A 288,358-nucleotide genomic window follows, 5' to 3' on the forward strand; every position below is an offset into this window, starting at 1 on the left:
CGTGTGCATAATTAAGTGGAGCACTTGAGTCTGGCGGGGTTCAGTAAACAGGTTTTCTATAACTGAGTGCTTTAGAGATACAATAGATACGGTTCAAAGATTTGTGATGGACAACTACCCAATGATTAAGCCGGACCATTGACGATAGGGTTTAAGCCTTATACTGTTTTTTATTTACTTACCAATTACGTGCGCTTGATGATGGCAAAGAGCTTTAAGTGCTTATAGCAAATGCAAATTGAAGATCGATTGGCATAGACTGGAGGCTGTGTAGGCTCAAAGGGGGTGGATGTTGTGCAGCTCCATTTGCATGATGGAAAAAAGATCAGAAAGATACAAATTGTGCCTAATTGAAGTCTACATGATTATTGATCAGTGATCAGGGCTTGATAAAAGGCTAGCTGAATGCTAAATGTATGCCAAATGCGCTTTAAAGGGCCAACATAAAATTGCTGACAAGTATCCTAAGAGGCCTTGCCACTAGCTATTTCGGTTGTTTTTACTTGATTTTTTTTAAAAAAAAAACCCCTTTTATATGTGTGTGATGTGGTATGGGTCATGTGATAGCTCAAAACAAGCATATCAACTGGAGGGATGTGGCATGATTTACAACACATGATTTGGCTATCAAAAACTCATAACCCCTAGAATAGCCCATTTCAACTTGGGCATGTAGGCACAAGAGAGAAAGTCTAAAAGAAGATAGTGGAGGGAAAAGGTGAATCCTAGAACCCACATGCTTAATTTTGCCCTTGAGAAGTGACGTATATATATAACATAAGAAACAATATTCCTTCACTTGAAAGGAAGCTATGGAAGACCCTACTTCCTATATATATAAATCAAAACCGAAACCAAGACGAGGGCTGGGGCCAATCGGGCTCTTTCTTTTTCTTGCCTAGGGCCTAGTTGGAGTTTTTTTTTGTCAATTCAAATCCCCAGCCAATTGCAAGGCATTCTTGTTTTTTGTTTGTTTTTGTTTTTTGGTTTTCTTTTTTTTAAAAGTTAACCTCAATAAGAACCTATATTTACTGAAAAGCTAAAATACATTTGCCAAAAAAACTAAAATTACCATGCCTTAACACAGATTTGCAAAAAATTGAAAATAGCCGATCATTGAATAACAATGAACAAAAATGCAACAAAACAGTGAGAACAACAATGAAGCAGAGCAATAATTGACAAAAAACAACAGATTGTTTGATATCACCATATCCAGATTTGCACACATAGACAACACACAACCACTTCCCAACCTTTCTAACATAATGAAAAAAAGCTTGAACACAACATGCAGGCTTTGATTGGAGGTTGGCGTAGAGCGGCTCCTTGGCAACGGTGTCAAAAATGTCAACTAAGGGGAGTTTTCAAAACGTCGTGTGCAAGCCACGGGGGCTGCAAGCACACAACTTGTACACACAAACAAGCTCTATGACTAGAAATGGTTTGTCACTCACCTCCTATGCTACTTCCGATGAGGGAATCTTACACGCGTCAAGAGGAAGAACTCGTCGTGCTGCTGACTGCCCTCCTCATTGCCGTCGTGCTCTCACTGCTCCATCGCCTACTCCCTCTCTCTCTCTCTCATGCTCACGCTCACAGACAAACATAAGAAGAAGATAAGGCAAGAGCAATCTTCATACTTTTAGAATCATCCCAAAAAACTAGTTTACAACCTTATCTATGGGTTGGGTCCATTGCTTTCACATACGGGCACGCATGTTTAGTCAATTGGCACTAAAAAATTTTAGTGCGCAATCTAGTGTGCCTCTCATCAGCGATCACTAGCCCTAGAATATAGACCTACGAGACCGACAAGCCCGGCCCATAATTGAGTAAAAATAATATTAATAATAAGGATGACGTGCAAAGTTAACAATGCATCATGACTCCACCAAAACTTCAAAGTAATGTCTCAATGTAGATTTTCAAGCTCATTTGAAAGCATAATACACTTCGATCAAATTTTTAAAAAGTATTTATGCACTTTATATAGTTCATGATGGAGGACCACACATTTAAAAGACATCACTCTCCTTATGATTACAAGGTATGCTTGTTGGCACATGCTAACTAGCACAAAAAGAATGACACATTACTGTGCTTCCACCCAGAGTGATAGATTTGCTTGTGCTTATGATAGCTTAGATCCTACGTTCACTTCTTGAGATTGAAACCCTCAAAGAGTCTTTGTGCCCTATCCAAGTTACTTCCCTAAGAATTGACATTCTGTTAGTTCCAAATAGTTATGCTTCGTACGTCCGTCGCTGTAGGCGACCCGCTAAGAGAGAGAGAGAGAGAGAGAGAGAGAGAGAGAGAGAGAGAGAGAGAGAGAGAGAGAGAGAGATGGCTATGGTGAGGAACACACTACAAGAGAGGAAGCACCAAAGAAACAAACCTACATTGGAGAGGGGGAATGTGAACACACCCACAAACACAAAAAAATTGCCTCTATATATCCTAAGATACTCACAACATCCCACTCCTGTCAAAAACACCTCACACGCTCTCCACAACATATACCTTTCATTTCACACCAACAAGTGTAAACACACCTCAAAGAATCAACACATGCCCAAACTTGAATTATTTTAATCATACATACCACCAACACACAATATGCTTCTCTCTCTCTCTCTCTCTCTCTCTCTCTCTCTCTCTCTCTCTCTCTCTCTCTCTGCACCACAAAACACGGCCCAAAAATCACACACACACACATTGGTACCAACACCAAAGCGCATAAGAAATGGAGAACAAAATGGGGGGGGGAGCGGGGAGATTGACAACAAGGAGAAATCAATGCTTGATTCAAGAGAAAAAAGATGTGTACAAGGCTTCCTCTATTCTCCTATGGAGCTATTGTCCCAAAAAAGAACAAAAAGAGGGCCCTTTATTGGGGAAAATTTTCCTTTTTTAGCAAACTCATTCTCCTCCAAATACTTGTCCAATTTTCTTGCATGCTTGCACATGAACTATTTCTTTTAGATGGCTTTCTTTTCTTATCTCTGCTTGCGAGGAAGTCCTCCTATATATAGGGGCAGTTCCCAACATCGTGGGGCCCAAGCAAGCATCCATTGGCCTTCAATACAAGGGGAGGGGACCCATGGGCACCCCCCGTATGAACCAACCCCAAGGGCCATGCATTCCACATCATTTATGCCATTGGAACCACACAAAGCCACCCAATGCACCACAAAAATGACATATAGTTGTCACCACCACAACGACGCCACAGACTGGTGGATGCGAGGGAGGGGGAGGGAGGGAGCTCCATAGAATCTCTCTCTCTCCCATGAGAGAACCTACAAATGGTTACAATTTTGAATCTATACCCCTCCCTCTACTCCAAATATCTTACTTATAGGATATTGTGGCACTACCAAAGGCCCTTTCCCAAAAACTTCACATTTCTTTTTCAAAGCTTCAACAAAATCATTTTTTCCTCCACTTTGACATGCTTTGGTTTCTCGGTCCCATGTCAAATTTCCCTTCTGTAAAATATCCTCAAAAGCCACAATTTGAGACTTTGACTCCCATCCTTTGATCTACAACTTGACCTTTTCATGCCCTCAAATGACGCACCACAAAACGACAAAAAGTATTTTCTATCACTTTGGTACAGTTACCCATCGACTTCAACTGAGTGTAACTTGATTCCCACAACTCCGATTGATGTTCGTCACTTCCAACAAGCTTATCACATTGTATAACACCTTTCCAAATCTTGGAAAGCTCAAAAGAATCCGTGATGGTACACTTACCAAGGCAACCAAGCTGGCTCAAACCTAGCCCCCAAAAAAACTTTAAATGCTCATAACTTGGTCGTTTGAACTTCGATTTTTGATCCAAAAATACCAACATAAACCATAAATCAAGTAGTTCAAGCCCATGCACTCACATCCCCTCTGACCAATCATTTGGAACTATCCAATTTGACGGGGATCTGCAAACCACTTTTACCTTCAAACTACCATAACTTGTACTCAGTAGCTCTGATTGAAAAACCATCTAGACCAGCTCAAAGAACACTTTGGGGACCACCTCTAAGACTTCCATTTTTTCACTTTAAATTTTTTGACTAGTCATCTTTGATAGGCACACTAGCAGAGTACCTTGGTCCAAAAACCCACAAACCCACATAAAGCATACACACCTCCTACTCTTTGCGTACCCTTGACCTTCATATTTGCCTTACCACTTTGGCATGTACCTACTATAAGCACACATAGACTTGCATTGCACCATTCATGACATTGACCAACTTTAGCTGCACCAACGTATAGAGTCCCCCAACATTGTTTCATCATGATTGAACACTTTTGAAATGTCTAAAGTCCCTCTTTTATCTCCCATTTTTAAACCCAATTTCTTTTCCATTTTCTTTTTCTTCCACCCTCTAAACACAACACCAAAGTTTTTTCAAGGACAACATTTTTTGCACTACCAAACCATGCTTTTAGCTAGTTGTGTTAATCTTTCATAGCACTTCCACCCAAGAGGTCACCCACCCAAGTAGGGTTTTGACCCAAGTACACATAACTCCAAGGTAACTAAATATTGAGCTAAACCTCTTTCTTATCTATATTCCCAAAAGAATGTAGGACTAAGCTTGATTTTTTTAACTACCTAAGAACCATGCATAAAATAAGAATATGAGAGAATATCTAGAACAAATTAAGTGTCCATGTGGGTGGGTGTGTTATGGACGTATGTACTAAGAATTAGGGGATAAAATCCCTTCTATTGTTGCAATTTTGTTTACCTTAATCACCCTCCATGTTTTTATCCTTCCTAAACAAACACCCCCACCCCTCCCTCCCTCCTTCCCTCCCCTTCTCAATCCCTTGAGAGTGGTGTGAATCATGTTTTTCCTTTTCACTTATAGGACCTTGCATGTGCATTAGGATGGGTCCCTAGGTATATAGATGCAAAATGCTTTGCACTTGGTCATATCCTTATGTATTTTCCTATTTGTTTAGTTTTATACCTCCATTGCAACTAGAATCCAACTGATCTTGATTGATTCTATTACCCTTTTTTACTTCTCTTTGTGCCACATGAGAGACGGCCTCACCATGGAGGAACACCCAAAGTTCCAACACCATTCATGAAGCTCTAGTGAACCCTCAACTTGTAGCATCTATGTTAGTGAATTTGCCAATGGTCATCCTTGATGGTAGGTGGTGGTTGTGCTCACACCTATCACTTGTAAGTTAAATGTTTAGTTTCTCCATTATTCATACATAAGGTCAAAAATCTAAGTTTCCTGAAAATGGCCAAGAATGTGATTTTCATTATATGAGAGATTAACAAGTGTTTTTTGAATTAACTTGAAATAATTGTTTGAGTATTTGTTTTTGGACTTTAAGTAAATCTTTTTTATCACTATTGAGACATTCCTTGAGAAGGATGTTTCTAATAGGGCATCTTCTTGTCGGATGGTGTGTCACACATTTTTGTGACTGCACAACATGAACCAAAAAGTCTTAAGAATTATTATATCTTACATTTATGCATTGTATGTGGATATTTAAATGTACATATTGTACATTATCAAAATAAGGGAACATGGACGATTGTGCTTAATGCTAAAGCTTGCATCTCTTTCACACTTTTGGATGCTCTGTATGTATCTATCGCGAAGACCCTTTTTTTCTCTTTCTCCACTAGTAAAACTTGATTTTTTAGTCAAGTTTGTGGATGCTAGATGTATTATTCACGATCTCAGTTTGATGATACTATTGTGGCTTTAGTACTTTGTTTTGTGGGTTGTATAAACTCAATACTTACAAGAAATGTGTGGAAGATCAAACATATGTTGTTCAATTCAAAACTTGTTTCACGTGGAAAGCTTTGCCATGCACTTCTTGCTCATATGAATTTCTCACGTTAGTGCAGCCAAAGTTAGTCTGAGCTAGGAAGTGGTCTATGCCAAGCAAGGGTAGCAGGCAAGTGCAATGCAGAAGGCTAGGACAAGTATCAAAGCCCTAGGTAGCCAAAGGGTAGCGGAAAGCTATGTCTAAAGCGACTTTTTAGGTCGAGGAGGTTGCAGGATGGTCCAGATGGGATGGCAGATAAAGGTGACCAAAATGTCAAGTTAGTGCTTTGGAATGTAATGTTCAACGTGCTCTAGAAGTCGGTCCAGACGTCTCGTCAAACGGAGCCTCGGTGTGCAAGATACTGAAGTTTGAAGGTAGAGTGTGTAGCAGATCCTTGAAGGGCAGGGCAACTGGGGACAGGTGGCCCAGGTAGGTGTCACTGGGTACCTGTGTCGTGCTCAAATTGTGGAGCATGCCTGTCTTTTCGAATCGCAAATAGGAGCTCTAGGGGCCGGGTCTGAGCCCACTTGCCCGCAGTTGAGGGTGCACCATTTGGCATCGTTTCGGCCTCGCCAAGGTTTTGGATGATAGTGTGCATCATGTGGAGTTAGCACAAATCGACGGTGCATCAATTGAATACTTGGTCGGCAAGATGCGATAGGATGAAGTTGGGAGCATTTGGCGGTGATGAGCTTGCAGATGATTATGGTTGGTATTTGATGACCTCGGTTTGCGGCGTCAGAAGGCTTAAGAGGTGGTGAGGGTTGAGCATATCCAAGTCCACAATGGAAGTTTTTAGCGGATTTTTCCGTTTGGGCATGTAGTCATTGAGCCAAACAGAGCGATGGTCTAAGGAAGGGGGGAGAATTTTCATTCCCAAAGAGTTTTTTGAAGGTTTTGTTTTGGGAAAGTTGAAGACCTCTAGAGGCAGGCCCTTGTAAGGCCACCACGTGGCAAAGAGATGAGCCCATATGCGGTTTCCTAAAAGACGGCCGCATGCTATATAGGCTGGGGCGTGAGCCCTTTTGAAGTGTGTAAAGGGAAAGAGCTCCCTTGGAGCTCCGTGAGCTATGGCGAACTCCACAGGTGGCCCATGGGGTGCTGTTTTGGCGGGCGGTGGCCCTGCAGGGTGGTGATGGCGCCGTTTTGGCCAAGGGTGGTGCGGTGGCGCACCCGCGTGTGGAGAGTGGCCAGCGGCCCTAATGGATGACGTGGGAGGCCCGATAGGGGCCCCGATCCCACAGCCCTCGGGGCCCAAGTTTTTGAGAGGAGGGGTCACCCCCCCCCCAATAGCGACCTCGCTATTGATGGCAAAAGGAGAGGGTCCCACGGCGCGGACAGTGTGCAAGAGAACCCGAAGGATGACAAGAGTACAAAGCAAGTGGGCCACTCTACGGCCATGACCAAAGAGAAAAAGCCGGGCACGGCGGGACCAAAGAGGGGAAGGAGGAGAGAGAAAAGAAGAGAGAGGTGGCAGGAGGAGTCAGATAGAGAGGGAGAGAGTCAAAGTTAGGCCAATATAACAGTGCAAAGTTGAGCCCCCAAGGGGTAAAAATGAAGGAGGAAAGAAAAAAGTAACACCCTCCCAAGTGTAAAAGAGAGAAGGAGAGAGCAAGGCGGTGCCCCCTTCCCAAAAGATACAAAATTAGGGTACCAGATGGACCAATAAGAAGGCAATTTCCCAAATTGAAGACCACGCCCCATAAAAGTAAAAAATTAATCAAATTAGGGGCTTTTTGCTGAGATTTTGGTGCCGTTTGAAGCCTGCAAAGTGGAGGTCTCTGACTGAGGAGTGTGCCTGTCAAAGCCCTTTGATGATGGCAGCGTGAGCCTATGTACAATTTTTTTGAAGTGCAATCGAGCCATTGTTTCCCCCTCTTGCTGTTGTTTCCCCTTCTCCCCTTCTCTTTCTCTTGCTTTCATGTTTCCCCTCGGTGCCGGCTGTGTGGAAGTGTGTGCCCCCCGAACCAACCGTCTTTTGTGTGAAAGAGTGAGATTGAATGGCTATGAGGGTGTGCAAGGGTGGAGACAGGCCGTGGCAGTAGGTGTACGTCGTGTGGTGGGTTTGTGGAGTGTGTGAGCAGTGGAAATTGGGCAGGTGGTGGTCTGCTAGTGTAAGGTGTGTTGTTTAAATGTGTTTTTGGAGAGGATAGGGGTGTTGTGGATACCCTGAGCTATAGAGATGCCCTTGTGTTTGTGCGAGGCTTATTCCCCCATTCCCCCTCTCCATCTTCTGGTGCCCCCAATGAGGAGTATGCTGATGCTCCTAGTTGAAGTTGGAGCGGTGATTTTGGTGATGCCAAAGGTGCGGCCTTTGAGGAGCAGGTGCTGCTAGTGATGGCTTGGGTAGGATTTCCCATTTTCACTGGGGTTGAAGATGCGGAAACCTAGCTCCAGGACTATGGGTTGTTCATATTGGAAAGCGGTCTCTCGAGAGAAGACGTTGCGGTACAGGTGTTCCCGCTCCTGGTTCGTGGTAAAGCGAGGCTATGGTTTGATAGCCTTGGTGAAGAAGAAAAGGAAGATTGTGAAGCCCTCGAGGCGGCTTTTCGAAGCAGATTTGTTGCGGATGTGCAGCTAGATGAAGTAAAGAGGAAGCTGGACGGTTTGAAGTAAAAGCTTGGAGGGTGATTTTCAAGCGTTCGAGTGGGAGTTTGAAGCCCTTTGGGGGAAGTTAATCAAGGTAACTACTGCAGAAAATGCCAGTTTTTTGAAAAATTCATGGATTGCCTGCATGAGGAAGTGCAAGATAAGGTGGAGATAGATGGCCCGATGTTGTATGAGGAGGCAGTAGCTCTAGCAAGAGGGCGAACTAAAAATATTTTGAAGAAGTGCGAGGCTAGGTAGGGTTTGCCAAATGCAGTGATGCCAAAGCAGTGTAATGCGGTGGTAGCGGAGCCGCAGGTGGTACAAAGAGAAGTGCAGGTGCAAGAAGAACCAGGGGTTATTTGGCTACAAAGAGACAGGATGGTTCCTATGCCAAAGATGCCAGCTAGAGCGGTTCCAATTTTGGAGGAAGTGCAGATGGTTCCAAAGTGGAAAAAGGATGTGCTGCCAAATTCAAGTGTAGTTGTTGAAGCTCCATGGGAGTGCAATAAAGACCAAAGAGTACGATTTGCAGATGAGGTTGAAGCGGTGAAGCTAGAGGAGATTCGTGATCTTGAAACCGAAGAAGAGACTAAATCGAGTGACAGTAGCTCTATGCATGCGGATTCGAGTTGGGAGACCGAGTTTTCTCAATCCAGGTATGATGAGCTCGACCTCTTACATGTGAGTGGAGAGGCTGTGAATATGTGCACAGAACAACATGAAGTGCAAGCCGAAGTGCTTAGTGAAGACCAAGTGGAGCGGTTTATCCCTACATGTGGTGGAGAGCAGGTAAAGCTGGTGTGCGGTGCCATGCTAATGGCCATGTTGATGAAGGTAGCAGTAGAGTATGCCATGGTGGTGCAACAAGTGAAATTTTTTGCCAAAAGGGTTAGAGTAGTTGTACCTAAGGAAGAGGACGAGGAGGATGTGATAGAGAACGAGTTTATCTCTTCCTTGGTAGAGCTTGATGGTGCAACAGTAGAAGAGCAGGTAATTGCAACAGACAAGCAGGTGGTGCTTCTCGACCTTGAAGGGCCAATTGAAGAGGAGGAGCTCGATGATTCTAGAATTGAGTTCATGGTAGGTGAGAAGGACAGTGCAGAGTCAAAGATAGAGGTGCTTCCTACACAGTCAGTGCCCTCTGACAGGCGATGCAGATTCCAAGACAATGTCCAATATTTTTAAGGAGGTCTATGAGTGATGGTTGAAGGGAATGCTAATGAAGGCAGCTGTACGGCGTGCCATTGAACATGTGCAGGATCTTCTAGATGAGGAGCTAGCTTTATATGGATGAAAGGGCGGGTCAGATATATTAGTTCTGTTGGTACGAGTGATGATGCAGGTAGGTCTTTGGATGGTGAGCACGAGGGTGCTCTATTTGGTGTTTTTGGAGGAGCTTTGTTGCAAGTGGGCAGTTTGCCAAGAAGTGCTCGGAGTGGTAAAAGTATGGTGTTGATGACAGTTTGGCTATGCAGTTGGATATGTGCCTTGGTGTGGCACTATGCAAGGTTGTTGTAGGTGGACGAAAGAAGCCAATGCAAGGTGTTTGACCCAGGTGGTTGATGACAAATAAAGTAGGGGGGTTGTCAACCCGCATAAGAAAAGGTGGGGGGTTACAAGTGCCAAGTATTGTACATATACTATGTGATTTTGCAGTGTACAGAGAGTTTGTTTTGGTGTGCAGCTTCTTAGTGTAGTAAACCCATGTGTGGTTAAACATAAATGTTCAACGAGGGGGTGGGAAATGATGGTGCAGCCAAAGTTGGTATGAGCTAGGAAGTGGTCTATGCCAAGCAAGGGTAGTAGGCAAGTGCAGTGTAGAAGGCTAGGACAGGTACCAAAGCCCTAGGTAGCCAAATGGTAGCAAAAAGGTATGTATAAATGGCTTTTTAGGCTGAGGAGGTTGCGGGATGGTCTAGATGGGATGGAAGATAAAGGTGTCCAAAATGTTAACTCAGTGTTCTGCAATGTAATGTACAACGTGCTCTAGAAGCCGGTCTAAATGGCTCGTCAAACAGAGCCCTGGTGTGCAAGACACTGAAGTTTGAAGGTAGAGTGTGTAGCAGATCCTCGATGGGAAGGGCAGCTGGGGATAGGTGTCCCAGGCAGGTGACAGTGGATACATGTGTCGTGCTCAAATTGTGGAGCATACCTGTCTTTTAGAACCACGAATAGGAGCTTTGGATAGCAAGTTATGGCCATCAGAAGATTTCTCGGGGGCCGGGTCTGAGCCCAATTTCCCGCAGTGGAGGGTGCACCATCTGTCATTGTTTCGGCCCCGCCAAGGTTCTCGGTGATAGTGTGCATCATGTGGAGTTAGCACAAATCAATGGTTGTGTCAATTGGATACTTGGTCGGCAAGATGCGACACGATGAAGTTGGGAGCATTTGGCGGTGAGATGAGCTTGCAGATGATTATGGTTGGTTTTTAATTACCTCATTTTGAAAAATCGGGAGGCTTAAGAGGTGGTGAGGGTTGGGTGGACCCAAGTCCACAATGGAAGTTTTCAGCGGGTTTTTCCAGTTTGGGCATGCAATCATTGACCCAAACAGAGCGATGCTCTATAAAAGGGGGGAGAATTCTCATTCCCAAAGAGTTTTTTGAAGGTTTTTTTCAGGAAAGTTGAAGACCTCTAGAGGCAGGCTAGAGGCAGGCCCTTGTAAGGCCACCACGTGACGAAGAGATGAGCCCATATGCGGTTTCCTAAAAGATGGCCGCATGCTATATAGGCTGGGGCGTGAGCCCTTTTGAAGTGTGTAAAGGGAAAGAGCTCCCTTGGAGCTTCGTGAGCTATGGCAAACTGCACAAGCGGCCCATGGGGCATTGTGTTGGCGGGTGGTGGCCCTGTAGGGCGGTGATGGCGGCGTTTTGGCCAAGGATGGCGCGGTGGTGCACCCGCTTGTGGAGAGTGGCCGGCGGCCCTAGTGAATGACGTGGTAGGCCCGACAGGGGGCCCGATCCCACGGCCATCGGGGCCCAGGTTTTTAAGAGGAGGGGTCACCCCCCCACCCCCCAAATAGTGACCTCGCTATTGATGGCAAAAGGGGAGGGTCCCACGGCACGGACAGTGTGCAAGAGAACCCGAAGTCTGTCAGGAGTACAAAGCGAGTGGGACACTCCACGGCCAGGACCAAAGAGAAAAAGCTAGGCACGGCGGGACCAAAGAGGGGAAGGAGGAGAGAGAAAATAAGAGAGAGGTGGCAGGAGGAGTCGGATAGAGAGGGAGAGAGTCAAAGCTAGGCCAATAGAGCAGTGCAAAGCTGAGCCTCCAAGGGGTAAAAATGAAGGAGGAAAATATTTAATAAGAAAGTAGTAAAAAGCCAAGGGGTAATAGCGACGTCGCTATTGCACCCTCCCAAGTGTAAAAGAGAGAAGGAGAGAGCAGATAGAGCAAGGTGGTGCCCCCTTCCCAAAAGGTACCAAATCGACCAATAAGAAGGCAATTTCCCAAATTGAAGACCCCGCCCCATAAAAGTAAAAAATTAATCAAATTAGGGGCTTTTTTCCGGACTTTTGGTCCCGTTTGAAGCCTGCAAAGTGGAGTTCTCTGACAGAGGAGTGTGCTTGTCAAAGCCTTTTGTACTTTCTTGTGAAAATGGCCATGATGATGGCAGTGTGAGCCTATGTACAGGTTTTGTGAAGTGCAATCAAGCCACTGTTGCCCCCTCTTGCTATTTTTTCCGCTTCCCCCCTTCTCTTTCTCCTGGTTTCATGTTTCCCCTTGGTGCCGGCTGTGTGGAAGTGTGTGCCCCCCCTAGACCAACGGTGTTTTGTGTGAAAGAGTGAGATTGAGTGGCTATGAGTGTGTGCAAGGGTGGAGAAAAGCCGTGGCAGTAGGTGTGCGTCATGTGGTGGGTTTGTGGAGTGGTTGTGCAGTGGAAATTGGGAAGGCGGTGGTTTGCTAATGTAAGGTGTGTTGTTTTAATGTTTTTTTCCGAGAGGATAGGGGTGCTGTGGATACCCTAAGCTATGGAGAGGTCCTTTGTGTTTGTGCCGGGCGTGTTCCCCCATTCCCCCTCTCCAGCATTTGTTGTGTTTGTAGAACTCTAATATGGCTCCTTCATTACCCATCTTGGTGGCACCATCAAAACATACATTCGAAGATTGTAATGTGGGAAAAATGTAGCATTCTAAGGATGGCTCTATGCATGCTACTTGCAAAGTATGGTGAGATATCAAGCTCAATACATGGTACATATGGATGACTCCTCACCTACTATATCACTAGCACAAGATAGCAACTAGGAGGATCATCACTAGGGATACTATATTTAGAATTCACCATCACATGATCTACCTATCGAGAGTAACGGTAACTTGTCTTGGCAGCCTTCTCATCAACTATTTTACATTGACCATTGTACATAGTTCTTATTATGATTTATTTCCCACATGTTTTGTAGACCTTATCATTTTTTTGAGAAGTGACAAACAAGAAAGAAATTCGTTTCCATCTCCATTATTTGCTCTTTTGGGTGTTTTTTTTATGCCTTTTGATATGTGGGACCAATTTATATAATGTACATCATGTCATTTGTGTGAAAACCATTTCCAATACTGCATTAGTCTACATACCTTACCAGGAGGCGAGGCCCTAGACCTAGCATCGTTGTGTGTTTTATCACAATAAAACATGCTTATGTTATTTTAAAAGTGAAAAGTCCCCACTTTGCTGACACTAAAGTCAAAATTGGGTCCTTGATAGGTCTCTATGTTTAATAAAAACTAAAGTTATTAAGTAAGAAAAATTTGGGGAATAAACCTTTGCCATTGGCAATGGCTTGGGACTATAGCTCTAGAAAAAGACCTAGTCCGATCTTGCAAGAAAAAATGGGACAAAATCTAGAAGCTCCAAAAAAAATTTGGCCCTATAACTTCTACAAATGAGCTAAGGTACCCTCGTCCAATGTTTTTTCTATCTACGTGAGTGAGGGCACAACCGTTGGTGGACTCCTCTTCCATTGAAGAAGTGTTCTAACGTTTGTGCTCTGGAATGGAACTAAGGCTAGAAGACCTCTGTAAGAAATATGGTACGAAGAAGATTGAGCAAATGCTTGCATTGATAAATATTTTTTTGATTGCAAACATTCATCTAAATGCTATTTTGATGGATAAAGAAGAGGTTGAGAGATAACAACAATTCACCAAATCAATTACTAGTGAGAGAATAGTTCGACTTTATGGACAAACACTAGTTAGACATAACAGGATAAGGAGGAAGCCAGATCAAAAGCAGAGTATGTCAAGACCAAGAATCCAGACCAGGCTCTACTAAAAATGTAGAGATAAAACCTAGAATTGTATAGTTAGGAGATCCATTCAATGAATATGAAATTGGTATTCAAACTGAAAAAGAAGCAGAGTCGTTGGTGAAAAGGAAAGGAGATGGTCGAATTGGCTACTTTTAGACGATCAAGAGATTGATAAGTAGAATTTTGGCTCGGAAGAAAATCTTAGAATGGTGAAGATCAATAAACATATGAAGCATGAGATTAAAGAGAAACTAAAGACATTGTTCCAGAATTGTAAAGATGTATTTGCATGGGAACACACGGATCTGAAGGGGGTAGATCTAGAAGTGCACACCATAGGATACCACTGAAGCTAGATGCCATACTAGTAAGCCTGCAATGGTATAGAATGAATCCCAATTATGCTAAGAAGGTAAAAGAGGAGATTGAAAATCTTTTGAAAGTTGGAACCATTACTGAGGTGGCAAGCCAACATAGGATACCAATGAAGCCAGATGCCAAACCAGTTCGTTTGCAATGGTATAGAATGCATCCCAATTATGCTAAGAAGGTAAAAGAGGAGATTGAAAATATTCTAAAAGCTAGATTCATTACTGAGGTGCAAGCAAGGACTAGTTATTCTCAAATTGTACTAGTACCGAAGAAGAATGGGAAGCTGAGTGTGTGTGTGGATTACAAGAAACTCAATGCCCAGACCATCAAAGATCCATTCCCACTTCCATTTGCAAATATGCTACTAGATAAGATTATTGTACACTATCATGGATGGCTACAATGGCTAAAATTGCTAAAAATTGCATCAGAAGAGTAGGAAAGATGACTAAATGGGGAGCATTCATGTATTTGGTAATTCTATTTGGGCTATGTAATACTCTAGCCACTTATCACAGATGTATGATGGAGATCTTTAGTGAGTTTTTGCACAAGTTTTTGGCTATTTTCATGGATGACATCACAATCTTTTCAACTAAAGAAATTCATGTGCTATTTTCAGAAATGGTTTTTGAAAGATGGAAAGAGAAGAGAATATGTCTGAACCCAACTAAGTCAATACTCATGGTATGGAAAGGCCAAATTTTAGGACACACTGTCTCTAGAAATGGTATTGAGATGGTAGAGGATAAGACTAAATGTGTTCAGGAGGCTAGAGCACCAGATTGTATCTGAACTAAGGTCATTCTTGTGATATGTTAATTTCTACAGATGATTCATTTACATGTTTGCAGCAAAGGCACTTCCTCTGTATGAATTAACTCAAAACAAAGAGAAGTTTATTTGGACCCCAGAATGTGAAGCAAGTTTCTAGTGGACTGAAGGAGACAATCAGCAGGAAGCCGATTCTTTGCCAACTAGACTGGGATATTATTTCCATGTTCATGTGGGTGCATCTAAAATGGCAATGGGAGAAATATTGGCCCAACCTAATGGGAAGATAGACTATCCAATCTACTTTGCCAATAACCGGTTTAGTATAGCTAAGCAAGGTTATTCCACAATACATAGAAAGAGGCATTAGGAATGGTTTTTACTGGATTGAAGTTCAGACATTATCTATTGGGTAAGCTATTTCACTTTTACGTGGATCATCAGGCTCTTTTGTTTTTTATTAACAAAGTATTTATCCAAGGGAGACTAATCAAATGGATGATGTTCTTGATGGAGTTTGAGTTCAAATCTTCCATAAACAAAGCAAGCCTCAATGTGGTGTTGATTTCTTATCAAGGAGAATAGAAGGATTAAACATCTAATGAAGGAAAATATTGATCGAGAAATGCATCTAATCAAGGAAAAGATTGATCGAGAAATGCGATTTTCCCACTTGTTTACAAAAGGAAAATGGTGTATATAAATGGTTCGAGAAGGGGCACTAGGTCCCTAAAGGGACCTAGTGCCCACCATTGAGCAGTTGTAATATTGTTGAGGTATCATGGATTTGTGATTCGTAGTTGAGTAGTATAATTTATGCTCATACTGTTGACGTGGAGTTAACCACACCGAACTCTAGCTCACCCAGAGGCTAATGATGCCCGGCTTTCGGAGGCTATGGCAGTAGGAACCAACACCGATAGGGGAGCTTGATAATGCAAACAAAACAAAAAAAAAGTTTTTTTCTTTTCCTTAGGCTGCAGACTGCCACTTGCTAATCAAGGAAAAGATTGATCGAGAAATGCGATTTTCCCACTTGTTTACAAAAGGAAAATGGTGTATATAAATGGTTCGAGAAGGGGCACTAGGTCCCTAAAGGGACCTAGTGCACACTTTTGGATGCCCGCAAGAGGGCTATTATCCTCGAAAATGCCCGCATCTACTTAAAGGATAGCGCACTATACATCAATGAAGATCGAACGCCGAGCCAACAAAAGACCATACGTGAAGCATACGAAGCTCGCATGAACAAAAAAACAGCCCAAGCGGACACGAAAGGGGAAGCAAAAGAAGAAACAAAATGACAATGCGAGACCCATGGGTTCACGGAACTACACGTGACAAGTTGGAATTGCAGAGGCTTCCCGTGGCATAAAGGAGAAGGATTAACGGAAGTCCTACCACAAGCCGATATTCTCTTTTTATTGGAAACATGGGAACAGATGCATGTAGAATACCACACATTGAAGGATATGTCACACACTCCCTACGGATTCCATGTACAAAAATGAGGGGACAAGGAGGAGTCGCAGTGATATACCGAGAGGAACTCAGAAAAATGATCACAATTTGCAAGACAGATGCTCATAACCGGTACATATGGATCAAGTTTGACACAAAACCTAAACCTATGTTCATTGACAGGTGCTACATCCCCCATAGAGAGTCACCATTCTATGGTGCCTTCAATGTAGAGAAGAATTACCCTTTCGAGGATCTGTATGCCGATATCCATGCCTATGCACAAGAAGGGATGATTATGCATATTGGGGACATGAATGCTTGCATAGCACATGCGCAAATGCAAATGGTGGATCTCATGACACCTCCAATGCTTGAACATAATGAGATACTAGATCCCACATGGGAGAGATGTTCGAAAGATCTCATTACAAACCCGCAAGGTATTGCATAGTTCAGTATGATGACATCCTTACAACTAATCGCCGTCAATGGAACAAGTAAGTTTGAAAAATCGGGAGAATGCACATGCTACACGGCCAACAAAGGCATGAGTGTTATTGATTATGTATTGATTGCATATGAGGCATCCCATATTGTAAGTAATTTTACAATTGGGAAGAGGTCACCCAATTCGGACCACACCCCAATCCATGTATGGCTACAAGGTCCCACTCAAAAAGCACAAAAACAGCCCCATGCCCGATCATGGACATACAAAATGCAAGTGGACAAGAAAAGAATGTATGCAGAACATCTAGACAATGCACTTGCTCATGTACCCATTCCATCACACATTGAACAAACATGGCCAATTTGCAAACAAGCTCTATGTGATGCTGTGGAACAAACAATGGGAAAAATGCATCGGCGAGAAAATCATGTTAAAGGGCTACCGCATAACCCATGGTTTGATGAAGAGTGCAAGTATGTCAAAAAACAATTGTGGGCACTGTCAACGACAAACACGGAATGGGAAACTCTATCAAAAGACTACACAAATCTCAAGAGGCGGAAAAGAAGAAACTATGAGCTACGCACGGAGACACAAGCCATAGCCAACTTCAAGAAAAATCCCAAAAAGGAATGGATGAAAATAAAAGGACGGAGACATGACATTATGGGGGACATAAGCTCAGATGACATGTACATGTATGTGGAACAACTATATGTGCATAATAATGCGGAAGAAATGCCACACATGCAAACCGATCTCCATGCCCAAGACCACTTTGATTCCGAAACGGTTAAAAAAGGCATACAGAAACTTGCAAATGGGAATGCTCCGGACATACTACACTTGAACTCAGAAATGCTTAAATGGTCAGGTATGAGAGCCAGAGAGTGGATACATAGTATGCTAAACCAAGCCATTGTTCAAGGGCTACCCGAGGATTGGCAAAAGAACTGGATCAAAGCACTTTACAAAAAAGGGGATGTAAATCAGCCTACCAACTACCGTACCATTATGGTAGGATCTTGCATGGCAAAGATTTTGGGAAGCATCTTAGAACAAAGCATAAGCACATGGGCAGAGACAAATGGAAAACGAGCAAAAGAACAAGAAGGTTTTCGACAAAAACATAGCACCATTGATCACCTTGTTTCACTCAGGGTATTAATGGAAGAGAGTCGGCTAAAGGGAAAAACATTATACTGTTGCTTTGTAGATTTCACTAAAGCCTTTGACACGGTCCCGAGAATGGGTATATGGAAAAGGATGGAATGCATAAAAGTACCGATGCATCTCAGGAGTGCGGTATCACGTCTCTATGACAGAGTCATATGTCAACTAAAAACGCACGAAGGGCTGTCCAAAGCTTTCTCGAGCAACATGGGGGTCAAACAAGGATGCCCTCTCTCCCCTACTCTTTTTGGATTGTGCATTGATCAAATAGAAAGCTTCCTCCCTCAACTAGAAGGGGATGAACCAGCCATCGGGATGCTTACACTTCTCATGCTCATCTATGCAGACGATGTGGCTCTTTTCACCCATGACATTACAGCTCTACAGAAATTGGTCGATGCGTTACATGCTTTTTGTGAAAATGTGGGTCTATCAATCAATGTAGACAAAACAAAGTTCATGATTGTAAAGACTCGTAAGATGGATATCCACGCCCCCCTCATGTATCAAGGGAAACAAATTGAGAAAGTCGACAGTTTCAAGTACTTGGGGATTGACATCCCGTGCAACTATGCTTGGGGACAATGCGCACATAATAGAATTGACATCGGCCATGCCAAGTACTATCAATTTGCAAACATGTGCAGACAAAGGAGCATAAAAAGATGGGAGATAAAAGCGACCTTTTTTGAAACATGCTTAGTGCAAGCCATCCTCTACGGAGTGGAAATCTGGGGAGTAAGCATTTCAGCCCACACATGGAATGAAATTGAAAAAATTCAGAAAAAGTTTCTATATCGACACATGGGGGTCAAAAAGACGACACCATACTCTGTGCTACTCTTGGAGACAGGCAAGAGACCAGCAGAAATGAAAGCATTGCAAAAAATGTACACGTATATCATGAAGGTCAAAGCGATGCCTACTACTCGAATCCCCCGCATTGCATGGGAAACGGGATGTGCGCCGCAAAAGACAAAAAAAAGCAAATTTCTATCATCGAGCCTCATACAAGACATTAAGAAATGGTTCGCTAAATGGAATGTAGAGACATATGTGGACATGCTTATTGAGGAGGGCAAGGAGGGAGAACACATGCTGAATTTTGAAATTGCATTACTAAATAGCCTCCACACCAAGTGGAAGACAACGCAACACCGCTCGAAATTTGAATACTATTGCAAGCATGTCAACACAAAGTATTGGGAAGGCTATAGCACAAACCCAATGGAAGCCCAGGCCCACATACGAACACCCATGACTCACATGGCACGAAGAGCCATCTCTTTGATGCGCACAAGGTCACATATTCTCAAAATAGAAACAGAGGGCTGGCTGAAAATTGATGCTTCTAAATGGATATGCACATCATGTACAATGCAAGCTCACGAAGATGAAGCACATGTGACATTGGAATGCCCAGAATACGCTCACATCCGGGCTAATTTTCAACCACTTCTAAGTGGTTGCTCTACCTTTGCGGACCTATTATCCAAGACAGACCCCTCCCCTACAACTCTCGGAACATACCTCACCCGCATACTTGAGCATCAAAAGACACTCATAGGAACACAAAAAGATAATAACACACACCACACCATACACCCCCGTGAGGGGAGACTATGTATCACTTTGAGGTCCCATGGGTCATTTCTGGCCCCTTGCAGACGTTAATAACAAATCAAATCAAATCTCTCTCTCTCTCTCTCTCTCTCTCTCTCTCTCTCTCTCTCTCTCTCTCTCTCTCTCTCTCTCTCTCTCTCTCTCTCTCGTTTCCTGTGTCACCAAGCCAATATAATATATATCTCTCTCTTTGGCCGCCATGCATGGGTGCATCTTTCACTCTCAATATCTCTCCCCACCCTCGCCCACATGCTCCCTCACCCTCTCCCTCTCTCTATTGCTCCTGTTGACCCGCTCTCGCTCTCTCTCTCCAGCTCGGTGTCGGCAACCGGCGCAGGCCTGTAGAGTAGTCTCCCTCTCTCTCTAAACACCCACCACAGACCCTCACTCTCAGTCTCTCTCCACAACTCCCTCACCCTCTCCCTCCCTCTCTTCCCCTCTTTCTCACTCACGCATGCTCCCTCTCTTGTCCTTTGTCGGCACCAGCCCGCAAGGTGCAAGGCAAAAAGCCTCCCTCTCTCTCTCTCTCTATCATCATTTACACACACAAACACACACACACATCCACTCCCTCTCTCTCTCTCTCTCTCTCGTCATTTACACACACACACACACACACTCCCTCTCTCTCTCTCTCTCTCTCTCTCTCTCTCTCTCTCTCTCTCTCTCGTCATTTACACACACACATCAACTCCCTCTCTCACCCTCTCCCTCCCACTCTCACTCTAGCTCACTCGTGCTCTCTCTTCCTCTCCCGTTCTTTGTGTAGCCGAACCAACCATAAAAATATATATATTTTCCTCTTACACTCTCGTTCCCACACACACTTTTGCCAACACACTTACCCACATACACTCACACAACCCATATACTATAAAAAAACACACCCACACGCTTTGTGCACACATAACACGTACATACATGCATGCATAATCACATATGCACAAACACATAAAGCAAAGAAGAAAACGAACACCACACCATAGACAAAAGGAGAAAGATTACCAAAAGCACGCGAAAGCAAGAACGAATCGGAGGTTGACACCAAAGCCATGCCCCGGCCAGCCCCGAAAGTGACGAACGTGTGGCATCTCGGCATCGGCAAAACATCGACGACGGGAGAAGCATACTGCATCCCTCTTCTACAACTTTTTCCCATCGGCAAGACCCTTGTAAAAATCTCTAATCCAAGCTACCCTAAGTCTAGCCATGGCTAGCATTTGTAAATTCACCTATCCCTACCCCACTCCTTCCCTCTCTCTCTACTCTCTTCACCTTCTCTCTCCTGCTCAATAGAATAAGAAGAGGCTCCACTGGAGCAGGTCCCGCAATCACATGGCATACTCACACTCTCTCTCACCCCACTAGTAAGAGAGGTCACCACTCCCAAAATCCTATATAAGTTGGGTGAGCTCTCTACGTAATGTAATCACAAAGAGGAGAACTCAATATCACTATAATCATAACAATATGAACACTCTACACAAGCATGATAGACAATTGGTAGTTCTTTTGGAAGGTTGGCACTCTAAGCGCTAATTAGGAGCACTTGATGTTAGCACCATGTAAATATGGGTTTAAACACACATCTAGATCATAAGAAATCTTTTGGTTAGCCTAAGCCCCATCGTGGAGCTCGAAATAGCTTGTAACCTTGCTGCGGAACTACACCAATAGAAGGACCTCTTTGCCATCAAGACATGTGTACTTGGGTTGTAGCATGTGATAGAAGTCAAGTGGAAGCATCCACCCTCTGGATGGTAGTTTCTTCTCTATGAAAGATATTGGGCCTGTCTGTGTATCCCTTTGGGATATCTCATAGTATGGAATGATAAGAAAAGATAGTCTCTCTCTCTCTCTCTCTCTCTCTCTCTCTCTCTCTCTCTCTCTCTCTCTCTCTCTCTCTCTCTCTCTCTCTCTCTCTCTCAGGATTCAGAAGGATGTGGTTTGGGTGGGTTGTTCTAGAGTGAGAAGTCCAAGGCTATGATATGCGTCCTATCCGCGCTTATGCTAGATGGTGCCCCTTTAGATTTATAGGATAACACACCTATTTCCAACCATCATTTTCTTGGCGCCCCCACGGAGGATCCTTCCATGAAACCCTTTAGTTTACAAGACTATAAAACTATCCTTTTGTGGGTGGATGAATGGTTAGCAGGGTTTTCTAACTGGATGACAAAAGAAGAAGAGCTCAGGGCATAGCTGGACGAACTTTGTATCTCCATCGATGTTCAAGTGCCAGGCGTGACGATGATAGATTTGCAGTGGGAAAGACAACCAACATGTCAGACTCAGTGGATATACATAGCCCGTATGCCAAGGAGAAGAAGGAGGAGGTCAAGACCATGTCCACAACCTACGACCAACCTGCAACAACAAGATGGAGGGAGCTCTACATAGTAGAGAGTCAACACTATTCTACTTCGAGAATTGGGTAACTCAAGTCACCAAGGTAATTATCACAGTCAGTTTCCAAGTCGCATCTAAAGATGCAGCACAGATAACGGAAGCACATGCTCATGCTCTCACTAGAGACTGGGGATGTACTAAGTCTATTTCAAGAAAGGACACCACTCTCTCCCACAAGTTCTGACAGCCACTAAGTACCTCTAAGCTTCACATGAGTTAGTACAACCTACCTCAAGACAGATCACACATTCCGATATGAGTACGATCCATCAAGGTAATACTAGATTGGAAGGCTCACTATCAGCACATCATCAACACTATGCTGGGAGGGGAGTGCTTCTTTGAGGTTCTAGCTCAGATCAACCATTTGTCCTATAGTTGGTACAAGGCAATGTACCATTTGAGATTTTAATCTATGTTCTAATATAGAAAGGGGATGCATGGCTTCTTGTAAAAAAATAATATAAAAAAATAAAAATATTTTGGTCATAAGCTAAGCAGTGTACCTTTCTAGCTCTCTCTCTCTCTCTCTCTCAGTAATCATGGCAAGTGTAGCATTTCCAACATTTAAAGGTAAGAAGGGGGAGGATTTGGTAGCAAATTTCTTAGATGACTTTGAAGTAGCATGTGTAGTAAGCAACAAAGACACATATGAGTCCCCGGTTAGAATCTTTAAGCATATGATGAAGCTAGAAGCTAGGTCATGGTACAACGCACTCCCACAAGCAACCAAGGATAATTGGGAGCTCCTAAAAAGTGCTTTTAAGAGGCGTTTTGGGGGAGGTACCACTTCAGAGAAGCTGTGAGACAAGTTGAGAGATTGGAAGCACGAGGCTCTTTTAGAGTATGCCACCTATGAGTCCAAGTTCGTGGATTTGTGGGAACGGTGGGTTGAGTCACTGGCAAGAGGAGAATTTGCACCCAATTTCCTCAAAACGGACTGGTTCACACATGGCTTATGGCCACCGCTCAAGGAGAAGGTGAAGGATAGGTTCCCGGCTACGTATGAGCTAGCCGTGGAGATCTAAGTTGCATTTATACGCCCGTATATTATAAATTGTATGTATAATACGGATTTATACACTATATATCCGTATTATACGCGCATGTCCGAATAAAAAAGAGTTCGATCGAAGTATATTTTGATCGAAATATATTTATACTTATAAAAAAAGAGGCGCCGCGGCAGTTCAAACAAACTGCTGCGATAGTGATTGCTAGAGATAGAGACAATTGGTAGAGCTTTAGAGAGCAGTAGACAGCGAGCCCAGCGTATCCAGAGCAGGTAAATTTTCTTTAAGTGTTTTTTATGTTTTTTTTTGCAGTTAATTTGTTAACACTGTTGTTGTGGAGCTTTGCTCGCACCTCAGTGTTAATTTGTATTTTGTTTTTTGCTAGCACTGTTGCTGTGGAGCTTTGCTCACACCTCACTGTTAGTTTGCAGGTTTAGATACCCGTCCTTGGCTGTGGTGATCCTCGTGACACACTGCAAGGGGGGTTAGACTTTAGACGCTTCGTCCTTGACTATTGCTGACCTGCGTGTCTCACTTCAGGGAGTGGATTAGGTTGTACAATTAGACTTTCCATCCCTCGTTGTTGCTGACCACCGAGTTGCACTACAGGGAGAAGTTAGCTATTATGCATCTTTTCTTCCTAGTTATTGCTGACCATTGCGTCGCACTATTGGAAGATTGGATTTAAAAAAAATAGATTCCTCGTCTTTGGTTGCTGCTGACCATCGTGTCGCACTACAGGGAGAGGTTTAGGATTTTTAAATCCATCGTTCTTGGTTGTTGTTGAACATCGCGTCGCACTGAAAGGAGATTGGATTTAATGAATTCTTCATCTTTGGTTACTACTTACCATGTGTCGCACTGCAAGGAGAAGATATATATTATACATTCTTCAATCCTGAATGCTTTAACCATCGCATCTTTCATTACTGTTGTTATTATGATGCATGAAATGTTTAGATCTGTCATTATTGGAGGTTATTATTAGCCATGAAATGTTTTTGTTTAGATTTATTAACAATCATATATGCCAAATTTTTATCTATTCTGGATTTACCTTACTTATATTTTCTTCATGTATTTTCAGGCTTCAGTCATGGTAGAGACAAAGTTAACGCGTCAGCATCGAAAAGTTATTAGTGATGCTCTTATTTTGTCTCTCTATGGAGCTTCAGAAGATCATTTGCGACGAGCATTTGATCCACTACAGGCAAAGTTTGATGATTTTGTGATTGAACTTATGGAACATTGTTGGCTGAAGCTGTGCAGTGCATTCCCAGTTTTGTTTGACCCAGTTCTGCGCACTAATGGAGTGATGCATAACACAGCAAAGCAATTATTAGGCCAGATCACTAGAAGTTTTGAAAGCATGGTTCATCGAGAATTCAAAACCAAACCTGGAATTAAAGAGCAAATGCAGCTTGTAGCACAGCTACATTCAGGATTGAAGAGCAAAGATAAGATCGAAGGCTCTTCAAAACATCCTAGGACAAAAGAGGATGTACCTCCTTCATCAAGTGCGCAGTCGTCCGCCGCTGTAAACCTGGATGATACGATGTGTCCTCCTGTCGTACACTTACTTGGGGAGCATTCCATCTTTCACTTGCAAGCACCCCAATTAGGTGAAGGACGTTTTGCAAATGTGAAACAAGTATCAGTGGCTCATCCTCTCTTCAAAGATTCCGTCTATGCGGCAAAGATATAGGAAGACCAAATAGGAAGCAAGTCGACATTGCAGATCGTGCTAGAGGAGGAAACTGCTACAAATGTTCAACATTGTGGCATGATATTTCCCCGTGCTCTTGTTTGGTATAGCAAAAGACCTATGCTGATCTTCAAGCTTTGGAATGGAGGTCATCTTGAGCAGTGGATTTAGGCATGTCATCATGATGGAAGTAAGCCTGCAATCAGAGATTTCCAACACACATCTGGAACTATACAGCAGTTTACAAACAACGTTTTGCCAATATGCAATGCTCTTCTACAGACGATTAAATTCGTGCATAGTCACAAATTTATTCACAATGATCTACACACTAGAAATATTCTACTCCATTTTGGCGAGCGAGGAGTGTATGATAGCATTGCGGACTGAGGACAAAGTACACCATCAAACACCTTGGCAACATTTCCCAATCTGCCAAATCTCACCCCTCAATGTAGAGTTCAATTTGAGCGAGATTATCCATGGACTGCCCCTAAAAATATCAGCACCAATCCTCCTCCATTCACCAAGGCATCTGATATATATAGTCTCTCCTATATTCTTAGACGCTTGCTTGCATGTGTTCTAGAGCCCGCCGAATTTCTCAAGCGCGAATTTTTGCGCAATGTAAATAAACATCTTGCTAGTGGAAAATCTCCCAAACCATCAGATAAACCTAAGATATGGGGTTTAAGCCTTTTTTTGAATGGAATCCATAATGTTGGATATCATATTGTAACCGAATCTGGCTTGGGACCTATTGATGATTAAACCAGTAATCAACTTTTTTGGCATTAATGATGTCACGTGTGCAATGTGTGGTGTCACGTGCGCAATGTTTTTAAAGTTCTTCAAGTTGAAGTTTTAAAGTATTTCAAGTTAGATCGCTCAATTCTTTAAACCATCTCTCTTTTTCAAGTGCTAAAACTTGTCTCGCTAAAGTTTATTATTTTGCATTTCAGTTATGGAAGATATTGCTCCCGACTAGAACGCACAGCAACCTAATGATCCTTTTCTTAATCATGCATTGGCTCAACAAATTTACAAAGAGGAAGAGATTCGGGTGATTCAAGGCGATCTCAATGCTTTGGCTGCAACCCAACAAGACGAATCAGAGCTTCAAGTGGAGCCACTGAATTACAGGCAATGCAGACTATTATGCCCGAATCACTTCGTACACAACACATTATTTTGAGTCAGTGGAAATGCTAAGGCTATTGCTCCCTTGAAGGTTTCAGATCTGTAACACACTGTCCTCGCACGAAATATCCTTGCAAGATTTATCCAAGTGTACAGATCGCCACCAAATAATAATCAAGTGGCAATTTACTTTGTGCAACAATGTTATTCCTACTATGTATTGCGGCTCAAAGTTGATTGGAACGATCATCCCACTACAGGAGGTTTTGGGAAAGGGCGCCCAGCCGAGAAGATTCATGCACGGGAAGCTAATTAGGAAGACCCTCCTCGCAAGAGAGGTTACACATATTTTTCCGAAGAAACTGCAGTTATCGAGCAACTTGCAACCCAAGGCATGGATTTGGCAAGTCAAGGAGAGGCCCCAGCCATGTTGCACGCTCGTATAGCTGAGCTAGAAAGAAAGTTGGCATGGTACGAGGCAAGATATGGGCCTGTGCCCAAAGAAGACATGGGCAATGCCGGCACAAGTGATTTAGTTGGCGCTTCAGAATTTCATGTATCTGATCTCTTTAGAGAACAAGCCCACGATTTAAATTAAATTTCCCAAACAATGCATAGCTCTTTTTGTATCTTAAATCTCAAGATTAGTAATTAAAACCTCTTTTTGATATATAAATCTCTGTTTGTTGTAACAAATAGACGTGGCAGATGTTGTTGCAATTGTGTAAGTTATGTTGCAATTGTAAGTTGTTCAATTGTGTTGTTACAATGAGAGAGAGAGAGAGAGAGAGAGAGAGAGAGAGAGAGAGAGAGAGAGAGAGATAAGGTATGGATTGTAAAGCTAAACTCCATGTAATTTCCACATTTCAAAATTAACTGCAAATATAGTACAAACTGTACAACTCATCCGTCCCCTCAATCACAGGCACCATGTCATCAATTTCTTCGACATCTGAACATTCCGGATCAATATCTTCCGGGTTCCATTCCATTTCATCATCATAGTTGAGCTGATTTGCAACTGCTTCGTGTGTTTGGAAGCGCACAAAACTTTCTTTTGTGGCACGTGTGGCTAACATCGCAGGCCTATGCATAAGTCGCATGTTACAAAAGACATACACCGAGTCCGCAACTAGTTTAGGACTTAATCGATTTCGTTTTTTAGTATGCATGAAAGTGAATGAAGACCAGTTTCTTTCACAGCTACCACTTGAGGCGGCAACACACAATACTCTCACAGCCACATGTTGAAGTTCCACTTTTTCTCCACCGTACTCTTTTGACCAAACTGGTGCGCTCATCGTCTTGGTAGCATCTATATGCCAAGGATCCCCCAACGTTCCCTCTCTACTAGTGTATTCCGTCTTCTATGTGTATGCCACTTGTCCATCCACATTGTCTAATAGTTGAGCACACACTTTCTTGAAATCATTGATCACTTCTTTGTTTGAAGATTGCTCATGCATCTGGAACTTGGGATCCAAGACAAAACCTGCTCCATGTAAAGGAGTATGCAACTGCTCCCATCGTCTTTTGACAAATGTCATCATCATGGCTTTCTCTTTTCCTGCATAAGATGTACTATCTTTTAACTTGCAAGTGGCTTCATGCATGTACCAGTAAACCCGTCCAAAGATAGAGGCTTCTTTGTCCACTAATCGTATCAGATGAGTGAAAGGTTCTATGACAGTAACTATTTTGTCTACATTTCTCCAAAAAACAGGAGAGTTTACAAGATGATAGCATTTGGAAGCAGAAGGTTCATACTTGGGATATTTATCAAGCCAAATGTCCCATCTTCTATCTGCCACTGTTTCAACAAGGGCTGCTTTTACCTGCTGCAGTGTGGAGAGAACGTAATATGCTGTCGCAAAGCGGGTCACACAAAAAATCTGTAAATTTTTGTTGGCGCCTTTGTTCTAAACAAAGCGTAAGAAAATGAATGCTCTCTTATAAACTTCACCAAGTGGTTTGCATCTAGAAGAGTTTGCTTAAGCGGGTCACACAAAAAATCTGTAAATTTTTTGTTGGCAACTTTGTTCTAAACAAAGCGTAAGAAAATGAATGCTCTCTTATAAACTTCACCAAGTGGTTTGCATCTAGAAGAGTTTGCTTAATAGAAGAAACTTTTCCAAAGTCCTTTAAGAGAAAATTCAAAGTGTGAGCAGCACATGGAACCCATGTAATCTCTGGATACTTTGCTTCAATTTCTTTTCCAGCTGCTTTGTAGTTAGATGCATTATTTGTGACAATGTCTGTCCCATATTTAGGTCCTCCTGCTCTTCTAATCGAACGCAACACCAGCAAGATATCCACTAGTTTTTTCTTTCAGATGTATCGATCGCTTCAAGAAAGATGGCACCTCTTGGACAAATCAACATCACATTAATCAATGGTTTCTTCTGGCAATTTGTCCAACCATCTAGAGCAATTGTGCATCCATACGCCGGCACAAAATCAAGAGTTGTGCATTGTAAAATATTATCTGATGTTGTTTTTACTTTATCTAAATATTCTGTATGCATCTTATTATAATCAAGAACCACAAAACCCTTCTTCTCCGTGCTCATTAAATCATCTTTGAAGATAGGATTTTGAATAACATTAAAAGGAATTCCACATGCAACAAATGCTTGAGTCCACTTAAGATGGAGTTCAAGCAGCCATTGTTTCCCAAATGCCTGCAGCAAAGTAGGATCACTTGGTGCAAATTCTCCTCCAGTCCATGCTTCACTTCGTCTTATGTTAGCAGTTGAGCTTCCGGTAGGATTAGAGCTACAATTCCCAGCAAAGGATGAATGGCACCCTCCTTGACTTGTTGCTTGACCTGTAGTAGGAGTCGAGTGAGGGTTTTGATCATTCTCGAGCGTCATCTCAATGTCCCTAGCCATAGATGGAGCCATCATTTTGGGACCTCCCTTTTTTTTTCCCTCAAGAATTCTCTTTGCCTTGAGTGCCCACTCGGGACATTTTTCAGCAATACCTTTTGGGGGGTATTTGCAAGCTAACACGTTTCCAGGGATTTTGAAAACATGTTGTTTTATCCTATGAGCATTTTCACTAAAATTATGGCCACATGTCTTACACCTCAGCTTTGATGTATTCTTCCCACTGACCAATTCATCTACGTAGTTCCACTCGTATCCTTTCACCATCTTCTTCAGATCTGCAAACTCAAACAGAACTAGTTACTAAACGCACATCTAAAATCAAACTCTAATACCATTTACATTAATCTATTCATCAACGTTTTCAACTTCTTTAAATTATAAATACCAGAAATATTTTTTTAAGTGTGAGCTTTCACTTTACACATGAATCATGATAAATAAATCGCTTAATCTATCTCAATAACTTCCAAGTGTGAGTAAACTCTACACAAAGCAAGATACCTTTAAAAGACCTATCTTAATTGCCTCCAAGTGTGAGTGTAACTCTACACGTGGAAAGCAATCAAAATTCACTACTCTGTAAATCTCTTCTAGGTGTGAGAATACCTCTACACAAAGAGAGAGATTATTATTTAATCTACCTAAATTGTCTGTAGTGTGAGTTTTACACATAACAGTCAATCATTAGATAAATCTAACGTAAGTTACTTCCAGGTGTGAACATAGTTCAACACACAACAAGTAACTCTTAACTTAACTATTTAACTAAAGTTACTTCTAAGTGTGAACATAGTTCAACACAAAGCAAATAACCGCTAACTTTAACTATCTTGAATCACCTCCAAGTGTGAGTTTTCTCTACACAAGGAAAGTAATCATTAACTATCTTACTTAACTTACCTCTCAGTGTAAGATATACTTCACACAGAGCAGGTAACTCAAAACTCCAAAGCCTATAAAAATAAATATATAAAAGCTCTAAATTTTCACTAGAAAAAATATGCATATTTAAACTAACATTTTTAGATTTTTCTTCATTTTGTAAGGCTCATCTATAGGTGAGATGAGGGAAGAGAGATCAATCAAATGAGCAAAACAATCCGTTTCAGCGTATACAAACAAATTTATTTCGATCTAATTAATATTTTGATCGAAGTATTATTTCGATCGAACTAATATTTTGATCGAATTGCTGATGTGGCATTGTATAATACGGCCAAATAAAAATGGGTGTCGTATAATACGCCCGTTTAAGGCGTATTATACGTACACTGTATAACGTACGGTCCAACTTAGGTGGAGATTGCTTGCCTTAAGGACAAGAAGCTGTGGATGAAAGACAAAGAAACCAAGTCAGCATAAGCAGGAACATTGCATCAACCGCCAACCATGACAACCACCACTCCATCTCCACCGCCACTGGCTCCTAGGGTAAGAAATGACCAACAAGATATGTTGGCCCACATTACTGATCAACTGCAGAATTTTTCTGTCCACTTGATACATTAATGAAGGAATCAGGAGAGAGATCAGGACCTGGGAAGGGCACGATGACAAAATAGGGAGTATCACTGCTACAATTGTGGAGAATATGGTCACAGTATGTATTATTGCCCTCAACCGTGACAATCCTATAATAAAAGAGGTAGGAGAAACCAACTGTCACCCCCTAGAGAGAGAGCACCTCCACCCCGAGCACCAGCCCCACCAACAAAAATTCTACGTCCACCCCAAGCACCACCACAAGCACCCATTCCACCTCTTCCACCGACACCACCACCCGATCACACTGTAAGCATCATAAGCTTAGAGGAGAAGGGAAAGGCTGTAATACTGGATCCACCCAGAGTAAAGGAGAAAGGCAAGGGTAAGGTGAAGGAAACCTTTGTAGAACCATTTGAAACCATGATTGTAAAGAGAGATAATAGGGAGAAAACTGCACAAGCTGATGATCAGGGAAGCATGAAGGGAGAGACTAGCAAAAGGCCGTCAAAACCACGACAAAAAATAGGCATCACTGACTTCTAGTTAGGAGAGAGTTCTAGGCCCTATGATATCACATTGGATATAGCAGAGCAAGGACCAAAGATTACATGGCCACAAATTGCCACATCTCGCAGCAAAGGTAAGGCGGCAATGGTCTAAAATGATAATTACAAGGTGCTCCAAAGCAAAGGTGATCGGAGCAATTTCAGGTTTCAACATGGTTGACATCCTTCCAATTGTCGACGTCAACATAAAGGGTAAGAGGGTTGGAAACACCTACATTGATGGTGCCGCACAAATCTATGTGATAAGTGACGTTATGATGCTTTGGCTAGGGCTCAAGGTTGACCGGCCTTCTCCATGCAAGGCAAAGATGGCAAACAATGCAAAGGTGAAATGTGTGGACGTAGTAAGTGCCATGAAGGTAAAAGCCTTCGACACTGAAGTAGAAGTAGATATTTTTGTGATGCCGACTAAGGGGGAGGGCTATCCATTAATCTTGGGAAGGCCATGGTTGATGGCCATGAAGGAAAAGCAGGACTAGGGCACTGGTCTTCTATGCATGACTAGTAAGAAGGGGGAAACAATCTACTATGACATGAGGACGGGCAAGCAGAAACAAATGGACCTAGAGACATCAGCAGATGAAACCACTAGTGCGTCTTCCACTTTTGAGGAGGAGACCACTTCAACCAATGAGAGTGACAGTTCCATGAATGTGATGGGCATTATCATGAAGGATCTACAAAGGTCAAGCACGAATGGTGACCCGTCACCAGAAGGTCAATGCAACAGAGAGGAATATAAATCACCTGTCCTAGGAGAGGGTAGGTTGAAAAGTATGCTGTCTATGGAATTAATACAAGTGAAGAGAAGGATAATTTTTTGCAAATGTTGATGGGATTCCCTATCCTTTTCATTGACAACTATGAAAGAATCACAAGTATTACAGCGGTGGAGCATCACATTAAGTTGAAGGAAGGGGAAAAGCCAGTTGTGCAAAAACTACAATGGCTGGGGGTCATACAAGAAAAGGCACTCCTTACCGAGGTAAGGAAACTACTGGAACCAGGGTTCATTTACCCTGTGGAAAACTTAGAGTGGGTGTCCCCCGTAGTGGTGATGCCTAAGAAGAATGGTAAGTGGAGGGTCTGCGTCGACTAGAAACCACTAAATGCAGCCACAAAGAGGGACCATTTTCCCTCTCCCTTTCTTGGATGAAATTCTGAATAAAGTAGCTGATTTTGAATGCTACATAGTGTGTGATGGGTATTCCGGCTATTTTCAAATACGCATAGCCTTTGAAGATCAACTAATAACCACTTTCATTACACCATGGGGTTGTTTTGCTTATAGAGTTATGCCATTTGGTCTCACAAATGCACCTGCCAAATTCCAGAGATATGTCTTATATGTCTTTCAACCATTCTTTGGAACATCCATAAGAGTGTTCACCGATGATTTTTGTGTATATAGCCCGCGCATCTCACACTTTGAAAAAGTGACTGAGGGTTTAGCAACGCTGCAAAGCCTAGGAGGGCAGTTAAATCTAGACAAGTGCCACATTGGGGAAAGTAGAGTCATTCTCTTAGGCCATGAAATTTCAGCTAAAGGTATCAATTTTGATCCAAGTAAGGTGTCCGCACTCATTGCACTACCTTCACCGACATCCACGTCAACTAGTCTCTTTTCTACAGAAGGTGAGGTACTTGAGTAGATTCATACATCTACTATCACAACTTGTTCTACCACTACAACAGCTTACACGATGATCGACTTTCACATGGGATGAGGAGAGCGAGCATCACTACAACAAGGTAAAGGAGGTCTTGGCCACCCTACCAACTATCTCACCACCTAAGTGGGATGAAAAGTTCTATGTCACCTCAAGTCTGGGTGACGACTCCTTGGGGGTAGTGCTACTCCAGTGAAGGATGCAACAAGGTAAAGAAGGTCTTGGACACCCTACCAACTATCTCACCACCTAAGTGGGATGAAAATTTCTATGTCACCTCAAGTCTGGGTGATGACTCCTTGGGGGCAGTGCTACAACAAGGTAAAGGAGGTCTTGGCCACCCTACCAACTATCTCACCACCTAAGTGGGATGAAAAGTTCTATGTCACCTCAAGTCTGGGTGACGACTCCTTGGGGGTAGTTCTAATCCCCAGAAGGATGCAACGACATCTTTGATGAGGCCAATCTACTTCTCTAGCCGCATGATGACAACGGTATAGAAAGGTTTCACCCATGTGGAACACCTAGTCCTGGCTCTTAGATTTGCAACTACAAAGTTTTGATCATATTTGTTGCCTAGGAAATTTGTAATCTTAACCATGGATGCAATGTTCCCCTATGTGGTACAACACATGGATGTTTCTGCTAGGATTATTTAATGGCTATTTCATCTACAAGAGTTTGATTACATGGTATAGGTGGAAAGCATGACAAGGGCAAGCTTGGGAGGACTTGTGAACTACCAACACTTTGAGAAAAAGGTAAATCACTCGAGAGGGGAGGGAATTCAACCACTTCCAGAGACACCAGTGATAAAAAGAGCAGACTCTCTCTACTTTGATGGAAGTGAGCATCCAACAAAGCAGCTGCTGCAGGCATAGTGGTCTTTGATGACAAAAGGTATCAAGGTATTTTCACTTGGCCATGTGTTAGAATCACATTCTAACAATGAAGCTGAGTATGCAACACTGACAAACGGATTACAATGGTGCATCTCACAAGGGGTAAAACACCTTAGTGTATTTGGGGATGATCTACTTTTGGTAAAGACAAGTAAATGGAGCATGCACATGTAAAAATCCTAGCTTGAGTACTCACTTAAGCTGTGTACAAACTTTGTTGGGTAAGTTTGAAGTACTTCAATTACACCACATTCCAAGGGCTCTAAACCATGAAGCCGACGCCTTAACAAGTGAAAGACTGCAGGAAATGGTAGTTGGGGCTATAAAACTAAAGCTCCCTCTATTTCAAGGTAGTGACACCTTACCCGACATAATGCATTTCTTGGAACCGGGGGAATGTCCACCATATCTGACAACAAGGAAAAATCAATGGCTCACCAAGAAGGCCACAAGGTATTGACTTATCAATGACGGTCTGTATTGTAAGGGTAAGGACCAAGTACTCAAGAAGGTCCATCTCTCTAATGAAATTATTGGGATAATTACCAGTTGTCATGATGGTGTTTGTGGTGGTCACTTTGCCCTAGATATAACAAGGAGGAAAATCTTGTAGACTGGTTTTGTATGGCCTAGCCTCAATCATGATGTACACCAATGGTGTAGGACATGTAAGTTGTGTCAAAAGGCCGGCACCAGGTCACTCATGCCCAAAACACAAACACCTATTCTTTCATATGGATCATTTGAGAAATGGGGTATAGATGCCATAGGACCACTGCCTAGGGCCAACTCTAGGAGGTTCTATATCATCATGGGAGTTGACTATATGACTAGATGGCTGGAAGCTACAACCACAACTATGATCAGAGCTATGGAGGTAGCCAAGCTTGTCTATGAGCACATCTGTTGTAGGTTTGACACACCATTAGAAATCATCTCTGATAGAGGGCTAGGTTTATGAGCAGACTTGGTAGGGGAGTTAATGCAAAAATTAGACATTACAAGGAGGCACTCCACACCATATTACCCTCAATGTAATGGCCTAGTTGAAGAAGTAAATGGAATGATTTGTACAATTATCACAAGACAGGTTAACAATCATCCTGGGGATTGGGATAAATATCTACTTCCTGCTTTATGGGCCTATCAAACCTCATTCCGAACATCTTTGAGGTTCACCCCATAAAATTTGGTATTTGGTAAGGAGGCAGTCTTACCTATTGAGGTACAACTAGAAAGTCTCACAATAATGGCGAGCCAATTTCAACAACCCAACATGCATTTGAAAGATCACATCCTTGACTTGGAACGACTACAGCTGGACAGAGAGGAGGCAATCAATCATTATGCGGCACATGCAAAACACATATCGCTTAGTTTCAATCAACATCTTTGGCACAAAGATTTAAAGAAGTGCATGTTGGTGCTCCGCTATGACAATCCCTTTGACACACGCAAGGATAAGAAGTTCCTACTCCGATGTGAAGGTCCTTTCATCATCAAGAAGAAATATGGCAATGGGAGTTACCAGCTCATGGAAGCGGATCATAAGCTTCATAAGAGCAGAGTCAATGGATGACGGCTTAAACCCTATTTTCTACAATTTGATCAAGCTCCACCTATCGACATTCGAGATGAGGATACACCATCAACCTCCACCTCCGATGACAACAACCAAAAAAATGAGTTAGAGACATAAATGTTCCTAACCTTTGGGGGAGGGCTAATGACACGGAGTTAACCGCACCGCACTCTAGCTCACCCAAAGGCTAATGATTCTCGGCTTTCAAAGGCTATGGCCACAGGAACCAGCCCTGAAAGGGGAGCTTGGTAATGCAAACAAAATATAAAAAAACGTTTTTTTTCTTTTCCTCAGGTTGTAGAACGCCACCTTGCTCACACCCACAGAGGGGCCGCCCCTCCCTTGGCACCACCCTTCCCTTTCTCTCCTCCATTGTCACCCTCCCTCCCTCTCCCTCTCGTTTGTTTGCAAGCCACCAAAATTATCTCTCTTACCCAAGGGGCCGCCATTATCCAGCTATCTCTCTCTCTCATACATTATTCAGCTCTCTCTCTCTCTCTCTCTCTCTCTCTCTCTCTCTCTCTCTCTCTCTCTCTTATTTCGTCTATCACCAAGCCAATATAATATACATATATCTCTCTCTCTCTCCCTGGTTCATCAACTCGGATGAGGGGGGGGGGCACCATGCATGGATGCATCTCTCACTCTCAGTATCTCTCCCCACCCTGGCCCACCCTCTCCCTCACCCTCTCCCTCACCCTCTCCTTCACCCGCTCCCTCTCTCTCTCTCTCTCTCTCTCTCTCTCTCTCTCTCTCTCTCTCTCTCTCTCTCTCTCTCTCTCTCTCTCTCTCTCTCTCTCTCTCTCTCTCTCTCTCTCTCTCTCTCTCGTTGACCTACTCTCGCTCTCTCCCCCCAGCTTGGTATCGACAGCCACCGCAGGCCAGCAGAGTAGTATCCCTCTCTCTAAACACCCACCCCACACCCTCACTCTCAGTCTCTCTCCCCAACTCCCTCACCCACTCCCTCCCTCTTGTTGGGTTCAAACCATTTGCCGGTCAGTAGGAAAAGCCTCTTATAGGCATGTAGCAAAGTTCAGTTAAAGTAAAGTTTGCATGGCAAGAAAAAAGCCTTTATATGTAAGGTTAAGCAATCATCAAATAATATATTGTGTGTTATTTTTGCTTGGATTGTGTCGAATCTTTCTCTCTCTCTCCATCTCTTGTCCTCTACAGCATCACACACCTCCTCGCCATGGCCCTCAGGCGGCATTCTCCCTAGCTCCAACCCCAACAACTGGTATCAGAGCCTAGGTGGGCCGCCAAATCTTGGCTTCAAGTCAGCACGCGGGTACAACCGCTTATGCAGAGAGACAAGAGGAAGAAGCTGGTTGACCTGCACGTTTTAGCCCATAACCAGCAGCAAAGCATTCGCCCTGGCATGCTGAGGAATGTTCGACACTGCATCTCCTTCTACTTGCCTTCATACAGCGCCCTACGATCACCTTTGTCATCCACGCCAGTCGGCCTTTCACCTGCAAAAATCGCCATTCCTTTTATTTGCTTGATTTCATACTTAATGTCAAGTGTCCATCTTATTTGACAGCTTTAAGAAAACGGGACTTCACACCCTATTCCCACTTTCGGTGCTCGATACCCGATTTGCAGTAGGTGGTGAATTGGCAAGGAGTGTTCGCATCATATGAAAAGCAGCACAAGCAACACTGTTTGAGAAAGACTTATTGATGGTGCGTGAAGAGGGCGTTCTCTGCAAGAATTTTTCAAAAGGCACGCAGTAAGACCAATTGACAAAGCATTTTCATTTTGTGAGCTCTTGCACATCTGTCAATGGCAAGCCTTGTCGACTTTGCACACAAGATATTAAAGCATTGCTACAATATGGAAGATCTCGGATTCGATTATTGGAATTTAGACAGAAGTGGCAAAGTAGATCAAAAGGGTGACTGCAATGTTAAAGCTCCTATGTTTAGTGGTTCGGATACAGCTAGTAATGCGGCAAGTGATGCAGACCATGACAATTTTCTTCAAAGCACTCGGCATATCAACAGATGCAACACATATTGGCATGTATGCAAACTTTCATTGTTCAAGAATTACGAGACATCGATGCTCACAACAACCAAGACGGATTTCCTTCGAGATGAATTTACATCGACATGATTGGTTTTATTTCGAAACTGATTATCATCATCATTATTTGTTTTGTCCTATTTTATGTCAGTTTTTCTACAACCTATTGTAAAAAAAAATCATATATTTCCTGTCAAAAGCCTTGTAGTTGGTTATTGTCATGCTATTTCACTGTCATGCCATTGTACGGGTTATAGACACTGCCACAAAGATAAGTGGTAAGACCTCCAATGTTTTGTCAGTTCTCAGCCCATTGTTGCACTTCTCATGAGGTTACTGGGTACACCTCAAACCCAAGGTTTGGCAATGAACCAAAAACTCATTTTTGGTAGCTAAATATTTTGGCCTACACCCTATCTGTTCAAGGGGGGTTTACTCATCTAGCACCAGGTTATGGATACACCAGAAATCCTTGGTTGTGAGAGAACCTAAAACTCACGGTTGCCGAGTATACCAAAAAAGCGAGGTATCATGAGAGGGTCTGTCTAGTTCGGGCTTGAGGGGGGGATTGTTGGGTTCAAGCCCTTTGCCGGTCAGTGGGAAAAGCCTCTTATAGGCATGCAGTAAAGTTCAATTAAAGTAAAGTTTGCATGGCAAGAAAAAAGCCTTTATATGTAAGGTTAAGCAATCATAAAATAATATATTGCGTGTTATTTTTTCTTGGCTTGTGTCGAATCTCTCTCTCTCTCCATCTCTCGTCCTTTGCAGCATCACACAGCTCCTCGCCATGGCCCTGAGACGGCATCCTCCCTAGCTCCAACCCCAACACCTCTCTTCCTCTCTTGCTCACTCACGCACGCTCCCTCTCCGTCCTTTATCGGCACCAGTCCGCAGGGTGCATGGCATTAAGCCTCCCTCTCTCTCTCTCTCTCTCTCTCTCTCTCTCTCTCTCTCTCTCTCTCTCTCTCTCTCTCTCTCTCTCTCTCTCTCTCTCTCTCTCTCTCGTCATTTACACACACACACACACACACACAAAGATCCACTCCCTCTCTCACCCTCGCCACTCCCTCTCCCACCCTCTCCCTCCCACTCTCACCCTAGCTCACTCGCGCTCTCTCTTCGTCTCCCGTTCTCGGTGTAGCCGAACCAACCATAAATAAATAAATAAATAAATATATATATATATATATATATATATATATATATTTCTTTTATACTCTCGTTCCCACACACACATTTGTTGACGCACTTACCCACATACACTCACACAACCCATATACTATAAACACCCACACCCACATTCTTTGTGCACACACAACACGTACATAAGCACATATGCACAAACACGTAAAGCAAAGAAGAAAATGAACACCACACGACAAAAGGAGAAAGACAACCAAGAGCCCGTGAAAGCAACAACAAATTGGAGGTTGACGCCGAAGGCACTCCCCAGCTGGCCCCAAAAGTGACGAATGTGTGGCATCTCGGCATCGGCAAAACACCGGTGACGATAGAAGCATACTCCATCCCTCTTCTACAACTTTTTGCCATCATCAACACCCTTGTAAAAATCCCTAAACCAAGTTACCCTAAGTCTAGCCATGGTTAGCATTTGTAAACTCACCTATCCCTACCCCACTCCTTCCCTCTCTCTCTACTCTCTTCACCTTCTCTCTCCTGCTCAATAGAATAAGAAGAGGCTCCACTGGAGCAGGTCCCGCAATCACATGGCACACTCACACTCTGTCTCAGCCCACTAATAAAAGGGGTCACCACTCCCAAAATTCTATAGAAGGAGGGTGAGCTCTCCACTTAAGGTAATCACAGAGAGGAGAATTCCACTGCTGAGAAGCACATTATCACTATAATCATCACAATATGGACACCCTACACAATCATGATAGACAATTGGTAGTTCTTTTAGAAAGCTGCACTCAAAGAGCATGGAATTAGGAGCACTTGATGTTAGCACCATGGAAGTATGGGTTCAGACACACATCTAGCTCATAAGAAATATTTTGGTTAGCCTAAGCTTCATCTTGGGGCTCTAAATAGCTTGTAACATTGCTACAGAATTACATCAATAGAAGGACCTCTTTGCCATCAAGACTTGTGTACTTGGGTTGTAGCATGTGATAGAAGTCAAGTGTAAGCATCCACCCTCTAGATGGTAGTTTCTTCTCTATGGAAGCTATTCGGCCTGTCTGTGTATCCCTTTGGGATTTCTCATAGTATGGAATGATAAGAAAAGGTTACTCTCTCTCTCTCTCTGTATCTCTCTCTCTCTCTCCACATACACTCTCTCTCTCTCTCTCTCTCTTTCTCTCTCTCTCTCTCTCTCTCTCTCTCTCTCTCTCTCTCTCTCTCTCTCTCTCTCTCTCTCTCTTTCTCTCTCTCTCTCTCTCTCTCTCTCTCTCTCTCTCTCAGTCAAGATTCAGAAGAATGTGGTTTGGGTGGCTTGTGCTAGAGTGACAAGTCCAAGACTATGATACGCGTTCTAACTGTGCTTATGCTAGGTGGTGCCCCTTTAGAGTTAGATGATAGCACACCTTACGTGCTACGCCCCCTGAGATGATGCTTGGGGATTTTAGGCTATGTGTGGTGTAGAGGCCACCCCACCTGGCACGTCATTTCTGACCATCACTGTCATTGAAGAGATGTTATGAGATCATGACATGAAGTCAAATCATCAAGCTTGCTTTGAGGAGAGTAGAGACGAATTGTGCCAACTAATAATGCATGTTGACATTGAAGAGATTCCCTTGCATAATGACTTATAAGCCATCTCTCTAGAGATAGAGGATAGCACACCTTACGTGCTACCCCCTGAGATGATGCTTGGGGATTTAGGTTATGTGTGGTGTAGAGGCCACCCCACCTGGCACGTCATTTCCGACCATCACTGTCATTGAAGAGATGTTACGAGATCATGACATGAAGTCAAATCATCAAGCTTGCTTTGAGGAGAGTAGAGACGACTTGTACCAACTAATAATGCATGCTGACATTGAAGAGATTCCCTTGCATAATGACTTATAAGCCATCTCTTTAGAGTTAGAGGATAGCACACCTTACGTGCTACCCCCCCTGAGATGATGCTTGGGGATTTTAGGCTATGTGTGGTGTAGAGGCCACCCCACCTGGCACGTCATTTCCGACCATCACTGTCATTGAAGAGGTGTTATGAGATCATGACATGAAGTCAAATCATCAAGCTTGCTTTGAGGAGAGTAGAGACGACTTGTGCCAACTAATAATTCATGTTGACATTGAAGAGATTCCCTTGCATAATGACTTATAAGCCATCTCTCTAGAGATAGTAAAGACTCTAATATAGAATTCAAATTGAAACAAAGTATATTTTGAAAATATCTTAATTCAATTATTAGTTAAATATAAACTAATAATAAAAAATTACAACTTTGATCTTACTTTTATATTTTGTGGATACACTTTGTTCTAACACTTAACACTAGGTTGGTAACCTAACAGGACATAAAAGTGTCCTTTCAGGGTTCTGAAAAAAACTTGCAAAACCATAGTAGATCCACTCATTTTATAAAATCCTTTCATGAGGTTATAGTTCAAGGCCTACTACACATGGAAAAAATAAGAAACTTGTAAAATTTCTCATCTTTTGGTCACACCAAGCCTCCAAAGTTGATGGACAAGTACATTTTCATCAAAAAAATCATTTCTTATGTTTTGTTGCATAAAAATAAGATTAGGGATTTTTGTAGGACTTGAGATAAATTCCCTAGTTAACTTCAATGGGTTGGTGATCAGAACATATGAGTGCTTCTCACTCACTATTTTTTGTTTTGCCATAAGAAATAGGTACAAAAAAGTTGATTTTTTACCAATCTGCAAACCTATCATCAAAGTTTCTATAGCTACGCTCAATACGAATAATATATGCATGTTTTCTTAATTCCCTATTGTCCTTTAGGTTCATAAGGATCCATGGAGCATGTCAAACGAATAATACATCTCTTACCAAGGGGAATCTTGGGGACAAAGATGAAGTGCTAAATACAGCAAACATGAAAAAACTGGGTTCAACATTATGAGTTGTAGAATCCCATAGAAACTATTCAAAATCTAGCCAAATTTGATCCTTATGACTAGATATGGTTACTACCTACAAAATGCATATAGTTGTCACAAGAAACTAGAAATATTGGAAAAGCTATACTTGATATACTAGAATGTTTCGTTTTCTTCTATAATTGAAAAAATCAACCATCGTTGTGTACTATGCAAAATAGGGTATTAGGTGCCCCAAAACTCAGGGAATATTAGCTTTATGTTACAATATGCGACATAGAAAATCAAAACTGCATTTGGATATCATGAAAGCCACCAAAAAAATCATAGAAGAGCTAAAATTGGCTAAAAAACAATACTTGACAATTTTTGTAATTTGGTCATAGCTTACAACTTCAACATTTATTTATCCCTAGAAGCATCAAGACATGTTGAGGACTACTAAAGATAGTTCTCTATCATTATAGACCTCACAAACATGAATTCTAGAGTGGTATAGTTGCAAAAAGTTGAAAAAAGCCAAAAACAGGACCCGTTTTTTCACACAGTTTAGGTTGTGAAATGTTGTGCAAGGACAAGGTTAAAGATGGTATTTATTTTCCAAAAAAATGTCAAGTTTTTTTCAGCTCATGAGACAAATTTCTAGATAGATAGAACCTCAAAATCCATTTTGAAACTCTTGATATAATTCAAGGAAAATGGTCACTTAACAGGACATAAAAGTGTCCCATTACCAACCTAGTGTTAATGAAAGAAATGTGGATGCGATCTAAAACCTTGTAAGGTATTTTGTGTCAAATCCTAGAGTTTTTATTATTACAATATTATGTGAGAGAGATAAATATTGATAGTTATGACATGTCACTGTGTTTGAAATGTCCATAAATCCTAGAAAATATTGTGGCATTGAGATGTCCCGAAAACCTTTGAAAGTAAATATCGATTTATTTTATTATAAATAAAAAAGCTTCAAAAGTCTTTGGGCCAAATGTTTTTAAGATGTTGGAATTTGAAAATTTTGACCACATCATTGCATCCAAAATGCCCAAAAACTCCAGAAACGGTTGCCCATATGCCTCATTCTAACACCCAGAGATGGGATTTCGGGCCAAAAAAGGTCCTAAAACTGGCCAAAAGGGTCCCACATTGGCAGTTGTGTCATAAAATCTAATAGCTAACCAACCCAACCTATTTTCTCATATTAAAATGATCATTCAATGTGGGAGAATAAATGGGAACAAGGGTTAGAATATAGACATGTGCTTACAGATCTATCTCAACACAAGGCCAAAATGGTAAAGGGGTCAAAAATAGAGATGGTCTGTCAAAGAGCAAGGCTAGCCAATGGAGCTTAAAGACCTTAGGATAAGCTTCATTGAAGACCTCCAAAGGTTAGTGCCATAAAAGTCCTTTGACCTTAGGTAAGCTAGGATTGTGCTTGAGCTGGGAACCCGGCCCAAGCTTGGAGGTGCTTGTCGTGCTTGAGGTGCTTAATGACTAAGGTGCTAAGGTGATTTATGACTAAGGTGCTAAGGTGATTTACGGCTAAGGTGCTTGAGGGGGTAAGGTGTTCCACAAAGTCAACATGATCCATAATCAAGAGGGGGTGAGCCCTCATTCTAGGGGCTAGAGAGAGAACACACACACCCTCACACAAGGCAAGCTGGGTACCAAGAAGTCAAGCTGGGTACCAAGAAGGCAAATAGGACACTTGTCAAGCTCCTCTTCATGTTGCGCTCATGGTGTGACTAAAGCCTATTGGTTAGCCTCCCAAGGGGTCCAATGATAATTTGGTTGATATAATTAATTGTCTATGCATTTATCAAGTCCTCTCTCTCAAAGGGGAAAGGGAAACACTTGTCCCACAGCTACCCTTGTTGCTTGATATGCAGTAAGCCTATGATTATACAAGCTTGAGGAGGTCCAATCAAATGCCAAAAAGTGCTATAAGAGGGGTTTGACCAAAGCAAGAAGGGGACTGGATTGGTGGTATAACCCCCCCCCCCCACCCCACACACACACAGAGTACTGATACTGGGAGTGGTTCTACTACTGATACTGATACTGGTACTAGTACTGGTACGTTTACTGCTATACTGCTATACTAGTACTAGTTGTACTAGTACAATATATACTCGTGCTAGTACTGGTACTACTAAATGATACTGGTATTGATACTAGCACTATACAATACTGTTACTGATACTCCTATACTACTAGTGGTAGTACTAGTATAATATATTGGTACTTACTGGTACTACAAGACTATATTGGTACTGATACCGACACTATATACTACTAGTACTGATACTCCTATACTACTACTGGTAATATTGGAGTTGTAATGGTACTGTATATACTGGTACTGATACTGGTACACACACACATGGCTGTTTTTAGTGTGTTGCTATTTCCTTGGTATATATTTACTGGGACTGTTGGCCTTGAGTACTTTTAGTGGATAACTCGCTTAAATTCACTACATAATTTTTGTAGGGTGGTACCTTAATGGTACCTAAACCTTAGATACTAAATGGGTTATGGGCGGGCTAACTGGCTCTATAAATGATGTCGTCTTCTGCTTAATTTCAGCACTTGTGTATAAGACTGTTTTGTACTATGAATGGGAATTATACCTCCTTTTCATTGACATAGTTTCTAGTGTCTTTTGTAATCCGAAAGGATTCTTTGGATATGTTATAGTGTTATTGAAACACACACACACACACACACCTAACACCAAGGATAGTAGTGATACTATTCAAAGACCTAGCTACTATATTTTAACCCCTCAATGTGTGTCCTAGATAATTTTACCTTGGACTGATCCTTTAGGGATGGGGCTCTCTTCACATGGCCCTTATAGGTTCGCCTGGTCGGTTGAAGGTTGAAGAGGCTACCAGTTCTTACCTTTGGCGGTATATTTATCTCAATAACATTTTATGGACTTTGCAAAACTTAGCACTATCTCAAGGGATAGAGATTCCTATTGTGCCTCTAAAGCATCTCTCCAGGTACTTAGATGCATACATGACCTTATGGCATCTAAACTAATAGCAAGGACTTCAGCTGCTCTAGCCAACTCTTTGGTTCAAACCATGTTGTTTGATAAATGTGTCCATACCCTTTCCCAACTTGTCAAAAACTCTAAGGAAGGGGTGGCAAAGTTATCTAAATTCATTGAACACATTCTTGCCCTGACACTTGCTCACAAAGGGGAGTTAGCCAAGTTCTCTTCTGATGATGTCAAGAACAAGTTACTTTAAACAAACTACACATTTGAGGATTCCTTTGGGATTAGGAGCAAAAGCATAAGATATATCGTTGATAGACTATGAATGACAACCATACTTTTTTTCAAACTGGCTGCAAACTGTGTTGCATTTATTCGACTGAATAATGTAATTTATATCGAATAACTCGTCATTATTCATGTATTATCGTAAATACAAGGTATTTTTGAATAATTTGTAATCTATCGACCGATTATCAATCGATAGAGTATCAATCAATACTCTATCAATGGATAGAGTATTGATCGATACCAAAAAAGACGTGCATCTTACTTTGATACGTTTTCGATCGATACCGATTTTTGAGCTTTCTAGTTATCTACAACTCACTCTTGAGCAGGTCAGCTTCACGTATTGGTAAGCAGTTTTTCTCTTCAAATTTGTTTTTTTATACGTGAATAATTTAAATCTTACTTTCATGTGATTATATTACTGCATGTGTCTCCGCTACACCTTCGGGCCCTCTTAGTCACATAACAATTTAAAATTTAGGATATAGAAATTACTATGGCTTGTTTGATTTTATATCTTACTTCCATAGTAAAAAAAAAAAGAAAACATCGACTCTTGTTCTGATATGCTTTGTAGCACTCTTACTTGAGTCAATGGTTTAGGAATTTAGATAACACTGTACATTGTTTTGATATGCTTGTCGGCACTCATACTTTGTACGGTGTGTTAGGAGACCATTAGATAGCATGTGCATTTGTTTGATATGTCTCCCGACACTCTTACTTTGTACGATGCTTTAGGTAAAATAAGTTCCAATGAAATGTGAGCTTACAAAAAACATACTTCTTCCTGCATCTGAGCCTTGGTTCTTACAACGGAAGAATATACTCCTAGACAAAATCTGTGCGAATAAATTTTTTATCTAGTGAATCTTTAAGATATACAGTTTTCAATATACGTAGTCATGGACCACGTGATTCATAGATCTACATTGTAGATTTGTATAATGAGAAGTGTAATCTTCAAACTACTCCCCGTGTCACGATCTTCGGTTCTTACAAAAACAGGAGGAGTTTATCTCAGACACAATTTGTGGAAAAAAAACCATTATTTGATGAGCTACTAATTTTTATAGTGTAATCGTTCTCGGCATCTGGATCGAATGTTTATCCTTTGCTCTTACAACGGGAATAAAACCCCTGCGTCTAGTGCTTAGAACTTGCTTAGATCCTTACAATGAGAAGGATACACACGTGACACCATATTTTACATTAATCTTTGTAATTTGTAAAATAATGCGTATTTCTATGACTTTGTCACATTACTATTGATAATGTCTCATACATGCGATATTTTTGATTCAAAAAATCATAACATATTTCTTTATGATATGAAAAATCATAATTAACATCATGCATAATCGTGTGCATGTTCTTGTGTATATTAATCATAAATTACATTCATGTAAACCTGTGGTTTAGGGTTTAGGGTGATTGCCCAATGGTTGTGTTGCCAAAGAATGACTAGAATGTGTTGTATTACATGTCACTTATACTACTAAGAAGTTTTGATTTTTGATTTTTTTGTTTTAGCTTCTACGCACATCATGGGTACTACATGCAAAATAACAAAAGTTGAGCACAAATATGTCAAAGAGTTCGTATGCACTCATCTTTATGGATTATGAAGTGATTGCCTCCAGGAAGTCTTGCAAGAGTCCTCATAAAAGTCATTTTTGGATGAGTTATGTAGTGCTACATATACAACACTAGTTGCAAAATTTTAGGGTGCTTCGGGTGGGATTGAAGTCCTTACAGGTGGTCAGTTGGGCCACGACGTGAGTCGAATCATAGGGCAAGTTTGCACAGTTGCAGAAACCCTTGACAAGAAAATTAAATGGAAGTCTGGCTTCATGGAACACATGAAGGAAGTAGAGGTCCTCTACAGAAGCATGAAGCAACAAGGAAAGAGACCAACGATCGAAGAAGAGCCCAAGGATGTACCCGAAGTGCCTGCCACTTCGGAAGTACCAATCTCTAGCAATGATCCAATGCCACCCAACATGGGAATTTTAGACCCATGCAACCCCATCATCATGCACATGGCTTGCATTGAATTTCCACAAATGGCAAGCATTGGAGAAGGTAGATACGTCATGGTCACAAAGGTGAAAGTCAACCATCAAACCTTCACAGATGAATTTTACGTTGGCAAGCTAATCAAGGGTGATGCCAAAAGAGTGCCAATGACATAGTGTGGCATGAAGCCACAATTATGAATATCACTCATAGTGGAATCATTGTTGCTCTGAGATTGGTGAAACACGCCATGCGAGTGCCCACCCTCATCTTCAAGATGTGGAATGGTCGAAACCTCGACCATTGGCTAGAGAGACTCCAAAAGGAGGGGAAGAATGTGGCCATGAGCAAGGGTTTCAGAGACATCGAGGGTACCGTTGAAGGCGTCAAGAAGAATATATGTCCTATCATTAATGGATTGGTCCGAACCTTCATCTTTTTGCACGCGAATAACATCACTCACAATGATGTTCATGGGAGTAATCACTTGCTGCATTTTGGATGGGCTGGAGTATATGTAGGCGTATGTGATTGGGGTAGTGCAACCTTGTTCCCCACAGAGAACATATTTCCAAGTTTCCAGATCTTCTCCCATCGACAAGGGAAGCTTGGAGCAAGCGATATTGGTGGGTGGATCCTGAATGTATATCGACAAATCCTCCAATCTTCACGCGCAACCAAGATATCTACTCCCTTTGTAAATACATTCAAGAACTCCTTAAATATTTACCTAAGGATGATGACACAGTTATATTTCTTTCCTCAGATGCTTTCAGGAAGTCCTGCGCACTTGTGTATCTACTAATCCCACCTAGTGCAAGTCCTCACATGATCTCCTCAGCATGTTATAAGGCATTAAGCGTGTTGGTCGCACACTCCCAGATAGTGCAGGCTTGAGGCCATCCAATGATTGAAATTTGAGATCATACCTTGTAATTTGAAAATGTGTCTATACTTTGAAATGATACAGTTTTGTCTTGTCTCATGTCCATTGATTTGAAATTTCATGCTATTTTATTACATTGTTGTTGTCAAATTGATGAGAGAGATGTGAATTTTAAAATTGTGTGAATGTTACCATTGATTGTACCATTGATTGTAGTTCTTTAATCAATGTGTATCTATCTTTTTAATCTAATTATTTATTGTCGTGTGATTCGACAGGAAATGGTAGCCCCATACGCTCCTCCCAATGTCGACGGTGAGCTCGATCGCGAAGAGTCTCAACACATCCTCAGAGAGGAGAGCATGCATTACAGGGCTCAAGACCTCTCCACATTCTTTGTTGAGGCCGTGGAGCCCGAAGGTTTGGAGGGTGAACCAATGAAATTGGAAGACGTACGCAAGTGTTGTCCCTCTTTTTTTGTGAAAGATGTACTGTTCAGGAGGTCAGGTCGTGCCAAGGCAACGGCACCATTGAAAATCTCAGATTTGCAACACAAAGGGCTCGTGCGTGTGTTGCTCCTACGCTTCATCCAAAAGGAGTGCAGTCTACATAACAATAATCAAGTTGCCATGTACTTCATCCAGCAAGTCTTCGTGCAAGATATAATAAGGAAGCGCGTCCTTTGGACAGACCGTCCTTTCAACACTGGTATCGGACTTGGAAGAGCTAAAGAAAGTGTTAAGTATGGAGCCTGATTTACCCTTGTAATTTTCTATGGTAAAAGTGCACATTTGTAAGGCCCCCATTATGAGGAGAAGCCATCGTGCGTGAAGGAAAATCACTCACCGGAAACCAAAATTTTCATGGACAAGAATCATGGGCAACTTTAGAGGCCTCGGGGGCGGAGGCCCTCGAGACTTTTTTTTTCGCCGGAATATTATGGCCGGACGGCGGCTGGAAAGTGGTCGGAAAACAACGGGTCGGTTGGCCGGTGGCCGGAAGTCTATGGCCGATGGCCACTGGCCGAAAGTCAATGGCCGGTGGCCGGTGGCCGAATTCAAAAGCGGACTTGTCTTCTCAAGGGCGGCCACACATGGGCGGATTGGAGGGTCCGATTTGGACTTATTCGCACAAGGGCGGCTACACATGGCTGTCTCTCATAAGAGAGGGCAGCCCTTTTGGCTTATAAAAGGAGGCCATTTCTACACACATTTCATAGTGTGAAGTTGATGCAACAAGGTGAGTGTGAGGTGGTGAGAGTGAAGCAAGGCGGGAGCTCCATTAAGGGTATAATCCCTTTGTAAACTACTTCTTGTTTTGAAGTACTAAAGCCATTGAGTGGCTGATTTCCCGTGGACGTAGCCCACATTGGGTGAACCACGTATATTGTGTGTACTCTCTCTCTCTCTCTCTACTCTATAATCTCGTGTATGTAAATCTGTCTCTCTCCATTAAGTAATCTACTCAATTATCTATTTAGCTACGTCTTTTTTCCTAGCAACTGGTATCAGAGCAAGGTTTGCTAGTAGCTAAATTATCTCAAGGAAAGGATTCCTTGAATTGAGTGGGAGTTATGGCGGAGGAAGGGAAGCTCAAGATTGAGAAGTTCAACGGCAAAACCTACCAACATTGGAAGATACGGATTGAAGACTATCTCTACCAGAAGGACCTCTATTTGCCACTAGGCGGTCTTGCAAAGAAGCCCGCAACGATGGCAGATGAACCATGGATTGTCCTTGATCAAAAGGCCCTGGGAACAATCCGGTTAAGCTTGGCGTCAACGGTGGCCTTCAATGTTTCGGAGATGAAGACCACAGAGGACTTGATGAAGTCACTTCACGACTTCTACGAGAAACCATCGGCATCCAATAAGGTATTTCTTATGAAGCGCTTGTTCAATCTAAAGATGGCAGAGAATGGTTCAGTTGCAGAACACTTAAATGACTTTAACACAAATATAAGTCAACTTCGATCGGTGAAAATCAATTTCGATGACGAAGTGCGAGCTCTCCTTATATTATCATCTCTACCAGATAGTTGGGACAGCCTTGTGATGGCTGTAAGTAATTCTATCTCTGGTATAAATACTCTTAAGTTTGATGATGTTGTGGGTGTTCTCCTAAGAGAGGAAATACGAAGGAGAAGAACAAGAGAATCATCAAGTGCTGCATTGTCAGTGGAAACAAGAGGAAGGACTAAGGAGAGGTTCAAAAGCCAAAAGGGTCGTGATCGCTCAAGACGGAGCAAGTCACGCACAAAGTCAGTTCTTGAATGTTGGAACTGCGGCAAGAAGGGCCACTTCAAGAAGGATTGCTGGTCTAAGAAGAAGAAGGAGACAGAGTCTCAAGACAACAAGCCAACATCGGAGGCCAATGTGGCAGGTAAAGTAGACCAAGATGCTCTAATTCTCTCATTAGACAATGTGTCTAATCCCCGGATAGTAGATTCCGGGGCTTCACTCCATGCGACACCACACAAGCAACATTTCCAAGACTACACCAAAGGTAATTTTGGGTATGTATACTTGGGAGATGATGAAGCTTGTGAGATTCTCGGCAAAGGTACAGTTTCTGTCAAAACTGCTAACGGAAATGAATGGAAGCTTAAAGATGTTAGGCATGTTCCTTCTCTTCGAAAAAATTTAATCTCTATAGGACAATTGGACGATGAAGGTCACAACATTGCATTCGGAAAAAAACGGTGGAAGATCTCAAAGGGATCTTTGGTGGTTGCCAAGGGAGAAAAGGTCGGTACACTTTACTTGTGTACTGTTAGCACACAACCTTCAGCTTGTGCAGCAACTACAGAAGTTGATAGTGCAGTGTGGCACTATCGACTTGGGCATATGAGTGCCAAAGGAATGCAAATACTTCAAACAAAGAAGCTTCTACCAGGTTTGAAAGAAGTGGACTTAGAGTTCTATGAAGATTGTGTTTATGGTAAACAAAAGAGGGTAAAATTTCAAAAATCAGGAAATGAAAGAAAAAATAAAAAACTTGAGTTGGTTCATTCTGATGTTTGGGGTCCTGCAAGTACACCATCACTTGGTGGCTCATTATACTATGTAACATTCATAGACGATGCGACTAGAAAAACATGGGTTTATGTCATGAAGAATAAATCCGATGTATTTTCCATATTTCAAAGGTGGAAAGCCTTTGTGGAGAATGAAACAGGTACCAAGGTTAAATGCCTTAGATCTGACAATGGAGGCGAATATTGCAGCCAAGCTTTTGTGCTAGCAATGGAATTTGGAGGCAAAGGACAACCCCAAGGACACCTCAACAAAATGGGATTTCGGAAAGGATGAACATGACAATCATGGAACGAGCACGAAGCATGCGGCTACATGCAGGCCTACCGTTTGAGCTTTGGGCGGAAGCTGTAAGTACGTCTGTGTACTTAATCAATCGGTCACCCTCAACGGCATTGGATGGAGGAGTTCCAGAAGAGGCATGGACAGGTAAACCGGTGAATTATGCATTTCTCAAAGTGTTTGGGTGTGAGGCTTTCATGCACACAGATAGAAGCCTAAGATCAAAGCTAGATGCAAAGTTCAAAAAGTGTTTCTTCATTGGCTATGGAGAAGGAGACTTTGGGTATCGCCTATGGAATCCTGAAGATGGTAAAATCTTAAGGAGTAGGGGTGTAATTTTTAACGAACAAAATATGTACAAAGATTACTTGGAAAGAAAACAAACAAAAGAAACAGGTGATGAGTACATGGAGCTTAAGGATGGTGAAGACTCAAGGACTGCAAACGGTGACAATGTGCTACAACGTCAACCAAATGAGGAGCCTCAACCTATTCCCTGAAGATCTACAAGAGCAAGTAGACCTCTAGAAAGGTTTGTTCCTTCCTTCAACAATCTCTTGATCTCAGATTCTGGAGAGCCGGAATCATACAAAGAAGCTATGCAACATGAATCCAAAGAAGAATGGACGAAGAGCATGCAAGTGGAGATGGACTCACTACATCGCAACCAAACATGGGAGTTGGTTGAGTTGCCTAAAGGTAAGCGGGCGCTTCAAAACAAATGGGTGTACAAGCTGAAGGAAGAAGAAGGTGGGAAGAAAAGGTACAAGTCTAGGCTTGTGGTAAAAGGGTTTTCTCAAAAGAAAGGTATTGACTTCAATGAAATATTTTCTCCTGTTGTAAAAATGAACTCAATTAAGCTTGTCTTAAGCCTTGTGGCTGCTCATGATCTAAATCTCAAGCAAATGGATGTAAATACGGCATTCCCTCACGGTGACTTAGAGGAGGAAATCTACATGCTTCAACCAAAGGGGTATGAAGTAAAAGGTAAGGAGAAAATGGTTTGCAGATTAAAGAAGAGCTTGTATGGTTTAAAGCAAACATCAAGACAATGGTACTTGAAGTTTGATCGATGGATGTTGGATCATGGATTCACAAGATGCAACTCCGATCACTGCGTCTACACGAAGAATTTGGGAGATGGGAAATTCATCATCCTAATGTTGTATGTTGATGACATGTTGATTGCAAGTGCTAACATGCAAGACATCAAAGACCTAAAAGAGGAGCTGTCTAAATCTTTTTCAATGAAAGATTTAGGTGCTGCAAAGAGGATACTTTGTATGAAAATATCAAGGGACAGGACGAAGAAGACAATAAAGCTATCTCAAGAAGATTACATCAAGAAGGTACTAGAAAGGTTTGCAATGCAAAATGCAAAACCAGTTTCTACACCTTTGGCTGGTCATTTTAAACTAACGAAGGATATGTGTCCAAAGACACAAGAGGAGATAGCCTATATGTCTAAAGTTCTATATGCTGCAGCGGTAGGTTCTCTAATGTATGCTATGGTCTGGACAAGGCCAGACATTGCACATGCAGTGGGAGTTGTGAGTAGGTTCATGGACAACCCAAGTAAAGAGCATTGGCAAGCTGTGAAGTGGATACTTAGGTATCTAAAAGGGACAACAACAAATGCTTTGTATTTTGGAGGAACTGATATTTTTCTAGAAGGGTATGCTGATGCAGATATGGCAGGTGACAAAGATACTCGAAGGAGCACTACTGGATATGTGTTCATGGTTGGAGGCACAGCAATAAGCTGGGCTTCAAAGCTACAGAAAGTGGTTTCATTTTCTACCACGGAAGTAGAGTATGTAGCAATGACGGAGGCAAGCAAAGAAATTCTGTGGCTTCACAGATTCTTAGAAGAGCTTGGATTCAAACAAGACAATTGTGTCTTGTACAATGATAGCCAAAGCGCTATCCATCTTGCGAAGAACTCAGCCTTTCATTCAAGGACAAAGCACATTGAGGTGAGATATCACTTCATACGCACTCTTTTGGAAGAGGAACAGCTAAAGCTAGGAAAGGTGCATACAAGTGAAAATCCTGCAGACATGTTTACAAGGGTGGTCAACAAGGAGAAGTTGAGCTTTTTCTCATCTTCAATCGCCATTCAAGGATAAGAAGCCAGAATGGAAAGCAGTCACAGGTTTGGTTTGGAGATCAGTCTCCAAGTGGGAGATTGTTAAGTATGGAGCCTGATTTACCCTTGTAATTTTCTGTGGTAAAAGCGCACATTTGTAAGGCCCCCATTATGAGGAGAAGCCATCGTGCGTGAAGGAAAATCACTCACCGGAAACCAAAATTTTCACGGACAAGAATCATGGGCAACTTTAGAGGCCTCGGGGGCGGATATTCAAGAAACGGTGGGTATACTTGAGACAGCATTTAACGTAAATATTGAAGAAGCGGGGGATATCACAATTTCTTAAAGACATTGTAGACTGTAGTTGAAAATTTTAATGGCAATTTATCCCTTCCTTTTTTGAGATGGATTGTATTCTCTCTATGTTTATAGCAATGAATTTGTTTTGGAGTTGCTAATTGATGACTTTTTTGAGAGTCAAGCAATGTCTTTTTATTTGATTTCCAATCAATGTCCTCAATACTTATGTTTATGCAAATTCTCTTCAATTATACTTGACTTTGTTGCTACTAAATCAAAAAAGTGAGATATATAGCTCAATAGGGAGCTACAGTGAGAAAAAGTGAGATACATTATCATGAAAAGATGTTTACATTTTTCCATCTATCACATTGAAGGTCCACAATCTTCTTGAACTACACTCACTTCTTCTATGTTGACAGATGACGCACCTGTCATACCCTTCTGTCTCTTAGGAAAAAGTCCTGCATGTTTGCATTTCTTTACATACCTTGCAAAATGGACCCATATGTTGTTAGGTGGTGCTTCACATTCTTTTACATTGGGATTAGTGCCAAATATATGTTCTTTGATGCGAGTTGCATTGCGTGGCACATTATGCCCACAATGTTTGCATTCCAAAAAAGAAATTGTCTTGCCTCTCTCTTTTTCCTCCACATACGACCACTCTTTTCCTGCACCATGCTTTCTGACTTCAACAAAATATATCCTACAATCAATAGATACACTATGATTATAATTTTTCACCCATAATAGTGCAATGAGAAAGATAAAGGTTTATAGATATGATTTGCTAAATTAAAATGTGAATTAATAGTGTTAAGATAATATTGTAGGGAAGATCACCAATGGATATATCATTCTTGGCTACTAGGTGGTAAAGAGCGTTTGCTCAAGACAACCTAAATGAGCAATGGAGTCATCTCACATTCCACTATCTATGTCTCTTGGAGGTAGGAGCTCCATAACATCCTAGTGAATTCTATAGGTAATCCACCATATTCACTTACAGGTAAGAGCATAATCTCGATAACAACCAAGTGAATCCTACTTCATACCTTACACCTCACTTGGAAGTAAGAGAATCATCTCATAGCAACCAAGAGGCACTAAGTGGACCTATTCTATGCAACCAAGTGAATCCTACTTCATACCTTAAACCTCACTTGGAAATAAGAGAACCATCTCATAACAACCAAGAGGCACTAAGTGGACCTATTCTATGTCTATATGGAGGTAATAAAATTTGTTCATGACAACCAAAAGACCCTACATGTATGTGTATATGTTCCAAAATGTATGAACTAATACTATTAATTGTGCACATATTATAGCTATGATAGATTTTATCATCAAATATCACTTTTAGTATCTATTCTAAAACAAATAGAGCTAAGAGTATAGATTCTAATGTTTAGAATTATACATTCGCACTATAGCTAGAAAAGTAGCCTCTAATGCGTACAATTATTTATTTATCTATTCTTAAACAAGTAGAGCTAAAAGTATAGTCTCTATTGTTTAGAGTAATTTATTTAAACTTAGCAATAGAGTTAAAGAATAACTTCTATTATTAAGAATTGTAGGTGATTCAAACCTATATAATTATTATTTTTTTAATGTATAAAACATTTAAAATAAAATTTTCTTAAAAAATCAAAGATTTTTTAAGTTGACAACTCAATCTTTCTATGTCGAAGGTAACCAGACACTTTGGTGAAGGGAATTGTAGCTAAAACATGCAAATTTGGGCTTTATATACTACTACTATATCGATCGAAAACATATAGATCGATTTAACCTACCGATCGAAAGTCTATTGATCGATGTTTACTTGATCGATAAACTATCGATCGATATGTAAGCAATAAAATGTTTTTTTGAAAAACACTGACGTGGCAACAAATAATACGCACGAATAAATCTTTAGAACGTATTAATCGACCATTATTAACGAATAAAGCAAATGTCGAATAACAAATCATGCAACCCAGGCTGCCAAAGCCTTAGAACCCTATAAGAGTAATGTCTTCCTTGAAGACAATATCAGATATTGTGTTGATAAGACTGATTTGACCCCTTTAAGGACATTTTGACTTGGCACATCTCTGCTAATGCTTCATATTGGACTTTTGTAACTCTCATCTCTTTCACAAGGTAGTAGGCCCATACACAATGGGCCTACTACCAACCCATTGTGTATGGCGCCTAGGATAGGGCGTGTACACACACACACACACACACACACACACATACACACACACACAAACACATAGTACTCATACTAGTACTGGTTCTACTACTGATACTGGTAGTACTTGTACTACTGGTATGGTTACTACTATACTAGTACTGATAGTACTGGTTGTAATGGTACAATATATATTGGTGTTGGTACTAGTAATTATTGGTACTACTAGACGATACTGGTACTAATATTGGCACTATACACTATTGTTATTGACACTCCTATACTGCTACTAATAGTATTGGTTGTACTGATAATATATACTCGTACTGGTATTGGTTCAATTCTATACTGGTACTGATACTCCTATACTACTATCGGTAATATTGAAGTTGTATTGGTACTAATAGTGATAACTATTTGTACTACTAAACTATATTGGTACACACACACACATGGTTGTTTTTAGTGTGTTGCTATTTCCTTGGTATATTTTTACTGGGAATTTTGGCCTAGGGTACTTTTAGTGAATAACTCGCTTAAATTCACTATGTAATTTTTGTAGGGTTGTACCTTAATGATACCTAACCCTTAGATACTAAATGGGTTATGGGTGGGCTAGACGGCTCTGTAAATGATGTGTCTTACGCTTAATAGCGAGGTGGCTTCCTCTTGACGGGTTTGCAATACTGCACTCTTAAGTGCTCTGTGTGTGTGTGTGTGTGTGTGTGTGTGTGTGTGTGTGTGTGTGTGTCTGTACATGGCGGTGCTGCTACACCATCCCCCTCTTGAAGCTATGCCCCCCATACAACTAAGAAGGAAGGTGGCCACTTGCTCCAAAACCTATAAAAAGGTGATCTTTACATGCTTACTTAGCATTAGTGGTGTGTCTATTTTGGAGAAGTACCTGTACATTAGGACCGTGAGGATTTTACCTGCAAAGGCGTAGTGTTAAATGTTGGATCTATGGCAAAGGGCAAGGATAAGCAGGCTATTGTGGAGTTGGCTGCTCCAACTCATTCTCAGGTGACTTTTGGCATTGTAATGGATTGTCGTCCGAACTATTTGATGGTTGTAAGTATTCCTCATGCATATGGCGGTAGAAGCACTTCAATATCTTCTTCTGCTGAACTTTATCTCATGAGAGCTTGTAAAGCACAAGGGGCTTCATATGGTTTGTTCCTTTGTAAATGATTTCATCTCTGAATATATGATTAGATTGACCTTTCTTATTATTTATCTTTGAAAGAAATCTAGTTGGGTGACATGTATAACATGTGGGATACCCATGCATCCCCTACATAGGGTACCAATGCTAACTAAATGATGGTGTTGTTTCCATGGGTGCAGGTGAGGGCTACCTTCTCAACTATGGTTTTCAGAGTTCCTTGGCCTAAAGATTCGGACTATTATATCTTCTGTCTCTTGATTTTAGTACTTGTGTATAAGACCATTTTGTACTATGAATGTGAATTATACCTCCTTTTCATGGAGACAGTTTCTAGTGTCTTTTGTAAACTACAAGGATTCTTTGGTGGATATGTTATAATGTTTTTGAGACACACACACACTCTCATTGGGTGAAGTGCAAGGTGAAAGAGCTCCATATCCTTCTCTAAGCTAGTAGAGAAGTTGAGAGCCTACACCAACACTCTTAGCTATGGAATGCAAATCCAACCCAGATCCATGCTTCAATGCTTAAGCTTGCCATCTTCTCCATCTTCATTACTATGCTATTATGTATGCTAGCAAGAAGAGTGATGATAAACGAGGAATTATTTCCTTCTCCTATGAATGTTTCTTCTTCCTCTTTTCTATCCTCATTCCCCGCTATCTCTCTCCACCTTTGAAGGTGTTTGAGCCCTTCGGACTGAGGCTGGGGATAGTTAATGCTTTTTACAAAGTCTATGGTATGCTTGTGATGCATGAATATTTCCATCTTCATTGCACCACCTAGGTCACAAAAAACACAAAGATTGTATTGTACCAAGTCTCTCTTGATGAGAGAATCTATAATACAAAAGCCTGCTGGAGGGGGGACCTGCTCCACATAAATCCGGTCCTCAATTGTTGTCAAGTTTTCTAAACTCTCTATCTCTCTCTTGCAAAAGTATTGGTCATGCCAAGTTAGTTAAGTAATATGGTATCAATTAAGTTCACCCTCTATGTTCTCAAAGTAGTCTCACAAAAATGCTCTCTTTAAGTCTCCTAATTACACTATTCTCAAAGTTCATAGGCCATTTCCATTACATTGGTATCAGAGCGATTGGTTTCTCTTTTCTTGCTAAAGAAGAGAGGTCCTTAAGTTGTCCATGAAAGATTGGGCCTGCTAATTGCAATAGGGTAAGTGGGACAGAGATCTATTATCTTGGTTGAGAAGGATTTAGTTTGAGGTACACCATTGGGAACTATAGTCTTAGTAATGGAACCTCTTGGAGCTTGCCTTTGGCTTTACCATTATTGAGCTATGAGCAAGCTCAACAGGAACCATAATCAATCGAGAAATTTTAGACCCTCTCTACTAGGCTTTGCAATCAACAGTGTCTAAACCACGGGTGTGTCTGCTTGAGAACCGATTCTCAAAGGAAAAGAAGAGTAGCTACTAAGGTTTTTGAGGGTACCGAAGCACAAAGTAATCTATACATAAGTTTAATTAGCATGGCTGAAAATAACTGAGAGAGTAGAATGAACATTGATAACTTTGATTTTGCACATGAAGGTGCTAATGATGATACCCCCATGTTTGTCAATTATCTTGTTACTAGGTTGCAAGACGAAGTTACTCAACAACTTCACGCTTATGGGATTTCCCTTCCTATCCAAGAGGAGAGAGAGCTTAGGAGGCCTCTTGGTGAGACCCCCAAAAGAGCTCTCTCCCATATGAGAGGAGGAATCTAAAGAATGTGAAAGTAATGAATCCCTAAGTTCCTTTGAAGATGTGGCTCCCCAAAGACGGTGGTCTAGATGGTTGCCAACTCCTCCCAAGAGGAAACGGTCAACCCATAGTCCTTCGCCTTGTCACTCCAAAAGGGAAGAGAGGAAACAAAGGAAGCAAACGGCAAGAAAGAGGTCACCCTCTTCTCCTTCTTCTTCACCTCCCTGATCTTCCGACCAAAGCTATGGCTATTCTCCTAAAGAATACAAGAGGGGAGGACATCGCGAAGGTCTAAAAAGCTAAAGAAGTTCAAAGAGGGAGGAAAGAGTATCTCTTTTCTCACCTATGATGGCACCTTTGGTGCCATCGATAAAATATTGGCCTTCATCCAGCAATTTGATGCGGCCTTTGTAGACGAGGGCTTCACAGAGTCTTCTAAGCTATGCCATGTTGCTATGCACTTCCAAAAAGTGGCTCGTCAATGGTGGGCTAGCCTTCGTGGCAGCGATGAAGCACAAAATACATGGAAAACTCTACGAGTTTCCATCATGAATCAAAGGACAAACTGCTTACTCAATGGCAGACTTTGAAGCTTCTCTCCCATGAGTCTATCCACAAATACATGGAACAGTTTTGGGATTTACTTCTCAAGGCTACTATCTCTCAAAAGATAGACTTTTCCAAGAAAAAGAAACAATTTTGTGTGGAATTACCTGAAGATATGGACGAGTACGTCAACTCTCAACGGCCTGGTTCTATCACCAAAGTAATCCACTACACTATGGTTCTATCACCAAAGTAATCCACCACACTATGGTTGCTTGGTACATCAATTTCCAAAAAAGGGCTAGAAGGAATGTCAAGCCCATGGAAAGAAAAGACGAAAGTGATGCAAAGGGGAAAACCAATGCCCAAAATTCTTACCAAGGCAATTCTAACAACAACAACAACAACAATCAGTCCAAGGAGAAGGGAGTTTACAAAGGTAAAAATAAACTCTTTTGTGAAGAGCTTGAATCTTTTTGCAAGGACAACAAATTTTTTAAATGTGGGGAGCAAAGACATGGCTATCTTTCTTGCCCAAGAGAAATACCCGCAATGAGACTCCTAGAGCTTCCACTATCAAAGCTCCAAAATAGGATGCTCATTTCAAAGGATCACCTCTCTCCTACGCTTGGGGAAAGGTAAGGGAGCATGATGCTTTCATCTTGTTTGACCTTGGCTCTACTCATAACTTCATATCAATGGAGTTGGCCACACGAAGTTGGGCATTCAATCTTTCAAGACCGACACCGCTTTCAAGGGAAAGCAAGCCTCCGTTACTCCCTTGATTGGGAAGTTGAGGCTTCATGTCCAAAGCTATGTTGACAAAGAAGACTTTTTTATCTCTCTTCTCCAACATGAGGATGCTATCCTAGGGTCACCATGGTTCAACCACATGGCTACCAACATGAAGTTCCCTAAAAGGAGAATCTACTTCACCTACAGGGAAAAGAGCATGTATATAAATACTAGTGAGTCTGGTCATACTATACCACTTGTAAATCTTCTTGCTTTTGATAAATCAATGAAGAGATCAGTTTTTGCGTATATGATTTTTGTCAAAGACTCCCTCAAAGGTTCTAATGTTTCATAAAATGTAAATGGTAGGAATCAAGAAGAGTTAGACTTGTCTAATTTTCTAAAACAATTTCAAGATGTGTTCATCGATGATGTCACTATGGACTTATCTCCAAAACAAGGGGATGATGACCATAGAATTGAGCTCCTACGAGGAAGCTCACCACCTAACAAGCCTCCTTATTGAGTTTCCCAAGCTCAACAAGAGGAGATCATGAGGCAAGTACAAGAATTGTTAAACACAGGGATGGTGAGGCCTAACTCCTCTCCCTTTTGTTCTCCAGTCCTTTTAGTGCAAAAGAAAGATGGTACATACCATACGAGTGTGGACTACCGAGCACTAAACCATATCACTATCAAAAACAAATTTCTTGTGCCTCAAGTAGAAGATCTGTTTGATAAGCTACAAGGCTTTACTACTTCAGTAGGATTGACCTTAAAAGTGGTTGTTATCAAATAAGGATAGTTGATGAAGATATCCTAAAAACCACGTTTCGTACAATGTTTGGTGTTTATGAATGTCTAGTCATGTCTTTTGGCTTGACTAATGCACCAGCCACGTTCAATCATTTAATGGAAAAAATATTTAGTGTTCTTTGATGATATCATCATCTTCTCCAAGTCCTTGGAGGAACACAAGAAACATCTCCAAGTGATTTTTCAAGCACTGATGGAGAACAAGCTTTTGTCAATCAAAAGAAAAAAAAAATTCCTCCAAGATATTCAATACTTAGGTCATATTATCTCTCAAGATGGTATCCGTAGGGATCCATAAAAGTTAGAGGTAATAAAAGTGTGGCCTAATCCAAGGAATCTACATGAGCTAAGAAGATTTATTGGTATGTGTGTATACTATAGATGCTTCATAGCAAAATTCTCTCAAATAGCAGGACCATTACATGACTTAACAAAGAAGAACGTTAAGTACTCATGGAAAAAATGCTTTTGACAAGCTCAAAGGGAAGCTTACCTCCCAACCAGTCCTTATGCTTCTGGATCTTTCAAAGCCATTTGAGGTCCAATGTGATGCTTGTGGTGATTGCCTTGGAGCAGTCTTGCTTAAAGAAGGGCATGCCATAGCATATGAGAGCCGAAGGCTCAATATGGATGAACGGGTCTTAGGCATTTATCAGAAAGAGATTTTCATTGTTCTACATGCCCTTGACATATGGAAGAAGTATCTATTGGGGACTCCATTTATTCTACGACCTGACCACCAAAGTCTCAAGTACTTCATGACTCAAACCAAGCTTTCCACCAAACAAATAAGGTGGAAAAAAATTCTTTTTCAATTTTATTTCCATATTGCTCACATTGGTGGTAAGCACAATCAAGTGGCCAATGCACTTTCATGATGACCAAAAGTTAATGCAGTGTCTATAGCTACTCACAATGATCTATCTTTTATGATAGATGAGTATGCTACTGACCTTGACTTTAAAGACATAATGTCAGCCCTTGATTTCGGAAAGAAAGAGGAACCATTCACCTTGTAGGATGGTTATCATCTCCATGGAAATAGGCTATGTGTTACCCACTCCATTGGTGAGAAAGTTATTGAGGCAAGCTTCCATGCATGGGAACCCCCCATATATTTTTGCCCTTTTACCAAAATATTTCCCATTATATAAGTTACTTTTGATTTTTTCTTCCTTTTTCACAAACGTTTTAGCCTTTATTAAATAAATAAGACTTATGCTAATCAATCACGATGTAGCATAAATAAGTAAGCTTTCTTTGTTGATCTCTCTTTTGACCTTAAATATTAAATATATATAAATTACATTATATATTTTAGTATTTTCTAATATATTTTTCATGTATGTATATTATTCCACCCTACCAAATATTTTATTCACTAGTTTTCATTTTCAAACCTCAACCCCACTTTCAAATTTCAATAATACCTCCATTTAGATGATTGCCAATCTTTTCAAAACTCTAGGTCATGTTTTCATACACTTGAAGGCAAGAGAGAAGTCCACTTAAAGGGGACCACCAAAAGACTTTTGCAGCCATAAATAATACATTATTTGGCTGAATTTTTTAAGTAAAGAAGAACCCCGAATCTGAAGGAGCGTTCAACATAAAAGATGTAGCTCGTGATCTCAACTTTTAGCTCAAATTTTTTCAGAATTTTTGGAGTTATGAACGCGGAGCCATGATTTTTGTAGTGGACCCCATTTTTCTCATGTAATGGTGACACAGGCCATCCCTAGTTTTCTTCCTTCTAGAATGGCTATGGTTCTACAAGTCTTCAAGCATGATTACAAGAGACAAGGCTCTTTTAATGAGGTCTTGGCAAGTCTAGAGTGATTCTATCACCATTTTTAGAGGATCCATCCTCATCAACAAATATCCACCTTCGACAACCTCTCTTATAATTTTCTTACCTCTCTCTTCTCTCCCTAATAAGCTTATGTCTAGCCAAAGCTAGACTATTGTAAATATTTCCTATCCTCTACATCCTACCCACATTCTCTCTTCTTCTCTCTCTATTGACTCTGGTATTTTAAATAATGAGGAGACAAGATGGGAGCCACAGTCACATGCACCCCATTTTCCTAGTCACCAGAGTGGGACACTCACTTCAATTAGAAATATTGCTAAATCCTCTCCTCCTTCCCTATATAAGGAGGCCGTGAGAGCTTACCATGAAACGAAAAACACACACAACATCACCAAAGAATACACTATGCATTGTGTGCCTAGTGCACACACACACACCCACACCATCACCATCACCGCAATCACCATGCTTGTCTTGAGCATGACCTCTACACCCTGGGGCTATGGAAGATGAAGGGCAGCTAAATGAAGGATGATGTCCATAACCCTCGTGCGAGTCTTCGCCATCAACTCCCACCTATCTGCCATGTGCTCTACCACTCTCTCCCCTCTCATTCCCTACCCTATGCTCCCCATTTCGTCGCCTTATTCTCTAAATAAAGCTTGAGGTTTTGTGAGTATGTTTTCCTGCAATGTTTTGCCCATGTGAGGTGTGTGGAATCGCCACCTAGTCTTGTGTTTGGAGTGATCTTGTGTATGTGTGAAGGGTGTGCGGATTTGCCATCCTTCTGTGGTGCCTAAGTACTAAGCCACAATACCCCCTCCCTCACTCTCTCTCTCTCTCTCTCACTTGATCTCATTTCCCTTCCTCTTCATCATTACTCCCAAGCATCCATCTCTCTTGGATGAAAAATTTGTTATGGTGGTGTGTTGTTTGCGTCGTAGCCACTGAAGCTAGGTGGTGCCCCCTGTTTGCTTTACCATGACAGGCTCGAGGCACGCCATTCGGTCCCCGGTGCTTTAGAGGCCGTCAGGGTTCGGGGTTCGCTTTGCTCCCTTCATTATGTATGAATCTCATGCTCCTCCCTATGCGGGGCATAGAGGCATTCAACCTACTCTTTAAGGAGTAGAGACGTACTTATATTGGCCTACCATGAAAGTGGACATACAAGAGTATGTTTCAAAATATGTGGTATGCCAAAAGACTAAGTATGATAGAGGCAAGCAACCTAGATTACATCAGCCATTGCCAATCCCTAATTCACCATGAGAAATTATATCCATGGATTTTATTTTTGGATTACCCAAGTCTATCCATGGCAATATGGAAATATGGACAATAGTTGACAGGCTTAGCAACAAGCAAGCACACTTTATTACTTGGTGAGCCCAAGGCTCTTTCACCAATATATGAATGCATAAGCCACCACGTGGCAGTAGATTTAAATTTTTAAAAAAATCATCACTGTAATGAAAATCTCTAAATAAAAAAACTGCACGTGAAAAGCTACCAAATGAATAAAATAAAAAACATAGTCTGTGTTGCTCAATCGCTCCAGAAGCAGTTTGATTTTCTCCACAAGTAGTTCACAGGCTCCCCAAAGCAGTTGGAAGCTTTGTCTGCAAGTTTTCCCAAGGCCACTCTTTGAGAGAGAGAGAGAGAGAGAGAGAGAGAGAGAGAGAGAGAGAGAGAGAGAGAGAGAGAGAGAGAAGGCTATGAAGCTAATGATGGCTTTGCTTGTGTATGAGCTTTAATGGAACCATCAAACACAGACCTTACTGCCTTCTCATCCTCTTATCTATGGTGCTGGAAGTGGTAACGCCCATCTATGGTGTTGGAGCAACTCCCATCTATGGTATTGAAAGTGGCACCTATGGTACTGGCACCTTATACCTGCTCACAAGAAAGCGAAGAGCCATGAAGAAAGTCCTACCTCGTTGACATGACAAGAGCATTCTACAGTAACATAAAGTCTATAGGCCAAGCTCCTCCCTTTTCATTCCAGTAGTACAAGGTCGACAATGTCACTGCTTGCCCCATCAACATATTGGAATAAAGCCTACCTGCACCTTCCCGCACATAGAAATCATAACAACTTTATGTGCAACAAGCCTCAGTAACCAACTAAATAGTATGTCCAGCTTCAACTACCTTAGTCAGCTCATTTCTGCAGGTGCAACTAGTTATGGCCCGCATTATGTCACTCCAAGTATAGCTCATGCAAATTCAACAACTGTGTGCCCTCGGCCATCCTTCAATGTTCATGGAAATGATATGCAGCAGGTCCCCATGCCTAGTTCTCAAGATTCCCACCAATTCTTTCCCACGGAATCTGCCTGTGCAGTAGCAAGTCGGGCAAAAATGGAAAGGAGTACTAGAAACCTTTCAAACCTTGGTTATATTTCGCAGATCGTCAAGTTGGAGGGTACTTTGGATGCTTGCCAACATGATGAGCACTCTCAAAGATCAGATATTTCGTGCGGTCAACCCATGGCAGAGGTCTGTTCTAGTGCTACTGAAACAGAAGATATCAGATTTCAATCAATGATCAATTGGCCTAATTTGGAGTCGGATTACCAAAACTCATTGCTTTCGCAGGTCTATTCAACACATTTTTCTGATGATGCTATGAGACTGCTGGCGATGCAGATGGTAGAGACCGAAGAAATGGAAAGAGTAAACGTTGAAGTGGACATGAGGGCAGAAAAGGTTAGCAGGATTGATCACACCAAAGCTTATGATGGTTATCCTCAAGTAATTAAGCCAGTGGCTTCAGTGCTAGTTGCTTGTGATTTTAGCAGAGAGTGTGAGGGGATTAACAACTCAATGTTGAGGAAAAGGCATTGGGGAATATTTCCACTTGTGCAAGTCATGGTTTGATGAGCCGTTGGGTTCAGTTGCACTCCACGTCCAGCTCTTTTGATAGCCTATTTGAAAATTTGATGAGGCAAGCCTTTCGGAACAATCTGTAGACAAATGAAAACATCTCTCATGAACAATATAATGTAGAATATGGTGTCCATGGAAGTTGGTTAATGTGCATAGCTCCAAGAAGATACAACAACATTGCAGCAGAAGTTAGTCAATCATGCAGGTGCCTAAGCTGCCAATCAGGATCAAAAGAATAGTCAAAGAGAAGAAGCAAAAACTAATTCTTTTTTTCACACAAAGAGATTTGATGTTTGAGAATCCAAAGAACACGGACTATGGAGTAGTGGCATTTCTGAAGACAGGCATACCAATATGTCAGCACCTAATAGCCTTCAGTAGCAGTTACTCGCCATTCAACAACTGGGTGGGATAGCAGAAACTTTACAGACAATATGACCAATATTGCGGCCTATAAAGAGCTTCTCTTGATAAATCGTGTGCAGGCGGCAGTGAATGCGGGTGCAATTGAGATTAGAAACAACAATATACTGCATTGTTGCTCTTCAACAACTGCATACGAAGCAAACAATGCTGGTGGTGTGGATTTGAACGCACATCGGTTACTGTTTCAGAGCTCCCTTCTTGCCAAAAACCAGGATTTGGTGGTGGATCCTATGAGCAAAGGTCTATGTACACTGCAACTATCAAATCAATTTCAGATGGCTACAGATGGCAGGCAATGGTTTGGTATTGTATCCAACACAACCCCTCATTTTCCCTTGGAGGAAAGCTACTCCATGGCGGGTAGTGAAATTCCTTTCACATCTTCTGAAAGGTCTTTTTTGCAGCACGTGATCATGGAGGTAGAAACTCCATATAGCAGTTGTAGTATGCCAAACAGGCTAAGTGCAATTATTGCCAACATCGACTTAACAGTCCATAGCATAGGGTACGCTACTGTTAATATATTGTTTGAGTGTGAAACCAATTTCAACGTCAAGAGGACAAAGTCTTTCTACTATTGATTGCATTTTGTAACCTCAAGATTCAAAAATTATTTTATTTAGTTATACACTCAATATATCATATATGTTGGGCGCCAAGCGCCCTCTTGTGTAAATACATTCCTCATGATGCTGCATCTTATCTCGATTTTCTTGTAAATATGAGTCAACTTTCTTTACATCTCTTACTGGCTTAGCATATAAGATCCATTACATCAACAAAAGTTTGAGGAGGGGGGGAGGAGGGTTGTCTGGACAGAGGGGTTGGCTGGGATGTTGCAGATCAGAGGGCCGCCAAGGCTTGAGAAGGAGAGTTGGCTGCATGGGGTGGTGGCGGTGACGTGGATTGGGTTGAACATATGGAATCTGGTTGTATTGAAAAAAGGGCTAGATTTCTCTCAGGCTTCATGCCGCCACATCAATTGCATCATTAATAGAACTACGAGTACCTCTATTGTAAGCACTAGATTCTACATCTTTTGGGGGATTGCACCTTGATAGCCTTCAAGTTGCATCTTTTGACTAGAGATATTGTTTTCTAATGGATTGCATGCGGAAAGTGGTTATTAGAGGCCCAAAATTGATGGATCTAAAGTTGTTTTGTGCTCATATACTGCTCAAAGCACGGGACTCACGAACGTTTAGAAGTGGACACTCAATGCAAAAAAAAATTATATTGCTCTTGAAAGTGAGAGCGTTGTCAAAGGCATCAATATATCTTTTACAATTGTTGGTGAGGATCTTGAGTATACCGTCTCTATGGCAGCAAAAACACACTCATTACATCCTCACCTTTGGGCGGTGCTGAAAAGAATTTCTACTTGATTGAGACCCTGATTAAAACCCCTTGAAACTAACATACGTCAAATGGAATGACAAATTTGACATTGTGTTGCCTTGAACTGCAGGTTGATGTGTTGAGAAGTATAACGTGGGGCATTTACAAGTTCTAGTTGTTCATAGCTTGCCACAATGCCTAGTAAGTAGCTAAATGCAATGTAGTATGGACTTCATAACTGCTAAATATGACAACATCCCTTCCACTTTTTGGCTCTATTTTGAAGGTGAATGGTATCGAGCGGAACACCACCCGTACTATTGTCCATGAGCGTCATGTAATAGTAGTTCGCTAGATGTGCGTTTAGGTTATTAATGAACAGACTGAATATAGTGCCTTCCGCTATGGGGACACCAACCTCAAGAAGCCCCTTATCATGTGTAGTTAGGAAGCACATTACATAACACAGATAATTCAACAAGGAGGCAAGAAGACATAATTGATAACCAAAGCTGCTTATTACGAGAGAGAGAGAGAGAGAGAGAGAGAGAGAGAGAGAGAGAGAGAGAGAGAGAGAGAGAGAGAGTAATATTGATCAGAGGACATAGAACATAAAGTTACATCTGTGTGTTTTTTGTATGGCAGGGAGGACATATATTCACAACACTTCATGTTCAAATTGCACAAGCGCAACTCCAGCTTGACAACACTGCAAGGTCCATTATCTCCCTCCATTTTCCATGCGCATGCATTTTCTTGGTGCAACACATAAACGCTACGAGGCAAGGCACGACTTCTGTCTCTTATAATTTTTTGGAGAGACCACAGTGCCATCTCTCCACCATACTTTTGTATGTCACCTCTGTATGACGTGCATTGTATACTTTACACTTTCAGTCTGTGATGTTTCATTGCAAGATGAAATGTTTAACTATTTACATTGCTTTTTTGTAGCTTGGCTCAAATATTGGCCTGTAGATTGGACAATAAAAAAGTAACAGTACAACGTTGTGGGTCAGTAAAGCAACTCATTTATTGTTGCAGCTCATTCATGCTTTAAATTTGTTTGCTTGTTTTAGAAATTTTCACATTACTTCCTGCCCTTAGTTTATTTGGATCTCATCTTTAGAACTATACACTCGATGTCGATCAACATCTGCATATGTTAGTTACATACACAACTCTTTGCATAAGGTTGCTAGCCAATGCATATGATGTATTACAATAATGAATACACAAGTAGTGAATGCAAGTGGTTTATCGTAGTAGTGAATTCCCCTTTTGCATCTTTACTTTAGCTCTAAATAATTGATACCATGCTAGGTGTCCAAATAATTGATGCCATACTATATATGTCCTCATTTGTCTCGTACTAGGTGTTAGTATGAAGTTCTCAAGAACTAGAAGATTACAGTCCAAGCGTCAATAAGCTAGGGAGAAAACTCCAACCAACTTGAAAGCTTATCATCCATATGTTAGGTCGTGGTTTGAAATTACTGCATTGTATAAAGATTGGAGCATGCAATGTGACATCTTTGCTCACAATCTAGAAATACGGTCCTCCTGCACAGTGGCATGCCTCACATATATAGAAATAAATGAGGTCTATAGACAAACAAAATAGACACTCCTGCTGCCCTCACTTTTGTATTATTGTTGTGTTCTTTGGCATCGGAGTGGCAACAACAAGACTTAGCAGCATTAATGCATCTATAGTCGAGTACCACTTCAAGATACCAACCATGACTCAACAGTATCCCCTCTCCATTTATGAGACCGATGAGCTTTGGATATAAAAGAGGTAGATATTATAATTATAGACGAACTATCCATGTCAGCCCAAACGGCTTTTGACCTTATCATAAGACAACATGTCAACATAACAAGCTGTACATTGGCAGATCCCTTCAACATTAAATGTGTTCTCTTGCTCGGTGATCTTGCCCAACTACCCTCAATTTGTAATTATGCACGGGAGATTTGTAACACATGCCATATCACAAGCTCGGTCCACTGGCTACATGCAACTTTGTACAAGATGTCATGCCTTGTAAGACATGCAACGAAACTTGAATCTTTTTAGTTCTTGATCATTATTCTTGAAAAAAACTAGTCCTAGATGAGATCAATTGTATCTTGGGTGCATGTATTATAGATGAAGCGCATGTAAATGATTGTTAGGACTTGAGGGCTCCGTCGTAGTTTAATTTTTACTTTTGCTTGTAGTCAAGGTTAAAACCTTGGAACTCTAAGGGTGTTGTTTACACCTATGATGGTTGGGGACGTTTCGATTCTGTTCTTGGCGCCGTATGGCAGTTAAAAGGAGTTAGTCGTTGGTTGTTTCCAGAGTATGCGTATGTGTAGAGATGTCGAATTGTATTCAGCAGGGGCTGTAGCATGTTTTCCTGTGATGAATACTATGCAGTATTACAATTTTAGTATCTATAGCAATCTGTAGTTTTCAATTGTGAAGTAAACCTATGTGATAATGCAGTTTACTATGTATTTTATCTTAAATTACTATTAGGATAGTAAGCCCCTAACACTTTGGCGATCCTGCTAACGGTTCGGATTTCTCTTGCACTGTATGGCGATCAGGAATACTACAGGGGACTGATATGCAAGTTGATCTTGACCACCTGAGGGAATTCTCCAATTGGGTAACCTCGCAGGAAGAGTATGAGGAATATGTAGCCAAGTTCTTGAAGGAGTTCTTCCCAAATTTGTTGGGGGAAATTAAAATTGCAGTGGCTGACAAGGTAGTTTCTTCATTTCTACCTTTTGGGGCATGCAACTTACCTTCTTTCTATAGTCTATATGAAAAGAAAGTGTGGGTACAGTATTTATGACAAAAAAGAAGAAATCATGTATGAGTGGGTCAGGACAAGGGTCCAATTTACCGCAACACTCATATGGCACCCGGTTTCGGCTTAGGAGAGAATTTGCAGCAAGGGGAAGACAGGACGAAGTGTCAGGCAATGATGGCCAAGATGAACCTGTAAGGGGGGATACTGTAGGAGCAGGTACTGTTGGGGCGGGGACTGAACTGCAAGAACCAGAATACAGGTTGCAGGGGACCCCACCTGCAAACCAACAAGGCCAACAAAGAACTCCTCCTACAGCAGACCCAATTGTGGGAACATTGGTGAATGCATTGTTAGTCCAGAAAATCTTTCAAGCAAGAAGACAATTACAGTTTACAGGAACAAGGACATCTTCTTTACCCTTCAATCCACTTCCGGTAAGAGTACTCAAAACACTTTCGATACCTCCAATGGCTGCACCAAATCCCAAAGTAGGCGCGACAAAGTTCAACGGGAAAAAGTCCCAAGATGCTGACAGCCATGTTGGTCAGTTTCAAACAAGATGGTCTGCAAGTGGATATGAGGCAATACACCCGGATGGAGTAAAGAAGGAGCATTTTGTAGCAACACTGCAAGGGAAAGCTATGGATTGGTTCCTGTAGTATGGTATGGCTGCATTTGCTAATTACAATGATTTGAAACAAAGATTTTTGTTAAGGTTCAAGGAAGACAAAACACCTATGGATATTTTGAAGAAATTGAGAAAGTTGAAGGAAAAAGACTTATTGGTTGAAGATTATGCCCAAAAGTTTAGGAATTTGAACAATAGATTGGAAGCAGCCCAACAGCCTTCTATGGAGCAGTTGGGAGATTATTTTTGTGAGGAACTCAAGGAGGAGTACAGGAGTGCAGTAGCAGGGAGACCCCCGTTAGCAAATGCACAGGATTTTACTGATTTGGTTGAAGTAGCTGCCAGAGCTAAAAGAAGGTATGGAGGTAAAGCTGTCTTACGGGAAAAGAAGAAAAAGAAAAAAAATGATGACTCAGGCTCAGAATCTGAGGATTCAGGGTCAGAAATTGATGATTCAATGAGGATACTGAAGTGGATACTGACAGTGATGAGGATGAAGATTGGTCAAAAAAGAAGAAGGCAAAGAAAAAGGATAAGGACAAGAAGAAGCAGAAAAAAGATAAGGATTCTCCTAAGAAGGATAAAAAGCAGGGAAAGGATGCAATGAATGCAAATGCAGTCAAAAAATTATTCAGAATAAGTACAAACTCTAGGCATGAACCAGTTTGGCATGTCAGAGAAACCATATTGCCAGGTATGTCAAAGGTTTGGACATGACTATGATGGTTGTTTTTACAACCCGGATTTTAGGGGAAGACGACCTAAGTACACTACTCAAAAGATGAGGGAGGCCGCTATCAGCATGATTGCTCCTCCGGGTCCTAATCGGAGATATCAGGGACCTGCACCTCAAAGACGGTTTCAAAATCCAAATAATTGAGGATATCAAAACAGGAATCAAAATAATATGCCACAGTCACCATGCAATTATTGTAGAGTCATGGGTCATCAACAAGGACCTGATTGTGAACTTTGGTGTCGACATCGGAATGATAGGGAAATTCCTATTATCAGGTACAACAATAACAATAATAATCGACCTCCAGAACAGAATCAACCAGTTCCACCACAGTAGTAGCAGCAACGACCTCCGGTCAAGATAATTTAGTGATATTCAAGGAATGGACTGAAGAAACATGGATTGAGGAACAATGGACTGAAGAAAAAGGTAGAGGGTACCAAAGAAAAACAACAAACTAATCAACAAGTGCAGGAGATTAAACTTGTTCAAGAAACACCTAAGCATTATAATTGTGACTGTACAACTTGCATTCTTATTGAGGATATTCCAGAGACCAATGGGTGTAATGATTCCATGGTGGTCACTAGGGAAAAGGCCAAGGTTGGAAAATCCACTTTGGAAGAACTTGACAACCAGGACAACTTGAACTGGAAAGATCAGAAAACAGTAAGGACAGGGGTACTCAAAGAAGTGTAAAACTCTCAAAGAGGGGGTGTACCACCTTAGGAAAGGAGTTTTGTTATAAGATCCTTGGATGATCAGGGAGAAGAAATTCAGAGAACAGTCAAACTAAACTGCAAGAACGGGTTGGCGGTGATGAATTTTATGAAGCCTTGTTGACAGCTCCAATAACCATAATAGTCAAGAAAATGTTGAGGCTAGTAACTGCATTTTCACAACAATTGTTAAAAATACTTACTCAAGAAGTGGTAGGAAACAAACAGGATACCAGAATGAACCCTGAAGAAACCATTTGTGGAGAAGCTTGTGAAGTTCAGCCTTTGGATGTTGATTACAAGGTACCCGTGGTTGGGGCTTCTACTGGCAAAGTGTTCTTTCCAGGTGTACTCTTGGATGGAGGGTCAGGAGTTAATATTCTCCCGGAGTCAACCTGCAAACGTTTGAATCTCTTGAAGTGGGATCCATCTCCTTTTCAGGTCAAAATGGTAGACCAAAGGCGGGTTCAACCTTTGGGCATTTTGAGGAAATTGCAGATCTTAGTTAGGGGACTGTACTTTGTGGCCATTTTTGTAGTACTCAGATTGGAGGAATCTATTCGTTCTTATCCAATCATGTTGGAAAGACCATGTTTAAGAGCAGCAAGAGTGAAGCAGTTATGGGGAGTAGACTCCATTGTGATCAAAAGAGGTAAGAAGAAAGTTAGAATGCAAATGGATGCCAGAAAGGTAATCCCACCAGGTTTTAGGGCATTACATGCAAAATGATTGAACAAGGTAGAAGAGCTTGGAGAAGATGTTGAAGAAGAATTTCTTAGAAGTAATTCATCAGTGGTACCTATCTTTGAAGTAGATGTGCAAAAGATAGTCACTAAGTATATTTTGCAGCATCAGGATGATGGGCTAAAGTCATTGACTCAGGAAGCACTGATTACTCAGGGTAAGTAGTCAACAACAAAAATGGGTAATGAGTTGTTGAAAAATTTGCAAATTCAAAATAAAGAAGAATTGTAAGCCATTGAAGCAGTAAAGCAGGCAGAAAGAGCATTTGAACACCGAATGGAAAGGACTGCAAGAGTTACTTAGGATGAATTGCAGGAACTGAACCTGAAGACTCAGGAGGAACATCAAATAGTAAAGGTTTCAGCAAAAATGAATGAGGAGTTTAAGCAGAAACTGAAGCAGTTATTGCTAGAATTCAAAGATGTTTTTTCATGGAAATATATTGATATAAAGGGAGTAGATGCTAGTTTTTGCCAACACAGAATTAACTTGAAGGTAGATGCAATTCCATTTGTACAACAAAGGTACAGGATGAATCCTAACTATGCCAAACAGGTGAAAGAGGAAATTGACAAATTGTTAGCTGTGGGTTTTATTTATCCATTGGATGAGGTTACTTGGTTGTCTCCAATTGTTGTTGTTCCAAAGAAGAATGAAAAGATTAGGGTCTGTGTAGACTACAGGAAATTGAATGCTGCTACAATAACTGATCAATTTCCTTTACCTTTTTGTGATACATTATTGGATGCAGTAGCAGGAGATGAGATTTATAGTTTCTTGGATGTTTTTTAGTGGATATAACCAAATTTTAATGGCACTTGAAGATAGAGAAAAAATAGCCTTTGTGATTGAATGGGGAGTTTATGCCAGTAATGATATGACATTTGGTTTGAAGAATTCTCCATCAACATTTTAGAAAGTGGTTCAACATGTATTTGAATAATACCTTACAACATTTATGAGGGTTTTCTTGGATGATTTTAGTGTCTTTGGAAACAAACAAGATCATTTGGAGCACTTGAAGTTATGTTTTCAGAAATGCACGGAGTTTAGATTTTCACTAAACCCAACCAAGTGTGCTTTTGCAGTTAAGAGAGGAATTCTCTTGGGACATGTGATTTCTAAAGAGGGAGTGTCAATTGACCCAAATAAGGTGGAAGCAATTAATAAAGCACCATAACCAAAGACTATCAAGCAATTGGGTAGATTTTTGGGTCAAGTGAAGTGGCATAACAGATTTTTGAGATATTTAGCACATGTTTGTACACCACTAACCAAACTTTCAAGGAAAGATGCTGTCTTTGAATGGGGAGAAGATCAGGGTAAAGCATTCAGGATACTAACAAAGATACTGTCTGTAGCACCTATTTTGATTGTTCCTGATTGGAATTTACCATTTCATATCTTTGTAGATGCATCTCATGTGGCAGTGGGTGCAACATTGATTCAAGAAACAAGAAGAGGTTGGTTTAGACCAATTTAGTATGCCAGCAGGGTATTGACACCTGCAGAGAAGAATTATTCAATGACTGAGCGAGAATGTTTGGGGATGATCTATGCATTGCAAAAATTTAGACATTACCTTTTAGCCAATAGGGTAATTTTCCATGTGGATCATCAGGCTCTTATTTATTTGGTGAACAAACCACATTTGTCAGGAAGGTTGGCAAGATGGATACTGCTATTATAGGAATTTGATATGTGGTTGTCCATACTCCTCGAAGACTTCATGTTTTGGTTGAGTATCTCAGTAGATTGGAAACAGGTGAAGATGATTCTTTAGGAGTACCTGATCAATTAACTGATGCAGATTTATTTTTAGTATAAGTGACTGAACAGTCAAGGGATTGGTATGAAGATATGCTTCAGTTTTGACTGAAGGAGTATTACCTGAAACAATGACCAAAGATCACAGGAAGAGGATGGCATTGAGAAGTAAACCATTTACAGCTATTGCGGGACTTTTATATAAGAGAGGCATTGATGAGGTGATAAGAAGGTGTGTACCACAGTTTGAGCAAAAAGCAGTTCTAGCAAAAGCTCATGCAGGGAATGCAAGAGGTCACTTCTCAGGAGAGGTTACTACAAGGAATGTTTTTCAAGCAGGACTCTGGTGGCCAACAGTGATCAGAGATGCTCACAAATTTAGAAGAAATTTTTTGGTACGTCAAAGAGACGATAGGCCATTGAATGTGGATAGAATGCCATTGCAACCTATTTTGCCTCTAGAGCCATTTCAAAAATGGGGATTGGATTTTGTTGGTTCAATCAAACCACCTGCAAGATTTACACAAAACAGATATATTTTGGTTGCAACTGATTACTGCAAAGTCGGTGGAAGCAGTGGCTTTGAGAGACAATAAAGCCAAAAGTGTAGCTAAGTTTTTATACAAGAACCTTATGACCAGATTTGGCTGTCCCATAGAGCTAGTTTCTGATCAAGGAAGACATTTTATTAACAATCAGTAAACTAACTGAATTGCATATGATTTTGCATAAGAAGTCAACAGTGTACTATCCCCAGGTCAATGGACAAGCAGAAAGTACCAACAAGATTTTGGTAAGGATTATCAAGAAGCTGGCCAATCAACACAGGACAGATTGGGATAAAAAATTAGATTCTGCACTGTGAGCTTACAACAGCTTACAAAGTAACTACTGGGATGATACCATTCAAGTTTGTGTATGGGTTTGGAAGCTTTAGTACCCATGTAATTTATAGTGCCAAGCCTCAGGGTTGCAGTTCAGGAAAAGTTATCTCCTAAAGACTCAATCAGTTATAGTAGGGAGGCTCTACTGAAGTTGGAAGAGGATAGAATCCATAGCCAGTACATTGCTGACATTATCCAACAAAGGAGACAAGCTTAGATTAATAGAAATATCAAATTTAATTTTTTTTCTCCAGGTGATTGGGTATTGGTCTACAATAGTAAATTGGTCTTGAGGCCAAGAAAATTGAAACTTAGGTATGTGGGGCCATTCCAAATTGAAAAAATATTGGGACCCAATAATTTCTTACTAAGTGATCAGGAGGGTATAATTATTCCCAAACCCATCAACGGATTCCAACTAAAACCATTTTTTGGGCAAAAGGTCAGGAATCAAGAAGGATGTCCTATAAATGATGAGCTTTTGACGGTGACTAGTTACGCGTGTGAAAGAATAGCCCCTAATCACTTTGTGAGGTACAACCCACTCCTACATTTTACGAAAGGGCTAAGCATGTCTTCAGTACACAAATCTTCTGCGAGTTTTGGCCAGGAAGCAAGAGCCGATAATGAAATTCTCTCAACTCTGAGAATTTCTGCAAGAAGGACTCATTTTCAAGCATCATGGTGCAAGACCCAAGCTCTGAGGATGAACCGAACATGGTAACCCCTACCCGGTTGGTACAGCCCAAGGAGGAAGCTTTGTCAGACTATACATTTCTGGATTTCAGGTACAACTTGGAAAACAATGCATGGCTGAAAAAAAAAGATCTTCTTGATTTTTCAAGACTCCCATGGGTAAGTTGGAGAAATAGCCAGATGGCAACAGTTTACTTGAGACAGTTGCAGTTGAATGATGGACAGGTTTTCAGGGATAATTATTTGATTGAAGAGATGGTAGCCAAAGTCTTTGATCTCTCTACTGTAGAAGATAATGAATTCAGCAAGGCAAGTGAGAAGGATATGACAAGGGCTTTTGGTCCACCTCAGGGTGAAAGGCACTATTACCAACTTTCAGGAATGAAGAATGTAGTAAGACTGCACCAAATCAAGTGGTTCATTGAAAGGGTTTTTCTGTTGGTGGTAAAGTCTGAATACATAAGCAAGGAGAATTATGGTATTCTATTAGCTGCAAAAAGTGGTAGACAAGTAGGGTGGGCTAATATTTTGTTTGACAGGATGAAGTTTGAAATTTACACGAAGCAAAGGAGGAAAGATAAAACTACTAAAGCTGGACCTTACCTTGCAGCTATTTTTCAATATGTCAACAACAAAACTGTTTTGCAGGGAAAGCAGTCGCAAACCTCACCATAGATCACTGAAGATGTGGGTTCTTCAGTAAGAATAGAGAAAAAAAAGAATTTGTTTTTATATCATAAATCAATGCAAATGGATAAAGAGATCCAAGATCTTGTGTCTGCAGATTACTCTCAACAAGAATCCTTGGATGCAGTGAAGAATAGAATGGACAAGGAGTTTGGAAATTTATTTCTGACACTCTAGCAGGTATAGCTAAAAAGCCTATAATACCTTCATCTGTTGCCAAGACAGGTTTTAAGATCAGAAGACAACGTAAGTTGTCAGAGAAGGATCCTGCGACTGCAATTGAAGGTCCTCTTGTGGAGAGGCCTGTAGTTTCTAAACCTCAGTTTGCTACCATATCTTTTCCTGAAGTACAAACTGCACTCACCTTGGTGAAAGATCATGTAGAGCAACAGTTTGATCTAGACCTCACCTTTTTGACAAGGAAAATGAAAGACTTCAAACTGAACTAAAAGAGGTCAAGGAAGTGGCTTTGAGAGACAAGAAAGTGAAGAATGACACAGAGCTTTTGGAGAAAAAAGTACAGGACGCAAACAAAGCTTAGGAAATGATGAAGGAGGAGTTAGATTCTTACAAGCAGGTATTTTTGGTCAGAGAAATAACTTCAACCAAAATTTCTAAGTGGAAAGAAGAATGGTTCCAAGTACTACAAGATTAGCTGACTGAAATGGAAAATGTTAATGCATCTTTGAAGAGCAGCAATAGAGTACTGTTAAGCAGGGTTGCAACTTGTAGAAAAGTGGAAGAAAATATTAGACAGACGTTAGAGGAAGAACTGGATGTGGAAGGCTAGTATGTCAGTTCAAGGGATATTGAGAAAATGAAAAATGAGGTCATGAAACTATATGAAGGGAGTCTGGGAGCAAATTAAAATTAAGATATATGATGTGGTGAGTAAACCCTACGAGGATTTTGCAGAGGAGGAGTCCAAGCAAGAAATTTTCCTGTTACATAAACAATTAGATGAGTTGAAGGAGCAAAATGCTCAATTGCAATAGAAGGTGCAAGCAGAGGTTGAGGTGAAAACTGCAGAAGATGAGCCAGTGCAAGAAATAGTTGAAGTGAAGGATTAGGATACAGTTCGGTTGCCAGTTCAAGAAGTAGTTCAGGGATCAGTTCAGGAGGCAGGGCAAACTGCAATTTCAATACCAGATAAACAAGTTAATGATACTGAAGATCAAAAGAACTTTGAAGAACTTTTGTTGAAAAGTGCTGAGGCAATGTCTGAAGAACCAGGTATTGATGTGACATTGCTTGAAGCTGCTCAGGACATGGAGGAACAATCAAGAAATCCTATTTAGTACTGAAGATTCAGATCTCCAGGTTTAGTTATCAGAAGAACTTCATTTTGGTTTTCAAGCTTGTTTTATCAAGGGATGTTGTGGGTTCTTACAATGTCTTGTAAACATTGCCCACCGGATGTGCCAGGTGTTAGGACCTGAGGGCTCAGTCGTAGTTAAATTTTTACTTTTGATTGTAGTCAAGGTTAAAACCTTCGAACTCTAAGGGTGTTGTTTACACCTATGATGGTTGGGGATGTTTCGATTATGTTCTTGGCACTGCATGGAAGTTAAAAGGAGTTAGTCGTTGGTTGTTTCCAAAGTATGTGTGTGTAGAGATGTCGAAGTGTATTCAGCAGGGGCTGTAGCGTTGTCGTGCAACTCCGCTGCCATGTAGAGAAAAAGAGCAGAGAAAGGCAAGCTAATCTTCTTTGAAGCCTACACATTAAGTGAGCAGTGATCAGGGCTTGATAACAGGTCAAGCTTAATGATTAATGTATGCCAAATGCAGCTTATAAGGGCCAATAGATGCCTCAATGATGCCAAAAAAGAGTATGCTTGTAGTGACCACATATGAGAGATTATGATCCAGAATTGTAGTGCTTGAATTTCTCTACCGGCCTGTCTTTACGGCTCGTCGATTGGAGCTACGGTGAAGAAGTTATGGCAGTTTAAAGTTTAAGTCGATTGCAGATCCGTACCGGATTGGACAACTGCAGAGCTGAGGTGACAAAATTGAAATGAATGCATCAGGTTGAATTGCTCAATTTCTGGAGCACGTTGGTCTTTTTAGATTGGTGATTGGAGTTCCGGTCGCCAAGATATTGGCCGATAAAGATTCATCGGGGGCCGGTTCCGCACCACTCCGGTCGGCTCGTACGGAGTGCCATCTGGGAGATTTTGTCTCTCGCTCGAGATTTGGAGTGCAGCAAAGTAAGTGCTCGAGGAGAATCTTGTCCAAAATAGTATCTCCTGCAGTGCATTGATAGCAGCTACATGTACGTCAAATGTGGTGTACGTCTCATTAAGTGCAAAAAGTGCTTGAAGAGCTTCGTGTTCGGAATGTCATCTCTTGGATTGCAATGATTGCGGGATAAATCCAACAGAGGTAGGGCCAAGAATCTGGACAAATGCAATCACGTACGCTTATATCTTGAAGGCAAGCATCACCATGCAAAATGATACGGGCATCGAAATTCACAAAGACATTGTTAATCAAGGACTACTGGGGAAAGATGTAGTGCTTAAGCCGCCCAGCCAATATGTATGCCAAATGTGGTGCCCTTACAGGTAACTATGCCACCTAATGGAGCACTAAGGCCGCCCAAGGGCTAGAGGCCGCCCAGTAAGGGGTTTAATAAGGGGCTTAAGTGTGAAGCAAAGAGGGGAAAACAAAAGGGAAAAAGAAAATCATGGCGCAAGCAAGCAGCGGGCAGAGCGCAGAGCGTAGGAGGAGAGGAGAGCTCGCGCAGGCTGCTAAGGTGCTCAGACGAGCCCGGCTGTGAAACGCGAAATGCTCGGCGTAGTAGGGCGACCATATTTCAAGCCGTTTTTTCTGCAATTGGCGAAGTGGAGAAATCCGGTGCGACATTAGCAGTGTCTGTTCCTATACAATAGCGCCGACGCTACTGTTAAAGGAAAGGCACGCTATTAATAGTGGGGCTTTTTGCATGATAGGGTATTCAAAAAAAGGCAAGCCAACGAAGGCAAGAAAAAAGGAGGAGAGGAGAAGGGGGTTCGAGGAGTTGCAGGAGGGAGTTAACGAGGAAGCAAGAGGGGAGAGCTAGGTCGAAGGAGCAGGGAGAGGAAGGGCCTATTGCATGTGAGGGGAATTCAAGCTCGAGGGAAGCCAAAGGAAAGCAAAGCAAGGAGTTGTCTTCTCTCTTTACCTTGTCTACCAAAGCAAGGAGTTCTCTTCTCTCTCGACCTTGGCTATCAAAGCAAGGAACGAAGGCTAAAGATACCTCTCTCTCGATCTCCGACTCAAGCAAGGTGAGGTGAGGAGGTAATCAAGGCGTGCTTTCTCTCTCTCGATCTCCAATCAAGCTAAGCAAGAGAGATAACGAGGGTAAGGAAAGCAAGAGGAATAAGGAACTTGAAGCTTTTTCTGAAGCGACCAAGATGAGAAACCTGTTGAAGTAAGGAAGCAGTCTTGAGAAGGCGAGAATTGAGGCAGATAAAGTGACTGAACGTAATCTCTATCATCATCATCAGCTTGAAGTTTGATTAATTATCTTGTTGAGGTCCGGTGTCGTTAACGACCCGGTTAATTTTGTAAAGCGGGAGCTTAAACTCCTCGTAAGCAGATGATCCAAGTGACGGTGCTGTTAACAGCCTGCCTTGGCTAAAGATTAAGTTGTACTTAGACATATTAGTCGATTGAATTGATGATTACGGTGGTTTCCAGAGTTATCAGTTGCTCTTGTTCTCTCTCTTCACACCTCCCACAGCCAGAGGCCCGGCGCCTGCCAGGCTCACGTAGCGAACACATATCCCCCGACATCTTTGGTGAACCCGATGCGAAAAGAGCCGGGGTGGGAGGTAAAGATGGAGATGACAGAACAATTAAAGCAGTTTATTGACGATTTCAGTGCCAATGGATTTGATAAGAATCTAGCAGTTGCAAATTTGCCTAAAATGATGGAATTAGTTCAGGGATGTGTGCAGGAGGCGAAAGCCGTGCAGTTAAAAAAGCAGATTGATGATGCTGTAGAGCTAGCACTTGATGCTGTTCGGGAGCAGTATTATAATTTTCAGGGATATGATCCAAAAGGTTTTATTGCATGTTACGAAGCTGCGATGAAGAGCCGAAATGTTCTAGAATATCGGATGATTGTAGCTTTTGAGGAGGTTGTAAACTCGGATTTTAAAAAGCAGGTTCAAGAACTTGCAGAAGAATATCCCACACGGTGGGAGTATTTTGCAGAGAAATTCATTTATGAAAGCTCAAGGATTCTAGATCGGGAAATAAAAGGGATTACTGAACGAAGTAAGGTTGTCTTCAGTAAAGGTGAAGGGGATCAGATGCAAATCCTTAACTATGATGAATTCTGGGAGCATATTTCTGCAAGAAGTAAAGCCAAAGAAAATGCTAAGCTAGAATCTGTTATTGATGCATGTCTTATGGAAGATGAGACATTATTGCATGCAGATGATGATTTCATAGTAGATGATGTGGATGCTCATTTGGAGTGCTCTATGGGTGTAGAACATGAAGAGAATGCTTATGCTGCATTACATGCAAAAGCAATTATTTTGGATGATGCTATACAAGAGGGTTTCATGTCTATGGCTGATGATGTAGATGTATTTGAAGCTCAACCATATGTATTTGATGTGAACCAAGACAAAGATTATGATTATGGAGATGCATATTCAGAGGGGGTGATGGATGATGATCAGTCTATGACTGCTACAGGTTACAGGGTTTTCTATGATGATGCTATGGAAAAAGAAATTGATGCTATCTTTGTAATGCATGCTGAGACTTGTTCTATCAAAGTGGAAAGATATTTGAATGGGAGTGTGAGGCTGCCAGAACAATTCGTGCCTATGTATGAAACAAGCGATGAGGTTTCCTATGATAAAACTCAGAAACTAGGTGGTTCTTCCAAGGAGGAAGATATGGAGCTTATGGATCTCCTTGATGATGCGCTAGAGGAATTTCGGGTTCCTTGTGACAAGAGTAGTGAAGAACATCCTGCAACATATGATGAAGAGCTTATGATGCTTTTGGATGAGGTTCTAGAGGAGTTTGTGCCTACTAGAGAAGGCAGCCATGCAACATTTGTGGTATCAAATGAAGTGATGGCATTCAATGACTCACAAATGCAGATTGATATTTTGGAAACCATAGTGACTGAATTCATTTTGCCTCTGGGTTCTGCTATGCTGGGAATTTGGGACTTTCTCTTGCTATGCTATGAGAAATTTTGTGGAGATGCAATATACTTGAAATATGATTTTCTACCACCTTAGGACCCAGGAGCCTATCATGCTAGTTATGATTCTTGGCAGTTACGATATATACCTTATGACCCAGGAGATTATCATGCTAGATTTGATTGCTGTCAGTTACTATATATGACATATGATCCAGGCGGTTGTCATGACTATTTGTGGGCTAATCTATGTTTATGCTGTAATGATTGGAAATTCTTGTATTTTCCCTATGATCCTGGAGGATGGTGCAAAATTTTTAAAGAAATGCTCAGAATGGGGCAAATGCTTGGTTTCCCGTTTGATCCAGGGGGCTACTAAATTGCTAGTTGCAGATTTGAAGAGTACGAGTTACCTGTTGTAGCAGGTTGCATGGTACAAGATTTTGTTTTCTAGATTTATGCTGAGTCAGAACAATTTTGGTTATGCGTTCAAGAAGATCACATGGCTGGCATCCAGTGGACTTCTTTAGATAATTGATGAAGTATCTTCACATCTATTGAGTTGGTTCTGCTAACAGAACTTGAAGTAAAGGACTTGACGACCATTCCGTGTGCAGATAGAGTAAGGCATACTTGAGCTTGACAGGGTTCCTTAAGGAGAGCTTAATGGTCAAGCCGTTTTCGATAAATTTGCGGTCTTGCCAGGAAAGCACCGGGCTTATGGCTGTGAGAGTTTGTAAGAGAACTCAACAAAAACTATATGAAAGAGTTAAACCATAGATTCCATGAAGACTAGGGTTTGGAAAGAAGTGCAATCAAAGAAGACTCACTCTTTCTCTCTTGCACTCACACACACAAAGAAAGAACACAAAAGAGAATGTCAAAACAATACGAAGATGAAAACATCAAGGCTATGGTCATATCATATCATGGGTAATATGAAAGGGTTAATAGACGAGTTAATGGCATTCAATCTTGGCTAACCAAATAGGCTACGAATTGTTCTTTGGAATTGTAGTTTTGTGTTTACCATAATATATATATTTTGTCTCGTGATTGGGATTAATTGTGTGTACAAATCCTCTTGGTTCATAGCAAGATAACTACGCTTACATCAAAAGAAAAATTATAGTCTATGAGAGGTAGTATGATGGGATGTGGTGATAGAAGTATTTCATTGAGCCTTTTAGGGCCGAAGAGAAACACTATACGTTGTTGAAAGTGTATTTTATAGCTAACCCATACGTTAATTCTAATAGATCGTACAGAGTGAAAGCGATAGAAATGATCATCATGTGGGTTATTCATCTAGGATAGTATGTGAGAAATGTAGATATGAGAAAAATGTAGATATGAGAGAAGTGAAGAGATGAGAAGTTTCCCTCCCAAGCCCTATTCTTGCCCGTAGGTAATAAGGATACTGCGGGGAGAGATGTACCTGTAGCAAGGAGAACCTAAAATTTGTAGAGAGGATGAATTACTAAGAGTGAGAGAGATAGGTTTGGTTAAGGAGATGAGATTAGATACATATATATATTTTTTGGATTAGAGACGAAAATGAAAACAACAAGAAATCAAGAAAATATCAATGTAGAACACATCTTACTTGACAAACCCTTTCGGCACCATTATTGATGGAGAGAGAAGAAGAGGGGAGAATTCAACTTTGATTGATACGCCAAGTCCACGCCCTTCTTTGATTAGAGTTGATCTTCCAAGGATAGCATGCAAGGATGGCTAGTCTTCCTCTAGGAGAAAGTGTAGGCTTAGGCTTATGTTAATGGCTAAGTACAATTAGGCATTACTACTCACTCCCTCAAGCATTCCTCTCATGAATGGCTTGAATGCTTGAGTTCTTTTCAAGGAAGAAGAGTTCCCCTTCTATAGGTGAAGGGAACCTCCAAGGGTTTACACAAGAAGAGAGGAGCCAGTGTGAATAGGAATTGGAAAAGTTGGAAATGAGTTGTCCCTGCATGATGTGGGCAGACTGGGGTCCAGTATTTTGATCATGTCTCCTCAACCGTAGCTCCAAATAAAAAAGTAAAAATATGGGCAGAAACTTCAGCTCATTAGCTACGATTCTCAATTTAAAATCATTTTCCAATTTGGATTGGAACCTTGTGTAAAAAATTCATCAAAATAGGATCCATTTCTGGCAGCAAAAGTCTTCCCGTGGTCCCCTTAGCCTAGACTTTCATTTAATTCCAAAGGACAGCTCATGCCATATGAAAGCATGACATTGATCCTTGACAAAGTTTTGTAATCATGCTTGCAATAATGCATTAAAATAAGTGTATCTTTGAAATCATGCCACCTAGTGTCCCACTAGGATTTGATTCCCTCCTAGTAGCTATTTAAAAAGAAATATAAGAAAAGTATAAAAAATACATAGAATATATATATATTGGAGTTTACCCTAGATATAGGATCTAGCTAGGGTGTGAGATGATAATGAGATAGTAGAAATAAAGAATCAATGCTTTTTGCCCCAAGTTAAAGAGGCAGAGCTATTGAGCTTTTCCCATAGTATTTTCTGATGGTAATGTAAGGATAGGTTACCCTTGAGAAAAATAATAGGATGAGATAGAAGGCTTATTATTATACTTAAATATGCATATGTACATTATAGGAAATATAATTATGTATCTAAAAAGTTACAAGATAGATCTTGTAGCATGCGTTCCCACTATGTACGTGTCACAGTACGACATCCACCTCCTCTAAACCTGCACATCCTCCGGTATGTGCCACATTATTTCTTTGTAAGATCAGCCCTCTTGTACATCTTCCTTGCTTTCTTCTTCACTTTGATCTTTACGTGTGGTTTGCTCTTCTTCCTCATCAACATCTTCTGGATCATTGTCTCCTCTTCTCTTAAACATTTTGATCCTTTTTCTTGCAATGGGAATCTTTACTTCTGTACCATCTAGTTCAGACAAGCTGTAAGTAGCATTTTCATGCACATGCATTACAACGTACGGTCCAAACCATCTTTTTGAAAACTTACGCATGACTGTGTGCTGGTTATCAAGGCTACTATCATACACCAAAACCAAGTCACCTTTGTCAATTGCTTTGCTCCTGAGTCGATGTCGCTTATTAAAGTAGTCCTTGTTTTTCAACCTTGCATTTTTGAGTCGTTCTTTTGCAGCTTCAATGTCTCGAGGTCTTCTCTCTAGCTGCCTTATACGTAGTGCAAGGAGATCTTCCCTGCTAAGCCCCTCTTGCCAAGGTAGTACATTCCATGTGGGAATTGTATCTTCAATCGGCATCGCTGGCTTTTGACCATACATTAGCTCCGCAGGCATGTAGCCAGTTACTGAGCTATGTGTTGTACGATCAACCCATAAAGCATATGGTAACAGTTTTGGCCACTCACCAACTCTTCCTTCGCAAGCCTTGGCCAAAGCTTTGATGATAGGAGGATGCCCTCTTTCACTCTTTCCATTGCCTTCAGGGTTGTAAGCTGTAGTAAGAGAAAGCTTGATTCCTAATCTAGAAAAGAACTCCCTTGCTTCTTCGGCATCCAGTTCACCTCTATCTGTAGTGATTTTTCCCACACAACCATAACGGCAAATCACCTCATCAAGAAGGAATTTTCACACAGCTTCTGTGGTTTTAGCTCTTAATGCTCTTCCTTCAACCTGGTTAGTTAGGTCCTCTTGTGCAAGAACCAAGTATCTCATCTGCCAGAGTCCTAGAGGCATTGTGACTAGATCCACAACCCATTTATAGTGCATGGCTAGTGGATATGTAGGGTGCAATCCATCACGATGTCGAACATTTGAATACACTTGACAAGTTACACATGTCTCTACAAACTGAGATACATCTTTATACATACCCTTCCACCAGTATTTTTCTTTCAACTTGGAGAAGGTTGCCCATACACCCCTGTGTCCAGCCCATAGACTCTCATGAAACTCTTGCATGAGCTTTACTTGAGTCTCTTTTTTACATATAACCCTTTGTGGTGTAGCACCCTTTTGTTTAGGATGCTTCCACAAGTAACCATCCCTCAAAAAGTACCCATATGCTTTCCTGTGTATCCTCTTGAATTCTTGTTCAGACCAATCATCCTGTTTTGTTAGAGTACTCAAGTAGTTTCCAATAAGAAGCCAATCACCTTCATAAAGCTCTTTCAAGAATGATTCAAGTAGATTAGTCATGCAGACATTGTTACCTTTGACATGAGAGATAGAATAGAACTTTGGGCCTACATCATCTCCCTAGTCAATCATTTGTGACTCATCTTCATACCTTGCCCTTGATAGCATATCTGCCACTGTATTGTCTTTACCTGCAATGTTCTTAAACTCAGGATTTAAGGACTTAATGTAGGCAATCCACCGCAACATAGCAATGTCTGGAGTTGAGCAGCTTGTAATCATCCCAAGAAGTGGTAGACAATCTGTTTCTACAACCACACATGCACCAATTAGGTACTCTTTCCCACTTTTCAAGGCTGTAACCATACCCCATAACTCTCTCTTTATCTGTGGATAGTTTCTTTGGAGATCACTTAGCACCTTTGCTCCAAATCTTACCACATACCTGTGTCCTTCTTTGTCATCTTGCCCTATTGCCCATCCAATCCCTGTAGGACTGGTGTCTACTGTCACAATTACTGGCCTTTGACACTCATAGTCTACCTTTCTCAAACTTGTTGCTGACTGGAGCAACTCCTTTAGCTTTTTCATGGATTTTACATGTGCTTCTGTCCATTTAAACTTCTGATTCTTTCTAAGCAGCTGATAAAGAGGATCAGCTACATGTGCATAATGTGGAATGCAAATAACATAGAAGACACATGCTCCCAGAAACCTTCTAACTTCAGTGATGCTAGTGCATGTTTCTTTCATTCTTTGGATGGCATCTACCTTTGATGGACAAGGTTTTCTACCATATGGCCCGCACATGTGCCCCACAATAAGCACTTCATTGACACCAAACATAGACTTTTTCCCTGACAATGTAAGATTCACTTCTTCCAACCTAGAAAATTTTTTATCACAATCATTTATGTGATTTACCACAAACCTGCGACATCCCTTGAGATCCAATGCTTCATCTTTGTCACTTTCTTCACATCCTTTGATAGGCAAATCATCAATGAAAGGCATTGTGATTTGAGGAATAAAGTCATGTAAGACCTTATTCATCCCATTCATCATATGTGCAACCGAGTTGGTTGCTCCCTGTGGCAAGGTACACATCCTTACCAAACCCAAAGGTGTCCTCATGGTTGTCAAGTCTCTGCTTTTGATTGCAAGTTGAAATTGATCATACCCTGAGTAGAGATCCCCCATTGAGTAGATTGCCCTCCCTGCAAACGCCTCTCCAAACTCATCCACAATTGGACCTGTACCTACATTTCTAATTGTCACCTTGTTCACCGGTTGCATATCTTGGATGAAGCATAGAGAACCATTCTTCTTTGGAACTATAAACCACCTGTTTGAGTATGGATCACAAGAAGGCTCCAAGATTCCCATTTTGATTTTCTCATTCAATAGCTCTACTAACTTTGTCAAATGAGCCTTTGGAACCGGAATAGGCTGCAGATTCCAAGGAACATGAGATATTGTGAAAATTACTATAGGAGCTACAATAAAAGGATCAACACATCCTATCTCATGTGGCTCAAATGCAAAAGCCTTACCATGCTTTGAAAGCATTTTTTTGAAGCACTTTGTCTCCTCCTGTGTTAGAAACTCCTCGCGACCAATCTGCAACTCTTGGAAAGACTCCTTCGTGAAGGTATGCCCAATCTTTTTAGGATCCCTCAAACTTGGTTGTAAAGAAGCCTTCTCGATCTTTTCCCTGTTGTTAGGTGGTAAGGGTGAAGCTACTAGTTTCACCTTCTTTGCTACACTCTTGTACTTAGTTTGAACATGGACTTCTGGGCCAACTGTTTGGTTTTCTTTAAAGGCTTCTATTACTTGATACATTTCCATAGAGCAAACTTCCACAACTTCATTTTCAAGATGCAAACTAGACCCCATTATAGCATCAAGCTCACCCATAGTATCTACAAAAGAAACTTGTTCACACAAACCCAAAACATTTTCAGTAGGCTCTAGCAACCCACTCTTTTTCATGCCTATTTGTACATTATGCACATATTTCCTCTCACATCTCTTCAAATCTTCAAGTTTTGTAAAACATACTGATCCATTCTTTGTTACCAAGGAGCTCGTTGAAAAAGCTTCACCTATTTTTGGATCAGGCGAGACCCTTTTTCTTTCTGTACCACTGCAATCCCGCTTTACAATGGTACTTGGCCAAAACCCATCATTTCCCTATGGTCATGAAACTCTTTGCTCACCTGTGGTAGAGTATGTTCTCTGAGGTTGTCATGATTTCTTTCATGGTTCACACAAACTGTGAGAAATTGGACCGCTCGTTTACCATTTTTGCTACGTATCCTAGCATATGCTGAACCATCATCCATTACCTTTGTTTCCATTCGAACTCACACAATGTAGGGTTGTCCAAGGATGAGATGATATGAAGATGTATCCTGTACAAAGAAGTTTTGGTCAATCTTTACATCACCTATTGTTACCTTCTCACCTGGACATGCTGCATACAATTCACCGAATGAATTGTTTGCCACTTTTACTAGCCAGCCATGATCTGTGTCCATCGGCCATTTGCACTTGTTGTAGAGACTCTTTGAAATTATGTTTATTTCTGAACCATGGTCAATCAAGGCAACAAATGGCTCTTCAAGATCACCTACCTTGACCAAATTTTCTGTAGTAGCCCTTGCCCAATGACTTCGTGAATAGTAACTCCTAGGAATATCTTCAACTTCTTCATCATCATTTGAGAAATGCACTTGCTTCACTCTCCCACTAGATTGGTAGCATCCTACCACAGCTCCATCATTCTCCTTATTTTGCAGTTGCATCCCTTGTGTCTTTGAGGTTTCCCCTTCAACCTATGGACGAGAAACTTCAGCAAGGGTTTGCCTCTTCCTCTTGATGATGTCAATGATCTCCTCATGAAATTCACGCTTTGCAATGCCAAGAACTTCTCCCAGAGTAAACTCAATCTTTCTATTCAAGATCCTTTCCTCCAAGACTTTCTTTAAATCTGTAGCAACCTCAATATCAGATTGTAGTTTATAAGTTGAGCCTTTTGTCTTACCTTTTGTTGGCTCTTTCTTCTTTCCTGTTGTAGACTCCTCCATGAGTACTTCAGGTGGAGATGCTCCTTGTGTTGAGGGTGTTTGAGAAGGCATTGAGTCGCTTCTTCCCCCACTTCTAGAAGCTCTTTTTGATGGTCCTTCATCAACATTCTCACATCTGCGCTTCTCTTCTACAATCGCCTCATTTTGTTGGCATTTTGTAATGTAGGCATGCACTGACAATGAGTCCACTGGATCATTCCATCCTATTTCTAGACGTATGCAATCACCTGCTTCATGTAGAATCTCTTTTGTAAGCTTTCCCTTTTTAGCTAATTGCATGACATTTGGCCAAATTTGACCATGATGGTCACTCACCTCTTCATCACAAAAATGTTCAATTTTTACTCCATAAGTAGCTGCCTCAACTGAAGAGGTGGCATTCTTGGTTTCCATATCTTCAACTAAGTTTGCATTGCCCCCTTCCCAAAGTTAGTTCTCAAGGGTAGACCTGTCTCTTAAGTGGATTTTACCATCCTTAAAAAAGACAACATCTTTTGACAAAGCATCACTAAAATCATCACAATCCCTTCTTACATGGTCTGTACTATCACACCAAATACATCTATTAACAAACCCTTCTTTGGGCTGTTGTCTTTGCCTAGGAAGTGGCCCTGATGGTTGGCCTTTTTCTTCAAGCTTTGCAAACTTCACCTTCAAGTCACGCATTCCCTTCACAAGCTCATCTAGCATGGACTCATCAAACTTAGGAGCGATAAAAGTAGGCTTTACCATTTTGTCAGAAGTTGAGGTGGAAGGACTTGTAGTGTTTACTACCATATTGTCCCTTCTTCTTTGTCGTTTGGCAAGCAGTGAGACAGCACCTTCAACCTCATTCCAGTCGGTCTTTAGTCCTTGCTCAGCATCTTTATCTTCAAGAAGAAGCTCCAAATTTTCTTGAAACTCTCTACCTGCAGCTTGTAAGAAAAGATCTGTCTTCTCTGCATCTAGTGTGGCCCTTTCTGCCCTAGTGAGTTGTGCATAGCGCTGCTCAAATTCCCTAAGTAGCTCTGTTATTGATAGTCCTTGCTTTGGCTTGACTACCCATTCTAAGAATGTCCTTTTGGTCACTCTCTGCGAGTCCTCCATGAAATATTCCTCCTTTAAAGCTACATTGAGTTCTTCCCAATTTCTCCCATGCCCATCTTTAATTGCCCTAACATGCTCCCTAATTTCTGGAGCAACAACTAGCTCAAAGCTTTGAATCATCTCACCTTCTGACACGCGATGCAGCTCCATCTCCTTCGCATACTCGCGTAAGTACGTGGTTACATCTTTGCCATTGAACCGATCCATTCTGTTGACGTCCGCTTGTATGGCCTTCATTGCTGAAATCTCCCTTATTTCAGTAGCATGTTGTTGTTGCATGAACATTGCAAATGATTGAAAGATTTGCATTGTTGCTGGGTCAAAATGCATACCCTGTTGCTCAACATGATTACCCATGGTTACCCAGAAACTCTTACCCTAGCAAATTCGCGTCGGGTTCACCAAAAATATGTCGAGAAATTTGCGGTCTTGCCAGGAAAGCACCGGGCTTATGGCTCTGAGAGTTTGTGAGAGAACTCAACAAAAACTATATGAAGGAGTTAAACCATAGATTCCATGAAGACTAGGGTTTGGAAAGAAGTGCAATCAAAGAAGACTCACTCTTTCTCTCTTGCACTCACACACACAAAGAAAGAACACAAAAGAGAATGTCAAAACAATACGAAGATGAAAACATCAAGGCTATGGTCATATCGTATCATGGGTAATATGAAAGGGTTAATAGATGAGTTAATGGCATTCAATCTTGGCTAACCAAATAGGCTACGAATTGTTCTTTGGAATTGTAGTTTTGTGTTTACCATAATATATATATTTTGTCTAGTGATTGGGATTAATTGTGTGTACAAATCCTCTTGGTTCATAGCAAGATAACTACGCTTACATCAAAAGAAAAATTATAGTCTATGAGAGGTAGTATGATGGGATCTGGTGATAGAAGTATTTCATTGAGCCTTTTAGGGCCGAAGAGAAACACTATACGTTGTTGAAAGTGTATTTTACAGCTAATCCATACGTTAATTCTAATAGATCGTACAGAGTGAAAGCAATAGAAATGATCATCATGTGGGTTATTCATCTAAGATAGTATGTGAGAAATGTAGATATGAGAAAAATGTAGATATGAGAGAAGTGAAGAGATGAGAAGTTTCCCTCCTAAGCCCTATTCTTGCCCGTAGGTAATAAGGATACTGCGGGGAGAGATGTACCTGTAGCAAGGAGAACCTAAAATTTGTAGAGAGGATGAATTACTAAGAGTGAGAGAGATAGGTTTGGTTAAGGAGATGAGATTAGATACATATATATATATATTTTGGATTAGAGATGAAAATGAAAACAACAAGAAATCAAGAAAACATCAATGTAGAACACATCTTACTTGACAAACCCTTTCGGCACCATTATTGATGGAGAGAGAAGCAAAGGGGATAATTCAACTTTGATTGATACGCCAAGTCAACTCCCTTCTTTGATTAGAGTTGATCTTCCAAGGATAGCATGCAAGGATGGCTAGTCTTCCTCTAGGAGAAAGTGTAGGCTTAGGCTTATGTTAATGGCTAAGTACAATTAGGCATTACTACTCACTCCCTCAAGAATTCCTCTCATGAATGGCTTGAATGCTTGAGTTCTTTTCAAGGAAGAAGAGGTCCCCTTTTATAGGTGAAGGGAACCCTCAAGGGTTACACAAGAAGAGAGGATCCAGTGTGAATAGGAATTGGAAAAGTTGGAAATGAGCTGTCACTGCATGATGTGGGCAGATTAGGGTTCAGTATTTTGATCATATCTCCTCAACCGTGGCTCCAAATAAAAAAGTAAAAATATGGGCAAAAACTTCAGCTCATTAGCTATGATTTTCACTTTAAAACAATTTTCCAATTCGGATTGGAACCTTGTGTAAAAAATTCATCAAAATAGGGTCCATTTCTGGCAGCAAAAGTCTTCCCGTGGTCCCCTTAGCCTAGACTTTCATTTAATTCCAAAGGACACCTCATGCCATATGAAAGCATGACATTGCTCCTTGAAAAAGTTTTGTAATCATGCTTGCAATAATGCCATTAGAAAATTTCGGAGGTCATTTAGAGGGCCTTGTAAGAAATTGTATTTCTCTCTCTAGAAACTTTTTTTCAAATGCACTTACACCTTGTGAGTACGTCCAAAAGGACAACCAGACACTCTAAAAAGTAGATTTATATTTCCAATCATCCTTGAAAACGGTCACTTTTTTTAATGCGAGCATCTTTTTCAGGAGGTAGGTGCGGCGCATTCAATGCAGCTTACGTCATCCTTGAAAGTTGAAAAGTCACAAACTGTCAAATAGTGATAGATTTTGAGGCTTTTGACACCACCAATGTGTCCGGAACGCCAAAATACCCTAAAAACGAATGTCTACTTGTCTCATTCCGACATCCGGAGAGGCAAAAAATGTCCAAAAACCCTTAAAAATGGGCTTTTTACTTAAGGCGCGCGAGGAGGCATTCTAAAATTCTAGAATGCCCCTCTGCGCACCGTTAGTACAAAGCTCCTTTTAGTGATTTTTGGACAATTATCTTTCAAGAAAGCCCCTTTTTAGAGGTTTTTTGACATTTTCCTCTCAAAAAGCTCCCTAAAAGAGGAAAAAAGGGGCTTTTTACTAACGGCGCGCGAAGAGGCATTCCAAAATTTTGGAATGCCCCCTCGTGTGCCGTTAGTAAAATGTTCTTTTAGGGGTTTTTGACATTCTTTGCCTCTTTGGATGTCGGAGCGAGGCATTTGGACATTCATTTCTAGGATATTTGGGCGTTCCGGACGCATTGACAGTATCAAAAGTTTCAAAATCTTCCACCACTTAATAGTTTTGTAAATTTTTGAGTTCTAGTGATGACGTAAGCCGTATCAAATGCACCGCATCTACCTTCTGAAAAAGATGCTCGCATTAAATGAAAGAGAGTGATCGTCTTCAAGGACCACTAGATTATTAAATGAGGAGAGGGACACCTTTTATATTTTTGTTAATATCAATCTATTTTTCTATGTAACGTAGGCTCTTCTCTCATTGGAGGAGCTTATTTTCCTCTCTCTTCCAAAAGGCCCTCCAAAAGACCTCCGAAATCTCCTAATGATGAAAATAAGTGTATCTTTGAAATCGTGCCACCTAGTGTCCCACTAGGATTTGATTCCCTCCTAGTAGCTATTTAAAAACAAATATAAGAAAAGTATAAAAAATACATAGAATATATATATATTGGAGTTTACCCTAGATATAGGATCTAGCTAGGGTGTGAGATGATAATGAAATAGTAGAAATAAAGAATCAATGCTTTTTGCCCCAAGTTAAAGAGTCGGAGCTATGGAGCTTTTCCCATAGTATTTTCTGATGGTAAAGTAAGGATAGGTTACCCTTGAGAAAAATAATAGGATGAGATAGAAGGCTTATTATTATACTTAAATATGCATATGTACATTATAGGAACTATAATTATGTATCTAAAACGTTACAAGATAGATCTTGTAGCATGCGTTCCCACTATGTACGTGTCACAGCACGACACCATGTCCATCATTAACTGGAGCACTTGAGTCTGGCGGGGTTCACTAAACAAATTATCCATGATTGAATGCTTTGAAGATACGACAGATGTGGTTCATAGATTTTTGATGGACAGTTACCTAATGATTAAGCTAGGACATTGATGATAGGGTATAAGCCTTATTTCATTTTTCGTAAGTTTACTAGTTACGTGAGTCTGATGATGGTAAGGAGCTTAACGAACCTATAGAAGATGCAGATTGAAGTGCTATTGGCACAAATCGGAGGCTATGTAGGTTCAGAGGGGCTGAATGTCGTGCAGGTCTGCTGCCATGTAGAGAAAAAGAGCAGAGAAAGGCAAGCTAAGCTTCTTTGAAGCCTACACATTAAGTGAGCAGTGATCAGGGCTTGATAACAGGTCAAGCTTAATGATTAATGTATGCCAGATGCGGCTTATAAGGGCCAATAGATGCCTCAATGATGCCAAAAATGAGTATGCTTGTAGTGACCACATATGAGAGATTATGATCCAGAACTGTAGTGCTTGAATTGCTCTACCGGCCTGTCTTTACGGCTCGTCGATTGGATCTACAGTGAAGAAGTTATGGCAGTTTAAAGTTTAAGTCGATTGCAGATCCATACTGGATTGGGCAACTTCAGCTGAGGTGATAGAATTGAAATGAATGCATTAGGTTGAAGTGCTCAATTTCTGGAGCGTGTCGGTCTTTTCAGATTGGTGATTGGAGTTCTGGTCGCCAATTTAGTGGACCCCAGTTTTCCCATGCTATGCAGCCACACTCTCTCTTCCACTTTATCATTTTCCTCTTTCACACACACTTCTCCACTCATCATCCCCACCTCTCTCACCACTCCTCTCTGCACCCTACTCACCTTCTCCTCAACCTTGAAGAATAAGAGAAACCATGGTGAACTCATACCTCCCACACACAATTCCATTCCAAAATTGACCACCTAGTCTCATTTTTCCTCCTCCAAATTACCCATATCTATAAAAAAAAAACCACAAAATTCAGCCTCTTCTCTTAAAAGACAGCATCATGGTGGTTGATTACTCAGCTTCAATTACCTTGTCTCTCAAGGAAGGTCAATAGTGGAGAAAAAATGTACCGTAAAAGCTAGTGGACCGTCAACAAGCGTCAAAATTGGCCCTACTCAAGACACTTGGAGCATCAACCTTGTAACAAATCCACCTTTTCTTACCTCTTAAGAGTTTTTCTTCCTTATTTGTATCCTACATGGATACTCCCATTGTAAATATCCAATTCCATTTGTAAATTAATACTCTCTACTAACACTAACCCACTATGAAAAGTCCTATCACCTCCATTTCTCTCCTCTCTCTTTCCCCACCAACTAATTCCAAGCAAAAGAAATTAGATAAATTGCTGAAAATCTAACCCAACCATGGTTAGAGGAGTAACCCTAGCCTTCAAAATTGCTATAAAAGGAGGGTGTAGCTAGCACAAAAGGAGAGAGAAGAAAGAGCACTATGCTATAGCTTGAGAAGCCAAGCTCAACCTCTTGAGAAGGAGCTTTTGAGTGGAATCTCATTGGCATTAGGCATATGTATGTGTTGTATTAGGGGTGATTAGCAAGGGAACATTATGCCATTGTAAGAGAGAGTGATCATTAAATTGAGAGTAGGAAATCTATCATTTCTCCTACTAGTGTAAGCCCAACATTTGCTGAATCAAGGAGGGTGAATTTGGACTAAGCATGGATACCTTGTCTCCCTTCCAACGTGAAGTCATGGATAATAATGATGTGTAAGTGTCTTGGTGTTTTATTTAAGTTTTTGATAGCTTGTCTCCGGGTATTGTTATCAATTTAGCCATAAATCCCACATGTTGTAAGAGGTCGACACGGTGGAGAGGACTCCCCTGGCCTTAATACAGTGATTGGGGTGGCTTTTTTCTTGGGATGTGTTGTGGTGTAATTTACTCAGGCTATGTTGAACAAATACTAATCTCACTTTGATTGGTCATGACAGATTTGTAAGAAGGCATTAGTGCAACAAGCACCCCCTTCCCCCTTCTCTCTCTTTCTTACATATATATATTTATGTTTGCTTGATCATTAACGATACACTTCAAAGCAGCCCGAGCACCATCTCTCTCTCTCTCTCTCTCTCTCTCTCTCTCTCTCTCTCTCTCGTGTTTTAGTGTGTGAGAGTGTTCCATTGGTGTTAGGGTTAGTGTAAATTCCTTGCTTGTTTGTGGGTTGCTCTAACGATTCTCCTCTTTTGCGTCCTAGTTCGCTCTTAAACTAGGTGGTGCCCCTTGTGTAGTTGGGATTTGGCTGGGGGTTTGTTGTTTTGGTTTGTGTTGTGTTGTGCCCCAGCCCCATTGAGCAGCACGGGAGCCTTGAAGGGTGTCTAGAGGTTGCTCTTCTTGTTGCCCACCCCGGACCGCTTCAAATTGGTGCCCCCACTGAGGAAAAAAACTCGTGTATGTTTTTGTGTAGGATCAACTTTTAGCATAGTCAAGTAGTTTGCATGAATCACGAGAGTTTGTATGATCCTTTCATTCCCATTGCAAGGCAAAAGAGACACATAATTGTTAGTACTAAGTTGCAATTTCAATGGGTAATTCGTAGGATTTTAGGTCCTCTTAGGCTAGCCGAGATAAACACTTCGGTAAATCCTTTTATTTTGCCTCTCATTAGGTACGATATTAGCTTGGACGTCTATATTTTTGTGTTATTTTAAGCATTAGGACATGCATAGGCCATGGATAATGTCCCGGGAATAGAGGTTTTTCCCTTTCATTTTACTCCACACATTAGAATAAACGTTGCAATTAGTAGAAAGATCCATTTTCAACAACGAATGGTGTTCATGTTTGGTGCCCAAAGAGTAGGAGAAATTCTTGCATCACCAAACCCTGTCATTCTACCTCTCATCAACTACCACACTTCTTTTGATGTACATGTGTTCATTTTATTTTAAAATGAAGTGCAGCCCGGCAAAATAGTGTGTATGTTTGTTTTTTCTTTGTCCAAGTTATTACAAGAAACAAAAAACGATCATTTGTTCTAACAGGGAATGTGTGTGCAGTGAAAGTTCAATCCTTAGAGATCTAGCTCTATTACCAATTGAGTTGCAGGAGCAAGTAGTAAGGCGTCTCCCTCATAACAAGCGGGTGGTGAAGTTAAGACGAAAGGTCCTACGCGTGGATTCCATTTTCCTCTTGTTGTTGGGCACTAAGGAAGACCGCGCATTCATCCAACTAGTGTGTGCCCTAAGATTGGTAAATAGAGTGAAATTTGGCGTTTGGCGAGTGCATTTCACCATTGAGGAAGACTCTTCAGGAAACTTGCGGCCAGAGTTCATGCTTCATAGACTCACATTTGGTGAATTTTTCCCTCATTTGCGTCTTATTAATAGTCTTCCTTTCGCTTTCAACAAAGGAGATAGGGAGCTATTCAGAGCTTGTCTTAATAAAGAGAGCATAGAGAAGATTGCAAATTTGTATAAATTCTCATCCTTCTCTACTTTCTATGACACTTTGTTCATAGAGACATTGTAAATCTCTTTATGCTTTTGAATGATTTAACCATAATCCTAAGGAGTTTTTGTCCAGGAATTTTGTAGCACAAGTGGAGTCTTTAAATCTTGCAAACTTGATTGGACTTGATGAGGATGTTCTTTATGAAATTGTGAGAAGGTTGCCTCACTCCGACTGTGTGGAACTCGAAGGAAAGGAGCTCCTAGTCAATTGCTACTTTCTCACGGCCTTCGACGAGCATGAAGATCTAGTTTTTATACAAACCGCTTGTGCGTTGGGAATTGTAGAGCAAGTGCAATTTATCAATTTATACAAATGAGTTCTAGAGATTTATGTTTATCGCCTTAGCTTTGAAGAATTTCAACCCTTCTTAGAGCTCATCAATAGTCTACCTTTTTGTTTTGATCAAACAAATCGAAACCTCATTGAAGCTTGGATAGCTGAAGAAGAAAACCTAGAGTGGTATTTTCTTACTTCTTCATTTGCAGGCGAGTGGTTCTAAATCTCTATTGTATCCCTTATTGTAACTCGTGTTGTAATCTTTCATAATAATGGAGAGCCAACGCCAAATGTCTGGATATCCTCTTTTCTTTGGAGAGCCTGGAGAGGATGCAAAATTATTTTTAGCAAATTTCAAGATGTCTTGCCGTATCAAGAGGATAGTAACCGATCAAGAACGTGCAGAAATGTTTGAGGTGGTCCTTAGGAAAGATGCTAGTACTTGGTTTGAATCTTTGCCTGAGGAAGTTAAGGGGAATTACACAGAAGTTTTGAATCGTTTTAAGAGATACTTCTTTGATCCCCAAACACTCAAAAACTATGGCAAGACATTGTTTCTCATAAGCAAAAAGACTTAGATGACTACTACTTGTACAAGCAAGAGTTTCTACGTCTTTGGGCTCCATGGATACGAAATGTTGCTAACCCTGGTGATGGTGCAGAATTTTTAAAGAAGGAGAGGCTCATAGCCGGACTCTTTCCTGACCTTAAGGTAAAAGTTGAGGCGGGTGCACCTGCTACTTTTGATGCAGCTGAAACTAGGGCTGCTGAGAAATATAGGAAACTCAAGTTCTTAAGGGGGGAGGTTCCAATAGAAGGTCTTAGACCCAAAGGTAAGTCACAAGCATCAACATCTAGGGAGCTTCCTGAGGTAACGGCTGAAGTGATTGAGAAGTTAAATGAATCTTTAAGCAGCCTGTCAATTCACCTTGCACAAGCTGTAGGTCCAAAGGGACAAGCAAAGAAGTCAGCAGAGAGAGAGGCACGAACTAGGAGAGTCTTGCAATGTTGGAGTTGCGGTGAGTCTGGACATGGGATGTATAATTGTCCTTGGCCCCGTGGGGAGCCAGGGAGACCTAACTTGAATTACCCAGTGATGAATGCACGTGAAGGAGATAGTCAGCAACCACGGCTTATACAAAGGACAAATGGAGCAAGACCACCTCCACAAGGAGTGGAAGGAGTTTCACCTTTGCCAGACCCAAACGTGCATGTGGTAGAGGTGACAAATTCAAGAGAGGTTGACATGGAAGCAAATGGCATTAAGCGTGGCCGAGGGAAAGGTAAGGAGAAAGAAGGAGTTACATCACAAAGTGACCATGGACGAGAAAAGAAGGCAAAGGAGACCAAGGAAGCTAAGAGGACTCGACGTCGTATCAACCTCCAAGACTTTCCTCTTGGACATGGAATGGATCCATACAACCTGTTGGAAGACATGAGAGGTAAGGGTCATGATATCTCATGGCCTCAATTTCTTGCATTATGTCCACAAGTTAGGAGGGCTTTAACAAGGGCAATTAGCACTAGGAGAAAGGTGAAAGAGAGTGTGCCTGTTGTAAAAATTGCACAAGCTGAAATGAATGAGGAAATTACACCTGTGCTAGATTGTTACATAAAAGGGAGATTGGTTAGGAAAGGTCTAGTGGATGGGGGTGCACAAATTTTCATCATGACAGAGGGACTCATGCAAAAACTAGGCATGCACATCCATGAGACACCTGAAATTAAGGTCAAGATGGCAAACAATAGCAAGGCTAGGTGCGTAGGCATTTGTAAAAATGTTTTTGTGGAGGCCTTTGGCATTAAGAAGGCAGTGGATTTCTATGTCATGTCTACCAAAGGAAATGGTTACCCATTTATCCTAGGGAGATCATGGCTAATGAAAATGCGAGATTTGCAGGATTGGGAGAGTGGAAAGCTAATTTGCAGGAACGACAATCATAAGAAGGTTGTCTTTGACATGAAGGAGCAATGCCAAGAGGAGCTCCATGAAGAATCATCTCAAAGTGAGACGGAAGAAGGTTGGACCGATAGCACTTCAGAAGAAGAAAGTAGCGGCAGCATTACTGAAGAGGAGTCTTTCATCGAAGTCATGGGGGTAAGGTTTAAGCCAAGCAACCAAGAGACCTCTTGTCAAGGCTTGGAGGAGGTAGGTCCTCAAGAGAACGAAGGTGTTCAAGATGAAGGGATGCTGGAAGGTATGCTATCAACAACACTTACAAAGGATGAAAGAGAGGAGTTCAAATGTGTGCTAAGGAAGTTTCCTAGGCTTTTTGCTAAAGACTACACTAACGTGCGTGGGGTAGATGTTGTTCAACACAAGATTGAGTTAAAGCCTGAGGCCACACCTAAAGCTCAGAAGCTACGAAGGCTAGGAGTTATAAAGGAGCAGGCTCTACTCAAGGAGGTAAGAAAGCTTCTAGCAGCAGGTTTCATTTATCCAGTGGAGAATTCAGAGTGGGTCTCTCCTGTTGTTGTCACTCCTAAGAAAAACGGAAAGTGGAGGGCGTGTGTGGATTACCGTCCACTCAATGAGGCAACAAAAAGAGATCACTTTCCCCTCCCATTTCAGGATGAGATACTAAATGAGGTAGCTGGTCATGAGAAGTACATTGTGTGTGATGGCTACTTAGGCTACTTTCAAATAGGTATTGCATTGGAAGATCAATTGAAAACAACCTTTATCACTCCTTGGGGTTGTTATGCTTTTAGAGTCATGCCATTTGGTCTGACAAATGCTCCTGCAACATTCCAACGTTTCATGAACATGGTGTTTCAAGCATTCTTTGGAAAGTCAATTAGGGTGTTCATTGATGATTTCTGCATTTATAGCTCAAAATCATTGCATCTACAAAGGGTAGAAGAAGGTTTAAAGAAGCTCTACGACATGGGAGGTCAACTCAACCCCGACAAGTGCCACATAGGTGAGGATGAAGTGATCTTGCTCGGTCACAAGGTTTCCTATAAAGGCATTGAGGTGGATCCTTCAAAGGCAAAGGCTCTTATTGAGCTCCCATCACCGAAGAGTCTTAAGGAGGTCATCTCTTTCATTCAGAAGGTGAAGTATATCTCACGCTTCATTCACTTAGCCTCAGAGTTGCTTCATCCTTTGCAAAAGTTGACACAACAAGTAGAATTTGCATGGTCTGATGAGCTTGAAGAGTATTTTTGTAACATTAAAGTCATTTTGTCAGAGCTACCAACACTCATGCCTCCTTGTTGGGAGTACACATTCTTTGTTAGCTCTAATGTTGGAAGGGAAACAATTGGTGCTGTGTTGCTACAACAAGATCCCCACAGTACAAGGATACGACCCATCTACTTTTCTAGTAGGGTCATGAATGCTTTGGAGAGAGACTACACACAAGCAGAACTCATGATGCTTTCTCTCATGTTTGCGGTGAGAAATTTTAGATCCTACCTGCTACCAAAACCTTTTGTAATTCTCACTGCAGAAATTTTGTTCCCTTGGGTGTCATCTCAAATGAATCTTAGTACTAGGATCTCAAAGTGGGTTATGGAGTTGCAAGAGTTCCAATACTCTTTCAAGGTAGAAGATAGTGTGCGTGCACAATTGGCAGGGATTCTCACTTATAGGGTACATGAGAAGGAAATTAAGCTGCCTGAAGTAAAGACCCTACCATTGCCACCACCTAAAAGTATTCCTAATGCTTTTACCTTGTTCTTTGATGGAGCTTTTCGACGAGCCACAGGAAAAGCAGGGGGAGGGCTAGTGTTGCTCAACCCAAGTGTAGAGGTGTTCATGAAAGAGAAGGTCAATCTACCAGGTTCAACTAGCAACAATGAAGCAGAATATGACACACTACTTTATGGTTTAAAGATATGCATTGGCCAAGGTATACAACGTCTCATGGTAAAGGGAGATGCACTTCTCATTGTTAAACAGATTTTAGGCATTTGGGCATGCAAGAATGAAAGCTTAAGGACAAAAGTTCATGCCATTCGTAGGATGTTTAATCAGTTTGAAGAAGTGCAACTATATCATATTCCTAGGAAACAAAATGAAGATGCCGATTTACTTGCACAACAAGCAGTTACATGTGTCGAGAAAGAAGTGCAGGTCATCATGGTGGCAGCAGCTGTCAAGCAACCAAGATACCAGGGATTGGAGTCATTGGCTCCCATTATTGGCTACATTTTGGAGGGTGAGTTTCCACAAGACTTCACGAAGGCTCAGAAGAGGAGACTCATGAAGAAGGCAAGTTTCTATCTCTTCCTAGAAGGCTCCCTTTATCAAAAAGGGAAGGATCAAGTGTGCAGAAGAGTACCAACTATCGAGGAAATTCCAGCCATTCTAAAGGTTTGCATGAAGAGGTATGTGGTGGTCATTTTGCCCAAGAATCAACTGTGAAGAAGATTTTGCTTGCGGGGTATGTTTGGCCAAGCTTGCATGTGGATGTTCAACATTGGTGTAAAAGCTGTCACAATTGTCAGATAAATGGAAACAGAAGGTTGGTGCATGGCCCGATGCAAATAGTGCTTGCAAATGGACCCTTTGAAAAGTGGGGCATTGATGCTATGGGTCCTTTGCCTAGGACAAAAAATGGTAAACTCTACATTCTAGTTGCTGTAGACTATATGACTAGGTGGGTAGAAGCTCAAAGTGTGGCAAGAGTGAATGAGAGGACAGTTAGCAAGTTTGTGTACAATCACATTTGTTGCAGATTTGGCACACCTTTGGAGATTGTTTCTGATAATGGTCCACGGTTTAGGAAGGGCTTGCTCACAGAAGTTTGTGACGAGCTTCACATTCTACATCGTCATAGCACACCATACTACCCACAGTCAAATGGTTTGGTGGATAAAGCTAATGGTGTCATTACAGACATCATTAGAAAGATGGTGAAAAACAAGACAAAGTTGTGGGATGACTTCTTGGATGGTGTCTTGTGGGCGTATCGAACCACATATAGGGAAGCCACATAGTTCACACCATTTCACTTGGTCTATGGTCAAGAGGCTTTACAGCCAATTGAGCTAAACATTCCAACAATGCGACTTCATGGCAAATTAGCACAAGATGATCAAGAAGCATGGATGAATCGACTTCTTACCTTAGCTGAGCTTGAGTGGAAAAGAGAAGCAGCATACGAGTGCTATAAGAGGAAATCCACACAGACAAAGGAGAAGCTTGACAAGAACTGAAGGACAAAGGCATCAATGAAGGAGATCTTGTGCTAAGGTATGACAATCGACTCGATAATCGTTTTGATGCCAAATTTGAAACAAGATGGCAGGGGCCATACATAATCAAGAAGGCTTTCAATTCAAGTTACTATCAACTTATGGACTTGAATGGGAAAGAGCACTCCAAGAAGGTAAACGGCTATCGCTTGAAGCCTTACTTGAGTCGCCTTCTACCAAAGGATCTACCAGAGCAAAAGGCAACTATCCCATGTAATTATTGTTCCATGAAGCATGAGTGTAACACAAACCAAAATTCCAAGGGGCCAAACAATGAAGATCTTGTCAAGGACTCTGAAGCACTCTCTTTGGAAAAGATTCTTTATGATGGTACATGAATATACCATCATCTTGGGGGAGGGTTAATGATAGCCGTTTTTCAGCTCTCTGTAATTTCCATAGTGAGTTATCTCCCCCAATCAAATCACTCAAACACTGTGGTTACCCTCACCCTTTCACTGTATATAGGTGCGTGTGAGTTAGGGGACTTTTCCCATATCTCCTTATTGAAATAAAAAACCCTCAATTAGCTAGTCATTGGGCTAGTTGAACCAAAAAAATAAAAAATATAAAGAATATAAGTATATTATGGCCCATGCGTATGTAAATATTTCTTTGTATATAGGGCCTAAATAAAAGATTTTTTCATAATTATTTTGGTATTTATTTAAATATTTCTACCTAGGTGTGTGTTATTTATGCTCTGTACATTACCTCACCATTACCACAATTTTTCTTACCATTTTTCATACTCTTTATTCCATATAGAAATATTTTCATGTAAGCTTCTCTTATATTTGGTATAACTCCACCCCAACAAAAATCCAAAAAAACTAGTTTTATTTATGTGTATATTTTTTCACTATTGTGATTTTTCCCTTCCTACATCTATTTTGTTTTTTTTCTAAAAAAATTAGAACACCAAAAATATTTATCTTTTTATGATAGCCTCATAATAAGTGAGATTTCTTTTAACCCCTTTATATTTTTTCCACTTATATTATTTATATTTGACATGTACATATTTTTTAGACCCCTCAATATTTGATTTTCTTAGTTGTACTATTCACTTATATCATGATCTCAATAATATCTTCAATTATAGACCTACCAAATAAGGTCAAGGGTAGGTGGCATACATACATGCACTATGGAGGGCTCACTCTTGGAGGTATTCAAACGAATCATCCAAAGAAGGACCCCACAAGGACCTTGTGCAGTGAAAAAAAACAGTCGGTTTTTCTGAATTTTTAAAGTTCACTTGCTCTCCAAATTTGAAAAGGTGATACAAACAAAAGTTGTAGCTCGTGGGCTGAACTTTTGCCTCAAATTTTTTCATATTTTTTTGAGCTACGAGCTGTGAGCTATGATTTTATTAGTGGATCCCAGTTTTCCCATGCTATGCAGCCACACTCTCTCTTCCACTTTATCATTTTCCTCTTTCACACACACTTCTCCACTCATCATCCCCACCTCTCTCACCACTCCTCTCTGCACCCTACTCACCTTCTCCTCAACCTTGAAGAATAAGAGAAACCATGGTGAACTCATACCTCCCACACACAATTCCATTCCAAAATTGACCACGTAGTCTCATTTTTCCTCCTCCAAATTACCCATATCTATAAAAAAAAAAACCACAAAATTCAGCCTCTTCTCTTAAAAGACAGCATCATGGTGGTTGATTACTCAGCTTCAATTACCTTGTCTCTCAAGGAAGTTCAATAGTGGAGAAAAAATGTACCGTCAAAGCTAGTAGACCGTCAACAAACGTCAAAATTGGCCCTACTGAAGACATTTGGAGCATCAACCTTGTAAGAAATCTACCTTTTCTTACCTCTTAAGATTTTTTCTTCCTTATTTGTATCCTACATGGATACTCCCATTGTAAATATCCAATTCCATTTGTAAATTAATACTAACTCTACTAACACTAACCCACTATGAAAAGTCCTATCACCTCCATTTCTCTCCTCTCTCTTTCCCCACCAACTAATTCCAAGCAAAAGAAATTAGATAAATTGCTGAAAATCTAACCCAACCATGGTTAGAGGAGTAACCCTAGCCTTCAAAATTGCTATAAAAGGAGGGTGTAGCTAGCACAAAAGGAGAGAGAAGAAAGAGCACTATGCTATAGCTTGAGAAGCCAAGCTCAACCTCTTGAGAAGGAGCTTTTGAGTGGAATTTCATTGGCATTAGGCATATGTATGTGTTGTATTAGGGGTGATTAGCAAGGGAACATTATGCCATTGTAAGAGAGAGTGATCATTAAATTGAGAGTAGGAAATCTATCATTTCTCCTACTAGTGTAAGCCCAACATTTGCTGAATCAAGGAGGGTGAATTTGGACTAAGCATGGATACCTTGTCTCCCTTCCAACGTGAAGATGGATAATAATGATGTGTAAGTGTCTTGGTGTTTTATTTAAGTTCTTGATAGCTTGTCTCCGGGCTTCTTGATAGCTTGACTCCCCTGGCCTTAAGACAGTGATTGGGGAGGATTTTTTCTTGTGATGTGTTGTGGTGTAATTTACTCAGGCTATGTTGAACAAATACTAATCTCACTTTGATTGGTCATGAAAGATTTGTAAGAATGCATTAGTGCAACAAGCACCCCCTTCCCCCTTCTCTCTCTCTTTCCTACATATATATATTTATGTTTGCTTGATCATTAACGATACACTTCAAAGCAGCCCGAGCACCATCTCTCTCTCTCTCTCTCTCTCTCTCTCTCTCTCTCTCTCTCTCTCTCTCTCTCTCTCTCTCTCTCTCTCTCTCTCTCTCTCTCTCTCTCTCTCTCTCTCGTGTTTTAGTGTGTGAGAGTGTTCCATTGGTGTTAGGGTTAGTGTAAATACCTTGCTTGTTTGTGGGTTGCTCTAACGATTCTCCTCTTTTGCGTCCTAGTTCGCTCTTAAACTAGGTGGTGCCCCTTGTGTAGTTGGGATTTGGCTGGGGGTTTGTTGTTTTGGTTTGTGTTGTGTTGTGCCCCAGCCCCATTGAGCAACACGGGAGCCTTGAAGGGTGTCTAGAGGTTGCTATTCTTGTTGCCCGCCCCGGACCGCTTCAGTAGCAATAACACAGTCTCTCATCTTCCAAATGTTTTAACCATACTTTGTGTAATTGTCTTTATTTCTTTTATGATGGTAGAATATCTTTATTTCTTTAATGATGGTAGAATGTCAGAGTTTTGGTCATCTTCGCTCAAAATTTTACATTGCTCGCTTTTTTTTTCTCAAGAAATGGAAATGCTCTACTAGAAGATAATGCTACCAATGAAGAGCTCCTAGAATGAAAATGAGTCTCAAAAAATAAGAGACATCTCTCAAAAGGTTTTCATCTGATCATTTTTTTTTGGAAAGATGTTGCTCAAAGAAAACCAGATTTTTATGAGTTTAATTGAATTTGTTACAGATTCACTAAGTTTGTTGTATGCATTACCTATGAAGGATGAGAAACTGCCCAAGTTTTTCCCTGCTCTATATCCCAAATATAATGAGCTAGCTGATCAACAACGCTATGTGAAGATAGTAGATCATTGCGGGACTGGTATGAGTGTAGTAGAGTAGAGTGGGTGGCTTGGAAGGATGTCTTGAACAAGACTAAGCACAATTCTACTGTGGATGAACTAAAAGATAATTTGTATCTTTTTTGAAGAAAAATGCACCGGTGGAGAGATCAGCTTTGGCAATTGATTAAGTTTACAAATGAATTACTTTGGTAATATGTAGAAGCCTCCAAAATCCTAGAAAAGGAATTGGCAAACAAGGTAGCATGAGAACCTCAATTCAAGGATATGGATGAAGTGTTGTTTGAGGCCATGATAAAGGCAAATTAACCATTACCAGAGGGATGGATTCATACGAACTCAATTTTTCATAAGCTAGCTAGAGCCAGGCTAAACGGTGGCAAATGAACTCTGTAAGATGTTGATACAAAGACATGGAATGCTTTATGAATTAGAGACGATGAATGATCACAACGTGCAATTGGAGCAGGAAGATATTTATCAATTGATTCAAAAGAATAATGTGGCTACCAGTGCTCAAGGTACGAGTCAATCTTTGGAGAAAACACTCGAGGGATTCACTTTATATACAAAATGGGATGCCACCTGTGAGTGGACAACTTTGATAAAACCCCTATATACGACTCATCTTAGGAAATATAACCCCCCTTTATACAGTTATACAACAATCAATGTAAAAAACTATCATACCCCTATCTTACATATAAAATTTAGGTCTCACGTGATCTAATTGAGTAAATCTAGTCAAAGAGCGTGTAGCATAGTAATTGGCAACTTACTAAGGAACCACTTCTATTGATAGAAAAGTGTACCCTCAATGTGTCTTAACTAGTTTGACTTTCAAACTATGTGCCTGTTCAGCCTACACTCTGGCTACTTGTAGACAATCCTAGGGATGTAAAAAAAAGAACTCAAAAGTTGAATGCGAAACTAAATCCAAAAGAATGGAAACAGAATTGAAGAAATTAGAAGATCTGAAATCGAAAAAAGTTGAACGTAAGAAAAGATACCAAGAGCTCAAGAAGACTCAAGTTTAGACAACTATTCTTTTCTTATGGTGCCTAGCTTTCCATTTAGGAACCTAGAAGGTCGTCCTATAATTTATGAGTCTTCGAGCTTTCCATTAAAGCTTGGAAGAGAGCATTATAACCATACATTCTTCCAACCGTAAAGAGATATGCAAACCCTAAGATTGATTACCATAATGAGACTAAATCTTTCTCTCTTTAATGAGACAAGGTTTCCATGGAAGCTTAACTCTAAGCACACAAGGTCACCATGGAAGCTAGACCCTAAATTGCAAGATTGTCTTTCAAGGATTTTCCTACGTGCAAAGTTACCATCAAAGCTTAGCTTAAGGATGCAAATCTACCTTTGAAGCTTAACTTAATGATGCATAGATACTCTTAGCACTTAACTCTAATTGTGAGATTACCATTAAAGCTTCGACCTAAAATACAAGGTAGTCACTAAAGCTTACACCTAAGTGCAAAGTTACCATTAAAGCTTAGCTTAAGAGTGCAAATATATCTTTGAAGATTAACTTAATGATGCATAGATACTCTTAGCACTTAACCCCAATTGCGAGGTTACCATTAAATCTTAAACCTAAAATACAAGGTAGTCACTAAAGCTTATACCTAAGTGCAAAGTTACCATTAAATCTTAGCTTAAGAGTGCAAATCTACCTTTGAATCTTAACTTAATGATGCATAGATACTCTTAGCATTCAACCCTAATTGCGAGATTATCATTAAAGCTTAAACCTAAAATACAAGGTATTCACTAGAGCTTACACCTAAGTGAAAAGTTGCCATTAAAGCTTATCTTCAGAGTGAAAATGTACCTTTGAAGATTAACTTAATGATGCATAGATACTCTTATCACTTAACCCTAATTGCGAGGTTACCATTAAAACTTAAACCTAAAATACGAGATAGTTACTAAAGCTTACACCTAAGTGTAAAGTTACTGTTACCATTTAAGCTTAGCTTAAGAGTGAAATTCTACCTTTATAGCTTAACTTAATGATGCATAGATACCCTTAGCACTTAACCCTAATTACCAGGTTACCATTAAAACTTAAACCTAAAATACGAGGTAGTCACTAAAGCTTACACCTAAGTGCAAAGTTACCATTTAAGCTTAACTTAAGAGTGCAAACCTACCTTTGAATCTTAACTTAATGATGTATAACTACCATTAATACTTAACCCTAATTCCAAAGTTACCATTAAAGCTTAGTCCTAATATGATGCACATAAACCTTCCTAGAATTAAAACACATGGTTTAGGTTAATTAATCTTGGTAGAAGTGAAGATTACCTCCTCTAAACAAGAGGGAAGTAGGGTTGAAGTCCTTGAAGAGATGCGAGGCTCAAGGAAGAAGGAAAAGGATTTAGGAAGGAGAGAGGATCTTCTTCACAAAATCCTCAATGGTTTCGACTTCAAGAGAGTGAGATTAGCAATGTGTGTAAAATTATAAAGGAGAGGGGGTGCTGATATAGGAAATGGTGGGTAGAATTTTTTTCTCAATTCCTATTGGACTCCAATTCTCTTCTCAATTCCTATTGGACCCCAATTCTCTTCTCAATTCCTATTGGACCCCAACTCTCTTCTCAATTCTTATTGGATCCCAATTTCTCTTCTCAATTCCTATTGGACCCCAATTCTCTTCTCAATTCCTATTAGACCTCAATTCTCTTCTCAATTCTTATTGGACCCCAATTTCTTCTCAAGTCCTATTTCTTAACTTTATCTTCCAATCAAGTTAGTCCCCTTTTTTGTCAGTTCTCAATCTAGATCAGCTCCACACGGCTTTTGACGAAGAAGTATAAAAATAATCTTAATCTTTTTTGAAAAATATAGGGATGACGTAATTTCTTATTCGGAATATCCTTTTTTTTCATTTTGGAGTAAAGTCACGTTGTCCGCATGACTTCTTTGTCGGTCTTGCTTTTTCTAAATAATTTTCTAGGCTGAAAAAGTTCTGAATGTCTCTAGGGTTTAGGGAGCGACCTTAACAACTTCCCAACAAAAAGAAAGAGCTATCCTCAGCTCGAGACATGCCTTAGAGAGTAATCAGACTTAATCTTCGGTCAACTTATGCTTGAAGATGGCAGTAACTTTAGGGTATTTAGATTAAAGGACAATGAAGTTGTTATGGACATTGAATAATACACTTCTCTTCTATTTTTAGCGCTGACTCAAAAGTCTTAATCATAAATAAGTTTTAATGACTTGGGGTTACTTTAATTACTGAATGTGATCTTACTCAACTAGGTATTTTTCCTTTGGTCTGACCGGATTGTGCTTCTCTTGTGAGGTCTAAAGAACATTTCTTCACTTCACTCTCTATCTAGCCTCAATATGCTTTGTAAAAATCTTACCATTCTTACCTAGACTTTAAGTTTTTGTGTTTTGAGCGTTGACTCATTCCTCTATTGATATCATCCAACTAATACCATGTTCTTTACAGTTAAAGATTTCATACTGATCTTTTATTAATCTTGCAATATCTCCTCCCTTGTGTACCCAATTTATTTCTTCCATCCTTATTTCTCTTATGTTTATAGCTTACTGCCTCATCTTTCACTTGGTAATTAGATATTTCACGTATCATAACAATTAAACTTGTAAAACACCATAGACAATTTGAATCTCAAAAGAATTGACTCACTAGACATGCTTGAATTCCATAAATATGACGATTCATTACATCCGCATAAAAATTACATCAAAAGTGCAATCGATATCTTGAAGAATAATTATAACACGTAGGCTTGTTCTCCTATCTTTCTAAGGATTCCAAAAGGTCACAATATCTGAATGCAAGATTACGAAATTTCCCTAGCTTTAAGGAGTTGCGTTTGGGTTTGACTCTGCGAGAAACTTGTTCGCCTTTGCTAAAGCTTCTAGCGGAGCGGTGAAGATCAGCGACGCTCTTCTGCCTATCACTAGCTCTCTTCAGGTTGTCTATAATGACTAGAAGTTGATGATCCATATCTTCCACGGTAGACTTAGCGGTGAGAGCGGGAGGAAAACACACACAACTCCTCTATAATGACCCGACACACACTCTTGGGATGATACAAACACACATTATGGAGCACCACTCGGCTTACACAACCAGCCTGGCCGAGACAGGAAACACACAGACGGAGTGAGAAGAGAGAGATTTCCCACTTGCCCACTCAACACTCACACATACACACTCACACACACTCTCTCAATTCAGCTCAAAGGAGGAAAATTTCTATTGTTTAGACTCAATGAATCTCAGCCCAACACCAATGGGGCAAATAGTTTACACAGTATTGAGGAAATACACCAGATACAACCACAAAGTTAAGCAGAGGCTTCACTCACCGGAGAAGATTACACAGAAAAATAGCAGAAAATCTATGAGGAATTTGGCAAAATGGACAGTGCCATTGCGTCCGGAACGCCCAAAAACCCCACCCTACACTGTCGCAGTGCTCAAATCCGACCTCGGATGAGCAGTTTAGGGCCAAAAAATGCTCCAAAAACAGCAAAAACACACTTGCGGTTGTTCCTCCTCTCTTCTCCACGTTTTTTTCTGGTCTTCTCTCCTTTTTTTCAGTTCCCACACTTAGCTTTATTAGTTGGGCACCCTTGGCATTTTAGATGACCTCAAACGGACCCCGAACAGGCCAAAAACTGACCTCGCAGTGCATAGTTGTCACCTTTTTTCATCATCCGCACGCCTGGCACTCATTTATTTTCAATAATGCATCCTTCCACCACGTGAAGTGGCCCCAAAAAGTGGTCCTCATGATGACCTTTCTGCATAATTATCACAAGGAAACACCCATGTTGTGTCCGTACTCATCCACGTGCAAGTATTAACCCCGTTCGGCCTCCTGACGCCACTAGATGCCATCTGATGCACCTTCTTACCTCATGTAGTCGGCCCATGGATAGCTTCCTCGAGAAGTTTTACGTGCTACCAACTCCTCATTATTGTAGAAAAAACACACTGGTACTGATAATAGTGAAAATCGATGCACTATGTACATGGTGTCCTACCTGTACACATGTGGGCCCCACGTAACCACCTGGCTCTGGAAAATGGGCAATCCTTTATTCGATGCACCACGCATGGATATGTACATATGTGCAATTCCTTGCTCCAAAAAACTCCTGACATAATTTGCCCATCCCCTAGCCTTCTAGATCATTCATGATCAGCAGTAGCAAAGAGAGATATGAGACTCACCGCATCATAGGTCTCCTCATCCCTCACCAACACTGCTTGATCCATAGATAGCTCATCTTGCTCTACCATCATCAATCTAGCATGATACAATTTAAGACGCAATCCATTTACCCTTGACTTATGTAGAACACCATCCAGGTTAGCCAACTGATATGTGCCATTTGGAAAACACTCCACTACCTTGAAAGGGCCTTCTCACTTAATTTGAAAATTATTTTGGAAGGTGTTGTCTAGCTTACTGTTGTAGCGCAAAACCAAGTCATGTTTCTTGATACCCTTACTTTTGACCTTTTTATTTATCTTTGCCAAAGCCTTATCCTGCATCTGCCCATAATGCTCCAATGCGCTCATCCTATCCAACTGGACCTCTTATAACTGCAAGAGCCTCTCTTTGAATGCATCACTAGGCGGCCCAAGCAACTTCTCTAACATCTTGACCGCAGGCAACTCTACCTCCACAGGCAATAGTGCTTCCTTTCCATACAGAAAATGAAATGGAGTAAACCCTGTACCTGTCTTCACCGAAGTACGGCAAGCCCATAATGCCCTAGGCAATTCCAAATCCCAATTCTTTCCTTGGTGCTTTGTCACTTTAGAAAGAATTTGTACCAACTCACCATTGAATCTTTCATTTAAGCCATTACACTGCGGGTAATAAGGAGTGGTATGCTGGTGCCTAATCTTCATCTTTGTGCATAAGAAGTCTAGCAGTTTAGCTCTAAATCTTGGCCCCTTATCTGAAAGTAGCTCTAATGGCACCCCAAACTTGCAACATATTTCATCATACACAAATTTTTCCACATCCTTTGCAGTGATCTGTTTTACTGCTATAGCCTCTGCCCATCTAGAGAGATAGTCCACTGCCGTCAAGATATAGCTTTTTCCCCTGATTGTGATAGGTAACGGGCCTATTGCATCAATCCCCCACTTTTCAAACACATCAAACGCCATAATGGTTTTTCGTAGCTCTGGCTTCAACACTCTCTTCCCAAATGCTTGACACCTATTGCAAGACCTACACCAATGGTGAACATCCTTGTGCAAACTAGGCCATACATACCCCTCTTGCAAAATCTTATGCAAGGTGATCTTTAGAGCAAAATGGCCACCACATGCGCCTTCATGATTCTCTTCCAACACTCTGTAAAGCTCCTCCCGCCAAGGTACACGTCTCAACACGAGATCAGCCCCTTTCATGTATAAGACATCACCAATCAATTTGTACCTGTATGCTCTACGCAAAAAGCCATACTTCTTAGACTTCTAAATCTCCTTTGGAATGATTCCTGTTAGCAAAAACTTCTCTTCTTGAGCCAAACTTTCCCGGCCATATATAAAGAGGTAAAGTGGTCCTCAACACAAATAGCTCCCCAATCATGCCTTGAGCTGCTTCATGTGCCTCTCCATTTAGAGCACTTTCAATGTGTTTGATGATCCATGCTTCAAATTTTTTAACAGGCCTTTAATTCTGAAGCACATTTCCTTCAATGAGGTGTTATTGCTCTTCCACACACCCAGCACTTGCTTCACCACTAACAAGGCATCAGCTTTTATGCTCAACCTTCGAACCCCATGCTTCAAACAAATGTGTAATCCGGCTTCCAGAGTAGCGTATTCAGCCTCATTGTTACTATGAGCATCCAATTTGAACCCTCTCTTGCATACTAGCTTCCCCTCTGGATCATAAAGTGCTATACCCCCTGAAGCTGCATCATGGCTCTTTCTGTATGAACCATCAAAGAACAACACATGTGCATTGCTAATCTGTGGCACTTCTTCAACTACCTTTCTCACCACCTCTTCCTTAACAATAAGGGGATTCTCCTTGTAGGTCAACAAATCAGCTAGGGTAGCCCTTGTACTATCTTCCACTAGAAAAGAGAACTCAAACTCTTGCAGCTCAATTACCCATTTCTTCACCACATTTGACATGTTAGTACCATTAATTAACTGTGGCAAAAAGGCATAACTAGTCAAGAAAACAAAAGGCCGTGGTAGAAAGTAATGAAGAAATCGTCGACAAGCAAATATTACACTGGACATCACTAGCTCTACTTCCAAGAACTTTCTCTCCGCTACCAACTTCACTTGGCTTGCACAATACACTGGCCTCATAGAATGGCTGCCCTTCCTCTTTTGCAATAGCATGGCTCCAATGGAATCCTCCCCTACTGATGGATTTACATAAAACACTTGCTCCCAATCAGGAGCCTGCATGGCTGACAACCCCCCTAACACCTCTTTCACCTCTTGAAACACTTCTTCACACTTGTCATCCCATTGCAATGGATCATGCTTTGCCACTTGCTGTAATGGATAAAGAAGCTACGAAGACAATGGAATAAACCGTGCCATGTACTTCACTTTGTGTATAAAAGTTGCCAATTGCTTCGTACTCGTAGGTGATGGAAGAAGAATAATAGACTTAACCTTATCTGGATCAGCCTCAATGCCATTTTCTAACACCATATGGCCCAATAACTTCACCCTTGGCTGTGCTAGATGACATTTCTTTGGATTTAGTTTTCCTCCACATTCATCATATCGAGCCAATACCATCTGCAGCTTCTCATGGTGTTCAACCCTACTGCTATAAACACAGAAGTCATCCATAAAAGCTTTAACACAACTACCAATGAATGGTTCCAACACCCAATTTGCTCTCTCTTGATAGAAGGCAGGTCCATTTGACAACCCAAATGGCAATACTGTGTAGCAATAGAAGCCCCATGGCGTAATAAAAGTGGTCTTTGTGCGGTCTTTAAGAGCAATCTTCAATTGAAAATAGCCTGAAAAACCATCACACACACTGTACCTCTCATAACCTGCCACTGAATCCAAGATCTGATCGATGAATGGAAGAGGATATGGGTTCTTCTTAGTGGCTGCGTTTAAGGGTTTAAAATCTACACAAATTCTCCACTTCCCATCCTTCTTTGGACTGACTACAACTGGACTCACCCATTCTGTGGTCTCCACAGGGACTATGAACCCTGCCTTCAACAACTTGTCCACCTCTTCTCGCAAGGCTTCCATTTGCTCTTGACCCATCCTTCTTAGCCTTTGCCGCACTGGCTTAGCACCTTCTTTCAGCTCTATATGCATCTCTTCGCCCTTGAACCCTCTGATCTCTTCATATGAAGTAATGAACAAATCAGGAAAACTAGCCAGCATGTGCAAATATATATCCGTCTCCATAGCTAAGAGGTCTCCACTGATCATTTGTGTCATCAATTCCTGCTTCTTTGACAACTCAACCTTGGTTTGCATCAGCCCTTCAATCACTTCATAAGGCCCTTCACTTTCATCTTCAACCTCATTCGCAAATGCAACTAAACCAAACTCCTGGATTTCTTTGTCCATCAAAAGAAATGCAACATCAACATCCTCATCACTACTGGTAGTGCTATCAATGTCCTCATCTGTCACCGTGGAAGAGTCTTCATCACTAGACTCATCCTCATCTTCATAAATCTCCTCTGATCGTTTCCTTGTGTCCATATTATAAAGCTTCTTGGTACCTGTCTTTCCATAGAGCCTAATCGTACCATGTCGCCAATCTTGAACAGCTCCCACTGCATGTAACCATGGTCTGCCCAGTATAATAGGATATGCTCCCAACCCTACTTGCATCACATGAAAATTAACCACTGCCTTTGCATCATATGCCTCCACTTCTAAGATCTTTACAACACCCAAGCATTTTACTTTTTGATGGTTTGCCAATCTGATCCGAAAACCTGACACCCCAGCCACTGTGAGATCCATCTTCTCAACGCATGAGTGTGTTATGACGCATATTTGGACTCCGCCATCCACATAACCTTGTCCCAAAGTTTTCCTTTTATGACACACATCTACTATTGGACAAATGTCTGGTAGCTCATCCATTGCCAACACCTTTACTGAACCTCTCTCTGGCTCTTTCTCCATTGGGTTAACCATCCTCTTCCAATGTCGCTTTAGCTTAGGCACCATCTCTATAAGCTGCCCAAAAGTAACATCTGCCTTCCTGCTCGTCAGATCCTCCTTCAAGTCATAGCTTAATTGCCCATCCCCTAGTGGAAAATCTGAAACATGAAACTTTCGACGAGATCTCCTTTTCCTCTTGGCCTTGACATCCTCATCACCTTCATGACTCTTTCCCTTCTTCTTACTAGGACCTGGGGCACTTCTTCCTTCCTTGTCCTTTGTGGTCCTCCCGTCATTTGGTGCCCCCACTGAGGAGGGATTTCTAAGACCCTTCCGTTTACAATGCTGAAAGTGACGCCCACTATCAATCATGGACGAATGCCTGAAGGAATTTTCTAACTGGAGGACGGAAGAAGAGGAGACGGAGGCACTAGCCGCCTTCATTGAGGTGCTACTGTCAGGCTGCAGTTTCGTCAGCATTCAAGAGGTAAATTCTCCATCTCGTGTCGCTCGTTCTAACTATAAATTGAGAGCATCAGGTGGGAGGTCGGTGAAGTGCCATCACTGTTGTCAACCAAAGGACACTGTCAATGAGTGCCAGCAACGAAGGCAGCGAAAGGGCTGAAGTCATCTACATCGACATTCATCGCAAAGAAGTCATTCACATCAAGGACGGGAAGCAAATGGTGAGACCTCTTTTCCCTAAAGAAACTACATTCAAAGTTATAACTCCAAAGTGGCCTAAAGGGGTTGCTCGAGCAAAAGGCAAGGAGAAGATAAGCCAGTCTGGAAACACATCACCCCGAAGGGAGAAGCATCTGGCCAAGCAAGTGCTTCAAGCTCAGAAAGCCGGGTTGTACCCAGTTTGCCAAAGAGAAAGTCATCCGAAGCTAAGCGGCAAAAGGTCGCCTAGCGATTAGCACGACGCATGCGAGTGCTACCAATCCACTTCGACAATCCGGAAGAAGAAGTGGTAAGAAGATTCCCATGTCCTAGAGAAGAGTGGTTCGGCTACTGCTCTCACTGTTTTGGAAAGAGAGTGGAGGATCTTCCTCTTCTCCCTGTACAACTTATCCTGAAGAAGCTCTCTACCACGGGAGAAACCCAGTGGGCTGGGGATGAGTTGCAACTGAATGGAGTAGAATTCATGCAACACGTCGACTACGGAAATTACCTGCAATTGCTATTAGCCAAGAGGCTGGGAGTGGTCAGACGCGTCGCCATCACCCTGTATGTGCTGAGCAACGAAGGAAAGATAGAGCCCATGAAAGGCGACGACCTCTTGTGGATGTCCCGACTCATCAACACTGGCACGGTAAGAGTATAAGTAAGTATTTCATCCTCTGTGCATGATGGAAAACGGGCCAACGGCATTCTCGCTCAGATTCTTGCAGCATATGCATGTGAATATCTATGTAGATAGGAAAGTCTTCTACCAACAGAAGATCGTACACCTATTCGGTGCGGCGGTACTAGGAGAAATCCTCAATTCCCCGAACCCTATCATTCTCCTCATATTAGATTACCATCATTCCTTTAATGTTTCTATCTTTATCTTGTTTAAACCTATCCACCCACCCCTGAAAAAAAAAAGCAATGGGATCTTTTCACAAGCCAAACTCCCATACCCCTCTTCTCTCGTCCCCATCGCATGAAAACCTCCTCTTAGGGAGGGAGTGATAAAAGGCATTGGAAAAAGTAAGAAAAATAATAAAGTATGATTATGTAAATATATAAGAAAGGTAAAATAGGCCACCTCATGCCTGCGGGGCAGCCCATCCCCACCTTGCCTCTTTTTTTCTTCATTGTTGCCCCGTCGTGTGTCCCTTTTCCTCTCCTCCACTCAAAAGGTCAACCCCCTCTCTCTTCCCCTTGTCCTTTCTCCTTTCTCTCTCCCCTCAATCTACCCCACCCCTCACAAATAATACATTCTAACTCACCAATAATGCACCCTAACTCACATGCAACTTATCCTATCTTCCAAAACAGTATACCCCACCCCCCTTTTCTCTCTCCTATCATATCCCATGACCCAAAAACCCCCCTCTCTCTCTAAAGGGCGCCATGTCTCTTGTCTTGTAGCTAAATAACCTCCCCCACACTCACAGACACTTAGTTTCACTGAAAAAGGTGCCCACAGACCCATCCTCGCCCGGTGGTTACCTGATTTTTCTTGTGTTCACACACAGATTCACCTCTGAACACACTCCCCTCTCTCCCCTCTTGTAATTACTTTATTCTCCATGCCACCTCTCACTTTTTTTCATCAACCCATCTCTCTCTTAGTCTCTCTCTCATGAGACTGCTGTTCTGGCAAATATACACACAGCCAGACAAGTGGGGCCCACAGTCACATGGCCTATGTAGATAATGATTTCTTCATTTCTAAATTCTAGAATTTCTCCCCCCTCCTCCCCTATATAAAGAGGGGTCACCATCACACTAAAAACACACACAACATCACCAAAGAGTACACTATGCACTGTGTGCGCCTAGTGCACACACACACACCCACACCATCACCATCACCACAATCACCATGCTCGTCTTGAGCATGACCTCTACACCCTTGGACTATGGAAGATGAAGGGAAGCTAAATGAAGGATGATGGCCATAAACATCGTGCGAGTCTTCACCATCAGCTCCCACCTATCCGCCATGTGCTCTACCACTCTCTCCCTTCTCTTTCCCCTACCCTATGCTCCCCATTTCATCGCCTTATTCTCTAAATAAAGCTTGAGGTTTTGTGAGTATGTTTCTTGGAGCGTTTTGCCCATGTGAGGTGTGCGGAATCGCCACCTAGTCTTGTGTTTGGAGTGAGCTTGTGTATGTGTGAAGGGTGTGCGGATTCACGATCCTTCTATGGTGCCTAAGTACTAAGCCGCTATACACACTCTCTCTCTCTCTCTTTCAATTGATCTCATTCCCCTTCCTCTTCATCATTACTCCCAAGCATCCATCTCTCTTGGATGAAAACTTTGTTATGGTGGTGTGTTGTTTGCGTCCTAGCAGCTCAAGCTAGGTGGTGCCGCATGTTCGCTTTACCGTGACAGGCTCGAGGCGCGCCATTCGGTCCCCGGTGTTTTAGAGGCCGTCGGGGGTTCGGGGTTTGCTTTGCTCCCGTCATTTGGTGCCCCCACTGAGGAGGGCTTTCTAAGACCCTTCCGTTTACAATGCTGAAAGTGACGCCCACTATCAATCATGGACGAATGCCTGAAGGAATTTTCTAACTGGAGGACGGAAGAAGAGGAGACGGAGGCACTAGCCGCCTTCATTGAGGTGCTACTGTCAGGCTGCAGTTTCGTCAGCATTCAAGAGGTAAATTCTCCATCTCGTGTCGCTCGTTCTAACTATAAATTGAGAGCATCAGGTGGGAGGTCGGTGAAGTGCCATCACTGTTGTCAACCAAGGCACACTGTCAATGAGTGCCAGCAACGAAGGCAGCGAAAGGGCTGAGGTCATCTACATCGACATTCATCGCGAAGAAGTCATTCACATCAAGGACGGGAAGCAAACGGTGAGACCTCTTTTCCCTAAAGAAACTACAGTCAAAGTTATAACTCCAAAGTGGCCTAAAGGGGCTGCTCGAGCCAAAGGCAAGGAGAAGATAAGCCAGTCTGGAAACACATCACCCCGAAGGGAGAAGCATCTGGCCAAGCAAGTGCTTCAAGCTCAGAAATCCAGGTTGTACCCAGTTTGCCAAAGAGGAAGTCATCCGAAGCTAAGCGGCGAAAGGTCACCTACCAATTTGCACGACGCATGCGAGTGCTACCAATCCACTTCGACAATCCGGAAGAAGAAGTGGTAAGAAGATTCCCATGTCCTAGAGAAGAGTGGTTCGGCTACTGCTCTCGCTGTTTTGGAAAGAGAGTGAAGGATCTTCCTCCTCTCCCTGTACAACTTATCCTGAAGAAGCTCTCTACCACGGGAGAAACCCAGTGGGCTGGGGATGAGTTGCAACTGAATGGAGTAGAATTCATGCAACACGCCGACTACGGAAATTACCTGCAATTGCTGTTAGCCAAGAGGCTGGGAGTGGTCAGACGCGTCGCCATCACCCCGTATGTGCTGAGCAACGAAGGAAAGATAGAGCCCATGAAAGGCGACGACCTCTTGTGGATGTCCCGACTCATCAACACTGGCACGGTAAGAGTATAAGTAAGTATTTCATCCTCTGTGCATGATGGAAAACGGGCCAATGGCATTCCCGTTTAGATTCTTGCAGCATATGCATGTGAATATCTATGTAGATAGGAAAGTCTTCTACCAACAGAAGATCGTACACCTATTCGGTGCGGCGGTACTAGGAGAAATCCTCAATTCCCCGAACCCTATCATTCTCCCCATATTAGATTACCATCATTCCTTTAATGTTTCTATCTTTATCTTGTTTAAACCTATCCACCCACCCCTGTAAAAAAAAGCAATGGGATCTTTTCACAAGCCAAACTCCCATACCCCTCTTCTCTCGTCCCCACCCCATGAAAACCTCCTCTTAGGGAAGGAGTGATAAAAGGCATTGGAAAAAGTAAGAAAAAAAATAAAGTATGATTATGTAAATATATAAGAAAGGTAAAATAGGCCACCTCATGCCTGCGGGGAAGCCCATCCCCACCTTGCCTCTTTTTTTCTTCATTGTTGCCCCGCCGTGTGTCCCTTTTCCTCTCCTCCACTCAAAAGGTCAACCCCCTCTCTCTTCCCCTTGTCCTTTCTCCTTTCTCTCTCCCCTCAATCTACCCCACCCCTCACAAATAATACATTCTAACTCACCAATAATGCACCCTAACTCACATGCAACTTATCCTATCTTCCAAAACAGTATACCCCACCCCCCTTTTCTCTCTCCTATCATATCCCATGACCCAAAAACCCCCCCCTCTCTCTAAAGGGCGCCATGTCTCTTGTCTTGTAGCTAAATAACCTCCCCCACACTCACACACACTCAGTTTCACTGAAAAAGGTGCCCACAGACCCATCCCCGCCCGGTGGTTACCTGATTTTTCTTGTGTTCACACACAGATTCACCTCTGGACACACTCCCCTCTCTCCCCTCTTGTAATTACTTTATTCTCCATGCCACCTCTCACTTTTTTTCATCAACCCATCTCTCTCTTAGTCTCTCTCTCATGAGACTGCTGTTCTGGCAAATATACACACAGCCAGACAAGTGGGGCCCACAGTCACATGGCCTATGTAGATAATGATTTCTTCATTTCTAAATTCTAGAATTTCTCCCCCCTCCTCCCCTATATAAAGAGGGGTCACCATCACACTAAAAACACACACAACATCACCAAAGAGTACACTATGCACTGTGTGCGCCTAGTGCACACACACACACCCACACCATCACCATCACCGCAGTCACCATGCTCGTCTTGAGCATGACCTCTACACCCTTGGACTATGGAAGATGAAGGGAAGCTAAATGAAGGATGATGGCCATAAACATCGTGCGAGTCTTCACCATCAGCTCCCACCTATCCGCCAGGTGCTCTACCACTCTCTCCCTTCTCTTTCCCCTACCCTATGCTCCCCATTTCATCGCCTTATTCTCTAAATAAAGCTTGAGGTTTTGTGAGTATGTTTCTTGGAATGTTTTGCCCATGTGAGGTGTGCGGAATCGCCACCTAGTCTTGTGTTTGGAGTGAGCTTGTGTATGTGTGAAGGGTGTGCGGATTCACGATCCTTCTATGGTGCCTAAGTACTAAGCCGCTATACACACTCTCTCTCTCTCTCTCTCTTTCAATTGATCTCATTCCCCTTCCTCTTCATCATTACTCCCAAGCATCCATCTCTCTTGGATGAAAACTTTGTTATGGTGGTGTGTTGTTTGCATCCTAGCAGCTCAAGCTAGGTGGTGCCGCATGTTCGCTTTACCGTGACAGGCTCGAGGCGCGCCATTCGGTCCCCGGTGTTTTAGAGGCCGTCGGGGGTTCGGGGTTTGCTTTGCTCCCGTCATTTGGTGCCCCCACTGAGGAGGGCTTTCTAAGACCCTTCCGTTTACAATGCTGAAAGTGACGCCCACTATCAATCATGGACGAATGCGTGAAGGAATTTTCTAACTGGAGGACGGAAGAAGAGGAGACGGAGGCACTAGCCGCCTTCATTGAGGTGCTACTGTCAGGCTGCAATTTCGTCAGCAATTAAGAGGTAAATTCTCCATCTCGTGTCGCTCATTCTAACTATAAATTGAGAGCATCAGGTGGGAGGTCGGTGAAGTGCCATCACTGTTGTCAACCAAGGCACACTGTCAATGAGTGCCAGCAACGAAGGCAGCGAAAGGGCTGAGGTCATCTACATCGACATTCATCGCGAAGAAGTCATTCACATCAAGGACGGGAAGCAAACGGTGAGACCTCTTTTCCCTAAAGAAACTACAGTCAAAGTTATAACTCCAAAGTGGCCTAAAGGGGCTGCTCGAGCCAAAGGCAAGGAGAAGATAAGCCAGTCTGGAAACACATCACCCCGAAGCGAGAAGCATCTGGCCAAGCAAGTGCTTCAAGCTCAGAAATCCAGGTTGTACCCTGTTTGCCAAAGAGGAAGTCATCCGAAGCTAAGCGGCGAAAGGTCACCTACCAATTTGCACGACGCATGCGAGTGCTACCAATCCACTTCGACAATAATGCACCCTAACTCACATGCAACTTATCCTATCTTCCAAAAAAGTATACCCCACCCCCCTTTTCTCTCTCCTATCATATCCCATGACCCAAAAACCCCCCTCTCTCTCTAAAGGGCGCCATGTCTCTTGTCTTGTAGCTAAATAACCTCCCCCACACTCACACACACTCAGTTTCACTGAAAAAGGTGCCCACAGACCCATCCCCGCCCGGTGGTTACCTGATTTTTCTTGTGTTCACACACAGATTCACCTCTGAACACACTCCCCTCTCTCCCCTCTTGTAATTACTTTATTCTCCATGCCACCTCTCACTTTTTTTCATCAACCCATCTCTCTCTTAGTCTCTCTCTCATGAGACTGCTGTTCTGGCAAATATACACACAGCCAGACAAGTGGGGCCCACAGTCACATGGCCTATGTAGATAATGATTTCTTCATTTCTAAATTCTAGAATTTCTCCCCCCTCCTCCCCTATATAAAGAGGGGTCACCATCACACTAAAAACACACACAACATCACCAAAGAGTACACTATGCACTGTGTGCGCCTAGTGCACACACACACACCCACACCATCACCATCACCGCAATCACCATGCTCGTCTTGAGCATGACCTCTACACCCTTGGACTATGGAAGATGAAGGGAAGCTAAATGAAGGATGATGGCCATAAACATCATGCGAGTCTTCGCCATCAACTCCCACCTATCCGCCATGTGCTCTACCACTCTCTCCCTTCTCTTTCCCCTACCCTATGCTCCCCATTTCATCGCCTTATTCTCTAAATAAAGCTTGAGGTTTTGTAAGTATGTTTCTTGGAACGTTTTGCCCATGTGAGGTGTGCGGAATCGCCACCTAGTCTTGTGTTTGGAGTGAGCTTGTGTATGTGTGAAGGGTGTGCGGATTCACGATCCTTCTATGGTGCCTAAGTACTAAGCCGCTATACACTCTCTCTCTCTCTCTCTTTCAATTGATCTCATTCCCCTTCCTCTTCATCATTACTCCCAAGCATCCATCTCTCTTGGATGAAAACTTTGTTATGGTGGTGTGTTGGTTGCGTCCTAGCAGCTCAAGCTAGGTGGTGCCGCATGTTCGCTTTACCGTGACAGGCTCGAGGCGCGCCATTCGGTCCCCGGTGTTTTAGAGGCCGTCGGGGGTTCGGGGTTTGCTTTGCTCCCGTCATTTGGTGCCCCCACTGAGGAGGGCTTTCTAAGACCCTTCCGTTTACAATGCTGAAAGTGACGCCCACTATCAATCATGGACGAATGCCTGAAGGAATTTTCTAACTGGAGGACGGAAGAAGAGGAGACGGAGGCACTAGCCGCCTTCATTGATGTGCTACTGTCAGGCTGCAGTTTCGTCAGCATTCAAGAGGTAAATTCTCCATCTCGTGTCGCTCGTTCTAACTATAAATTGAGAGCATCAGGTGGGAGGTCGGTGAAGTGCCATCACTGTTGTCAACCAAGGCACACTGTCAATGAGTGCCAGCAACGAAGGCAGCAAAAGGGCTGAGGTCATCTACATCGACATTCATCGCGAAGAAGTCATTCACATCAAGGACGGGAAGCAAACGGTGAGACCTCTTTTCCCTAAAGAAACTACAGTCAAAGTTATAACTCCAAAGTGGCCTAAAGGGGCTGCTCGAGCCAAAGGCAAGGAGAAGATAAGCCAGTCTGGAAACACATCACCCCAAAGGGAGAAGCATCTGGCCAAGCAAGTGCTTCAAGCTCAGAAATCCAGGTTGTACCCTGTTTGCCAAAGAGGAAGTCATCCGAAGCTAAGCGGCGAAAGGTCGCCTACCAATTTGCACGACGCATGCGAGTGCTACCAATCCACTTCGACAATCCGGAAGAAGAAGTGGTAAGAAGATTCCCATGTCCTAGAGAAGAGTGGTTCGGCTACTGCTCTCGCTGTTTTGGAAAGAGAGTGGAGGATCTTCCTCCTCTCCCTGTACAACTTATCCTGAAGAAGCTCTCTACCACGGAAGAAACCCAGTGGGCTGGGGATGAGTTGCAAGTGAATGGAGTAGAATTCATGCAACACGCCGACTACGGAAATTACCTGCAATTGCTGTTAGCCAAGAGGCTGGGAGTGGTCAGACGCGTCGCCATCACCCCGTATGTGCTGAGCAACGAAGGAAAGATAGAGCCCATGAAAGGCGACGACCTCTTGTGGATGTCCCGACTCATCAACACTGGCACGGTAAGAGTATAAGTAAGTATTTCATCCTCTGTGCATGATGGAAAACGGGCCAATGGCATTCCCGTTTAGATTCTTGCAGCATATGCATGTGAATATCTATGTAGATAGGAAAGTCTTCTACCAATAGAAGATCGTACACCTATTCGGTGCGGCGGTACTAGGAGAAATCCTCAATTCCCCGAACCCTATCATTCTCCCCATATTAGATTACCATCATTCCTTTAATGTTTCTATCTTTATCTTGTTTAAACCTATCCACCCACCCCTGTAAAAAAAAGCAATGGGATCTTTTCACAAGCCAAACTCCCATACCCCTCTTCTCTCGTCCCCACCCCATGAAAACCTCCTCTTAGGGAAGGAGTGATAAAAGGCATTGGAAAAAGTAAGAAAAAAAATAAAGTATGATTATGTAAATATATAAGAAAGGTAAAATAGGCCACCTCATGCCTGCGGGGAAGCCCATCCCCACCTTGCCTCTTTTTTTCTTCATTGTTGCCCCGCCGTGTGTCCTTTTTCCTCTCCTCCACTCAAAAGGTCAACCCCCTCTCTCTTCCCCTTGTCCTTTCTCCTTTCTCTCTCCCCTCAATCTACCCCACCCCTCAGAAATAATACATTCTAACTCACCAATAATGCACCCTAACTCACATGCAACTTATCCTATCTTCCAAAACAGTATACCCCACCCCCCTTTTCTCTCTCCTATCATATCCCATGACCCAAAAACCCCCCTCTCTCTCTAAAGGGCGCCATGTCTCTTGTCTTGTAGCTCAATAACCTCCCCCACACTCACACACACTCAGTTTCACTGAAAAAGGTGCCCACAGACCCATCCCCGCCCGGTGGTTATCTAATTTTTCTTGTGTTCACACACAGATTCACCTCTGAACACACTCCCCTCTCTCCCCTCTTGTAATTACTTTATTCTCCATGCCACCTCTCACTTTTTTTCATCAACCCATCTCTCTCTCTTAGTCTCTCTCTCATGAGACTGCTGTTCTGGCACATATACACACAGCCAGACAAGTGGGGCCCACAGTCACATGGCCTATGTAGATAATGATTTCTTCATTTCTAAATTCTAGAATTTCTCCCCCCTCCTCCCCTATATAAAGAGGGGTCACCATCACACTAAAAACACACACAACATCACCAAAGAGTACACTATGCACTGTGTGCGCCTAGTGCACACACACACACCCACACCATCACCATCACCATCACCGCAATCACCATGCTCGTCTTGAGCATGACCTCTACACCCTTGGACTATGGAAGATGAAGGACATCTAAATGAAGGATGATGGCCATAAACATCGTGCGAGTCTTCGCCATCAGCTCCCACCTATCCGCCATGTGCTCTACCACTCTCTCCCTTCTCTTTCCCCTACCCTATGCTCTCCATTTCATCGCCTTATTCTCTAAATAAAGCTTGAGGTTTTGTGAGTATGTTTCTTGCAATTTTTTTTTCCATGTGAGGTGTGCGGAATCGCCACCTAGTCTTGTGTTTGGAGTGAGCTTGTGTATTTGTGAAGGATGTGCGGATTCGCCATCCTTCTATGGTGCCTAAGTACTAAGCCGCTATACTCTCTCTCTCTCTCTCTCTCTCTCTCTCTCTCTCTCTCTCTCTCTCTCACACACACACACACACACACACACACACACTTGATCTCATTCCCCTTCCTCTTCATCATTACTCCCAAGCATCCATCTCTCTTGGATGAAAACTTTGTTATGGTGGTGTGTTGTTTGCGTCCTAGCCGCTCAAGCTAGGTGGTGCCCCATGTTCGCTTTACCGTGACAGGCTCGACGCGCACCATTCGGTCCCCGGTGTTTTAGAGGCCGTTGGGGTTTCGGGGTTAGCTTTGCTCCCGTCAATGTGTTTTACTTTGATATTTTGTTGGTTTCTTCTTAATTTATTTTTCATCTCTAATCCAACATATATCTCTAATTTCATCTCTAAACAAATCTATCTCTCTCACTCTTAGAAAGTCATTCTCCCTACAAATTTTAGGTTCTCCTTGCTACAGGTACATCTCTCCCCGCAGTATCCTTATTGCCTATGGGCAAGAATAGGGATTGAGAGAGAAATTCTCTTTCCTTCCCTTCTCCTATATCTACATTTTTCATATACTAAAGTTATCATAGATGAATAATCCACATGGTGTGAATTTCTATCATTTCCACTCTATGCAATCTATTACAATTAACGAATGGATTAGCCGTAAAACACACTATCAACAGCTATAGTGTTTCTCTTTGGCTTAGAAAGGCTCAATGAAATACTTCTTTCACTGGATCCCATCATACTATCCTTTATAGACTATAACTTTTCTCTTGAAGTAATTGTAGTTATCTTCCTATGAACCAAGAGGATTTGTACACACAATTAATCCCAATCACTAGACAAAACATATATATTATGGTAAGCACAAAATTACAATTTCAAAGAACAATTTGTATCTTGTTTGGTCGGCAAAAGATTGAACGCCATTAACTCATCTATTAATACTTTCATATTACCCATGATATGATAAGACCATAGCCTTGATGTTTTCATCTTTGTGTTCTTTTGATATTCTCTTTTGTGTTCTTTCTTTGTGTATGTGAGTGTAAGAGAGAAAGAGTGGGGATTCTTTGATTGAACTTCCTTTCAAACCCTAGACTTCATGGCATCTATGGTATAACTCCTTCATATAGTTTTCGAAGTTCTCTCACAAACTCTCACAACCAAAACCCAGTGCTTTCCTGGCAAGACCACAAACTTCTTGACATATTTTTGGTGAACCCAATGCAAATATGTCAGGGTGAGAGTTTGTGGATAACCATGGGTGATCATGTGGAGCAATAGGGTATGCATTTTGACCCAGCAACAATGAAAATGTTTCAAGCATTTGAAATGTTCATGCAAAAACAACATGCCGCTGAAAGCAAGGAGATTTCAACAACCAAAGCCATACAAGCGGTTGTCAACAGAATGGATCAATTCAATTGCAAAGATGTAACCAAGTACTTGTGCGAGTATGTGAAGGAGATGGAGTTGCATCGCGTGTCAGAAGTGACATGATTCAAATCTGTGAGCTAGTTGCTCTAGAAATTAGGAAACATGTTAGGGAAATTAAAGATGGGCATGGAAGAAACATGGAGGACTCTGAGAGAGTAATCAAAAGTACATTCTTAGAATGGATATTGAAGCCAAAGCAAGGACTATTAATAACATAGCCACTTAGGGAATTTGAGCGGCGCTATGCACAACTCACAAGGACAGAAAAGGCCACACTAGATGCAGGTAAAGAGTTTCAAGAAAATTTGGAGCTTCTTCTTGTTGATAAAGATGTTGAGAAAGGACTAAAGACCAACTGGAATGAGGTTGAAGGTGCTATCTCACTGCTTGCCAAACGACCAAGAAGAAGGGACAAGATGGTAGTAAACACTACAAGTCCTTCCACCTCAACTTTTGACAAAATGGTAAAGCCTACTTTTATAGCTACTAAGTATGATGAGTCTATGCTAGATGAGATTGCGAAGGAAATGCATGAATTGAAGGTGAAGCTTGCAAATCTTGAAGAAAAAGGCCAACCATTAGGGCCACTTCCTAGGCAAAGACAACAGCCCAAGGAAGGGTTTGTGATAGTTTTAGTGATGCTTTGACAAAAGATGTTGTCTTTTTTAAGGATGGTAAAATCCTCTTAAGAGAGACAGGTCTACCCTTGAGAAATAACTTTGGGAAGGGGAAAATGCAAACCTTAGTTGAAGATATGGCGACTAACCATGCCACCTCTTCACTTGAGGCAGCTACTTATGGAGTAAATATTGAGCATCTTAGTGATGAAGAGGTGAGTGATCATCATGGTTGACTTTGGCCAACGACTTTGGCCAAATTTCATGGAATTAGCTAAAAATTGAAAGCTTACAAAACAGATTCTACTTGAAGTAGGTGATTGCATACGACGAGAAACAGGGTGGAGTGATCCCCATGCCTACATTACAAGCTTCCAAAGCCATGAAGCCATTGCAGAAGACAAGCATAGGCATGAAAATGGTGATGAAGGGGACTTCAAAAAGAGCTACAAGAAGTGGAGGGAGGAATGATGCAGCACCTTTGCGAGCACCACCAACACAGGAGGCACCTTTACTAGAAGTGACCATGGAGGAATCTAAAACAATAAAAAAAAGGAGCCAACAAAAGGTAAACCAAAAAGAACAGCTTACAAACTACAATCTAACATTGAGCTTGCTACAGACTTGAAGAAAGTTCTAGAGAAGAGGATTTTGAATAGCAAGGTTGAGTTTAGTTTGGGTGAGGTACCTGGCATAGCCAAGTGTGAATTCCATGAAGAAATTATCAACATCATCAAGAGAAAGAAGAAAACACTTGGAGAGTTTATTCACCCACAAGTTGAAGGCGATACTGTGAAGACGCAAGGAGTACAGGTGCGTGCTAAAGAAGTGATGAAGCTATGGTGGGATTCTACCAGTCTTCTTGGAATGTAAGGCAAGTGAAATTTGTTGATGATGGGAAAGAATCTCAAAGTATTCCTAGGAACCACTATTCTAAAAGCCATTGGGCACGGGCTACTACAGAGACATTGATCAAGGTAGGCGATCTTGAAGAACCATTTGTTGCCTTAATTGACCATGGTTCTGAAATAAGTATAATATCAAAAATTCTTTACAACAAATATAAATGGCCAATGGACACATAACATGGTTGGATGGTTGGATGGTCAGAGTGGCAAACAATTCATCAAGTGAATTGTATGCAACATGTCCAAGTGTAAAGGTGAAAATAGGTGATGTAAAGGGTGAACAAAACTTCTTATACATGACACATCTTCATATCATCTTATTCTTGGACAGCCCTACATTGTGGGAGTTTGAATGGAAACAAAGGTAATGGATGCTGGTTTAACTTATGCAAGGATACGAAGCAAATATGGTAAACATGATGTTCAATTTCTCACAGTTTGTGTAAACCATGAAAGAAATTGTGACAACCTTAGAGATCATCCTCTACCAAAGGTGAGCAAAGAGTTTCATGATCATAGGGAAATGATGGGTTTTGTCCAAGTACCATTGTAAAGCAAGATTGTAGTGGTACAAAAAGAAAAAGGATCTCGCTTGATCCAAAAAGTGGTGAAACTCTCTTAACATGCTCCTTGGTAACAAGGAATGGATCAGTATGTTTTACAAAACTTGAAGATATGAAGAGATGTGAGAGGCAATATGTACATAATGTACAAATGGTCATGAAAGAGAGTGGGTTGCTAGAGCCTACTAAAAATGTGTTGGGTTTTTGTGAACAAGTTTCTTTTGTAGATACTATGGGTGAGCTTGATGCTATAATGAAGTTTAGTTTTCATCTTGAAAGTGAATTTGTGGAAGTATTCTCTATGGATATGTATCAAGTCATAGAAGCCTTTAAAGAAAACCAAACAGTTGGCCCAGAAGTCCATGTTTGAACTAATTTCAAGAGTGTAGCAAAGAAGGTGAAACTAGTAGCTTCATCCTACCACCCAACAACATGGAAAAGATTGAGCAAGCTTCTTTGCAACCAAGTTTTAGGAATACTCAAAAGATTGGGCATACTTTCACAAAGGAGTCTTTTTAAGAGGTGCAGATTGGTTGACAGGAGTTTCTAACACATGAGGAGAAAAGTGCTTCAAAGAAACGCTTTCAAAGCATGGTAAGGCTTTTGCATTTGAGCCACATGAGATAGGATGTGTTGATCCTTCTATTGTAGCTCCTATGGTAATTTTTACAATGCCTCATGTGCCTTGGAATTTGCGGCTTGTTTCGGTTCCAAAGGCTCATTTGACCAAGTTAGTAGAGCTATTGAATGAAAAGATCAAAATGGGGATTTTGGAGCCTTCTTGTGCTCCATACTCAAACACATGGTTCATAGTTTTGAAGAAGAATGGTGCTCTACACTTCATCCAAGATATGAAACCAGTGAACAAGGTGACAATTAGGAATGTAGGAACAGGTCCAATTGTGGATGAGTTTGCAGAGACGTTTGCAGGGAGGAAAATCTACTCGATGGGGGATCTCTACTGAGGGTATGATCAATTTCAGCTTTCAATTTACAGCAGAGACTTGACAACTATGAGGACACCTTTAGGTTTGGTAAGGATGTGTACCTTGCCACAGGGAGCAACCAACGTGGTTGCACATATGATGAATAGGATGAATAAGGTCTTACATGACTTTATTCCTCAAATCACAATGCCTTTCATTTGATAACTTCCTATCAGAGGATGTGAAGAAAGTGAGAAAGATGAAGCTTTGGATCTCAGGTGATGTCACAGGTTTTTGGTAAATCACATAAATGATTGTGATAAAATTTTATCTAGGTTGGAAGAATCTTACTTTGTCAGAGAAAAAGTCTATTTTTGGTATCAATGAAGTGCTCATTGTGGGGCACATGTGCGGGCCATATGGTAGGAAACCTTGTCCAACAAAGGTAGATGCCATCCAAAGAATGAAAGAAACATGCACTAGCATCACTGAGGTTAGAAGATTTCTAGGAGCATGTGTCTTTTATGTTATTTGGATTCCACATTATGCACATGTAGTTGATCCTCTTTATCAATTGCTTAGAAATAATCAGAAGTTTAAATGGATAGAAGCACATGTAAAAGGCATGAAAAAGCTAAACGAGTTTCCTAGTTAGCACCAACTTTGAGAAAGGTAGACTATGAGTGTCAAAGGCAAATAATTATGACAGTAGACACCAGTCCTACAAGGATTGGATGGGCAATAGGGTAAGATACAAAAGGACACATGTATGTGGTGAGATTTGGAGCAAAGGTACTAAGTGCTCGCCAAAGAAACTATCCACAAATAAAGAGAGAGTTATGCAGCCTTGAAACATGTTAAAGAGTACATAATTGGTGCATGTGTTGTTGTAGAAAGAGACTGTCTACCACTTCTTGGGATGATTACAAGCTGCTCAATGCCAAAAATTGCTATGTTGCGGTGGATTGCCTACATTAAGTCCTTAAATCCCAAGTTTAAGCACATTGCAGGTAAAGGCAATACAGTGGAAGATATGCTATCAAGGGAAAGGTATGAAGATGAGTCACAAATGATTAATGAGGGAGATGATGTAGGCACAGATTTCTATTCTATCTCTCATATCGAAGGTAACAATGTATGAAGATATGCTATCAAGGGCAAGGTATGAAGATGAGTCACAAATGATTAACGAGGGAGATGATGTAGGCACAGAGTTCTATTCTATCTCTCATATCAAAGGTAACAATGTCTGCATGACTAATCCACTTGAAATGTTCTTGAAAGAGATTTATGAATGTGATTGGCTTCTTATTGGAAGCTACTTGAGTACTATAGCAAAATAGGATGATTAGTCTGAACAAGAATTCAAGAGGATACACAGGAAAGCAAATGGGTACCTTTTGAGGGATGGTTACTTGTGGAAGCATCCTGAACAAAAGGGTGCTACACCACAAAGGATTATATGTAAAAAAGAAGCTCAAGTAAAGCTCATGCAAGAGTTCCATGAGAGCCTATGGGCTGGACACAAGGGTGTGTGGGAAACCTTCAAGTTGAAATAAAAATATTGGTGGAAGAGTATGTATAAAGATGTATCTCAATTTGTAGAGTCGTGTGTAGCTTGTCAAATGTATTCAAATTTCTGACATCGTGATGGATTGCACCCTACATATCCACTAGCCATGCACTATAAACGGGTTGTGGATCTAGTCACAATGCCTTTAGGACTCTAGCAGATGAGATACTTAGTTCTTGCATGAGAGGACCTAACTAACTACATTGAAGGGCAAGCATTAAGAGCTAAAACTGCAAAATCTATATGCAAATTCCTTCTCGAGGAGGTGATTTGCCATCATGGTTGTGTGGGAAAGATCATTGCAGACAGAGGTGAACTGGATGCCGAGGAAGCAAGGGAGTTCTTTTCCAGATTAGGAATCAAGCTTTCTCCTACTACAACTTACAACCCTGAAGGCAATGGAAAGAGTGAAAGAGGGAATCCTCCTATCATCAAAGCTTTGGCCAAGGCTTGCAAAGGAAGAGTTGGTGAGTGGCCAAAATTGTTGCCATATGCTTTATGGGCTGATCGTAAAACACATAGCTCAGTAACTGTCTATATACTTGCTAAGCTAATGGTTGGTCAAAAGCCACTGATTTTGATTGAAGATACAATTCCCACATGGAATGTACTACCTTGGCAAGAGGGTCTTAGAAGAGAAGATCTCCTTGCATTGCACATAAGGCAACTAGAGAGAAGACCAGGAGACATCGAGGCTGCAAAAGAACGACTCAGATTGAAAAACAAGGACTAATTTGATAAGTGACATCGGCTCAGGATCAAAGCAATTGACAAAGGTGACTGGGTTTTAGTGTATGATAGTAGCCTTGATAACCAGCACACAATCATGCATAAGTTCTCAAAACATGGTTTGGACTGTATGTTGTACAGCATGTGCATGAAAATGCTACTTACAGCTTGTCTAAACTAGATGGTACAGAACTAAAGATTCCCATTGCAAGAAAAAGGATCAAAGTGTTTAAGAGAAGAGAAGAGAAGACAGTGACATCAGCTCAGGATCAAAGCAATTGACAAAGGTGACTGGGTTTTAGTGTATGATAGTAGCCTTGATAACTAGCACAAAATCATGGATAAGTTCTCAAAACATGGTTTGGACTGTATGTTGTACAGCATGTGCATGAAAATGCTACTTACAGCTTGTCTAAACTAGATGGTACAGAAGTAAAGATTCCCATTGCAAGAAAAAGGATCAAAGTGTTTAAGAGAAGAGAAGACAGTGATCCAAAAGATATTGAGGAGGAGGAAGAGCAAAACACAGGTGAAGATCAAAGTGAATATGAAGCATTGGAAGCTATCAATGAAGATGAAACAATGGAATACCTACAAGAGGGCTGATCTTGCAAAGATCAAATGTGGCACATACTAGAGGATGTGTAAGTTTAGAGGTGGTGGATGGCGTGCTCTATGACACATACATAGTGGGAACAAATGCTACAAGACCTATCTTGCAACTTTTAGATGCATAAGTATATTTTCTTTAATGTACATATGCATATCTAATTATAATAATGAGCTTTCTATCTCATCCTATTATTTATTTCAAGGGTAACATATTATTACTTTATCATTGTCAGGATTTTTTGGATAAGCATGAAGTCACTAAGTCATGCCAAAAAGCTCACTAGCCTCATGTATATATGTGTACATAGTCTGGAAGTGGCCTTGTAGAAATCCATGCACAAAGGTGTGATTTTTCCAAGATTTAATGCTGATATTTTGGGTTGTTCAAGACTCCAAAACATGGGTTTTAATAAGTATTTTTAGCCATGCTTTATAGCTTGTGAAATAGACTTGTAGATCATGAGTTATGATGTGAGAACTTGTAACGGGTGGTCTCAACTTAGAAGGTGACTGCGAGTGCATGCGACAAGGGAATCTGGGCCAACTCAGGGGTTTAATATTAGAAATTCTGAAGTTTTATATTTTTGGAGATAGCCGAGGTGATGGGCTTTGAGCTGTGTGTCACGGCACGTCATTCAATGACCGGAGCAGCAAGGTATGCCTCAGGGAAAATTGTCCGAGAAGTCCTCTCATGCTTTGGGAGAAGCTGGGATTTTTTGGGGAAGTTGGGAAGCTTGGGGAGAGTTGCCATGTGGCATGGAGTAATCCCACATGAGAAGAGGAAAGGGGAAAGTGGGGGGTATATAGGGCACTTTGGGGGCCCATTATGGTGTATCAAAGGTGAGAGGAGCTCTCTCAAGGCGTGGCTATGGGGGCTCTTCGCTCATTGGGAAAGAGATGGCACATTGTTTGAGTTCAAACTGCCTAGACAGGTGCCTGGCCACTTTTTTGGTTCCCAGACACTTGCCCCCACCCCATTCCTTGGTCAAATGGTCACCGACATCTCAATTTTTCACCCAAAAAAGGTCAAAATTGGACCAATTAAAAGGGGCCTAAGGAGAGAACCTTGTCAGCTAAGAGGAGAGAGAAAATCCTTTGGGATAAGAGCCAAAAAAATCCCCCTTTTTAATAGCTACAATTCTTTGCAGACCCAAAAAACTTCCAAAGAGCTCATTTTTTAGCAAGAAAAAGGACACCTCCATGTTCGAGCGGCCAAAACTTCTTCGTTTCTTCTCTGTTTTTTGCCTATTGATACTCTATGGACATCTTCACAAGACAAGCTTTGTCATGATGTCCTTTGTTTCTCCTAATTTTGAGTGTGCTCCATGCTTGGAGGGCTTTTCATAAATCTCTACAGGTGTTTACCATAGGTGTTTTTGGTTGTGCAATAGTTCTTCGTTCCGATGGTGTAGCTCCTGCAAGGCTATACATGGACCTCGCTGTTCATTAATGGTATTTTTCTTTAAGCTTTTAGGATGTGGAACTGCAAAAATCTGTTGTATTTGGTGCAACAGCTCATCATCGAATCACTTTGCCTCAAGGTCAAAATCTAGTGGATTACTTGGAAGACTTAGATGAAGACACAAATGGCCTCAGGTTCGAATTGTGGAGTGATGTTAGGGACAATCGAAACAATGCACATTGTCAAGTATTTCCTGAAGACCTTACAAAATGAGAAGAGAATTTTAAGGCTCTGCTAAAAGATGATCAAATGAGATCTTGTCAGAGAGAAAAATGCATTGGCAGTGCTACTTTACCAATGCAAGAACTTATAGGTTTGGTGGCAAGAGTATATCGGGATCATTTATCACTGAAGGTAGTTTATTGCTTAACATAAAGTAAAATTTGATTATCAATGTAAATCTGGCAGGATGCAACATAAGCGCAAACAAATGAGTATACATTGACTAGCATCTTTTAGTGTACATCTTTCCTGTAATAGCCTTTTATGATTCAAAGGAGCAATTATGAATGCAGATAAGAAGATTATTTGATCTTCCAATCAAGTTTCACAAATGGGTGGAATGTGAAGAAAAAACTCCAAACATAACCGTTTAGGTGGCGTATGATAGGGTGGACCTTGCTGAAAGCCATCTTTTGGACGGTATGATCTTCTATAATCAAATGAGTGCATCACATCTTCAATTGAAGTCACTTCTAGAGGTGCTGGTTTTGGACATGAAAATTAATCAGGTATTCTTTGTTCGTATCACATACATGTTAAGTTTAAACTAAGACACCAACAGCATGTTACACTTCGTAGCCCTAGCATATTCCTTCTCGTTTGCATGCTAACATCATTTTGGTGCCCGCCACTGAGGGACAAGCGCTCTTATGTTCCCATTTCTATGAAACATGTTTATTCTGCAGGCAGTGAATGTAAAAGGGATGTGGGTCCTTATTATGTGTAAATTGTGGAGAGATCTTGAGGTGGAACTTGAGGCGGTCGTATAAATGGATTGCAGCCTTTGGAGGGTCCTGAGGTTTTGTGAAGCCAAGCATTGGGGACCGGGTTACCCAGCGTGAGGTGGATTAGGTACTGGAGCAATCCATTGACATCCCTTGAGTTTTTGACGTCACAGGTAAGTGTTTTTGTGGCAATCAAACATGTCAAACAAATTCCCACAGTTTCATGGATTGCCTAACGAGAATGCACAGACTTTTATTGAAAATTTGGAAGTCAATTGCTTGCTGCGAAATATACCATACCTAGATATATTGTTGCGGCTGCTGCAATATAGTTTACAGGATGAGGCAAAAGTTTTGTTACATAATTATGAGGAGTTGATGCAGGCACAAAATCCAAGGGTAGTTTTGGACAACAATCGTGTGAAGCAGGCTTTCCTGGCATAATACATATTAATTGAAGTACCAGATGAAGTTTGGTATGAAATTTTGGGGTACACTTAGAGGGCTAATCAAAGTGTTGATTATTTTGTCATGCAGTTCATCCGTTTATGGGATAAATGGACTCAGGATTTGGGAAATGAGATCCCTCCATCCATGTTAAAGAAGGACCATTTTGTGGCAAACCTAAAAGAAATCCTGACGTTCAAAAGTTGAGCTAAAAAGACCCATCACCCTTGAGGAGGCATTCACTATTGCTAGAGAGAAAGAATGGAAGTCTCAAAGACTTAATGAATATGGAAAAGCGGTCCCTGTACAAAATAATGGTGGCCAAAAGGAGGAGAACCAGGAAGAAGTTGGATACCAACCTGTTCGAAGGGCTACTAATACCGAACAGTTACAATGAAATATGCAAGACATGATAACCATGATGCAAGAATTATGACTTAGCATTCTTTGAGGAGGTGTTTGTAGTCGTGGATGTGGTAGAGGAATGGTGCTCGCATGTGAAGCTCAGCCTAATGCGAATGTTGGTCGTGGACAAGGCGATTTTGAGCCGCAGAGGAGGTTCATCCCCACTTGTTATAATTGCGATGAACTTGGTGATATTAGCACTTATTGTTCAAAGACAGTAAGGGCTTATTATTATGCATTGGATATACGAGGAGATTAAGGTACTAAACATGAAAATCAAGCCTCAACCTCTAATGGTCATGTGGGTATTATGCGGGTTGAAAAGAAAGATGCAGATGTGTTTCCAATAGGCAAAAGAGAGAGAGAAGGCTATGCCATGCCAGGGCCTAGTAGAAAGAAAGGGAAGGAGAAGGAGGGTGAAGATGCGAAAGCCAAGAGGAAGAGAAAACCTCATAGACTATTTGAAGTGGGAGATTTGCCTTTGAGAGAAGGCCAAATATCTTACCATTTAAAGGAAGACCTGATTGGGAGGAAAGTAGATTATACTTTTGGACAGTTGATGAATATGGGGCCTAAACTTAAAAGGAATGGAGGTCATTAGTGAATCCAGAGAAAGAGCCAAAGCATGGACTATTCAGAGTGTTGTCTGTGGGAGAATTACCCGACATCTGTCCTGTGGTGAATGCTTGGCACAAAGGTGTGGGCATGGGAGAGGCCTACATTGATGGAGGTGCTCAAGTTTGTGTGATCACATAGTCATGTGTTGAGAGACTAAGTCTCATTACATGCGGAAGCTCTGGGTTTCGAATTCGACTAACAAACCATGCCAAGGTGAAATGTTTGGTAATGATCAATAAGCTGGAAGTCTAAGTCTTTAACGTGAAGGTTATGGTAAAATTTCATGTTATGCCAGCTTGTTTGGGAGCCTTTCCTCTCATTCTGAGATGAACTTGGTTGAGAGATTTTGGTGTCGTGCAAGATTGGGGCAAGGGAACAATCGGTGTGCATTGCAAGAAGGGTGAAAAGAGAGTGTTTGATATGACTACCAAACAACCTATGGCAATTGAAGATGTGAGTGAGAATGATGAATCCAAAACTACTAGTGATGATAGTTCTAAAGACTCAAAACGTAGCACTCCTTCGAGTTCCAGTGATGAGGGTGAAGTGTCATTTTTGTTGTTGGACAAGGAATAGAGAGAAGTTAGTGAAGTGCTGCAATTATCAGGGAATATAAATGCTTCAATCCATTTAGACAAACTGGAAGAGTTGATGCAACCAAAACAGGAACTGCCTGTGAAGAAAGAGTTAATTCAAAATATGCTGACACAAGGAGAAATAAGGGAGTACTTAGCAATGCTGGACAGGTTTCCAAATCTTTTCACCACCTCATATCAGGAAATAATTTTAAATTAAAATGTTTTCAAGGAACCTATTAAAGATCGATTTGGGTCGAAATAGTCAAAAGCTCAGTATTTTAGAAATCCTAATGCCGAATATGGTAGAAATTAAGAAGGATGGGTAAGGAGAAGATGAGTGCTTTAAAGGAAGAAGTGGATAAACTATTGGATGCAGGGTTCATTGTGTCAGTTGATAATGATGAATGGGTGAGCCCTGTAGTGGTCACTCTAAAGAAAGATGGGCATTGGTGGAGAGTTTGTGTTGATTACAAGCCATTGAATGCAGTGACCAAGAAAGATCCTTACCCTTTGCCCTTCATTGATCAACTTCTAGATGTAGTGGATGGTTTTGAAAGATACAGTGCATGTGATGGTTATTTAGGATATTTTCAGCTTATCCTTTCTCCTTAAGACCGGAAAAAGACTACTTTTATCACATTATGGGGTTGTTTCTGCTTTTGCTGCCTTCCTTTTGGGTTGACAAATGGGCCTGGAGCTTTTGAAAGAAAAGTGGATTGGGTCCTTACCCCATTCCTTGGGAAGTTTGTCAAAGGGTTCATAGATGATTTTTGTGTATACAGTTCAAGAAAAGAGCATGTTCAGAAATGTCATTTGGCACAACCATGGGTGAAGCTTCTTGGACATGTGATTTCAGAAAATGGGATTGAAGCGGATCCAAAGAAAGTGGAGGCTTTGTTATTGTTTTGAGTACGCTACCTATTATTCAAGCTCTATTGGGAAAAGGAGTTTTTGTCGACCCATCAGTGGGAGATGATACCATTGGGGCCATGTTATTGCAAAAAAGAAAAGTATCTCAGTATATGAAGCCTGTTTATTATGCTAATAGAGTGAAAACTCCTCATGAAAGATATTTTTTTGAAATTGAATTGGTGATGACTTGTATGGTGTATGCTTGTAGAAGATTCAGACACTACTTGCTGCAAAAGTCATTCACTGCTTTCACCAGCTATTCATTGCTTTCCCAACTGTTCAATAATTCAAATATATCAAAAACAGTGATGAGATGGGTTATTGAACTTCAGGAGTTTCAGTGCACCTTTTTGGTGGAAGAGAGTACTTGAGCTACCCTGTCAGATTTACTCGCTTATAAAGACACTCCTGTTTTTATCAAAGAGGAAGTAGTGCAAAAGAAAAAATTCAAGACTCTTGCGATCTCTGATGCTTCACTATTATACTTCGATGGTTCTTACCAAAGAAATCATGATGGTGCTTCAAGAGGCATTGTCATATATGATTTACAAGGGAAGATTGTAAGAAAACAAGGGCTGAAACTTGATGCAAAGAGCAACAATGAAGCAGAGTACATGGCCCTTGAACATGGTTTGCACATTTGCTTACAGTTGTGAATTAGGTGCTTACAAATCAAAGGAGATGCCTTGTTGGTCGTAAAGCAAGTATTGGGAGTATGGAAGAATAAGAATCCCAAACTAAAGAATTTATGCTTCAAGGTAAAATCATTGCTCAAAAAGTTCAAAGCATGGAGTTTGCAGCATATTGAGAGGTCTAAAAATGAAGAAGCTCATGATGCCGCCCAAGAAATGATTACTTGTGTGTTTGTATGCAAATTCCCCTTTATATAAAGAAAGAGAAGTCTTATCAAAGGAGATGGATTTTTTGTTGAAAGGTATCCTACCTAAATGTTTACCATCCTCCAAAGGGTATGCTTTTATAAGAAAAGCTAAGAAATACAAAATGCTTGATGATGTGCTTTACATGAAAGGAGTTGATTTGGTTTTGTGTCGTGTGTCTTGGAAAGAGGAAATTACAAGATTTTGGAAGCAAATCATGAGGGATTTTGTGGAGGCCATTTTGTCATGAAGATCATGCTGCATAAAAATTTGCAAAAGGGCTATGTATGGCCAAGCATTCAATGAGATTTTAATAATTGGTGCATGTCGTGTTTGCCTTGCCAGAAGATGGGAAAGAGAATTTTAAATCCCAAATAGCGACAAACAATTCTAGCTTTTGATGTGTTTGAAAAATGGGGTCTTGATGCTCTTGGACCCTTACCTATGACTAGCAAAAGAAATGCTTACATTTTGACAGTAGTGGATTACTTATAACGATGGGCAGATGTTAGCAGCAAGCTAACGTGAACACCTTTTTTTGGAGTTCTCCTTGTAAAACAATTATTATTTTGATAAATTGGAAATATTGTAACTCCTATTTTCTTGGTAAACTTTGTAAGTAATGAGCCGGGGCTAGAAGCTTCTAGATTGTATCAGCTAGTCAATTCCCAGCTTTGGTAGAACTCTAGATTATTACTTTTGTCCACTCAAAAACCTTGGCTAAGGTATAAAAGCCAATTTTTGTAAGTTTTTTATAAGTTTTTTTGGATAAGAAATACACAGCGTGAGCTAACGACTCTCCCTTCTCTCCTTCTCGCGCTTCCTACTCCCTCCCCGGTTGTCACATTGCGAATGTGTTTGTTGCATTGCAACCGCAGGTAAGAGCTCTACGCATTGATGTAATCCATTCACATTATTTCGTAGCTTTTGGCATCGCCGATCCGCAGCCTAATTTCATCATAACTAGGAATTTACACTTTTAAAACGAAAACTAAACATAGGCGGGGTATTGGGGCATCATTGCTAAGAATTTAGATCCATTCTGGGTCGAAAACAACTAGGTCAAAAATCCACTGCTGTTAATAATCGTGATTTTAGAACTTAATCGAAAGTGGGGTTTGAGTCCATAGGCATGTGTGTTAGGTCTTATAAACTTGTCCTAGAAGTTTCGTTACGTTTGGATGTCATTTGATGCTGTAACGGATGTGATTTTCTTGCCTATGAGCGATTGGCTTTTGGTGATTTCAGTCACTTGAGTGTAGCTTGAGTTAGATGCGAGTTGTTAGTTGTTTTCCGAGAGATTGACAACCTCTTGTAGCCTCTATGCACTAGTCGAGTCAGCTTCTTCCCATGGTTTGACAAATTAATCGTGGTTCTCGCTAATACTGCAATAAGATAGGATGGTGAGATTAGACATGCGTCCCACATTTGGCGCCACTGTCAAGGATCGAAGAGACCTAAACTAGGGAAAGGTATGAGAGTCTTGTGTAATTGTCCTTTAACTTCCTTTAGGTTTGCCTAGAGTTCAAAACTCTCTTTTAGAAACCGCATAGCTTAAGAATGTCATCTTTTGCTGTGTAGAGGTAGTTTGGAAGGCTTAACTAAAAGCCAACAAATGCGTGGAAGACGAGAAAACTGAAAAGTGTGATTTGGTGTTGTGATACATTAGTAAGATGGACAATACCTTTCAAAAGAAGTTTCAAATTTAATGGGAAGGTCCTTTTACCGTTGTCAGGAAGTTTGATAATGGCACATATCAGTTAGCGGATTTGAGTGGTGCACAACATAAATATCATGTAAATGGTTATAGACTAAAGAAATACTTGGCATGTTTGATGACAATTGTGACAGATGAAATGCTATCAATAGAGGAAGACAATGTGGAAACATCTGAGAATGTGAGTGAGGTTTTTGTGGATGAGATACAACAGTTGTTCACCCTAGGAACCTCTACTTGTCATGAATGATCAAGCAGGCAAGGGAGGGTTTGCAAGCTATGTTAGGAATTTTTTGGATAAGCATGAAGTCACTAAGTCATGCCAAAAATCTTGCCCACTAGCCTCATGTATATATATGTACGTGGCCCTGCAAGTTTTGGAAGTGGCCTTGTAAAAATCCATGTACAAAGGTGTGATTTTTCCAAGCTTGAATGTTGATATTTTGGGTTGTTCAAGACTGCAAAACATGGTTTTTAATAAGCATTTTCAGCCATGCTTTATAGCTTGTGAATCGGACTTGTACATCATGAGTTATGAGCATTCAAAACGGGTGGTTTCAACTTAGAAGGTGATTGCGGGTGCATGGGACAAGGGTATTTGGGCCAACTTGGTGGTCTTATATTAGAAATGCTGAAGTTTTACATTTTTGGAGATAGTCGAGGTGATGGGCTTCAAGCCGTGTGTCACGCCGGGTCATCGATGACCGGAGTAGTAAGGTATGCCTTGAGAAAATTTGTCCGAGAAGTCCTCTCATGCTTTGAAAGAAGCTGGGATTTTTTGGGGAAGTTGGGAAGCTTGGGGATAGTTGCCATATGGCATGGGATTAATCCCACATGAGAAGAGGAAAGGAGAAAGAGGGGGGTATATAGGGCATTTTGGGTGCCCATTATGGTGTATCAAATGTGAGAGGAGCTCTCTCAAGGCTTGGCTATGGGGGCTCATGACCCATGGGAAAGGAGATGGCTCATTTTTTGTGTTCCCACTACCTGGATAGGCGTCTGGCCACTTTTTGTGTCCTTGGACACTTGCCCACCCCATTCCTTGGTCAAATGGTCATCAACATGTCATTTTTCACCCAAAAAAGGCCAAAATTGGACCAATTAAAATGTGCCTAAGGAGAGAACCTTGTTGGCTAAGAGGAGAGAGAAAATCCTTTGGGATAAGAGCAAAAAAATCCCCCTTTTTAATAGCTACAATTCTCTGCAGACCTGAAAAACTTCCAAAGAGCTCATTTTTTAGCAAGAAAAAGGACACCTCCATGTTTGAGCGGCCATAACGTCTTCGTTTCTTCTCTGTCTTTTGCCTATGGATACTCTACGGACATCTCCACAAGACGAGCTCATTTTTTAGCAAGAAAAAGGACAGCTCTATGTTCAAGCGGCCATAACATCTTCGTTTCTTCTCTGTCTTTTGCCTATGGATACTCTACGAACATCTCCACAAGATGAGCTTCTTCATGATATCCTTTGTTTCTCCTGATTTTGAGTGTGTTTCATGCTCGGATGGTTTTTCATAAATCTCTACAGGTGTTTACCACAAGTGTTTTTGGTCGTGCAATAGTTCTTTGTTCCGACGGTGTAGCTCATGCAAGGCTATAAGGGAATTCGTTTGCCTTCTTGTTTGCACACGAATGCCGTTAAAAAGTAATATGAGAAAAGTTTCAATATCTTTGACTCTTTAACTTGGGACAAAAAGCATTGGTTCTTTCTTTCGACTATCTCATTGTTATTTTACACCCTAGCTGGATCCTATATCTAGGGTAACTTTCAATATATATATATATATATATATATATATATTCTATGTATTTTTCATATTTTTCTTATATTTCTATTGAATAGCTACTAGGAAGGAATCAAATCCTAGTGGGACACTAGCTTTCACGATTCTCAAAGATACACCTATTTTAATGCATTATTGCAAGCATGATTACAAAACTTTGTTAAGGCACAATGTCATGCTTTCACATTACATGAGGTGTCCATTGGAATCGAATGAAAGTTTAAGTTAAGGGTACCACAAGAAGAACTTTGCTGTCAAAATTGTATCCTATTTTGATGATTTTTTACACAAGGTTCCAATCCGAATTGGAAAAAGTATATAAAATGGGAGTCGTAGCCTATGAGCTGATTTTTTTGCTCGTATATTTATTTCTTTATTTGGATCCACGATTGAGAAGGTATGATCAAAATGGTGGACCCTAGTCTTTCCACTGAGGACTGGGGCGGGAAACAAGAGAGGCGGCCTCTAAACACCCCTCAAGGCTCCCGTGCTGCTCAATTGGGGCTGGGGCAACCACAAGCAAGAAACAACAACAACAAATCCACAGCCAAATGAGTGAAGGGACACCACCTAGTTATGGTATGTGAACTAGGATGCAAGAGAGATTTTGTCACAACCAAGAAGATGTGCCACAAAACACACACAAGAAATCTCACACCAAGACACACACCAAATGGAGCAAAGGGAGCTAGAGAAAAGGGAAGAGAGAGAGAGAAATGGAAGTTGCATAATACCTTATTTCTGACTTGCAAATGGAGATAGTTTGCTATGATTCGATCATAGAGCTTGTACAAGAACTAATTCATGCTTAGTAACTGCTAAACATTTTCAACACACACACACACTGTCTTGGGATGTGGGAGACCTCTCACCACAATAACCTCTTACAATGGACAAAAAATTGGCAAAGAAAACACACTAAAACACTTTCTCAAACAAGATCAATTGATAGAAACAAAAAATACACAACTCACCTTGGATTCACCAAACCGTATTGCACAAGTGGAAGGACAAATATTTGAACGTCGAATCATGCTTTTGATGCACAAAACCTCAATTTATTGATGATAGAGGAACATATATAATAGTATTTTTGAGATGTTTGAACTTGCACTCTCTCACTTGCAATGCCTAGCTTAAAATCTTTTGTCACACCAAAAGTGAAGCTCACAAAGTGGTTTCTATGACAAAGTCTCTCCTCACACATAGAGTGTTGTGGTGCCATGTGAGATATTTGGACGTTATTTACAAGAATGAGAGGGTCTATTCATAGGTTGGAGACCTCTCATTAAGATCATTGGAAATCCTAATTTACAAGCTAACAAATCAAGATTATGATATTTTTTAACATCAAAACATTTCGGGCCTTCTTTTTCTACTTGAGTCATGTATGTGGGCTCAAAGGAGAGCATTATTGATGGTAGATAAGGTGAAATTAGAGTTTTAAGGAATGAGAGAGAGAGAGAGACTATGCACATGTCTTGAGGTGAGGTGTCTTTTATGGTTAGGTCAATGGCTATTTTGTGTTAGTATGTTAGAGGTTAGTGTTAGTAATCACTAGAAACTTAATGATATATTTACAATGGATAGAATGAGGTGGATGGTTGAATGAAGTGAGAAAATACTTGTGCTGGTGAAGCTTGAAGAAGTTTTGGACTTATTTGTGTAGGTTCTTAAAATGACTATTGATCCGCTTCATCTTCTTCCCTTCTTTATGCCACCGCCGCCAAGGTTGATTATCGTGATGAAAATGGAAATTTGGTTGTTGAGATTTTTCAATTTGTAGAGGTTAAGCATGATTTACATGCTGAATTTTATGTATATAGAGAAGGAATAAGATGCAGTTGTACTTTGGAAGTAATAGAGAGAGGCATAGAGATGGTGTATGTACATGTAGAGCTCGTATGAGAGCTATGGAAGTAAGAGGGGAGGTTAATGGTGAAGAAGGTGAGAGAAACCATGGAAGGTACATATTTGAGTGAGGGATTGAGAGGAATGAGTGTGTGTGTGTGTGTGTGTGTAGAAGTGTGGAAAGAGATGAGACAAGACTATGGACTACTTGTGAGAAAAGTGGATAGACTGGGGTCCACTTAAAAAACCATACCTCACCTGTGGTAGCTCCAAAAATTATCAATTTTTTTGAGGTGATTATTCAGCTCTTGGTACACATTTTATCTTCTGACCACCGCTTCAAAGTTGGCGTGGAGATGAATATAAAAAATTCCACCAAAATGCCTTTTTTTTCACAGGAAAAGTCTTTATTGCCCTCCTTCTTATTGAATTTGCAAAAGACTCCAAAGGTGAGCCCCTCCTTGCATTAGATCCTGACATGATTGATTCTTAGGGTTTTGATAAATATAATTAAGTTGGCGTGGAGATGAATATAAAAAATTCCACCAAAATGCCTTTTTTTTCACAGGAAAAGTCTTTATTGCCCTCCTTCTTATTGAATTTGCAAAAGACTCCAAAGGTGAGCCCCTCCTTGCATTAGATCCTGACATGATTGATTCTTAGGGTTTTGAAAATATACATGGTTATGGATTATGCATAAATATAATATATGGATATGATGGAAAAAACAAGCTAGTAGATATAAACAATTCATGGAATCTAGAATAGTGTGGGTTATATATATAAAAAATAAATATATGAAAATATAGGGAATCAAATGAGGAGGGCCCTCATTTGCTTTTATTGATGTATATTTATTTACGAGAGATAAAAAAGAATACCTGTAGAAAATAAGAAATTAGTCAAAGGCAATGACTCATGGTGGAAGGTATTTTTTGAGGTTTTTCCTTAGAGTGGATTCACACAAGAAATAAGAGAAGGTTGCATGAAATGATTTTTTATAGAATATATAGGTAAGAAAGGTTATGATAATGGTGAGTAAATGTATATAGCATACTTAGGAAAATAACACACACCTAAGTAGAAATATTTAAATAAATACCAAAATAATTATAAAAATACCCTATATTTAGGCCCTATATACAATGAAATATTTACACACAAATGGGTCATGATATATTTTATTTATTTTTATTTTATTTAGTTTTTTGGCTCAACTAACCCAATGACTAGCTAGCTGAGGGTTTTAAGGAGATATGGGAAAAGTCCCTTAACTCACACATGCCTATGTACAGTGAAAGAGTGAAGATAGCCACAGTGTTTGGGTGATTTTGGTAGGGTAAGGTAGCTTACTATGGAAATTTCGGAGAGCCAAAAAATGGCTATCATTAGTCCTCCCCCAGTATGATGGTACATTCATGTACCATCAGAAGACATATTTTCATGATAGAGTGGTTCTGAGTCCTCTATGATATCTGGTCCCTTGACAAGATTTTCATTGTGTGGCTTATTATCACACTCATGCTTCATGCAATAAAAATTACAGGAGGTAGTAGATCTTTGACAATTCTTTGGTAGATCCTTTCGTAGAAGGTGACTCAAGTAGGGCTTTAGCCGATACCCGTTTACCTACCTAGAGTGCTCTTTACCATTCAAGTCCATAAGCTGATAGTAACTTAAATTGAAAGCCTTCTTGACTATGTATGGCCCCTGCCATCTAGTTTCAAACTTGGCATCAAAAGGATTATCAAGTCAATTGTCATACCTTCGCACAAGATCTTCTTCCTTGATGCTTTTGTCCTTCAATTTCTTATCGAGCTTTTCTTTTGCTTGTATGGCTTTCCTCTTGTAGCACTCATAGGCTGCTTCTCTTTTCTACTCAAGCTCCACTAGTGTAAGAATTCGATCCATCCATACCTCTTGATCATCTTGTGCACCTCTGCCATGAAGCCGCATTTTTGTAATATTGAGCTTGATAGGCTGCAAAGCCTCTTAACCATAGACCAAGTGAAATGGTGTGAACTTCATGGCTTCCCTATATGTGGTTCGATATGCCCACAAGGCACCATGTTTGGCGGATGAAGCTACAAAGCTACGGTTTCCAAAGATAGAATCTACATTTTTTCGAAAAATCTTGACCTTTTGTAAAAGAGATTCTCTAACCCGAGAACTTGTAAAAGAATTTATGATTATTTTTCTGGGAGCAAATGTATATAAGAGAGCTAGTTAGAAGTTTAGGAGCTTTTGGCCGGACAAGCCATTTGTAAAGACCTAAACTATAAAGGTAAATTTTGTAAGTTTGAACATGATCTTTTTAATGACAAACTGAGAAGATAGCATACATTTGAGAGCTTCTTCTTGCTCCAATTTGTAATCTTCGCTACTGTGGCTACGGTAATCCAAATTCAATTTCGTTTATTGCATTGTGTTCCTCTTACTTTGGTCTTCCATTCAAGTGTAATCATTCAAGATTCGGTGTAGGTTTTCAACTACAAGTTTGAGACCTTAAATCATTGTTTTGAGTGCTTAGATGCGTATTTTTTGTTGTTTTGACCCAAGGAGAGGCTTCAGGAACTCTAAAACAACCCTTTAGGATCATCTGTTCGCTGTTTTTGCTGACTTTGGGATGAACGATCGCGATCTTTTTACCTCTCCAAAATGCTGTGAAAGTGATAGGATATGTTCCTGATAGTCCCCTATAGCTTCCCTTCAAGTTTCGTGCGAATTCGACATGATTTGCATGGTAAACGGGCGTGATGACTGTAGAGCTGCATAGAAGGACATAGGCAGATTACTTGGCTTTTGTGCATATGATTTGCTTGCAGAGTTAGTAGTTGTATCTCATCGAGTTCACTTCATTAGGAATGACACCCTAGTGAGTTTCCATGTCTCATCCTGGTCGCTTCCCTTGTATTGATATTTTATGTTATGCGTGAGAGCTATGCTATGGACGTCCGTCACGGAGACCCACAAACATTGGCGCTGCTGTCGAGGAATGCACCTTAGGTGATGAGTGACCGAGTGTGCAATTAGCTTCCTTAAAAGAAGATCAATCCACAAATCCATTTTACACCTCAGTTAGGCTGCTAGACAGGGGTTTAGAGCTTAGTGGAGTCTAGAGTCAGTGGACCGACTAGATCCTCTCTTAGGAGATTTAGGGAGCTGTGAGTGAGAATGTTCAAACCATTTTTGCTCTTCAAGTTCTCTAATTTGATTGAGTACTGAAATCTCATCCGAAATCCGTCTTGTTTGTTTTGTTTGATTCATTTCTTTATGTTCTTTCATTTTCGTACTTAGGAGTAAGATAAGTAAATCACATCCGAGTCAGATTTGGGGCAAAAGTTAGAGTCGAGAAGCCAGAAAACCATAACTTTGGCAAAAAAGACCATGAGACTCTGAAATTTAGAAAATCTGACCAAACAGGGTTGATATTGATTCAAATCACAAAGTGGTAGCACAAAACACTGGGAAATACTTGTTAGAGGGAGCAGACAAAATTTCATCAGATTTGGCCCAGGTACTACGATCGCAATCGGTGTACCTCTGTGGCAGAATTGTACAAGATTTGACATGTGCCTTCCTTATAAGATTCTAAACAAGTTTTTCTAAAGCAACCACACCCAAAAACATCAAAAATCAAGGAAACCAGGCCACTTAGGTTAAACTAGCCTGACAGACCCAAAAAGTGCAAAATCTTGGCTTTTGGTGATCCAAATGCAAAAAGACTTGGGGGATAGTCTTAAAACATCAGTGTCTACAAGCATGCCAAATTTGGTCTAATCTGGGCTCAGAACTACAATCGTGATCGATGTACCTAAGTGCCAGATTTTGACCAGATCTCATCTGTGGGATCCTCAGGTGTACACAAACATAAAAGTCTAAAGGACCTAGAGCCAGAAACCTCAAAATACCTGTCAAACCATCTTAATACAGATCCAAGTCACAAACTTCTAAACTGGCATAGAAATTGACTTTCAGTAGACCAAAACACATCAAAACTAGGAAGAAACCATACAAATGGATAGCCTGTACACAGGACAACCCCAAGTAGCTTTCAAATCCCAAAACAAACACCAAAATCAAGTCAAACTCACAGATTCAGGAAAACAGACACTTCCAACCAAGAATTGGTAAAAGCTTGACTTTTAGGAGTCTGAATACAAAAGTATCAGGTGGGTAGCCTTAAAATAGCCTAGTGAATAAGCTGGTGAAGTTTCATCAAATTTGGGCTCAGAAGTACGATCGCGATCGGTGTACCTCTGGCCCGGATCTGACTCATTTTTGACATGTTCATAGACCTAGACTATTTTAGATATCAGGAGTTGTCAAAACCCAAATTGGACATACTGTCAATAATTTGTAAGTAAAATTGTGTTGAAGTCATTGTGAAGTTGTTGAATCTGCTAACAGTTCGAATGATACAGTGATCTCATAACCATCAAGTGTATTCATTTGCAGAGACCGATCAAGTAACAATTCATGCAATCGGGAGGTTTGGAAGATAACTCCATTTCCAGGTAAGGGGTTTGCATTCAGTCTCGGTAAACTCCACTTTCTTCATGTTTTTGAGATCGGAAAAACAAATCAACAACCAACACCAAAATTTAGCGGATCAAGCAAGTGTCATATCAACCGAGGAGAGTGTAAACCAAAGTGTAGTGCGACTGTTAGAACTGATTCCTAAAGAAAATATTTTTGATACTTATTCAGAGAGATCTTATGATTATTTCACAGAACACTTGGGACATTTTAAGATATCAAGTTGGGCCGAATGTGAATATGGTAGCAAGAACAGACAGACTTCAACCGGTGTTGGGTCAACAACCTCCTTTACCACATGAAAATAGGGTCATGATTAGGTATGCACAACCTTAAGAAGCATCACCAGGAACAAATAGTATGACTCAAACTTCTTATTATGAGGAACCGAATGAGCCTTACATAACTGAACCTGAACCACAGATGTACGCAGACAAAGCCTATCAAACATGGGGAAATAACGAGGGTATGGCACCACCAACGTATGTAGCACAACCTTCGAGGGATCAATATTTGGTGGACGAAAGAACGCTAATATTCACTGCAAACCAAAACTACAAACCAAGAGGATATCCTAATAGGGCTGGACAACCTATGGGACCACCTCCTCAAAATCAACCACCAATTGGACCGTGCTATATATGTGGAAGTATGGATCATTGGGAGCGTAATTGTCCTTTCAAAGGTGAAAGAGTGAAAGTTTTTGGGTTTTGTGACGGGTGTGGTGTGAATCAAATATTGCCCAAAGAATCCGGAAAACAAGGGAAAAGCAACTATAAATATTGTGGGGGTGTTACCAAGTGTAGGCACTGGATCAGATACCGAACCCATGATCCAAATCAATGCGATAACCAGAGCCCAATCCAAGGACTTAGAGAAAAACAAGCCATTGGAAGAAAAGATCGAGTTGCCAATACCCACAGAAAATGAGAGTTTATCTGTGAGAACACAACGGAAATCTTGGAAGGCAAAATGAGACAGAATGAAAACAAGAAGGATGAAAACCCAAATCGCCATGCAAAATGAGTTACATGCAACAAAAGAGCAACTGAAACAACAGAGAGATAGTAAAACTACTAAGGAAAACAACAAGCCGAGGAAAGCATCCTTAGGGGGATCAGTCTTGGTCGAGAAAGTGCTAGAGCCTTTAGATGCTCTATTACAAGCGTATGAAGCGAGGCTAAAAACAAACCAAACCCTAGAGCAGAGATGGTTGACTTATCCTCAACCAAAAGTGGAAACGAAGCGTTTGAAAATGTGTAAACACCTCATTGAAGCAGCCCAGGCATTGATGAAACCTAATGCGATTAGAACCCCAAAACAAGAAGTGTTGATTCACAAAGAGCGAGAAAAACTGAAGGTCGATGAATTAGAACATGTAAACGAACCCAGGCCTGAAACGATAGTGTCATTGGATCACCGAGTGGTGCCGAACACCAGTGATGATGCTAAGTTAATGACTATAATGCCAATTCCAGAAGTGGAAGAACCATGGCCACAACACTTATGGAAAACCATCAGGAAAAAGAAAGAACGGAAGCGCGCCGTTACAGTCTGCACCAATTCCTGAGGTTAACATGGATAACAAATTTTATCCAGGAGATATACAATTGCTGTATGGAGATGCAGGAACAGAGGTTTCGATGGAAAGCAAAGCTCAATCCCTGAAAACCCTGCCTTCATTTATAGGTGAACACGAGGTAAAATCGGAGATAAGATTAGTTCCATCCCATATGAGAACTATTCCACAAATGATTGACTCAAAAAGTATTCAAGAGATGCTGTCGACACCTGTAACATGCACAATCACCCTGTCAGAACTCTTGAAAGTCAGACCACACTTATGGGAAGAGATGGGGAAACATTTGGAGAACAAAGGAATCAAGATTCCTCTTCAGACTAACCCTACTGCAGAAGAAAACAAACGAGAAGGTCAACCTAAAGCCCAACCTGTGCCCATAAATAAGGTCGGAGATTACTGTGAAGGTGAGGAAGGTAATAGAATCTTACCTATCGAATATCAGGATATAAAGATGATAGCTATCCTGGACAGTGGAGCGGGAGTTGCGATTGCTACAAAGCAATTCTGGGACAAATGGGGTCGTCCAGCTCTCAGAAAGACGAGAATGACACTGCAACTCGCAGATGGGTATGTAGAGAGACCATTGAGAATCCTGGACCAAATAGTTGTAACTTCTTGTGTAATTAACTATGAGCACACCTTTGCCGTGGTAGATTTTGGAAAAACGAACAACTTTGACATTATTTTGGGGCGACCTTTTATGCGTCAACTCAAAATGATACAAGATTGGGGTACGACCAAATTTACCTAAGGCATGAGGAGCTAATAACGAAAATCAACATGAAGGATCATAGCTATAGAGACGTTGCAAAAACACCAGTGCCAGAATTTGATTCAACCACAGTGAACAGAAAGGAACAACATAACATGAAGATATCGACGCATCATATATCGACGGCCATGCCTTTCCACGCGTATATCGACGTAATTAAAGCACGTCGATATAGGCATCGATATACACGTCGTAATGCGCATCGATATACATGTGGAAAGACATTCTTTGCCATGCGTATATCGATGCAAATTCCCACGGGTATATCGACGCTGTTTGTGATGCAAAAAAAATTGGGAGAAAAAAGGGAAACCCATGCGCGCAGGGGCCATTTTTGCCTGCTCAAATCTTGGCCGAAACCTGCTGCGCAGGTATTATGTCACTCCCCCCCCCCCCCCCCCCCCCCCCCAACCCCCCCTCTCTCTCTCTCTCTACATCGTGTGTGCGTGTAGGAAAGAGAGAGAGAGAGAGAGAGAGAGAGAGAGGAGAGAGAGAGAGAGAGAGAGAGAGAGAGAGCGGTGTGTGTGTGTGTATAGGAAAGAGAGAGAGTGGTGTGTGTGTGTGTGGGAAAGAGAGAGAGATAGAGAGCGGTGTGTGTGTGTATGTGTGTAGGAGAGGAGAGAGAGAGAGAGAGAGAGAGAGAGAGAGAGAGAGAGAGAGAGAAGTGTCTATGTGTGTGTAGAAAGTAGAAAAGAGAGAGAGAGAGAGAGAGAGAGAGAGAGAGAGAGAGAATTAATGTATGCGTAAGAAATTAAAATTAAAGAGAGAAATGAAATGAAATGTTATATTAACGTCTTCGAAAGGCCAAAGTGACCTATGAGACAAGAAAGTTACAATGTGGTGGATCTCATACAAAGTCAGCGTAAAAAGATGAAAAAATGACAAAATAAAATAATATGGAATCCTAAACTGCTGGGTGTGGACTAAACGGCTAAAACAACTAGCTGGGATATGTAGATCATAGGAGATCCAGCATCTGTCGTTGGCGGATCTCATCAATCTCCTCCATGTGTGGTAGTCCGACCGGGCGTTGTGCATGTCGAGCCAAAGTGACCTGGATCATCTGATGCAGCCCATGACTTCATTTGACTAGCTCAAAATACATTCGAAGCTCAACTCTCACCTTTACAGATGAAAGTCCTCTAGGGAGCAACAACATCGCCGTCGTTGCTCTTAGAGACAAGCTTCCTCCTCAAAAAAGGTTGGGTGGGGGCATATAACAAGCCGTAGGTCAAACAGATAGAAGAAACGCCCAAAATACAAGCCATTTTTGAAGTCCGATTGGGTTTTTCTACGGAAAAACGCAAACGGACTTCATAAACGGATTCTACGCCGTAGGTCAAATCCGGTTGCGTTTTTCTATGTAAAAACGCAAACGGACTTCAGAAATGGCTTCTATGCCTACTGAAACCATCCGTAGTCCATTAGGTAGTCTTACGACAATGTCATGAGCGTGTATGGCAAGTCGTAGGTCAAACGGACAGAAGAAACGTCAAATACACAAGCAGTAGGTCAAATCCGGTTGCGTTTTTCTACGGAAAAATGCAGACGGTCTTCGGAAACTGATTTTATGCCTACCGAAACCATCCGTAGTCCATTAGGTATTCTTAAGGCAATGTCAAGAGCGCGTATGGCAAGCCGTAGGTCAAATGGATAGAAGAAACACCAAATACACAAGTCGTAGGTCAAATTCGATTGCGTTTTTCTACGAAAAAACGCAGACGGACTTTGGAAACTGGTTCTATGCCTACCGAAACCATCTGTAGTCTATTAAGTAGTCTTAAAGAAATGTCAATACCGTGTATGGCAAGCCGTAGGTCAAACGGACAGAAGAAACGTCAAATACACAAGCTGTAGGTCAAATCCGGTTGCATTTTTCTATGGAAAAACGCAAACGGACTTCGGAAATGGCTTCTATGCCTACCGAAACCATCCGTAGTCCATTAGGTAGTCTTAAGGCAATGTCATGAGCGTCTATGGCAAGCTGTAGGTCAAACAGACAAAAGAAACGTCAAATACACAAGCCGTAGGTCAAATCCGGTTGCATTTTTCTATGGAAAAACGCAAATGTACTTCGGAAATGGCTTCTATGCCTACCGAAACCATCCGTAGTCCATTAGGTAGTCTTAAGGCAATGTCATGAGCGTGTATGACAAGCCGTAGGTCAAACGGACAAAAGAAACGTCAAATACACAAGCCGTAGGTCAAATCCAGTTGCGTTTTTCTACAGAAAAATGCAGACGGTCTTCGAAAACTGATTCTATGCCTATTGAAACCATCCATAGTCCAGTAGGTAGTCTTTAGGCAATTTCAAGAGCGCGTATGGCAAGCTGTAGGTCAAATGGATAGAAGAAACGCCAAATACACAAGCCGTAGGTCAAATCCGATTGCGTTTTTCTATGGAAAAACGCAGACGGACTTCGGAAACTGATTCTACGCCTACCAAAACCATCCATAGTCCATTAAGTAGTCTTAAGGCAATGTCAAGACCGTGTATGGCAAGCCGTAGGTTAAACGGACAGAAGAAACGTCAAATACACAAGCCATAGGTCAAATCCGGTTGCGTTTTTCTACGAAAAAACGGAAACGGACTTCGGAAATGGCTTTTATGCCTACTAAAACCATCCGTAGACGATTAGGTAGTCTTTAGGCAATGTCAAGAGTGCATATGGCAAGCCGTAGGTCAAACGGATAGAAGAAACGCCAAATACACAAGCCGTAGGTCAAATCCGGTTGCGTTTTTCTACGGAAAAACGCAAACGGACTTCGGAAATGGCTTCTACGCCTACCGAATCCATCCGTAGTTCATTAAGTAGTCTTAAAGCAATGTCAAGAGCATGTATGGAAAGCCGTGGGTTAATGAGTTTGAATTAACGCCAAATACACAAGCTGTAGGTCAAATCCGGTTGCGTTTTTCTACGAAAAAACGCAAACGGATTTTGGAAATGACTTCTATGCCTATTGAAACCATCTATAGTCCATTAGGTAGTCTTAAAGCAATGTCAAGAGCGTGTATGGTAAGCCATAGGTCAATGGGTTTGAATTAACGCCAAATACACAAGCCGTAGGTCAAATCCTGTTGCATTTTTCTACGGAAAAACGCAAACGGATTTTGGAAATGACTTCTATGCCTTCTGAAACCATCCATAGTCCATTAGGTAGTCTTAAAGCAATGTCAAGAGCGCGTATGGCAAGCCATAGGTCAAACGGATAAAAGAAACGCCAAATACACAAGCTGTAGGTCAAATAGGGAAATAGAAAGAGAGAGAGATAGAGAAGTGGAGAGCGAGACAGAGAGAGAGATAGGGAAATAGAAAAATAGAGAGAGAAAGAGAGATAGCGAGAGCGAGATCGAGAGAGAGAGAAAGGGAGATAGCTGTTGGATGTTGAAGAAACTATGGAGCAAAAAGAGGCAAAGGGGTTTTGCCCGTTACATGCATTGCCATGTACACCTGGGAGTGAACGTATGTGTCTATCCATATAGGATTTGACCAATAAAGACGAGATTTTGACCTAGTGGTCCTGATCTCGGTACACCTCTGGACCGAGGTGTACAGAGATTGGGCAAGACTAGAGAATGCGAGGTAGTTTACATTGTGAGGAGTATATATATTAAAACAACATTCATAATCATTGTAGATGGCAACATCATCAACTAACATGGAGGAAAAGGTTGCATGCTCGTGCATGCTCTGCAAGTATCAAATCCTGTGCAAGCGTAGGATATGTAATGAGCATGTGCACAAGTACGGAGAGTTTGCTAAAGAAACCGTACACAATCTACGATACGACTCCTACGGAACGGAAATTGATTTTCACGATATAGCACCTACATCTGAGAGAGAGAGAAAAAGGATTATGTGTGAAGGTCCGACCAATATAGAGCCAAGGATGGAAGCTGAAAAGGACTTACAGACAGAAGACGACGGCATGGAGGAGTGTTGGATGCCTTCTTCCAGACAAGCGAGGAGAACACTAACGAAGCAGCACCAGAAGCCGTGCGCCTATCTCCTGAAGACATGTTGAGGAAGTTGGCACGTCAACCAATTTATGAAGGCATCAAAATATCGACGCTTTGTACTTGTCTAGCGTTTTTGAATCTTCAGTCAGTGTACGAGTGGTCAGATGTAAGCATCACTGCTTTGTTTAGGTACGTAATTTACAAAAGAGATTTTCCGATTGCAACGGTGACGTGCTTGGAGAGCTTTTTAATTTAATGTGGCTTAAACATGTTGTTACGGGAGCAACTTCTCCCGGCTGGCAATGAAATGACCCCCTCCAGGCCAAGCGCAAAGCAACTATTGACCTCAGTTGGCTTGGACTACAACAAGATTCATGCATGTCCGAATGATTGCATTCTTTTTCGCAATGAATTCGCAGATTGTCTGTCGTGTCCTAAGTACGGAGCAATGCGCTACAAACAAGATGCAGTTGGCGAGGCATTGCCAGCTAAAGTGTTGCGGCATTTCCCTATTATTCCTAGGATAAAAAGCATGTTTCGTTGTGGTTCCATTGCAAAGTTGATGCGGTGGCATTCTACGAATAGATCAAGTGACGCAACATTTAGGGTGCCTACTGATTCAAAGGCCTGGAGGCACATTGAAGATACCTGGCCAAATTTTAAGAGTGAACCACGCAATTTTCGTTTGGGCATGGCAATGGATGGAGTCAATCATTTGGCTTGAGAAGCTCGTCATGGAGCACTTGGCCTATGTGCCTTATCAATTACAACCTCCCGCCGTGGCTTGGCATCAAGAAGGGTCATTTGATATTAAGATTGATTGTACCTGGTAAGTTCAAGGCAAAAAACATGGATGTTTATCTAGCTCCACTATTGACGAGCTCCAGGAGTTTGGCATGGGATTGACATAGCAGATGCGGTTGAACCAGTAGGACAACAACATGCAAGGATCCATGGACTTCTTATGTGGACTATGTATGATTGGCCAGGATATGGAGAAGCTTCTGGTCATGGTTCTTGATTTACAAAATTCTCGCTATTTGCAAGCACGGGTACTATGCCTTTGGGCTTCACACCCGAGGGTCCGAAGACTTAGGGGGGGACACCTATGGGGGGGGGACGCCTATGGGTACGACACCTTCTTCTCCCATCACGGCCGCTTCGACACCTAGGGATGGGGCAGAGGCGGGTACATCCTCATCTCTGCAGCACAGGCGCACTCGCCGATCTCGACGGTCGTCAGGTGGAGTTGGTGGTTGCTATGGAGGAGGGTCCAGAGATGCTTCGACCCCTCCTCGCTCACGACCCCCATCCTACCCAGGCACACCTCTCGACACACCTCTTGTCACACCTCGGACACCTTGGGGGGCACACGATCCTAGTGCCTCCAAGCTCTATACTGTACGACCAAATGGTTCTGTTGACATGGAAGAGTACTGGATGAGATGAGAAGCGGATTATTCGCCAGCTTCGCGAAAACTACAAATTTTTTTGACCAGCCTGAGAGAGTACCAACCTCTTGGGTATCTAAAGGGGGGAAAAGCCACACAAGACAGCAGCGTGAGGCCGCGCAGATACGACAGATGACTAGGGGGACATCTCATCTTGGCAGCGGAGGCTTCGACACCTTTCGCTATGATTTTGTGAGTTTCAAATCCAATCTTAACTATGGCATTTTTTAAAACGCAATGAATCATGTATTCTTATTACTCTGATTTTTGTATAAACGCAGAATCTTGCAATGCATCGAGCCCCGACACGTCAGGAGGAGTCATATGGATATCGCAGAGGTATCTATGAAGTATTGAATGATCTTGATGCTTCATGAGAGCCTGTAGACTGGCGGCCTTACAGTCTCGCTGATCGCTTAAGATGAGACGTTAACACTAGAATGGTAACAGGACACTTTTATGTCCTTGGACACTTTTGTGCCCTGTTAAGTGACCATTTTGCTTGAATTATTTGAAGGGTATGAAAATGAATTTCTAGGTGCTATATATCCACAAAGTTGCCTTATGAGCTGAAAACAACTTAGCATTTTTTTTTTGAGTATCCATCTCACCATTAACCTTACTCTTGCACAACATTTTTGAACCTAAACTGTGTGAAAAAGCGGGTCCTGTTTTTGGGTTTTTTTCAATTTTTGGCAAATATACCACTCTAAGCTTCATGTTTGTGAGGTTTATATGGCTAGAGGTTAGGCCTTCATAGTTCTCAACATGTTTTGATGATTGTAGGGAGAGCTAAGTGTTAAAATTGAAAGTTATGACCAATTTACAAGAATTTCATAATCCTGTTTTTTGGCCAAAATTAGCACTTTTATGATTTTTTTGGTGGCTTTCTTGATATCCAAATTCAATTTTGATTCTGTAAGTGTAATGTATAACATAAAGCTAATCTTTCTTGAGTTTTGGGGGACCTAATATGCTATATAGCATAGTATATGATGATGGTTGAGTTTTTTGATTTTGCTGAAGAATACGATACATTTTAGAGTAGCAAGTATAACTTTCTCAATATTGCTAGTTTCTTAGGCCAATTGTGTGTATTTAGTAGGTAGTGACCATATCTAATCATAGACTACAAACTTGGCTAGATATTGAGTAGTTTCTATGGGTTTCTAGAGGTCATAATGCTAAACCCAGTTTTTTCATGTTTGCTGTATTTAGAACTTTATCATTGTCCCCAAGGTTCCAATTGTAAGAGATCCATTATCCTTTTGACATGCTACATGGCTCCTTTTGAATCCTGAGGCCCAAAGGGAGCTAAGAAAACATGTATATAGTATCTATATTGAGCGTGACTATAGAAACTTTGATGATAGGTCCGCAGAATGGCAAAAATGCAACTTTTTTGTACCTATTTTTTTTGCCCAAAAAAACAATAGTGAGGTAAAAGCAACCATATGTTTTGGTCACCAACCCATTGAAGTTAACGAGGCATTTTATCTCATGTCCTAGAAAAATCTCCACTCTTATTTATATGCAATCAACCGTAAGAGATTGCTGTTTTGTGCAAAATGCACTGGTCCATCAACTTTGGAGGCTTGTAGTGACCAAGGGATGAGAAAAATTACAAGTTTCTCATTTTTTCCATATGTAGTAGTTATTGAACTATAAGCTCATGAAAGAATTTTTCAAAATGAGTGGATCTACTATGGTTTTGGAATTTTTTCCCAAAACCCTGAAAGGACACTTTTATGTCTTGTTAGGTTACCATTCTAGTGTTAATATGTGTGAGTTGATTTAATTAAGTAAGTATATGTGAAGTAATATCAATACTAATTTTGTGAGTTGTCCTATGTGCAGGTTGTGACGCTTAGTCATCAGTGGACCGGATTTCATATATATGCTTTGTGAGACACAGACACGCTTCTGTGTCTCCTTTTGTATAGACATATATATATGGTTATGATTATTGTTCAGACAGTTATTGTTTTCCTTATGGTTATGGTTATTGTCATTGTCATTGTATAGACATGGTTATTTCTCCTATTCTTGTATAGACATAGTTATGGTTCAGGTTTTGTTTATGTTTATGTTTAACTTTCCGGTTATGCTTATGGTTATTGTTAATTTTGTTTCTGGTTATGATCAAAGTGGTTATATTGGTCGGTTATGGTTTTAAGTTATGGTTATGCTTTTAAGTTATAGTTATGGTTCGTTATGGTCATTGGCCTTAAATCTCATGTGAGATCCTACATGGATAGCATGTAGGAGGCGTATACATAATATATTTTTTTTGAAAAGTTTATGTAAAAACGAAGGGAACTCTGCCGAAATTTCTGCGGGAGCACGATTGATTTTGGTGCTGCTCGCTTTCTTGGGCAAAGGGCAGGAAGTCTGGCTGTGTAGACATGTAGTAGTGTTAGTGTGTATACGCGCTTCACCAGGGGCACTTTTCTCCCATTGGGTTTTTCTCCCTAGACATCTGGTGTGAAAGGACACCTTATCTCTTAGGGTCTCATCTAAGCTTTGTAGCTCTGAGTTTGTATATACTCTATTATTCTAATACAGAGAGAGAGACTACAGAGATCTCGTACGCAAGCTCTGTGTCTTCTCCTTCTCCATCTTCTTCCTACTATGAGTTACTGTCTTCCTTCTGTTTCCTATTTCAACATCTTCAACAATTGGTATCAGAGCAAGGTGATTTCCAGTGCATTTTCGCGTCCGCGCGCACAATCGCAGTTTTCAGACAGTTTTCGGAAAATTTGCTCGTGGGAGCATCCTCGACGTTCCGAGAGTATTCTCACCAGACGACCTTGGGTTTTACCCCCCTTTTGAAGTCGTTCGAGCCCTCAGAATTTTGTTATGAGCAGCGTAGCAGAAGTTACTTTTCGGAGGCGTTTAGATCAAGAGGGTGTGCTTTTTGACAGATTTTCTTCAGGTAAACAGTTCTTTTGGGAAGCAGCTTCTCTTAGCTTTGTGCTGAGATTTTGTGTAGAGTTTTTCTTGGATTGGAGAGGAGATTTGTGAATCTCTTGGAGGTTCTTTTGCTCTCTTGTGTGCATCTACAGTATGGCTCAATCTACGGAGAAAGAGATTTTTGGTGCGTTTACATCCGAAGACAAATTGGATGGTACCAACTATTCTCTTTGGTCTTTTATGGCCAAAAATGTTTTGGTTGGTAAAGGATTGTGGGATTATGTATCTGGAGATGAAGTTCATCTAGGTAGCATTGCACCTGCCACGCCTGGTCGTGGTGCAGCTGTTGGTGCAGGACCCTCACAAGTCACTCCAGAGAAAAAGAAATGGGATACTAAAGATGCACAAGCTATGGATGTGATTGCCTTAACCATAAAGAGGACAATCACACCACATATCAGATCTTGCAGAACTTCTGAGGATGCTTGGAACACTCTGCAAGCTATGTTTGGAGGAAGAAACGCTGCCAGATTAGATTTTTTAAAGAAACAACTTGACAAAATACAGATGGACGAAGGTGATGATATCGTCGAGCATCTTACAAAAATCAGGGATCTTAAAGATCAATTGCTTAGCATTGATGAAGTGATTCCAGAGAAGGACTTGGTTTCCAAAACACTCAATTCACTACCACCATCTTATTTGACTTTTCAGACTTCTTTGACTCTGTCTTTGCGAGCTAATCCTGAGCCTCTTCATTTTGAAGAGTTAGTGACTTTGCTATTGCAGGAGGATCAATCACGTAAGAACAAGTCTTTACAGGTGGATGGTATGGATCATGCTCTTGTTGTACAGAACAAAAACAAGGATAAAGAGAGTGCTCATTACTCCAAGTCTGGTGCAGGATAGTCTTCAGAGAAGTCTAAAGGTGATTCCAACAAGTCCAAGAAGAAAGGTAAATGTCACTACTGCAAGAAACCTGGTCACTACATTAGTGAGTGTAAAAAGCGAATTGCTAAAGAAAAGAAGAAAGAGTCAAGTTTGGTTGTTTCAGCTTCTGGTGATTCTTCTACAGCTAAAGAAGAGTCTGCAAATTTTGTGCAGGATTCTTATGCTTTCGTAGTATGTTCAGATTTTTCTGCTTACAGTGTTGACGAGACACAAATGATTTGGTACTTTGATAGTGGTGCATCCAGGCATATTACTTCAAGGAAGGATTTGTTTTTCTCATTGGATGCAGCTCCAGCAGGAAAGAAGGTGACATGTGCAAATAATGCTTCTTATCCAATCAAAGGCGTTGGTAAGATTTTGATTACCATTTTAGATGGTTCAGATTTATGCTTGCCAGATGTCTTATATGTCCAGGGATCAAGAAGAACTTGTTGTCTGTATCCTCTCTTGCAAAAAATGATCTTCGGGTCATTTTTGAGGATGACAGATGTGTTGTACGAGATCGAGAGAATGGTTATTCTCTTATCACTACAGGTACGCTGGAAAATGGACTATTTGTGCTAGATCATTATGAAAAGCAGATTCGGGTATGTATTGCAGAAACAAAGACTCAGGCCATGCAGGATGCTGAGTTGTGGCATGCTAGATTTGGGCATGTTAGTTATGGCAGTTTGATGACTTTACAACGTCATAATATGGTGCATGATTTGTCTTTATTGGAGATGCCACCAAGACATGTATGTGAAGGTTGCGTTCTTGGAAAGATGCACAGATTTTCATTTTCGCAGGATGGTTCAATTAGAGGGACACAAAAGTTGCAGCTTGTACACAGTGATGTATGTGGTCCTATGAGGACGCCATCTATAGGAAACAGCCTTTATTTTGTGACCTTCATTGATGAATTTTCCAGGTTTTGTTGGGTGTATCCACTCAAAGCAAAGTCAGATGTGTTTGCATTTTTTCAACATTATGTCGCCATGGTTGAAAATGAAACAGGTTGCAAAGTACAGACTCTTCGTACCGATCGAGGAGGTGAATACATGTCAGGTGCATTTAAGGATTTTTTGGGAAAGAAAGGTATTAAACAACAATGCACTATGCCATACACACCACAACAGAATGGTGTTGCAGAAAGGAAGAAAAGGTCTTTAATGGAGACGGCTAGATGTATGCTGAAGGCTAAGAGTTTGCCTCATAAGCTATGGATGGAGGCAGTTGCTTGTGCAGCACATGTTTTGAACAGGTGTCCTACTCGTGCCTTGAAGACCATTACTCCATATGAAGCTTGGTATGACAGAAAACCTTCAGTCAGTTATCTTCGTGTTTTTGGTTGTCTTGCTTATGCTCACATCCCTCAACAGTTACGTGGGAAGCTTGATGATAAGGCAATCAAATGTATATTTGTGGGGTACAGTAGTGGAAGTAAAGGTTATAGACTTTACAATCCTGCTACAAACAAGATTTTTGAAAGTCGTGATGTAATTTTTGCAGAAACTACTGCTCAACCTATGGTTGCTTTTGATGTACCTCATATGCAGACACATGATGTATTTGAAGGTTTGCTTCCTTCTTTTGTGGAGAATCAAGAATCACAACAGGTTGATAATCTTGATCAAACTTTTGATCAGCATGTGACACCTCATGATGTAGAGGAAATTGTGCGTGAAGAGCAAGAAGTTCTCTGGGAAGAAAGAACCTTGCCTAAATGGGTTCAAAAACCTTTGCAGGATAGCAAGTTGGATGCACCGTTGGCACGAAAAACACGTGCTGGTACTACTTTTGGCAGAGAGCAAGTAGATTTGGCTTGCTTTAGCACTCTTTGTGATGCAGATGAGCGTGATTCATTTGAACAAGCTTTAGAGTGTGTTCAGTGGAAAGATGCTATGCAGCAAGAAATTGATTCTATTCATAAGAATCATACATGGGATCTAGTGGAATTTCCTACAGGTAAAAAGCCTATTGGTACAAAGTGGGTTTTTAAGGTAAAAAGGAAACAAGATGGTACTGTTGACAGGTACAAAGCAAGGCTTGTGGAAAAAGGCTATGCACAACAGAAAGGCATAGATTATGATGAAAACTTTGCTCCTACTTCTCGTGCGTCCACAGTTAGATCACTAGTTGCAATTGCTGCTCATCATGGTTGGAAAGTGCATCAGTTGGATATCAAAACTGCTTTTTTGAATGGTGATTTGCAGGAAGAAGTTTATGTAAGTCAACCAAGTGGTTTTGTTGTAAAAGGTCAAGAGCAAAAGGTATGTAGATTGTGTAAAGCTTTGTATGGTCTCAAACAGGCTCCAAGAGCATGGTATGAGAAGATACATACTTATTTGATTGGCCAAGGATTTCAGAATAGTCCAACAGAAAGTACTTTGTATGCCAAAAAGAGAGATTGATTTCTCATTATGCTAACACTTTATGTGGATGATATGCTTCTTACAGGCAATACTGTAGATGAAATTGAAGCGTTTAAAGATGCTTTGAGAAAAAACTTTGAGATGTCTGATCTTGGTTTGCTACATTATTACTTGGGTATTCAGTTTGTGCAATCAGAGGATGGCATATACATGCTGCAGGCAAAATATTTGCATACAATTTTGGACAAGTTTGGTATGCAGAATTGTAAACCAATCTCTACACCCGTAGAAACTGGATCAAAGTTGAGCATGCATGATGCTGGAGAACCTTTTGATGTACATACTTATGCAGCAGCGGTTGATTGCTTGATATATTTGGCAGACAACACTCGTCCAGACATTCAATTTGGGGTTTCACAAGCAAGCAGATTTATGCACAGCCTAGGTATGCATCATTGGCACGCTGTGAAGTGCATACTTCGTTACCTTTTAGGTACCCCTAATCTTTCCATGTTCTTTCCAAGGGGGGATATGTATGGAAAGCACAGTTCTATGCAGCTTCTTGGTTACAGCGATTCAGATTGGGCTGGTGATTTTGACACACGACATTCCACAAGTGGGAATTGTTTTTTCCTTGGAAATGCATGTATATCTTGGCTAAGCAAGAAGCAACCCACAGTGGCTACATCAACTTGTGAAGCTGAGTACAGGGCAGCTTTCACAACAACAGTTGATTGTGTATGGATACGCAGGTTATTGGCAGATCTTTGTGAGTGTCAACAGGCACCCACTACCATTTTCATTGATAGTCAGAGTGCTATGGCAGTTGCAAGGAATCCAGTATTTCATGCAAGAACAAAGCACATAGAGGTTCACTACCACTATGTCAGGGAAAGGCTACATGCAGGGGAGATCACACTAACTTACTGTCCTACACAGGATAACATTGCAGATCTATTTACGAAGGAGTTATCACGAGAAAAGTTTGAAGCTTTTCAAAAAGCTTTGGGCTTACTCTCATACACATGATGATCTGCTACCTTGTACGGATTCACACTATCACTACAGGGGGGATTTGTACACATGTAGTAGTGTTAGTGTGTATACGCGCTTCACCAGGGGCACTTTTCTCCCACTAGGGTTTTCGCCCTGGACATCTGTTGTGAAAGGACACCTTATCTCTTAGGGTCTCATATAAGCTTTGTAGCTCTGAGTTTGTATATACTCTATTATTCTAATACAGAGAGAGAGACTACAGAGATCTCGTACGCAAGCTCTGTGTCTTCTCCTTCTCCATCTTCTTCCTACTCTGAGTTGCTGTCTTCCTTTTGTTTCCTGTTTCATCATCTTCAACACACAGGCCAGGCTACCTGCCCTCTGCCCAATAATTTTTTTTTCTGTTATGGTCGTCGATATATGCGTCTATATATCCGTCCATATCTGCATCGCTATCTGGGTCTATAGCTGCGTCCATATTTGCATCGCTATCTGCGTCTATAACTGCGTCCATATCTGCATTGCAAATAAAGCCTTTCCACGCAAATAGCGACAGTTTCACACGGACGTAGATATCGACATGGGGCGTCGATATCTGCGTCGATGACACCTTTTTTGTTGTAGTGAATTAAATACCTGGAGGTTACAAACGAAAGCACATGTTTGGATGTGTGGAGCATCTGATTTTGGAGACTTAATCAAAGAAGAACGTGTGTTGGAAAGGTCCGTAGAAGACGGAGCTTATCTCCCAGAACCTTTCCCTGAACATTTATTTGAGCCATTTGGGTGGACTCAAATATTGTCGACTTTGGATGTATGTGTTAACGAATGCACGCCTACAAAATTTTGTGATGATGAAGGATACAACCTAGTAACGTTGCAAATGACTAGAGTCATCCTTGAGTTAGGACCAGAGAGCAAAGAACAAGAAGAACCACTACGAGAGACTGAGTGTAAAAGAATAGTTGATGAGATATCTGTAGTGGACGATAGGAATCGAACAGAGGAGGAATTCACAGACTCACTAAGCGATGACCTTCCATCACTGGGTGATGAAATCCAAATGATAGATGTTTATGATGAAAGATCAAGTGGATCAGAGACAAATAGGAAGTATATGTGGAGACCGGACAGGTTTTACGAGTTTCCTAACCAAAAACCTAGTTTACAAGAGCGGTATAGGTCAAAGAGAACAAGGAAATTAAGCGCGAATAAGCATAAACCCAGGCCCCTTGTCAATGACAAAACGGGATATCTAAGGCTTGTAAAAGCTGATGATTGTGTCAAAGACAAGGTCACTAGCCGGTTTATCAAAGCTAAACCATGGAAAAACAACAAAGAAGAACAAGCACGAAAAGCAAATGACTGAGACACATGAGGGGGAAACAGGGTCTAGAATGACCAAAACAGAGAGGAAAACAGCATACAATAAGCTCAAACAAACCCTCAAAGACATCTAGACAACTGAAATATAAACCGATGAGGATACAAATTCTTACAAGATGGATGTGCCGTCCCATTATAAGAAGTATACCATACAAGATAGAAAAATCATAGTGCAAAAACCAATGAGGTAATTGAAGGAACCTGGCACATCATATGACGGTCCTAAAAAGCCAAACAAATAGATCTAGCGGAGCCAGGAGAAGATCCAAAACCTGCATATATTGCCACGGATCTTACTGAAGAAGAAGAAAAGCTTTTGATAGCTACTCTAAAACAGTATAGAGATGTGTTTGCATGGTCATACAAAGATCTTAAAGGGGTGGATCCAAGCATTTTTCAACACACAATACCCCTTAAGAATGATGCCAAACCAAGCAGACAACGTCCTTATACTTACAATGAGACGTTTGCAAGGAAGATTAAGGAGGAGATAGATAAGTTGAAAGAGGTAGAGTTTATTTACGAAATTGAGCACACTGACTGGGTTTCACCGATTGTGGTGGTCCTGAAGAAAAATGGAAAGTTGAGAGTGTGCGTCAATCTCAAGAAAGTAAACGCTGCTACAATTCGGGATAACTATCCCCTCCCCATTACTGATCATGTAATAAAAAGAGTGGCAGGAAAAGAAGCTTACAGTTTTTTAGATGGATTTTCGGGCTACAATCAACTCGCAATTAAGTCAAAGGATCAACACAAGACGGATTTTGCAACCGAATGGGTCATTTTTGCATTCAGGGTAATGGCTTTTGGCTTAACGAATGCACAAGCCACATTTCAGAGGATGATGGGTTATGCTTTTAAAGAATATCTAAGACATTTCTTAGAAATTTACATGGATGACTTTTGCGTTCACTCTCTCGTAAGATTGGAGCACATAGAGCACTTGACCAAAGTGTTTGAAAAATGCAGACTGTATCGAATTTGCCTAAATCTGGAGAAATGTGTCTTCATGGTCAGACAAGGCAAAATATTGGGACGGTATTTCGACAGACATAGAGAAGATCGGTGTAATTGTTGATCTACCACAACTTGTAAAGGTAAAGGAGGTACAGGCATTTATGGGCCATTGTGGATATTATCGCAGATTTATCTATTCATACTCTACAATTGCAAAACCACTTTACGCGTTGATAACCAAATTTGAGTGGACAGATGAGTGCGAGAAATCTTTTCAAACTTTGAAGCAAATATTGATATCCGCTCCAATTTTGAAGGCTCTGGATTGGGAAAAGATATTCCACGTCCACATAGATGCATCAACATTTGCTATCGGATGCATACTTTCACAACCTGGAGAAAACAACATGGATTTTCCAATCAGTTACTCCAGTAGACAACTACACAGTGCAGAGAAGAATTACACGACAACTGAAAGGGAGGGCTTGGGTGTGATCTATGCTATGAAAACGTTTAGACATTACCTACTTTCCAATAAATTTGTATTCTTCGTTGATCACCAAGCACTGCTGTACTTGGTAAACAAAACCCTTTAGTACGGGGCGGATTGTATGATGGTTCATCATACTGCTTGAGTGTGACTTCACGGTTGTAGTAAAAAAAGAAACTACACACCAAAGAGCGAATCATTTATCTAGAATGATGCATGGAAAAAACCCTGTAGGAGTTGATGATGATTTTCCAGATGCATATCTCTTCAACATAGAAATGGTTCCAAGATGGAGCGAGGACGTAATTCCTTTGTTGACTATTGGGTCATTGAATTTGACAAGACAACCATCTACCATTGCAGCATCTAGATCATTGGTAATGCTGGTTGGAAGGCTATACAAACAGGGATCGGATCAAATCCTTAGGCTTTGTGTCGAATCCAGTGAGAACAGGACTTGTATCTACACAAGTCCCATGTGCAAACCACGGGGATTCACAATGGGCAGGCATAGACGTATCAAAGATTGATGAGAATGTGTGTATATTGGCCGAAAATGTAACAAAGTGTTCATATGCATATCAAATCATGTGATATTTGCACTTTTCAAAAGCCGATAGAACATGCGACTCTATTCAAATTATCTGTAGCACCCCGATGGAGTAACTACATTGTTGAATACCTCACCACCGGGATACTGCCTAAAGGGATGAGTAGATCACGTATCAAAACAATCACGAAAGAGGCATAAAACAAGGTATTGATTGAGGACAATCTTTACAAGAGGGGAAAAGAAAATCAATTGAGAATGTGTGCGACAGAAGAGGAATATGTTCCTATCTTAGAGCAAGCACATGGCGGACAAGCTGGGGGACATTTCTTAGCTGACAAAACGACCAAAGCAATTCTTATTGCTGGCACGTGGTGGCCCAAACTATTCATGGACGCCGAAGAGTTTGTGAAACGATGTGACGATTGCAAGAGGACAAATATTTCTAGAGCACAAGATGACATGCCCTTGAGGCCAATAATGGGGGCAAGAGCGTTTGCAAAATGGGGAATAGATTTTGTAGGACCAATTGCGCCTCCTGGATATAAAACGTGCGCGCAATACATTATTGTGGCAACAGATTATCTAACAAAATGGGTTGAGACGAAAGCAACAACAAAAAATGATGCAAAAATGACAGCACAGTTTTTGTATGAGAAGATTTTCACCAGGTATGGCTTACCAATAGAGATAGTGAGCGACAGAGGGACTCATTTTGTCACAATGAAGTGATCAAATTCCTATTGGATGAATTCATGGTAATTCATAGGAATTCAGCTCCCTATCATCCACAAGCTAACGGCCAAGCAGAAAGTATGAACAAGGTTTTGGTGACAATTCTCATGAAAATTGTTAGTGAATTGAGATTCGACTAGGATCAGAAGCTGCATTCAGCTTTGTGGGCATATAGAGTAGCATACAAAACCTCAATCGAAACAACTCCGATCAACATAGTGAATTGAGAGTCGACTGGGATCAGAAGCTGCATTCAGCTTTGTGGGCATACAGAGTAGCATACAGAACCTCAATCAGAACAACTCCGTTCAACATGGTTTATGGAATTCAAGCGATTTCGCCACTTGAATTTCTTATCCCCACACTTCGGGTAGCTAAAGAATTAGAATGGACGGGTCATGAATTATCCAATCAAATAGATAACCTGAAAAACTGGATGAAACTAGATTGAGAGCAGTTTCATCAATCTACATGCAAAAACGAAACATGAAATCATTCTTTGACCAACATGTTATCAGCAAGGAATTTTCTACGGGGGATTACGTCTTAATGTATACACTGAAACAACATTCCCGAAAACTCAAAAAGCGAGGCAATGGACCCTATGTGATTCATGACATATCATCTAGCGGTGCCATTAAGCTTGCGACATTAGAGGGAGAGGAGATGCCTAATTGGATTAGTGGCTGTAGATTGAAGAAGTACAACCTACCACTAACCTCAGAGATGCTTGCAAAAATCCATGCTGCGAAGGAGCGCAATAACAAAGCAATTGAGACAAAAGCTCAAGCACAGGAGGAGGCCAGAATCAGGATTTTAAAGCGAAAACAGAATGTGGTCAATTTCTCCACTTACAAGATGCTTATCGACAAAACCCTAGTGCAATCCACACGAGATTTACAAGACGCAAACGGGGAAACAATGCCAACATTGGAGATAGTGAACTTACCAATCAATATTGATGGAAATAGTTGTCCTCCTCAATTTTTCGTAATGAAAGACGGAGAAATCAGAGAATCACTATGTTTGGGAGTACCATGGATGAGAACGTACAATTGAAGTTACCGAATGGTCAAAACATGCCTTGATGTACACACACAACTCCAACACGTACATGACTCCATTCGCCAAAACAGATCACTCGTGGCCGATTATCCCCATCGACAAAAAGAAATCATCTCATCAGCCAGAAACACAGAAAAAAACGGCTGTTCGGAAAGTATGGATAAAGAAAACCGTCGTGCAGAACAAACCAAGACAGATATGGTTGCCCAAGGCACAACTCAAGACAACAACAACACCATATCAACAACCTTCAGGAGTTAATCCCAAGTGGAAATGGAAATCAAAGCTGGAGACAACCAAGAATTCGGCAACCAAGATCGAAGGGAGACCAAAAAGTCAACACAGGAAGCCTGAACTAACAAAATGGCAGTGGAAACCTAAAAATATTTAGCAACCTACATTAAAAACTGCAACTAACAAAAAAACTGAATACAAATGGGTTCCAAAAATAGTTGCCATCAAAAAGCCAACAATCAAGGAGAGAGCAATTGAACTGCAAGCTCTTTTGTTCCATAAACAGCTAGCCTCGCCATTGAAAGCCACTGAAAATTACATTCAGTCCCCGCATCTTGCACACCACTTTGTTTCCCAATGCATTGTCTCAAACATGAGGATAGGGCCACATTACACGGCCGTGCATAGACACAGATTTCAAAACCCATGCATATGCACACAACCTTCGTCCGAGACGACTCAGTTTAGGAAGGGGGGAGTAACTGCTGGATCTAGCAGCAGTCAGGACCATTGAGGGGTCCAACGTGTATATATGTACATAATGCGTGTGTTTGTTGTTTGTTTTCATTTTTAGAGTTCAATTTTGAACAGATTTGATCAAAATTTGGCATTTTTTAGCGTTTTTATCATCCAAACAGCATAATAACGAGCTGTAATGACAAAATCTGGAGCATTGGGATGTTTCTAGTGAAAATATATTCTTAGGGGTGAGTATAATTATTTTTGACTAATTTTCGTCAGCTAATAATTTTTTTAAATTTATTTCATTTATTTTTCGTTAATAATCTTCCAAAAATTAAAAATATCACCCACAGTGTCGAAATCAAGTTCTAGAAGAAAACGCCAAAGTATCATGATACGGTTATCAAGCATGAAAGATATGAAGCTAATCTAAAGATGTCGAATTTCAGCTTTAATGATTATGACCACATTTCGCCAGAATCGCATCAAATGGTCATACGACGCCAGAATGACGAACGGTTCGACCCACAGATGGTATGCAGATTATATCGAGATCAAAGGTAAGGAAAATCAGTCCTATGTCACGAAAACCTCGGGGAGATATAGGTCAGGTAGGCCAAAATCTAGCTCATTGTTCATTTTCACATTTTGAGAGAGAAGAAGAGAGCTTCTTGACCTAGAGCAAGCTGCCACATTTCTACCCAGTACGGACAGTCGGAGCTAGTATTTCATACCAGATTTCACAGGTATGTTCCTTATCCAGTAAAGATCAAGTCTATTACGCATGCAAGCGCGAATCATTGCACAAACGGGCGAATGGATCAAATCAAAGTCGGATCGAGTCAAATAGGTCAAGGGCCCTTAGAGGCATCAAAACAAAACTTTTTTCAAGCACAGAACACATCAATGTGCTCCCCACAATGCCAGGAACTAGGCCATATGATCAGTTCTCACTTTGGTGGTGGTACAACGATCACGATTGGTGTACCCCCACTGACCAAACTTGGCACACAAATTGCAAAAGGTATCCTCTCAGCTTCGCCAACAAACTGCAGGTGTCATAATTCATTTTGGGATCCAGGGTACGATCGCGATCGGTGCCCCCAGATGCATGTTTTGTAAATTTTGGTTTGGCCCAGGCTTAGAACTCAGTGAAAGATACACTCTCTTGAATTTTCATGGAAAATGCACAAATTTTGCTCATAGAATGGGCCAAATTTGTCAAACACAACCGAAACGGGAAAATTTGACCTACAACTATCAAGATTCGACTGAAAATTATGACGGGTGGTTTGAAGGGCATACTTGTCCAACTAGGAGTCAGTACGGTAGTAGAAAACCCTGAATGGATCTTAGAGTCCCCTACAACAACAGAGATGACCATTTCAGTCTCGAGTGATCACACAAGGGAAGAATTTGGCCGAACTAATGTCAAAAACTAAAAGGCGACTTATAGATGCCCAAATATCCCATTGGTATCCAAAGAATGCCTGAAAAATGCACAAGTCTGGGAAATCCCCAATGATGGGGTAAAAAGTGCCTGATCAAGTCAGAATCAGACAGCGGAATAGGGTGGTGATAGCAACACATCATGGAAGCAGTGAAAGCTCAAAAACTAACTTCAACTAACTCCAGGCTCCAACCAAAATTCATCAGGAAAACCCAATAGGGTTAGAGTTAGTAAAATAAGGTCAAACAGTGAAAAATTGCTCTAATTTGTTCATTTTAAGTCCAAACTTGAAAATAATCATCAATGGGCTAGGCAGGCATAGGGGACCAAGGCCATCCAGTTTTCACTCAAAAAAGCCCAGGTACTACGATCACGATCGGTGTACCTCAGCATCAGAATTTGACCAAAATCTAACAGATCCCTTGTACACATCTTGTTCAAGACAACCATCAAGTTTCAAGCCAATTGGACATAAAAAACCCTTGAAAAATCAGAGTCTAGTCCAAAACTCCCTTGTAACCCAAAATTGGGACTTATAAACTCAAAAGTGCTTCAAATAAAACACATAGTGGACCAAAATGACCCTCTAGCTATTAGCAAACCACTCATGTGATCAGATCTCATTTTGGCCTCGGTACTACGATCGCGATCGGTGTACCTCAGGCTCAGATTTGGCTCAGATTTCAATCAGTCATAGCTCTAGTCTTCCTAGTCCCACTGGTGAAATATGGACAAGAATGGATGACATTTGTTCAAGTTATGATCAGTTTTAACTTTTGAACTGCTTTTTACTCAAAGTTTAAATGCTACTGATTGCGAAAGGAAAATCCTGACAGCTTGTGATTCTACTGACACAGAATGCCTCGCCAAAAGAAAGAAAGGCAGTGGACATCTGCACCATATGAAGTGGATGAGCTCGCTACAAATGAAAAAGCTCACATCTCGGATGAAATACTAGCTCAGATCCCTGCTCACATTTTCATCGCAAAGTTTAGGGATGCTGATGGTGACATGGTAAAGACGACTATCATGCCACAGGAAATATGGAATCTCCACCGAAGGCCGGAGGTCACAGAAGTTGTGCGGGCTGTGCATTTGGAGAAGTTTTTTAGATTGCAGCCATGGGGAACAGACTACATGAGGGCCCACGATCTCATGAGATCGATACAGTATGATGGGCAAGCGATGCTCACTAACAAGGATGGATCAAAGGTAAAGGTAAAGATCACAAAAGAAATCATCAACGAAGCTTTACATTTCCTTCCAGGGCCACACGACTTGCTGGCAAAGACCAAGTCACTGGATACCGAGAAGGCATTTATCAAAGCAAAAGGAAACAAGTACAAATACAGTGACATGATATACGGTGAGCTAGAATTACCGATGAGATTGATCTCTCAGCATTTCATAGTACAAAAGCCTCCTCGTTACATCGAACCGATCCTGCACATCGTAGTGGTCATGGCTCTAGCAACACCTGAAAATAGAACCATCCGCTGCGATTATGGTTCTTACATCTTGGAAAACCTGGTCAAAGCAAATTTGAAAGGCTCGGCGAAGAACAAAAGCTACATGAGTGCAGGGCCAATGCTAACAAGAATAGCATACCAAGCTTTGGGAATGATTCAAGATCTGCCAGCGGCCAGTTCTCAAATGGCCCTGATTCAGAAAGCAAAGCTGGTTGCTCATTCAGTTAGGACAACCACTAGCGCAATATCATTGCACTTGGCCAAGGCATCCAACAAGAGCTCAAGCGATGAAGAAAAGACGGAGACTTAAGACGAGGGAAACTCTCAAGGGTCTAAAGACAAACGACCATCTAAGTTTGAAGAAATCGAGGAGGAAGACACCAGCACACCACTTGAGAAAAGAAAGAAGGAAAGAAGTACAGTGCCGCAGTCTGACCTTCAAAAAGCATATGCGGAGGCCCAAAAAAGAGTTGAGGAAAGAAGGACCAAGTTGCGGGCTGACAGAAAAACGAGAGCTGCTGCAACACAACAAACAGAGAAACGAAGGTTTGAGAAGGAAAGACAAGAAAGAATAGAAAATGCAGCTCGCATACGGGGTGAAATGCAAAGGTTAGAAGTGGAACAAAAGGCTGCACAAGTGGACATCTCTTCGCAGTCCACCGAAGGAACAAAGGAGAAAGATGCGACTGATGATACAAACCAAGCAGAGCAGTTAAAGAAAACTCAAAGAGAGAGGAATGTGGAAGCACGACGGGCGGCGGATTTGACTCGCCAAAGGATCATAAAGATTTTAAAGAAATGAAAAGCGGAAGATTCTTCTTCACAGCCAAGGAAAGACGCATCGAAGAAGAGTCATGTACAAGGAGCGGAGAAATCACCACCTCCTCCCTCGCCTAAATCACCTCCTCCTCCTTCGTCAAAATCTCCTCCTCCTCCTCCTCCTCCTTCTCCATCAACCAAAAAACCACCACCTCCTCCTTCATCCTCACAAAAAGAGTCTATGCCTCCTACAGAAGCAATAGGATACCAAGAAGCCTGCCAGGCTATTGTTGATTTTGACTACAGGAAAACCTTACAGGAATTAGAAAGACCATTAGGAAAAAAATGGACTCTCCATGGGCCTTGTAAGAATCCCTAATTTCAAGGAAGTCTGCCAAGATTAAGGGGGACAAAGGCTTTGAATGGGGCTATTTTGGTAGGATCTCCTCCACCTTTGACTCCTAAAAAGGTAGGGGGAAGGGGGAGGGTAACCATTTAAAAAGTAGGGAAGGGGGGGGTAAACCATTTGAAAAGTAGGGGGGTAGGGGGTCTTCTCTCTCTAGCATTTTGGCCAACTTGTAAGTGGCCTCTTAACTCTCCCATGCCACCTAATCAAATCCGTGGGTCAAAGAGGTTAAAAAAATGACTTTTTTCAAAAACTTAAAAAAAAACTCTATTCCCCCCTAAAAAGTACCCCCAACATATATACATATGAAAAAAAAGATTTTTAAGTTAAATTACTCATAATTCAGCATTTTTTGACTCCCTCCAAAACTTTTAGGAAATTCTCCCAAAATTGAAAACTTTCCCTCCTAATCTAAGCTCCTCTCCTACACCCATCCCCCTTCAACCTGCACCTGCTGCTGCACCTACACACCCATCTCTCCATCCTTCAAGCTCCATCTCTCCATCCTAGAAGCTCTATCTCTCCATCCTTCAAGCTCCATCTCTCCATCCTACAATGCCTCTTGAGACGACGTGACCAATGTCCCAGCAAGCTGTTCACGCGGTAGGTCTCTAGGGCTTTTCCTACGCCTACCTCAAGAGTATGTTCCGACAAAGAAAACATGCTTGGGTACATTACCTTCAACCAACGAACGCCGCACTCAAGGGGAGAAGAATGTGGATCTCTGGATAGATGGATGCTTGTACCCAAAGGATCCTTCTCTCAATGTTCATCCGACTTTTACAAACATTCCATCATTGTTGCAATACGTTGGAAATGGAGAGCAAGGTTTGTTGGGCTACTGCAAGAGACTCAACAGACACGAGATTGCGTGGTCCGAGATCTACTTGCGTCATTGGCAGTTGCTGAATGGGAGTTTTCACAATCTTCAAGATCAAATGCAAATAGCTACTAGTGCACTTGAGGAGGCAAAGAGCACCATCACAACCAAGGAAAATGTAATTATAAAGCTTGAGGATACTCTTTCACACATGAAGAGTACTGCCATGGGAGGTAGGGTGAGGAAACGAGAGTTGTCCGAAATTCAGACTCTTGCACCACGTGGAGGTGCAAGAAAACGAAGGGTGACAGCTATGAGGTAAGATGTTTTGTCCCTCATGTTGTTTAAGTCTAATACAGCTCATCATTGTTGTTTTGGGTAATAGGAACTTCGTCCAAGAAACGTGCGTCAGCTAGGGCTTCTTTACTTCGTTCTTGTTTCAACAAAGAGGACTTTATTGGGATGCTTGATGCTCCAGAGGCAAAACACTTGAAAGATGCAATCACTGAGAGATTTCTTAGTGATTTTTCTAATATTTTCACTGATATAGATGTTCAGGATATTTGTGATGCTGTTGGGATTAGTACGAAGGGCTATCAAGCAATACATCAAGTGTTAACACTAGAATGGTAACCTAATAGGACATAAAAGTGTCCTTTTAGGGTTTTGGGAAAAAATTCCAAAACCATAGTAGATCCACTCATTTTGAAAAATACTTTCATGAGCTTATAGTTCAATAACTACTACATATGGAAAAAATGAGAAACTGGTATTTTTTCTCATCCCTTGGTCACTACAAGCCTCCAAAGTTGATGGACCAGTGCATTTTGCCCAAAACAACAATTTCTTACGGTTGATTGCATATAAATAAGAGTGGGGATTTTTGTAGGACATGAGATAAAATGTCCCGTTAACTTCAGTGGGTTGGTGACTAGAACATATGGTTGCTTTTACCTCACTAAATTTTTTTTGGGAAAAAAAAATAGGTACAAAAAAGTTGCATTTTTGCCATTGTGCGGACCTTTCATCAAAGTTTCTATAGTCACACTCAATACAGATACTATATACATGTTTTCTTAGTTCCCTTTGGGCCTTTGGATTCAAAAGGAGCCATGGAGCATGTCAAAAGGATAATGGATCTCTTACAATTGGAACTTTGGGGGCAATGATAAAGTGCTAAATACAGCAAACATGAAAAAACTGGGTTTAGCATTATGACCTCTAGAAACCCATAGAAACTACTCAATATCTAGCCAAGTTTGTAGTCTATGAATAGATATGGTTACTACCTACAAAATACACACAATTGGCCTAAGAAACTAGCAATATTGAGAAAGTTATACTTGCTACTCTAAAATGTACCGTATTCTTCAACAATCAAAAAACTCAACCATCATCATATACTATGCTATATAGCATATTAGGTCCCCCAAAACTCAAGGAAGGTTAGCTTTATGTTATACATTACACTTACACAATCAAAATTGAATTTGGATATCAAGAAAGCCACCTAAAAAATCATAAAAGTGCTAATTTGGCCAAAAAACAGGATTATGCAATTCTTGTAAATTGGTCATAAGTTTCAATTTTAACACTTAGCTCTCCCTACAAGCATCAAAACATGTTGAGAACTAAGAAGGCCTAACCTCTAGCCATCTAAACCTCACAAACATGAAGTTTAGAGTGGTATAGTTGCCAAAAATTGAAAAAAAACCAAAAATAGGGCCCATTTTTTCACACAGTTTAGGTTCAAAAATGTTGTGCAAGAGTAAGGTTAATGGTGAGATTGATACTCCAAAAAAAATGCTAAGTTTTTTTCAGCTCATAAGGCAACTTTGTGGATATATAGCACCTAGAAATTCATTTTCATACTCTTTAAATAAATGAAGCAAAATGATCACTTAACAGGACACAAAAGTGTCCAAGGACATAAAAGTGTCCTGTTACCATTCTAGTGTTAAAAGATGCATTAAGAAGTCGACGAGTCACGAAAAACCTATTCCCACTTCCTCATAGAGTGGCGATTGCCAAGAAGGTGTCAAATGAAGATGTTGTTCACCGATTAGGGGACTACTTGTATATTGAAGACACGATGCCTCTTCAGCCGCTCCGTAGCAAATCACAAGGAAGGAAGGGCCACGGGAAGGGAAGCGGTGCTGTTTCTAACAGTGTGTTGCGGTCCGAAGGGTTTGTTTACACCAAATTCAACAATATCTTTGTGGACTTGATACGATTGCAACAGTCCATGGTTGTTTTCTACAATTTGAGTGATGCAAGTTAGTTTAGGGTTGCCTACATGCTCTATGATGTGTCATAACATGCATTCTGAGGCTTTATATTGTTGGAAGTTCTTGAAGTCAATCTTGTGTTCGTGCTGAAGTTGGATGAGTGTGTAATTGTTAAAGGGAGAAAGCTGGAGAGAATGAGCATCACGCTTATGAATGAAGCCCTAGATTATGCCAAGAAATCTTGCAGTTCTAGTGAAGCGACAAAGCCCTCTTTTAGTGTGCAATCAGAGAAGGATACATGGTGGCTTGGTGCAATTGAAGTTCCGAAAGAGACACATGAAGTACTTGCATGGATTTTCAATAGAATCCCATGGGTCACAGAGGTCATTAAAGCTCAAATAAACAGTGAGAAGCTCATGGTTCCAGGACGTGAGGAGTTTGATGTTGAATGGCATTTAGGTGGTGATCTAAAGACCATAAAGTGCATGCTTGGATGCAAACAAGGTGCAAATTCTTTACTTCCCTGTCCATTCTGTGTGAAAGGGAACAAGACAAGTCGAGCAACTCAAGTGGAAGGTCAGGACGAAGATAATGATGACCATATAAATAGGGAGTGTCAAACTTCGGTTCTTTCATGTGATATGCTACAGGTGCTCAATAGGGATACCAAAGATCCTGGGTGGAACCCCTTAATTCCCTTCTCCCTCAACAATGTTCACTTTTGTACATTGCATGCGTTTATGCGAATATTTGATAGGATCCTAAAGAATCACATTGATTATGCTTTCACAATGAAGCCCCTTCAATGGTCAAAAGACTCCTTGCAGGGGGTGGAGACGCTCCTTAATGAGATTGGATGTCACCGATCAAGGGTGAACATTGTAGCAAAGACTTGTAGGGAGAAGACATATGAGGTGGCACAGAAGGTTTCCATGAATGGAGCCAAGGGACGTCGATGTTTCAAGAAGATGTCAAAGTCTCCAATGCAAGTATCCAAGGCAAGTGTCGATCTAGCAAGTGAGAAGCTGTGGGAGTTGTGGAAAGATTTGTGTTCATGCACGATGGACAAAGATCCCAATGTGGAGGTTGCTAACCAACGCAAGCTAGTATGGTCATCCTTTCAAAAGGTTGTGCAATTGATGAATCTTTCAAGCACCACCGTTGAGCAGCGAGAGGAGTTCAAGAAGGTGCTTTATGAATTCACAAAGGCCGCTAAGGACGGATGGTCTGAAAGCAAGATTACACACTACATGGTTTGTTTTAACGGACTTAATACATATGCAATGTTTGAAAATGCAACTTTTCTATTGGCTTATCTCCTTTTTCATTGTTTTAGCACATTCTCTATGCGCATGGTGCATACTTCATGGACCGCTATGGTTCGCTTGATATATGGAGTACGCAAGGCATGGAGAAGTTCCACTATCGGGAAAAAGGAGTCTACTTCAAGAATACTCGGTATGGTGGTGGTAGTTCACACTCCAACTACCTCCAAGAGATGTTTAACTGGTTTTTTAGGCACACCTTTGGAAGAACTCGCACTATTGATAAATCAAGAGAGTTGATGTTAGCAAAGCAGTTACGCAACGCCTCCCGTACTGTAGCATCCGAGAAGTGGAAACGCTCGCGAGCGTCCCTGGGCCATGAAGCTTGGCGTGCAACTAAGTATCGAAAAGGCAGCGTTTGGGCATCGCGTCCGCCGTCCACATGATCCAAGTTTAGTTGTTAAATTCAATTGGTTTATTTGAGTTTCACTCAATTGGCCGCATAGTGTGAAAGGGCCCAAATCTCCAAAAAACCTATTTAAAGGTTGAAGGGGCTCATTTTGTCATTTTCCCTACTAGGTGCTACCATGGCAAGAACAAAACAAACGGCAAGGATTGCATATCCAGCGGGGCCGGATGGCCAACGACTCAAAGGTGCAGCAACAGAAGCTGGAACTTCACAAGCTCAAGGTGAAGTCCACACAAAAGAAGCTGGAGCTTCAAATCAGCATGGCCAGTCCTCTACAGCAGTAAAAGAGAGAAGGAAGCATTGCCTTGTTGTCTATTCATCGGACTCCAACGATTCCGATGGCAACAGGGAGGATGAGAGCGACCAAGGCAAAGAAACAAACAGCCAAAAGCAGCCGTCAAAAGGCTTCGAAGAGATGCAAACGGATGAAGATGCCCCATGGGTTTGCGTCAAAATACAAACTTATCAGGCTCACATGTCTATTGGGGGTAAGACACTTCCTAAAGGCAGTGGACCTACACCATCACATCCGCTCAATAGTGAAGAGCATGAATCAGATGGAGAGTGGGTGGAATCAGATTATGAGGTGTTGGAAGTGCCTGTGCAGGAAAAAAAGAGAAAGAGCATTGTCTACAAGAAGAGGAAGCAAGCTACCCCAACTCGTGCCAAAAATGCACCTCCACGTCGACCTCAGAAGGTACGAAAGCACAGCCGTGATTTTGTGGAGATTCGACACTATCAAAAGAGCACCGAGCTCTTGATTCGGAGGGCCCCTTTTGCAAGGCTATTTAGGGAGGTTTTGCAATTGTACAACACTCAGTTTCGGATGGGCGCCGTGGCCATAGAGGAAGTCCAAGAGGCAGCAGAGCAATATCTAACTAGCAAATTCGAGGATTCGAACCTATGTTCCATCCATGCAAAGCGTGTAACCATTATTCCCAAGGATATGCAGCTTGCTCGCCGTTTGCGCCATGAGGAATAGCTTGTAATTAGGCATCAAACCTTTTTGTATTTACGGAACTTCCAAGATTGGGAAGAATTTGAACACAAGTATCTTTTGATTGTATACCCCACTCTGTGCATTGTATTGGGAAGAATTTGAATATAAGCGTCTTTTATTGTATACCCCACTGCGCATTGTATTGTTTTAATTCTGTACCATGTGATGTAGCACTGGTCCAAGTTTTGTCTACCTTCTATTATATGTATGTAGCCATTAGCTTGTTATTGTGAAAACTTGCCTACGTTAAGCACCTTGGCTAAGTGGGGCATGCACTTCCTGATGCATCCATGCTATGTGACTCACTATTGCATGGCAAAAGCATCTACAAAGTGTTGAAAATGTCTTGGAATGCCCCCAAACTGGCTGCCACAAGGGCATGCATTTGGGGCTTCCAGAGGCATATGGATGGAAAAAATGCGTGCCCTTGTGGCAGCCTTTTCTAGTGCATTCCAAACACTTTCCAATGGTTTCCAGATAATTTTAACAAGCAATAAGGATATTTTGTTTGATTCAATGCTTCAATTAGCATAGATGCATCTGGCAATCATCCCCCCTTAGTCCATGTAGCATAGAAATTTTGAAGGATGGTTATTGCATATGTGAAGTCAGTCATATACTCCAAAATGGGCTAGAGATTGCCACATAGTTTCCTCTTGTGGTTTGTTATTACAACTTTAAGTATCTGGGCCAAGATGGGCTTAAGGTTACCCCAAATGAGTATCTAAAACATATTAATGTATTGTCTTTTTGTTTTGCACCTGGGTATGCTCCTGGATGGGTCCAAAATCAGTTGCCACAAGGGCGCGCATTTGCCCATTTCATTTGCTGATGGAAGGCCCAAATGCGCGCCCTTGTGGTAGCCCATTTTAGGGCCTTCCAAGCCCTTCAATAGGCACATCCATAACTTTGGAAGCCTAGATATAACAAAGTATGCATTTTAATAATTTTAATGCCTGTCAAACGCTTTAGTAGTCATATCAGAAATTATGGTGCTTCTCATACACAATGGAAGCCCAACATATAATAAATTCAAAACCTTGCAAGTAAGAGAGTCGTAGACACTAAAAAGTAGTTTCATTAAAGAAATCAATGCTTTACATGATATCCGGTTTTTGCTTTAGGATCTTTCGAATTACAATTTTCTGGCACTTGGCCTTTTGGGGTGGCTCCCTGTTAAGTAAAGTGGTTGTGATTTCTTGGGTTTCATTAACCCCTACAGCTTGGTTCATGCCGACATGGGCAATAAGGCGCCCGCGAAAGTTAACACCGAAAGTGGATATTGCAAAATCTTTTTTTACAAGCACTACAAGGTTGGCCGATTGGGCAAGTGTTGTTAAACACAACGCCTTGGAGAGTGAACGGAGAGAAAAAATGTTGTAGCGACCATTGGGAGAGTAGTCGGCATGGACAAACACCACGAAACCAGTTGGAAGTGTGCCGAGGTAGTGAGCAAGTGCTGCTTGAGGTCCGAACGGCATCCTCCTCCCCCCTGACCATTGCACCCAGGCGTCAACCTCTAGAACATCCTGCAAAACATATGTTTTCTGAGATATGGCACAGAATTATGATATAACATTAACAAAATCATTTGTAACAATCAAATGTAAGTGAGCATCTATACCTCTTGTCTACGATCCTCCTCATCGGCATCCGGGTGCAAGTAAAGATCCACACTTGACTTCCCCTTTGGATCAAGCAAAACAGGTGTTGCAGCAGGTGGTGGTGAATCCACTCTTGCGCGTTTAGCCAAACACATGGCTTGCACGGCCACAACCTCCTCCTCAGAGACCTTGGCCTGCTCGGCTGCTGCCACCTCGACTTGTGTGATCGCCACTGTGTCCGCCAAAGTATTCCCCATGGGCAGTAGGAGATCATCATCATGGGAGGTGGTGGTATCAACCTCAAACTTGCCATGGGCATCGAGGATGGCGAAACAATCATCCATGCAAATCTCAAAGGATTTCTCCAGATCGTGCATAAACACAAACTCCTCCCCACCCACCACAATGGAGGAGAAGCGGGTAATCTCTACCTCAGGGATGGCATCCTGAGTGGTGGTTCTTTCTGGCGGTCCCGAGGATGAACCGACAAATGGAGAGGCCTTGAATCCCTACAGGGTAGGTCAAGGCAAGCGTCCTCTCCTCTGCGGATGAGTCAATGGCCGTGGGCTTGGGGTCCTTCACATCAGTCAGTACCCCGCCGATCTGCAAGTGTGGTAGCACTACGTCAGGGCCTGCTGGGCACTCGCGAAGGAGGAAGATCATTATGGCCTGAATAGAGAAAAAAGTGTTTCTGATCGTCCCTTACGCATTGCTCGCACATCATCAGCTTCAAGCCACCATATTGTTCGGCGGGTTGTGCTATGGTGGCAAAGCGTGCAAGCCGCTCATGAAATGGCATGTCCCCTCGGTAGATGTGGTGGAGAAGGCCTTCAGGGACCCATTGACCTGGCCGGTTTGGTAACTTAACAATGAGTCTCCTCATGCACATGGAAATGTATGAAGTAATGTGCTCAAGAGATTGAGAGTGGAGGGTCAAGGTGGTTTCCAAATCGGGTTGGGTTGTGAAAAATGCTTGAATCTCAGGGCGATTTGCATGCCCAACCTCAGTAAGGAATGCATCTAAAGCACTAGTAGCAGCCATATCTTCTCTTTGCACAATTGGGTATGCTAGGTCTCTCTACAATGATGGGATGAAAATGGTGGAATGAGGAGGTGGTCCCCCTTATATATACATATTCCATCTCGAAAAAAATAAAAAATATGCATTTTAAAAATAAATTTACACCACCTTAAAACTCAAGTACAAAATTAAGTACAACACCTTAAAACTTTTCAAAATCTTTAATAAAATATCCGATATATAAACGATTAAAGTTACAAGCCAATTCACTTAGACAAGATGATTTCTTCTGTAGCCCAATCTTTGTAAACAAGCATAGTGGCCTCCATCCGCCTTCCAATCTACACAACCAAAAAATGGGCAATCAAAATACAAATACCCACAAAAAATAAGAAAAGGTAGCTAAGCAAGCACAAAGCAGACCTTGCGTTGTTCTAGTTTGAAACTTGCATTGCCGACATTCTCGAATCCCATTATGACAAAGTGTTCCCGAAGATTGGCAAGAGTCCAATGCGGATTCACTTCAACCACCTCCACCTCATTATTGTGCATGCGGACACGAATTTCAAAGGATTGAATCTCTTCGGCTGTCAGTTGCAAGGGTATCCATTTGCCACGTTTGTGCATCCACCTCTCATAGCTAAACCGTGCAAACAAGGTGCACCTTGCTTTCAAATACCGAAGGCAAAGCTGTGTGGGAGACACATTGCACTTATAACGGTCACCATCATGCAAACCGTCAACATAGCCCCAATTGACACCTAGAATGGTGTCCATTGCATCTATGTCAACTTCTTTGCAAACAAACATTGTTGGTGTTTCTACAATCGGTAGAGAGCGGAATGCATGCACAAACAAATGAATGGGACAATGCCAACTGAGACCCACCAATCTGGTTGCCTTACCAAACTTTAGGGACCCTTGGAAATCTTGCAGCACCTTGCGCTTGAAAGAAATCAAAGCCCAATGGTCTAGATTTGGCCATTCTGCACTCTGCAATGAGGGTGCCTCCACGGCTTCTAACCTACCATAGCTTTGGCTTGACTTCGGCACCACGTACTTGTGGGAGTACATGAATATTCGCTTATCGGTAAGTTTTTTCGATGAGACATTAGGAACCATAAGCTCCCCAATGTAAGCATGCACAACCATGAACGTGCCTGAGAGGCACTCAAGCGGCTGCTTCTCAACTAAGCTGGATGGAAAAACATCTTTACAAATGCCCTTAGTCAAACATAATGATCGCATAAACGTAAACATGACATATGCATGGGATAGCTAAACCATGAAGACTTACAATGAGGTGCAAATTGAGTTGAAGCTCTCTTGAGGTGGATCTCAGCTGCACTGTAGACGTCTTGCATGATGGCCACCATTCCGGACTTGGTTTCTTTGAATGCCAATAGTCGGCCCTTCCAATGACGTTCCAATACGCCTCGACATCGTACACGATGAGGTCCAGCACGTGACGGTTGCATGTAGACCCATGCACCCTTCTTGAATACCTGTGGGATCCATACCCCCTCTGAATCTTTTGTGTTGTGCAACACAATCTCCTCTATCTCTGGTTTGGGTCGTCTATGCGTGGACATGCTTGGGAAGTTGGGCTTATGAAGGGATTTGAAATGGGTGGGAGGAAGGTGAGGGAGAGAAGTCGGCAAGGCTGTGGGCTATTGTGTGTGGGTACTGTGGAGAGAGAATGAGGATCTGAGGGGAGGGTGAGATGAGCTGCCTATGGTGGCTTTGACAGTGGAGATAGAGAAAGAGGGGAGGAGTGAGAAGTAGAGAGGTAGAGAGGATAATGGAGCTGTGGGCTATGGAGTGTGGGACTGTAGAGGGTTGATGGAGGTGTGACAGAAGGGGGAGCTATGGAGAGAGGAAGAGAGTGGTGGAAAGCTTTTGGCTATGGCTGCCTTGACTGTAGAGAGAGAATGGGAGGAGGGAGAAGAGGGAGAGTGTGGGAGAGAAAAGTAGTGAGGGAGAGAGAGAAAAGTGGATTTTGGAGGAGAAAATTGACTTTTTTAAGTTAATTTATGTTTTCGGGCAGTTTTGCAGGCAAATGAGTCAACTTTGAAACTTTTTTAAAAAAATCATTTTCTAGGGTTTTTAAGCATGCGCGTTTTTTTTTGGGGGGGGTCCCTCCCTCTTTTATGACACCTCTCTCCTCCTATTTACTCCCCCCCCCCCCCCTAGCCTACCTCCCACCTATCTCTAAGAACCAAGCATTGAAGAGGGAAACAATTAGGCTGCACCCCTACCATTCCTCCCCCTCTAGGTGATATCCCAAGAGCCTTCTCATTGGTTCTCCCTTAAGCCTTCACTAATCAAAAAGGCCAAGGAGAGTCCATATTTTTCCTAATGACAATTCCAATGCCAGCACGTGGTGCTAGGAGAAAAAGAAAAGAGGGTACAGGAAGCCCAACAAAAGCAAAAAACTAGGCAAGAGGAGTTAGAGAGCCTACGAGCACAATTGGAGCTCACAACGAAGGAAAGAGACACTGAGCGACAGCAGGCTCAGTCTCTGATCAGAGATCTGGTGGACGTCAGGACAGAGTTGACTACCAAGAAAAAAGAATGCCAAGAATTGACAACAAAGGTATAGAAAGCAGCAAAGCAGCTTGCTTACAAAAGTGCAAGGTTTCAGAGAATTAATAGTTCATACATAACTGTCAAAAGTACTCTGATAACCTTGATGGCGAACCAAGAACCTGCTGGAGCATTGGTCTCCACATCAGACAATGCTACAGCAGAGAACACCCTAGCAGCACTGAAAGGGGAGCTAGAGCATAAGAAACTTCAAAAATAGCTGCTCGTATCGGGAATGATGGCCCAGACGACGACCAACGAGCAAAGGGTAAAAGAGCTAGAGCAGCAACTCGCACAAGCAAGGGCCCAGTTAGAGACTCAGAAATAGATCGGCGAGACACTGCTAAAAGAAAAAGAAGACTTGATTTCTCAACAGCAAATCAAAGCAGATGAAGCCCAAGTGCAATCGCGACTGCTTTCAGGAGAAGAAATTCCCGATTTGCCTGAAACATCACACCACAGAGAACAAGAGCAAGGATCGGCTGAGGCAGGCTTAGAAATTAGAGATGAGCTCACTGAAAGCATCAAGGACATGCCAGAGGGACCAGCAAAGGAGTACATGTTGTATGAAAAGAAGATAATGGAGTCAACGGCCCTAGCGTTCTTACAGCCTGAAGAGCAGGTGGAGGGGTTTGGCCATGAGTACCTACCTTTTCCCTTGATATGCCACGAAGCAATCCTATGGAAGGAGAAGATGCAGCCGACCCTGCCACGAAACAAAGATGGAGATTACGAAGGTGTAGCACTGACAGCTGAAGAAGCTCAGGTTTTCATTGAAGATCACCCAAAGTGGAGGCAGAAGTGGTTGGACAAGCGGCCACAGGATCTAACCAACTACCACAACGCTCCTCAACACATTCAGATAGATCCTACTTTCTGCCTAGTCCCTAGAAGACGCACGTGGAAGGACTTTGCCACATGGAAAGGCTCAAGGCAGCAAAAGCTGAACTACCCGATCCTCACAGCGCAGCATCCTCCTACAGTAGCCTATGTAGTCAACACCCTGAATTCGACAATCACCTTGTTGCGAGATGTCCCCAACGTGGCCTATCAGATGCTTGTAAAGATAGCCCAAATGATCATCACCTGCATCGAGGTGTTCAAAGACACTAAAGGCGACGATCATCCGTGGAATATGTTCTTGGAAGGGCATCGAGGTATCTGTTGCTGGAATCTCCAAGATTCGCCGCCATGACATATTCTGATGGCAATGTACTCAAGGCTAATGTACCTGCCTTCACATTACTTGCAGAAGTTTGAAGAGGCCTTCGTCATCACAGGTTTTTTCGAAATCAACTCAAGGATCTTCCACCCTATGGCAAAGGACCTCAAGGCACGGTACGTAGCATACCAGCATACTTTAAGTGAAAACCCTTTCAGATAGCATCAAGAAGCCCTGGAAGCTGTCCTTCGAACACATATTTTCTCAGCAACACTTGCTTCCTTGGAGCCCCAACAACGACCAAAGCTCTGAACATGCACGAGGGTGTGCAAGGATAAGGAAGGGGGGAGTGTTTGGCGGACGAAGCGACGAAGCTGCGGTTTCCAAAGATAGAATCTACATTTTTTTGGAAATCTTGACCTTTCGTAAAAGAGCTTCTCTGAGCCGAGAACTTGTAAAAGAATTTATGATTATTTTTTTGGGAGAAAATGTATATAAGAGAGCCAGTTAGAAGTTTAGGAGCTTTTGGCCGGACAAGCCATTTGTAAAGACCGAAACTATAAAGGTCAATTTTGTAAGTTTGAACATGATCTTTTTTATGACAAACTGAGAAGACAACGTACGTTTGAGAGCTTCTTCTTGCTCCAACTTGTAATCTTCGCTACTGTGGCTACGGTAATCCGAATTCAATTTCGTTTATTGCATTGTGTTCCTCTTACTTTGCTCTTCCATTCAAGTGTAATCAATCAAGATTTGGTGTAGGTTTTCCGCTATGAGTTTGAGACCTTAAATCGCTATTTTGAGTGCTTAGATGCGTATTTTATGTTGTTTTGACCCTAGGAGAGGCTTCAAGAACCCTAAAACAACCCTTTAGGATCATTTGTTCGTTGTTTTTGCTGACTTTGGGATGAACGATCATGATTTTTGTACCTCTCCAGAATGCTGTGACAGTGATAGGATATGCTCCTGATAGTCCCCTGTAGCTTCCCTTCAAGTTTCGTGCGAATCCAACATGAGTTGCATGGTAAACGGGCGTGATGATTGTAGAGCTGAGTAGAAGGACATAGGCAGATTACTTGGATTTTGTGCATATGATTTTCTTACAGAGTTAGTAGTTGCATCTCATCGAGTTCACTTCATTAGGAATGGCACCCTAGTGAGTTTCCATGCCTCATCCTGGTCGCTTCCCTTGTATTGATATTTCATGTTGATGCGTGAGAGCTATGCTATGGACGTCCGTTGCGGCGACCCGCAAACACACCATCCAAGAAGTCATCTCATGACTTTGTCTTGTTTTGCACCATGTTTCTAATGATGCCTGCAATGAAACCATTAGCCTTCTCCACCAAACCAGTTGATTGTGGGTAGTAGGGTGTGCTATGACGATGTAGAATGTGAATCTCTTCACAAACTTCCATGAGTAAACCCTTCTTGAACCCTGGACCATTATCAAAAACAATCTCCAAAGGTGTGCCAAATCTACAACAAATATTAGTGTAGACAAAAATGCTCACTGTTTTTTCATTTACCCTTGCCACACTTTGAGCCTCTACCCACCTAGTCATGTAATATACAGCCACTAGAATATAGAGTTTAGGTCTAGGAAGAGGACCCATAACATCAATGCCCCACTTTTCAAAGGGTCCTTTTGCAAGTACGATTTGCTTTGGACCATGTATCAACCTCATATTTCCATTTACCTGACAATTGTGACAGCTTTTACACCAATGTTGGACATCCACATGTAGGCTTGGCCAAATATACCTCTCAAGAAAAATCTTCTTCACAGTTAACTCTTGGGAAAAATGACCACCGCATGCTTCTTTACACAAACCTTTTAGAATTGCTGGAATTTCCTCCATTGTTGGTACTCTTCTACACACTTGATCCTTTCCTCTTTGATAGAGGGAGACTTCTAGGAAGAGATAGAAACTTGCCTTCTTCATGAGTCTCTTCTTCTGAGCTTTTGTGAAATCTTGTGGAAACTCGCCCTCCAAAATGTATCTAATAATGGGAGTCAATGACTTCAATCCCTGGTAGCTTGGTTGCTTGACAGTTGCTGCCACCATGATGACATGCACCTATTTCTCAACACATGTAACTGCTTGTTGTCCAAGTAAATCAGCATCTTCATTTTGTTTCCTAGGAATATGATATAGTTGCACTTCTTCAAGCTGATTAAGCAACCTACGAATGGAATGAAATTTTTGTACTTAATCTTTCATTCTTGCATGCCCAAATGCCTAAAATCTTCTTCACAATGAGAAGTGCATACCCCTTTACCATGAGATGTTGTATATCTTGGCCAATGCACATCTTTAAACCATAAAGTAGTGTGTCATATTCTGCTTCATTGTTGCTAGTTGAACCTGGTAGATTGACCTTCTCTTTCATGACCACCTCTCCACATGGGTTGAGCAACACTATTCCTCCCTCTGCTTTTCATGTGACTCGTCAAAAAGCTCCATCAAAGAACAAGGTAAAAGAATTAGGAATACATTTTGGTGGTGGCAATGGTAGGGTCTTTATTTCAGGCACTTTAATCTCCTTTTCATGCACCCTATAAGTAAGAATCCCTGCCAATTGTGCACGCACACTATCCTCTACCTTGAAAGAGTATTGAAATTGCAACTCCATAATCCACTTTGAGATCCTAGTACTAAGATTCATTTGAGATGACACCCAAGGGAACAAATTTTTTGCAGTGAGAATTACAAAGGCTTTTGTAGCAAGTAGGATCTAAACTTTCTCACCACAAACATGAGAGAAAGCATCATGAGTTCTGCCTCCGTGTAGCCTCTCTCCAAAGCATTCATGACCCTACTAGAAAAGTAGATGGGCTGCATCCTGGTACTGTGGGGATCTTGTTGTAGAAAAACAAAACCAATTGTTTCTTTCCCAACACTAGAGCTAACAAAGAATTTGTACTCCCAACAAGGAGGCATAATAGTTGGTAGTTCTGACAGAATGACTTTGATGTTACAAAAATATTCTTCAAGCTCATCAGACCAAACAAAATCGACTTGTTGTGTCAATTTCTGCAAGGAAGAAGTAACTCCGAGGATAAGTAAATGAAGCGTGACATATACTTCACCTTTTGAATGAAGGAGATGACCTCCTCAAGACTCTTGGGTGATGGTAACTCAATAAGATCCTTTGCCTTTGAAGGATCCACCTCGATACCTTTATATGAAACCTTGTGACCAAGCAAGATCACTTCATCCTCACCTATGTGGCATTTCTTGGGGTTGAGTTGACCTCCCATGTCATAGAGTTTCTTCAAACCTTCTTCTATCCTTTGTGGATGTAATGATTTTGAAGTATAAATGCAAAAATCAACAATAAAAACGCTAATGGACTTTCCAAAGAATGCTTGAAACACCATGTTTATGAAGAGTTGGAAAGTTGCAGGAGCATTTGTCAGGCCAAATGGCATGACACTGAAAGTATAACAACCCCATGAAGTGATGAAGGTTGTTTTCAATTATGTGATACCTATTTGAAAGTAGCCCGAGCAGCCATCACACACAATGTACTTCTCATGATCAACTACCTCATTTAGTATCTCATCCTAAAATGGGAGGGGGAAGTGATCTCTTTTTGTTGCCTCATTTAGTGGACGGTAATCCACACACACCCTCCACTTACCGTTTTTCTTGGGAGTGACAACAATGGGAGAGACCCACTTTGAATTCTCCACTAGATAAATGAAACCTGCTGCTAGAAGCTTTCTTACCTCCTTGAGTAAAGCCTGCTCCTTGATGACCCCTAGCCTTCGTAGTTTGTGAGCTTTAGGTGTGGCCTTTGGCTTTAGCTTGATCTTGTGTTGACATCATCTACTCCACGCACGTCAGTGTATTCTTTAGCAAAAATCTTAGGAAACTTTCTTAGCACACATTTAAACTCCTCTCTTTCATCCTTTGTAAGTGTGGTAGACAACATACCTTCTAACATTCCTTCATCTTCCAAATTTGGTTCTCTTGAGGACCTACCTCCTCCAAGCCTGGGCATGCGGTTTCTTGGTTGCTTGGCTTAAACCTTACCCCCAAGACTTCAATGGAAGACTCCTCTTCTATAGTGCTACCGCTACCTTCTTCTGAAGTGCTATGAGTCTAGTCTTCATCCATCTCACTTTGTGATAATTCTTCACAGAGCTCCTCTTGATGTTGCTCCTTCATGTCAAAGACAACCTTCTTATCAACTTTACACTTTCCCAATCCTGCAAAGCTCACATTTTCATTAGCCATGGTCTTCCTAGGATAAATGGATAGCCACTTCCCTTGGTAAACATAACATAGAAATCCATTGCCTTCTAAATGTGAAAGGCCTCCACAAAAACATTTTTACAAATGCCTACACACCTAGCCTTGCTATTGTTTGCCATCTTGACTTTGATTTTAGGTGTCTCATGGATGTGCATGCTTAGTCTCTGCATGAGTCCCTCTGTCATGATGTAAATTTGTGCACCCTCATCCACTAGACCTTTCATAACTAACCTTCCTTTGATGTAACAGTTTAGCACAAGTGTAATGTCCTTGTTAATTTCATCTTGTGCAATTTTTACAACATGCACACTCTCTTTTACCTTTCTCCTAGTGCTAACTGCCTTTGTTAAATACCTCCTAACTTGTGGACATAATGCAAGAAACTAAAGCCATGAGATATCACGGCCCTTACCTCTCATGTCTTCCAACAAGTTGTATGGAGCCATACCATGTCCAAGAGGAAAGTCTTAGAGGTTGATACGATGTCGCGTCCTCTTGATTTCCTTGGTCTCCTTCGCGTTCTTTTCTTGTCCATGGTCACTTTGTGACGTAACTCCTTATTTCTCCTTACCTTTTCCTCGGCCAGGCTTAATTCCATATGCTTCCATGTTAACCTCTTTTGAATTTGTCACCTCTACCACATGCACATTTGGATCTGGCAAAGGTGGAACTCCTTCCACTCCTCTTGGAGGTGGTCTTTCCCCATTTGGTCTTTGCAAAATCCGTGGTTGTTGACTAGTTCCTTTACCTGCATTCATCACTGGGTAATTCAAGTTAGGTCTCTCTGGCTCCCCACAGGGCCAAGTACAATTATACATCCCATGTCTAAACTCTATGAAATTCCAACATTGCAAAAGTTGCCTAGGTCGTGGTTCTCACTCTTCTGCTTTCTTTGTTTGTCCCTTGGGACCCACTGCTTGTGCAAGGTGAACTGACAAGTTACTTAAGGATTCATTTAACTTTTCAATTACCTCTGTTGTTACCTCATGAATATCTCTAGATGTTGATGCTTGCAATTTTCCCTTAGGCTTAGGACCCTCTATTGGAACCTCTCCTCTTAGACACTTGAGTTTCCTATACTTCTCAATAGCTCTAGTTTTAGCTGCATCAAAGGTAGCAGGTGCACCTGCCTCAACTTTATCTTGAGTGTGGGAAAGAGACCGGCTATGAACCTCTCCTTCTTTAGGAACTCTGCACCATCACCAGGGCTAGCAACATTTCTCACCCATACAACCCAAAGATGTAGAAACTCTTTTTTATACATGTAGTAGTCATCTAAGTCTTTTTGTTTGTGAGAAACGATGTCTTGCCATAGCTTTTGAGTGTTTTGGGGGTCAAAGAAGTATCTGTTGAAATGATCAACGACTTCGTTATAGTTTCCCTTTACCTCCTGAGATAGAGAGTCAAACCAAGTGCTAGCATCCTTCCTCAGAACTACCTCAAACATTTCTAAGAGTTCCTCATGTCCTATCACTCTTTTTATGCGGCAAGCCATTTTGAAATTTGCTAAAAATAGCTTGGCATCCTCGCCATGCTCTCCAAAAAAGAGAGGATATCCTGAGATTTGGCGTTGAACCTCCATTGAATCAATTTTAAAGTGACAACACGTTTTTGTTTCTCTTTCTTAAAAAGATTTACACAATAATATTTTCTAAATTGCAATCTATTCTACAATAAAATAAAAATATGCACATCAAAGGACCTATGATAGTGAACACCATACATTGTTGAAAATGGATTTTCCTACTAATTGCAATGTTTATTCTACTGTGTGGAGTGAAATGGAAGGGAAAACCCTCTATTCTTGGGCCATTATCCATGGTCTATGCATGACCTAATGCTTAAAGAAAACAAAAATATAGACGTCCAAAATAAGGTCGTACCAAATGAGAGGAAAAATAAAAGGATTTACTGAAGCATTTATCTCGGCCAACCTAAGAGAGTCCAGAATTCTACAAATTACTCATTGAAATTGTAATTTTGTGCTTATAATGATATGCACCTTTGTAAAGAATGAGGATGCAAGAGAGCTACACAAGACAAGCACAAAGCACACAAAGATGGAAAGCTTCTTCTTCTTCTTCACAGAAAAGAGAGTACAAAATGACTAAGTGCTAAAGCTGAAAAGTAGCACATATGTACATGCGGTCACTAAGTGTGAACTCGCTAGAAGCGTACTAGGCTGGCACTATAAGTGTAGTCCAGCTGTAGAATCACTGGTAGAGATCCTCCGTGTCGGTCACCTAGCGCGCCAGTGAGTAAATGCCGTAAGCGGCCCAGACCCGTAGTGGATGCCAGCTCAAGGTGTAGAGCTCGACATCTCAACACTCCCCCTCGAGCTCTGCATGTCGCAGAGTCCAAGCATAGTCCGGAAACGTCGAAGCTTCTCAGCTCCGAGGGCCTTGGTAAAGATATCCGCTATCTGCTCCTCTGTGCTGACGTAGACCAAGTCGATGTCGCCCGCCAACACTCGCTCTCGAACGTAGTGGTAATGGACCTCTATGTGTTTGGTCCTGGCATGGAACACTGGGTTCCTAGCCAGCTGCATGCTGCTGAGGTTGTCACAATGGATGAAAATCTGTTGGTCCACCTGCACTCCCAAGTCCTCAAGTAATGTGCGTAGCCAAGCTACCTCGCACGCCGCAACTGCTGCACCTCTGTACTCGGCCTCTGTGCTCGATAAAGCAACTGTAGGCTGCTTTTTGCTGCTCCAAGTAACAGCAGCACTCCCAAAAGAGAACATGAAGCCACTCGTAGATCTCCTATCAACAATGCTACCTGCCCAATCTGCATCTGTATACCCATACAATGCTAATGGTGCATCTGCTGCATAGAACAATGCGTAGTCAAGAGTACCTTGCACATACCTAAGTGTGTCGTACTCCATCCAAATGTGGCTTCCTCGGAAGTTGCATGAACTGACTCTCCAAGCCTACTGTGTAGCTCAAGTCTGGCCTCGTGATAGTCAAGTAGATTAGACTACCCACAATCTTCCTGTGCATGTTGACATCCTCAACAACATCACCCTTCTCTGCACTCAGCTTTGCATTCACATCCAAGGGAATAGAAATTGGCTTACAATCAGCCATACCATACTTTGACAACATGTCCAAAGCATACTGTCTCTGTGATAGCCATACACCCTCTGGAGTCCTGATCACTTCAATGCCAAGAAAGTAGCGCAACTCGCCTAAATCTTTCATTTCAAACTCCTGTTTGAGAAGACCCTTCACATGGTCAATCTCCATAGAATTGTCACCAACAATAATAAGGTCATCTCCATATATGGTAATGACCACAATCCCCACATCACTCTCACGTACATAGAGTGAATGATCAGCATGAGCTCTCCTAAAACCAATATTGACAAGATACTTGGCAATCCTGCCATACCATGCTCTAGAGCCCTGCTTCAAACCATACAAAGCTTTGAGAAGTCTGCATACATAATCTGGGTAACCTGGATCGACATAACCAGGTGGCTGATCCATATACACTTCCTCTTGCAACTCACCATTCAAGAAGGCATTCTTTACATCCATTTGATGCATAATCCATCCTCTAGATGCAGCCACTGCTATGACAGCTCTCACTGTCGTCATCTTTGCCACTGGAGCAAAGGTCTCCTCATAGTCTATGCCATACGTCTGTGCATAACCCTTTGCGACCAGCCTTGCCTTGTGACGCTCAATGTTACCATCAGCCTTATGCTTGGTTTTATACACCCATTTACAGCCAATAGCTTTCTTGCCACTTGGCAATGGCACCAACTCCCATGTGTCATTTGCTTCCAATGCAGCCATCTCTTCATTCATTGCATCATCCCAATGCACATTTCCAACTACATCCTCAAAACATGTGGACTCCACATCCTGTATCACCTTAGCCATGTAGGCTTGGTGATGCGCTAGATACCCATCATAAGTCAATTTCTGAACTGGATTTCTGACTCTATTAGATCTGCGCGGTCCTGGGTCACTCCTTTGCCCTCTAGCATCTTCTTGTACTTTCCTTACACCAGGTGTCCTGACAGCCGGAATTCCGAATTCCTCATCAAGACTTTGTTCAGAACCATCTGAATCCATGTCTACATGTGAAAAACCTGATGATACATCAACCATAAAGGGAGGTTCATCAACCTTTTCCTTTCCTTTTCGTGATACATTCCCTGTACCTGTTGGTGGAGTAACCTGCGTACGTAGTCTACCATTCCATGGTTTCTCAACAGAGCCACGAGAAGAGGACTCTTGTGGTCCACTCAAAACCTGTGACTGTGGCCTCACATTTTGTACAACCACATCATCTTTTACATCAGCCCCAATAGTGCCATGTGCATTACTGTAACAGCTGCTCATCTCATCAAAGACTACATCTCTGCTCACTCGTAATTCTCGTGTAGTAGGATTGTAGCACCTGTACCCCTTTTGTTCAAGGGAATATCCCAGAAGAATACATTTCTCTGCTTTAGGATCCAATTTCCTACGCAACTCATCTGGTACATGCACGTAAGCTATGCAGCCAAACACTTTCAAGTGTGCCAAATCAGGCTTTGTACCTGTAAACTTTTCCTCAGGTGTTACATCATGCACCGCAGCTGTAGGTGTCCTGTTCATAATGTACACAGCTGTATTTACAGCTTCAGCCCAGAAATGATGAGGCATGTTCTTCTCATTCATCAATGCACGTGCAACCTCTGCAATGTGCCTGTTTTTCCTTTCTGCGACCCCATTCTGCTATAGAGTATATCTGCATGTAAACTGCCTGTGTATACCATGCATTCGCAGAAAATCTGAAAAATCATTGGAGAAGTACTCTCCCCCTCCATCTGACCTCAATGTCTTGATTTGCATATTTGTCTCCTTCTCAATCATGACTTTGAAGTCTTGAAAGTGACCAAACACTTCACTTTTGTTACGCATGAAGTAGACCCATACTTTCCTTGTATGGTCATCAATGAAAGAGACATAATACCTGCAACCATGTATACTTGCAGTATCGGTTGGACCCCAAACATCTGTGTGCACCACCTCCAGTGGATTTTTACATACATTGCGCTCATGTGGAAATGAGCCCTTTGACTGTTTTCCAAACTGGCATGCTGCACACACTTTATGCATACCATCCACCTTGAATTTGGGCAAACCTTTTACAATCTGTTTTGATTGCATGCTGCGCAATCTCTGCTCATTGACATGGCCAATGCGTTTGTGCCAAATGTCAACATCAGCCACAACACCTGTGCCCTGTGCAAATAATGTAGCTTTTACCTCAGGCATGTCTACATTCAGCGTAAACATTCTGCCCACACATTTGCCCTCTGTGATCAGCTTACAGCCATTCTGGAAATCTTCTACATAACAGCCATTTGGATTGAAGCGAACCTGCAAACCCTGCTCAACCATTTGTCCAACAGAAACAAGATTCTTTGTAATGTTTGGGACATGAAGTACATCTGCTAAGTACTTTGATTTCCCACTCTTCGTATTTAGAGGTATGTCCCCTACATGAGCAATGGGGTGAGCTGTGTCATCTCTTGTCTGCACATAGCCTGACACATCTGGTTTGCGCATATCTCTAAACCACTCTCCACGAGACGTCATGTGATTAGAGGCACCTGAATCCACATACCAAACATCATCTTGGGTGGAATTCTCTGCAGTCATTGTATTCATTACATTTTGCATAACAAACATGCGCTCGTTTTTGCTGTCATCTGTATCTCTGCTAGTAGATGCATAGTTGCCCTGTTCTCTCTTTCTACTTGCTTTTCCCTTTGGACAGTCACGTGACATGTGACCTCTTTCACCACAAGTCCAACATTCTCTACTATCTGGAGTATGTTGCTGCCTGCTTGATCCTGCACCACGACCTCTTTGACTCCCCCTGCCTTGAGACTGGTTTCCCCTGCCACCTGTATTGTTTTGATTTGATTGACCTTCCAGAAATTGACCTCTACCTCTACCTATGTTGGAGTTAGAATAGAAGGCCTGTTCAGAATTATTTCTTCCATGAGAAGAAGATGTGTCAAGGTTCTTCTCCTCAAGAATAAGCATAGAAATCAAATCTTGGAACACGGGGATGTCGTCTCTTGTATTCATGGAAGACCTAAAATGTACATACTCATCTCCTAGACCATCCAAGCATGCACGGACAATGTCATCGTCTTCCACTGAGACTTTAATAGATCCAAGAGCCTCAATGATACTCTTGATCTTCAAGGCATAATCATTGATTGAGAGGTTGTTCCTCTTAACCTGATTTAGCTCCGACTTTAGTTGAAGATTCCTGGCCTTGGTGTTCACCTTGAACACTCTGCCTAAGTTTCTCCATGCAATGGCGGGGGTTTCATCATCCTGTAGATAGCCCATCATGCCATCTGTGATGCTCATAGAAAGCCAATACATCACTTTGCTCTGGCCTTGTTGCCAGTCCCTCAAAGCTTTTCTTTGTTCTGCTGTAGCATTTGCCTCGGGAATCTCTGGTTCCTTTTCATTGTCTCCTTCTACATAGTCCCAATAACCTTTTCCTTTTAGGAAATTTGTTATTCTGAACTTCCATGCAGGGTAGCTATTTTTCTCAAGCTTCTCAGTAACAATCTGACTGAAACCGTCAGACATCTTGAAGCACTAAGACAAAATAGCTGCAATCTGCAAAAACCTGCAAATCTGCTGAACCTGCTATCGTGGTTCCTGTAACTCTTTCTACACTCAACAAGTGTCCACAATCAAGCGTTTCACAGCCACTGTACTTGTACAGTAAATCTCTGTATACTGCACTTTGGAGACCTGTTCAGAAACTTGTGCGAAAAACCCCTAAAATTTTTTTCGCTGCGCGAGGGCGCCTTCGGCATCTGGTCGTGGATTGCGAACGAAGGGATTGTGATGCTCTTGCTCTCTTAGCCTCTCTTGCCTGCACCAGGCTCTGATACCATGTAAAGAATGAGGATGCAAGAGAGCTACACAAGACAAGCACAAAGCACACAAAGATGGAAAGCTTCTTCTTCTTCTTCACAGAAAAGAGAGTACAAAATGACTAAGTGCTAAAGCTGAAAAGTAGCACATATGTACATGCGGTCACTAAGTGTGAACTCGCTAGAAGCGTACTAGGCTGGCACTATAAGTGTAGTCCAGCTGTAGAATCACTGGCAGAGATCCTCCGTGTCGGTCACCTAACGCGCCAGTGAGTAAATGCCGTAAGCGGCCCAGACCCGTAGTGGATGCCAGCTCAAGGTGTAGAGCTCGACATCTCAACAACCTTTTGCCTTGCAATAGGAACAAACATGTCATACAAATCTTTGTGATTCATGCAAGATACTTGATTACTCTAAAGGCTGAGTATTCACAACAACATATACAAGATCTCCTCAGTGGGGGCACCAAAATTAAGGTGGTCCGGGGTGGGGGCAACAAGAGAGGCTCTAAACACCCCTCAAGGCTCCTGTGCTACTCAATTGGGGCTGGGGCAACTACAAGCAAGAAACAACAAAAACAAACCCATAGCCAAACGAGTGAAGGGGCACCACCTAGTTATGGTATGCGAACTAGGACGCAAAAGAGATTTTTTCACAACCAAGAAGATGCGCCACAAAACATACACAAGCAATCTCACACCAAGACACACACCAATTGGAGCAAAGGGAGCTAGACAAAGGGAAGAGAGAGAGAGGAATGGAACTTGCGTAATACCTTGTTTGTGACTTGCAAATGGATATTGTTCGTTATGATTCTATCATAGAGCTTGTACATAAACTAACTCATGCTTAGTAAATGCTAAACATTTTCAACACACACACACTGTCTTGGGATGTGGGAGACCTCTCACCACAATAACCTCTTACAATGGACAAAAAATTAGCAAAGAAAACACACTAAAACACTTTCTTAAACAAGATCAATTGATAGAAACATAAAATACACAAGTCACCTTGGATTCACCAAACCATATTGCACAAGTGGAAGGACAAAGATTTGAACGTCGAATCATGCTTTTGATGCACCAAACCTCAATTTATTGATGATAGAGGAACATATACAATAGTAGTTTTGAGATTTTTGAACTCGCACTCTCTCACTTGCAATGTGTAGCTTGAAAGCTTTTGTCACACCAAAAGTGAAGCTCACAAAGTGGTTACTATGACTAAGTCTCTCCTCACACATAGAGTGTTGTGGTGCCATGTGAGATATTTGGACGTTATTTACAAGAATGAGAGGGGCCTATTTATAGGTTGGAGACCTCTCATTAAGATTATTGGAAATCCTAATTTACAAGCTAACAAATCAAGATTATGATTTTTTCTGAATATCAAAACATTGCGGGCCTTCTTTGTCTGCTTGATTGTAAGGTTTCCAGTTTCTAAAACCTTAAAGATTGTATAAAGCTTAACAAACTGATATGATTATTGAAAAAGCAATGTAGAATTGTCGGACCGTGGCAAATATTGGTATTTTTGGAATCTTAAGCACAGCAAACCCCGGGCTAGAAATTTTCAGAATAGAATTCCGATAAAATATGAAAAAGTTACGGGCTCTGAAAGGTTACACTATGAATTTAATTAGTTAAGTAAAATTGGATGGTTTCAATAATTATTATTAACAAAGACTTTCTTATCTTAAGGTTCTAGAAATTACTGATATTTCCAATTTTCATCATTAAAAATTAGTGAAAATAGTAAAAATCGATTTTGGAAGCTAAGGGGGGGCTGTGTGGGGTAATGATGAACTTTTCCAGACTAGATTTAGCAGCAGGGGGCATTTTTGGAGTTGTAGGGATGCTTGGGATGCAAGTTACTGCCATTTTCCAGCCTGTGAGTGCCCAAAAACCTATAAATATGACTGACCCTTTCTTCACAATTTCGGACAGACTCAGAGCCTTGGCACACTCTCTCTCATCTAGAGAGACCGCTACGCAGAAATCACGAGATATCAAGCTCTAGTTGGTTAATTAAACGGTAATAAGCTTAATCCTTCTTAATTAGCAAAGCTAGGTTAACCGATTTTCTCAATAAATTAAAGATTAATCCTATGTATACTAAAAAATCCTCTCTTGATTAAATATTATCTGCTGATTACTATGATTAAGCCTAGGGATATTAAGGAAATTAATTACTATATCATATTAGGACTGAAATTATTCATTTTAACTATAAATCAATGGAAATTATACCAATTAAGCTTAGATTAAGTTGAGACAATTATCAGAGCTGTGTTAGACTGTCTTTAAACTAGGAAAATCATATGAGTAATTTTCATAATCAATTTAGAAAAATTACACTGTTTTTAGGACCGATTAAAAGGAGGAAAATAGCAAATTGATTAAAAATGCTTTGAGTTATTTATCAGAGGTTAATTACATCTTCAAAAACCTATGATAATTATGTTAACCTCAGATAATTAGTTTACTTAATTATCTTAGCAGAATTACATTGTTTTTAGGACAAATTAAAACAGGGGAAATATCAAATTGATTCAAAATGCTTTGAGGTATTTATCCCATATTAATTACATCTTAGGGAACCTGTGATAATTATGTTAACCTCAGAAAATTAGTTTACCAAATTATCTTAGCCGAATTACACTGTTTTTAGGACAAATTAAAAGGGAGAAAATAGCAAATTTATTCAAAATGCTTTGATTTATTTATCAAAGGTTAATTACATTTAAGAAAACCTATGATAATTATTTTAACCTCAGATAATTAGTTTACCTAATTATCTTAGCTTCTACGCTGATTTTAGGACAAATTAAAAGGGAAAAAATACCAAATTGATCTAAAATGACTTTAGTTATTTATTAGAGGTTAACTACATTTTAGGAAACCCATGATAATTATGTTAACCTTAGATAATTAGTTTACCTAATTATCTTAGCAGAATTACACTATTTTTAGAAATAATTAAAAGCGAGAAAATAGAAAATTGAATCAAAATGATTTAAGATAAGTATCAGAGGTGAATCACATTTTAGTACACCCGTGATAATTATGTTAACCTCAGGTAATTAGTTTATCTAATTATCTTAGCATAATTACACTATTTTTAGGAGAAAATAAAAGGGGAAAATCAGTGAATCAACTCAAAAAGCTTTGAAATAATTATCAAAGGTAAAGTACATCTTAAATAACCCGTGATAATTATCTTAACCACATATAGTTATTTTAGATAATTATCATAGTAGAAAATCACTATTATTGAGGGTAAATTAAAGGGGGAAATAAATAAATCATGTGCTATGATTACATACTATTTATCAAAGCTAGGTTATAGTATAAAAAGGCCGTGATGATTATGTCAAGGTTAGAAAAGTAGTATAGATATTTATCTAACTCAAATTATACTAATTCTAGCTAGAAACTAAAGGGGGAAATTAGTAAACGATGTGCTATGATTTCATGCTATTTATCAAAGCTAGATTACAGGATAAATAGGCCATGATAATTATGTCAAGTTTAGAAAAGTTGTATACATATTTATCTAGGTTAAATTATATTAATTCTAGCTAAAAACTAAAGAAAAAAATTAGTAAATCATGCTATATGATTACATGCTATTTGTTAGAGCTAGATTACATGATAAAAAGGCCGAGATAATTATGTCAAGGTTAGGAAAGTAGTATAAGTATTTATTTAAGTCCAATTATCCTAATTTTATCTGAAAATGGAAGATGGAAATTATATAATTAAGTTGGAAAATAATTCCATAATTACCAAAGGCAAAAAATATCCTTATCTACTTGTGGTAATTATACCTAGTTAATTAGTGAGGTTAGGAAATTATAATTGACCAAAAGTCCTACTTTTAGCAAAAGATTAATTAAAATAAATAAACTTTGTGGTCAAAAGTTTTTAGGAAAATTATAGTAAGTGTAAACCTATGATATCAAGTTGAAAAAATAAAATCTTTAAGAGAAAATAAATAGAATAAATATTAAACTCAAAATAAGTAGATTCTAAGCTTAAAAGTCGATGGGAAAATGAGGAAAAAGATATAGAAAATTATAAGAAAATTAGGAGAGCTTAGAAAACCCTTAGGGAAGCGGTGGAAAAAGTTATTATACGTAAATAGACAAATAAGAAATTACTAGTTTAAGAATTTACCAATTAAAACTATGAATTTAACCTTGGATGGGTTACGGTTGGGTTACGGTTGAATACAAAGGTTAAGTCTAAATTTTGAATTATTTACCTAATGGTTAGATGTTCTTTTTATAAGGATAACAAGTGATGGCACCTAAAAGGACCCGAGCCAATCCTACATCTGATGATGAGGGTAGAAATCTAAAAAGAACTAGAGTGTCACACGACGATGAAGCTGAGCCTAGTAGTAGGCCTACGGAGGAGAGTCTTCAGGCGCCAGCGCAGCAGCAGATGACCGATCAGTCTCAGGTGGGTTTCTCATTATTCAATTAAGTCTTTAAATAGTTTAAGTTCTTTCATAAGTTAACATTGCATACGTAAGGAGTGAGTAAGAATTAGAAAAGAAAGGTAAGTTCCAAAAAACCAACGTGCATTTGTTTATAATGTAGGAAAGAATTGTTTGGGTTAAAACTAGTTGAATTACGAAAGATATGATTGATCATCCTTAAGACAGCTTGTCTCAAGACACCTCTGACTCCTTGGTATACTTTGATGATAATGATGGCTTTCCAGCCACGGATAAGTCGGTTACCCCCATGAACGTCGAGTTTCTACTCCGTGTCATGTCTTGATGTTTCTACATAAGTTAGAATACCATTTTTTATCATAGGGGAGCCGCCCGGTTGTATGGGCAACTAGTTTGGTGTATGGGCACCCGGAACCTTTGGTGGGGGTTTATCCACTCCGGATTTGAATAAGGAATGGGTACCGTGTTTTCACACTTAGGTGATCTTGAGACAAGAAGACTACTGGTCATGGTTATTATGGACAATGTTTTGATTAACAGTACCCTGTCTTAAGTTTAAAGATGTCTCTTTCTAAAAGAATGTTTTCAATACTTTTTTCAAGGACTGTTTTAATAAAATTCTGTTATGAAGGATAAAAGGAATCATTATTTTAATTGTGATAAGAACGTGGTAGTAATTAAATAACAAAAAGAATCATGTGTGAGTGCGGGGTGGTAAGTGGGGATTGACTAAGGTTGTCAATCATGGATGGGTGGACCTGATTAGTCAGGTAACTATCCATCCCTACGCACTATAACGTTTAGAAAAATTCTTCACTTGGAAGAGGAGTCCACCAGCGGCGGATGTGCCCTCACATATGTTAGGGGGAAAAAAGCGTTGGTTGAGGATACCTTAGTCCAATTTGTGAAAGATATAGGACTGAAATAGTTTTTTGGAGTTTTAATACGTTGTCCCGTTTTCACTGCGAGACAAGACTAGGTTTTCTTATAATGCTATAGACCCAGACCATTGTCAATGGGAAAGGTCTATTCCTTGGATTTTTCTTGTTTAGAGACTCTGATTTTTATCAGACCTAGAGACCTGTCAAGGATCCCATCCCGATCTTGGTATTGGCGGGTTGGGGATCTCACATTGAGTCATGGATGTGTGCTCAAAGGAGAGTATTATTGATGGTAGATAAGGTGAGAGAGAGAGAGAGAGAGAGAGAGAGAGAGAGAGAGAGAGAGAGAGAGAGAGAGTTACTATGCACGTGTCTTGAGGTGAGGTGTCTTTTATGGTTAGGTCAATGGCTATTTTGTGTTAGTATGTTAGAGGTTAGTGTTAGTAATCACTATAAAATTAATGATATATTTACAATGGGTAGAATGAGGCGGATGGTTGAAGTAGATGGTTGAATGAAGTGAGAAAATCCTTGTGCTGGTGAAGCTTGAAGAAGTTTTGGATTTACTTGTGTAGGTTCTCAAAATGACTATTGATCCTCTTCTTCTTCTTCTCTTCTTTACGCCATCGCCGCCAAGGTTGATTATCGTGATGAAAATGGCAATATGTTGTTGAGATTTCTCAATTTGTAGAGGTTAAGCATTTACATGATGAATTTTATGTATATACAGAAGGGGTAAGATGGAATTGTACTTTGGAAGTAATAGAGAGAGGCATAGAGATGGTGTATGTACATGTAGAGCTCATATGAGAGCTATGGAAGTAAGGAGGGACGTTAATGGTGAAGGAGGTGAGAGAAACCATGGAAGTTGCAGGCTTCAGTGAGGGATTGAGAGAAATGAGTGTGTGTGTGTGTGTAGAAATGTGGAAAGAGGTGAGAAAAGACGATGGACTACTTGTTGCAAGAAAAGTGGGCAGACTGGGATTCACTCAAAAAACCATACCTCACCGGTGGTACCTCCAAAAATTATCAATTTTTTTGAGGTGATTATTCAGATCTTGGTACATAGTTTTCTTCTAACCACTGCTTCAAATTTGAAGTGGAGATGGATATAAAAAATCCCACCAAAATGTCTATTTTTCTTCACACAAAAAGTCTTTAGTGGTCCCCTTCTTGTTGAGTTTGCATAAGACTCCAAAGGTGAGCCCTCCTTGCATTAGAGCATGACATAATTGATTCTTAGGGGTTTAAAAATATGTATGGTTGTGGATTATGCAAATATATATTATATGGATATGATGGAAAAAACAAGCTAGTATATATAAGAAATTCATGGAATCTAAAATAGTGTGGGCTATATAAAAAAAATATAGGGAATCAAATGAAGAGGGACCTCATTTGTTTTTACTGATGTATATTCATTTACAAGAGGTAAGAAAGAATACCTATAGAAAATAAGAATTTAGTGAAAGGCAATGATGGTGGAAGGTATTTTTTTAGGTTTTTCCTTGGAGTGAATTCACACAAGAAATAAGAGAAGCTTGCATGAAATGATTTTTTATAGAATACATAGATAAGAAAGGTTATGGTAATGGTGAGTAAATGTACATAGCATACTTAGAAAAATAACACACACCTACGTAGAAATATTTGAATAAATACCAAAATAATTATAAAAATTTTCTATATTTAGGCGTTGTATAAAATAAAATATTTACACACAAATGAGCCATAATATATATATATATTTATTTATTTATATTTATATTTATTATTATTATTTTTTTAACTTTTTTGGCTTAACTAACCTAGTGACTAGCTGGCTAAGGGTTTAAAGGAGACATGGGAAAAGTCCGCTAACTCACACACGCCTACGTATAGTGAAAGAGTGAAGATAGCTACAATGTTTGGGTGATTTTGGTAGGGTGAGATAGCTCACTATGGCAATTATGGAGAGCCAGAAAACGGCTATCACCCACATCATGCAGGGACAACTCATTTCAAACTTTGCCAATTCTTGTTCACACTGGATCTTCTCTTTCTTGTGTAACCCTTGAAGGTTCCCTTCACCTATAAAAGGGGACCTCTTTTTCCTTGAAAACCATTGATGAGGGAGTGAGAGGATTGATGCCTAATTGTAGTTAGCCATAAACATAAGCCTAAGCCTACACTTACTTCTAGAGGAAGAGTAGCCAATCTTGTAAGCTATCCTTGGAAGATCAACTCTAATCAAAGAAGGTCTTGAACTCGGTGCATCAATCAAGGCTAAAGTTTTTCTTCTTCTTCTCTCTCCATCATAATGGTGAATAACTCCCAAAGAGTTTTTGAAGTAAGATGTGTTTTACTTTGATGTTTTGTTGGTTTCTTGTTAATCTCTTTTTCATCTCTAGTCCAACATATATCTCTAATTTCATAAATCTATCTCTCTCACTCTTAGAAAGTCATTCTCCCTACAAATTCTAGGTTCTCCTTGCTACAGGTACATCTCTCTCTCCACAGCATCCTTATTGCCTATGGGCAAGAATAGGGCTTGGGAAGGAAATTCTCTTTCCTTCACTTCTCTCGTATCTACATTTTTCACGTACTAAAGTTATCCTAGATGAATAATCCACATGATATGAATTTCTATTGCTTCCACTCTGTGAGATCTATCACAATTAGCGTTTGGATTAGTCGCCTTGTAAAATACACTTTCAACAATGTATAGTGTTTCTCTTTGGCCCAGAAAGGCTCAATGAAATACTTCTTTCACCAGATCCCATCATACTACCCCTGATAGACTATAGCTTTTATTTTGACATAAGTGTAGCTATCTTGCTATGAACCAATAGGACTTGTACACACAATTAATCCCAATCACTAGACAAAACATATATATTATGGTAGGCACAAGATTACAATTCCAAAGAACAATTTGTAGCCTGTGTGGTCGACAAAGATTGAACGCCATTAACATTAGAGAAAATATGAACCCCAAAAGGGCCCTTTAGGGACAAAGATACTTTTGAGATATAATCTCTACACCAATGAGAATGGGCTTGTGGCCACGGTCCCACCATATTTTGTATTTTTTTTTAATGGCCATAGCTTTGGCATTTTAACTTCAAATTTGTCGGACAATAGTGCATTTGGATCACATTTCCAAGATCTTTCCATCGATATGTTACATGATATAGTTTTGAGGTACATAGATATGGGCTATCCATGCCCCCATTTTATGTCCTATTGTTGATTGAAATCTGATTGGTTTCTCTTACAAGGCCCCTTTGGGGTTCATATTTTTTCTAATAACTCATCTATTAACCCTTTCATATTACCCATGATACAATACAACCAAAGCCTTGATGTTTTCATCTTTGTGTTGTTTTGATATTTTGTTTTGTGTTCTTTCTTTGTGTGAGTGAGTGCAAGAGAGAAAGAGTGGGGCTTCTTTGATTGAACTTCCTTCCAAACCCTAGACTTCATGGTATCTATCGTATAACTCCTTCATATAGTTTTTGGAGTTCTCTCACAAACTCTCACAGCCAAAAACCCAGTGCTTTCCTGGCAAGACCACAAACTTCTCGATAGTGTCGCCATTCTCATTCTGTTGTTATGGATTTTTGTGGTAGTCCCACTTTGGATTCGGGCATCCGTTTACAATTGGTGAATCCGGCTAAAGCTTGAATTGGTTGATATAAGTTTCGGTGGTGGTTTGGGCATTTGAAAATCTATTGGGTGGTGAGACCAAGGATTGAATCACAAGCATTGTCTTTGGAATCCTTAGTTGAGTTGGTTTTGATGCCATGAGGGATTTTTTGATCCACACTTGGGTAATTTTGTTTGTTGATATCTGGCGGATAGTTTTGGTATAAAACCAACCACTTCTTCCTCTATTTCACCCCCACTTTTATTTGTTCTTTCATCCTAGATGTGATCTATTTGCGCAAATGGCGTAACATAAGATTGATCTTCTAGTTAATAATAAAGTGTTTCATCCCTCCAATTTAGAAAAACTTTGTAAGTATGTATCCATGAAACTCCCAAAATGATGCACTCATTGAGATCTATGTTAGTCATAATATGAAACCAATGTGGACATTGGTTTGCATCAACATCAATTGAGACATTGGCTTGTCCCAAACTAACCATGGTCTCCTTATTGGTTGCTTTGAGTTCAATCTTGATCGTTTCAATAATTGATTTTGATAGTTTCAGGTAGGTGGAATACTACATAGCATTGACACGTGATTCAGTACCCACAAGCGCTCTTTCTGTTGTGCCACGAGCTAGCCAAAAATTTATCTAAACATCCATTCCACCAAGCCAAGTTTGCTCAACTTGAACTGCTAAGATAGGAGGTGGTGATTGCCATTTATTTTTACTCTTCAAACTCCGTAACTTGGCTTCCTCATGTGCTTGATCTTTAACTGCTTGAACTTTTGTATGTTGCTTCTTTGCTAAATCTATATTTTCTAGCATGTCTACTGTGAGAGTTCGGTGATACTTTTTCAATCTGCAACCATTTATCTAGTTATACATCACCTCTACCTCTAATGTTGCAAGTTGGATGGCTCCACTTGGCAATATGTCATTGATCACATAGGGATCACAAAGGAAATATGTCATTGATCACAAAGGGATCGTTACCCCACTATTTTTGGATTCGTGCTGAATTGATCATACTTTGGCTATGCTTAGGTTTTTCTGGTAGAACTCCTTGTTTTAAGTACTCGAGTAAGTACTTGGCCCATTTGGGTGCTATTGCTATCCTCAACAATATAGCATGCTTGATTGTATTTTTGATTGCATAGAAATTACATGAGAGAACATAGTCGTGTACTCGTTTTTGCATCTTGGGTTAATATACCCCAAGCAATATTCTTCTCTGATATGTTTCCGTATTGGCATTATGTATGTCCGTAATTTTTATATAAGCTTGTTGCAAATATATCTCTTTTTTTCACGGATCAATACATAATCTTAGAATTCCATCTTGTTCTTGTTTATATAACCATCTTGCAATAAGCAGTAGGTCGCAATGTTTCTCACTGATTGATGGTTGTTTCTTGATTTGCAATAAACCTATGATGAGTAAAGGTATGACATGTTTGCTCCACCTTCGTATCATCTGGATGTTGAAGAGATAAGAATCTGGCAAATCATCCTTAAACCCTATAGGAGCTTCCCAATGTAGCATTCACGACAATTGGTCTACTCTCTTATGTGTAGTTCCTTTTTTAATCACCACCATGAAATCCAACTCAAGAACTATTGGGATTTTTATGTAATATGGGTCTTGAGACACACCTTCAAGAATAAGGTCAATTAAGGAGGTAGTAGAGGTTGTGACGGCCATTACAATACTCTTCTTTCTTAAGGCATCGCCCATAAGATTTTCCTTCCCAGGTTTACACTCCATTTCAAAATCATGTTCGCATAACAACTCCATCCATCTTCGTTGCTGTATATTACGGTAGGTTGGGTGTAGATCCACATCAGGCTTTCATGATTGGTATGTAGTTCAAATCTCATTCCAAGAAGATAATGTTGCCATACTTTAAGAGCATGTAGAATGGCCAATAATTCCAAGTGATGTGTAGGCTAATTTAACTCATGTGTACGTAACTTACGAGGTTCATAAGCTATTGGTTTTCCTTCTTGAGATAGAACGCCACCGATGCTTGTCCAATTGCATCAGTGAGCAGAATGAATGTCTTTGAGAAGTCTGGAAGTTATAGTATTGGAGAATTCACCAAAGATTCTTTGAGTTTCTCAAAACTAGCTTGAGCGCGCTCATTCCAAGTAAACATTGTAGCCTTCTTAAGTGTATTAGTCAATGGAGATGTAATCTTAGTGTAGCCTTGAATAAATATACGATACCCTCTTGTCAAACCAAGAAAGCCATGTACTTCTCGTACCAATTTTGGTGTAGGCCAAACTATAACAGCTTCGATCTTACTTGGGTTAGTGGACACACCGTCCTTGGATACAATAAATCCCAAATATTCCACCTTGTCAGTGAAGAAGGTGCATTTGCTACACTTACGATAAAGTTGATTTTGACGGAGAAGTTCAAGTACTCGTCGCACATGCAGTTTGTGTTCTTCTCTATTTCTTGAGTAAACCATGATATCATCAAAGAAGACAAGAAAAAAATCATCAAGATCCTCTCAAAACACATCACTCATGAGATGATTAAAAGTTGCAGGAGCATCGGTAAGTCCAAAAGGCATAACTGTAAATTCATAATGTTCAAAACGTGTATTAAATCTTGTATTTGGTATGTCCTCCTCCTTGATTTGGATTTGGTAATACCCTGACTTAAGATCAATTTTTTGAAGATAGAAGGCTTTGTGTAGTCGGTCAAGCAACTCATCAATCCTTGGTATTGCGTACTTATTTTAAACCGTTACCTAATCCAAGTCAGGGTCAATAGCATACTCATCTATCATACAGGATAGATCATTGTGAGTAGCTATAGACACCGCATTAACTTTTGGTCGTCGTGAAAGTGCATCGGCAACTTGATTGCGCTTACCAGCTATGTGAGCAATATGGAAATTAAATTGTGAAAGAAAATTTGCCCACCTCATTTGTTTGTCGGAAAGTTTGGTTTGCGTCATGAAATACTTGAGACTTTGGTGGTCGGTTCGTAGGATAAATGGAGTCCCCAATAGGTAGTGCTTCCATGTGTCTAGGGCATGTAGAACAGCTAAAATCTCTTTCTCATAAATGCCCAAGACTCGTTCATCACTATTGAGCCTTCGGCTCTCATATGCTATGGCATGCCCTTCTTGAAGCAAAACCGCTCCAAGGCAATCACCACAAGCATCACATTGGACCTCAAATGGTTTTGAGAGATCCGAAAGCACGAGGACTGGTTGGGAAGTAAGCTTCTCTTTGAGTTTTTCAAAAGCATTTTGCTCCTTAGCAGTCTATACAAACTTAACGTTCTTCTTTGTTAAGTCGTGTAGTGGTCCTGCTACTTGAGAGAATTTTGCTATGAAGCGTCTATAGTAGGCATACATACCAATAAAGCTTCTTAGCTCATGTAGATTCCTTGGGTTAGGCCATGATTTTATTACCTCTAACTTTGATGGATCCATACGAATACCATCGTGAGAGATAATATGACCTAGATATTGAATCTCTTGAAGGAAGAATTCACTTTTCTTTTGGTTGAGAAAAAGTTTGTTCTCCCTCAAGGCTTGAAAAATAACTTGGAGATGTTGCTTATGTTCCTCCAAAGACTTGGAGTAGATGATGATATCATCAAAGAACACTCCAGTGAATTTACGATATGGTCTAAAAATTTTCTCCATGAGACGATTGAAAGTAGCTGGTGCATTAGTCAAGCCAAAAGGCATGACTAGATATTCATAAAGACCAAATGTTGTGCGAAACGCGGTCTTTAGGATATCTTCATCCACTATCCTTATTTGATGATAGCCACTCTTAAGGTCAATCCTACTGAAGTAGGTAGAGCCTTGTAGCTTATCAAACAGATCTTCTACCCGAGGCACGGGAAATCTGTTTTTGATAGTGATATGGTTTAGTGCTCGATAGTCCACACACATACGGTATGTACCATCTTTCTTTTGCACTAAAAGGACTGGAGAACAAAAGGGAGAGGAACTAGGCCTCACCATCCCTTTGTCTACCAATTCCTGTACTTGCCTCATAATCTCCTCTTGTTGAGTTGTGAGACTCGATAAGGAGGTTTGTTAGGCGGTGAGCTTCCTGGAAGGAGCTCAATACGATGGTCATCATCCCCTCGTTTTGGAGGTAGTTCCATAGGGATATCATCGATGAACACATCTTGGAATCCTTTTAGAAAAGTAGACAAGTCTAACTCTTCTTGATTCCTATCCTTTTCATTTGATGAAACATTATTAGCTTTTAGAGACTCTTTGACATAAATCATGTACGCAGAAACTGAGCTCTTCATTGATTTATCAAAAGAAAGAGGATTTGCAAGTGGAATAGTGCGACCACGCTCACTAGCATCTATATACATGTTCTTTCCCCTGTAGGTGAAGTAAATTCTCCTTTCAGGGAACTTCATGTTGGCAGCCATGCGATCAAACCATGGTGCCCCTAGGATAACATCCTGATGTTGGAGAGGAGAGATGAAGAAGTCTTCTTTGTTGACATAGCTTTGGACATGAAGCCTCAACTTCCCAATCAAGGGAGTAACGGAGGCTTTTTGTCCCTTGAAAGCTGCATCGGCTGTTACTATATCTCCCATCTCAAAACCTTGAATGCCCAACTTGGTGGCCAACTCTATTGATATGAAGTTGAGAGTAGAGCCTGGGTCAAACAAGATGAAGGCATCATGCTCTCTTACCTTTCCCCAAGCATAGGAGAGTGATGATCCTTTGCAATGAGCATCCTCTTTTGGAGCTTCGATGGTGGAAGCCCTAGGAGTCTCATTGCGAGTATTCTTTTTGGGGCAAGAACGATAGCCATGTCCTTGCTCCCCACACTTGAAACACTTATGGTCCTTGCGAAAAGCTTCAAGCTCTTCAGGAGAGAGTTTGTTTTTACCTTTGTAAACTCCCTTCTCCTTGGACCGATTGTTGTTGTTGTTGTTGTTGTTGGAAGTGCCTTGGGAATTATTTTGAGCATTGGATTTCCCCTTTGCATCATTTTTATCTTTGTTTTCCATGGGCTTGACATTATGTCTAACCCCTTGATGGAAATTGATGTGTGAAGCAACCATGGTGTGGTGGATTACTTCGGTAATAGTACCGAGCCGTTGAGAGTTGATATATTCGGCCATCTCTTCAGGTAATCCCACACAGAATTGTTGTCTTTGCTCGGAAAAGTCTATCTTTTGAAAGACGGTAGCTTTGAGATGTAAATCCCAAAACTTGTCTACATACTTGTTGATAGACTCATGAGAGAGAAGCTTCAAGCCGCGCCATTCGGTAAGAACTTTATCTTTAGTATCGCTTGGGAGAAATTGCTTCATGATGGAAACTCGTAGAGTTTTCCATGTCTTTGGGGCTTCTCCATTGCCACGAAGGCTAGCCCACCATTGCCGAGCTGAGTTTTGGAAGTGCATAGCTACATGGCGTAGCTTGGTGGACTCCGTGAAGCCCTCGTCCCCAAAGGCCGCATCAAATTGCTGGATGAAGGCCAACACTTTGTCGGTAGCACCAAAGGTGCCACCGTAGGTGAGAAAAGAGATACTCTTTCCTCCCTCCTTGAACTTCTTTAGCTTTTGTGACCTTCTCCATGCAGGAAATGATTTGCGATGTCCTCCCCTCTTGTATTCTCTAGAAGAATAGCCATAACTTTCATCGGAAGAGGAGGAAGGTGAAGAAGAAGGAGAAGAGGGTGACCTCTTCCTAGCCCTTTTCTTCCTTTGTTTCCTCTCTTGCCTTTCAGAGTGATGAGGAGAAGGACTATAGGTTGCTCTTTTCCTCTTGGGAGGAGTAGGCAATCTTCTAGACCGCTGTCTTCGTGGAGCCACCTCTTCAGAAGAACTTAGACTTTCATTGCTTTCTTTCTCTTTGGATTCCTCCTCTCGAATGGGAGAGAGTCTTCTTTTGGGGGTCTCTTCAAGAGGCCTCCTAAGCCCTCTCTCCTCTGGGAGAGGAAGGGAAATTCCATAAGCACGAAGTTGTTGAGTAACTTCAGCTTGCAAAGTAGGGTTGCCCATAGCTTGCTACAACCTAGCGACGAGATAATTCACAAACATAGGAGCATCATCATTAGCACCTTCATGTGAAAAATCAAAGCTATCAATGTTCATTCTACTCTCTTGATTATTGTCAGCCATGTTAACAAAATTTATGTTTATACTTAGTGTATGCTTTGGCAATACAAAACCTTAGTTGCCACTCCTCTTAGCCTTTGAAAATCGGCTCTTAAGTATCTACACCCACGGCTCAAAGTGGTTAATTATAGAGAGTAGAGGAGTAGGTCTAACATAGCACAGTTGCCAAGGGCTAGCTCCTTTCGGACTTCTTATGGCTCAATAATGGTAAAGCCGTAGGCAAGTCTAAAAAGACTACATTATTAAGTCCAAAGCTCCCGAGGTGTGCACCATCCCCCACATAGTGGGCTTAACAAAACCGATATTAGATCCCAGTTCCACTTACTCTATTATAATTAACAACATCAACCATTTATAGGCTACTTAAGGACCTCTCTTCTTAAGCAAGAAAAGAGAAACCAAATGCTCTGATACCAATGTAATGGAATTTGCCTATTCAATTTGAGAGTAGCTGAATTTAATGAGAGTACTGTCAAGAAATGATTTTGTGAGCATAGCGGGTTGACATAATTGAAGATAGCAACATAATCATAGCAATTAGTTAACTTGGCATAGACAATACTTTTGCAAGAGAGAGAATTTAGAGAACATGACAACAGTTGAGGACCGGATTTATGTGGAGCCGGTCCCCCCTCTAATAGGCATTTGTATTATGATCTCTCCCATAAAGAGAGACTTGTTACAATACAGTCTTTGTGTTCCTTGTGACCTAGGTGATACCATGAAGATGGAAGGCTTCATGCATCACAAACATAACATAATCTTGAAGAAAGCTTTAACTATCCCAAGCCTCAATCCCAAGACCTCAAACACCTTCGAAGGTGGAGAGAGCTAGCAGGGAATGAGGGTAGGGAAGAGGAAGAAGAAACATTTCGTAGGAGAAAGAATTAGTTCCTCACTTATCATACTCGTGTTGCTAGCATACATAATAGTATAGTAATGAAGAAGAAGGAGATGGCAAGCTTAAGCATTGAAGCATGGCTCTTGGTTGGATTTACACTCCATAGCCAAGAGTGTTGGTGTAGGCTCTCAACCTCTACTTGCTTGGAGAAGGAGAGGGAGCTCTTGCACTTTGCATAGTACACCATGAGAGTGCTTCTGAGTGTGTGTGGGTGAGTATACTCCCTAAGCACCCCCCTAGCTTGCTTGGGTCGACCCCCCCTTGTAGCTCATGCTTCAAGCTCATTGGACCCCTCCAGGCCTAGCCAATTACAAGCAGGATCCATTACAAGCAACATGGGTAGCCTTGGGACAAGTGTCCCCTTTTCCCCTTTGAGAGAGAGGACTTGATAAATGCAAAAACAATTAGATAATTCAAGTAATTTATCATTGGACCCCTTTGAAGCCTAACCAATAGGCTTCATGCAACACATGAAGGTAACATGGGTAGAGACCTGACATGTGTCCTTGCTGCCTCTTCAAGCTGGGGCTTCCCTTGTGAGTGTGAGTATTTGTTCTCTCTCTAATCCCTAGGAAAAGGGCTCGCTCCCCCTCTTGTAGGGATGCTTTTGACTTTAGGAGCTCAATCATTTTAGTCATCAAGCATGACAAAGCACTTGGACTAGGGGGTATTCCCACAAGCATCTCAGGCAAGCATGTCAAGGCACCTCAAGCACCTTAATCAAGCGGCAAGTCAAGCACCTCAAGCATGGAGTAAGTCAAGCACCTCAAGCACCTTAATCAAGCACCTCAAGCAGGACAAACACCTCAAGAATGACAAGCACCTCAAGCAGGTCAAGCACCTCGAGCTTGGGCCGGGTTCCCACCTCAAGCTCAGCCCTAGATTACCTAAGGTCAAAGAACTTTTACACACATTATTGGAGGTCTTCAATGAAGCTAACCCTAAGGTCTTATGCTCCATTGGTTAACCTTGCTCTTGATAGACCATCTCCCATTTGGGCCCCTTTACTATTGGCCCCGTGTTGAGATAGATCTATAAGCACATATCTATATCTTAACACTTGTTCCCGTTTATTCTCCCACATTAAGTGATCAATTTAATATGAGAAAATAATTTGGGTTGGTTAGATATTATATTTTATGACCTTACCTCTCTCTTGAAATCATAGTCGTCCTCGACTATGAGGTAGAAGAGATAAAGGCTTAGTCATTAGTCAATCGTACTTAGCGGGTAGAGAATCCCTTTTTTACGCTACGACATCTTTCCAAGATGGATGACTAATCCATTTGGTGCTTGGGAGACATAGCTGCCGCAAGCATGTCTGCTCTTTAGTCCATTTCATTCTCCAAAGTAGAGTGACAAATTCTACTTGGTGTTTGAGAGACGTCGTCATCACAAACATGATTCTAAGCATGCATACTAGTTAAATTTGTGCACAATTAAAAAGAGGATTAGTCTTATAAGACAAAAATATGAGTCATTTAAAAGAGAGTTGTACATTTGCTTACTCTAATGTAGCATTGTAAGCATTGACAAGGTTCATACTATCCTTAAGTTGTACTCCTTGCATCCATTTAGCATCTTCAAAAGGATAATTTTTGAACTTAATAAGATAACATCGGATTATCTTACCATGTCGTAGTACCTTGTCTTCATGCCGAAGGATAGCTTCGGGTTGTAGCACCTCTTCTTGGTCTTCAACTTCGGGAGGGTCTTCAATAATTGGTTCTGTTGGTGGCTCTTGTTTGTAGGGCTTAAGTAGGCTTACATGAAAGGCATTGTATATAAGCCAATGGTTGGGCAACTTGAGTTGATAAGCCGTCTCATTGATGGGCTTCAAGATTTGGAAAGGACCATAGTATCTTTTTGCTAGTTTAGCATAATACTTTTGATGGCCCGTAGGATTTTTGCCCGTCGTTTGCCTTAATCGAGCCTTAGGAAACTTGAGTAAGACCCAATCATGTTCTTTGAACATTAAGGCTCTTCTGTGCTTATCAGAAGCAGCTTTTTGCCTTTGTTGAGAGATGGCTATAGCCTCCCTAATCTTTTGAAAAGATTCTTGTAGGTCACGGCTATACTCATCGGCGGTGAAGATCTTCCCATGTACTTTGAGTAGCAAGGGACTTTTAGGTCTTCCCTCTATGATCTCGAAAGGTGCTTTCCCCGTAGAAGTATGTACAGTATTATTGTAGGCATACTCTAGTAGAGGTAAATACCTTTCCCATTGTGAGCATTGATCTACTTCGGTAACATAAGTCTTGAGTAGATCGAGTATCGTAAGATTGGCTATCTCACTTTGGCCATCCGTTTGTGGGTGATAGGCCGAAGAGAAATTCAATCTTGTTCCTAGATTTTCAAAGAGACCTTTCCAGAAATTACTGGTCATTCTAGGATCTCTATCTGACATGATGGATATGGGTAATCCATGGTGCTTGAAAATCTGAGATATGAAGAGAGTTGCCATTTGATGTGCCTTAATAGTCTTTTTGACAGGAATAAAATGTGCTTGCTTGCTAAACCTGTCGACTAGTGTCCATATTCCTGTATTCCCATGGATAGACTTGGGTAATCCAAAGATGAAATCCATGGATATACTCTCCCATGGTGAATTTGGAATAGGCAATGGCTGGAGTAATCCAGGTTGCTTCCCTCTATCATACTTGGTCTTTTGGCATACTACACATTTTGAAACATACTCTTGTATGTCCACATTCATGGTAGGCCAATAGAAATACGTCTCTACTCCTCGGAGAGTAGGTTGAATACCTCTATGCCCTGCATATGGAGGAGCATGGGATTCATACATAACCTTCTCACGAAGGGAATGGGTAACACATAGCCTATTGCCGTGGAGAAGATAACCATCCTGCAAGGTGAATGGTTCCTCTTTCTTCCCCAAAGCAAGGGCTGACATTATGTCTCTAAAGTCAGGGTCAGTAGCATACTCATCTATCATAGAGGATAGATCATTGTGAGTAGCTATAGACACCGCATTAACTTTTGGTCGTCGTGAAAGTGCATCGGCAACTTGATTGTGCTTACCAGCTATGTGAGCAATATGGAAATTAAATTGCGAAATAAAATTTGCCCACCTCATTTGTTTATCTGAAAGTTTGGTTTGCGTCATGAAATACTTGAGACTTTGGGGGTCGGTTCGTAGGATAAATGGAGTCCCCAATAGGTAGTGCTTCCATGTGTCTAGGGCATGTAGAACAGCTAAAAGCTCTTTCTCATAAATGTCCAAGACTCGTTCATCACTATTGAGCCTTCGGCTCTCATATGCTATGGCATGCGCTTCTTGAAGCAAAACCGCTCCAAGGCAATCACCACAAGCATCACATTGGACCTCAAATGGTTTTGAGAGATCCGAAAGCACGAGGACTGGTTGGGAAGTAAGCTTCTCTTTGAGTTTTTCAAAACCATTTTGCTCCTTAGCAGTCTATACAAACTTAACGTTCTTCTTTGTTAAGTCGTGTAGTGGTCCTGCTACTTGAGAGAATTTTTATGGCTCTCAAATGCTATGGCATGCGCTTCTTGAAGCAAAACCGCTCCAAGGCAATCACCACAAGCATCACATTGGACCTCAAATGGTTTTGAGAGATCCGAAAGCACGAGGACTGGTTGGGAAGTAAGCTTCTCTTTGAGTTTTTCAAAAGCATTTTGCTCCTTAGCAGTCTATACAAACTTAACGTTCTTCTTTGTTAAGTCGTGTAGTGGTCCTGCTACTTAAGTCGTGTAGTGGTCCTACAAACTTAACGTTCTTCTTTGTTAAGTCGTGTAGTGGTCCTGCTTCTTCTTTGTTAAGTCGTGTAGTGGTCCTACTACTTGAGAGAATTTTGCTATGAAGCGTCTATAGTAGGAACACATACCAATAAAGCTTCTTAGCTCATGTAGATTCCTTGGGTTAGGCCATGATTTTATTACCTCTAACTTTGATGGATCCATACGAATACCATCGTGAGAGATAATATGACCTAGATATTGAATCTCTTGAAGGAAGAATTCACTTTTATTTTGGTTGAGAAAAAGTTTGTTCTCCCTCAAGGCTTGAAAAATAACTTGGAGATGTTGCTTATGTTCCTCCAAAGACTTGGAGTAGATGATGATATCATCAAAGAACACTCCACTGAATTTACGATATGGTCTAAAAATTTTCTCCATGAGATGATTGAAAGTAGCTGGTGCATTAGTCAAGCCAAAAGGCATGACTAGATATTCATAAATACCAAATGTTGTGCGAAACGCGGTCTTTAGGATATCTTCATCCACTATCCTTATTTGATGATAGCCACTCTTAAGGTCAATCCTATTGAAGTAGGTAGAGCCTTGTAGCTTATCAAACAGATCTTCTACCCGAGGCACGGGAAATCTGTTTTTGATAGTGATATGGTTTAGTGCTCGATAGTCCACACACATACGGTATGTACCATCTTTCTTTTGCACTAAAAGGACTGGAGAACAAAAGGGAGAGGAACTAGGCCTCACCATCCCTTTGTCTACCAATTCCTGTACTTGCCTCATAATCTCCTCTTGTTGAGTTGTGAGACTCGATAAGGAGGTTTGTTAGGCGGTGAGCTTCCTGGAAGGAGCTCAATACGATGGTCATCATCCCCTCATTTTGGAGGTAGGTCCATAGGGATATCATCGATGAACACATCTTGGAATCCTTTTAGAAAAGTAGACAAGTCTAACTCTTCTTGATTCCTATCCTTTTCATTTGATGAAACATTATTAGCTTTTAGAGAATCTTTGACATACATCATGTATGCAGAAACTGAGCTCTTCATTGATTTATCAAAAGAAAGAGGATTTACAAGTGGAATAGTGCGACCACGCTCACTAGCATCTATATACATGTTCTTTCCCCTGTAGGTGAAGTAAATTCTCCTTTTAGGGAAATTCATGTTGGCAGCCATGCGATCAAACCATGGTGCCCCTAGGATAACATCCTGATGTTGGAGAGAAGAGATGAAGAAGTCTTCTTTGTCGACATAGCTTTGGACATGAAGCCTCAACTTCCCAATCAAGGGAGTAACGGAGGCTTTTTGTCCCTTCAAAGCTGCATCGGCTGTTACTATATCTCCCATTTCAAAAGCTTGAATGCCCAACTTGGTGGCCAACTCTATTGATATGAAGTTGAGAGTACAGCCTGGGTCAAACAAGATGAAGGCATCATGCTCTCTTACCTTTCCCCAAGCATAGGAGAGTGATGATCCTTTGCAATGAGCATCCTCTTTTGAAGCTTCGATGGTGGAAGCCCTAGGAGTCTCATTGCGAGTATTCTTTTTGGGGCAAGAACGATAGCCATGTCCTTGATCCCCACACTTGAAACACTTATGGTCCTTGCGAAAAGCTTCAAGCTCTTCGAGAGAGTTGATATATTCGGCCATCTCTTCAGGTAATCCCGCACAGAATTGCTGTCTTTGCTCGGCAAAGTCTATCTTTTGAAAGACAGTAGCTTTGAGATGTAAATCCCAAAACTTGTCTACATACTTGTTGATAGACTCATGAGAGAGAAGCTTCAAGCCGCGCCATTCGGTAAGAACTTTATCTTTAGTATCGCTTGGGAGAAATTGCTTCATGATAGAAACTCGTAGAGTTTTCCATGTATTTGGGGCTTCTCCATTGCCACGAAGGCTAGCCCACCATTGACGAGCTGATTTTTGGAAGTGCATAGCTACATGGCGTAGCTTGGAGGACTCCGTGAAGCCCTCGTCCCCAAAGGCCGCATCAAATTGCTGGATGAGGGCCAACACTTTGTCTGTAGCACCAAAGGTGCCATCGTAGGTGAGAAAAGAGATACTCTTTCCTCCCTCCTTGAACTTCTTTAGCTTTTGTGACCTTCTCCATGCAGGAAATGATTTGCAATGTCCTCCCCTCTTGTATTCTCTAGGAGAATAGCCATAACTTTCATCGGAAGAGGAGGAAGGTGAAGAAGAAGGAGAAGAGGGTGACCTCTTCCTAGCCCTTTTCTTCCTTTGTTTCCTCTCTTGCGTTTCAGAGTGATGAGGAGAAGGACTATAGGTTGCTCTTTTCCTCTTGGGAGGAATAGGCGATCGTCTAGACCGCCGTCTTCGTGGAGCCACCTCTTCAGAAGAACTTAGACTTTCATTGCTTTCTTTCTCTTTGGATTCCTCCTCTCGAAAGGGAGAGAGTCTTCTTTTGGGGGTCTCTTCAAGAGGCCTCCTAAGCTCTCTCTCCTCTGGGAGAGGAAGGGGAATTCCATAAGCACAAAGTTGTTGAGTAACTTCGGCTTGCAAAGCAGGGTTGCCCATAGCTTGCTGCAACCTAGCGACGAGATAATTCACAAACATAGGAGCATCATCATTAGCACCTTCATGTGCAAAATCAAAGCTATCAATGTTCATTCCACTCTCTTGATTATTGTCAGCCATGTTAACAAAATTTATGTTTATACTTAGTGTATGCTTTGGAAATACAAAACCTTAGTTGCCACTCCTCTTAGCCTTTGAAAATCGTCTCTTAAGTATCTACACCCATGGCTCAAAGTGGTTAATTATAGAGAGTAGAGGAGTAGGTCTAACATAGCAGAGTTGCCAAGGGCTAGCTCCTTTCGGACTTCTTATGGCTCAATAATGGTAAAGCCGTAGTCAAGTCTAAAAAGACTCCATTATTAAGTCCAAAGCTCCCGAAGTGTGCACCATCCCCCACATAGTGGGCTTAACAAAACCGCTATTAGATCCCAGTTCCACTTACTATATTATAATTAACAACATCAACCATTTATAGGCTACTTAAGGACCTCTCTTCTTAATCAAGAAAAGAGAAACCAAATGCTCTGATACCAATGTAATGGAATTTTCCTATTCAATTTGAGAGTAGCTGAATTTAATGAGAGTACTGTCAAGAAATGAATTTGTGAGCATAGCGGGTTGACATAATTGAAGATAGCAACATAATCATAGCAATTAGTTAACTTGGCATAGACAATACTTTTGCAAGAGAGAGAATTTAGAGAACATGACAACAGTTGAGGACCGGATTTATGTGGAGCTGGTCCCCCCTCTAATAGGCATTTGTATTATGATCTCTCCCATAAAGAGAGACTTGTTACAATACAGTCTTTGTGTTCCTTGTGACCTAGGTGATACCATGAAGATGGAAGGCTTCATGCATCACAAACATAACATAAACTTGAAGAAAGCTTTAACTATCCCAAGCCTCAATCCCAAGACCTCAAACACCTTCGAAGGTGGAGAGAGCTAGCAGGGAATGAGGGTAGGGAAGAGGAAGAAGAAACATTTCGTAGGAGAAAGAATTAGTTCCTCACTTATCATACTCTTGTTGCTAGCATACATAATAGCATAGTAATGAAGAAGAAGGAGATTGCAAGCTTAAGCAATGAAGCATGGCTCTTGGTTGGATTTGCACTCCATAGCCAAGAGTGTTGGTGTAGGCTCTCAACCTCTACTTGCTTGGAGAAGGAGAGGGAGCTCTTGCACTTTGCATAGTACACCATGAGAGTGCTTGTGAGTGTGTGTGGGTGAGTATACCCCCTAAGAACACCCCTAGCTTGCTTGGGTGGACCCCCCCTTGTAGCTCATGCTTCAAGCTCATTGGACCCCTCCAGGCCTAGCCAATCACAAGCAGGAGCCATTACAAGCAACATGGGTAGCCTTGGGACAATTGTCCCCCTTTCCCCTTTGAGAGAGAGGACTTGATAAATGCAAAAACAATTAGATAATTCAAGTAATTTATCATTGGACCCCTTTGAAGCCTAGCCAATAGGCTTCAAGCAACACATGAAGGTAACATGGGTAGAGACCTGACATGTGTCCTTGCTGCCTCTTCAAGCTGGGGCTTCCCTTGTGAGTGTGAGTGTTTGTTCTCTCTCTAATCCCTAGGAAAAGGGCTCTCTCCCCCTCTTGTAGGGATGCTTTTGACTTTAGGAGCTCAATCACCTTAGTCATCAAGCATGACAAAGCACTTGGACTAGGGGGTATTCCCACAAGCATCTCAGGCAAGCATGTCAAGGCACCTCAAGCACCTTAATCAAGTGGAAAGTCAAGCACCTCAAGAATGGAGTAAGTCAAGGACCTCAAGCAGGACAAACACCTCAAGCACAACAAGCACCTCAAGCAGGTCAAGCACCTCGAGCTTGGGCCGGGTTCCCACCTCAAGCTCAGCCCTAGCTTACCTAAGGTCAAAGGACTTTTACACACATTATTGGAGGTCTTCAATGAAGCTAACCCTAAGGTCTTATGCTCCATTGGTTAACCTTGCTCTTGATAAACCATCTCCCATTTGGTCCCCTTTACTATTGGCCCCATGTTGAGATAGATCTATAAGCACATATCTATATCTTAACACTTGTTCCCGTTTATTCTCCCACATTAAGTGATCAATTTAATATGAGAAAATCATTTGGGTTGGTTAGATATTAGATTTTATGACACGCTGGGTTGAATGAAGCCTTGTTCAAGAAGTTAAGTTAGTTGCTCCTTGAGTTCCACAAATTCAGGTACCAACATTTTGTATGGTCTATGGGCAATTGGTTGAGCTCGTGGAGTAGTCTCTATTGCATGATCAACATCACGCTTATGTGCTAATTGTGATAGTACTTTGAGAAATACATCATCAAATTTTGTTATCCATTCGGTTTTAGGTGAATTTAAATTCTTCTCCTTAGGGTTAACCTTTACTGCGTAAATTCTTTCATTCTTCCTATGACTCTTCATTAGTTTGGTAAAATTCACTAGTCTGAATTTAGGCTTTTCTCGTTTCTTAGTAGTTATTACCCTGCAGTTTTGGTCATTTTTGAAAGTAAATGAAGCGTCTTTACAATGTATATGAGCATCATTGGCCTTAATGCAATCCATTCCTAGGATTCTATCATAGATCCCTATGGGTAAGACTCTGAAGTTTGCAGAAGTATTGTTACCATCCAAAACAAAATTCAAGTTACCCATTGAAGTAGAAAATTTAACCTTCCTACCCGTAGCTAATTCGACTGTAAGGTTTGTATCACGATGTTGAGGCAAAATGAGGTTTCTGATGCACCTACGAGATATGAAAGAGTGTGTACTCTTAGAATCAATCAATAAGGTAAAATGTTTACATTGATACTCGGTTGGAGTTTGAATTACTGGAAATTGTTCATTCACTCCCTGATGTTTAATTGCAACATGAACATACACATTTGCCTGATTTCCTTTGCCTCTAGCACCTTGAGCTTCGTTAACTAGAGGTCTTCCTTGAGGCCTTTGATTTCCTCCTCCTCCTAGACGAGGTTGATGGTTAACATTTCCATTGTTGTTATTGTTGGCAAGCGGTCCATTCCAAAAAAAAGGTGGATTGCTTAGTCTAAAGTTTCCTTGGTTTTGAGGTCGTCTCTGACTTTGGTTAAAGTTCTACTTGTTGAAGTTCCTTTGAATTGTAGACGGTCTAGGTCTAAAATTTTCCAAAATTCCAATTCGAGTTGAAGTACCTAGGTTTTGAATTTTCCATCAATCTTGTGAAGCTTAAATTGTTAAATGGACCTCGCAGGGTTCACCATTTAGTACCCCCCTATATAACGTGCATTCGTGGGGTATTAAAGAAAACACTCTTTTAATATGTTTGAATGAATAAAATAACCCCTTATTTTAGATTTTTTTTAAAAAAAATTGAATATAGAAACCTATTATTTTAATGTATCTCTGTTAAATTGCCTAAAAATTTTGTATTTTAAAACCCCTCCTTTTGAACTCATGTTATACATTAACATGATTACATAGTGCACCCCCTAAGACATGGACAATCTCTGGATTGATGGTAAGATCAAGACAAGTGTAACACAAATGATTTCGTCTGGCCTTCATATGTAATAAGATCTCTCTTCTTTGCTATGAATTTATAGACCTTTGTTCCTCCTCAGGACGAGGCCTTTTGATCTCACAACCAAGAGCAGATCTTGATTTCATCTTTTTGTTATTGGATAACTCTAGTTCAATGGGTTTGCCTGCATCAAGGACATATGCAAAGTTGGTAAGACGAAGACTCTGGAGTCCGATATTCATAAGATTATGTAACCGTAACACGAATCAAGATGCCTTGACCTCTTGAGTCATTCTTGCATGAGAAGACTTGACAAGGGTCAATAAATGTTGATAGTATGATTCCAGATCTCTAGTTCCTTGAGTACAATCAAGAAACTCATTCATATAGTCTAAACGACAAACTTTGTTCTGATAGTTCTTCTTGAGCTGGTTTTTAAGATAATCCCAAGTTGCTGCAATAATAGCTTTGTTTTCTGTAGATGAATGAGCCAAATCAAAGTAGTCATTTATCCGCTCAATCCAATCTTCAAGAACTTTGCCTATATCTTTGCCTTCCCCGCTAAAGTTTCCACGTTGAGACTTGTGAAGCATAGCATCAATGTCTCTATCAATGATGGTGTGTTGAGGAGCAATAGGCACATTTGCGTTAACAGTAGCCGCATTTCTTCTAGGAGGCATGGTAACTTACTGCACCATATCAAACAAGGTCACACTTAATACAATATTCTAGACCGCTCAAAGTCCTTTAAGTCAGATTAAAAATAGATGGTTGCGAATAAGATAAGAGAGAGAGAAGGAGAAAGAATAATGAAATTAAACCAATTTCTATATCACAAAACTTTGAGGTTCCACAAAATCTACAAAGTCTCTTGAAAGTTTGTAATAAGTTCTAATAGCTTTGACATAATGCACCCGGTAGTAGCCATTGAGACATTGAGACATCCTTCCATGAATGGAGCATAGTTATCCCATTCTTTGAGTATATCGGATGGGTGATCCCAATAATCCTTTTTTATCTTAGGTTGAAACATCTTCTCATTAGCGTGTGAATCATACCATTGTTGAGTAAGAGATCGATTTGTTACAGGTACTCTCAATTTGTTGTGAACTATTGCCTTTTTGTAACCAAAGTAGTTTTCAAAGTAAGAAGATTCTTTTGGAAACACATCCAGTGTGTCCCACCCATCAAAGCTGTGTATATTTTCACAATCTACAAGGCACTGGGTTTTGTTATAGGCATTGTATAAAACTTTTACATGGTGAGGATTGTGGATTATGGACCTTCCAAACAAGTCAAAGAACAACTTCCAAGGTACCGGACATAAAGGAATGTTGGTCGTTGGTTTGGCATTGACGGCCCCATACATTGAACACGACAATGTTGAAACATCCAGTAGACATTACTAAGGGAAGTATGTTCCTAGCTATCCATGTTTCCTTTGTTGGTCTCAAGATAAGTTCATAAACATTTATGTACAACACTTGGTTAGTGACAATGATCTCCTTTCCTAACTTGGATTGGATCCATTCGATACTCTCAATGGACGAGGATTTCTGTTAAGGTGGTCTAAATTCGGGGTTTCCTCCAGCTTAGTGGTACCAAGTTCAAAATGTATTAGGTACAATACAATCCATGGACAGTAACATTTTCTTCTCTTTCCCATTATGCGTGCTAGTGACAAGCTGTTGCACTTCCACCTATTTGAAGATTCTCTTCCACCATAAGGTGAGAGAGTATATTCGCCCATATCCCTTGAAGTAAGATGTCAATCATCTACACACATGCCATCACTCCACTTAGTTATAATGATAAAACCAAAGATCCAAACTCAAATATTACGACCTCAAAATAATAAGAATCATATAAAAATCAAATTTTTATAACCATAAAAGCCAAAAAAGATACATAGTGCTTTTAATACGATACATAAATACGAAAGGGTCCTATAAACCAATTCTTGGTTCCTACAACTGAGGTTCTACCCTTATATTTGTTCACATCTCGAGTTTCAAAATTTAGAACTTTAACTTGTGCACTAAAATTCCTGTCTTCCTTTTCGTACCATTTTTCTCCTCATGATACATCAGTGGGTAGTATTGCATTAAGGCAGTTTACATGAACGAGCCATTCATTTACATCATCTCTGCAGAAATATCTACTCAAGTTCACTGCCATTGGATACGCTTGAGAAAAGTCACTAATGCATTTGGGCTTCTCATAGTCATCAAAGGTAATAGTGACATTGTGAGGATTGTATTTGAGGATGGGTCTAGAGACTCTATTGACCCAGTCATGGGGTACATAATAGAATCGGTTGCTACCATTTGACTTCTATCAAACTCTATTTATGACCTTTTCATAGAAGTTGTATCTTTGGTTTAGCATGAGGGCCTTCTTACTAAGAATGATCTCTCGGCTTGGTATGTCCAAAAGAAAACACAAGTTAAGGTAAAGAACATATCCTTGAACTTTGACGTCGCCTTCATGGATCTTTTTCTTGACCCAAAGATGTGGAGTGGTCATAAACCTATCGGGCACTTGTGTCTGATGTTAAGGTTGGGCTTCAACATACAACTCCCATGCTACGTAAGTGTTCAAAACAAGGTAGTCTCTAGACCCCTTTGAAGCTTGAACACCTTCAACTCCCCAATGAATATTGAATCCGACCGGAAAATTCAGAAAGACCCTTTGTGAAAAATCACTTGGGAGTTCATTTAGAAAATTAAGATGATCCATCTAAAAACAAGACAAGAGAAAACTTAGTACACATGTAAACTAAGTCTATGTCCACCCACAAATCAAGTGGCGGATAAAGCAAAAGGCAAAGAGACAGATCATGCTCCATCAGCACCTCAAGAGAAAAGTGATAAGGATAGGGCTATGGCAGCCAAAGAAAGAGTAGAAGCTAACACCTCTAGAAGACCTCAAAGGACACAACCAAAGATGAGGTAGCCCCGCTCACAAGTTATAATAGAAGAAGGAAGGTGGTTGTTTTTGACATTGATGATCATCTGGAACAAATCAAGCTATAGTTTGAATGTCAAAGAGCACTCCACAACCTATGAGGATTGGACTGAAGATACCAAGGGAGAAGTAGTTAAAGCACTTAAGGTCAATCAAGAGCTACAACAAAAGATTAAAGATTTACAAGGTATCCACAGAGAGCTTCAAGATGAGCTACAACAAGAGCAAGAAAATGTTGCTCATTTCTACCAAGAAGCTCAAGCCTTTAATGAGGCTGAAACAAATTTACATGTCAAGAAGAAATGCCTAGAATAAGATCTGGAAAAAAAAAGCCAAAAGAACATGAAACTAGGGGAATCCTATTGGGTTGTCAGAAAAACACTTGCACAACTCTTATCAATGCAAGACATCCTAGCCCTTGCTTCTACTTCAACAACGCCGACCTCAATGATACAAGAGTTGAAGGATCTCAAGGTAGCCCTAGCTCAAGAGCAGTATGACATGAAAATCATGATAGTCATTTGTCAGGACAAGGGTCCTGTAACCTAAGAACTAGGATGGTCATGGACTACAGCCAAGGGTCGGGCTAGAGAGTGTGGACAGGGGATCTGTCTAGAGCAAGGGGCTAGGAGCCCGCCTATATAATGGGAGGTTGGGAGGAGGATCTTCAGTCTAGTTTTCCCTAGTTCTTACACTGGTATCAGAGCTTAGGTTGGCTATGAGGTCTCTCTTCCACTCTCTCTATAGGCGTTCTCACATTTGGCTCCTAAAAATAGGGCTTTAAGGTGTGAATCGTGGCTTTTTTAGGGAGTTTACCAAAATTAGCAAGTGGGCTTGCCTAAATCGGGTACGTTTCCCATTTTTGAAGGGGGTGTGTGATGCACAGAACTGCGCGCACCCAGGCTTGACAGGAGCGCCCTGGTGAGGAGGTTGTGTTTCCAAGGGCTTGTGGCCTAGAGGTGCCTGAGCAAGCCGCACACAAGCTCCTTCTTGCTCGCGTTCTCTGCTCCACGCTATCTGTGCCATTTTCCTTCAAAAAATTGCCTTATTTCACATGGCAAGGCCAATTACCACGAAATTTTGAGCCTTGGCCCTTCTTGGTGGTCTTTCCCTCAAGCAAGGCAACTCACAAACCTCAACCTCCGTACTCGGTGCAAGAATCAAGCCGTGTCGGCTTTCCCTCGAGCCTGACGGCTTACGATTCCGCTCAGTTCTTGCAGAAAATTCTTGATTTCTGCATATTTTTACAATTGCGACAGTTTCAATTGGAGTTCATGCAACATAATCGTTCGCCGATCAAGAAAGCTTTCAATAATCAAGCTTCTTCACAACGGTGACAATTCAACCATCTCCACTACAAGATTTCAGTCATCTTGTGAACCACGAGTGATTTTGTGGAGTTCGTTTTTACAACGCTTGTGTAAGTTCTTCCTTTTTCGACGGTCAGGTGCTACGATGCACAAGTGGAGTTAGCTATACTTGGCAAGTGCTATCAACATCAGGTATTTTTTTTCTGAGTACTTCTTTCACTACACTGTGTAGCCATGGATTCGGATATCAACATGACATTCGATTTTGAGCAAAGTACTCTTGATCCTACCAATGAGGGCTCGCGGCCGGCGGATCCTCTCAAGGAGAGTACCCGTGACGCTATGGCAGGAGAAGATACTTACGAATTGGTAGATATTCAAGAATTTCGTGCACTTCAGACACGCATGACAGTCATGGATGAAAATTTTAAATCTTTAATGAAAATGTTACTAAACTTTCCACATTAGTCATTCAATTAATGCAACAACAGTCTAAGAGTCCTGCCGACACCCACATGCATGAGCACGTTGGAACACAAGGGCAAGGCCCAATTAATGAAACAATGCATACTCTCTCTGCCAAAGAGGTGGATGACTTGTTAAAGAACTTTAAACCACCAGTTTTCAAGGGCGAAGACCGAGACCGCAATAAGGATGCAGTGAACATCTTTCTCAGTAAATGGGATGGAATTCACGCCTTACGGCGTACTTCGGATGCAGTCAGAGCTCTGCAAACGAGCTTAACTATGGAAGGCAAGGCCTACAAATGGTGGATGTCTCTCAAGGAGAAGAAAATCATACCACAGAGTTGGGCCGCCTTTGAAGCAATGTTTAGCAAGGAATGTTTTCCTACAAACGAGGCCGATCGGAATTGGACCGCTTGGGACACATGTTCCATGCACCAATATTTATCACTGCTTGAATATATCTCTCACTATCGGGACGTCATCCTCAAGGTAGAAGGCTTGGATACCTTTCAACAAGTACGAGGGTTCATACGAGGTCTGATTCCAAAGCTTAAGAAGTATGTCAAGACCCAAGACCCCAAAACACTAGAGGAAGCCATATTGAAAGCACATATTCATGATGACCCTGATGATAAGAAAACACATAATAGTAACGTGCCTGCTAGTATACATGGTAATACACGCACTCAGTATGGGCACAATAAAATAAAATTTCTAGTTTCTAATTCAGATGCATCTAAAAAACCCAAGTGGTCCAGGGGTTCTCTCTCTCCTGAGGATTTTGATAAAGCCAAGAAAGAGAAGCTATGTTTTCAATGTTTAGGAAGAGGCCATGGCAAAAAGGATTTTCCCAAGGGGAAATCTGCTGCTCAAGGAAAGGAGAAAGCAGTGCACATAGTGCAACTACTGCCTCTTGAGTCTTCCTCAAAATTCTCCACAGTGGAAGTAACACACACTGAGGTGGTGCATGAATGCTGTCTAACAGCTTCCATGTGGAAACAAACCTTTGGACCACATGATTTAGTATGTATGCACGGATATCTGCAAGAGCACAAGGTGCACATCTTGGTAGATGATGGTGCTACTCACAATTTCATCAATTATGGATTGGTGAAAAATCTCAAACTGCCTCAAACTCCGAGTACCCACCACTACAAGGTAGCAATGATGAATGGACATGATACTGAAATATGGGATACTCAATGCCGAGCTGTTCCATTGGAAGCACAAGGGTACTCTACTTGTTTGGATTTTTAGGTTATGAACATGGAAGGGGCTGATGTGGTTCTTGGTAGGGAGTGGTTGCATAGCCTAGGACCATTACTGAAGCGTAGCTATGAGCACAACAGCTTGATGTTTGATTCCCATGTCACTCATGTGTTGTTGTTAGGAGAAAAGGATATACCCTCATCACCACTGATTTGTACTGCTGAGCTTATGCAGCTCGTTTCTGATAATGAAATAGAACATGTTTTCTTGTGTTACTCACTGTCTCATTTTCTTTCTAACATTGAGTCTGTTGAACATTCCTCAATGCCGCATGCCTCTCTCTCCTCTATTCCACCAATTGCTAATTCTACACAAGCAAACGTTGCTAATCAATTACAAAAATTATTAAAAGAATTTCAAGATATCTTTCCTAATGATTTGCCATTAGGTTTACCGCCGACACGCTCAGTACAACATGGCATTGACGTGTCTGTAGGCTGTAAACCTGTTAGTAAACCACCTTATCGTATGAGTTACTGAGAGGCTGTTGAGGTGGAACGTCAGCTTGCTGACTACCTTAGCAGAGGGTTTATACAACCCAGTTCTTCACCATGGGCTTCACCTATCCTTTTAGTGAAGAAAAAGGACGGCAATATGCGCATGTGCGTAGACTACCGGGGCTTAAATGCGGTTACAGTTAAGAACAAATACCCATTTCCAAGAATAGATGAGTTATTTGATAAGCTAACTCATGCTCGCATTTTTACAAAAATTGACTTGCGATCAGGATATTACCAAGTCCGTATGCGGCTTTCCGATGTACCTAAGACTGCATTCCGAACACGGTTTGGACACTACGAGTTTTTGGTCGTGCCCTTTGGGTTAACCAATGCGCCCACAACATTCATGACACTTATGGATAGTGTCTTGAAGCCATATTTGGGCAAATTTGTCATTGTTTTCCTCGATGACATTCTAGTTTATAGTGCTTATGAAGAAGAACACTTACAACATCTCAGGCAGGTATTTGAGTTGTTACGCACAAACAAGTTATATGCCAAGGAATCTAAATATGATTTTCTCAAGGATGAAATTCATTATTTAGGGCATGTTATTTCAGCTAATGGCCTATACATGGATCAATCCAAAGTGGATACAATCTGGAAATGGCCACCTCCTAAAAATCTGGAAGAATTACAGATCTTTTTAGGCTTTGCAGGTTTTTACCGAAGGTTCGTTAAAAACTATGCTCACGTTGTTGTTCCTATGACGGATCAACTAAAAGGAAAAGGTAAAGCTTTTTAGTGGGGTTCCGCTCAATAGCACAGTTTCGAAACACTCAAAGATGCATTAGCTACAACTCCTATACTGACTATTGTAGATTATTTGAAACCATTCGTTTTGGAAACGGATGCCAGTGATCGTGCTATTGGAGCAACCTGTTACAAGACGGACGGCCGATTGCATTTGAAAGTAAGAAGCTTGATGCAGCTCACCAAAACTATTTTGCTTACGAACGCGAACTCTATGCAATAGTGTCTACCTTAAAGACATGGCGGCACTATCTGTATGGTGCTCAGTTCGAGATTGTGTTTGACCATGAAAGCATCAAATGGTTTACACAACAAACAGATTTAAGGGTCGAAAAGCCAGGTGGATCGAGATCCTTCAGGAATATGACGCCAAATTAAAGTATCGCAAAGGCCGATACAATGTAGTGGCAGACGCTCTAAGTCGAATTCCAGAGATCAATTCGCTCTTGTTTACAGAACTTCGTAGTAATGAATTTCTAGATTCTCTCAAGGGCAAATATGAGCAAGATGAAACATATTCCAAAGTGTGGAGCCATGTTCAAAAGAGGGATCCTTCTCACTCCAATGCAGGTAGTGTCTCGGGGGATTCACCATGGAAAACTTACCGCACCACGTAAGTGCAAGGGAGGGGGGTTTTGTTACAAGTTACATAAGCGTATAAGCTAGGAGTAGGCCCCCAATAATTTATCCCCCAAGCTTAAAAATAAGGGAGGGGGTATCATATTTGGGGGGGGGAGGGGGGGGGGGGGGGGGGGGAAGACCTGAGCCGGGTTGATTACTTGTAACGATTGGTCACCGATGTGAACTAGAACTCGGATGAATTTAGGGGAATTTTTTTTATCAGGTCATGCATCAAGCCGATCATAGATAAGGGCTCATTTGAAGCAGGTCAAGGGTTGATTTACACCCGCTTTGGATGGGTCAGAATTGAATGAGTAGCCAGAGTGCATGCTGATCGGGCACATAGTATGAAACTCAAACTAAGACACATTTAGGGTACATCTAGTTATCAACAAAAGTGGTTCCTTATTACGTTGCCAGTCACTATTCGACACACTCTTTGACTCGGACGAGTAGTTAGAGTGCAGGATGATCGAGCACATAGTTTGAAAGTCAAACTAAGACACATTGAGGGTACATCTAGTTATCAACAAAAGTGGTTCCTTAGTACGTTGCTAGTCACTATGCTACACACTCTTTGACTAGTTTTACTCAGCTAGATCATGTGAGACCTATATTTCATATGTAAGATAGGGGTATGATAGTTTTCTTCATTAATTGTTGTATAAGCATACAAAGGGGAGTCATATTCCCTAATATGAGTCGTATATAGGGGTTTTATCAAAGTTGTCCGCCTGTAGGTGGCGTCCCATTTTATATGTAGAGTGAATCCCCCGGGGGTAGTGTACAGTTAACCTCCACACATAGTTCTCCTTTATCAAGTGATGAACTACAGCGATGGAAGAATTTTACCATCAACAATGGGTACTTACTCCACCAGGGGAGAGTTTGTGTACCAACGGACACAGACATTCGGTGCCAAATTCTTTATGAATGTCATGATAGTCCAAGTGCAGGGCAACCGGGGATTATAAAAACTTATTCTCTCGTACGACTATTGTTTTACTAGCCAGGTCTACATGGCTTTGTTCAAGCTTATGTCTTGCATTGCCAGAAATGTCAAGTTAACAAGGCAGAGCGCGTGAAAGCAGGAGGACTCTTACATCCTTTGGAAATTCCCAATGGCAAATGGGAAAGTATCTCTATGGATTTTATTGTAGTTTTACCAACCACTGTACGAGGCCATGACTCAGTATGGGTGGTCTTAGACAGGTTGACTAAACTATGTAATCAACGATTAAGACACCGGAACTAGCCAAGTTATTTGTGGACAATCTATACAAATTGTATGGGTTTCCAAGTAACATTGTTAGTGCCGTGGTCCCAAGTTTAACAGCCACTTTTGGAGAGCTGTATTTAAACGATTCGGTACACAACTCAACCTCAGTACAGCTGATCATCCAGAAACGGATGGTCAAACGGAACGGGTTAACCAGGTGCTAGAGGATATGCTAAGAGCATACGTCATCAAAAAACAATCAGACTGGGAAGAATACTTACCTATTCTCGACTTTGCCTACAACAGTTCTAAGCATGTCACAACAGGTTTTAGTCCTTTCATGCTCATGTACGGGTTTCAACCTAGGTCACTAGTTACGATGGGGTTGGCAACTGAAAAACGCTAACAGGTTAAGGCTTTTCTCCAAGACCACATGGATATGCTGAAACTTGCTCGTCAAAATGTCCGGCAAGCACAGGATCGGTATAAGAAATATGCTGATGAGAAACGTCGGCAAGTTACGTTTGAATAAGGGGAGGAAGTATTTTTATGTGTGCCAGAACATTCAGAAAGTCTGAAAACTGGACCGACACCTAAATTATCTCCCCGATATTGTGGGCCTTTCAAAATACTCAAGCGAGTTGGTGATCGTGCCTACAAACTATTACTACCATCACATTCTCGCCTTCATCAGGTGTTTCATGTAAGCCGTCTACGAAAGCGGTTACATGGGGATGAAAACGTCATTGAACCTCATACCTTACCGCATGAACCTGAACGTGTTCTAGATTATCATGAGTTGCGTACACAACATCACGTACGACAATAAGCCTTAATCAAGTGGAAAGACCGACCTGAAGAAGGTGCCACTTGGGAAAACATTAGTGTTCTTAAGAAGAAGTTTCCCACTTTTGTTTTGAGGACGAAACTCTTCTTAAGGGGGGAGTAATGTCAGGACAAGGGTCCTGTAACCTAAGAACTAGGATGGTCATGGACTATGGCCAAGGGTTGGGCTAGACAGTGTGGACAAGGGATCCGTCTAGGGCAAGGGGCTAGGAGCCCGCCTATATAATGGGAGGTTGGGAGGAGGATCTTCAGTCTAGTTTTCCCTAGTTCTTACACCATTCATAAGGCTAATCAAAAGAAAAAAGAGGGTGAAATTGCAATGATACAGGAATAGCTGGAAAAAGAAAACAAAGAGTTGGTTGCTCAAAGCATCGCACATGCCATAGCTTTTCAACATAAGGATTTGTCTATGAGTGCCATAAGGGTCCATACAAACCCAATGGAAATCCATTAGACAATCAGGGAAGAACGGATGAGTGTGGATCTTCCTCCTGTAGAACTATCTAGCAGTTCTATAGAAGCAGGATTACAAGAATTTGAATATACAAAGGATAAAGAAGATGACAACAAATATATGCAAAGGTGGATATCAAAAGTGCATGACCCTTCACACAAGACATATATGCAATATGAGCTCAAATTACTAGAATCAACTGTACGTTTGATTATCACACCCGATGAAGTTGTCAAGAACCACCGGCACGAGATGATATCCCTATCACTAATGAGACAAGAGGCTCTATTGTGGAAAAAGAAGATGCTATTGATCTTGGAGCCAAATCACAAGGGGGATTGCAGAGATGTCTCGATAACAAGAAATCAAAATACAAACAATCCTTTGACAACCAATCCCCCTGGAGAAAGAAGTGGTTCAAGGAGCACCCTACAGATGAAACTTATTTCAAAAATGCACCACAACATCTCAAGATCGACCCAACCTATTGACCTATCAACAAAAGGCGACCCTGGGATAGCTTCTATTCATGGCAAATCAAGAGACCCGCAATGCTAAATTACTCAGTGCTCACAAAGGCAACTGGGAATTCCCACCATCAAAGAATTATATGGTAAACACGCTCAAAGAGTTCATCAATCAAATGAAAGATATTCCGGATCTCACAAGCCAAATGTTGTGGTGAAGATTTCCAAGATACTAATCACATGCATCACCGCATTTGAGGATATTGAAACATCAAACCACCCATGGTAGGTCTTCTTAGAAGGAACCAGAGGTTTGTGATGGAATCTAGAGACAGATATTCCTAACAGGAATATGATCATGGGGTTATATGCCCACGTCATGGTTTTGCCATCTCACTACATGAAAACCTTCGAAGACGCATTCATGACCGGGTTCTTTGAAGTTATGATTCATCCATCTTCAACCCCCTGACGAAGAGCCTGCCTGCTAGACATATCACATATCAAAGCACATTAAGTAACAACCCTTTTAGAGATTTGGCTACAAAGGTGGAAATTGAAACTAGAGCAGAGATGCTTAAGTAGCTCACTCCTGTGCTCAAGAAGCAAGCACTGGAATACTAAAGCAAGCTCCATCAACTCAATCCAGAGATGCCAAAGCAAGCGGTCCCACTGACAAGCTGACAAGGATAGTTTGCATAAGGGTGTGCAAAGACTAGGAGGGGGGGGGGGAGGGATGTTGGCAGTCAAGCCAGATGGGCACCATTCGAGTCGACCCCTTCTTCCATAAGCCTAAAATTTCCGTATCTCTTCATTTATTTTTTGAAAATCCTTGTAATTATTCGAAGTACCTGATTATAAATGGGCAAGCGCTGAGACATAAAGTTGTAAGAGTATGTAAAAGGTTTCAGTTTTGTCAAGCTAGCCATTGCCCAAGAGAGCCAACCCTATGTTGTAAACTGGGAAAAGGATCCTTATCATTATCAAGTTTGAAGAGTTTAAAGCATACAAATGAGAGTGGCTTCTTTCCTACAACTTGTAATCCTCATATCTTGACCTCTGGTAATGACATTTCAATTCTAAACTTGCAATGTGTTCCTTGTTTGATGCTCTTTGATTCAAGTATGCTCATTGTTGATTCTGTTGTGATTTTTTGACTACGCATTAGTAGGATAAATCTGCTAATTTGAGTGCGTTAATGAGTGTTTTGTGACATTCCAGCTATAAGAAAGTGTTCCTAGACCCTAGGGTGACCTTTCTGATGTGTTCTGTTGCAATTTTGAGACCTAAATTATGATTGATTGTGATTTTGTTACCTTCTCAAAATGCAAATAAACTTGGTAAGTTAGTGGCCCTAAGTGTCCTAGACCTCCGCCTAAAGTTTTGTAGCTCTGTTTGAGTGCCAAAACAGGTTGATGATTGAGTGCTGTGACATAGGACATAAGTAAATTGCTAGATCTGAGAGAAAGAGATTTACATGTTTTAGAGATAGAGTTATTTCATCGGTTCACTTCTCAAGGTTGACACCCTCGAAGAGTCTTCGTGTCCCATCCGAATGGCTTCCTCGAGTATTGACATTGTGTTAGTGCTGCAAAGCTATGCTATAGACGTTCGTCATGGCGACTCGCTAACACACACATACACAAAGAGAGAGAGAGAGAGAGAGAGAGAGAGAGAGAGAGAGAGAGAGAGAGAGAGAGAGAGAGAGAGAGAGAGAGAGGAAAAGACACAATGATTTACTCCTTCATTTGACTCTTGAGATTACAATATGGGAGCCTTATTTTATAACCTTCCCATGCCCTTGGTGCCTCCTGCTAGGCACCGCTTGAATGCTCCTCTAAACCTTAGTGTTTGTCTAGGAACTAGTGCACATTATTATGGTTCAATAGTCTCAATCTAGTGTTTCCATTTCAATTCAATCGTTGTATAATCTTGTATATGAAGTTTGCTTGCCTGATTTGATCTAATTAACTCTAACAATCCAACCTAGAATAGCTATAAGAGGTGACCAACTCATTCCTACTGCTCAAGATAGCAAAGAAATTTTTTTTTGCACCAATTGTGATGGAAAATGAGGACTACATTAGTGGGAATGCCATGTCATTGGATGGCATTCCCACTGCTTTATAAAGGGGGTTATTTCTGATGAGGAGGGATAGATAGTTATGTTTTAGCATCAAGAAAAACATAGGGTTTTTTTCAAGTGTAAGGAGAAACAAGGGAAATGAGTGTTAACAAGCAAGAAGGTAGAAAAACAAGAAGCAAGAAAACAAGGGAGCAAGGACAAAAATAGAGCTGTTTTAGGAGATCATAGCAAATAAGTTTTTGACAAAGCAAGCTTGAAGGTTTCTTTTCTTGAGCAAGGAGGAGGGAAAAGTGGAAGCATAAACTCTCACCTCTCTTGCTCTCGGTCTTGGGAAAGGAAATCAAAAGATATCTCTCACCTCTCTCACTCTCTCTTGAGGTTCCACATGAAAAGTGTGACTACACACATAAATGGTGCATGCTTGGCTCAAGGGTTTGTTCTCTCCATGAGTGTTAGCTACTCACTTACCTTAACAAACTGCCCCATAAGTTGAAGCCTACGTGATAGAGCATGGATTCTAATGAAGGAGTCTAGTATGGGCTACATGGAATAACTACATCAGGCTTATAATTATCAAATCTAATGCAAGAAAATAGTGTCGGTCTTACCTCCAAACTATATGGTTTGGGGCAGTGTCTAAACACTTGAAGATGCATGCCATCACTTTCTTTAGGGTACTTTGTTATGGGCCTCATCTCCTTTGCATTAATTTCCTTGCTTTGGAATCTGGAGGATTCTAATTATTGTGCACATGGTTTGATTTGTGTTAAGTGAATATTCATCACATGAGAGCACATTTTGGGTATGTCAATGATGATTTTGGTGCTTCATTGTCCATGGGGTGGTCTTAACAAATAATATTGACAATTTATATAACCCCTTACAATCTCAAGATTTAGGTGTGAAATGCATGGCATAAATGGTGCCACTTGTTTGTAGGAGCTGTGATGACTCAAGTTGTTTGCATACATTACAATTCTCTCCAAAGCTTGAATGCTATGCTTGTAGGTTTAATGCCTTGAATGTGCTTTGAAATGTGTTTGAGATGCTCTTCAAGGGTTGAGTTCCTAGAATGTGCTTAGGATTTGTGTGAAGAAAATCTTTGGAGATCAAAAACTACCTTGGGTGCATGAAGCCAAATGTGGATCCATGAGAAGAGGCTCTTACTTAATAGCATCACCAAGATGCCAAGAAGTAGTGAGCTTGTAGGAGAACTAGCTTGAAAAATATGCACCTAAATATAATGAAAATTAGCCTAAACAAGAGTTTTTGTACTCTATCGTGAATCTATGATAAGAACAAAACATCCAATAGGTCAGCGGCTACAACGATTTGGTTTGATAGATGGGAATAGATCATGCCGAGAAAGCTTGTTAGTGAATGTGGGTTGAGTGCATGCTAGCAAGAAATCATGGGTCTTCACAGTGGTGTAGGGGATGATGAGGTAGGCTCGGTAGGGCAGTTGGTTCTAGACGAACTTGAAGCAAGTAGAAGATGCGGGTTCAACAAGTTGTGGCAAGCATTGTAGTGACAAAAGATTCCAAGAAGTTGAAAAATGAGAAATTTAAGAAAAAGGCTTCTTGGTTTGATATACTCACATTCAAAAGTGCACACACACACACACACACATGCTTTATCAAAATCAATGTGAAGAAAATGAAGCATAGAATATTTGTAGTAAAGCTTCACCCACCCTCAAAATCGACAAAACCCTTTTCTAGGTGGAAATGTAAGGTTTGCATTGGTCAAATTTTCCCATTAAATCCCATCTCCTATTATTTAGGAGAGCATTTATCCTATCTCATCTCCAACTAGCCATTTTTGGTGAGTTACACTCACGCATGTGCTACTACCCACCACATACTGAGGCACTCCTTGAAACCACTCTCTATAGCTGAGCTTACCCTCATAGCTAGGAGCAAACGACTGCCTCTACATAACCATGTAATGTTTCCCCTATTTGCATATGCCATTCAAGCCTATGATCAGCCTCAAATTGTCAAGCGACCATCACACCTACGCATGTGAAGCTTGAAATTGGCTCATAATATTTTGTGATTATTGTATCTGCATACTCATAACACTCAGCCTACACTCACAAAAATGTTTCTCACTACTCACCTCATGTACACACCACCCATTGTTCTCTATAGCACCTAATCAACAAATCCACCATCCCATGTGGAGGTTTTCACAAGTGGTGCTACTTTGTAGGTATCTTTTTGAGAATTAGTGATAATTTTAACCATTTTTGAGCTTTGAAAGCCTTGCAACTTGGCCCCATTTCCCATGCAATGGATCATTTTCCACCAATCTCTCCCATTGGCCTTTGTTTTCCACTACCTATAAGCCTTCTCATGTGCTATCTATTGTGTTGCATCATTGTGAGCTCACTAATTGCCAAGCCTCGCTATCTTATTATAGAGATAGTGATAATCATGTACATAACTGTCATATCATGGGATAGAGTCAAATCAACTAGTGCATGAAGGCTTTAAGAGGTTGTGAAATTCTTGGAAAACACACTCAATCCTTATCTAGTCAAAGCTACACTCAATTGCATGTGAGGTAGTTGAGTGTAGATAACGATGAAACCCGCAAGCAAATCTTGTAGATTCACAAAGAAAACAAAGTCCAAATGTGACCAATCTTGTAGGAAGGGTAGGTAATGGCTAGAGACATATACCTATGGCCTCAATTCCCCCTTTTGACCACTTTCCAAAATCGTGATTATTATCTATAGGATAGATTTGACCTAATTGTTTTTAGTCCCGAATATAACCTAGAGCTTAGCAATGATTCCCAACACCCCTCCTATGCATGAAATCTATTTTTGTTATGTAAATCATGAATTATGAGCAGACTTAGAAGGCGGTTAGCCACAACAAAAACACAATTTACCACGAGAGACTACAATGTCGCAAAGAGCTTCCACCTGTGAACACAATGAGCAAACAAAACTTCAAGAGAACACTGCATGAGGGAGTTATGGGCTTCAAAAAGAAGAAGGAGAGTACATAGTGCTCAACAAAAACATTGTACGTTTATTATCCAAAAACTTACAAAACCCTTACAAAAATTGGCTTTTATACCTTACCCAAAGGTTTTAGGTAAAAAATGTTGAAATTAAGGTTGCAGGAAAACACACACAGCTTGGAGAAGACTAAGGAAGCCCAAGGCACACAATACAAAGTGTATTACTTAGCGTGAAACGGAAAGATAGATAGCCCTAGTATGATGGGAGTATATACAATGCACGTGGGAAAAAACCTCCTAGGGAGGGAAAAAATACCGCGACGATCCTAAGTGTGTTCACACACATCACTACCACATGTATATGGTAACAAATCCCTCCTAGAGTGATGCAGTGAACGAGAGCTGACACATAGAGTAGAGGGAAGAGCCATGCCTTGAGGACATGATCAATCCACAAAGGGGAGTAAGCCCAAAGCTTCACAAAAAGATTCAAACTTATCACAAGACAATGACTTTGTGAAAAGATTTGCAAGGTTGTCCTGTGTTGGCACATAAGACAAGCTGATCTCTCCTACTGATGGCCTCTCCCTGAAAGAGTGATAATGCACCTCAATGTGATTTGTGTGATCATGAAAACTGGGTTCCTCGTGCAACTACCAATGTTCTCTTGTGGTCAGTGTAGATAGTGTTGGTAGTGTCCTATCCAGCACCCAGATAATCCATAATGCGTCTAAGCCATACACACTCAACTTGTGGACAGTCGCGTGTCAAAACAACCAGCCAAATCTGAGTCCAAAAAAGCATGTAAGTCTGGCGGCAATAATCCCCCCTTGGGATAAAACAATACAAGATGTAAAGTGCCACTCAAGTAGCAGAAAATACTCTTGACAACCTACCAATGCTTAGACCTTGGGCTATGCATAAATTTGCTGACATGTGAGACTGCAAATTGAATATCCAACCTCATGTTGCATACATAAATGAGGTATCCAGTTTGGTAAAGAGTGACATCAGCAGGATCACCAGCATCATGAAGACTCAATTTCAAACGTGTTTCCATGGGAGTGGCAATAGATTTGGAATCCTCAAGTTTAAACTTACATAGCAATGTCTCTATGTAACTTTTTTGACACAAGGCAATACCACCATCACACTGCTTAAACTGGGAAAATATCATTTAACGAGCGTCAAAAAGTGAGCAAGGGATAAAAACCGAGCAAGAATAAAAATGGATAGAGAATACTGACCACATAAAAATCTTTTTTGAAAAAAACAAATTTCTTGTGTGCTTCGTCTAAGGAGAAATTGCATGTAAGTATCATATAGTGGTTGTTTTGCTTATTTAATCTAGTGCATCCCATGAACTTATCGAGGATCTCAAGATTGTATTTGTCTTAATGAGTGGATTTTATCCCTTATGAAAAGATCTATGAGATCTAATTCAAGATTGTATTTAACTTAATAATGGATTGTGTTCCTAATGAGAAGCTCTACGAGATCCAATAAAAAATGAAAATTTCCTACTTGTATGCAATGCTAGATATTTAATAACAAATATACACAATAATTCCTCATGGCATATTTAGCAACATGGAGCACTAGCTATGATGACACCCATGACAATTGCACAGTCTCCAACTTTTACTAAATTTTGTTGTGCATAGCCTAAGGAGATCTTAAATTGAAAACAATCGTAAGGAATACCCAAGAGATATTTTTTTATCGAAATCATGGTTGACCTCTTGATGTGTGCATTAAGGTTGTCACTCACAAAAAAAAAAATTACTACTTAGAAGACTGATAGTGGAGTAAATAGAAATGAAATAAAAAATTTATATAGTGTAAATGAGAATATTTCAAGACAAAATCCATGAGACAAGCACAATAGACACATTAATAATCTTTTGATTAGTATTATTACTAGTAATATAGTACAATGCAGCAATTGTACTTACACATTTATCCTCCTTGCTATGCCAATCACACTCATCCAATTCCTTGAGTGCATCGTCGTATGGTTATTAGCATTGATTTCCTTGTTGGTTGATACTAAGTTAATATTGTGATCAAGTACTTTATTGAAACCTGTTGATTGATTGGATTGATTTTCAATCAAAGCTGAAATTTTTTAAAACTCTAAAGGATCTGTTAAGACATACTTTAACCTTTTAGCCCAAACTCACAATAGTGAGTGGATATATTGTTTCTCCAAAATAAATGTACAAAGCAACCTCAAGCTTGTGTCAAGCCTGGAGGGATTTCATATTACAACAGTAAGCTACCAAGCCTCACTAAGAGGCAAACAACTATCCATATTCTAGTCAGCTCTGACCCCTTAGTACAACATTGATGGCCCTATACCACTCATCCTTCCTTTAATTACCAATGGAGACAATCAATTCTCTGTTTTATTAATTAATCTCGGTGAAGCTAGAGATTAAAAGAGCAAACATGTAGTTGTTTTCAATTTGGACTTCCAGTAGCAAAATCTAGATTTATGTGCACATCAGAATAAATTCACCTTTCAACACCCTCCCTCCAAGGAACAAGTCATTCTTGAATAACCCTAATTTTCCCTACTAGGTCACTAAGAGCCGGATAAGGCATACTTCAAATAATCCTAAGCATGTTATTTATCAAAATCAAGGAGTCTAGAGGATTAGAAGAACAAAGTGGTATTATATTCTGAGAGATTTTATTTTGGCTTAATTACAAAATAAAAAACCCCTTTAACAATTATAATTTGTGTTCATTGGCATTTTCTTTCCATCAATCAAAAGAAGAGATATTTACATCAAAAGTAAGATATTTATTTAACAATTATAAATTTGTTTTCACTGACACTTTATTCTCATCAATCAAAAGAAGAGATATTTATATCAAAAGTGAGAATAGGAACCTACAAATTGGTGAGAATAGGAACCTACCAATAAACTTGGGCTAGATCATTAGGCTAACATTTGATTTGACGGGCAATTGTTAAATTTTGGCTAGCATGCTATCGTGTCGGTAACGCTGACCAAATCGGGTGGTCACCACACCTTTTTAGTAGGACTACGCTTCTCAAAGAACAAGTAAGAAAGGTTACGTTACCTACACAAGCACATTCATGCATGCGTAGTGGTTAGAGAATGACTTGCTTAATACATGGGAGGTGCTGGGTTCAAGCCGCATGAAGTGAAAAGTGTTGACCTTTTGGTCAACGCCTTCTTCCCGATTGAAATTGACGGGCAACCGGCTGGGCCTGCTTCATCACAATGCCAAGCAAGACAAAATTTAACTAAAACCTCTTTGATGTTGTTGGTAAGTTGTAATGTTAAAAGGAATTCACAAAAAATTATCCTAGTTGGGCTTGTTGGTAGTATTTAGAATTGTAAGGTGAAAGGGTCCAACTAATTGATGAAGACTGTGAAGTTTTAATTGTTCATTGGTGAGTCAAGGGATTGACTTGGTGAGTCATTTCTTCTCCGGCCCTTCCAAAGTTGCGTTGGGAAACGCTATTCTCCATGGCTTATTAAGGATAAAGCCGCATTTCTTGACGAGCCCTTCTAAAGTTGTGCTTGGAAATTGCTTTCTTACAAGGCATTCAAAGCTACATTTGGAAACACTTATCTCCAAGGTGTGGTGAGGATAAAGGTGGCTTGGTCTTCACCAGCCCATCCAAACTGGCGTTTGGAAACGCTATCCACCAAGGCATGGTGAGGATAAAGGCCCAGGTCTTCACCAGCCCATCCAAAGTAGCATTTGGAAACGCTCTCCTCAAAGGCATGGTGAGGATAAAGGCTCACCATGCCTTTGAGGACAGCGTTTCCAAACACTACTTTGGATGGGCTCGTGAAGACCTATGCTCCTTGCACTACATCTAGCTGCATACTTATCAATCATCACAATTTTGGATTGCCTGTATGCGGGGTCACAAGTACAATTTTTCATTCCGTTTGAACTTCGTAGTGGAAACACGGCACACGCTCAACAAGATACCCTTTCTCATAGGCATATGGGACTATACTACGAGTGCGTGTGTCGCATGCCTGGACTCACTAATGCTATTAGTTATAGTACCTCAATAGGGTCTGATGAAGATTGACATCCAGTACAAACGTCGTCGGTCATCCCTGACTCCTTTTATAGAGGCCAATAGAAGCAGAAGAAGAAGAAGAAGAGAAGAAGAGTCTAGAGAGTTTTAACGTCGTATGAAACATCCCTTTTAGAGAGCGCCTGTGCCGTGTTGCTCATCTTGATTTCCGAAATGTCGTTGATGGCCACGCGGGTCGGCACCATCTTTATAACACTAGAATTGTTGTCATTGGAACTGCTAGATTGCAGGCTGCTGCTTCTCATAAGGGTGGATCTAGTCCGGGATGATTGTATGGAACTCAACAACGAGGCTACGAAGGGTGCATGCAACTGTTTCGTGGTGACAGAACGTCCGCAGCTGTTTCGTGATAGAAATCCTCCAAATGGAGATTGTAGTATTAGGCTCATGTAATTTAGTCTCAGCAATGGAGGCTGCTCGCTCATTTCTGCATTTTAAGTCTTTGTAAAAGGCGTAGCATTCATGTTAGTCTCATGCATCGCCAGCTAATTGGCCGCTGCATCGCTATGCACGCTCCACCTTTTTTGTTGGGCTCTTCCATTCTCTACAATAAGGACTTCCCCTCATGGGCTCATGCCTTGCACTTGAATGCCTATCAAGAGGAAGCTCATATACTTGGCTGCAAGCGCACTGGCCAAATGCACGAGTCCTCGCATTCTCTCCAAAGAAGAGCTTGATCCTCAATGCACAAGAAAAATTATGGATTCTCCTGAAATTATGCAAGCCCAATTATTACAACAATACTCCATTCCAAACTACAGCTCCTAGACAAACAATGTTTAAGAGTGTGCATAATATTGTAAACACATATTCTGATCTAACATGGCTATAATACAGATTATACGTCATATAGACCAAAACCTGGCAGATGTTGCTCAACAAGCTGCCATCTTCCCTTGACTCTCTTCTCACTCTCTTTTGCTTGTGGAATATCGAGAGGAAGCCTAGCTATGAGCATTGACTTCTGACAGGTGAACGATCGACCACTAGCTACATGGGCTTTTGCACTCGTTTAATTATTGGCACACCTAGTTCAATGCAAATATACACATGAAGATCCACATGTCATTTGAACGATCTCATACAACCAAAGCACATATAGGTAGTACAAAATTCCAATGCACAAAGAATATGGTACCCTATTAGTTTTGGGATTCTAGTATCTCGATGTTTCATGATGAGTTTCAATTTAACAATTGCACATTGGACAAAAAAATCTTTCAACTTGGTTGGAAATCCTGAATGTGAGGAACTTCTCTGTGTGTGTTGTGTGTGTGTGTTTGAGAGAGAGAGAGGGAGATAGAGAAGGGAAGGGGGTATAGACAAGGACTCAAGTTTTCATAGATAAAAAAACATCAATCATCAAGGATAAAAAGGGGAAATACACAAAAAATATCAACTTTGAATGATTTTTTATTAGTTTCTACATATATACCCCAGCATTGTGTAGGTTTTCTACAAGAAAATTTTGATAATTTTCCAAGAAACTTTATCTTTAGCAAGGAATAGAATGAGGCCGGAAAGTTCATTTTCTGTGGGTTTGGCTCAAGAGAGAGTGAAAAAAGGGATCTAGGCCTATGCGTGACTATCATTATCACGAGCTACCTTACTAAGGTCATTGTGAGATTTTCCTTGTTTTCAGCATAGCCAAGTTGCTAACAAAGATAAAAGAGTGAAGCTCGAGTGAAAAACTTATTTATGATTGTAAAAGTAGTTTAAAAGGCACCTAAGTAAAGTCTCTTTGGTGACCTATTGCACACCAAAACTTCATGAAGTCTAGAATGATATAACTTCAACAATGAGAAGCATGTGCTTCTTCGGTTTTAGTCTATGTAATTGAGTGCCAGATAAAAAACATACCTAGATAAAGTCTATTTGACGACCTATTGCACATCAAAATTTCATAAAGTCTAGAATGATATAATTTCAACAATGACAAGCATGTGCTTCTTCGGTTTTAAGATATGTAATTGAGTGCAAAATAAAAAACATGCGTTGAACATCAAAAGAAATCAAGAAGATTTTCTATGTGGAAAATTGAGGTAGTGGCATTTTGCTAACAAGGTTAGCTAGCCCTTCACTTGAATAGCTCAAAATAGATTTTTGTAGGCACATAACATTTATTTGCACATAAGAATTTAGTGTTGCACATGGTGTCCATCCGTCGCTCGCTTTTAGCTACTCATTCTTTGCTCATTAAATGATAGCACTGTATACTTAAGTAATAATGCAACAACTCCAAATCTTTCATCTTGAAAATAGCGTTCAAATTAGCCTTAAATTCAACAATATGTCTCTCATTTGGTCCAGTGCTCGGCAAATCATCCACATAAAGAAAGATAATGAGAAGTACATCACCCTCACACTTTACATACAATGTGCTTTCTGCTGGATTGTTACAAAAGCCTCGTTTGACCAAATGAGTGTTAGCCTTCTCATACCAAGCAATTGCCTGAACCCATACAAAGCTTTGTTACATTTTCACACTTTATCCTCTTGTCCTTTCTTAACAAAACCACGAGGCTACATTACATAAACTTCCTCAAATATGTCACCATTCGAGAAAGCAATAACAATGTCTAATTGATGTAAAAATCCCAACCAAAATGAGCTGCCAATGCACATAGAAAATTCACAATAGTCATACGACAAGTGGGAGCAAAAAACTTTTCATAATATATGACTTTTTGCTATGCATAACCCTTTGCAACAAGTGGATCCTTATAGCGATCCATATCACCATCCGGCTTGCACTTTTTCTTTTAAACCCACTTTGTACCAATGGCCTTTTTGCCACGAGGAAAATCACATAAAGTCCATGTGTCATTTTGTATAAGTGCATCATATTTTGATTGCATGGCAGCCATCCATTTTCTTGAATTTTGTGCTTCATCAAAAGACAAAGGTTCCTCAACATCATGTTTGCTAGACATATCCAAAGCATAACAATCTGATGCATCAGATGCATGGAAAGATCCTGAATGAGTGGAACTAGACAAAGGTGCATCCAATTTACTGTCACGCAATGTATGCACCAACCATTTTGGTAGACCTCTACCTTGCTCATTTTCAGTCCTTTCCTTGTCAAGTACATCATGTACATCTGCATAAGTAATAGGCTGATCTGTAACAATTGTAGATACCCCCATAGGCTGTACATTTTCCTCATTGGAATTTATATTTGAGCTTCCACCACTGAAAAGAGGCAACAAAGTGTCATAAATGTCTTGTGAGATTACATTACTATCTGTAGTACATGACAACAAGGGCTGAATAGAATCTTCCACAAACACAACATCCCGTGAAACCAAACTGTGCTTTGTTTGTGGATGATACAACCTGTAACCTTTTCTTTCAGCATTGTAACCAACAAAAATACATTTGATAGCCTTATCATCCAATTTTTTGAGCTGTGTTTGTGGCTCGAAAGCATATGCCAAATAGCCAAAAACACGTATGTGCTCAATAGAAGGCTTTCTATTGTGCCATGCTTCATATGGAGTCATAGACTAAAAATCTTTCATAGGAGACCTGTTAAGTACATAAGCTACATACATGATAGACTCAAGCCAAAACGAATGGCGCAAAGCTTGACTTTTGACCATACATCGTGCCATTTTCGTAAGTGACTTGTTTTTCCTCTCAACAACACCACTTTGTTGAGGCATATAAGGAGCTATACATTGGGGTTTTATCCCATGACTACCTAGAAATGCATTAAATTCATGAGACATATACTCCCCCCCTTGATCGGAATGGAGGGTGACCATAGTACATTTTGAGACAATTTCAGCCATAGACAAAAATTGTTTGAATCACATAAATACTTTGGACTTTGCTTTAAGCGGATATACCCATGCATACCTTGAGTAATCATCAATAAAAGTCACAAAGTAAAGGTAATTTCCCAAGGATGGAGTTTGCATGGGCCCACAAACATAATTATGCACAAGTTGCAACCTGCATGTGGTCCTAACTGAACCATCCTTTGCCAACTTAGAGCACTGCATCTTACCCTAAATACATCCTTCATAGACATGTTTGGCAGGTTCTTCAAGAGGCGGCAAAGAAGCAACCATATTGGATGTTTGCAAACGCAGCAAACTAGAAAAATTTAGATGACCAAAATGTGCATGCCAAAGTTTTGCATCTGAAATAGCCTTTGAATCCACAACTGCATTTGCAATATTCTGCCCACATTTATCATACAAAGTGAGCTTATACAATCCACGGCATAAAATGCAGATGCAAAAATTTCATCACCAAAACTGAGATCATGTATTATACCACAAATCTGACTACAAGAATAATTCTAGCCAAATGATTCTTCTGGGTCCCAAGTACATAAAGTGCATCAACAAGTGTGAAAGAACTACCATTTGCTGCAATAAGCACAATCTTTCCAGGTCTCTGAACTGGATAAGAGGCATTGTTGGCACAAGAAACTAAATTTCCATGAGGGACAGACTCAAGAGAGGTGAAAAAATCACGATGTGAGGTAATATGATTTGTAGCACCACTGTCAAAATACCACACATGTGAATCTGTAGCAACTACCATGCATGCATCATGGACAACAAGATTATAAGTGTACTCTGCACTAAAAGCTCATTGTAAATCAACATCAACATCCCAGTCTCCTTTCACAAAAGACTCAACAATAGCTCCATTTGTAGTAGTGGAACCAAATATAGTAGTGGAAGCACCCTCTTTCTTTTTAGCCTCTTTGGCCTTCAACTTAGGACACTGCTTAATCAAGTGATCATTAGCGGGAACAAAGCGGGAACAACACATTCTATATAGCACAAATTGTAGAGGATTGTAAGGGACATGTTATACAGAAAACAACACTAACAAAAATTTAGCACAAAATGCCAAAATAACTTGTGTAGTATTGCTTTAGTGGAAATGGAGGCCAAAATGAGCCCAAATATTTTGTTGACCCGTGCACACTCGCCAAAGCTCATAGAAATCTGAGAAAGTGAGCAGGCATGTGCTGGAGCTGTTGGCGACTAAGCCCAACAGGACACAACCTTCTTTGATCCCAATTGTTGGAATTAGGGTTGCAAGAAAACATACACAGCTTGGAGAAGAGGAAGGAACCTCAAGGCACACAATAGACAGTGTATTACTTAGTTTTCAATAGAAAGATAGATAGCCCTATTATGATGGGCGTATATACAATGCACGGAGGGAAAAACCTCCTAATGAGGGAAAAACGCCCCATCAGTCCTAAGTGTGTTCACACACATCATTACTACATGTATATGGTAACAAAGAATGGGTAATCTTCTATCATTTTTTAAACCTAGGAGTTCACTGACACAATTTGGAAGCAATAAGCCCCTCTTTATTTGGCTCATAATCACATCATTTTTTACATTTTTGGTTCAAGAATCAATAAATTACAAAGGCATATAACTAGAGACATCTTGATTGCTCAAAAAAATGGGAAAATGCAATATAGGCTATTACAAAGACTCCTTCATTCATAATGGGAAACTACAATATAGCCCCCCGCCCCCCTCGTCTGGGTCATTCACGACACAACTAGTTGATAGATAGGTAGTGTGCAAGCCTTTGTGAGTGATTGATAGTGCTTGTGGAGGTCTTCTAGAGCTTTGTGATACTTGAGTTGAAGCGCTTTTTCTGCATTGCTGATAAATTGCATGGCTATCTTGTTCTTTTCTTCAATTACCAAGTAGGCCACAAATCTGGGTCTGAGATTTTGTACAACCAGGTCAAATATTCGGCATCTGAAAGTGAAGAACCTAGTCTAGAAAGCCTCCTCAAATGTTTGCATGTAATATGATGTAGAAACATAAGACAATAGTAAAATCCATAAAGCACTTCATATGAGGGCTAGCTAGATAGATCATGGCACAAGCCTTTATTGTCCTTGAGGAGGACATCCTTGTAGTGTCACTTTTCTTTGCTTAGATTATAAGTTCTCTAAGCATGTCAGCAATATTCTAGCTATCTTAATGAGCATGATGCAAGCTAGATCTACCCTTAAACATTTGCATTGCCCCTATGAGAGTCTAGACCATATATGATTTAGTGGACTTCTTATCCTTTGGCGGTGCCACCCCTAGGTAGTTCAACCAGGTTGGATGTTTCTTGTGGATGGCCTTATGGGTTTCCCAAGTATACATGCATGGTAATGGGCACTGAGTGGGATCCTTTTTTATGTCTTCCAGTGCATTTGTGTAAAGGATAGGTACCTTGGGTACTTTGCTAACCACATCCACCGCCAATTGGGATGTGTTAGAGATGGATTAGCCTCTTGCTCTTTTACTAGTCTTTTCTTGATAGGGAGAAGCTTTAACTTGACTAGTGGATAGGAAAGAGATTGATGATTCCATTCTTCATTCACCATTTTAGGAATGATCATGGTAACATTGAGAGAATAGAGAAATCGCTCTTCCCACTACATATCCTCTTTCCAGATTTGATCAAACTCTTTGGGCTCCATTGTCTTGAGCTCTAGGTTAGCCAAGCTCCTTAGACTAGGCACTGGCAAGGTTTCCGCTTCAGTAGGTGTGATTTTTGGAATCTAGCTGGACTCATTACTTGGCTTCGTCAAGCATTGAAAACATTGTAGAGCTTTGGAATCTTCCATTGCTTGCTCTAGTTCTTCTTCATATTTTCATCTTGCTTGCCTTTGTTTGCCAATGCAGATTTTAGTAATCTCTTCAAGCTGTCTAGCTTTGCTTGGTAATCCTATTCCTTTTGCATAAAACTAATTTCTAGTTATCTCCTCTACAAATCTTTCACCCTAGTTTCTGCTGGAGCTTCCTACATTTTTGCTAATTTTGATTGAGTTTGCAGCCATTAGGCATGTGCATTTGTGTCAAATATAGCCTTGTTGGCTTCTTGTACCTTTCTTTCTTGATCTTCTGTAGTAGATGTGAGTTGCTCCATAAGGGTAACCATGGTCTGCATCTCCTCTCTATGTTTTTGATCTTTCTTCTGTAGGTCTTTCATTGCTGCCTGTGATTGATCGTGCATATTAGTATACTCATCAAGGAGAGCATATGTGATCTCAAACCTTGTGGCCCAATAATGTTTCCTTCTCTCTAGAGTATGGATGCTTTGTTGTAGAGAGTGTACTTTGGTTTTTAGGAGTTCCACCATCAAGTGGATGTGCTCACAAAGATTATGAATATATTCCAAAGGAGCCATTTGATTGGTAGTAGATGTGCTGGACTCCTCTCAAGATTCTCTTTCTTTATATTTGCCTTGTCTCTTTCCTTCAAGTTCAGTTGGGGTTGCTTCCCTTGGACTTTGTGTTCTCTAGTCCTTAGTGTCATCTTCATGCTGAATGAGTTCCATATTCATAGTAAATTTGCCTTCTAGGGGATCTTCTTGTACGGAAGACAAAGCTGGCCACTTTGTCTACACTACATCGTTTGTTGTTGTAGGTGTTGTGACCTCTTTGAATGTAGTTGCTTCTGAAATAGACTCTTGCTCCTTTGTAGTGTTAGCATGGTTGTCTATTCTATTGTTTTTTATTCAAGGACATATAAATACTCTAATCTTGCCAATGTGCCATCGGTGTGTCATTTTTTACTCAAGGACATATAAATACTCTAATCTTGCGAATGTACCATCGGTGTGTTGTTTTTTATTCAAGGACATATAAATACTCTAATCTTGCCAATGTGCCATCGGTGTGTTTGAGCATAGGCTTTTTAGTGTAGAGATTTCTGGGTTGGGTTGCCAATATCCTTCAATGTCACCTAGCTCAAAGGCTTCTTGTTCTATTTGTAATTGAGCTTCCCACTAGAATGGATCTTCAGTTTGTACTAGTGGGGGAACTCGTGCTCCTTTGCTTGTCATTCCTCCACCTTCTACTTTTCTTTAGCTTCTCTTTTCTTCTCCTCCTCTGATTCCAATGGGGTAGATTCCTCCTCCTTGTGCCCTTGGTCATCCTCATCCAACTCCTCGATTTATTCTTCTTCAGAGATTTTAACTAGTTTCCTCTTTGATCTAGTGGCTAGAGACTTTGTGACCTCTATTTCTTCTTCCTTGTCTTCTTCATTGCCCACGCCAATTAACCATAAGTTTTGGTTGGGTGCGGGTGGTAGATTGTCAGCCATGCCCACCGCATAATATGCTATCCATATAAGCATTTCTAGAGCCCCAATACAAGAAGCACCCTTACTTTTCTTGGTTCTCTTTTGAGTATTCAGTGGGTACTGGGCATGTTCAATGGACACTAGCTTCTTGGACTTCAAGGAAGTTTTAAATGAAAAAGCCACTGCATGGTTGGGTGTACTGTACCTTGGAGACCTGTCGGCTACAAAAAGAAAGTGTTGAAGGTATAACCTAGTGGGATCTTCAGCATGCTTGTGAATCATATCTCCAAAGGTAGCAACCATTGAACTTCTAGTGAAGATGCCCATACAATTCTTCTCTTTTGATCGCACTAATTCACCCATGACAGGTAGCTATAAGGCCTTAGCCACAATTTCCTTGGTGATGTTGACTTCTATGGCCTAACCTAATGGGTCAATGGTTTGGGTTGTTCCATCCTCCTAAATGGATCTCAAGAGGTCATAAGATTGCTATAAGTCAATAGTGCATGGATCCATCTCATAATATGCTAGCAATCGTAGTCGTTGGTTGGCTTCCCATATGGCTAGATCCTTGGCCACATCATACATTCCTTTAGGCATGAGGTGGAGTTGTTTGCATTTTTGAAACTTCCTTGGAAGATTGCAACATGTCTTCTTCTAGCTTGGATTTTGAGATGTAGCCCTTCTTGGCCTTGGAGTCTTTGCTTTAGGGTCTTCTTCTTTTAAGCAAGCTCTGATGCATTGAACCTGTAAGTTGGACACACAGTTTTGATTGTTAGGTACACTTCAGAGGGGAAATATATGTGTAGCTCATCTTGTGAAGCTTGAAATTGCCAAATTTTTTTCTAGTACTTACAGATTGTTTCTTAAGCTAAGTAAACATGTTGCAACTCAAAATGTCAACTTGAGCTACAAAATTGCAAGTAAGATAATAATCGCGCTCATTATCTAGGACTAGCTTCAGGCATGATTTTTGGACATTGACTTCATGCATGAGTCAAAGTCATTATGAATAGGCATTGATTAGCTTTTGGAAAGATTTGGATCATTGAAGTGAGAGATGGCCCTAAAATTGGCTAAGTGTAAGAGGGGATACATTGGGTGTCCAAATGTGCTCAAACTTGGTGGGTGGGCTTGTAATGACAAGGGAAAACACTCTGGACCAAAATTTTGTGGAGTGGGCCAATTCAAGGTAGGTAGATATTCGCGATTCTTATCAACCTCCCTATTTTTATAGCTTTTTGGCATTTTGACCCTATACACTTGTTGACCATGATGAGATAGAGCTTGAATGTGCTTTGGTTAAATTTTGTATTTTCCAAGTGCTCCTTGGGCTGAGTTTTGAAAGTGAGAATCCCTAGTGTGTTTTTTGACCAAGTGAAAACTGAGAATACATTATTTTGATTTCAATGTATGAATGGACTCATGTGGAAGCAATGTGTAATGGAAATTTGATAAAAGTTGGTCATTTTGGGCTACATGATAATAATTGCAATTATCTACACATGAAAAGTTCATCCAAATTGAAAGTTTTGGTCACCCACGTGCTAACTAAGCCTAATACACAAAATGTAGCCCTCTTGAGATTAAAATGGTTGTTTTAAAGTTTTCTTCTTCACTTTTGCTCTCACATTTGTGATATTGCCCCCAACTCGTGGAAACTTTTTGCCATCTTGAAGCATTTGGGTTTGAGTAGAACCCCATGTTGACTTTGGGTCAATTTGGAATTGATTTGCCACCTTTGGTCAAAAATCATGTTTTGTGCACCTCCAAGCTATTTTTTTATGCCATAGGCCCCAAGTGGCATTCTGTCTTCATCCCATCTAGGTACATTGCTTATGGCACCTATAAGAGAACCTTCTGTGAAGTAAAACTCAATTCCACCACTTGGCCAAATTAGGTCTTATTATCTATAGACCCTCCCAATACTTGATGAAATTTTCATCTAAGCTTGTGGGAATGTTCTATACATCTATGTTGTATCTCCCTTCAAGTTTGGTTGGATTTGGTATATCGAGCCAGTCGTTACAATCACTTTTTCCCTCGTTCTCTCTTGGGAAGGTTCTGTTAACCTAGGGTTTTTTTGGACTACCCTGACCTCGTAAGTATGATCAAACATGTTCAGTAGTAGGTTAAGAACTTACCCCTCATGTCTTGTGTGAGAATGTGCACTACAGAAGTTGCAAGAAGCTACAAAAGGTGTGCATAAGGAAGTCCTCAAGAGCTCTCTCCAAAAGGCGATAAGTACAAATGAGACTATTTTTGGCTAACTAGGACTATGAATACCTTGGCTTCCTAACTCACTTTCTCTCAAACCCCCCAGGTAGTCCTACTAGATCATGTAGTATACTTCCCTTTCATTTTTTTGTTCATTTGGAGTCTGTTTGCCGTGTTTTTAAAGATTCTAGGTCAAATCAGGATTTGTGGGCCTAATTTAGGCCTCCCATCACCAGTGTTATAATTGAACAAGATTTGACATGCTCGTCCATATTTTCTTTCTGATGATCAAGGTATTTTTCATTCTTGCAATTGAGACTATTTACTATTTTAAAAAATTTTAACCTTTTTATTAAAAAATAAATAAAATTAAAAACAATTTAAAAAATAGAAAGCCAATCCAAAACTTACCTAAACAGAATAACACTATACGTGGCCATATTTTTGTGGATTTCTCCATTTTGATGACTTCTTTGGCCACAAAACACGCAAAAATCACTTTAGCTTTGCAGCACTCCAAGGGTTGGGTAGTCACCTTCTTGTAGGTTGAATAGATTACTACGTTTATCCTGGCATTTATATCTATTAGTCCTCTGATTTTGAATCCCGTTTGAAGCAAGGGACTCACTCGCGCCAGTTTTGACGGGTCTACAAAAATTCATCCACTAAGTCAATTCATTTTTTGCCTAAGCCGACAATGTAATTCATGAACCCAAAAAATCAACCTAATCTATCAAACTAATATTGCAATAGTTGAAATGTTCCAACATCAAAATGTTTTTAAACTATTCTAGGTGAGAAGATACAACTTGAAATAATGTACAACTTGATAGGGCAAATCAGTTTACAATATGAAAATAAATTTGAAACCCCAACTTTTAAAGTACTAATTACTTTTTTTTCCTACGTGCTTTAATGCACAAGCCTACATCGACTCTATCTCTCTCTTTCTCTTCCCCCCCCCTTCTCTCTCTCTCTCTCTCTCTCTCTCTCTCTCTCAAATATATCTTTGACATCTCTTTGCATTGTTCCTTTAACATAAAAGTTCTCTTCTTCTTATTCAGTCTCACATTGTTGGGTAAATTTTTGAGGTCTCTTGAAATTATTGTGAAGATTGTCAAGGTCTTGGGTAAAGAGGTTTAGCATCTTGGTCTCTATCTAAAGTCCATTATTGGCCATAATTTGAGTATGCAACATCAAATGTACAAGACATGAGAAGTCATAATTTGTTGTAGTCTTTTATCAATCATTGACAGTCAGTTCAACGATCATAATTTCCTTCCTAGCCTCCAATTGCCTATACAATAGTTCTCCTACTAAAAAATTAAAAGACATAATCACACTTGCTATTGACTAATTAGCATCCAAAATTTGATCACATACGGCTTGCAGTTGTACCACTGTAGCATCTACAATAGGGACTATGCACATGTGAAGAGAAGCCCGTACTCTTGGAGCCAATCATCACCATTGTTCCTTGCAGGCCTCACATTTCCAAGCATGTTAGAGTGACAATTTCCCCTCTTCTCAAGACACTTCATGGCTAGAAAGGACTCCCACAATCCTTTCCCCCATAGGGCTCTTGCCATGCTCTCGGGTCCACATCAATCGCCATTCGATAACCCTATTTACATGGAAAGGACAATGGGAGTCCTTTCCCCACACCTTAAATTTAGTTTCTTTTTGTCTTGAACTTCTTCTTCTACTCTCTCCCTCTCTCTCTCTCTCTCTCTCTCTCTCTCTCTCTCTCTTCCTCTTCCTCTTCCTCTTCCTCTTCATGTGCATGACAATTATGTCAATTTTTCACGTGCTCACTTAACCTAAGCAGTTTGTAGTGTAATTTTCATTGCTGAAGAGAAAATCTAAGTTATTTGGTGGTTGCGATCGTTGGCTACTTTTCTAAAGATGGTTTCTAGAAAAAATGTATTGGACATAGAGTCTCTCTCTCTCTCTCTCTCTCTCTCTCTCTCTCTCTCTCAGCTGCAAAAAACCAACCTTCCACTAGAATTGGGCTGAACAAGATTGGAATAATTCAACTGGAAAAACAATGAAATGTAACAAAATTAGAGGAGTTCTGCATTGAGGTAGGCAAGGTTTTTGCTTGCATCAGCAATCTCGCCTGTTTGCCGTTTGCTCGCTGTGTGAACGCTGAATTGGGTGGGAGTAGAGATAACTCTGCCCATTTTGGCAGAGTTATTGGATTTTGACAGAGTTCTCTCTACCCTCTCCCTCTCTGTCTATTTCATCAGAGTTACTAGAGAGGTCGGGGGTAGAGAGAACTCTGTCCATTTCATCAGAAGTGGTCCTCAAAATTTGACTCTTGCCTTCACCGACCCTTCTTTTATAGCCAACTGCTTGTTTACAATTTTATGATAAGCTTATTAATTGTTGCAAGATTTGCCTCACAAAAAATTTGGAGCCGCTTGCCACTGCTTTGCAGCCTTCCAAAGCTTAAACAGATGCCACTGGATCTAAAGGATCCCTGAGGATAAGAACACTACAATGAGGCATAAGGGAGGGGCCGGAGGGAAAACGAGAGCGACGTCATAGCCCTCCTCATCATTTGACTTTCAACTTTCTAGAAGTACACTTGTATAGAGGAAGCCTCTCTCTCTCTCTCTCTCTCTCTCTCTCTCTCTCTCTCTCTCTCTCTCTCTCTCTCTCTCCCAAACAAAAAAAACAAAACATAATTGACCTTGTATAATAGGCCTAGCCTCATTCCCATACAAGGAACGTGACTACTTGCAAGCTAGAAAATGCCATGAAGGACCTTTGTCACTTAGGTCGATAGCCACCGCTACCTTTGGTGTTTTCCTAGTGGCCCTTCTCTCTGTCCACATTGGCAAGGCTTATAAACCCATTCCCAAGAGCATGGAAAACAGGAGTAGAACTAGGCTATTCTTTCTAATCATGGAGCTTGCATTACACTAGAATTACAGATGGGATATGCTGCTATAGCAAGGATGGGTGCTCTCTCTCTCTCTCTCTCTCTCTCTCTCTCTCTCTCTCTCTCTCTCTCTCTCTCTCTCTCTCTCGTTGCATGTGCATGTATTTATGGTCTTTGTCCCTCGGAATGAGGAACAACACAACCATGGCTAGCAAACGTACACCTAATCCATATGCAGTTTTATACAACGAATCTCATATGAGCTATACGGATTCCATCCATAGCATGCTACTTCTAAACATGGCTTAATGGTGGTGAGCTTCATCCTATTCTCTTCTTTCTCAAAGAGAGGAACAACACTTTGCTAACATCCACTTTCAAAAAAGAAAGGGGAGGTCATTCTCTGAGAATCCTGATAATGGCACCTTAATGGCACATTTTGATGGTGACAAGCATGCCAATCACACCACCATGGCCTATAAGGCTATGGTCATGCGAGGCTTAATTATCAATAACATATAGCTATACCAACTGTGACTAGACATAGAATTAAATGAATAACTAAGCTGCTTGCATGGTCACGAAAGGCGTAGTTATTTGTTCAATTTCCCAACTATGCCAAAATTAGCATAGTTATAAAGAGTAGGCATAGTTATTCATTTAATGCTCTTTTTTGCATGTGACTAAGAATGAGTCTTAGTTATCAATTCAAATAACTGATATAACTAAACCTTGCATGATGTTAGCTACTCACCTAACAAAGCCAGAAAAAGAGGATCAAAGGAACACCACTCTTATTTTTTATCCCAATTGATTGTATTAAAACCCTTTGTATTAATAAGAAATCCCGCAAAGTCTAAAGCCGTTGTAATATTATTGTTTGCCAATGAGTGTATAGGGGCTAAGGGCTTCCAAATTTGTAATTTTATGAAGTTATTAAGGATTCTTATTGAGCCCAATTAGCTAGGAATCCATTCTTAAACCTTGGTTAAGTTATAAAAGCCAATTTTTGTAACTATTGACCTAAGTTTTTGGATGGTGAAAGTGAGCATACACTGCAGAAGCTTACTGTGAGTCTACTGTTTTCTTCAACCCTTCATGTCTCTCTCGTACAGTGTTGAATTGCTATTCCGAGCATAGCAATGTATTTGCAGGTGAAAGCTATTCCATTTGCCATAATAATCTCTTAATGAAAATGTGTTTTTAGTCGTGCCCGTCTACGAGCTGTTTTTTCTCCTTATGCACAATACATGCACCAAAAATGATTTTTGAGCTTAGGAATAGATAGAGCATGTCTAGAGGAATCCATAGAGAGTGCTTTGGTCACCAAAATCAAATGACCTAAGATAGGCTGATTATCTGATGTGTGATTTTGTCCCAATGTCAAAAATGACATTTGAGCACATGAGAGTGTTAAGGATACCCTGCTTATGCTAGGCATTAAGTTTTGTTGCATTCGGAGTCTCGTAGGCTACGCAAATTTTTCTAGATAAACTTGCGGTAAGGAAAGTAGCTTTTGATGTTTGACACACATTTGAGACTGAGTTAGGTAGAAACCACTTAGACTTGGGTTTTTCAAGAGATTAGATATCTCTTGTAGCCTCCATGAACTAGTCCGGCTAGCTACGTCCCACGGATTGAGAATTTTTATGTATGTGGTTCTCACTTTGCTAGGATCGATATGGTGAGGCGTGGTAGCCGACCGAAAATTTGGTGCCATTATCAGGGACAAGGCAACCTAGACTAGATAAAAACCCAAATAATTCACTTGAAATTCCATCACTTCCTCTAGTTTTGACTAAACAAATTTTTTGACTTGATCACAGCTGAGAGGTGCTTGAGAGTAGGGATATTTGGTAAGGACCTTGAGAGCTTTAGTTAGTAGGGCGGACTAGGTGGAGGATCCTTGAGATTGGCTAGTGGTCGGTAAGGGTGTCACCTAAGTAGAAAGTAGAGATTTGAGACTGAAAGGTTTCAATTTCTTTTTTTGCACTCTTTTTCATGTTCTATAGGAGTAGGGTAAGTAGAAAACTATCAAGATTGCATCTGATCCAAGGTGCATTGAAGAACACCAAAAAATTACCAAGTCTATCTTAGACACGCCAAATTGATACTGATAGACTAGACTTTCAAGGTGGTAGACCAGCTTGAGTAGACTACTCCTTTTGATTTTGAAAACATTTGGATCACTAAAAGACATGGTCAAGGTCAAAATTGAAACAAATCAAAGATTTCAAAGAAATTTAACAAGAAAAAAAGAAAATTAACAAGGAAAAGTCAAATCTGGCTAAAAATTGAAACCATGGTTTGGATAAATCCTAAAACTTGTGGGAAAATCAATCTATGAAGTAAAATTTGAAAAAGGCAAAATGTGGCAAAGTTTTACCTTAGGCGCGCCGAAGTTAGAAGTCCATCCAGAGAGTGTATTTTACCAAAATTTCAACTCACAGGATTTGTTTAAACCATAGTACAACTCCTAAGAAATTTTCATCAAATTTGGAGCTGTGCAAGGATAAAAACACCAAGAAACTTGGAAATCTTGACTACGAGATTAAAATGGGTGACAAAACATTGGCAAATTGTCCAAACTTTGTGAAACGCATTGTACAAGCTTGAAATGACGTATAGAAACCAATCCAAGTCACATTGGCCAAAAATATGCTAAAATAGAGAAAATTTATCTTAGGTGCACCGAAGATAAATCTCTCATCAGAAAGACAATTTTGTCATTTTGATGGAGGGTCATCTTGGTAACGCTGTGGGAATCACATCCAAGTGATAAAAGTTGAAATTTCTCCCACAGAGAGGTGTAGCCATCTTATATCTGGGACACTCTGATTGCATCCAGTGATTGGTGAAAGAAATTGTGTGATATTTTGCGACTTTGGATTGACAATTGGGGAGTCACATATGTTTTAAAGTGTTGTGCAAGGAATTGCAACTTTGTGGAAAAGGGTGTGATAAGGAGTGGAAGCACTGTGTCTGAAACCAAGGAAAACTTTATAGGTTTGAAGTATCTGTTCAATTAAGTTGTGTGAGCCCATATATGAACTTAAGATCTGGTAGAGTTTTGGAAAACTGGGGTACCTTTGAGGAGAATAAGAGTAGAGCATCCATGGAAGAGAGTGTAAACTAAGGAAGAACTTTAGAAACTATTGCAGAAGAAGTGCCCAACACTTATTATGACTCAAGCTCCGAGATGTATTCCTTTTCAACTCAATTAGGAGGAGGGACCTCTCTCAAGCTCAAGCATATCTTGACGTTCTTCAAAACCAACAAGTACAAGGCCCATATTTTCTTGGATCCTAACAAGGAGTTTGTAGTGAAGATAGATGACCATACCATTGACTTTGAAGAGGAGGTTAGGAGCAACAAATAAGGCAGTGTTATATGGACCAAAATGGGGTGCAATACCTCAAGATACAGGATCCTGATTCTGTAGACAAATGGGGATTGGAGTTTGATACCCTAATTCCTAATAAGGCTACGAAAGAAGGACCTCATGCACTTAAATTATAAGGATATGACTTGATAGATACCAAACCTTTGAAACAAAAACCCACAGACAACCCTAGGCATGGGGTCTATTGTTGGAAACCAACAATGTCACAAATATGATCTAGACTGCCCATGCCAAGCCGAGACAATTGACACCCTTGAAGATAGTGTATATTTTTAAGATCAAGGATGTAATGTCTATTGCCTACAGAGGAGCAATAAGCATTACGGGAATGATTACCCTCACACTACCTTACATTATATGAACATCAACACACAGAAAGGTAGAACAGAAGACAAAGTACAGAAACAGAACACCGTCTTCTTCATTGATATGCAACCGAACACAGAGTACAAGAGGAAAGATATATTGATAACATGAATATTAGAGATATCCCCAAAGACTGGTACGCCTCCCCATATACAACCGCTGCTCCAGTGCAGATTGGGAACGGTGCAAAACCCTGGTCCTATCCCATGATATCCTATGAAGAATTGTCCCAAATCCGCATGACTCCTAGTCCGCAATGTCCACACCTCCGCATGACCGCACTATGCGGCTTATGCCGTAGCACGTGGCACGCACGGTGGATTGCACGAACCGACAGCTTAGCCCCTCCGTGTCAAATGTTTTGGTTGTTGTTACTCCACTTGCTTTAGTGAGGAGGAAACATCGATATAGCCCAATCCCTGAAAATCTTGGCAATGAGCCCGATACACCTTGGCCAATAGATGTGGATCTATCTCAGGTTGCTCCGGCCAAGGATCCCTTGGAATGAATTGCATTGGCAAAGAAATAGATTGAGGTTCCTGTGGCAAGGGAGCAAGAGGCGTTTGTAGAGGATAATACTGAGACAAGTATCTGTTTAGTGCAGGCCAAAAAGGAGGACATGGCAGAAGACTGAGGGAGAATGAACGAGCCAAAGTCTCCACCCAAAAACATACTCTACGCCACTCCTTACGAAGGTGATGAATCACTCACAGCAAACGAGAGACATGAGCGTGGGCCTCAATACAATCTTCTGTAGCATTTGCCTATTCAACAATATCAAAACCTTCTGGACAGTATTCTTACCTCTGTCATTATTCGACGCTCAGGTTGCCTCATCACAACCTGTTGAGTTGGTTGCTACCTTATCACCTCGGCAGATAGCCTTGATCTCCAACTTTGCATTTGAGTCTCCAAAAAACTATGGAGGTCTTGCTGCATCTCCACTACTAAGGCATCCAGATCATTCATGTTAATTATCACATCACTAGGATGAGATGCTAAGTCCCTCAATGTCTGAATTTCTTCAGTTTGCCGTCGAGCTGCCGTAGTTAGCGCTACATTTTGATTTGTTAAATCGGTGATGCTAGCTTGCAAAGCCATTACCTATGTTTCCAGGTCAGTGATGTGTGCCTCAGTTGCGAGAGCTGGCCAGGCCGAACGTAAAGTCTCCACAAGATGCTGCAAAAATGCTACGCACGCCTAGAATTGATTAGAGGGGTTTGCAGCCATCGTCTCCAAGGGCAAAACTACTGAAAGAGTACCCTCGTCGGAGCAGCGGTGATAGTAACTCCAGAATTTTTTGGTTACGAAGAAGTATCTGCACACGCAAAGCCAGTCCCAACCGGAGTGGAGATTACCGCCCTTTCCTTCATTCTGCGTCTCCAGTGTGCAATAGCGGAATCCTCCGGCAAGGCGGATGTCGCAAAAGGAGGTGGTGTGGAAAACAATTTTTTCTCTTGACCTCACTTTTGGTTCGATGTTCTCCCAGTGGACATCTCCTGTACACTAGAGGCTACCACTACAGTCAATGTACCCGACATATCCACTATGCGAGCAAGGGTTTGAGTTACATGCACAACAGGAACTTCCTGACTCTGAGTTTGTGGTAGTTTGTGGTAAGGGCGTAGTAGTGACACGTACTACAAATCTGACATCTTCAAAGTGACACAGAGGGCGAAGGGTGAGAGGGAAAACTTCCCTTAACACTAGGTTGGTAATGGGACGCTTTTATGTCCTGTTAAGTTACCATTTTCCTTGAATTATGTCAAGAGCTTCAAAATGGATTTTGAGCTACTATCTATCTGAAAGTTGTCTCATGAGCTGAAAAAAACTCGACATTTTTTTGGAATATCAATTCCATCTTTAACCTTGTCCTTGCACAACATTTCACAACCTAAACGGTGTGAAAAAACGGGTCCTGTTTTTGGCTTTTTTCAACTTTTTGCAACTATACCACTCTAGAATTCATTATTGTGAGGTCTATAATGCTAGAGAACTATCTTTAGTAGTCCTCAACATGTCCTGATGCTTCTAGGGACAAATAAATATTAAAGTTGTAAGTTATGACCAAATTACAAAAATTGTCAAATCCTGTTTTTTAGCCAATTTTAGCTCTTCTATGATTTTTTGGGTGGATTTCATGATATCCAAATGCATTTTTTATTTTCTATGTCGCATATTGTAACATAAAGCTAATATTCCTTGAGTTTTGGGGTACCTAATACCCTATTTTGAATAGTACACTAGGATGGTTGATTTTTTCAATTATAGAAGAAAACGAAACATTCTAGTATATCAAGTATAACTTTTTCAATATTGTTAGTTTTTTGTGACAACTACATGCATTTTGTAGGTAGTAACCATATCTAGTCATAAGGATCAAATTTGGCTAGATATTGAATAGTTTCTATGGGATTCTACAACTCATAATGTTGAACCCAGTTTTTTCATGTTTGTTGTATTTAGCACTTCACCTTTATGCCCAAGATTCCCCTTGGTAAGAGATGTATTATTCTTTTGACATGCTCCATGGCTCCTTATGAACATAAAGGACAATAGGGAACTAAGAAAACATGCATATATTATTTGTATTGAGCGTGGCTATAGAAACTTTGATGATAGGTTTGCAGAATGGTAAAAATTCAACTTTTTTGTACCTATTTATTTTGGCAAAACAAAAAATAGTGAGTGAGAAGCAATCATATGTTCTAATCACCAACCCATTGAAGTTAACTAGGGAATTTATCTCAAGTCCTACAAAAATCCCTAATCTTATTTTTATGCAACAAAACGTAAGAAATGACTATTTTGATGAAAATGCACTGGTCCATCAACTTTGGAGACTTGGTGTGACCAAAAGATGAGAAATTTTACAAGTTTCTTATTTTTTCCATGTGTAGTAGGCCTTGAACTATAACCTCATGAAAGGATTTTACAAAATGAGTGGATCTAATATGGTTTTGGAGGTTTTTTTCAAAACCCTGAAAGGACACTTTATGTCCTGTTAGGTTGCCAACCTAGTGTTAATGGAAACATCGACGTAAGCAGCTGGCCGACTTTGGTATTTGTTGGAGTACTATGCCCCATGTGTGCCACCACTCTTTGGCATTCTGCTAGCAACCGTTCCCTGACGATCGCTACCCACGCCACCTGCCCAAAGTTGGCCGAATGCAATACATTGCGTGCTTTGGTTGAAATCGTATACGTTTTGGCTTGTAGCCAAATTGCCTCAAGAAACCAGCGATAGACATCCCTTATTGCTTTATCTGTGAGCCCTGATAATTTGTATTCACCCTTTACTTTCAAGCCAAACTCTTGTTCGGCCTCTGCAACCAGCAGGAATAACATGCGATGCTCGCACAACACCATCACTGGGTAAGCAGCAACATCTTGAAATCCTCTCTGCTGTCAATTGAATCTGCTGGTGTTGATTTGCACCACATCACCAATAGCTAGCTGCTCTATCAATGCTGTGACCTACGGGTGAACAGGGATACCTTGCCAATCCAGGTTGGCAAAGACCCGCACGCACAAATCTTGCAACCAAGCATCCACCCTGCAAAGAGCTAGTTACTGCATTGGAGTAAATGGAATGCATTGCAGGGAAGTCGTCATGGTAGCGAAGAGACACAGAAGAGCAAAGAAATCATACAATAGAACCTTGCGAGCGTGATGCAAAAAATGGGAGGAGAGTATAAGGAATCGATTGCATGCAATAAACCACTCACAAAGAGTTATCAAAATAGGGCGTGGCCCGGTGTCGCAATCATTATTGCCCTTTTCTCGTTTTTCAAGATTGCATGCAGAAGAATTCCCAATCATGATTAAGGTGGCGTCTGGCTCTTGTACCACAGCAAAGGGCCATTGAATCGAGGTAGGTGAAAAATAATGGCAAAGTCAAAATCCATTCACCGGCACAGAAATCACCTCCCCCCGCAAATCTGCCAAATAAAAAGAAGTGGGCCCGCATGCTTTAAAAGACCAGAATGTTCTCGACCACCGTAATTTTAGCTTCCCAGGCATCTTCCCAAGGCAAGAATTAAATACAAGGACCAACCACCCACGTAAAAATTATTGTGCTTTAGGGCGATCCAGCCATTTCTTCCGCCCGGACTGTAGATCTTGCAACACCACAAAACTGCGCAACCGTCCTTCATCTAATTCATGCAAAACATCCAAATGATAAATAATAGAATCTTCCGAAAGAAGCTTATCTGCAATCAGCATCCGTAAACTCGGAACCACATGCTCCACTGGGGTAATTGCCTCCATACCAAATGCCAACTTGAAAGGAGTCAATCCTGTTGCCACTTTATATGCTACCCGATAAGCCCACAATGCGGAAGGAAGTTTCACATCCCAATCCCTTCTATGCATATTCACTAACTTTGTTAGAATATGAACAAATTGATTATTAGTTGATTCCACCTACCCATTCGCCTGAGGGTAATATGGAGAAGATTTCCTATGCAATACAAAGTAAAATCTTAGCATTCTCTCCACTACCTTATTCAAAAAATGGCTACCCCGATCACTAGCCAGCTCAATATCTGGAAAAAACATCCTTATATAAACACCCAGCAACAGAAACTGTAGTATTATCTTTCAAAGGCCATGCCTCCACCCATTTAGTCACATAATCCGTGGCTGTCAAAATATACTTATTACTAGTGTGAGCTGCTACTGGTTTAAAAGGTCCAATAAAATCCAATTCCCATTTTTGAAAGGGCTCCAAAGGCAATACCGGTTGAAAACGCATTCTGGACATTTTAGTAGGTTGTCCCAACCGCTGACACACATCACACTGTTGCAGAAATCTTCTTGTATATTGAAACAATGTAGGCCACCATAATTCTAATTGTAGAACTTTCCTAGCCGTGATCAATGCTGCAAAGTGGCCCCATGCAATGCCGGTATGGACTTCCTCCAAAACCAATTATTGTTCTTGTGGTAGAACACATCTCAGGAAGACCGTCGCAACCGTTGTTTGGAGATAATGCGAAAGGTGAGCCGGGAAGGCACCGGGCCCCTGGCTGTGAGAGGTGCGGGGAAAAGAGGTGCAGCAGACACAATTAACGAAAACAGAGCTCAAAATAAACAGTTCTCTTAATACCAATTAATCAACAATATCCATGATTAATCAATCGCTAATGGAGGGTTTTATGCTCCGTACAAGGTGGAATCTGTCTTAATCGAGGTGCTAATTGAGACAATGTATTACTGATCTAATTCGTTCCCTTCTGCTGCTTCAAGATTGAAAGAGAACCGATTTCATTCTGCGTTGGCTATGGGAGCTTAATGACTCGAGCTTAGGCTTGGCTTGGATAGATTAAGCTTAAAATTAGGCTTAAGGATTAAGGTTTAGGCTTTGGATTCCGAGATTAGGCTTAGAGCTTGGATTCCAAGCATAAGATTAGATGAGATCAAGAACTTTCAAAGCTTGGCTTATGCTTGGCTATGGCTTCCGAGATTAGGCTTAGGCTTTGGCTTAAGGGTTTAGAGATTAGGCTTAGAGCTTAAGAGATTAGAGAGCTTGAGATAGGATTCAAAGCTTGGCTTATGAGAGACTAGGATTGGGAAAACTTGGCTTAGCTCGTGAGAGATTAGAGATTGAGCTTGAATAAAGAATCTTATCAAAGATTAGATTGGGCTATGGCTTATGATCTCCAGGCTAATGAGTTTGAGAGGCTTATGGCTTAGAGCTTGCTCTTCCAGAGAGAAGAGGATGAATCCCCAAAGAAGAGGATCTTTGTCTTGGCTTAAGGAGAGATTAGTGATATTAAGAAGGCTTAAGGCCTCTCACCCCCTTCCCCTAAGAGCGAAAGATCAATGAAAAGAAAAGTCGTTCCAAAAAAATGAGCCAGCACCCTTGTGAGCCGCATCTCTCCCTTTTTATAAGTTGCATGAGATTTTTCTTGCTAAAAGGGGCCTAGGCACCCATTAGCGATGTCGCTAATGGGTACCCCCCCGATGACGTGGTAGGCGGATTTGGAGTTGCTCAAAAACTAGTGCGGCTGGTGCCAAATCGATGCGCGAGGAGCTCCTAAGCAATTTGCGTTTCTATGGCGAGCCCATCCGAGGCGTCATTCGGCCCGCGCAAGCCCATCTCCTTCCTCACGCGTTGCCGTTGCGGCTCTGCTCGCCATGCCCCTCTTCTCTTCACACACAATGTTGAGTTTTTATTAAAAATGGCGGGCGGCCTTGGGTTGGCTTGGGCGGGGCGGCCATGTACGTTATTAAAAAGGCCCTTGTTCCTTAGTAAGGGCACCACACTTGGCATACATTTTGGTCGAGCAATGCCTGCAAGTAGAAGGCATCACATTTGGCTAGTAGAAGGCATCTCATTTGGCATGCATATCGGCCAAGCAATGCTGAGATTTTCCATTGGCAGCCTTCAATTCCCAACACCTTGAATTCTGTTGCCCGTTCTGGTGCCTTGAATGGCATCATAGCTTCCAAGTTACAAGTATCAGTGTCTGTCAAGACGAGGCATTAGATATATTATAAAAAATGCTTCCGCATCGGTCCACATTTGGCATACATATTGGGCACCGCACTACATTAAGCCAGATGCATTTGACTGTTTAAGGCGACCAAAGCGGTTTGGAACCGGCCCCCGACGATAGTTAAATTGGCCATATCTTGCCAACCGAAACCCTCGGGGCAGTCACTTATCAAAAGACCCCTATATCACGTGTGTTCAAGAGGTAATTAATAATACCCCAATATACATACTATACTTACACTGTGAGCCTATTTAAAAAACCCCCATCCCTCTCTGTATGTATACATTTTGGTCTTTTAATAATCCTCTCCAGTTAACTCACGTGATATCATACACATTCTAAAAAGTGACTGCCCCGGGCCGAAACCCCGATTGACAAACTTGAAAGACCGACATGATCCTGGAAGTGAGCACTTTGAACCCATGCATTCCTTTCATCTTTGACCTTTTATCAGCAGGTGCTCAATCCGGTATGTATCTGCTATTGACTCAACTTAAAACTATCATAACTTCTTATCCGTAGCTCCGATTGACGAGCCGGACAGGCATGTAGAGCCCTTCAAGTACTTCAACTTTGATTAATAAAATTCCAGCTATGACCACTTCAAGCATGCTAACTAGTTAGCATTACCAAGACATCTTTTGGCCCTTAGAGCCTCATCTGGTACACTTTTAGCTTAAAAATTGGCTTGTTAGCAAGCCCTTATAGTTAACTGTTGGATAATCATGCATGATTCAAATACACCTGATTGGCATTACTTTGCTCATTTTCTTGTCATGGGAGCGGAGTGGCACGACATCCACCCCCTCTGAACCTGCACACCCTCCGGTCTATGCCAATTGCACTTAATCAGCTTCATTAAAATCATCATCAGACATATCATCTGATGTATACATAACATGATCCTCTGGAGGTGGATCTGAATGGGAAGAGGAAATCCACAATCCGAGCGAACTTTTTCGAGCTTATGCAAACCCGAGCGACATCTATGAATGTAAGCCCCTAAACATAGAATAAATCACACATGGTGATTGCAGGCCTTAAAGCATTTTAACCATAATCATGGAAGTTTGTGAAATTTTAGATTAACATATGAATTTACTATGTTTTGGGTGAAAATAGATAGAGATCATTAACCTAAGTGCATCCTCTGTTAAAACAAAAGCCATAAGAAACCGTTTCTTTATCATATTTTGTTTGTCCAGGAAAGTTTTTTATGTTACATTCATGCTTCCACTACGCAAAACATTCTCACAATAGTTGGTAGCTATCCATGCTCTTTAGCAACCCATGTTCCATTGGCAAATGAAAGGATAAAACATATCGTTTCATTTATCTAAAGCAAAAATTAGGTCTTCTTAACAAATATCATTGAGGAGCTTTTACAAACTTTGGCGTGTATCCTTCATAAAGATAAGTCTGTTGGTGTAACACTCTTCCATGTTGCAATGGTGAAAGAACCATATAATTAAATTGAGCGGTACATGAATGCCAAATTAAATGCAATGGAAATACAAAGGACAATAGTGTCTCACTAAGAATGAGATATTGTTTGCCACTACCGAGCTAGAAAAAAACATTTTGTTCTAATCGAAGAAAAAAAGGGCAAACTTGAAATTCTTCCGGTTTTAAAGTCAAAATTTGAAACTTTTGCCGGTAATTACACTAAAACTTGTGAAAATTTCTCGGTTTTCTTAAAGATAAGCTCAAAATCTAACCGAGATTTTAGGATTTCAGTCGGTTAAAATAGACAGGACCCCGGTTTTCAGAAGACTTTTAATGTCCATATAAAGAGATTGGCGAGGCCGAGTGCACATTGATACATGATTTGTGTTTTGCTTTTGCTTATTTTCCCTTTAGATCTCTTTAGAGTGTCTCTGCACATATAATTTTAGAGTGGTGAACATATAATTTTTGAAGTCATCAGGGCAAGAAGGAAAAGAAAATAATACTCCAATAGTTTAAGAATATTGAAAAACTACCTACAAGCCTCCTTCATGCATGTGCACCTTCAGTGTTTGGTAACCACCTTACAATTGTTGGAGGTTAAAAGTTCAGTTATGTCTGTCAGCAACAAATAAACGGAAAGTAAATATTCTACCCAAACTTTGAGAAACATAGTATAAGCATGCGAGGAAATAACTTATATTTCTTCAATAAATTGAAAATTATCCTTTATGAAAACGCATAGATAGACTAGCACCTGATAACGAAAACTCGTAGCTGGTCACAATCTTCTCATAATAAACGATCATGCATGTATGTAAAATTGTAAACAGAGCGCATCAACCTTCGTGTTTGGCTGGAATATCTGTGTGGGACCTCTACCAAAACCCTCCCTCATCAGTTTTGAAACTTGTGTCTAGCCATCCCCGCCGGCGCGGATGGCTACATGCAGGTTTCAACTTTCAAACTCTTATTAAAAATAATAATATTGGCGCATTCCCTCCTTTGTTAAAGCGGGAGCTAGGAGTCAATTCATGTAGCATTTGCTAGCTTTTGGTGCACACTGCATGCCTTGCCGATCCGAGAAGCCTCAGTCCAAGCAATAACCTTGACATGATTATTGCATGTACTATTTGAGGAGTTCCAACAACCCATGCACTACTCACAAGCGCGTTGGCTCCTTGTAGAAAATTAATACTTCCATTGTAGTACGTCATCCAAAACTATTCAAGACCACCATTACAACCAATCTTGAAAGAGAGACAAATAGTACGCACACAGCCAATTGTGGCAGTCTTTTGAACAAGGGATTGCATTGCAAAACTAACGGGCTGCATGTGAGCTATTGATAGCATCTTTCATGACAAGTGAACAAATAGCGACAACTATAGGAGATGACCTATTAATAACGACAATTTTTTCCCACTTAATAGCACTTTTATTCTATGAAGTCCACGCCTCAGCTATTGTGTGCCGCAAAGCGACCTTCATCCGCTATCATTTTGGCTCTGCACCGAACTATAACATTGAGGACCAGCTTCTACAACAACAAGTCTTGTCTCGTGTCTCCCCCATGACACTGTCTGTAGCCATCCACGCCGACGTGCATGGCTATAGGTAGTCGCCATGTGGGCAGGTCATGCCAAAAACATTTTCTTGACAACAAAAAAAGTGCATACTAGGACCCCAGGTCAAAAAAGGTCCACGCATCAGCTCCAAGTTTTGTCCAAATAGGCACTGGCATGTTGCCTATCTCGAAGCGACTCCCATCCGCTGTCATTCCAATTCTGCACCAAACACTACCATCGATGGCCAACTGCTACAACAACAAATCTTGCATCTGCTCTCCCCCACATCACAGCATGTAGCCATCCACGCCGGCATGAATGGCTAGATCCTGTCATCATGTGGGCTCGTCCTACATATCGGACTCTGTGCCGAGTGGCAGGGAGTCCTGTCCACCGGAAACCGGTTATTTTTAAGAAGGGTTTAAACAACCCCCCCCCCCCCCCCCCCCCGTTTAAACATTATATCAATTTGAACACGGGCTGGGGATTGAGCAACGAAGTTATGCTAGTGGTTGTGCAATGGCCTCTCTTCGCGGGCGCCCAAGTTAAAACCCGTGGGTGAATGGTCCGTTGTGTTTAAATCACTTTTTTTTATTGAGCATGTGGCCGTTTGTGCAAACTAGGAGGCTTGCAAAAAAGCTAAGGGTCGAACTGTGACCGGCTGCACCGGCCCAACAGGTCAAACAATCGCCACTTGGACAACTCTCAAGGGTGCCACATCCTTGAGAGTCAAATATTTAGAGAGAGCCCATCATGTGGGACAGGGCTTGCCAAAAACATTTGACCAAAGAAAACAACAGCAGACTAGGTGAAAATTTGAAGTATTTGTCAGTATTTCACACTAAAATTTGCCAGTTTTCTTCTAGACGATCAGGTCAAAATATTCTAGCCGGGATTTTGAAATTAGCTAGTTAAAAATATAGTAAACGCAACTTTTTGCAAACTCTAATGTGAAGGGGGGCTTGACATGTTCCATCTCAATTTGCAGCAATAACAACCGGCCACGATGAGGTTACTTTCAAGTGCTTGATTAAAGGTAGAATCGAGCAAGTATAACCATCATATGATGAAAGAGGCCACTTTTATGTTCGTCTAGTGGCTTGATGGGAGGGGGATTGGAGGCGATTATACGGCCAAAACCTCATGATATACATCACACTCTCAAAGTGGTTAAAATCAAGGATAGACCGAAATATATGATATCAATGACAAAAAAAAGTCTTTTATGTATTTCAATCTTTATTCAAAATTAGGGCTCATCACTAGGTACTACAGTTTATTCTTTTTGTTATACTTGGATAACTACAATATAAACTATGTCAAGAGGGTAGCAGTGATGTTTCATGGCTTTAATTACTTTTGTTATACTTAAATAACTACAATATAAACTATGTCAAGAGGGTAGCAGTGATGTTTCATGGCTTTAATTACTGCAAGGCATTAAAAATGATATTTATAATTAATTTCTATCATTTGGTATGTAATTCTTGTTTTGGTTTTGTTTTTTGGTTTCTTTTTTTTTTTTTTTTGGGGTGTTGGGGGGGGGGGGGGGGTGATGATGATATGAGTCCACGGAAACCTATTGAACTAGTTCAAGGTATACTTTAGGAGAGTATATGTACTCATTGGTATTTCAAAAATAAATCTAAAATAAAATTTCACCCCTATTTAGTCATGGCCAAAAAGTAGAGAATCCTTTAATGAAAACCAGCTATAGTAGAGAATCCTTTAATGTCCAAGGAATTGAGATCTCATGGAAGAAATTGATTTCTCTCTTTGCTATAAATCAGAGGACTAAGATACCATAGTTCATATTAATAGCCCAATCTTCCAAAATGTCAAGTAAGTTTTACATTGAGTACATGATTATGATTCAATACCCACACATCTAAAAAAGAAGACCTAAAGTAGAGAAATATATGCCCTTGCCCACAACATTAAACTTCTTTATTGATCGCCCTAATTGTGGCCAACACTAGCTATTTATGAGGAGTTATGCTAAGAGGAGTAGGAAGATACATTTCTAAAAAGGAGAAGTTAGAATCAAGTATTGTTAAAATTTCAAACAATAATGTTTGTCAGGTTTTAGGATAAGCAACATTTGCAATTCGTTGCTCCTAAATTTTTTGTGATTCTTTTCTGGATAATAAAGAGTCTACATAGTGTTTGTTAAGAGGTGTGCTCATATATCCATGAGCATAGTTCCACCCTTTTTACCTTTGCGTTCTCTTTAATTATTTGCTAAGAAAGGGAGTAAGTAAGACTAAAACCTTGCTTGAGAGATTGCTATAGCATGATAATAAGCTAAAGAAGAGGGGACTTTTCTTGTAGCTTGCATAATTACAATCATGGACCAGAAACACAAGACTTGTGTTCTTTTGGTTTTGTTCAACTTTTGAACTATTTATTATAGATCACGTATGGGACGAAGTTGATTCTTGTAGGTCACGGCTATACTCATCGGCGGCGAAGATCTTCCCATGTACTTTGAGTAGCAAGGGACTTTTAGGTCTTCCCTCTATGATCTCGAAAGGTGCTTTCCCCGTAGAATTATGGACAGTATTATTGTAGGCATACTCTACTAGAGGTAAATACTTTTCCCATCGTGAGCGTTGATCTACTTTGGTAACATAAGTCTTGAGTAGATCAAGTATCGTAAGATTGGCTATCTCACTTTGGCCATCCGTTTGTGGGTGATAGGCCGAAGAGAAATTCAATCCTGTTCTTAGATTTTCAAAGAGACCTTTCCAGAAATTACTGGTCATTCTAGGATCTCTATCTGACACGATGGATGTGGGTAATCCATGGTGCTTAAAAATCTGAGATATGAAGAGAGTTGTCATTTGATGTGCCTTAATAGTATTTTTGACAGGAATAAAATGTGCTTGCTTGCTAAACCTGTCCACTATTGTCCATATTCCTGTAGTCCCATGGATAGACTTGGGTAATCCAAAGATGAAATCCATGGATATACTCTCCCATGGTGAATTTGGAATAGGCAATGGCTAGAGTAATCCAGGTTGCTTCCCTCTATCATAATTGGTCTTTTGGCATACTACACATTTTGAAACATACTCTTGTATGTCCACTTTCATGGTAGGCCAATAGAAATACGTCCCTACTCCTCGGAGAGTAGGTTGAATACCTCTATGCCCTGCATATGGAGGAGCATGGGATTCATACATAACCTTCTCACGAAGGGAATGGGTAACACATAGCCTATTGCCGTGGAGAAGATAACCATCCTGCAAGGTGAATGGTTCCTCTTTCTTCCCCAAAGCAAGGGCTGACATTATGTCTCTAAAGTCAGGGTCAGTAGCATACTCATCTATCATAGAGGATAGATCATTGTGAGTAGCTATAGACACCGCATTAACTTTTGGTCATCGTGAAAGTGCATCGGCAACTTGATTGTGCTTACCAGCTATGTGAGCAATATGGAAATTAAATTGCGAAAGAAAATTTGCCCACCTCATTTGTTTGTCGGAAAGCTTGGTTTGCGTCATGAAATACTTGAGACTTTGGTGGTCGGTTCGTAGGATAAATGGAGTCCCCAATAGATAGTGCTTCCATGTGTCTAGTGCATGTAGAACAGCTAAAAGCTCTTTCTCATAAATGCCCAAGACTCGTTCATCACTATTGAGCCTTCGGCTCTCATATGCTATGGCATGCCCTTCTTGAAGCAAAACCGCTCCAAGGCAATCACCACAAGAATCACATTGGACCTCAAATGTCTTTGAGAGATCCGGAAGCACGAGGACTGGTTGGGAAGTAAGCTTCTCTTTGAGTTTTTCAAAAGCATTTTGCTCCTTAGCAGTCCATACAAACTTAACGTTCTTCTTTGTTAAGTCGTGTAGTGGTCCTGATACTTGAGAGAATTTTGTTATGAAGCGTCTATAGTATGTACACATACCAATAAAGCTTCTTAGCTCATGTAGATTCCTTGGGTTAGGCCATGATTTTATTACCTCTAACTTTGATGGATCCATACGAATACCATCGTGAGAGATAATATGACCTAGATATTGAATCTCTTGAAGGAAGAATTCACTTTTCTTTTGGTTGAGAAAAAGTTTGTTCTCCCTCAAGGCTTGAAAAATCACTTGGAGATGTTGCTTATGTTCCTCCAAAGACTTGGAGTAGATGATGATATCATCAAAGAACACTCCAGTGAATTTACGATATGGTCTAAAAATTTTCTCCATGAGACGATTGAAAGTAGCTGGTGCATTAGTCAAGCCAAAAGGCATGACTAGATATTCATAAAGACCAAATGTTGTGCGAAACGCGGTCTTTAGGATATCTTCATCCACTATCCTTATTTGATGATAGCCACTCTTAAGGTCAATCCTACTGAAGTAGGTAGTGCCTTGTAGCTTATCAAACAGATCTTCTACCCGAGGCAGGGGAAATATGTTTTTTATAGTGATATGGTTTAGTGCTTGATAGTCCACACACATACGGTATGTACCATCTTTCTTTTTCACTAAAAGGACTGGAGAACAAAAGGGAAAGGAACTAGGACTCACCATCCCTTTGTCTACCAATTCCTGTACTTGCCTCATAATCTCCTCTTGTTGAGCTTGTGAGACTCGATAAAGAGGTTTGTTAGGCGGTGAGCTTCCTGGAAGGAGCTCAATACGATGGTCATCATCCCCTCGTTTTGGAGGTAGGTCCATAGGGATATCATCGATGAACACATCTTGGAATCCTTTTAGAAAAGTAGACAAGTCTAACTCTTCTTGATTCCTATCATTTTCATTTGATGAAACATTATTAGCTTTTAGAGACTCTTTGACATAAATCATGTACGCAGAAACTGAGCTCTTCATTGATTTATCAAAAGAAAGAGGATTTACAAGTGGAATGGTGCGACCACTCTCACTAGCATCTATATACATGTTCTTTCCCCTGTAGGTGAAGTAAATTCTCCTTTTAGGGAACTTCATGTTGGCAGCCATGCGATCAAACCATGGTGCCCCTAGGATAACATCCAGATGTTGGAGAGGAGAGATGAAGAAGTCTTCTTTGTCGACATAGCTTTGGACATGAAGCCTCAACTTCCCAATCAAGGGAGTAACGGAGGCTTGTTGTCCCTTGAAAGCTGCATCAGCTGTTACTATATCTCCCATCTCCAAAGCTTGAATGCCCAACTTGGTGGCCAACTCTATTGATATGAAGTTGAGAGTATAGCTTGGGTCAAACAAGATGAAGCCATCATGCTCTCTTACCTTTCCCCACGCATAGGAAAGTGATGATCCTTTGCAATGAGCATCCTCTTTTGGAGCTTCGATGGTGGAAGCCCTAGGAGTCTCATTGCGAGTATTCTTCTTGGGGCAAGAACGATAGCCATGTCCTTGCTCCCCACACTTGAAACACTTATGGTCCTTGCGAAAAGCTTCAAGCTCTTCAGGAGAGAGTTTGTTTTTACCTTTGTAAACTCCCTTCTCCTTGGACCGATTGTTGTTGTTGTTATTGTGTTGTTGGAAGTGCCTTGGGAATTATTTTGAGCATTGGATTTCCCCTTTGCATCATTTTTATCTTTGTTTTCCATGGGCTTGACATTACGTCTAGCCCCTTGATGTAAATTGATGCGTGAAGCAACCATGGTGTGGTGGATTACTTCGGTAATAGTACCGGGCCGTTGAGAGTTGATGTACTCGGCCATCTCTTCAGGTAATCCCGCACGTAATTGCTGTCTTTGCTCGGCAAAGTCTATCTTTTGAAAGACAGTAGCTTTGAGATGTAAATCCCAAAACATGTCTACATACTTGTTGATAGACTCATGAGAGAGAAGCTTCAAGCCACGCCGTTTGGTAAGAACTTTATCTTTAGTATCACTTGGAAGAAATTGCTTCATGATGGAAACTCGTAGAGTTTTCCATGTCTTTGGGGCTTCTCCATTGCCACGAAAACTAGCCCACCATTGACGAGCTGAGTTTTGGAAGTGCATAGCTACATGGCGTAGCTTGGAGGACTCTGTGAAGCCCTCGTCCCCAAAGGCCGCATCAAATTGATGGATGAAGGCCAACACTTTGTCAGTAGCACCAAAGGTGCCATCATAGGTGAGAAAAGAGATACTCTTTCCTCCCTCCTTGAACTTCTTTAGCTTTTGTGACCTTCGCCATGTAGGAAATGATTTGCGATGTCCTCCCCTCTTGTATTCTCTAGGAGAATAGCCATAACTTTCATCGGAAGAGGGGGAAGGTGAAGAAGAAGGAGAAGAGGGTGACCTCTTCCTAGCCCTTTTCTTCCTTTGTTTCCTCTCTTGCCTTTCAGAGTGATGAGAAGAAGGACTATGGGTTGCTCTTTTCCTCTTGGGAGGAGTAGGCAATCGTCTAGACCTCCGTCTTCATGGAGCCACATCTTCAGAATAACTTAGATTGTCATTGCTTTCTTTCTCTTTGGATTCCTCCTCTCGAATGGGAGAGAGTCTTCTTTTGGGGGTCTCTTCAAGAGGCCTCCTAAGCTCTCTCTCCTCTGGGAGAGGAAGGGAAATTCCATAAGCACGAAGTTGTTGAGTAACTTCGTATTGCAAAACAGGGTTGCCCATAGCTTGTTGCAACCTAGTGACGAGATAATTCACAAACATGGGAGCATCATCATTAGCACCTTCATGTGCAAAATCAAAGCTATCAATGTTCATTCTACTCTCTTGATTATTGTCAGACATGTTAACAAAATTTATGTTTATACTTAGTGTATGCTTTGGCAATACAAAACCTTAGTTGCCACTCCTCTTAGCCTTTGAAAATCGGCTCTTAAGTATCTACACCCACGGCTCAAAGTGGTTAATTATAGAGAGTAGAGGAGTAGGTCTAACATAGCAGAGTTGCCAAGGGCTAGCTCCTTTCGGACTTCTTATGGCTCAATAATGGTAAAGCCATAGGCAAGTCTAAAATGACTCCATTATTAAGTCCAAAGCTCCCGAGGTGTGCACCATCCCCCACATAGTGGGCTTAACAAAACCGATATTAGATCCCAGTTCCACTTACTCTATTATAATTAACAACATCAACCATTTATAGGCTACTTAAGGACCTCTCTTCTTAAGCAAGAAAAGAGAAACCAAATGCTCTGATACCAATGTAATGGAATTTGCCTATTCAATTTGAGAGTAGCGGAATTTAATGAGAGTACTTTCAAGAAATGATTTTGTGAGCATAGCGGGTTGACATAATTGAAGATAGCAACATAATCATAGCAATTTATAGTTAACTTGGCATAGACAATACTTTTGCAAGAGAGAGAATTTAGAGAACATGACAACAGTTGAGGACCGGATTTATGTGGAGCCGGTCCCCCCTCCAATAGGCATTTGTATTATGATTTCTCCCATAAAGAGAGACTTGTTACAATACATTCTTTGTGTTCCTTGTGACCTAGGTGAAGCAATGAAGATGTAAATCTTCATGCATCATCATCATAGCATAACCTAAACTTGAAGAAAGCTTTAACTATACCAAGCCTCAGTCCCAAGACCTCAAACACCTTCGAAGGTGGAGAGAGCTAGCAGGGAATGAGGGTAGGGAAGAGGAAGAAGAAACATTTCATACGAGAAAGAGCTAGTTCCTCACTTATCATAACTCTTGTGCTAGCAAACATAATAGCATAGTAATGAAGAAGAAATAGATGGCAAGCTCAAGCATTGAAGCATGGCTCTTGAATGGATTTGCACTCCATAGCCAAGAGTGTTGGTGTAGGCTCTCAACCTCTACTTGCTTGGAGAAAGAGAGGGAGCTCTTGCATTTTGCATAGTACACAATGAGAGTTTTTGTGAGTGTGTGTGGGTGAGTATACCCCCTAAGCACCCCCATAGCTTGCTTGGGTCGACCCCCCCTTGTAGCTCATGCTTGAAGCTCATTGGACCCCTCCAGGCCTAGCCAATCACAAGCAGGAGCCATTACAAGAAACATGGATAGCCTTGGGACAAGTGTCCCCCTTTCCCCTTTGAGAGAGAGGACTTGATAAATGAAAAATCAATTAATTAAATATCCTTTATTATCATTGGACCCCTTGGGTGGCCAACCAATAGGTTTCAGGCACACCATGAGGGCAACATGAGGAGGAACTTGACAAGTGTCCTTGCTACCTCTTGAAGTTGGGGCTTCCCTTGTGTGTGTGTGTGTGTGTGTGTGTGTGTGTGTGTGTGTGTGTGTGTGTGTGTGTGTGTGTGTGTGTGTGTGTGTGTGTGTGTGTGTGTGTGTGTGTGTGTTCTCTCTCATTCCCCCCCCCCCCTTGTAGGCTCGCCCCCCTCCTTGTAGGGATCTTTTTGACTTTGGATGAGCAAGCCCCTTAGTCATCAAGCATGACTAGGCACTTGAAGTAGGGGGTGTTCCCACAAGAATCTCAGGCAAGCTTCTCAAGGCACCTCAAGCACCTTAAGCATGCACCAAGTCAAGCACCTCAAGCATGGAGCCAGTCAAGCACCTCAAGCATCTTAATCAAACACCTCGAGTTTGGGTCGGGTTCCCACCTCAAGCTCAGCCCTAGCTTACCTAAGGTCAAAGGACTTTTACACACATTATTGGAGGTCTTCAATGAAGCTAACCCTAAGGTCTTATGCTCCATTGGTTAGCCTTGCTCTTGATAGACCATCTCCCATTTGGGCCCCTTTACTATTGGCCCCGTGTTGAGATAGATCTATAAGCACATATCTATATCTTAACACTTGTTCCCGTTTATTCTCCCACATTAAGTGATCAATTTAATATGAGAAAATCATTTGGATTGGTTAGATATTAGATTTTATGACAGTTGGACTTGGCCTTCTTCCTTCAAAACTGCACATATGTCCCACGATTAAGACCTCCTTAGCACCAAAAGCTGATTTTTGACCTGAAAGTTTTAAGTTAACTTCTTCAAGCCTCGATAAAATAGCATCACAGTCAGCAATATGTTGAGCAATAAATTGTCGGCACCCCCTCTGGTCTTTTGCTTCATCTTTTGAGCCTTCTTCACAGCCCTTAATTGGTAGATCATCAATGAAAGGCATAGTAACATGTGGGATAAAGTCTCTTAATACCTTATTCATGCCATTCATCATATGAGCTACTGAATTAGTAGCACCCTATGGCAGAGTGCACATCCTTACCAAACCAAGAGGAGTACGCATCGTAGTAAGATCCTTGCTCTCCAAAGCTAACTGGAATTGATCATATCCTGAATAAAGATCACCCATGGAGTAAATAGATCTACCTGCAAAGGCCTCAGCAAATTCATCCACAATTGGGCCAGTATCCACATTGAAAATTGTTACTTTATTAACTGGTTGCATATCCTGAATAAACCTTAAAGTACCATTTTTCTTCGGAACAGTAAACCATCAATTGGAATATGGTGCACATGATGGCTCCAAAATTCTCATTTGAATCTTTTCATTAAGCAGATTGATAAGCTTCGGCAAGTGAGCTTTAGGAACTGGAATAGGACGTAAGCTCCATGGCATGTGAGGAACAATGAAAATAACCATGGGTGAAACAAGACTTGGATCCACACACCCTATCTCACTTGGCTCAAAAGCAAAAGCTTTGCCATGTTTTTCGAGTATACCTTGAAAACACTTGATCTCCTCTTCATTGAGGAAACCGTCTTCTCCAACCTTCAGCTACTGCAATGTCTCCTTAGTAAACTCATGCCCTATGTTCTTTGGATTCCTGAGTATAGGTTGTCGAGAAGCCTCCTTGATCATCCCATCACTTCCTTCTGGTAGCGGTGTATCCACTGGTCCCACTTTCTTTGCAACAGTCTTGTATTTTGTCTCTACCTGTGCTTCAACTGCTTCACCTGAATCATCCTCAATGTGCATAAATTCTTCATATATATATACTTAACTCATCATACATGTCCACTGAATGGAACTTAACCACTTCAGTTTCTCTTTGTAAACTGTTTTTCCTGATCTCCTCAAGCTCTGACATAGTATCTACATAAGATACCTCTTCAAATATTCCTAAAATTACATCATCTGATTCAAGCACATCACAACCCTGCAATTCACTTTGGATACCTGAAACATATTGTTTTTCCCACTTTGGAAAATCATTAAATTTTTTGAAAGATACTAAACCTTCAGATGTTAACCCCAAAAACCTCAAAGAGAAAGCTTCTCTTTGCGAGAACTTCTCCTCATGACTTGTACCACCATAGTCCCGCTTTATAATGGAAATCCGAGAAAATCCTGTGAAAACCTGTGTTCTCTCAACTCCTTGCGTATCTTTGGCATTGGATGATCACGTAGACTATCCTTGTTCCTGGCATGGTCAACACATACAATCAAGAATTGAACTGCTTTCTTACCATCTCGGCTTTGAACCCTGGCATAGGCCGAGCCATCATCCAACACCTTGGTTTCCATTCACACAGCCGTAATGTAGGGTTGCCCTAAAATTAATGGATAAGAGGAATGTTCTTGTATAAAGAAATTTTGATCGGACATCCCCTACAGTTACCTTAACGTTGGCACATGCACCATAGAGGTCACCTGGAAGCATATTGGCAGCTCAAATCCGCCAACCATGGTCCACATCAATAGGCCATTTCCCATTTTTTTGCAAGCTTTTAGCCATCAAATTGATCTCCGATCCATGATCTATGAGTGCTAAGACCGGTTCTTCAATGTCGCCAAGCTTCACAACAGTTTCGGTTGTTGCTCTTGCCCAATGAGTCCTTGAAAAGTGACTCCTTGGTATACTTTCACTGTCTTCATCTTCATTGAAATGAATGTCTTACCTTTGGTACAATTGGAATTGACACCACCACAGACCTCGACTCTTCTTTTTCTTCAAGATCTACCAAATACTCTTCATAGTCATCCAAAATTGCTTCAATGTGGCGAACCGCCTGGCTTTTAACTGACTCCGGCTCCTATTCACCTGGTAATCTCCTTGTGAAACTCACGTTTGGAAATGCCCAAAATATCACCCAATGTGAGCTCCACTTTGCTATTCAGAATGCGCTCTTCAAGAACTTTCTTTAAATTTGTAGCTAATTCAATGTCAGATTTAAGCTTATATTAGGGTCCCCTGGGTTTACCTTGATTTTTGTCCTTAGGTGCATCCTCCATCACCACTTTAGGACCGGGCTTAGGATTAGGACCTTCATCTTGCTTGATGTTGAATCTCGTTGTCCTTTTTGATGTCCCAGGAACTTCTTCATCTCTTTTCCGCTTTTCCTCCACCATAGCCTCATTAGCTTGAGACTTTGCAATGAACGCATACACTGAGAGGGAATCCACTAGATCAGTCCACCCTATGGTTTCTCGAATTGAATTCCCTACTTGTCGCAGCTTCCCATAAGTTACCTGCCCTATTTCTGTTATCTTCAAAGCATAAGGCCACAATTGAACCTTGGTACCTGCACCATCATCATCACCCTTCCCGCAGACTTGCAGCCCATATGTAGCTACTTCCACAAGAGTAACATTATGTAGGATCTCTTCAACTATCTTTTTCATGCCGCCCCTGTCGAAGTTCAGGCTGAGCATCTCACCTGTTGCCCTAAGCTGTATCTTCTTGTCCTTCCAGAACACCACGTTCCTTTTATAAGCTTCACCAAATTCATCACATTCTTTAACGTACTTATGGTCTTCACTATCACACCACATGCATCGGTCCCAGCCTTTGCATGGAGGCTACTGTCCAGGCTCATAAGTAGACCCGTCTGCAGCTAGCCCTTCAAATTTAATAGCTTTAAAACTCAAATTTAATTCTTGAATACCTTTCAGCAACTCGTCAAGAACTGGCTCCTCCACTCTGGGTATTGCCAGGGTTGTTGTCGCTTTAGGTTCCTCTTCCGCAACATCCATGATGTCAGCCAGGATCACCTTATCGACTCTCATCTGTCATTTCAGGATCATGTTGACTGCTTCAGTGACTACCTTCCAGTCGGATGTTAAGCCTAATTCTCCTGTTGAATCCTCCAACAACTGCACTAGACTCTTCTGAAGTCGTGGATCAGCAACCTGAATGAACAACTCAACCTTCTGATCCTTCATTGAACGTTTCTCTGTCGAGGGCATTTGCTCGAATTTCTTCTCAAATTCCCGTAAAAATTCTCGTGTAGTTAGATTTTTGTTCTTCTTCTGCACCCACTTCATAAACCTTTGTCTGGTTACTCTTTGGAATCCTCAAGGACGTATTCCTCCTGAAGCACCTTCTTGAAATCCTACTAATTCGGGCCTTGAACCGCCTGAATTTCTTTTATTCGGCTCCTAAGTTCCGGCTCCACAATTAAATGGAATCCTTCCACTGCATTCTAATCATCAATTCCATTCTCTTACATTGCTTGCTCGTAGATATTGCAAAACTTGCTAATATCCCGGCCTTCAAATCTATGTAATTTCTCGGTAACTGTGTGCCGAGATTTACAGATCCTCTCTTGCAAATTATACTGCTATTAGCAGCCTGTTGTTGTTGCATGTAAGCAGCACACTGTTGCATCATTTGCTGCATGGCTACCTCTTGCGGTGTCGACATCTTCCTCCACAACACTGTTAACCCCAGCTCGTTTCACATCCGGTTCACCAAGAATTTCGGGGGGATAAGTATGCGAAAGGTGAGTCGGGAAGGCACTAGGCCCTTGGCTGTGAGAGGTGCGGGGAAAAGAGATGCAGCAGACACAATTCACAAAAACAGAGCTCAAAACAAATAGTTCGCTTAATACCAATTAATCAACAATATCCATGATTAATCAATCGTTAATGGAGGCTTTTATGCTCCTTACAAGGTGCAACCTGTCTTAATTGAGGTGCTAATCGAGACAATAATTACTGATCTGTTTCGTTCCCTCCTACTGCTTCAAGATTGAAAAAGAATCGATTTCCTTCCGCTTTGGCTATGGGAGCTTAATGACTCGAGCTTAGGCTTGGCTTGGATAGACTAAGGTTCAGATTAGGCTTAAGGATAAGGTTTAGGCTTTGGATTTTGAGATTAGGCTTAGAGCTTGGATTTTGAGCTTAAGATTAGATGAGATCAGGAGCTTTCAAGCTTAGCTTATGCTTGGCTATGGCTTCCGATATTAGGCCTAGGCTTTGGCTTAAGGGTTTAGAGATTAGGCTTACAGCTTAAGAGATTAGAGAGCTTGAGATAGGATTCAAAGCTTGGCTTATGAGAGATTAGGATTGGGAAAACTTGGCTTAGCTTGTGAGAGATTAGAGATTTGGCTTGAATAAAGAAGCTTATCAAAGATTAGCTTGGGCTATGGCTTATGATCTCCAGGCTAATGAGTTTGAGAGGCTTATGTCTTAGAGATTGCTCTTTCGGAGAGAAGAGGATGAATCCCCAAAGAAGAGAGCTTTGGCTTGGCTTAAGGAGAGATTAGTGATCATTGGATTAAGAAGGCTTAAGGCCTCTCACCCCCTTCCCCTGAGAGAGAAAGATCAATGAAAAGAAAAGGCGTTCTAAAAAAATGAGCCAGCCCCCTTGTGAGCCGCATCTCTCTCTTTTTATAAGTTGCATGAGAGTTTTCTTGCTAAGAGGGCCCTAGGCACCCATTAGCGATGTCGCTAATGGGTACCCCCCCCCCCCCCCCCCCCCCTGCGATGACGTGTAGGCGGATTTGGAGTTACTCAAAAACCAGCGCGGCTGGTGCCAAAAATCGATGTGCGAGGAGCTCCTGAGCAATTTTTTGCGTTTCTATCGCGAGCTCATCCGAGGCGTCATTCGGTCTGCGTGAGCCCATCTCCTTACTCACGTGCTACCGTTGCGGCTCTGCTCGCCATGCCCCTCTTCTCTTCACACACAATGTTGAGTTTTTATTAAAAATGGCGGGTGGCCTTGGGTTGGCTTGGGCGGGCGGCCATGTAGGTTATTAAAAAGGCCCTTGTTCCTTAGTAAGGGCACCACACTTGGCGTACATTTCGGCCGAGCAATGCCTGCAAGTAGAAGGCATCACATTTAGCTAGTAGAAGGCATCTCATTTGGCATGCATATCGGCCAAGCAATGCTAAGCTTTTCCATTGGCGGCCTTCGAGCACTGTAAGGAATGACATACCGGACAAGCTTGCTAGGCTTCTCCATTGGCGGCCTTCAATTCCCAACACCTTGAATTCTGGTGCCCATTCTGGTGCCTTGAATGGCATCACAGCCTCCAAGTACAAGTCTTAGTGTCTGTCAAGACTAGGCATTAGATATATTAGAAAAAATGCTTCCGCATCGGCCCACATTTGGCATACATATTGGGCACCACACTGCATTAAGCCAGATGCATTTGATTGTTCAAGGCAACCAGGGCGGTTCGGAACATGCCCCCGGCGATCCTTAAATTGGACATATCTTGCCAACCGAAACCCCAATTGACAAACTGGAAAGACGGACATGCTCCTGGAAGTGAGCACTTTGGACCCATGCATTGCTTTCATCTTTGAACTTTTATTAGCAGGTGCTCAATCCGGTATGGATCTGCTACTGGCTCAACTTAAAACTGTCATAATGTCTTATCCGTAGCTCCGATTGACGAGCCGTAAAGACACACATGTAGCTATGACCACTTCAAGCATACTCACTGGTTAGCATTACCAAGACATCTTTTGGCCCTTAGAGCCCCATCTGGTACACTTTTAGCTTTAAAAATTGGCTTGTTAGCAAGCCCTTATAACTGTTGAATAATCATGCAGGATTCAAATGCACCTGATTGGCATTCATTTGATCATTTTATTGTCATGGGAGCGGAGCGGCATGACACTGTACGATAATACACTTCCCCATGATAATCTAAAAATTCTTGCTTCTAATAGCCATCCGTTTCCTTTGATGACTGGACAAAAATTAAGGCATTTCCCCACTGTTGAGAAAATGAAACATCTACTCATACCAAGTCCATGGAATGCTGGGAATGATCCTAGGTTATTGTGTAACTGTAAGATCATCCACAATCCTCCTGTTAAAAAGAGACGCATCCAAAAATTCATCAGCCACCCCTGTCGGTGGCTAAGTGGAATCTAGAATAGATAGGTAATCAGCCACCGCATGCTAGGCTCCTGGACGATGCATGACCTCAAAATAAAATTCCTGCAACAAGAGCACCCGTCTGGCCAATCTTCTTGTCAAATTCTGTTGATGCACCAGATATAGAAGAGCCCAATGATCCACATGAAAGAAAAACCGCCGGCCCAATAGATAATGACGAAACTTTTTCATTGAATAAATCATCCCTAAACATTCTCTTTCTGTCAGAATAATTCATTTCTGCGGATGATAATCTTCTACTGGCATAATAGACAGGTCGTAACCACCCTTGAATTTGTTCCTGCATCAGCACACTGCCAATGGCCCGATCAGAAGTATCCACAAACACATGAAAATCCTGAGCCCAATTCAGAGGGATCATAATCGGAGCTTTGGATAGTTGCAATTTTAATCTCCGAAAAGCCAGATCACATTCCTGCATCCATTCAAAAACTTTAGCATGCGCTGCCTGATTAATAGGGATTGCCAAATATGCGACAAACCTCAAATTGCCTGCCATGCCAACGAGCTTGGCCTAGAAATACTTGACACTATTTTGAATTCACCGGCGGAGGTGCATCCATAATTGCGGCTATTTTATATGGATCCACGGAAATGCCATCCTCAGAGATTATATGACCAAATAACCTTCCACTTCTAACTACAAATGCACATTTTAGAGGATTTAAACTGATGAATTTCACCTCTCGACATTTCGTTAAACATAACCGCAATTGCATCAAATGCTCTAATTGCACTCCAAAAACACTGAGATCATCCAAAAAAACTCTCATAAAATCCATCAAATAGGGACCAAAAATTTGAAACATATCCCTTTGAAAATTTGAGGGCGCATTCCTTAATCCGAACCACATCACTATGCATGCAAAAACGCCCCATGCTGTAATGAAAGTTGTTTTAGGCTGATCACGCAACGCCATTCAAATTTGGTTATATCCACTAAACCCATCCAGAAAAATATACATCTCGTGCCTTGCAACATCATCGAGAATAGAATCCAGAAATGGAAGAGGAAAAGGATCCGAAACAATAGGTGCATTCAGCTTCCGATAATCCACACAAATGCGAATTTGCTTGTTTTTCTTTGGTACCACCAGAATGGGAGAAATCCACTTGGGATTATCAAGAGGGGTAATAAAACCCACCTCCAAGAGACAATCAATTTCCACCTTAACTTGCTTTGCCACATTCGGATTCATCCTATATGAATGCTGCTTCACTCGCACCGCATCTGGTTTCAGATTAATGGTATGCTGATAAAACTTTGGATCCAATCCTTGCATATCCATATATTCCCATGCGAAAACATCCTTAATTTTGTTAGCAAATTAATCAAGTCTCCTCGGAAACTTGCCTCAAGTTGCTTATTAATATAAATAGGCTGAGACTCCGCTTGCTCCCTTAGAAAGAACTTATCCAATTCATCTTCCTTGACCCTTGTAACTTTTCCCATTTGTGCTTCAAACGCATGTTCTTGCTTAATAATGTCCTCCAATAATTTGGGACTAGGCAAAGCTTTTTGTTGCTCCCCTGTCTCTAATGAAATTCCTAAAGTCCCTAAAGATTTCTCCTCCAAAATCATAGAAATGTCCATGAGATATAAACAAACTAAATCCGGGTTAGCCTTTAGAAATTGCTCCTCTTCATCCTCTTCTAATCCTTCCATCGTATTTAATGTCTCTGCTATCACAGGCTATGCTGCCTGAACTAGTTGCCTGCATGTTCCCAACATCACCCGAACTTTCCTGCGACCCTTTTTAACTGTAAGCATATTTGCCTCCCAATTATGTTGTACCCTACCTTGTCGTAACCATGGTCTCCCCAAAATAATGTGATAATCCTGACTGTGATCCTCAATATTCAAGATTACTAAGGAAACAGCAAAAGCTAAGCTAGCTACATCCAGGACAATGCCCTGGAGTAATCCTATTGGCTGCACTCTTCTTTGATCTGTTATGCAAACTACAAAGGGTGCAGGTTCCCAATCACTAAGTCCAAAATGCTCACAAGCCGCTTGAGTTATAATATTTACTCCTGCACCTCCATCTTATAGTACTTTGTCAATGTATGTACCATGATATCTGACTGAAAGCTCTGGGATGCGGGTATCCGTGATCCTATTTTCCAGCAACAGGACTGACTCTCTCCCTCACCCTCAGCTATTGCAATGTCAACTTTCATCATTTCCTTGGACTTCTGACTTAGCAAGGAATTATGAAAATTTGGAACCAATTTCAGTAATGAACCCAAAGGTACTTGTATTGGAGAATCGAGGACCTCTTTCCAAACTGATTCCAATTATCCCCTTCCCTAATATCAACCTTGTTCCTGTCTTTCTCATCGTTTGTTTCCAGACCAGCGATCGATGGTCCTGATGATTGCAATGGTGGTGCTAACTGTGGCATCCACGTCACAGTCTTTTTTCGTACATCTTCCTGAGTGGCCCAATCCAAAAGCTTAACATCGGCTGTTGGAACCACATTTTTCCCAGAATGTGTAATGAGTGAAACCATCGGATCTGACTCCTCCAACCCTTCAATCTAAACCATATCCACACTAGGCTGCTTTCCAGCAGCACGTTCCTATTTCTTTCAATCATATTCTATAGCCTTTGAACACTCGGACCGCCAATGCCCATCCCCCAAACAGAACAGGCAGGTCTTGGGTCGATTTGGATCTCGGCCACCTCTTCCACGACCACGAACCCCTCCTTGACCCCATCCCCCTGCTTTTCCTTGAAAGGGCACCTCTGATGTATGAGCATGAGCCATTGCCACCACAGGCTCTTGTCCCTGCCCTAACTATGGTGGGTGCCATGTAGAAGAATCCCAACTACTACAACCCCGACCATTGAAATAACATTCCACTGTATTATGAGTGTTGGCCGTGCAAATCGCACACCATTTATGATTCATTGCACACTCTTGAGCGGCATGTCCTGGATTTTGGCACTGAGTACACCATAGTTCCTTCAGACTTTTAACCACCGTAGCAGATTCTGACAATCCGGATGAAACACCTTTCCCTTGACGCTGGGATTTTCTCTGAGGTGCCTCCTCCGATTCTTTCCCCGAATTGCTGCTACCTAAGTCTGAGGAATCTGAGTCTGCAGTCTCCGACGACGAACTATCACTGCCACTTCCCTGAGACTTACGATGAGATTTCTTTCGCTCTTTTTTCTTTGATTTCTTTGGGGATTCCGTATCCTCCAAAGCTTCTCCTGCTACAACAGCCCTTGCAATTACATTATCCAGTGGAGTAGTTGACTTATCCACTGTTTCCATAATAGTTCTGAGATCCTTATTGAGTCCTCACAAAAAATAATCATTCAACACCTCAGCTGCTGGCCTTTGTGACTGAGGTACCCGCTGCAAAAGCATCCGAAATTTTGCAGCATAATCCTCCATTGGCAACAACTTTTGACGCAACGTACGAAGCTTTTCGAGATGTTGAGGGACCATCTTTTCTGTTCTGAACCATCACAAGAACGCTTTGGACCCTTCATCATATGTCTGAAAATTATCATCATGGTATTCTGACAACCATTTGGTATTCTTTCCCAACTGTACCCCTCCCGAAAAAAGCTGACGAACACTAGGAGGTGGGGACAGTGGTGGTGATACCCCAAGACTACTTACCGGAGACGCTGGTGGAGCAACATGGGTGGGTGAGGGTGAACGCACGGCACGAGGACATGACTGAGTGCGTGGAGTATGCCACGCATGCCGAATATGCCTGCCATGCACCGGACTTGGTGATGGAGATACATGTTCCCCAGTCTACTCTGTAGAAAAATCAAATTCATCCAGTGGAGTACGCCACGCATGCCAAATACGCCTACCATGCACCGGACTTGGTGATGGAGATACATGTTCCTCACTCTACGGTGTCAAAAAATCAAATTCATCCAAACCACCTCTCCTCTGATGTCTCCCCACAATTGGAACCACAGGGTCACGAGGACCCTGCAATCTAGTGTGCCTGCATGTTCACCGCAGGTCACCCATCGTGCATTGTGGTCACTAGATGTAATGTCTATTGCCCACAAAGGAGCAATAAGCATTACGGGAATGATTACCCTCACACTGCCTTACATTATATGAACATCAACACACAAAAAGGCAGAACAGAAGACAAAGCACAAAAACAGGACACCATCTTCT

The 288,358-nt window shown here is 41.0% G+C and overlaps 1 protein-coding gene and 1 pseudogene across 1 annotated transcript; both read left to right on the plus strand.

Moving 5' to 3' along the window:
* Positions 1-74,034: 74,034 nt before the first annotated feature.
* On the plus strand, positions 74,035-74,499 carry LOC147455524 (uncharacterized). The gene has a single exon (XM_086513725.1). It carries the CDS (start codon positions 74,035-74,037, stop codon positions 74,497-74,499), a length of 465 nt encoding a protein of 154 aa, XP_086369851.1.
* Positions 74,500-80,999: 6,500 nt separating this feature from the next.
* LOC147455525 (uncharacterized) lies at positions 81,000-81,707 on the plus strand (annotated as a pseudogene).
* The last annotated feature ends 206,651 nt before the right edge of the window (positions 81,708-288,358 follow it).

Source organism: Adiantum capillus-veneris, chromosome 6, assembly GCF_014529385.1.
Source record: "Adiantum capillus-veneris isolate H3 chromosome 6, ASM1452938v2, whole genome shotgun sequence".
NCBI lineage: Eukaryota > Viridiplantae > Streptophyta > Polypodiopsida > Polypodiales > Pteridaceae > Adiantum > Adiantum capillus-veneris.

Bases quoted from the DNA above. Each gene is read 5' to 3' on its own strand.
- LOC147455524 (XM_086513725.1), top strand. From the start codon at position 74,035: ATGACCAAAGATCACAGGAAGAGGATGGCATTGAGAAGTAAACCATTT.